We start from the raw sequence: 288,358 nt of genomic DNA, 5'->3' as shown, positions 1-288,358 counted from the left end.
TTCTAGATTCATGAGAGATATTCTTAGTGGCAAGAGAAGTTGTGAAGCAAAGGAGACCGTGCAACTCACGGAGAGTTGTAGCGCTCTAATTCAACACTCCTTTCCCCAAAAACTCAATGATCCCGGGAGTTTTTCTATCCCTTGTAGCATTCAAAAGCTCAAATTTGATAATGCTCTTTGTGATTTGGGGGCGAGTGTGAGCATCTTGCCATATAAGACTTATGAGAAGCTCAAGCTAGGTGATCTCTATCCTACCGCTATGTCCTTGCAACTAGCAGATCGATTGGTTATGTTGCCATTGGGTAGGATTGAGGACGTTCCCCTAGTTGTTGGCGAGCTTACTTTCCTTGTGGACTTCGTCGTCTTGGACATTGATGAGGATGCCCATACCCCCATTATCTTGGGGAGGCCATTTTTGGCCACCGCGGGTGCTCTTATCGATGTGCAAGGGGGACTAATCACCTTGAAAGCGGGAGACGCCAAGGCTAGTTTCAAGCTTGCAATTGATGAACATTGTTGCTCTAAGCTGAAAAGTTGTATGAAAGTTGACACTCTTGCTTGTGTTGAGCACAATCGTTCTTGTGCTATTTCTTCTAACAATCCTTGTGTTCTTAAGTGTGATTTTGAGATTGATAGGAAGGTGCAGAAGGATATGCACGAGAGCTCCTTTGTGCAAGGTGATCCCTATGATAACGTCATCACCATTCCCGACACATTCGGGATGGATCTTGATGATGTACGGTCACTCACTCCGGCATCTAATGGTAAGAGGTGTATGAGCAAGAAGTCTAAGCAAGGCAATCCTATGCCTGGGAAGACTTGGTTTTGTCCCCACTCAATAAGTGGTGGTTTGGGTAAGTAGTTTGTGCCCAAGGAGGCCAAGAAAAGTTTGTTGACTAGTGTTGACCCGAGGTTTGTTGTGTTTGACCCCCTTGACTTTTGGGGGGGCCCGTCAAGCTAATGACGTTAAACGAGCGCTACTGGGAGGCAACCCGTGTATTCATTTCCTCTCTTGTCCCCCCATGAGCTTTGGGCGGATTCGTCAAGCTAATGATGTTAAACGAGCGCTACCCGGGAGGCAACCCGGTTGTCTAACTCCTAGTTTTAGTTTTTATTTGATTTTATGCTTTATTTTCCATTAATTAGCTTAATTTTCGATTTAAAGGGGAAGCTTGTGAGATATTTGCAACATCATGTTTTGTGCGACCGAACAGGATTCCTCGTTCGATCGCACAAAACTGGTTTTTGAGGCAGAATGGCCAGTTTTTGGAAAATGATCGCACAGTTTTAAAAATTCGATCGCACAAGTCTGTGCGACCAAACGACTTTTTCTGTTCGATCGCACAGATAGGCGGGGCTGCCTCTGAACTCCTTAATTCGAAAAAATCGCGACTCCCCTCCCATTTTTCTTCATTTGCTCGACACTCCTCTCACACTCTCCTCTCCATTGTTCTCTTCTCTCACTTACTACTACTACTCCTCATCAATCTCCCTTACTTCCCTTCACAAATTTCACTTTCCATTCATCAAATACACTCAATCTCAATCATCCCAACCCCCAAAATCCCCAAAATTTCAGATTTTTGCAAAATCCCCAATTTCTAGGGTTTTTGTGAAATTGGTCATAATTGTGTGTGTGGTGAATTGGAACTCTTGAGGCTACTTGGGATCGATCCTAGACCACTTCCTTTGCTTGTGGTGATGATTTATTTCCCTTAATTCTTGTATTTTATTCCATTTTCACCATGTTCATATTGTTTTTGATTTTTCTGAAATTTTTGATTTTTGGGTGTTTGTTGATGCTTGTTTGTATTGTGATTAATCTTTAATTGTCTAGATGAGCTATGCATGTTTGATTCCTTGTTCCATTTAAGCTCTAGACTTTTTGAGATGATTTTGTGAGATTTTGGGCTACTTTGATTATACTTGTTTGTGGAAGTGTTGGTTGATTGATTGTGGTTGTTAGTGTAGAGTAATGTGGTTAGATCATATTTGTTGAGAAGTTGGTGTAATGTTTGGAGCTTGTTGAAGAATTGATGGAGATAGTTTACCCTTAGCTCTCGTAGTTGTTTGTTTGTCCTAGACGGTGAACTAACTTAGTTTACTCTTCTTTGTGTGTCTTGGTTTGTTTCTCTTTGTTTTTTAGATTTTTGCTTAGCTTCAACTCATCTCAATGGCACCAAAGCGCTCAAAGAAGAACCCAACCGCGGCCGCGACCGCGACCACCTCTTCATCAAAGAGGAAGACACCAACCCCGCCGAACATGGAAACCTACGGAATTGAGTTCGCCGACCAACGATCTTGGGATTTCTTTGAGCTCCTTTCCAAGAGGACAATTAAGCCCACCAAGTTCTTCCATTGGGAGAGCGTTCGTAGCTTGGGGGTCGAGGCCGAGGTTGACAAGTTGATCAGAGGCCTAGGGTGGGAAGAGTTCGCAAAGATGAGTGCCCCCAACCTACAAAAGGTTGACATTGGAGTTCCTCTCCTCGGCTCGGAAGAACCTTGTAGAAGTCGAGGATGGTGATAATGTGGTGGAATTGAGCTTCCAAGTCTTCGGTCGCCAATACAAGTTGAATCACAATCAAATCAATGCCCTCTTCTCCATCGACTCGGATCATGGTTTCGTCACGAACCCAAGGTCCGAATGTGCTAACAACTATGATGAAAATAGTTGGTGGAGGGAGCTCACAGGAGACGACGGGGATTTCTTCTCCGCTTCGGCCAAATCTTTTTCATTCCATCATCCGGCCATCCGCATCATGAGCCGGCTCCTCATCTATGCCCTTTTCTCTAAGGGTGCTACCGGTGCCTTGTCGGGCACGGAACTTGGTGGTTTATGGTTGGCCACACAAGAGGAGCAAGGGGTACTTGATTTCGGGCAATTTCTCATTTCCCGGATCATCGAGGTTCGGGATAGCCACTTGAATAAATCCGACATCCTCCTCGGCGGCATGCTCACTCTTCTTGTTCGGCTTCTACCGAACAACCCTCATGCCAAGGAGATGGCGGCTTTACCTACCGTGGCCGGTGGTGAGTTCTTAAACATCCGGGCGATGTACCATGCTACTTGGCTCCACTACACCACCAATGAGGCACAATGGATTTGGCTTGTGAGGAAGAACGATTGTGAAGGAAATAATGCCCTTGGTCCAAGTATGCATTCAATGATAAGTCTAATAAATGCGGTTCAGTATTAATTAACAAGTTAATAATTCAGTGAGATCAAGTGAGCTGAATGCCTAGCTAGAGGCCGCTTCAGTTCAAGTGGAATTAATGATATTAATCCACAGCTTACTCTTGACTGAACCCGTAGGGTCACACAAATAGTACGTAAACGGATCAAGTATTTAATGGCATTAAATACTCCAACTATGGATATTCGGAATCGACGGATCTTGGTTTCAGTGGGAGCTGAGATCGTCACAGGCAAGAAATGAATACTCCGAAAACGATGATATTGCCGGAAACGGAAATATGGATCGTATCCGAAATATAAATATTATCCAAGTCGTAGATGTTGCCGGAAACGGAAACATGGTACGTATCGGGAAATATTATCGGAAATGGAAATATTGCCGGAATCGGAAATATTGCCGGAAACGGAAATATTGTCAGAATCGGAAATATTATCGGAATCGGAAAATAATTCCGGAAACGGAAATATTAAATATTTGTTCGAAACGGAAATTAATTCCGGAATCGAAAATATTAAATATTGTTCGTATCGGAAATAAATTCCGGAATCGGGAATTTAATCGGAAGCGTATCGTACGAATAAGCATCGGACGAGGCCTGCCGGACGAGGGCCCAACACGAAGCCAGGCCATCGCCCAGCAAGCCAAGCCCGCCACACGAACAGCCAAGGCCACGCCAGGCCCAGCGCAAGGCCAGGCCCAGCAGGCCGTGGCAGCGCGCACAGCGCGCGCAGCTGCGAGCAGTGGGCTGCGAGCATTGCTGCAGCTCGCGTGGGCTTGTAGCTCGCGTGGGCCGTGCGGCCGTGTGGGCTGTGCGCGGGCATGGCTTGCACGCCTGCGGGTCATGCTCGCGTCAGTGTTTGTGTTCGCATACGAAACCTAAAACGTGCAGAATTCGTTTAATGATTAAATTCCTAATTCTATTTGATAAATTAATTAAATAAGAGTTTTATTATAATTCTAATTTAATTAATTCGTATCCTAATAGGATTCCAATTCTCTTTCCATACCCCTATAAATATGTGGCCTGGGTTCACAATTTATAACGAGTTATTCAAGTATTCAAAGTGAGTTTTTGAGAGAAAAATTCAGTCACACATCTTGCTCAAAAGTGCCGAAAATTTATAGTACCTTAGGGGCGATTCTAGTTGGTCAATCTTAAGGCGGATCCGAACGTGCTGTGGACTATCTACGGAGGGACGACACTTGGAGTCCTAAAGACTTGTTCTTGTTCGGTTCGGGCGCAGCTAGGGAAGGCACGCAACAAAGAGTATGCATCTAAACTATGCTAAATGATTATGTGTAAATAATATGTATTCCTGGCTTAATGGTTGTTTCCGCATGATTTATGAATTGTCATATGTATCATAACCTAACAGTGGTATCACGAGCCTCTTATTATTTTCATAATCTAAATTGCATGAACATGGTTAAATATTACAAATTTGCAAGAATTAAAAGGGGTGATTAATTTTCGTAATTGTTAATTAATTGCAAATTGCGTTTATTTAATTATACGTACGCAGTTTTTCGGCAGTTTCTTCGTTACTCATCCAAATCGAGTGATTTTTGTGTCAATTCCGCATGTAAAAGGCATTCTAAAATTTTGACAAAATTAGTATTTTTCTGCCGAACCCAGAATTCTCAAATTCGAAGCCTAACTATGACTTTTCGAAGGTTTTAGTTTTTCGAATGCAAAATTTCGTAAATTTAAGATGTTAAATTAAATATTTGCGATTCTTGTTGATAAATCTTGAATTTTTGATTGACCTACTGTATATGTTTAACAAGTTTGAATGCCTAGCCTTGTTAATTATGCAATCTAATTTGTAATTATGATTAATTAGTTGAAAATTAGAATAATTTAGAATTAATTTGATTTTCATAATTAATTATAATTTAATTAGAAACCTATGATTAAAAACCACCATAAAAATTGTAAATTTATGATAAATTTTAAATTTTTATGACCTACGCTTGAATCCATGATAATCGGAAATCAATTGAATAATAAATTTTTGATTTTTCGCCCTAAAATTATGAAATTAATATTAATTTATTAATTTGTCATTAATTATTAATTATAAATTTTAAATTTTTTATGCGATTCGTTCATATAACTTGCACGCACAAAGCAATGGACGCTTCGTGTTACCCTTAAGGGGTGTTGTATAGTGCGGGCATGCGACGACGAGCAAGGGAGCTCGTCGCCCTTGCGGCACGAATGCAATGAGCAAGGGCATGGTGCACGAGCACAAGGCAGCTGCCCTGCCTTGTGTCGTGGGCCACGAGCTATGGACGAATGGGCATGGGCGAAGGCAAGGCACGGAAGTCGCGTGTGGGCAGCAAGCGAGCTGCGCCACAACGCGCACTGCCTCGCGCAAGCTCGCGTGCCACGAGCGCTGCGCCCAGCGTCGATCGCGCGCAGCGAGCAATTGCTCGCGCACAGCGAGCGATGGCTCGCGCACAGCAAGCGATGGCTCGCGCACAGCGAGCGATGGCTCGCGTGCATCGAGCGCTGGAGCGCGCGCAGCAAGCGCTGGCGAGCGCGCACAGCGAGCGATGGCTCGCGTGCATCGAGCGCTGGCGCGCGCGCAGCGAGCACCAACTTGTGCGATGGCTTGCGATGGGTAGATGCAGCAGCTATGCGACGAGCGCATGGGCTGCGCGCACATGGCCAGCGATGGCTGTGTGCGTGTGGCCCATGGGCGTGCGATGCGTAGGGTGTTTGCGTTACGATTAGATCGTTTTGAATGTTTAATTTGAAATTTTCAGTTCACGTAATTTTAATTAATTTTAGAATTAATAATTTAAATTATTTTCTTGGATTTTAATTTTGAATATTGTAATTATAATAAATTTTATTTATTCTAATTATTTTACTAAAATTAAAATCACGAATTAATTTAAATACGACTGAAATCAAATTAAAATTTTTGGATTCAATTATAAATTTATATGAGCTTTAAATTTTAATTAAATTTGTATGTTTCCGGTTAGACTTGAAATACATTTTCATTTTTAAAATTAGCAAAGCATATGAATTTATTGGTTTAAGTGGGAGCGCTTTTTAGTCATAAACTCTTGATTAGGTCTACAAATCCTTAAGGTTAAAACAACTTGATTAGAATTAATAAGGACTGAATAATTGGTAGATTATTGGTGCCCTTGATTAATTGCTGCAAATGTTTACGTGATGCATAATGTGTTTTACTAACCAGCTATGTGGGCCATTCATGATAATGAATGGGTGAATGGTATATATTGTATATGTACTGTTTTGCAGGTTATGAAGTGACTAGTATGGCCCAAATAGGATAGAAAATATGGTCTGCGTACCATTAATTTGAATGTAATTGGTCTAAAGTACCAAAGTTGTTTTTCAATTCAAATATGGTCTGCGTACCATCAAATAGTTGTAATTAGTTTTAATTATAGCTTATCCTATTTGAAGAAAATGGTGCCTCCCACGGAGATTTTCAAGACGGACTTTGAAGTCAAAGCTTCAAGATGAAGTCGGGCCATACTAGATCACATTTATCTTATGCATGCTTTAAGTTATTTATTGCTTTAAATATGTCTTAATTATGCATGAGATTGTGGCTTGATTATGTTTCATGATTAAGGATTTTAGTTCACTTAAAATCTAACCAACATAGTAAGAGCCTTAAGTTCCAAACTTAAAAATTGAGTTAAAAGGAGCCATGCCAAAATATACACTTGCTTGGATATCCTTTACATCAATCTAGTAATAGTTTTCGCTCAGCGAGGTGTTACTTATTGGTCCTAAAGGGGCAAGGTACACAAATAATTGTGAGTACATGTTAGTTTTGGTGAAACTCAACGATATAAGTAAGGAGTCCTTTTATGTCGTGGCAAAATCGATAGGTTTACCTAATAAGTTCTTAGACGTACCTATCAACCAAGAATAGTTTCTAGACTATTAGCAAAAGGCTTTTGCTTACCTAAGATGTTTTAGGATTAAGTCGACAAACTGTGCTTAGTTCTTCAATGATTTTAGGATCTTGGAATCATTTTATTCACACCTGCCGGAACACATAACTTGAATAAAATGCTTAATAAACATTGAATTATGCATGTATGCTAGAATTTAAGTTTATTAAGAGAAACTGTGAATGGTTATTTATTTGTTTATTCTTTTCAATTGTAGTTTTTAATATGGCAAACAACAATTCATTCAACATTCGATCAATTCTCGAAAAGGAGAAGTTGAACGGGACAAACTTCCTTGACTGGAAAAGGAACTTGCAAATAGTTCTTATGCAGGAAGAAAAGGAGTATGTCCTAGATGAGGCGATGCCCGAAGCCGCAGGCGACGGGGTCACTCAGGCAGCCCTCAATCGTTGGATTGATGCCAACAAGGATGTGAAATGTCTAATGCTCGCCACCATGAGTGCGGATCTGTAGAAAACGTTCATCAACTCAGATGCTTTCACAATCATCAGTGAGTTGAAGAACATGTTCCAAGATCTGGCTCGAGTCGAAAGATTCGAGACTCATAGGCAAATTCTTGAGACCAAGCTTAAGAAAGGCGAGCCCGTAAGTCCACATGTTCTCAAAATGATTGGACTCATTGAGAATATGAGTCGGCTGGATCAGCAATTTTCTCCGGAAATGGCTATAGACACCATCCTCCATTCTCTTCATAGCGGGTATGATCAGTTCAAACTGAACTACAGTATGAATAGTCTGGACAAAACGCTCACTGAGCTTCACGGTATGCTGAAGACCGCTGAAAAGATGCTCAAAAGTGATAAGCAGGATGTGCTTATGGTGCGTGGGGGCAAGTTCAAGAAATCTGGAAAGAAGAGGAATGCTAAGAAAGGTGGCAACAAGGCCAGCCCAACTAAGCAAACTGGCGCCAAATCTGTAAAGAGGAAGGTCAGTCAACCCACTTCTGAATCCGAATGCTTCTACTGCAAGAAGAAGGGGCATTGGAAGAGAGATCGCTTAAAGCTAAAGGAAGATCAGAAGAACGGAACAGTCGTTCCATCTTCAGGTATTTTCGTTATAGACTGTATACTTGCTAATTCAACTTCTTGGGTATTAGATACAGGTTGTGGCTCACACTTATGTTCCAATCCACAGGGACTAAGAAGAAGTAGAAAGTTAAGCAAGGGTGAAGTCGACCTACGAGTGGGAAATGGAGCACGGATTGCTGCATTAGCTGTAGGAACTTACTTTTTGTCGTTGCCCTCCGGGCTAGTTTTGGAACTGGAAGAATGTTTCCATGTTCCAAGTCTTACTAAAAACATCATTTCAGTTTCTTGCTTAGATGCTAAGGGATTTTCCTTTTTAATAAAAGACAATAGTTGTTCGTTTTATTTTAAAGAGATGTTTTATGGATCTGCTAGATTAGTCAATGGACTTTATTTATTAGATCACGACAAACAAGTATATAACATAAATACCAAAAAGGCCAAAAAGGATGATTCAGATCTCACCTATCTGTGGCATTGTCGATTAGGCCATATAAACTTGAAACGCTTAGAAAGACTTCAAAAGGAAGGAATTCTAGAACCATTTGACTTAGAGGATTATGGTAAATGCGAATCATGTTTACTTGGCAAAATGACAAAGCAACCTTTCTCTAAAGTTGGAGAAAGAGCAAATGAACTATTGGGTTTAATCCATACAGATGTATGTGGACCAATGAGTACAAATGCTAGAGGTGGTTTCAGCTACTTTATCACTTTCACTGATGACTTCAGTAGGTATGGTTATGTCTACCTAATGAAGCATAAGTCTGAACCCTTTGACAAATTCAAGGAATTTCAGAGTGAAGTAGAGAATCAATTAGGCAAGAAGATAAAGGCACTGCGGTCTGATAGAGGCGGTGAATATCTGAGCTATGAATTTGATGACCATCTGAAAGAATGTGGAATTCTATCAGAATTGACTCCTCCAGGAACACCACAATGGAACGGTGTGTCGGAACAGAGGAACAGAACCTTGCTAGACATGGTCAGGTCAATGATGGGTCAGGCCGAACTTCCATTAGAATTTTGGGGACATGCACTAAATACAGCTGCACTCACTATAAATAGAGCTCCGTCTAAAGCTGTCGAAAAGACTCCATACGAATTATGGTTTGGAAAGCCTCCAAATGTGTCTTTTCTTAAGATTTGGGGATGTGAAGTATACGTCAAACGATTAATTTCAGACAAACTTCATCCAAAATTTGACAAATGTATCCTTGTGGGCTATCCAAAGGAAACAAAGGGGTATTACTTCTACAATACATCTGAGAACAAGGTGTTTGTTGCTCGAGATGGTGTCTTTTTGGAGAAAGATCACATTTCCAAAATGACAAGTGGGAGAAAAGTAGACCTCGAAGAAATTCGAGTCGAACAACAAACTCTAGAGAATGCTCAAGATGACATTCTAGATGAAACTCAGAGATCTTTAGAAGAATCTAGTGAGAATCATGGTCAATCTAGAAATGTTACCCCCCGTAGATCGCAAAGATATAGATCTCAACCGGAAAGGTACTTAGGTATTTTGACAAACGAGAGCTATGACGTTCTATTACTTGAAAGTGATGAACCTGCGACTTACAAACAAGCTATGACGAGCCCTAGCTCCAAGCAATGGCAAGAAGCCATGCAATCTGAATTAGACTCCATGTCTGAAAACCAAGTATGGGATTTGGTCGATTTGCCAGATGGCTTACAAGCCATTGGAAGCAAATGGGTTTTCAAACTGAAAAAGGACAAGGATGGGAAACTTGAAGTTTTCAAAGCTAGATTGGTTGCAAAAGGTTACAAGCAAGTCCACGGTGTGGATTACGATGAAACCTTTTCACCAGTTGCAATGCTAAAGTCTATTCGGATAATGTTAGCAATCGCTGCATATTACGATTACGAAATATGGCAGATGGATGTCAAAACTGCTTTCTTAAACGGCGTTTTAACAGAAACTGTGTTTATGACACAGCCTGAAGGTTTTGAGGATCCAAAGAATGCTAAAAAGGTATGCAAGCTAAAGAAGTCAATCTACGGATTGAAGCACGCATCCAGGAGCTGGAATATACGTTTTGATGAAGCAGTCAGTGACTTTGGTTTCATCAAAAACGCGGACGAATCTTGTGTATACAAGAAGGTCAGTGGGAGCAAAATTGCTTTCCTAGTATTATATGTCGACGACATATTACTTATCGGAAATGACATTCCTATGTTGAACTCTGTCAAGATTTGCTTGGGAAATGTTTTTCGATGAAAGATCTAGGAGAAGCACAGTACATATTGGGCATCAAGATTTACAGAGATAGATCTAAAAAGATGATTGGACTTAGTCAAAGCACTTATATCAATAAGGTGCTTGATAGGTTCAAGATGGCGGACTCCAAGCGAGGCTACCTACCCATGTCTCATGGAATGACTCAAAGCAAGACTCAGTGCCCCAAAACACTTGATGAGCGTAGACGAATGAATGGGATTCCATATGCATCATTGATTGGTTCAATAATGTATGCTATGATATGTACACGCCCGGATGTTGCGTACGCACTCAGTGCTAAGAGCAGATACCAGTCAGACCCAGGAGAGGCGCATTGGACTGCTGCCAAGAACATTCTGAAGTACCTGAAAAGGCACAAAGATGACTTCCTGGTCTATGGTGGAGATGATGAATTAATTGTTAAAGGCTATACGGACGCAAGTTTCCAAACCGACAAAGATGATTTCAGATCACAGTCTGGGTTTGTCTTCTGCCTCAACGGAGGAGCAGTAAGCTGGAAAAGTGCTAAGCAAAGCACCATTGCGGATTCTACAACTGAAGCGGAGTACATTGCTGCACATGAAGCAGCAAAGGAAGCTATATGGCTAAGAAAGTTCATAGGTGAACTCGGTGTAGTCCCCTCCATTAAAGGACCAATAGCCCTGTATTGTGATAATAACGGAGCTATTGCACAGGCAAAGGAGCCTAGACACCACCAGAGAGTCAAGCATGTACTTCGTAGATTTCACCTTCTACGAGAGTTCGTTGAAAGAAAAGACGTCGAGATAAGCAAAATTGGTACTGATGACAACATATCAGATCCATTAACTAAACCTCTGCCGCAGGCGAAGCACAACTCGCAAACTGCAGCTATGGGAATCAAGCATATTGGAGAATGGCTTTGATGTCTCTGTTTAATGTTTTAAAGTTTTAGAGTTTAAATCTTCGTAAAACATTATTGGTTAATCATTCACAATAAATGAAAAGAATTCATTTTTCCATTTAATTTGTGGTTTATTAAATGATGAGTTCCTTCAATTTGACAATATATTCAAGATAGACTGTCAGGACCAGTCCTGTGACTAAGAAATGTCTATCAAGTGAACTTGAATGTCAAAAGTTGAAAATGGTCCCTAGTCAGAGTTTTCTATAAAATTGGACGCATAGAAAACGTTAGACGATTAGAATGCAAGATGACTAGTAGTTCTGTTTCTTGAACTATGTGGACATGGCAATGTCATAATCATTTGCATAGATACTTACTTTGGGAAGACTAGTATCGGACAAGACCTATGAAACTTTACTGTAAGAGATGAAAATCTGTCATAAGTAAATTTCATTAAAATTATTAGACACTAAATCCTCAATACCTGAGTGATTTGAGATTACTTGTTTGAGAACTGGTTGCTTTGACGTTGACCAACCGTCACACCGTAAAAGGAGGCTATAAAGGCAACGCTCAGGTAATCACCTATCAAACGAAGTCTAATCTCAAGATCGCAAGATTGAGATTGTCCTCCCATAAATCGGGATGAGATGCTTAAAAGTTGTACAAGGCCACTCGGAGAGCTAGAAACTGTGAAATGCATGGCCGTGCTCGGATGAATCATAGGCTATGATTATCCGTTTATTTGATCAGTTGAACTCTGAAACCGAGGAACACCTCTGGACATAATAAGGATGACAACTCTTACCTTATGTTCAAGAGCAAGCATCAAGCGACAAAGGAATTAGGAAATGCACACTTGTCCCTAAGGACAAGTGGGAGACTGAAGGAAATAATGCCCTTGGTCCAAGTATGCATTCAATGATAAGTCTAATAAATGCGGTTCAGTATTAATTAACAAGTTAATAATTCAGTGAGATCAAGTGAGCTGAATGCCTAGCTAGAGGCCGCTTCAGTTCAAGTGGAATTCATGATATTAATCCACAGCTTACTCTTGACTGAACCCGTAGGGTCACACAAATAGTACGTAAACGGATCAAGTATTTAATGGCATTAAATACTCCAACTATGGATATTCGGAATCGACGGATCTTGGTTTCAGTGGGAGCTGAGATCGTCACAGGCAAGAAATGAATACTCCGAAAACGATGATATTGCCGGAAACGGAAATATGGATCGTATCGGAAATATAAATATTATCCAAGTCGTAGATGTTGCCGGAAACGGAAACATGGTACGTATCGGGAAATATTATCGGAAATGGAAATATTGCCGGAATCGGAAATATTGCCGGAAACGGAAATATTGTCAGAATCGGAAATATTATCGGAATCGGAAAATAATTCCGGAAACGGAAATATTAAATATTTGTTCGAAACGGAAATTAATTCCGGAATCGAAAATATTAAATATTGTTCGTATCGGAAATAAATTCCGGAATCGGGAATTTAATCGGAAGCGTATCGTACGAATAAGCATCGGACGAGGCCTGCCGGACGAGGGCCCAGCACGAAGCCAGGCCATCGCCCAGCAAGCCAAGCGCGCCACACGAACAGCCAAGGCCACGCCAGGCCCAGCGCAAGGCCAGGCCCAGCAGGCCGTGGCAGCGCGCACAGCGCGCGCAGCGCGCGCAGCTGCGAGCAGTGGGCTGCGAGCATTGCTGCAGCTCGCGTGTGCCTGTAGCTCGCGTGGGCCGTGCGGCCGTGTGGGCTGTGCGCGGGCATGGCCTGCACGCCTGCGGGTCATGCTCGCGTAAGTGTTTGTGTTCGCATACGAAACCTAAAACGTGCAGAATTCGTTTAATGATTAAATTCCTAATTCTATTTGATAGATTAATTAAATAAGATTATAATTCTAATTTAATTAATTCGTATCCTAATAGGATTCCAATTCTCTTTCCATACCCCTATAAATATGTGGCCTGGGTTCACAATTTATAACGAGTTATTCAAGTATTCAAAGTGAGTTTTTGAGAGAAAAATTCAGTCACACATCTTGCTCAAAAGTGCCGAAAATTTATAGTACCTTAGGGGCGATTCTAGTTGGTCAATCTTAAGGCGGATCCGAACGTGCTGTGGACTATCTACGGAGGGACGACACTTGGAGTCCTAAAGACTTGTTCTTGTTCGGTTCGGGCGCAGCTAGGGAAGGCACGCAACAAAGACTATGCATCTAAACTATGCTAAATGATTATGTGTAAATAATATGTATTCCTGGCTTAATGGTTGTTTCCGCATGATTTATGAATTGTCATATGTATCATAACCTAACAGATTGGTGCTTTCTTCTGCACCCGCCCATCACTTCGTGGTCCCCTAATGTCCGTTTCTTGCTTCCGCGGCATCAAAAGTTTGTCAAGGCCGCCGCCGCCACTACCGAGCCTACCGGTACCTCTACTCAAGCTCCTCCTCGGTCTCCTAGTCCTCCTCCCCCGAATGCGGGTAATAAACCTCTCTTCTCTCCTTTTGTCATGACGGGTTTGCAATCCACCCTTGCGACTATCTTGCAAGGGCAAGAGGACCAAGCACATGTCTTGGCTTCTCTTGCTCCTCAAGGGAGCCCCACGGGGGATTCATTTCCCGATTTTGACTCGACCTACTACGGTAGGCGGGTGTACGACTACCATGTTGACAAAGGGGACTTTGCCCCCTACATCAACTACCCTTACCACCCTCCCCAACAAGGGCCCATCCCTAGTTGGAATGAGGAGCGTACACCCACTTACCCGTATTGGACGGGCCCCTCCCAACCTGGTGTCACCCCCCTTCTTTCCTCCCTATGAATATACTATGATGGGAGGGAGTGACTACCGTGGTGACCCTATGTATCCCACACCCCCACCGGATGATCGGCCCGATAGTTGGCCGGAGGATTTCACCGGGTGGCCTAGGGGATATACGGGTGGTTGGGATGGTCCCCGAGGATAGCCACCCCATGGAAACTACCCCCTTTGGCCCGAATATGGTTTGCCGCCCTATACCGACGCTTCGGGGCCCGATGTGGACCCACCTACAATTTCACCCCGTTCACCGACGACGCGGCTCGTGCTCATCGTCTTGAGCGGGATGATTATTGGAGGATTTATGATGCAAAGGGTAAAGGGCATGCCCCGGGCCCTTCTTCTTAGGGTTCACTCCATTTCTCCCCCGTCTTGATGTGATGGTATGCTTGTGATTAGCTTGGGGGAGAAATTCGGAGTAGGGGTTTGTTATGGAGAGTTTTTGATGTTTGTTGGTGTGATCTTCTTGCGACTTCATGTGGTTGTATATATGATGATGAGTTTTTTCTTGTTTTGAGTTTGTTTTGGCCATTTGGCCTTGTCTACTAACATTTTTCTTGATTGTTTTTGAGTGATCTTTTGGTATGGTTTCGTTGATGTGGGTTCCCACTTTCCACCTATGCCTTGTTCGTCGATATTTTGGTGAGTTTGTTCTGTTTTTACCGGTTCTTTGCGGGACTTGCTCCCACGACATTTTCGGTAATATCCTTCTATCTCACATGCATTCTTTGGGACGGGCATCTTGCATATGGGGCATTTGGTTGGATGGGTAGCTGTGCCCCTCCTTGTTTAGTTTTAGGCCTTGGGGACATGGCCTAATTCTAGCTTGGGGGGAGTTTTGTTGTGTTGCCTATTTGTGATGCTCATGTCTTGGAAACCATACCATTATGTGCACTTGTATATGTTAGTTTCTATGTTTTTAGTTTGATTTTAGTTTGATTTTAGTTTCTTTTCTTTTCGTTTGTTTTGTTTGTTTCTTTTTGTTTTCCTTTTTGGTGTGTTTTCTTATTTGCTTCCTTTTTCTTCTTTTTCTTTCTTTTTATTTTCCTTTTCTCAAGGCAAGTTTTTCTAGGTTTTCTTAGGCAATATTCTTGATTTGGGCAAATAAAATTGGAACTTGTAGACTAGAATGCTTTTATTCCCAATTGGTAGATGTTTACACGGTTTTTAATGTCTTGGGTCGAATTTAGGATTTGGTGTTAAGGAAGTTGGTTAGAACTTTGGGTAGCATGCGTCTTGAACCCTTGGCTTGTGGTAAGATGGTGTCGATCTCTCTAGTGATTTTGAAACTGGAGAGAGTGGTATTTGCTCCCATGTGAGGTTCATGTTCAAATTAGCTCCTTGGCTCGGGAAGGATCCTTGGCATTGACTTTCTTACTTCCCGAATTTGACTATTTCCTTCCCGAGACCGCGACCGAACTACTTTAGGGGACGATAGAGGCATTTCTTTCGGTGACTATTTTTCTTTTTAGTTTAGGTCTTTATTTTCTATTTATCTCATATATTTTTGTTTGCATTTGCCCCCTTGCTAGCCATTTGAGCCTTGACCCTTCATTTCTTATGAGCACATTACAAGCCTAATAGACTTTGTTTTGTTTTCACCCTTAGAAGTGATAGTGAAGCTTTGTGTTATGATGCTTGAGGTTTTGAATGAATATGCAAAGTTGAGGAATGGTTGTTATTGGTATGAATGGCTAAGTTTGGGAAATGTGTTGTAAATAGTGAATAAATGATGCAAAAGCAAAAATAACGAGAAGCAAAAGTTTTGAAAAAGCCAAAAATAGAGAAAAACAAGGCAATGAGAAAAGTTTCAATTGAAACACAAAAAAAGAGAAAATCAAATCAAGAAAAGTGCAAAAAGAGTTGTAGTTTAGAAAAGTTGTTGAATAAGCTTGGGGGTACCCCAATTAAGTGGTACGAGTTTGTTTTTGGTTCATTATGCTTGAGTTGAGTCCTATCATTGCGCTTCACTTTAGGTATGAGCACTAAATTACCAAATTTGTTCCGCACCTTACCCCTAGCCTACGTTACACCCTAAAAAGTCCTCTTGACCTTTTAGCGTTAAGTCATAGTCGGTGGAGGGAGGATTTGGTCAAGTTTATGGAATGGGATTCTCATGCTAAGATGTCGGGTAGCCTATCTTATTTTCTCCGGCGCCTTCGCGGTGTCTCGAGACGCTACTCTCAAGGGTGGAAAAGATCTAGAGATTGGACGTGGTATGCTCGGTTGAAGGGGAATTGATTAGTGTTCACCCTTAGTTCGTTTTGCTTGGCACTTGAATCTTTCACTCGATTTAGGACATTAGTTAGCGTGTACTCATTTATTTGATTGGTAATATTAGTGTTCTCTTATACTCGTTCCATAATAAAAGCCCTATCTTGGATTTTGTAGTTTAATTTCTTTTCTTCTTCTTTTCTTTCTTTCCTTTCTTGGTTTGTGTTTTTCATTTTAGTCTTGCCTTGATTAAATTTTCTAGATTTTGTTTTTGGTAGGTTTTTAGAATTCGATTAGTCGCTCATTGTTTCCTAGTTGAGTTTAGTTTGCTAGAGACTAGCAAACGCTTAGCTTGGGGGAGTTTGATGAGCGACATTTATGTCGCTCTTAGCTTAGGATTTCATGTTAGTTTTTATGCTTTTTTATAGTTTTATAGCTTTTTGTATGAATTTTATGAGTTTCGTTCCATCTTGTGCTTTATAGGTGATTATGATGAAAAGTGATGGAAAACAAGTAGAATCAAGCCAAAACAGGGCTTGTGCGATCGAGTGATGATTTGTGCGCCCGAACAGAGGAGTGCAAATGGGCATAAAGGAATATCCTGTTCTGTGCGATCAAACGTGCTCTGTTGTTCGGTCGCACATAATGGATTTTTGGAGGCAGAATGTCTCAAATTTGGAAAGCGACCGCACGGTCTTTATGTTCGACAACACATGCATTGTGCGATCGAACGTGCTCTGTTGTTCGGTCGCACATAATTGATTTTTGGAGGCAGAATGTCTCAAATTTGGGATGCGACCGCACAAGGTTTTCTACTCGACCGTACAAGAGTTGTGCGCCCACACAAGCCCTTATGTTCGAGCGAATCATACTGCAGAGGAGATATGAGCCAAAGAAACCCCATTCGACCATACAGGGTTCCTTGTTCGGTCGCACATGACGAAGGAAGTGTTCTTCGCTGCCTTCGCTTGCACATGTCTCAGAGTTTGTTCGAATGGGTCTTTTACGTTCGGTTGCACAGAGGGTCTCTGTGACCGCATGGCTGCGCGGGCTGCTCTTATTCGAATTTCGGCTTCTATTTGGGGAAACTTATAAATAGATTTTTCTTTTATTTTGTTAAGTGTAGAATTTTAGTTGACATTTTCAGATTCTCAAAGTTAGTTTTTCAGCATTTTCTAGACAGAGAAACTCTCCTCCATTGAAGGATCAAGTTGTAATTCTCTAAACTCTTCTTCTAATTTTGTGCAATTCAATTCAATTTCTTAATTCTTGCTTTTGTTGTGATTGTTGATTGTTCTTTAATTCCTTCAATTCTTGAATTCTTCTTGATTTTACTTTAGTTACTTTGATCCTTAATTCTCTTGTTGATTGTTCAATTGATTGTTCTAGTCTTTGATTCTCTCTTTCTAATCTTTCAATTCCATGCTTGCTAGTCTAGAATTAATGGATTTCTTGATTTCTAGTATGATTAGTGAGTAGATTTAAGTTAGGGAAAGGGGAGAACCTAGGGGCCTAATTAGGGGAACTTGATGATTTGATTGATGAATGATTGATGTGATTAAATTGATTTAGTGCTAGGATTTTCCATGATCAATTGAGTAGTAGTTGCAAATGCTAGTTCATTGAATTAGATTGGAATGTATGATTTAGGTTTGGCAAGACATTGTGAGCCTAATTCATGCAAGTGAATGATAGTTCCTATTATATGCAAGCTTATCTAGCTTAGGACTAGGCGAAAGCTCTTCTATAGGCTAGGTTTCTTCGCGTGCTCCATCCGAGAGGTGGCGAGCACGTCATTTGGTTTCATTCCCCTATGTGCTATGTCATTGCATCATTCATGATTACTAGATGGTGGTTCATTTCCCCCGATTTCCCTAGACTATCCCCAACTCCCTAACGTTTCCCTTCCTTGATTCAATCTAGTTTAATTGTTAGTTTAGCTTGATAGTGGTAATTCAAATCAAACTTCTTGTTCGAACTAGCTTGACATTTCGAGAACCATCGTTTCTTTGGGACGATCCCTATACGTGCCACTATAGTTCATATAGTTGGTTAGTCTAGAGGTTCTATAAATTTTGTTTGATTGTGGAGTTGATCTTTCAACGACGAAAAAACGCCCTATCACTGACCTTCTTGTATACACAAGATTCGTCCTGATTCTTGATGAAGCCAAACTCATTGACTGCTTCATCAAATCGTTTATTCCAACTCCTTGATGCCTGCTTTAGTCCGTAAATGGACTTATTAAGCTTGCACACCTTTCCTTGGTTCTTTTGATCGACAAAACCCTCCGGCTGCATCATAAACACAGTCTCTTCTAGAACACCATTTAAGAAGGCAGTTTTGACATCCATTTGCCATATTTCATAGTCATGAAAAGCGGCAATCACAAGGATTATCCGAATAGACTTAAGCATCGCGACTGGAGAAAAGGTTTCATCGTAGTCAACGCTGTGAACTTGCCTGTAACCTTTTGCTACCAATCTAGCCTTGTATATGTATACAATTCCATCTTTGTCTTTCTTCAATTTGAAGACCCATTTGCATCCGATATGTGTAAACCCATTTGGCAAATCAACCAAATCCCAGACTTGATTTTTAGACATGGAGTCTATTTAAGATGTCAAGGCCTCTAACCATTTAGTGGAGCTTGGGCTCGTTATAGCTTGCTTGTAAGTCATTGGTTCATCACTATCTAATATGAGAACGTCTAAGTTTTCAGTCAAGAGGACACCTGTCCATCTGTCCGGCTGAAATATAGTTCTTTTTGACTTACGATGGGAAACAACGTTTTGAGGAACTACTCCCACTGGCACTTCTAAAGACCTTGGAGGTTCATCAACCTGAACTTATTCTAAAGAGTTCTTAGTTCGTTGTTCGTCTCGAATCTCTTCGAGGTATATTATTCTCCCACTTGTCAATTTGGAAATATGTTTTCTTTCCAAAAAGACACCGTCACGAGCAACGAATACCTTGTTGTCTGACTTGTTGTAGAAATAATACCCCTTTGTTTCTTTTGGATACCCAACGAAGAAACATTTGTCAGATTTTGGTTCGAGCTTGTCCGAAATTAATCGCTTGACATATGCTTCGCAACCCCAAATCTTTAGAAAAGACAACTTTGGAAGTTTCCCATTCCATAATTCGTATGGAGTCTTTTCAACAGCTTTTGACGGAGCACGATTCAGTGTGAGTGCTGCAGTTTGCAACGCATGTCCCCAAACTTGTAAAGGAAGTTCGGCTTGACCCATCATTGACCTGACCATATCGAGTAAGGTCCCATTTCTCCGTCCAGACACTCCATTCCATTGAGGTGTCGTTGGAGCAGTCAATTCAGAAAGAATACCGCATTCTTTTAGATGGTCATTGTAGGGGGTTTTTTTTTTTGTCGTATTGCTCTTTCCCTACAAGGGGCGGTTTTTAGAAACCTTGTATTTTTGGATCTTGAAGGAGTCGCCACCAAACATTATTTAGGGTCTCGTTTGGTAAGACCACAAATGACTCTATTAGGATAAGGCATTGAATCTTCGAAATGGATGGGTGAGATCCGAGCACGGGAACGAGGTGCTTATTCCGCGAGCTTTAGAAATTATTCAAGTACGTGGCACAACATTTTCGAAAATACCCTAGTTTAGACTATGTGGGTTTGAATTTAGGACAAATAGAATTTCTACTTTGTATGGTGGTCACTTTGCTTTAAAGTTAATTTAAAGGAACCTAAGATCGGTTTGTCCAAGAAATTATCTTTGTTAAACGTGATGTAACCTTGCATTTTGTTGTATTTAGCATGTGCGGTGATGAAAGCAATAAAGCAAATAAAGCAACATCACAATAGTAAATAAATGCGGAATTAGTAAATACAAGACCCCCTAGAACTGGACTAGGGAGTAGGTCCACATTGCCTAGAAGGACTAGGCAAGTAAAGATGCGGAATTGAAAGTGCGGAATTGAAATGCCGAATTGAAATTGCAATATTGAAAGGTGCGGAATTGAAATTGCGGAATTGGAAGGTGCATAATTGAAAGGTACGTAATTGAAAGGTGCATAATTGAAATTTCAATATTGAAATTTGAACTTGGGCACATGAGATCCGAACGCCAAACGGCTACTTAAAAATAAGCGCGCTCGACACGAATTCAAAGCCAAAAATCTCAACTTGGGAGAACTTGTTCATCCCAAAGTATCCTAGATTTTGCATATAGAACTTGAACTTGAAAGTTTGAATCTTGAAATATTGAACTTGAAATACTTGAACTTGAACTTGAAATATTGAACTTGAACTTGAAGTATGATGTTAAGAGACTTGAATCTCAAAGATCGGGCCTTTTAATATTGAAAAAGTTAGATCTTTGATGTGATCTTACTTTGAAAGGATTCTAGTTTAGGGAAGTAGTCATGAGCAACCCTAAACATTGTTGGATCTTGAAATTTGAAAACTTGAACTTGTATATTGGAAAATGGAGTCTTGAATCTCAAAAGACTAAACCTTTAAAAGTTAGAAAGGCATCATCTTTGATTACTCCATATTTGAAAATAATTCTAGTTCAAAGAGGTGATTACCAACAACTTTGAACATCCTTGAATCTTGAAAGTTTGCATTTTTGTATTTTGAAAAGTTTGGATTTTGAAAAGATGTATGATTGTTGCAAGTGACAATTTTAAGAGTAAAAATGCCAACTTACTAATCATTTTGAAACATAAAATCAAAACAACATTGAATAGATTAAGGTTGGGATTCGGAATTACCTAGTTAGGTTTAGGCAAGCTTTCCGATTAGAACTCTCAATTGCTTAAAGCTTGAAGATTGTATGGTGTTTTTGGAGGATTTTGTATTGATTTTTGTATTGAATTTTGAGGTGCAATTTTTGTATTACGACGTTATGTGTCGATTTGCCTCCCTGAACTGCTCAGAATTAGGGGTATTTATAGGGGGGTTTGCTGCTAAACGCCAGCCATAGCCAGCGCAGCATGCAGCTGGCAGCGCTGGGCGCTGGTGACGTGGTGCAGATGTTGCCAAAACAAGGACGTGGGCTCCGTCCTTGTTTGTCTTGTATTGGTGTACCTTCGTACTATTTGTACGAAGTTTGGCACGTAGTCTTTGCTTGGGGATTAAGACTTGATTTTGCGTCTAAAAACAAGTCATTTCGGTTTTTAAATTTCGGTTTTACGGGACGAGGCCCGGCTTGCTCGGTTTTGTTGGTCGGCGCCCGAATTTTACTTTCCTTATATGATTTTTAGTGGAAAAGGCCTAGTAAAACCAATGGAATGGTCCACTGGGTGAGATTGTACTTGGATTTTGAAATTGGTTTTGGAATTTGTATTTTGTACCGAGTTCCGGAATGGGAACGGCCTCGGGGATTGAATTTTGGACATGCTTTTAGCAATTGGAATTTCCGCACGGAGTTGCTCCAACTACCTAACAAGGATAATGGTATCGTCATCATCCCAATGGGGAGACACAAATTAGGTGTCTACAGTCATCAAACTCGTGGCTAAGATATTCACCTCCTCGATCCGATCTTAGAGCTTTAATTTTCTTGCCATGTTGATTCTCTACTTCATTTTGAAATTCTCGGACTTTCTTAAACGATTCAGACTTGTGTTTCATTAAGTAAATATAGCCATATCTACTGAAATCGTCTTTAAACGTTATGAAATAGCTGAACTCACCTCTAGCTTTCGTACTCATAGGCCCATATACGTCCGTATGTATTAGCCCTAGTCGTTCGCTTTCTCTTTCTCCCACCTTTGAGAAAGGTTGCTTTGTCATTTTGCCAAGTAAACAAGATTTGCATTGATCAATCTTCTCTAACTCGAATCATTCTAGAATTCCCTTTCGTTGAAGTAATTCCCTTTCTAGAATTCCCTTTCGTTGAAGTAATTCCATGCGCTTTTTGTTTATATGGCCTAATCGACAATGCCATAGAAATGTGAGATATGAATCACCAGTTTTATCCTTTTTAGTATTTATGTTATAAATGTGTTTGCTCATATCTAGCACATATAGACCATTTTCTTGTTGTGCTGAACCATAAAACATTCCATTCAAAGCAAAAGAGCAACTATTGTCTTTAAATTGAAAACGAAAAACCTTTAGAATCCAAACTTGAAACGGTAATAATGTTTCTGGTGATACTAGGAACATAGTAACAGTTTTCTAGTTCCAAAACAAAACCACTAGGCAAAGAAATAAAACAAGATCCTACGGCTAATGCAGCAATCCGTGCTCCATTTTCCACGCGTAGATCCATCTTGCCTTTATCAAGCCTTCCACTTCTCCTTAGTCCATGCGAATTGGAACAGAAGTGTGAGCCACAACCAGTATCTAATACCCAAGAAGTAGAATTACCAAGATTACAATGTATAACATATATACATGAAGGAGAAGCAACATTTCCGTCCTTCTTCTCTTCCTTTAGTTTGGGGCAATCTCGCTTGTAATGACCAATTTCACTACAATTGAAGCATTGCGATGTAGATGGAGAACGATCCTTCTTCATTTTCTTCTTGGAGGGCGCCACTTGCCCTCCTGAAGTAGATGGAGATGCACCCTTGCTTTGGATCTTCCCCGGAACCCTTTTCTTGATTTTCTTACTCTTTACTATTAGAGATGCTTGCTTATCACTTACAAAGTCCAATTCATACTGATGAAGCTAGTAAATTCGCTCACTAAGAGTGTTTTTCCTTTTCTTGGAGAAATAGAGTAGTTTGAATTTCTTATAACCAGGGTGAAGAGAATTCAAAAGTATTCCCGCAGCAGCAGAATCTGGGAATGGATTACCAAGTAACTCAAGGCGGTTGAGAAGACCAACCATTTTCTTTGTATGAGTTCTAATTGGCTTCCCCTCTGTCATTGCAAGATCAATGACCCTTTCCCTTGCCTTTTGTCTTTCGACGTAAAAGCAACAACCCAGTGGAGCATTAAGCTTTAGATCCTCAAATGAATTTACCAATTCAAAAACATTTTGGTCGACATTTTGACCACCATGTTGGAATCTACCACGACATATACCCCTAAGATTCCTTAGGAGTGCCCATGGATCGTATGCAATGAACCTTGCACTCCAAACCTTGGGGATAGAGCCAAAAATAAGATCCATCACTAGCGACATGTGGTTCGCCCACGCACAGTGCTTTTCTGGAGTCATATCCTTTGAGTAATAGATGGGGATGGGATGGTCAACTACATATTCAATGTTATTCCACCTGAGGACTTGCCAAAGCTTCCTCTCCCAATCAAGAAAGTTTGATAGGTTCAATTTTACATGCAGAATTTCGGTTACTTTGAGTGTTGTTTTGATTGCGGCCATTTTGATTACTACATTTGAAAAAGAATTCGCAATAAATAACCATTCATAACTTAATAACTTTAAAATAAATTCTAACATGCAATATTAAAGCTATTAAAAATTTCATTCATGCAAAAGCAAAACATGGTCCAAAAATGAATTAAACGATTCCAAGACCCTAAAAGTCCTAAATCCTTAAGCAGCTTTGGCATGTCTTAAGTAGTTTAAGATTCTAGGTATGCAAAACCTATTGCTAGCTAGTAATCTACAAATTACTCTTGGTTAATAAATTAATACCATAATTTATCCCATTGCCACAACATTATTGTTTGAGTTGAAACCACAATCAATGTGCTCCTTTGGGACGCCTTACCATCTAAGTCAACTAATATGGCACCTCGCTTTGGCGTAAACCTACTACGTTAGGTCCTTAGATTTTTCTAAGTGCTTGATTTGGAAAGCAATTTTTAAACTCAATATTACTTTGGACCTAGTTGTTTCTATGTTGGTTCGATTATTTAGTGAACTTAATCTAATCGAGTCATACGAAACAACCTATTCATGCAAAGTATACATACATACATTCAAGCATAATATATATATATATATATATATATATATATATATATATATATATATATATATATATATAATATCAAAATGCATAAATAAATGGTGAACTAGTATGGCCCAAAACATCTTGTCTTGAAGCATCCAATCTTCATCACCACATTGTTAGCTTGGCATCGTCTTGAATCTTCGTTCAATTGCTAACTTAAAGTTCTAAACTTAGAAATACTTGAAAATTTCCATGGTACGCAGACCATATTTAAAACTTTACATTCAAAGATAAAACGGTTCGCAGACCGTATGTAACTATCCTAAATGGTCATACTAGTCACTTGGAGTACCTGCATTACATAAAATATACATTCTATGCATTCACCCATTCGTATGCTAAAACGAATGACCCATATAATTATGCAAGTATTTACGTGAATTAATTAAAATTCACGTTCACAAAAACGCGTCCCAAAAGATTAATCAATTTCCAAATTATTAATCCTTAGACTTTATTCTAATTAAAATTGAATTTAATTAAAATAATGCGACCTACCAAAATTATTAAAATTAATTATTTTATTTTAATTTCATTTAGTGGCTCCCATTCAAACCAATAATTATTCCGGATAAATAATTATTAAATATTAAATTAAAACTCGCGGCTCGGCCCAATTAAATAAAATATTAAATTAAATATTACGTTAGCCCAAATTAATGGAAACATGTCAATCCCAATGTAATAAATAATTTTTTTTAAAAAATGTCCAAGTGCATGCTTGGGTTAGGCTTACGCCCAGCCCATTGCAGTGCTTTTGTGGCCTACGAGGCACACGAGCAATGCTCGCATACCCCGCAGCCAAGCACGCGTGCCCACAGCCCATGCTGCCCCTGCGCGCTTCGTTCGAAGCTCGTCGCGGCGCAACGCTGCACGTCGCGGCGCATCGCTGCACGTCTCAAGGCTTCGTGCCTTGCTTTTCTCGCAGCCTATGCCCATCGCCCTCGCCCAGCGCGCGCGGCACGAAGCGCCCATGCTGCTGCCCGCGTCGCTGCGGCTTGGCACTGATGCGGCAGCCCGTGTGGCTCGACGAGCCACACGTCCATCCCTCCATTGTGTTCGTTCCTTTGGTTCGTACTACGGACCAACTCAATAACAAAAATATTTTAATTTCACGAACGTTTGCATTTATGTAATTTTTCATAAAAAGTTACGATTTTTATTTTCGAAAAACAACGATTTTTACGATTTAATAAAATTAACGACAATCCAATTTCGTAAAATATTAAATCAAGGCTAACATTATTCAAATTTTAAGAAAGAACGAATCAACCAAAAATTTGAACTTTTTAAATAATAAAATCGAAAACTTTAAATCGTTCTTTAAACATTTAAATTTCAGATTTTAATAATTAGGTTTAAGTGCGATTAAAATTAACGAAACCATTCAAAATTTTAATCCAATAATTTTTAAAATTAGCCACTGACCCATGAAATTATATTCCCTTTCCTAATTAAACGAATTATTAGATCTAAATTATTTAAAAAATAATTAAGGATCTAAATTTTACGAATATAGGGAAAGCAAAATTAGGGTTTATACTTATCGGAAAAATCTGAAATTTTTACCATAGATTAAAAATATACCCAGAAACATCGTGTAAAAATTTCAAGTAATTGCGATTTGTTTTGGTCGACCTTTTAATTGAATTACTTTCCGACACTTTTAATTTTTATTCGAAAATTAACAAAAACGCCTATAAAACATAACTTCGAGGCCCGTTTTTGTAATTCTGTTCTCATGACTTGATATTAGAAAATCGTTTTCAATCAGATTAGGGTCAGAAAAGTCGAAAAACCGAATATTTTTGAAATCTGACCTTATTACGCAATTCATCCATTAATTCATAATAAATCCGAAAAATCAACAAAATTCTAAAAAAAATTCGACAACAGCAAAAACAATTAAATCATGCTAAGGCTCGTGATACCACTGTAGGGGAATACAGTTAAACATAATAACATGTGCGGAAACAATCCCCAAAGCCAGGAAACATGTATAAAGCACAAATTAAGCAAACTTACATTCGAAGAGTGTTTTCCCTAGTAATCTGTCAACGAACACGAACTTAGAACTCCACTTGTCGTTCCTCTACTTGGTTCACCGACACGATCAGATCCGTCTTGATAATTAACCGTAGCTTAGATGATCAATCAAGAGTTTTTGCTTTTGGGAAGAACAATTTTCTCAGAGAGAGAAAACTGAAGAACGTAATTCTAAATTAGGTTTAGGGTTTGGAAAAAATGTGTGTTCTGATTTATGTGGAAAATACAATAGCCCTATTGTATTAATGATGTAACCGGCCAAGACTAATAAGCCTTGATCGGCCACACACACAAGCACACGGACCACAGCCCACCGCCCAGCAACACACGCTGCAGGCTGAAGCCCACAGCGCGCGCATCGAGCAGCTGGGCCATGGGCCTGCTTGCTCGTCGCTGCTTGTTGCTTGCGCTGCTGTTGCGTGCTCGCCTTTGCTCGCGAGCTTGCTGGCTCGTTGGGCCTTGCACGCTTGCGTGCTTGGCTCGACGGGCCGACAACTCCGATGCCCTTCGTATTCGCGATTAATATATTTCCGATATTATTTATCGTTTCGCCCAGCTTACGAATATTCGCGATACGATATACGATTCCGATGCAAGGTCTTATCGTATAATACGTTTTCCAAAACTAATTCCCGAAAAGCTATTAAATGAATTTCCGATTCATTTAATCCGGTGATCTGTTATGTGCCATTGGTGTGACCTTGTAGGTTCAGTCAAGAGTAAGTTGTGAGCTTAATATTCATTAGAACTCACTGATCGGAAGGTTTGCTCCAGCTAGTTGTTCCGATCACTTGATCTCCTTGAATTAATTGTTCGCAATTAATCTGAACCTTGGTATTAGACTTAATGCACCTTGGGTGAAGGACATATTTCCTTCAAGCCTATGATTCATCTGAGCACGGCCATGCATTTTTCAGTTTTTAGCTCTCTGAGTGGCCTTGTACAACTTTCAACATCTCATCCCGATTTAGGGGAGGACAATCCCAATCTTGTGATCCTGAGGTTAGACTTCGTTTGATAGGTGATTACCTGAGCGTTTCCGTTATAGTCTCCTTTTACGGTGCGACGCTTGACAACGTCAAAGTAACCTGTTCTCAAACAAGTATTCTCAAATCACTTAGGTATTGAGGATTAGTGTCTAATAATGTAATGAAATTTACTTATGACAGATTTTCATCTCTTACAGTAAAGTTTCATAGGTCTGTCGGATACTAATCTTCTCAAGTAAGTATCTATGCAAAATGATTGCGACATTGCCATGTCCACATAGTTCAAGAAACAGAACTACTAGTCATCTTGCATTCTAGTCGTCTAGCGTTTTCTATGCGACCACCTTTATAGAAAACTTCCGACCAGGGACCCTTTTCAACTTTTGACATTCAAGTTCACTTGATAGACATTTCTTAGTCACAAGACTGGTCCTGACAGTCTATCTTGAATATATTGTCAAATTGAAAGGACTCGTCATTTAATACTAAACAAAGATTAAATGGAATATGAAAATACATTTCATATATGATAAATGTTCAACCTCAATGTTTTACAACCATGGGCCTCTAACCCATCTTTAAAACAATTAATGGAATTCAAAGCTATGCTTGACTTCCAGTGCCACAATGTGAGTGTTGTTTCTCACTTGTTGCATAGGTTTAGTTATCATGCTTTGCCAATCTTAATGTCCTTTTCATCCAATGTTCTTGGAGATATGATGATAAGATATTTTGAATATGTTTATTTTGTGATCTAATCTTTCTTGCTACAATAGTGGATCTACGCATTTTGCAATGAAGAACCATCAAGTCAGCAGATATGTGATCTACCCAAGTTCAGCGAATAACTCTTTAATATAAAAAACTCTGTTTCATTGCTTCTTACGCAATAATTATTTTTACTTCAACTGTATAGGTTGCTAGTTATGATTTGTTTGGATTTTCCTATCCAAACAGTTCACGGATATGTGGAAGACTTTCCAGCTGTATCTTTTAACATAGAAATTAATATTTAATTTCCCACGCAACAACTCATGGTCTCCAATCCATGTTTCCATTTCAAAACACGATGCTCTATAGCTCGTCCTTGCCAATGGTTAACTCCAAAGGGATCTTGCTTGATCCTTTGCCAGTGTTTATACGTGTAGCATCAATATTTAGCATATCTTTATTTTCTTGAATCAAGAACTATTTCTACGTACCTTTTCAAGTACCATAAGTTTTTCTTGATCTCAATCTAGTTAATCTTTACTTAGATCAATAGAGAATATTGGTATATGTTCGTCATGCCTAAAGTCATACGATACAATTTTGGCGATCCTCATATTATATTATACATGATAAATTCTTTTGCAGAATAATTCCCAATTGAATTCTATTCATGTAACTTTAGCTCATCTAGTTTCAGTAGATACTAAATCCAGCTAAATTCTATGACATATAATATAGGTTAAGAATCTCATTTAGACTCTTTGATGTTTAACTTAGTAAATGCTTATACATAGTTCAAACATTCTTTACTTAGATTTATTCATATGGGTCGAGTACCTCCAATTGAGTCTTTCGTGTTTGATTTAGTAAATTCCATTACTTAATTAATCTAAAACAATAATATAAGATCTTTCTAAATAGACCTTAAAATCCAGTATGTACTAAGTTTCGCCTAGGCCCATCATTGATGAATAATTTCAAATCTAAGTCATTAGCATTTGAATGTTATTTCTCAATGGAGAGATATGTGTGTGATACACATAGGACCAACTAAGTTTTACGTACTCCAACTAAACTTCTTATATATCTATAAGAATCATTTACATTTTATGAAACTATAGTACTTATTAGCTTCATTAAAATACAGTTTCAATTCCCAATTGCTTGCTTAAATATGTACTTAGATTTCATAAGCTAACTTTCCTTTTCAAGTATTTATTTGGATCCACAAATCCTAGGACATGCCATGTACTTAGTTTCTTCCAACATTTTATTGAGGAAGATATTTTGTCATCCAATTGCCATATTTACCAATATACAATCATTGCTTGATTTATAGACTTGAGCATTACGATTATGCATGAGGTTTCAACACAATCCACACCATGATTTTTCTTGATACCTTTAGAAACTAATCTAGCTTCGTGTGAGAACACAATTCCATGTTTGATGGTTTTTATCCTTAAAACCAATTTGCAACCAATAGGTGTAAACCATTCTTGCAAATCAACAAAATTTCAATTTTGTTATCAAAACATTGATTATGTTTTATGGCCTTTAACCATCTATTGAGTCTATATATGGCCTCTAACCATTTTAGGGAATCTAGGTTTTGTCATAGCTTTCTTACAAGTCACAAACTCATTAATCTACATGATAATAGTTTGACTGCAAGTTGTAGCTAGGTTTCTTCACTATCTAATAGAAGAATCTCATAGTTTCAGTGACCTGAACTCTATGTTTCTTCACTATCATAGAAAAATCTTATAGTTTCAGCGACTTGAACTCTATGTCTACTTGGGTATATAACATCAAACAATAGAATATCAACAGACACTTGAAAGTCCTTTGAATATTCTGTTCTCCTTGAAGCACTTGTAAAGTCTTCTAAGAGATGTCTATTATTTAAAGCCACTTCTAAAGTCCTTAAAGAAAAAGTGTTTGGACTTTTTGAAGCACTTCGAAAAGCCTCCGGAATGTCCGTTTATGTTTTTTGTTCGCCTCGATGACTTTCGAGGTCTATTTTCTCCCACTTGTCATTTTGAAAACGAATATCCAAAAGGACGCTATTTCGAGCAAACAAACATTATGTTCTCAAAAATTCGTGCTAGAAACAATACCATTGTGTCTCATTTGAATAAATCACAATGAAACATATATCTATACTTGGGCCTTAGTTTGTCGAATAATAAAAACCAAGCTCCCACTGAGTTTAGAAACTCATTAGATATATATATATTATTGAAAAGATATTCTGAAATTACTTTTCAATAGCTTTGACAAATTTGGTTTAGTTTGGTGATAGTTGAGCATTTTGTTTAGAATTTATAGGAAAAATCTTTATGATTCATCATTGATCGAATGAAGTACTAATTGACTTCGATCATTCCAATTTAGATAAATCATATCTTATGGAGCTAGATTGTGAAATTACAACACACAATCATTGATGATCATTCTTTGTATAAGTAATCATCAACATGATCTAACCTAGATCTTTATGATTTCTTGCCAAGTGGACATTTTTATACTTTTCTATGAATCATTGAACTAGCCAAACAGATTCAAACATATATCACTTTGAGTAAATAAATCCATATTCACTCAAAACCATGTGAAATAATAAAGTCATAAAATCTTTCTTTAGCTTTGAAGTCTATTGTCTAGGTGTTATTGAAGGAAATAATGCCCTTGGTCCAAGTATACATTTAATGGTAAGTCTAATAAATGCGGGTCAGTATTAATTATACAAGTTAATAATTCAATGAGATCAAGTGAACTGTATGCCTAGCTAGAGACCGCTTCAGTTCAAGTGGAATTAATAATATTAATCCACAGCTTACTCTTGACTGAACCCGTAGGGTCACACAAATAGTACGTGAACGGATCAAGTATTTAAAGGAATTAAATACTCCATTTATGCATATTCGGAATCGACGGATCTTGGTTTCAGTGGGAGCTGAAATCGTCAAAGGCAAGTAAATGAATACTCCGGAAACAATGATATTGCCGGAAACGGAAATATGGATCGAATCGGAAATATAAATATTATCCAAGCCGTAGATGTTGCCGGAAACGCAAACATGGTACGTATCTGAAAATATTATCGGAAATGGAAATATTGTCGGATTCGGAAATATTGCCGGAAACGGAAATATTGTCAGAATCGGAAATATTATCGGAATCAGAAAATAATTCCGGAATCGGAAATATTAAATATTTGTTCGAAACGGAAATTAATTTCGGAATCGGAAGTATTAAATATTGTTCGAATCGGAAATGAATTCCGGAATCGGAAAATTAATCGGAAGCGCATCGTACGAAATTAACATCGGACGAGCTTGCTAGACGCAAGGCCCAGCACGAAGCTAGGCCCGCGCCTAACAAGCCCAGCGCGCAAAGCAGTAAGGCACAGCCCGCCAGCAATCGCCAGGCCCAGCCAAGCAAAGCGCAAGGCCAGGCCCAACGAGGCCACATAATTCCATTATTCCTACCCTATAAATATGTGACGGCATTCACAATTTATGGACACATAATTCAAAGTATTCACATAGTTTGAAGGATTAAAACTAAGATTAATCTGCCTCAATTTATTCGAATAACATAGTACCTTAGGTGCAATTCTAGTTAATTAAATCTAAGGCGGATCCGAATGTGCTATGGACTATCTACGGAGGGACGACGCTTGGAGTCCTATACTTGTTCTTGTTCGGTTCGGGAGCAGCTAGGAAAGGCACGCTTCACATGTATGTATCCTAAATTATGCTAATTGTTATGTGGCAATTAATTTGGATTCCTGGCTTTATGGTTTTTCCGCATGAAATATATATGCTTTATATGTATCATAACCTAACAGCGGTATCAGAGCCTCTAATTAATTCCATAATAATTGGTTCACATGGTTAAATTTTATAAATTTGCAATGAATTAAAGGGGTGATTCATTTCGTTATTTGTAATTAATTGCAAATTCGTGCGATTATTTAATTATATGTTCGCAGAATTTTCGGCAGTTTAGTCAATAATGGTCGGAATCGTATAATTTTATAGTGAATTTCGCATGTAAATGGCGTTTTAAAATTTTGACTAAAATCAAAGATTTGATGCCGAACCCATAATTCCCAAATTCGAAGCCTAACTATGACTTTTCGGAGGTTTTAGTTTTTCGAATGCAAAATTTGTAATTTTTAAGATGTTAAATTAAATATTTGCGATTCTTGTTTGTAATTCTTGAATTTTTGATTGATCTACTGTATATGTTTAACAAATTTAAATGCCTAAGCTTCTTAATTATACAACCTAATTTGTAATTGTAATTAATTTGTTGAAATTCGAATAATTTAGAATTTGATTTGTTTTTCATAATTAATTGACAATTTAATTAGGTATCCATGATTAAAAACCACCATACAAATTGTTATATTTGATAAATTTTAAATTTTTATGACCTAGATTTGAATCCATAATATTCGAAAATTAATTGAATATTGAATTTTCGATTTTTCGCCCTAAATTTATGAAATTAATATGATTTATTAATTTGTCAATAAATTTAAATTAAAAAGTTTTGATTTTTATATAATCCGCTCATGAATCTTGCACGCACAAAGCAATGGACGCTACGTGTTACCCTTAAGGGGTGTTGTATAGTGCGGGCATGCGACGACGAGGAAGGCAGCTCGTCGCCCATGCGGTACGAATGCAGCGAGCAAGACGAGTGGCACGCGAGCACAAGGCAGTGGCCCTGCCTTGCGTCGAGTGCTGCTATGGGCATGGGCGGATGGGCGAAGAAGCAAGGCAAGCGAGCAAGGCAGGCGCGCGCGCGGGCAGCGCGGGATGCCTCGCAGCAGGGAGCGCTGCCTCGCCTAGCGAGCGATGGCTCGCGCACAGCGAGCGCTGCCTCGCCAAGCAGCTGCTGCGCTACAAAGCCAGCGAGCAAGCGTGGCTTGGTTTGCTGCGTTTGCGCGTGGCTGCTGCTCGTGCCTTGCTGTGCGACCACTCGTGAGGGGCGCTGCTGCCTCGTGACTCGACGGGGCATGGGCGCAAGTCCATGGCCTCGTCTTGATCCGATTGATGCGCTTTGAATTTAATTTTTTAATTTTCAGTTGGGAAACGTTTTTTAATTAATTTTAAAAAAATTCGTAATTTAATTTTTTTCTCGGAATTTAATTTTGAATAATGTATTTATTATAAATTTTATTTATACTAATTTTTTTACTAAAATTAAAACCTTGATTAAATTTAAATTAATTAAATTAATAAACTGAAAATAAATTAAAGGATTCAAATAATAATTTATATGGGCTTTAAATTTTAATTAAATTTTTATGTTTCCGGTTAGACTAGGAAATACAATTTTATGTTTAAAATAAGTAAAGCATGTAAATTTATTGGTTTAAGTGGAAGCGTTTTAGTCATAAACTCTTGATTAGGTCTACATTAGTTTAAGGTTAAAACAACTTGATTAGAATTAATAAGGATTGAATAATTGGTAGATTATTGGAAGCCTTGATTAATTGCTGAAAATATTTATGCATAATATGTTCTACTAACCAGCTATGTGGGTCATTCATTGATAAATGAATGGGTGAATGATATATTGTAAATATACTGTTTTCCAGGTTATGGAAAGTGACTAGTATGGCCCAAATAGGATAGTAAATATGGTATGCGTAGCATTAATTTGAATGTAAAATTGGTATAATGCACCAAAGTTTTTAATTTAAATATGGTTCGCGTACCATCAAATAGTTGTAATTAGTTTAAATTATAGCTCATCCTATTTGAAGAAAGTGGCGCCTCCCATGGTGAAATTCAAGACGGAGTTTCCAATCCATTTTTAAGACGAAGTTTGAAGTTGAAGCTTCAAGATGAAGTCGGGCCATACTAGATCACATTTATATCTTATGCATGCTTTAAGTTATTTATTGTTTTAAATATGTCTTAATTATGCATGAGATTGTGGCTTGATTATGTTGCATGATTAAGGATTTTAGTTCACTTAAAATCTAACCAACATAAGTAAGAGCCTTAAGTTCCAAACTTTTTAAAAAAATTGAGTTAAAAGGTGCCATGCCAAAATAACACTTACTTGGATAACCTTTACATCAATCTTAGTAATAGTTTTCCGCCTAAGTGAGGTGTTACTTATTGATCCTAAAGGGGTAAGGTACACAAATAATTGTGAGTACATGTTAGTTTTGGTGAAACTCAACGATATAAGTAAGGAGTCCTTTTATGTCGTGGCAAATGAGATAGGTTTACCTAATAAGTCCTTAGACGTACCTATCAACCAAGAGTAGTTTCTAGACTATTAGCAAAGGCTTTGCTTACCTAAAATATTTTAGAATTGAGTGTAAATACATAATGTGCTTAATTCTTCAATGATTTAAGGGTCTTGGAATCATTTTATTCACACCTGCCGGAACATATAACTTGAATAAAATTCTTAATAAATGATAAATTATGCATGTATGCTAGAATTTAAGTTTATTAAGAGAAATTGTGAATGTTTATTTATTTGTTTATTCTTTTTTAATTGTACTTTTTACTATGGCAAACAACAATTCATTCAACATCCGATCAATTCTCGAAAAGGAGAAGTTGAACGGGAAAAACTTCCTTGACTGGCAAAGGAACTTGCAAATAGTTCTTAAGCAGGAAGAAAAAGAGTATGTCCTGGATGAGGCGATGCCCGAAGCCGCAGGCGACGGGGTCACTCAGGCAGCTCTCAATCGTTGGATTGATGCCAACAAGGATGTAAAATGTCTAATGCTTGCAACCATGAGTGCAGATCTGCAGAAGACGTTCATCAACTTAGATGCTTTCGATCACGATCATCAGTGAGTTAAAGAACATGTTCCAAGATCTGGCTTGAGTCGAAAGATCGAGACTCATAGGCAAATTCTTGAGACCAATCTTAAGAAAGGCGAGCCCGTAAGTCCACATGTTCTCAAAATGATTGGACTCATTGAGAATATGAGTCGGCTGGATCAACAATTCTCTCAGGAAATGGCTGTAGACACCATCCTCCATTCTCTTCATAGCGGGTATGATCAGTTCAAGCTGAACTACAGTATGAATAGTCTGGACAAAACGCTCACTGAGCTTCACGGTATGCTGAAGACCGCTGAAAAGACGCTCAAAAGTGATAAGCAAGATGTGCTTATGGTGCGTGGGGGCAAGTTCAAGAAATCTGGCAAGAAGAGGAATGCTAAGAAAGGTGGCAAGAAGGCCAACCTGACTAAGACAACTGGCGGCACAAGTCTGAAAAAGGTGTGCCAACCCACTTCTGAATCTGAATGCTTCTATTGTAAGAAGAAGGGGCATTGGAAGAGAGATTCCTTGAAACTTAAGGAAGATAAGAAGAAAGGAACAGTCGTTCCATCTTCAGGTATTTTCGTTATAGACTATATACTTGCAAATTCAACTTCTTGGGAATTAGATACAAGTTGTGGATCACACTTATGTTCCAATTCGCAGAGACTAAGAAGAAGTCGACATACGAGTGGGAAATGGAGCACAGATTGCTGCATTAGCTGTAGGAACTTATTATTTGTCGTTGCCCTCTGGGCTAGTTTTGGAACTGAAAGATTGTTTCCATGTTCCAAGTCTTACTAAAAACATCATTTCTGTTTCTTTCTTAGATGCTAAGGGATTTTCCTTTTTAATAAAAGACAATAGTTGCTCGTTTTATTTTAAAGAGATGTTTTATGGATCTGCTAGATTAGTCAATGGACTTTATTTATTAGATCACGACAAACAATTTTATAACATAAATACCAAAATGGACAAAAAGAATGATTCAGATCTCACCTATCTGTGGCATTGTCGATTAGGCCATATAAACATAAAACGCATAGAAAGACTTCAAAAGGAAGGAATTCTGGAACCATTTGACTTAGAGGATTATGGTAAGTGCGAATCATGTTTACTTGGAAAAATGACAAAGCAACCTTTCTCTAAAGTTGGAGAAAGAGCAACTGGACTATTGGGTTTAATCCATACAGATGTGGTTTAAGCTACTTTATCACTTTCACTGATGACTTCAGTAGATATGGTTATGTCTACCTAATGAAGCATAAGTCCGAATCCTTTGACAAATTCAAGGAATTTCAGAGTGAAGTAGAGAATCAATTAGGCAAGAAGATTAAGCCACTGCGGTCTGATAGAGGCGGTGAATATCTGAGCTATGAATTTGATGACCATCTGAAAGAATGTGGAATTCTATCAGAATTGACTCCTCCTGGAACACCTCAATGGAACGGTGTGTCGGAACGGAGGAATAGAACCTTGCTAGACATGGTTAGATCAATGATGGGTCAGGCCGAACTTCCAATAGAATTTTGGGGATATGCACTAAATACAGCTGCACTCACTATAAATAGAGCTCCGTCTAAAGCTGTTGAAAAGACTCCATATGAGTTATGGTTTGGAAAGCCTCCAAAAATGTTTTTTCTTAAGATTTGGGGTTGTGAAGTATACGTCAAACGATTAATTTCAGACAACCTTCAATCAAAATCTGACAAATGTATCCTTGTGGGCTATCCAAAGGAAACAAAGGGGTATTACTTCTACAATACATCTGAGAACAAGGTGTTTGTTGCTCGAGATGGTGTCTTTTTGGAGAAAGATCACATTTCCAAAATGACAAGTGGGAGAAAAGTAGACCTCGAAGAAATTCGAGTCGAACAACAAACTCTAGAGAATGCTCAAGATGACATTCTAGATGAAACTCAGAGATCTTTAGAAGAATCTGGTGAGAATCATGGTCAATCTAGAAATGTTACCCCCCGTAGATCGCAAAGATATAGATCTCAACCGGAAAGGTACTTAGGTATTTTGACGAACGAGAGCTATGACGTTCTATTACTTGAAAGTGATGAACCTGCGACTTACAAACAAGCTATGACGAGCCCTAGCTCCAAGCAATGGCAATAAGCCATGCAATCTGAATTAGACTCCATGTCTGAAAACCAAGTTTGGGATTTGGTCGATTTGCCAGATGGCTACCAAGCCATAGGAAGCAAATGTATTTTCAAACTGAAAAAGGACAAGGATGGGAAACTAGAAGTTTTCAAAGCTTAATTGGTTGCAAAAGGTTACAGGCAAGTCCACGATGTTGATTATGATGAAACCTTTTCACCAGATGCAATGCTAAAGTCTATTCGAATAATGTTAGCAATCGCTGCATATTACGATTACGAAATATGGCATATGGATGTCAAAACCGCTTTCTTTAACGGCGTTTTAACAGAAACTGTGTTTATGACACATCCTGAGGGTTTTGAGGATCCAAAGAATGCTAAAAAGGTATGCAAGCTAAAGAAATCAATCTACGGATTGAAGCAAGCATCAAGGAGCTGGAATATACGTTTTGATGAAGCAGTCAGTGACTTTGGTTTCATCAAGAACGCAGACGAATCTTGTGTATACAAGAAGGTCAGTGGGGGAAAAATTTCTTTTCTAGTATTATATGTCGATGACATATTACTTATTTTAAATGACATTCCTATGTTGAACTCTGTCAAGATTTGGCTTGGGAAATGTTTTTCGATGAAGGATCTAGGAGAAGCACAGTACATATTGGGCATCAAGATTTACAGAGATAGATCTAAAAGGATGATTGAACTTAGTCAAAGCACTTATATCAAGATGGCAGACTCCAAGCGAGGCTACCTACCCATGTCTCATGGAATGACTCTAAGCAAGACTCAGTGCCCAAAAACACTTGATGAGCGTAGACGAATGAATGGGATTCCGTATGCATCATTGATTGGTTCAATGATGTATGCTATGATATGTACACGCCCGGATGTTGCGTACGCACTCAGTGCTACGAGCAGATACCAGTCAGACCCAGGAGAGGCACATTGGATTGCTGCTAAGAATATTCTGAAGTACCTAAAAAGGCACAAAGATGATTTCCTAGTCTATGGTGGAGATGATGAATTAATTGTTAAAGGTTATACGGATGTAAGTTTCCAAACCGATAAGGATGATTTCAGATCACAGTCTGGGTTTGTCTTCTGCCTCAACGGAGGTGCAGTAAGCTGGAAAAATGCTAAGCAAAGCACCATTGCGGATTCTACAACTGAAGCGGAGTACATTGCTGCACATGAAGCAACAAAGGAAGCTATTTGGCTAAGGAAGTTCATAGGTGAACTTGGTGTAGTCCCCTCCATTAAAGGACCAATAGCTCTATATTGTGATAATAACGGAGCTATTGCACAGGCAAAAAACCCTAGACACCACCAAAGAGTCAAGCATGTACTTCGTAGATTTCACCTTCTACAAAAGTTCGTTGAAAGAAAAGAAGTCGAGATAAGCAAGATTAGAACTGACAACAACATCTCAGATCCATTAACTAAACCTCTGCCGCAGGCGAAGCACAACTCGCACACTGCAGCTTTGGGAATCAAGCATATTGGAGAATGGCTTTGATGTCCCTATTTAATATTTTAAAGTTTTAGAGTCTAATACTTTGTAAAACGTTATTGGTTAACCATTCATATAAATGAATAGAATTCACTTTTCCATTTAATTTGTGGTTTATTAATTGATGAGTCCCTTCAATTTGACGACATATACAAGATAGACTGTCAAGACCAGTCCTATGACTAAGAAATATCTATCAAGTGAACTTGAATGTCAAAAGTTGAAAATGGTCCCTGGTTGGAGTTTTCTATAAAGATGGACGCATAGAAAACGCTAGACGACTAGAAAGCAAGATGACTAGTAGTTCTGTTTCTTGAACTATGTGGACATGGCAATGTCGCAATCATTTGCATAGATACTTACTTTGGGAAGACTAGTATCGGATAGACCTATGAAACTTTACTGTAAGAGATGAAAATCTGTCATAAGTAAATTTCATTAAAATTTTTAGACACTAATCCTCAATACCTGAGTAATTTGAGATTACTTGTTTGAGAACTGCTTACTTTAACGTTGTCAACCGTCGCACCGTAAAAGGAGGTCATAAAGGCAACGCTCGGGTAATCACCTATCAAACGAAGTCTAATCTCAAGATCGCAAGATTGGGTTATCCTCCCATAAATCGGGATGAGATGCTAAAAGTTGTACAAGGCCACTCGGAGAGCGAGAAACTGTAAAATGCATGAATCGTAGGCTAAGATTATCTGTTTATTTGATCAGTTGAACTCTGAAACTGAGAAACACCTCTGGACATAATAAGGATGACAACTCTTACCTTATGGACATAATAAGGATGCACACTTGTCCCTAAGGACAAGTGGGAGACTGAAGGAAAAAATTCCCCTTGTCCAAGTCTAATAAATGCGGTTCAGTATTAATTAATTTTACAAGTTAATAATTAAGTGAGATCAAGTGAACTGTATGCCTAGCTAAAGGCCGCTTCAGTTCAAGTTGAATTAATAATATTAATCCACAACTTACTCTTGACTGAACCCGTAGGTTCACACAAATAGTACATGAACGAATCAAGTATTTAAAGGAATTAAATACTCCATTTATGGATATTCGGAATCGACGGATCTCGGTTCCAGTGGGAGCTGAAATCGTCAAAGGAAAATTATGAATACTCCGGAAATGATGATATTGCCGGAAACGGAAATATGGATCGTATCGGAAAAATAAATATTATCCAAGTCGTAGATGTTGCCGGAAACAGAAACATGGTACGTATCGGAAAATATTATCGGAAATGGAAATATTGTCGGAATCGGAAATATTGCCGGAAACGGAAATATTGTCAGAATCGAAAATATTATCGGAATCGGAAAATAATTCCGGAATCGGAAATATTAAATATTTGTTCGAAACGGAAATTAATTTCGGAATCGAAAATATTAAATATTGTTCGAATCGGAAATGAATTCCGGAATCGGAAAATTAATCGGAAGCGCATCGTACGAAATAAACATCGGACGAGCTTGCTAGACGCAAGGCCCAGCACGAAGCTATGCCCGCGCCTAACAAGCCCAGCGCGCAAGGCAGTAAGGCACAGCCCGCCAGCAATCGCCAGGCCCAGCCAAGCAAAGCGCAAGGCCAGGCCCAACGAGGCCAGCAATGCGCACGTGCCCTTCATGGGTTGCAGCGCTGCCGGGCCATGCCTGCTCCGCGCGCGTGCGCGCGCCCATCGCCCCTCGTGGGCTGTGCGTGCGTGTGTGCGTTGAGTACGTGCATGCGTCAAATCCTTAAGCAATTAGGATTGGATTAAAAGATTAATTTCCTAAGGTTACTAGTTTTAAATAATGTCTAATTCTAATAGGATTAGATTACTTGAAACCTAGTAGACTTCTAATTCCATTATTCCTACCCTATAAATATGTGATGGCATTCACAATTTATGGACACATAATTCAAAGTATTCACATAGTTTTAAGGATTAAAACTAAGATTAATTTGCCTCAAATTATTCGAATAACATAATACCTTAGGTGCAATTCTAGTTAACTAAATCTAAGGCGGATCCGAACGTGCTATGGACTATCTACGGAGGGACGACGCTTGGAGTCCTATACTTGTTCTTGTTCGGTTCGGGAGCAGCTAGGAAAGGCACGCTTCACATGTATGTATCCTAAATTATGCTAATTGTTATGTGGTAATTAATTCGGATTCCTGGCTTTATGGTTTTTCCGCATGAAATATATATGCTTTATATGTATCATAACCTAACAGTTATAACAATAGTTCATATCTTTTGTTACTTCCAACAAGTAAGACTAGTTTGTCTTGAATGATCTAGAAATCAATTAACTTTCAAAAGTCCATCAAAATGGAGATTTAGAACATTAACTTGTTGACATGGTCTAAGCAACAATGCTAAAGGTTTGTGGAACTTAAATCAAGAGATTGATTTGAACCTAGTAAAGTTATTATTGTTAAAGAGTTGTTTGTTTTAATCAAGCATATTTACTCAAACTGTAAATGACCATTTCATCCAAAGAAACAAACAAACAAACAAACATTGTTTTTGTTTTTCTTGAATGTGAGTCTTTTTTTCTTTGAAAACAGAAATTTAGGTGTTATGTTTAGGTATGCTGACTATGGAACAAAATATCCATCAAGTTCCAGTCTTGAAAGGACTTAAAACAAACTAGATGACCCTACAACTAATGTAGCATTGCCATGCTTCATTTCCCACTTGTAGGCCATTAGTGTAGCCTAGCTTCTATTGTTTGAGTTATACCGAAGTAAGAACCTCGAGCGGTATATGATATCAAGGAATTTTGATTTCTAGGAAACTTCTCTTTAAACATAAACTTATAGGTAGAAACGGAATCGTAAGTTCCTTCACTTGTTCCTTGTTTTCCTATTTCTTGTACCATTTCTTATAGTCTTAAGAATTGACTTCTCTAGTGTTGACTTTTATACTTTGTTAGACATGTCCAATGTCACTCCAAGAAATTTCCTACCATTTTATATATGTTGAATATTTTGCTTCAACTAGACGATATTACCAGAAGCTTCTAAAGTTCTCTAAGCATCGATCTATTCGAATGTCTAGGGACTAGACTCATTCGAAAATTAAATGGACAAAGATATTAGGTTGTTAACCATTGGTAAAGTTGAGTGTTAAACTCAATGCTTTATGATCTCAAAACTACATTGTATTTTTTAATCCACAAGCACCAATCGGTTTGCCATTTGACTTTGATACTCGAAAACAACCATAAAAGTCGTTTTAAGAAACGTACATTTAAGTTGCTCATTTTCTCTCATTTCCGTGAATAGTTCTTGGATTCATTACCAATCGTGGAAATTTACTGTTACCTTTCTAAAAGGATTTACTGCAGTGCAAGATATTTAATTATAAACAATAATTAAGACATATAGTGAAGCATGTAAAGTCGAAACATTTATCATGAGTAATAACTTGAAAGTTAAAGAAATCATGCAATTTAAACAAGTCATTGGCATTTTATTCGAATTTATTGTTCCGGCATGTGTGAATAAAATGAATCAAAGATCCTGAAATCATTGAAGAATTAAGCACATTATGTATTTAGACTACTCTTGGTTGATAGGTACGTCTAAGAACTTATTACGTAAACCTATCTCATTTGCCACGACATAAAAGGACTCTTTACTTATATCGTTGAGTTTCACCAAAACTAACATGCACTCACAATTATTTGTGTACCTTACCCCTTTAGGATCAACAAGTAACACCTCGCTATAGCGGAAAACTATTATTTAGATTGATGTTAAGGTTATCCAAGTGTTATTTTGGCATGGCACCTTTTAAGTCAATTTTTAATGTTTGGAACTTAAGGCTCTTACTATGTTGGTTAGATTTTAAGTGAACTAAAATCCTTAATCATGCAACATAATCAAGCCATAATCTTATGCATAATTAAGACATATTTAAAGCAATAAATAACTTAAAGCATGCATAAGATTTAAATGTGATCTAGTGTGGCCCGACTTCATCTTGAAGCCTCAACTTCAAACTCCGTCTTTGAAAATGGATTGGAAACTCCGTCTTGAATTTCACCATGGGAGGCGCCATTTTCTTCAAATAGGATATGCTATAATTAAAACTAATTACAACTATTTGATGGTACGCAGACAATATTTAAAATAAAAACTTTGGTGCATTAGACCAATTTTACATTCAAATTAATGGTACGCATACCATTTTTTCTATCCTATTTGGGCCATACTAGTCACTTTCCATAACCTGCAAAACAGTACATTTACAATATACCATTCACCCATTCATTTATCAATGAATGGCCTACATAGCAAGTTAGTAGCAAAAATCATGCATCACATAAACATTTGCAGCAACTAATCAAAGGGTTCCAATAATCTACAAATTATTCAACCTTATTAGTTGTAATCGAGTTGTTTTAACCTTAAAGGAATGTAGTCCTAATCAGGAGTTTAATGACTAAAAGCTCCCACTAAAACCAAGAACTTTACATGCTTTACAAATTTTAAACATAAAATTGTATTTCTTAGTCCAACAGGAAACTTACAAATTTAATTAAAATTTGAAGCTCATATAAAATAATATTTAAATCCTTTATTTTATTTTTCATTTGATTAAAATTAATTAATTTAAATTTTATCAAGGTTTTAATTTTAGTAAAATAATTAGTATAAAATAATTTATTATAATTAAATTAATCAAAATTAAATTCCGAGATAAAATTAAATTACGAAATTAAATTTAATTAAAATCGTTTTCAACTGAAACATAAACAAAACGGCCCAAACGAACCAAGGCAAGACCATAGGCCTAAGCACATTCCTCGCCCAAGCATCAACGCCGCAGCTCCCATGGGCCGCGGGCACAAGGAAGCGCCCAAGGCCTGCATTGTTCCTGGCCGGGTGATGCACCATAGCAGCGCATTAGCCTCGTGTTGTGCATGTGGCCTGCTGCGCGCTGGGCAGGGGCTTGCACAACGGCACACGAGCTCCCTTGCTCGTTGTGCTGCTGCCTTGCCTCATCCCCCATTTTTCTCGACCACCCGCACAACACACACGGCACAGGGCCTAGCCTGTCGCGCATGCTCGTGCTTGCTCATTGCTTCGTACCGCACGCGACGAGCTCCCTTGCTCGTCGTCGCATGCCCGCACTATGCAACACCCCTTAAGGGTAACACTTCGCTTCCATTGCTTCGTGCGTGCAAGATTGGTGATCGGTTTTATAAAAATTAAAAAAAATTATATTTTAAATGTAACGACAAAATAATAAATCACACAGAGTATTAATTTCATTAAATTTAGGCGAAAAATCAAAAATTTATTACTCAAATTAATTTTCCGATTACATTTAGTTTTAAAGATTAAAATCTAGGTCATAAAATTTTAAAACTTTACAATTTTAACAAATTTTATGGTGGTTTTTAATCATAGGATCTTAATTAAATTGTCAATTAATTATGAAATTCAAACAAATTCTAAATTATTTGAAATTCAACAAATTAATTACAATTACAAATTAGGTTGTATAATTAACAAGATTAGGCCTTAAAATTGTTAACATATACAGTAGGTCAATCATAGATTCAAGATTTAACTACAAGATTCGCAAATATTCAATTTAACATCATAAAAATTGTAAATTTTGCATTCGAAAAACTAAAACCTCCGAAAAGTCATAGTTATTCTTCGAATTTGGGAATTTTGGGTTCGGCGTCAAATCTTTGAGTTTTGTAAAAAATTTAAAACGTCGTTTACATGCGAAATTCACTATAAAAACATAAGATGCCGACCATTATTGACAACACTGCCGAAAGATCCTTCGAACATATAATCAAATAATGGCACAAAGATTTGCAATTAATTACATACAAGAAATTATTCACCCCTTTAATTCATTGCAAATTTATAAAATTTAATTCATGTTAACTATAATTGATTATGGAATTAATTAGAGGCTCGTGATTCCACTGTAGGGTTATGAAAAATATAAACAATATAATTCATGCGGAAAAACCATAAAGCCAGGAATCTAAATTATTTGCCACATAGTCAATTAGCATAATTAGTATACATACAATGTGATGCGTTCCATCCCTAGCTGCTCCCGAACCGAACAAGAATAAGTTTAGGAATCCAAATATCGCCCCTCCTTAGATAGTCCACAACACGTTCGGAACCGCCTTAGATTCAACCAAGTAGAATATTCTCTAAAGTATTATGTGCACTCGGGAAACTCATAATAAAGTTAGGCAAATATTAAATTCTCTCTTGAACTTAATGTATTAGAATACTTATGAATTGCATTATAAATTGTGATCATGAACCACATATTTATTGGGTGGAAATAATAGAGTTAGAATTCTACTAGGATTCGAATAACTAAATCCTTTAGGATTCTAGTTAAATAATATCATTAGAATTTTATGTGTAATCAAATACCTAAGTATTTCAGATTTAACTAAAATATCCAATTTGAGTAGAATTAGGAAAACGCGATTACTTGACGAAGTAACCCTAACCGGCCAAGGTATTGCATGCGTGGCCCTTGAGCCCACGCTGCTATGCAGCTCGCAGCCACCCCCCCCCCCCCCCCCCGTGCAGGCCCACAAGTGTCGTTGTTGCTTGCTCAATGGCCCAAGGGTGCTGGCAGCATGCACGCGGCCCACTTGGGCGCTGCTGCTGCTCGGCCTGCCTTGCTCGGCCTGCTCTGCGTGCGCGGGCTTTCTGGGCACTGCGTCTGGCTTTGCGCTGGGCCTTGCGCCTTGCAATTTCGGGATTCGAACAAATATTTAATATTTCTGATTACGGAGTTTATTTCCGATTCCGAACAAATATTTAATATTTCCGTTTCCAGAATTTATTTCCGATCCCGGCAATATTTCTATTTCCGAGAATATTTTCGGATACGTACCATGTTTTCGTTTCCGGCAACATCTACGACTTGGATAATATTTATATTTCCATCATGATACATATTTCCGTTTCCGGCAATATCATCATTATTTTTCCTTTTGACGATTTCAACTCCCACTGGAACTGAGATCCATCGTTTCCGAATGGTCATAAATAGAGTATTTAATTCACTTAAGTACTTGATCCGTTCACGTACTATTTGTGTGACCCTATGGGTTCAGTTAAGAGTAAGCTATGGATTAATATTATTAATTCCACTCGAACTGAAGCGACCTCTAGCTAGGCATACAACTCACTTGATCTCACTGAATTATTAATTTGTTTAATTAATTAATACTGTACCGCATTTATTAGACTTAGAATTGAATGCATACTTGGACCAAGGGCATTATTTCCATCAGTTTCTTCCTAATGGTATGTAACATTTCCTGGACTATGATCACATTGTCCGTAATCTTTCTTCGCGGCACAAAACTACATTGTGTAGGCAAAATTAAAGATGGCAAGATTGGTTTTAGTCTATTCACAATGACCTTCGCTACCACCTTATAAATGATGTTACAAAGTCCGATAGGACGAAATTGCGTGACCCTTTGTGGCACTTCGATTTTGGGGATAAGGACCAAGAAAGCCTTATTGAAATCAGTCGGGAGTTCACGACCACTTACCACATCAAGTACTAATTTGGGAACATTAGGGCTCAATATCCCAATACCGTTGATAGAACAAGGGTTGGAAGCCATCCGGTCCTGGGGCTTTAAAGGCGTCCATGTCCTTGATGGCCTTCACTACCTCACGTTCAGCATATGGTCTTTGTAAGAGCTCTAAGTCTCGATCAGTCATCCTTGGAAAATACCCTGGTAAGAAGCAATTTATATTATAGTTTGGGAATTCATCAAAAAATAACCCTTGCCAATATCAAACTATTACTGCCTTTACTTCGACTGGATCATTGATCCAATTATTCTCTTCATTTTGGAGCATCAGGACTTTATTCCTTCATTGACGAATTATAGTAGCCAAGTGAAAAACTTTTGTATTCCTGTCTACATCCTTAAATGCTTCCATCCTCGATTTCTGGAACCACAAAATTTCCTCTTTATGCAAGATATCATAAAGTTCCCTTCTCAACTTCGCTTCAAGTTTGATCCATTTCTTGCTCCATCCATTAGAGAGTTCCCTCTACACTCCACCAATTCTTGCCCATAGCTCGGCCTTTTTTCTAAAAATATTATGAAACACTTCACAGTTCCATTTGACTAGCTTCGAGGCAAACTCCTCCTGTAGTGGAACAATGGGAGTATTTCTATTCCAATTTTTTGACACAAAGTTATCAAACTGATCGTGATTCAACCATGTTGCCTGGAATTGAAATGGTTTTAGAGAAGCTGGAATAGGGGCAAAACCACTAGAGCTCACTATTATTGGGCAGTGATCGGACATGTTCTTAGGTAAGTGACAAACAGCTCGTTCGTCAAACCTTAACCTCCATTCCTCATTACAGAGGAAACAATCAAGTGTTGCTGCCTTGTAAGTAGCTTATGTCTCTCCACGGGCCCATGTATGTTTCGGCCCGGAGTACATAAGGTCCATGAAACCACTCGACTCAATCCAGTGGGCAAATTTCTACACCATCGCTGCATTTCTGCTCCTCCCACACCCACTCTTTCCTCCATAGTTGTGGTATCATGGAAGTCTCCCTCTAGTAACCAAGGGCCTGTGATTTGTCTTAGCCTCGTTTAAAGCCTCCCATAATTCCTTCTTCAGAGTTGAGTCCGGACTTGCATATATGGCTGAAAATACCCATGTTCTTCACCAACCTTTGATATTTATACTGTGATGTGTTGAGAGTGAGAACCAAACACCTCTACTGAAATTACTTTCTTCCTCCAAAGTAACCATATCCTCCACTAAATCCTTGAGCGTCTACACAATATTGGCCTGAGAAACCAATCTTGTCGCACACCCTTTGAGCTGTTTCTCCACTTATATGTGGTTCCACCAACGCCAACATGGTTGGATTATTAATTCTAACCAGTTCTCTAATTATTATAAAAAAGGCTTGGCTTCCGGTGCCTTGCACGTTCCAAATCATTATTTTTATAGACATATTAAACTTGTTTAAACAAGGGTATCTATCTGCGATACAAATAGGCACATTAGGAAGAATACTCATAGATGCGTCCCGCAGGACGTTCATGGGGTGCACCAGCTCCATCGGGAGTTGTATCGAAACCACCAAGTCGGGGGGATTGTGTTGAGGAGGCAGATATGCATCTATCAGCATTTCGCCTTTGTGAACTAGTGGGTGTATTGAGGTCATTGTTGTGCATTCCGTGTTGTAATCTATGAACGTTGTGAATGATGGAGGGCACAGCACCTCCAGGGTGATCGAAGTTGGCCAGTTGTCTATGGTGAATCGCTCGCCAACTGATGTCAATATCGGGAGGTTCTCTCAACGGCTGGTTTGATCGAGAGTTAGGGTTGTTATCGATCAGATTTTCCTTCCCTTCTCTTGTCGATATATGAGGACTAGAATATGGAGTCACAATGATAAGTTTCCTTATTTCAATAGGATTCCCATTTGGTATGGCCTTTTCTTTATGTGGCAACAGAATATCTTAGTCACCAATCAAAGAGGAGTCTGCGCTGGCGTGAATCACTTCCTTCCAATTATTGAAAGATCTCCTTCCTCTAAAATCCGAGTTTGTATTAGTTTCCAAATCCACAGTGAGGATTTCCTCCGTAATATCTTCCATAACAATATTGTGGTTTACCCTAGTATTATCTTACAAGGCAATATCTTCCTCTCCCAACTTAATGAGCTCTCCCTGTGGGGATTAGGCCGTAGTGATGGGCCTTGTACAATTTCGATCCACTTCTTTCATTGTGTGATTTCAACTGTCCATCTCCATAGTATTATCCTGTAGATTTTCAGCCACCACTTGATGTTCCAGGATCGCAAACCTTGACCCTTGTGTTCTTATTTCCAGTGTAGCCTTATCCTTGCCCCCTACATGGGTTCTATGAGACTGTTGTACTCCATTGGGCCCCTTTGGAGTTTTACTCCTTGGTTCTAAAGTTCGATGCTCTGCCTGTTTGTTTTGAGTTGCCCTTGGCTTAGCTGGTGCCCTTCTGGGTGCTCGTTAAACTAACTTCCATGATCCATATTGGTTACACTCTTCTGGCCTCCTGCTCTTAATTTTTTGGTTCCAAGTCCCCTGTGTGTCTTTCATTTTCCTTTTGAGCCACTTCTCCTTCAGTTGTAGTCTCTTTAAACATGGGGCACTCGGTCTCTTTATGACTCAGGTGACCACATTTAAACAAATTTGCCAGAGTCCCTCATATTGGACCTTCCACGCGCGCCCATTCAGTCTAAATTTTGAGAGCAATGGCTTCGATAACTCTACCTCAATGCAAAACCTGATATACTGCCCACTATCCATTGATTCCGTGTTCTTGTCTATGCGCACCACTCTGCCTATTTTCTCCCCTATACGATGCAGGAAGGCTTTGTCAAAATACTCCACTAATAGGTTAGGGATCCTAACCCATGTTGTCAACGTTTTAATCGGTTCTTCATCTGGCACGAAGTTCGGGATCCACTTCCTTATCGTGAGGTAGCTATCCCTTATCATCCATGGCCCTTGTGTCATTACGAAATCATAATCCGCCATAGAAGTGAAAAGTACAACATAATGGGCACATCCTACATCTGTGAGTGCAATATCTCCCTTTAGACTCCACATGAGCGTAGTCTGCGTATTAGAACCGCATAACTCAGTTTCTTGTCAAACAATTTGATTATCAATGAATGTTTCCAAGGCATTCGATGTCTCCTTTTCTCCTCTTTGGACAGAAGAATAGTAGGGCAATTCGCCTCATCTTCCTCTCCATCCGAGGCTATGTCTATAGGGGAATACAGTTAAACATAATAACATGTGCGGAACAATCCCCAAAGCCAGGAAACATGTATAAAGCACAGATTAAGCAAACTTACATTCGAAGCGTATTTTCCACAATAATCTGTCAACGAACACGAACAAAGAACTCCACTTGTCGTTCCTCTACTTGGTTCACTGACACGATCAGATCCGTCTTGATAATCGTAGCTTAGACAATTGATCAAGATACTTTTCTTTTGGGAAGAACTCACTTTGGAGGCACAGAGAGAATTAGGGTTCTCTGTGTCTCTAAGGTTTTAGTAATATGAATTGTGTTAAGTTGGAAATTAGGTTGTAAGGTTATTTACAAATAACCTTACTAACCGACCAAGCTAAGAAGCAAGGCCGGCTAGCAAGCCGTGCAAGCCAAGCAACACGGACCGCACGCCCGCGCCCAGCGACACACTGCAGGCCTAAGCCCACAGCGCGCGCGCCGAGCAGCTGGGTCGTGGGCCTTGCTTGCTCGTCGCTGCTGTGCGCTATTGCGTGCTGTTGCGTGCTCGCGCCCAATGGGCTGGCCTTGCTCGCCCTTGCTCGCGAGCTTGCTGGCTCGTTGGGCCTTGCACGCTTACGTGCTTGGCTCGACGGGCCGGCAACTCCGATGCCCTTTGTATTCGCGATTTAATATATTTCCGATATATTATTTATCGTTTCGTATACGACGAATCACCGTCGTACGATACGATTTATTCGTGTCGCCCAGCTTACGAATATTCCTGATACGATATACGATTCCGACAAAGGTCGTATCGTATAATACGTTTCCAACTAATTCCCGAAAAGCTATTAAATGAATTTCCGATTCATTTAATCCGGTGATTTGTTACGTGTCATTGGTGTGACCTTGTAGGTTCAGTCAAGAGTAAGTTGTGAGTTCAATATCCATTAGAACTCACTGATCGGAAGCATTGCTCCAGCTAGCTGTTCCGATCACTTGATCTCACTGAATTAATTGTTCGCAATTAATCTGAACCTTTGTATTATATTTAATGCACCTTGGGTGAAGGACATATTTCCTTCAATCTCCCACTTGTCATTCAGACAAGTGTGCATCCACATTCCTTTGTCGCTTAGTGTTACTTACTGAACATAAGGTAAGATCCAAGCCATCCTTATTAGGTCCAGAAGTGTTTCTCGGATTACAGAGTTCAACTGTCAAACTTTTGCAGAAGGTTAAGCCTAACCATTCTAAGCACGGCCATGCATTTTACAGTATCTAACTCTCCGAGAGGCCTTGTTACACAACAACACCATATCCTATCAAAGATAGGAGGACAATCCATTCTTGCAATCTATGAACACTCACTTTGATTCATAGTACGCCCAAAAACTGCTTTTATAGCCTCTTTTTACGGTGCGACGTTTAGCTAGTATCAAAGCGAACTAATTCTCAAACGAGCAGACATAATCGCTCATGTTCTGAGGAACGGTTTCTAATCACCATTAATGAGAACTACCTATGAAATGACTTTAATCTCTTAGAGCGTTCTTATGGTCAATCCGATACAAGATCCAATAAGTATCTACGCAAAAGATTCTGACATCCAGTCACTCTAGTTCAAGAAACAGAACTAAGCAATCTACTTGAAATCTAATCTTCATTAGTCATTGGTCGTCCACCTTTCAATGACCTGGATTAGGGATCCTTTGTGACTTCAATATTCAAGTTCACTCATGGGTGTTTCTTTGTCAAAGAATCCATCTTGACATCCCATTTCAATAATTTGAATCACATGGACTTATCATTTAATTCTAAACCACAATTAAATGAATATGAAATAAATAAATTTCATAAATATGAAATGGTTAAACCAATTGTTTTAAACATAGATCTAACAGATGTTCTAAAACAATACTTAGAAAATCAAAGCCATTCTCCAACATGCTTGATTCCCATGGTTGCTACATGTGCGTTGTGTTTCACTTGTGGAAACGGTTTAGTCAATGGATCCGCGACGTTTTCGTAAGTTCCAACCTTGCAAATCTCGATTTCCTTTCTTTCAACGATCTATCGAAATATGTGAAATCGCCGCAGTACGTGCTTGGACTTCTGGTGGATCCTAGGCTCCTTTGCCTGGGAAATGGCTCCGCTATTGTTGCAATACAAAGCCACTGGTCCTTTAATGGAGGGGACAACACCAAGTTCTTCGATGAACTTCCGAATCTAAACAGCTTCCTTTGCTGCTTCTGAGGCAACAATGTACTCGGCTTTACTTGTAGAATCCGCAATAGTGCTTTGCTTAGCACTTTTCCAGCTTACTGCTCCGCCGTTCAGGCAGAACACAAACCCAGACTATGATCTGAAATCATCTCTGTCGGTTTGAAAGCTTGCGTCCGTATAGCCCTTAAAAATCAACTCAGCTGTACCACCATAAACCAGAAACTGATCCTTAGTCCTTTTCAGGTACTTTAGGATGTTCTTGGCAGCTGTCCAATGCGCCTCACCTGGTTCTGACTGGTACCTGCTCGTTGCACTGAGTGCGAACGAAACATCCGGCCTTGTACAAATCATAACATACATGATGGATCCAATAGCCGAAGCATATGGAATTCCACTCATCTTTCTACGCTCATCAGATGTTTTGGGACACTGATTCTTGCTTAGATATACGCCATGTGACATGGGTAGATGGCCTCTCTTGGCTTCTATCATATTGAACCTAGCTAGCACTTTGTCAATGTAAGTTCTTTGGCTTAGTCCAATCATCCTCTTAGATCTATCCCTATAGATCTTGATGCCCAATATGTACTGTGCCTCTCCTAAGTCCTTCATTGAGAAACACTTCCCAAGCCAAGTCTTTAAAGACTCCAACATAGGAATGTCGTTTCCAATAAGTAGTATGTCGTCAACATACAAGACTAGGAATGCAATTTTACTCCCACTGACCTTCTTGTATACACAAGATTCGTCCTGATTCTTGATGAAGCCAAACTTATTGACTACTTCATCAAATCGTTTATTCCAACTCCTTGATGCCTGCTTTAGTCCGTAGATGAACTTCTTAAGCTTGCATACCTTTCCTTGGTTCTTTTGATCAACAAAACCCTCTGGCTGTGTCATGAACACAGTCTCTTCAAGAACACCGTTCAAGAAGACAGTTTTGACATCCATTTGCCATATTTTCATAGTCATGAAAAGCGGCAATCGCAAGGATTATCCGAATAGACTTAAGCATCGCGACTGGAGAAAAGGTTCCATCGTAGTCAACGCCGTGAACTTGCCTGTAACCTTTTGCTACCAATATAGCCTTGTATATGTATACAATTCCATCTTTGTCTTTCTTCAACTTGAAGACCCATTTGCATCCGATAGGTGTGAACCCATCCGGCAAATCAACCAAATCCCAGACTTGTTTTTCAGACATGGAGTCTATTTCAGATTGCATGGCCTCTAACCATTTAATGGATCTTGGCCTCGTCATAGCTTGCTTGTAAGTCAAAGGTTCATCATTATCCAATATGAGAACGTCTAAGTTTTCAGTCAAGAGGACGCCTGCCCATCTGTCCGGCTGAAAAATAGTTCTATTTGACCTACGAGGGGCAACAACGTTTTGAGGAACTACTCCCACTGGCTCTTCTAAAGACCTTGGAGGTTCATCAACTTGAACTGCTTCTAAAGAGTTCTGAGTTCGTTGTTCGTCTCGAATCTCTTCGAGGTCTATTATTCTCTGAAGGAAATAGTGCCCTTGGTCCAAGTATGCATATAATATTAAGTCTATTAAATGCGGTTCAGTATTAATCAACAAGTTAATAATTCAGTGAGATCAAGTGAGCTGAATGTCTAGCTAGAGGCCGCTTCAGTTCAAGTGGAATTAATTATATTAGTCCACAGCTTACTCTTGACTGAACCCGTAGGGTCACACAAATAGTACGTAAACGGATCAAGTATTTAATGGGATTAAATACTCCATCTATGGATATTCGGAATCGACGGATCTTGGTTTCAGTGGGAGCTGAGATCGTCACAAGCAAGAAATGAATACTCCGGAAACGATGATATTGTCGGAAACGGAAATATGGATCGTATCAGAAATATAAATATTATCCAAGTCGTAGATGTTGCCGGAAACGGAAACATGGTACGTATCGGAAAATATTAATGGAAATGGAAATATTGCCGGAATCGGAAATATTGCCGGAAACGGAAATATTGTCTGAATCGGAAATATTATCGGAATCGGAAAATAATTCCGGAAACGGAAATATTAAATATTTGTTCGAAACGGAAATTAATTCCGGAATCGGAAATGTTAAATATTGTTCGTATCGGAAATGAAATCCGGAATCGGGAAATTAATCGGAAGCGCGTCGTACGAATTAGCATCGGACGAGCTTGCTAGACGAAGGCCCAGCACGTAGCCAGGCCCACGTCCAGCAAGAGAATCGCGCGCCACAACGCACCAGCCAAGGCTGCGCCAGGCCCACCGCAAGGCAGGCCCAGCGCGCACCAAGGCTGCGGCAGTTTGTGGGCTTCGTGGCAGTGGGCTGCGAGTGCTCGTGGGCTGCACGCGCGCGCGCATGGCGCCCCTCGTGGGCTGCTGTGCGTGCGTGTGTGTCTGTGTTCACATACGAAACCTAAAGCGTATAGGATTCGTTTAAATGATTAAATTCCTAATCCTAAAAGATAAATTAATTAAATAAGAGTTCTACTAGGATTCTAATTTAATTAATTCGTATCCTAGTAGGATTCCAATTCTCTTTCCATACCCCTATAAATATGTGGCCTGGGTTCACAATTTATAATGAGTTTTGAAGTAGTCAAAGTGATTTTTGAGAGCAAAAATTCAGTCACATTCTTGCCCATAATTGCCGAAAATTATAGTACCTTAAGGGCGATTCTAGTTGGTCAATCTTTAGGCGGATCCGGACGTGCTGTGGACTATCTACGGAGGGACGACACTTGGAGTCCTAAAGACTTGTTCTTGTTCGGTTCGGGCGCAGCTAGGTAGGGCACGCTACAAAGTGTATGCACCTAAATTATGTTATATGATTATGTGTAAATAATATGTTTCCTGGCTTTATGGTTTTTCCGCATGATTTATGTTTATTCATATGTATCATAACCTAACAGTGGTATCACGAGCCTCTTATTATTTTCATAATCTAAATTGCATGAACATGGTTAAATTTTACAAATTTGCAAAGAATTAAAGGGGTGATTAATTTTCGTAATTAATTGCAAATTGCGTTTATTTAATTATATGTACGCAGCTTTTCGGCAGTTTTTTCGTTACTCATCCAAATCGAGTGATTTTTGTGTGAATTCCGCATGTAAAAGGCATTCTAAAAATTTTTCGGAGCCTAACTATGACTTTTCGGAGGTTTTAGTTTTTCGAACGCAAAAGTTTGTAAATTTAAGATGTTAAATTAAGTATTTGCGATTGTTGTTGATAAATCTTGAGTATTTGATTGACCTACTGTATATGTTTAACAATTATTAATGCCTAGACTTGTTAATTATACAACCTAATTTGTAATTATGATTAATTTGTTGAAATTCGAATAATTTAGAATTGATTTGATTTTCATGATTAATTAATAATTTAATTAGGTACCAATGATTAAGATCCACCATAAAAATTGTTAATTTATGTTAAATTTTTAATTTTTATGACCTAGATTTGAATCCATGTTAATCGGAAATTAATTGATTAATAAATTTTCGATTTTTCGCCCAAAAATTATGAAATTAATATGTTTTATTAATTTGTCATTAATTTTGAATTAAAAATTTTAATTTTTTATGAAAACGCTCATGAATGTTGCACGCACAAAGCAATGGAAGCTACGTGTTACCCTTAAGGGGTGTTGTATAGTGCGGGCACGCGACGACGAGCAAGGGAGCTCGTCGCCCGTGCGGTACGAATGCAGCGAGCAACCTAGCGCATGGCGTGCGCATGAGGCAAGGGAGCCTGTGCGTGTCTGTTGTGTGCTATGGGCGATGGGCGAAGGGTGATGGCGTGGCACGAGGAGAGGCGCGCGCGCGAGGGCGAGAGCTGGGTCACCCAGCGATCGCTGCTCCGCGCACCAACACGCGTGGCCTCGAGGGCTAGCTTGCGCGCGAGCGAGCGGGCGCTCCTACCGTAGCTGCTGCGATGCATGCGGGCAAGCAGGCTGCGCGCAAGCGTGGCTTGGCTTGCTGCGTTTGCGCGTGGCTGCTGTTGCGGTGTGCCATGGGCCTGCGATTGGTCGTGCACTCGACGGGGCTTGGGCGCAAGCCCAAGTGCTCGTCACGTTACGATTGTCGCGTTTTAAATTTTAATTTGAGATTTTCAGTTCATGTAATTTTAATTAATTTTAAAATCAATAATTTAAATTGTTTTCTTTGATTTTAATTTTGAATATTATAATTATTATAAATTTTAATTTATTCTAATTATTTTACTAAAATTAAAAACCTTGATTTAATTTAAATCCAACTGAAAAATAAATTAAATAAGTGGATTCAATTATAAATTTATATGAGCTTTAAATTTTAATTAAATTTGTATGTTTCCGGTTAGACTAGAAATACAATTTTATGTTTAAAATTAGTAAAGCATATGAATTTATTGGTTTAAGTGGGAGCAATTTTAGTCATAAACTCTTGATTAGGTCTACAAATCCTTTAAGGTTAAACAACTTGATTAGAATTAATAAGGACGGAATAATTGGTAGATTATTGGTGCCCTTGATTAATTGCTGGAAATATTTATGTGATGCATAACGTGTTTTACTTACCAATTATGTGGGCCATTCATGATAATGAATGGGTGAATGGTATATATTGTATATGTACTGTTTTGCAGGTTATGAAGTGACTAGTATGGCCCAAATAGGATAGAAAATATGGTCTGCGTACCATCAAATAGTTGTAATTAGTTTAATTATAGCTTATCCTATTTGAAGAAAATGGCGCCTCCCACGGAGATTTTCAAGACGGACTTTGAAGTTGAAGCTTCAAGATGAAGTCGGGCCATACTAGATCACATTTATCTTATGCATGTTTTAAGTTATTTATTGCTTTTAAATATGTCTTAAATATGCATGAGATCAAAGCTTGATTATGTTGCATGATTAAGGATTTTAGTTCACCTAAAATCTAACCAACGTAGTAAGAGCCTTAAGTTCCAAACTTAAAAATTGAGTTAAAAGGTGCCATGCCAAAATAACACTTACTTGGATATCCTTTTTTCATCGATCTTAGTAATAGTTTTCCGCCATAGCGAGGTGTTACTTATCGATACTAAAGGGGTAAGGTACACAAATAATTGTGAGTACATGTTAGTTTTGGTGAAACTCGACGATATAAGCAAGGAGTCCTTTTATGTCGTGGCAAAATCGATAGGTTTACCTAAAAAGTTCTTAGACGTACCTATCAACCAAGAGTAGTTTCTAGACTATTAGCAAAAGGCTTTTGCTTACCTAAAAGATTTTAGAATTGAGTCTAAATACATAATGTGCTTAATTCTTCAATGGTTTTTAGGATCTTGGAATCATTTTATTCACACCTGCCGGAACACATAACTTGAATAAAATGCTTAATGAACATTGAATTATGCATGTATGCTAGAATTTAAGTTTATTAAGAGAAACTGTGAACGATTATTTATTTGTTTATTCTTTTTCAATTGTAGTTTTAATTATGGCAAACAACAATTCATTCAACATTCGATCAATTCTCGAAAAGGAGAATTTGAGCGGGAAAACTTCCTTGACTGGCAAAGGAACTTGCAAATAGTTCTTATGTAGGAGGAAAAGGACTATGTCCTGGAAGAGGCGGTGCCCGAAGCCGCAGGCGAAGGGGTCACTCAGGCAGCCCTCAATCGTTGGATTGATGCCAACAAGGATGTGAAATGTCTAATGCTTGCAACCATGAGTGCAGATCTACAGAAAACGTTCATCAACTCAGATGCTTACACGATCATCAGTGAGTTAAAGAACATGTTCCAAGATCTGGCTCGAGTCGAAAGATTCGAGACTCATAGGCAAATTCTTGAGACCAAGCTTAAGAAAGGCGACCCGTAAGTCCACATGTTCTCAAAATGATTGGACTCATTGAGAATATGAGTCGGCTGGATCAGCAATTCACTCAGGAAATGGCTGTAGACACCATCCTCCATTCTCTTCATAACGGGTATGATCAGTTCAAACTGAACTACAGTATGAATAGTCTGGACAAAACGCTCACTGAGCTTCACGGTATGCTGAAGACCGCTGAAAAGACGCTCAAAAGTGATAAGCAAGATGTGCTTATGGTGCGTGGGGGCAAGTTCAAGAAATCTGGAAAGAAGAGGAATGCTAAGAAAGGTGGAAACAAGGCCAGCCCAACTAAGCAAACTGGCGCCAAGTCTGGAAAGAGGAAGGTCAGTCAACCCACTTCTGAATCCGAATGCTTCTACTGCAAGAAGAAGGGGCATTGGAAGAGAGATTGCTTGAAGCTAAAGGAAGATTAGAAGAACGGAACAGTCGTTCCATCTTCAGGTATTTTCGTTATAGACTGTACACTTGTTAATTCAACTTCTTGGGTATTAGATACAGGTTGTGGCTCACACTTATGTTCCAATTCACAGGGACTAAGAAGAAGTAGAAAGTTAAGCAAGGGTGAAGTCGACCTACGAGTGGGAATTGGAGCAGGGATTGCTGCATTAGCTGTAGGAACTTATTATTTGTCGTTGCCCTCTGGGCTAGTTTTGGAACTGGAAGAATGTTTCCATGTTCCAAGTCTTACTAAAAACACCATTTCTGTTTCTTGCTTAGATTCTAAGGGATTTTCCTTTTTAATAAAAGACAATAGTTGTTCGTTTTAAAGAGATGTTTTATGGATCTGCTAGATTAGTCAATGGACTTTATTTATTAGATCACGACAAACAAGTTTATAACATAAATACTAAAAAGGCCAAAAAGGATGATTCATATCTCACATATCTGTGGCATTGTCGATTAGGCCATATTAACTTGAAACGCATGGAACGACTTCAAAAGGAAGGAATTCTAGAACCATTTGACTTAGAGGATTATGGTAAGTGCGAATCATGTTTACTTGGCAAAATGACAAAGCAACCTTTCTCTAAAGTTGGAGAAAGAGCAACTGAACTATTGGGTTTAATCCATACAGATGTGTGTGGAACAATGAGTATAAATGCTAGGGGTGGTTTCAGCTACTTTATCACTTTCACTGATGACTTCAGTAGATATGGTTATGTCTACCTAATGAAGCATAAGTCTGAATCCTTTGACAAATTCAAGGAATTTCAGAGTGAAGTAGAGAATCAATTAGGCAAGAAGATTAAGGCACTGCGGTCTGATAGAGGCGGAGAATAACTGAGCTATGAATTTGATGACCATCTGAAAGAATGTGGAATTCTATCAGAATTGACTCCTCCTGGAACACCACAATGGAACGGTGTGTCGGAACGGAGGAACAGAACCTTGCTAGACATGGTTAGATCAATGATGGGTCAGGCCGAACTTCCAATAGAATTTTGAGGACATGCACTAAATACAGCTGCACTCACTATAAATAGAGCTCCGTCTAAAGCTGTTGAAAAGACTCCATATGAGTTATGGTTTGGAAAGCCTCCAAAAGTGTCTTTTCTTAAGATTTGGGGATGTGAAGTATACGTCAAACGATTAATTTCAGACAAACTTCATCCAAAATCTGACAAATGTATCCTTGTAGGCTATCCAATGGAAACAAAGGGGTATTACTTCTACAATACATATGAGAACAAGGTGTTTGTTGCTCGAGATGGTATCTTTTTGGAAAAGGATCACATTTCCAAAATGACAAGTGGGAGAAAAGTAGACCTCGAAGAAATTCGACTCGAACAACAAACTCTAGAGAATGCTCAAGATGACATTCAGGATGAAACTCAGAGATCTTTAGAAGCATCTGGTGAGAATCATGGTCAATCTAGAAATGTAACCCCGCGTAGATCGCAGAGATATAGATCTCAACCGGAAAGGTACTTAGGTATTTTGACGAACGAGAGCTATGACGTTCTATTACTTGAAAGTGATGAACCTGCGACTTACAAACAAGCCATGACGAACCCTAGCTCCAAGCAATGGCATGAAGCCATGCAATCTGAATTAGACTCCATGTCTGAAAAGCAAGTATGGGATTTGGTCGATTTGTCAGATGGCTACCAAGCCATAGGGAGCAAATGGGTTTTCAAACTGAAAAAAGACAAGGATGGGAAACTTGAAGTTTTCAAAGATAGATTGGTTGCAAAAGGTTACAGGCAAGTCCACGGTGTGGATTACGATGAAACTTTTTCACCAGTTGCAATGCTAAAGTCTATTCGGATAATGTTAGCAATCGCTGCATATTACGATTACGAAATATGGCAGATGGATGTCAAAACCGCTTTCTTAAACGACGTTTTAACAGAAACTGTGTTTATGACACAGCCTGAGGGTTTTGAGGATCCAAAGAATGCTAAAAAGGTATGCAAGCTAAAGAAATCAATCTACGGATTGAAGCAGGCATCAAGGAGCTGGAATATACGTTTTGATGAAGCACTCAGTGACTTTAGTTTCATCAAGAACGCAGACGAATCTTGTGTATACAAGAAGGTCAGTGGGAGCAAAATTGCTTTTCTAGTATTATATGTCGACGACATATTACTTATTGGAAATGACATTCCTATGTTGAACTCTGTCAAGATTTGGCTTGGGAAATGTTTTTCGATGAAGGATCTAGGAGAAGCACAGTACATATTGGGCATCAAGATTTACAGAGATAGATCTAAAAGGATGATTGAACTTAGTCAAAGCACTTATATCAAGATGGCAGACTCCAAGCGAGGCTACCTACCCATGTCTCATGGAATGACTCTAAGCAAGACTCAGTGCCCAAAAACACTTGATGAGCGTAGACGAATGAATGGGATTCCGTATGCATCATTGATTGGTTCAATGATGTATGCTATGATATGTACACGCCCGGATGTTGCGTACGCACTCAGTGCTACGAGCAGATGCCAGTCAGACCCAGGAGAGGCACATTGGACTGCTGCCAAGAATATTTTGAAGTACCTGAAAAGGCACAAAGATGACTTCCTGGTCTATGGTGGAGATGATGAATTAATTGTTAAAGGCTATACGGACGCAAGTTTCCAAACCGACAAAGATGATTTCAGATCACAGTATGGGTTTGTCTTCTGCCTCAACGGAGGTGCAGTAAGCTGGAAAAGTGCTAAGCAAAGCACCATTGCGGATTCTACAACTGAAGCGGATTACATTGCTGCACATGAAACAGCAAAGGAAGCTATATGGCTAAGGAAGTTCATAGGTGAACTTGGTGTAGTCCCCTCCATTAAAGGACCAATAGCCCTATATTGTGATAATAACGGAGCTATTGCATAGGCAAAGGAGCCTAGACACCACCAAAGAGTCAAGCATGTACTTCGTAGATTTCACCTTCTACGAGAGTTCGTTGAAAGAAAACAAGTCGAGATAAGCAAGATTGGAACTGATGACAACATCTCAGATCCATTGACTAAACCTCTGCCGCAGGCGAAGCACAACTCGCACACTGCAGCTATGGGAATCAAGCATTTTGGAGAATGGCTTTGATGTCCTTGTTTAATGTTTTAAATTTTTAGAGTTTAATTCTTTGTAATACATTATTGGTTAATCATTCACAATAAATGAATAGAATTCATTTTTCCATTTAATTTGTGGTTTATTAAATGATGAGTCCCTTTAATTTGACGATTTATTCAAGATAGACTGTCAGGACCAGTCCTGTGACTAAGAAATGTCTATCAAGTGAACTTGAATGTCAAAGGTTGAAAATGGTCCCTGGTCGGAGTTTTCTATAAAATTGGACGCATAGAAAACGTTAGACAACTGGAATGCAAGATGACAAGTAGTTCTGTTTCTTGAACTATGTGGACATGGCAATGTTGTAATCATTTGCATAGATACTTACTTTGGGAAGACTAGTATCGGACAGACCTATGAAACTTTACTGTAAGAGATGAAAATCTGTCATAAGTAAATTTCATTAAAATTATTAGACACTAAATCCTCAATACCTGAGTGATTTGAGATTACTTGTTTGAGAACTGGTTGCTTTGACGTTGACCAACCGTCGCACCGCAAAAGGAGGCTATAAAGGCAACGCTCAGGTAATCACCTATCAAACGAAGTCTAATCTCAAGATCACAAGATTGGGATTGTCCTCCCATAAATCGGGATGAGATGCTTAAAAGTTGTACAAGGCCACTCGGAGAGCTAGAAACTGTAAAATCCATGGCCGTGCTCGGATGAATCATAGGCTATGATTATCTGTTTATTTGATCAGTTGAACTCTGAAACCGAGAAACACCTCTGGATATAATAAGGATGAAAACTCTTACCTTATGTTCAAGAGCAAGCATCGAGCGACGAAGGAATTAGGAAATGCACACTTGTCCCTAAGGACAAGTGGGAGACTGAAGGAAATAATGCCCTTGGTCCAAGTATGCATTTAATGTTAAGTCTAATAAATGCGGTTCAGTATTAATTAACAAGTTAATAATTCAGTGAGATCAAGTGAGCTGAATGCCTAGCTAGAGGCCGCTTCAGTTCAAGTGGAATTAATGATATTAATCCACAGCTTACTCTTGACTGAACCCGTAGGGTCACACAAATAGTACGTAAACGGATCAAGTATTTAATGGCATTAAATACTCCATCTATGGATATTCGGAATCGACGGATCTTGGTTTCAGTGGGAGCTGAGATCGTCACAGGCAAGAAATGAATACTCCGGAAACGATGATATTGCCGGAAACGGAAATATGGATCGTATCGGAAATATAAATATTATCCAAGTCGTAGATGTTGCCGGAAATGGAAACATGGTACGTATCGGAAAATATTATCGGAAATGGAAATATTACCGGAATCTGAAATATTGCCGGAAACGGAAATATTGTCAGAATCGGAAATTTTATCGGAATCGGAAAATAATTCCGGAAACGGAAATATTAAATATTTTTTCGAAACGGAAATTAATTCCGGAATCGGAAATATTAAATATTGTTCGTATCGGAAATGAATTCCGGAACCGGGAATTTAATCGGAAGCGCATCGTACGAATTAGCATCGGACGAGGCTTGCTAGACGAAGGCCCAGCACGAAGCCAGGCCCGCGCCCATCAAGCCAAGCGCCCAACACGAAGGCCACAGCCGCGCCAGGCCCAACGCAAGGCCAGGCCCAACAAGGCCGTGCGCGCGGAGCAGGTGCTCGTGGGCTACGAGCAGCGACTGCTCGTGTGAGCCGCAAGGCCTGCGCGGGTGGTGCGATGCTCGTAGTCGTGCAACACTCGTGTTCGTAACGAATCCTAACCCTATTGGAATTCGTGCATTGATTAAATCCTAATCCTAAAAGATAAAATTTATTATTTAGAGTTCTAATAGGACTCTAATTAATAAATCCATATCCTAGTAGGATTATAATTCCTTTCCATAAACTCTATAAATATAGGCCTAGGGTCACATATTTAACAGACAATTGAAGTATTCTAAAGGTAAGATTTTTAAGCAAAAATCAGCCAAACACTTGCACCCAAAATAGCCGAAAATCTAAGGAACCTTAAGGGAGATTCTAGTTGGTCAAGCTTAAGGCGGATTCGGTCGTGTTGTGGACTATCTACGGAGGGACGACACTTGGAGTCCTAAAGATTTGTTCTTGTTCGGTTCGGGCGCAGCTGGGGAGGGCACGCTACAAAGTGTATGCATCTGAATTATGCTAAATGATTATGTGTAAATAATATGTTTCCTGGCTTTATGGTTTTTCCGCATGATTTATTTTTATTCATATGTATCATAACCTAACATGCTGAACCATAAAACATTCCATTCAAAGCAAAAGAACAACTATTGTCTTTAAATTGAAAACTAAAACCTTTAGAATCCAAACTTGAAACGGAAATGATGTTTCTGGTAATACTAGGAACGTAGTAACAGTTTTCTAGTTCCAAAACAAACCCACTAGGAAATAAAATAAGATCCTACGGCTAATGCAGCAATCCGTGCTCCATTTCCCACGCGTAGATCTATCTCGCCTTTATCAAGCTTTCTACTTCTCCTTACTCCCTGTGAATTGGAACATAAGTGTGAGCCACAACCAGTATCTAATACCCAAGAAGGAGAATTAGCAAGATTACAATGTATAACATACATACCTGAAGTAGAAGCAACGTTCCCGTTCTTCTCATCTTCCTTCTTCTTCAAGCAATCCCTCTTCCAATGCCCCTTCTTCTTGCAGTAGAAGCATTCAGAGTCGGCAGGATAACGAGTCGCCCTTTTCTGTTTACCAGAACTGGCGCCGTTGGACTTGGATGAGGGCGAAGCCTTGCCCTTACCCTTCTTGCCCTTATTCTTGCCTGATTTCTTGAAGTTTTTGCCTTTACGCACCATAAGCATATCGTGCTTGTTCTCTTGCTTGAGCGTCTTTTCAGCGGTTTTCAGCATACCGTGAAGCTCAGTAAGAGATTTCTCCATGCTGTTCATGTTGTAATTCAACTTGAACTGATCATAGCCATTATGAAGCGAATGGAGAATGATGTCAATAGCCATTTCATTTGAGACGTCAGAATCTAGAGCTCTCATGTTCTCAAAGAGTCCAATCATTTTAAGAACATGTGGGCTCACTGGTTCTCCTTTCTTGAGCTTGGTCTCAAGGATCAACCTCTGCGTCTCGAATCTTTCGATTCTGGCTTGGTCCTGAAACATGTTCTTCAACTCCGAGATGATTTGGTAAGCATCCGAGTTAATGAATGTTTTCTGAAGTTCAGGACTCATGGATGCAAGCATTACACATTTGACATCCCTGTTGGCCTGAATCCAACGATTAAGTGCAGCTTGAGTTACCTCCGGCCCAGCCTCTTGCGGTAACTCTTCCTCGAGGACATATTCTTTTTCCTCATGCATCATAACTATTTGTAAGTTCCTTTGCCAGTCGAGGAAATTGTTGCCATTCAACTTCTCTTTGTCGAGAATTGAACGCAGATTGAAAGTGTTATTGTTCGCGGCCATTTGATTACTACAATCGAAAAGAATTTGCAATAAATAACCATTCATACAATTTAATAACTTTGAAATAAAAGAAAAACATGCAATCATTAAAGCTATTAAAACATTTCATTCATGCAAAAAGCGAAAACATGGTCCAAAATGAATGAAACGATTCCAAGACCCCAAAAGTCCTAAATCCTTAAGCAGCTTTAGCATGTCTTAAGTAGTTTAAGATCTTAGGTAAGCAAAACCTATTGCTAGTAATCTCCAAATTACTCTTGGTTAATAAATTAATGCCATAATTTATCCCATTGCCACAACTTAATGCCATTGTTGTTTGAGTTGTAACCACAATCAACGTGCTCCTTTAGGACGCCTTACCACCTAAGTCAACTAAAATAGCACCTCGCTTTAGCGTAAACCTACTATCTTAGATCCCTAGATTTTTGTAAGTGTTGATTTGGAAGGCAATTTTTAAACTCAATATTATTTGGACCTAGTTGTTTCAATGTTGGTTCGATTATTAAGTAAACTTAAAACTAATCGATTCATAGGAAACAACCTGTTCATGCAAAGCATACATACATTCATACATTCACGCATAATATATATATATATATATAGAAGTGCATAAATAAATGGTGATCTAGTATGGCCCAAAACTTTTGTCTTGAAGCATCCAATCTTCATCACCTCCTTGTTAGCTTGGCATCGTCTTGAATCTTCGTTCAAATGCTAACTTAAAGTTCTAAACTTAGAAATACTTGAAAATAATAAATTACATCAAAATTTCCATGGTACGCAGACCATATTTAAAACTTTACATTCAAAGATAGAACGGTACGCAGACCGTATTTACCTATCCTAAATTGGCCATACTAGTCACTTGGAGTACCTGCATTGCATAAAATATATATTCTATGCATTCACCCATTCGTATGCTAAAACGAATGGCCCATGTTAATATGCAAGTATTTACGTGAATTAATTAAAATTCACGTTCACATAAACACGTCCTAAAAGATTAATCAATTTCCAAATTATTAATCCTTAGACTTTATTCTAATTAAAATTGAATTTAATTAAAATAATGCGACCTACGAAATAATTAAAAAAATTATTTCATTTTAATTTCATTTAGTGGCTCCCACTCAAACCAATAATTATTCTGGATAATTAATTATGAAATATTAAATTAAAACTCGCGGCCCGGCCCAAGCAAATAAAATATTAAATTAAATATCCCGTTAGCCCAAATTAATGCAAATATACGAAGCCCAATGAATTAAACGATTTTTAATAAAAAAAAAAGTCCAATTGCTAAATCGGGCTAGGCTTGCGCCCAGCCCCGCCTTGCGTGAGGCCCAAGAGCACACGAGCAAAGCTCGCGCACCCCCAGCCCCATCGCGCGCGCGCGCGCACTGCGTCCCCGCAGCCATGCTTCCCCAGTGCTGCGTGTTGTGCATCGTGTGTGTGCTAGACGTCGCAAGGCTTGTGCCTCGCTTCGTCGCAGCCCCGCAAGCTCCCTCGCCTGCCCCTTCCTCGCCTAGCGCGCACGAGGCACGCAGCACAGCTACTGCTGCCCGTGTCGCGTGGCTCGGCCTGAGCGCAATGGCCTCGTATTGCTCGACGAGCCATACTTCCATCATGCTCATGTTCGTGTTTTTGGTTCGTAATACGGACCAACTTAATTAAAACTAAATTTAATTCACGAACTTGCATTAATTTTATTTTTCAAAAGGTTACGATTTTTATTTTCGAAAAACAACGATTTTTAACAATCCAATTTCGTAAAATTATTAAATCAAGGGCTAACAATATTCAAACTTTTATGAACGAACGAATCAACATTAAAGTTTGAACTTTTAATTAATAAAATCCGAAGCTTTAAATCGTACATAAACAATTAAATTTCAGATTTTTAATAATTTGGTTTAAGTGCGATTAAAATTAACGAAACCATTCAAAATTTAAATCCAATAATTTTTTAAATTAGACACTTACCCATGAAATTATACCCCCGTCCCCAATTAACAGAATTATTAAACCAAAATTAATTAAAATTCATTTAGGGTTGCAAATTTTACGAATTGGAGAAAGGCAAAATTAGGGTTTATACTTATCGGAAAAATCCGAAATTTTTACCATAGATCAAGCATTTACCCATCAACATTGTGTCACAATTTCAAGCAATTCCGAGTAGTTTAGGTTGACCTTTTAATTGAATTACTGTCCGACACTTTTAATTTTTAATGAAAAATTAACAAAAACGCCCAAAAAACGATACTTCGAGGCCTGTTTTTGCAATTCTATTCTCATGAGTTGATCTTAGAAAATCGTTTTCCATCAGATTAGGGTTTTAAAAGTCGAAAAAGCGATGATTTTTGATTTCGGACATGATTATTCGCAATTCATCCAATAATTCGTAAAAAATTCCGAAAAATCAACAAAAAATCCAAAATTTCGACAGATGCAAAAACAATAATAGTAATGTTAATTCATGCTTTGAATACATAAGGCTCTGATACCACTGTAGGGGAATACAGTTAAACATAATAACATGTGCGGAACAATCCCCAAAGCCAGGAAACATGTATAAAGCATAGATTAAGCAAACTTACATTCGAATCGTGTTTTCCACAATAATCTGTCAACGAACACGAACAAAGAACTCCACTTGTCGTTCCTCTACTTGGTTCACCGACACGATCAGATCCGTCTTGATAATCGTAGCTTAGACAATTGATCAAGATACTTTGCTTTTGGGAAGAACTCACTTTGGAGGCACAGAGAGAATTAGGGTTCTATGTGTCTCTAGGGTTTTAGTAATATGAATTGTGTTAAGTTGGAAATTAGGTTGTAAGGTTATTTACATAACCTTACTAACCGACCAAGCTAAGAAGCAAGGCCGGCTAGCAAGCCGTGCAAGCCAAGCAACACGGACCGCACGCCCGCGCCCAGCGACACACTGCAGGCCGAAGCCCACAGCGCGCGCGCCGAGCAGCTGGGTCGTGGGCCTTGCTCGCTCGTCGCTGCTGTGCGCTATTGCGTGTTGTTGCGTGCTCGTGCCCAATGGGCTGGCCTTGCTCGCCCTTGCTTGCGAGCTTGCTGGCTCGTTGGGCCTTGCACGCTTACGTGCTTGGCTCGACGGGCCGACAACTCCGATGCCCTTCATATTCGCGATTTGATATATTTCCGATATATTATTTATCGTTTCGTATACAACGAATCACTGTCGTACGATACGATTTATTCGTGTCGCCCAGCTTACGAATATTCGCGATACGATATACGATTCCGACAAAGGTCGTATCGTATAATACATTTCCAACTAATTCCCGAAAAGCTATTAAATGAATTTCCGATTCATTTAATCCGGTGATCTGTTACGTGTCATTGGTGTGCCTTGTAGGTTCAGTCAAGAGTAAGTTGTGAGTTCAATATCCATTAGAACTCACTGATTGGAAGCATTGCTCCAGCTAGCTGTTCCGATCACTTGATCTCACTAAATTAATTGTTCGCAATTAATCTGAACCTTGGTATTAGACTTAATGCACCTTGGGTGAAGGACATATTTCCTTCAATGTCATCATCCGAAAGAATCTCTTCCTCTTCTTGACTGCTACCTGGTTGTCTACCCCCAGTACCTGTTGGTCCCTGAATAGCGTTACTATAGGACATGACCTGATGTCTTCTCTCCCCATTAGGGTTTGCTTCTACAGCAACTGCATCCGTGTCCATGGACTCGCCAGATTCATCTTCCATGGCTCCCTCCTGATGCTCCATTGCCTTTCTTTTGACCTTCTTATTCGAACGTTGGATCAGATCTGCCTCCTCGCTGGACATATATAGCATTTTCACTCTCCGTTAGGGTTTTTAAAAAAAAGTTTTAACGACGACCTTTTTAAGTGGTCACGAATAGTGTCATTAGTTGCTTATAATTGTCGGATTGTTTGCGCAAAACACTCAAATTAGTGTTTTTGCACTTTTGCTGAGATTAAGGTCTGAAATCTTAAGCTTATTATCTTGCCACAACGTCTAGATATGATTTTATAATCTTTTGGGGAAAATTTCATGCTTTATAGTTTATACTATACCACTTCTCTGTACCTAAGCTTTAAATTTGATATTAACTGGTGCTTCCTGCCATGGTAACATAGCTCTCTCGACGACCTTTGATTTTGTTGTAGGGGCAGAAGCCTTCCCACATAATAGTTATTATAAAAGTCGCTATGATGGTAAAAACATGCTAGAGATAAGTATTGATTTTGGGTCCACACTAATATTATTGTAAACCAGTTTCACGCAAAAATAATCCCTTGGACTGATAATCATATTTTAGTTGGTAACTAGTATAGTACTCGTGCGATGCACGATTTATGATATGAATATTAAATTTGCATATCTAAATTTTTACTAAACTATAGCTATAAACAATTATCATCAAAATAAAGCTTAAATATAATCTTCTTATTAAAAGCAATGATGAATATATCTGTTATTGCCCCTTTACTGCCCCATTTCATGTCTTGTTTATTTAACAAATTAAAAATAAAATAAAATAAGGGTACATAGATAAATTTAAGTTCTTCCCCTTTCATAACTCATCTCAAATATAAATTTATTCTCACCCGCTCTCATACCCACTTAATACTCCCTAGCTAACATCTATACACGTCATTTAACACCTACCCCCATCATATACCTTATTGAGCTAGAGATAACTTCGAAGCGGGGTGGGATCGGTCCCTCAACACTTGCACATGAATAAAATTCTGATCTCACATGCTCGTCACCACGATAGGTATGATACTCATTCCCGTTCTAATCTCAGACTCGCGGGGGGAAATAAAATTAACCCCGCTTCATCAACCGTCCATGTATCCACACCCAACTCAAACCAAGCCATAGATGGCCGGACCATACATTATTTGTTGATAAAAAAGTTTTGAATTTTAAATTTTTAAGAGTGTTTGAAAATTTGGTTGTCTGATTACATTATGCTTTGGACACATATAACTTATAGATATTTTCCTAATTAAAATTAATTATGGATAAATTTGTAATTACCTCATTCAGTGTCTTGTTTATTAAAAAATAAAACAAATAAGGGTACATAAACAAAATTATTTTCCTCCCTATTCATCACATGTGTTAAACCTAACCCTAGACGGCTGGGCCGAACATTATTTTCTGGTAAGAGATTTTTTATTTTAAAACTCCATTATAGAGTATTAGACAATTTGATTGTCTAATTAGATTATACTTCAGACACATACAACTAATAAAAATTCTCCTAATTAAAACTAATTATGGATAAATTGTTATTTCCTCACTCGGTGTCTTATTTATTAAAAACCGAAAACAAATAAGGTTACATAGACAAATTTATTTTTATCCCCACTTATCACAGGAGCCAAAAATAGCTCTAGACGGCTGGACCCGGCATTTATTTTTGATAAGAGAGTTTAGAATTTTGAAACTCTATTCACAATTTGGTTGTCTGATTACATTATACTTTGGACACACGAACCTTATAGATATTCTCCTAATTTATATGATTGATAAATTTGTTATTGTCGCATTCGGTTTCTTATTTATTAAAAAAAAACAAATAAGTGTACAGAAACAAATTCATCACATGTGTCAGTCATAATGTAATTCTCATTCACCCTTCACTTTAATAGTCATACCTACTTAATCATTTTATATTTACATCATTATCTGATTACTAAACACCTACTCCACTACTTCCTTATTCGACTAGTCATGACTATGAGGCTGGTCGAGCCCCCACACTTGTACTTGTTACTCACGATAGGAAAGATACTCACCCCTCCCAATCTCCTCATTAACGGGTAAAACATAAAACTCATCCTCAATCTATCACCGACATGTGTATCCACACTCGTCTCAAACCCACCCCTGAACGACTAACCATTTTTTGTTTTGGTAAGAGAGTTTTGAATTTTAAAATTCTACTATAGAATATTCTACAATTTCAGTTTCTTATTAGAATAATTGAGTAAATAAACAAAATATTATAAAATGTACTCTCTCCGTCCAAATTTAATCATTGCAATAGTCTTTTCACGTTTTATACAATAAGTTATTTTAAGCTTTTATTTATATATATATATATATATATATATATATATATATATATATATATATATATATATATATATATATATATATATATATATATATATATATATATATATATATATATATAATTCAATAGAAAAATAGGTATGCTGGAGATGTAGCACATGTATAATTACATAATAGATTAAGGTAGATGATCATAATTTTGAATAAAGCATAATGTATAATACAAGTTAGGGGAAGATAATATCGATACGGATAAGTAATACTTGAATAAATTATTCTCTCTTATTTGGATAAAGAATTATACTGGTATGTTATTATTTTCATTGTTAAATTTTTGAATAGGAATTTTGAATAATACTACGTAGAAGTTCGTATTATACTTAGGTGTAAGTTTTTTTTTTTTAATCAATCTTCACATATGAAACTTATTGCGATGAGATTAAATACTTAGGCATAAGAAAAATTAAATATAATAACAAAAAGTAGGGATACATATCATTTTTGCAGTTAGTGTTTTGACAAAAAGTATGTATATATTGATAGATAGAATAGATATAGTGATATTTTTTTATAGAATCAAGTATAAGAGGGGCGTATTAGAGAGCGAAATAGCTCCACATCTATTTCCGTTAACTAATAATGCACGAGTCTAAATTCATAATGTGCTTAATTCTTCAATGATTTAAGGATCTTGGAATCATTTTATTCTCACCTGCCGGAACAATAAATTCGAATAAAATGCCAATGACTTGTTTAAATTGCATTATTGCTTTAATTTTCAAGTTATTACTCATGATAAATGTTTAGATTACAATGTAAAATAAAGACATATATATTACACATCAAATGATCAAAGGAAAATAAACTAATAATATAAAATGAAACTATAAAACTAGCTCTTAAAATTGTTTTTGATTTAAAAGATTAAGGAACTATTAAATAAAATGATAAGTAGAAATTATAAATTCTAGAAACAAAAGATACAAACTTAAGACACATATTTTAAATAAAAATCGACAATACATACATTTTTTCATTAGTAAACTTAAGTTAAATATTTTAATACATGCTAAGAGATATATATTTTAAATAAAAAGATGTTTTAGACAACGTTGTTAAAGTTTTTTTATTTTTATTTTAAATAGATAATTGTCATATTGTAAATATTGTGTTATTGAAGTAGATTCTAAGTATAATTTTTTTTAGTCAATGATCTTGATGTATATGTAGTATATTTCAACAATTGGCCATTATCGATCAACTGTTAGCAATGTTTTAATATTAGAACTCGGAAATAATGCGGCTCCCGGCCGGCGGGCGTCGGGCGATTTGTCGCAGAAATGGCTCTTCTCTCTTCGCCCGTCGGGCGCTGTTCTGCCCGGCGGGCGGAGGGAGATGTTTTGCAGTTTCTCCTCGCGCCCGGTCGGGCGGCTCCCGCCCGGCGGGCGTCTTGCGACTTTGCTCCTCGCCAATTTTCCTAGCTTTTCGTGCTTAGGAGCTAAACCTGTACATCATTAAACGCCCAAAGACCGTAAAAGTACTCTCTCCTCACCACTCATAGGTAAAGAAAAAGCTACAAAACACACAAAATAAAGCTAAACTATCGAAAGCAATAAGATACGGGTTGCCTCCCGCTAAGCGCTGGTTTATTTCTAGGTCCCGCTCGACCTTGTTACCTTGAGTATGCAGTCTATGAGGCGGAGGGATTGAGGTGATGGACCTCAACCACTCCTACAGTAGCCCCATCATGGTACAACTTCAGACGTTGCCCGTTTACCTTGAATCGTTCACCCTTATCATTCTCTACTTCGACAGACCCAAACTTGCTTACCATAGTCACGGTGAACGGCCCAGACCACCTAGACTTAAGTTTTCCAGGAAATAACTTAAGCCTAGAGTTAAAGAGTAGAACCTTGTCGCCCACCGCGAACTCTCTATGTAAAATGTGATTGTCGTGCCACTTCTTGGTCTTTTCCTTATAAACCCGGGCACTATCATAAGCTTGTAGTTGGAATTCATCGAGCTCACCCAATTGAAGTAACCGCTTCTCACCGGCTAGCTTTGCATCCATGTTGAGCTGTTTGATTGCCCAATAAGCCTTGTACTCCATTTCTACTGGTAAGTGACACGCCTTGCCATACACCAACCGATACGGGGAGGTACCAATAGGTGTCTTAAAGGCGGTTGTGTATGCCCATACAGTATCATCTAGCTTATCGCTCCAATCCTTCCAAGACTTCGCCACCACTTTCTCAAGGGTAGATTTGATCTCTCGGTTGGAGACCTCAACTTGACCACTCGTTTGAGGGTGGTAGGCTAGCCCAGTGCGGTGATAAACCCCATACTTGCGCAGGAGCGCATCCAGATGCCTCTCATGGAAGTGTGACCCTCCATCACTGATCAAAGCGCGCGGAACCCCAAATCTAGGAAAAATGATCTTCTTGAACAGGGAGATGACTGTCTTAGCATCGTTAGTAGGTGAGGCAACGGCTTCCACCCACTTTGACACATAATCTACAGCAACAAGGATATACAAGTTACCCTTGGACGAGAATGGTCCCATGTAATCAATTCCCCACACATCAAAAATCTCAACGTCAAGGATTCCGTTCTGTGGCATCTCATACCTCCTCGAAATAGTGCCGGCCCTCTGGCACGCATCACAAGCCATAATAAAAGCCTGTGCATCCTTGAACATAGTAGGCCAGTAAAAACCACATTGTGACAACTTAGCGTTTGTTTTAGACGGTCCATGGTGACCACCATAAGGTGAAGAATGACACCTACTGATAACACCTTGAACTTCCCATTCTGGAATACAACGCTTGTACAACCCTTCAGCAGTCTCACGAAACAAATAAGGGTCGTCCCAAAAGTAAAACCGGACATCATGTAGGAGTTTCTTCTTCTGTTGGTATGAAAGATCGGCCGGAAGAATTCTCCCTACAATGTAGTTAGCAAAATCTGCGAACCATGGTGACTGACTGGCAAGTGCAAGTAAATGATCATCCGGAAATGAATCATCAATCGGTGTAGATCCCTTACCATCGTCATACCTCAATCTAGACAAGTGATCTGCAACCACATTCTCAGCCCCTTTCTTGTCGCGGATCTCTAGATCGAACTCCTGTAGCAGTAGTATCCATCGAATAAGCCTAGGCTTGGCTTCCTTCTTAGAGAGCAGATACTTAAGGGCCGCATGGTCAGTATAGACTATCACCTTGGATCCAATCAGATAGGTGCGGAATTTATCCAAGGCATAGACTATAGTTAGAAGCTCCTTCTCAGTAGTAGCATAATTAACTTGAGCTTCATCTAAGGTCTTACCTGCGTAATAGATGGCATGTAAAACCTTCTCCTTTCTCTGACCCAGAACTGCCCCAACTACATAATCACTTGCATCACACATTATCTCAAACGGAAGATCCCATTCGGGAGAACGAATGATGGGAGCCAAAATCAGTGCCTGTTTAATCCTGTCAAAGGCTTCAAGACAAGCATCAGTAAACACAAACGGGGCATCCTTGAGGAGGAGCTGGGTAAGTGGTTTAACAATTTTAGAAAAATCCTTGATAAAGCGGCGATAAAACCCCGCATGACCAAGAAAACTTCTAACACCCTTCACATTAACTGGAGGGGGTAATTGTTCAATCACTTAGACCTTAGCTCGATCCACCTGAATGCCCTTATCTGATATCAAATGTCCCAAAACCACCCCTTCAGTAACCATGAAATGACACTTTTCCCAGTTCAAGACTAAATTGCACTCTTCACATCTCTTCAAAACTTTAATCAGATTTAGCAAGCAAGAATCAAAAGAAGTACCATAGACGCTAAAATCATCCATAAACACTTCCATGATAGACTCAATAAAATCAGAAAAGATACTCATCATGCAACGTTGGAAAGTAGCAGGTGCATTACACAGACCAAAAGGCATCCTACGATATGCAAAGCTACCATAGGGACAGGTGAAGGTGGTCTTTTCCTGGTCGTCTGGATGTATGGGAATTTGAAAGAAACCAGAATAACCATCCAGATAACAGAAAAACTTGTGACAGGCTAGCCTTTCTAACATTTGATCAATGAAGGGAAGGGGAAAATGGTCCTTTTTAGTAGTAACATTAAGACGCCTATAATCAATGCACATGCGCCAACCTGTGACTACCCTAGTTGGTATCAACTCTTTTTTTTCATTTCTCACCACATTTGTCCCCCCTTTCTTAAGCACTACCTGAACGAGACTCACCCACTTAGAATCAGACACATCATACACTATACCCGCATCAAGCAATTTCATAACTTTAGCTTTTACAACATCTTGCATGACAGGGTTCAAACGACGCTGGGGTTGGATGCATGGTTTATGATTCTCATCTAGATGTATCCTATGCATACAAAAGTCAGGGCTAATACCCTTTAAATCATCAATATTGTACCCAATGGCCTTTTTGTGCCTTTTCAACACAATAAGAAGTTGGGATAACTGGTCTGCATCAAGTGCAGTACTGACGATCACAGGGCAAAGTTGTTCATTATCTAAAAACGCATACTTAAGGTTAGCAGGAAGAGGCTTAAGTTCGGGTTTCTTTACCTCTTTAACAGAACAAACCGGCCGAACTAACCTCTTCAATTTGGTGCTCTCCGGCTTAGATTCTCCACCATTAAGAGCCAACTCCAGAGCATCCACTTCAGCACTCCAAGAACTGCTATCACCTGCAGAAGACTCACAACAAAGCACTGCCTCCAAAGGGTCTCTTTCGAGAACTTGGGAGACGTTATCACGAGTAATAAAGTCAACTACATCTATGCGATAGCATTGTTCCTCCTCTAGCATGGGACTTTTTAAGGCATTGTTTAGAATAAAAGTCACCTTATCATCCCCAACATACAATGTCAATTTCCCACTTTTAACATCAATTACCGCCCCCGCCGTGTGAAGGAAGGGTCTACCTAAGATTATGGGAATTTGAGAATCCTCTTGCATGTCTAATACTACAAAGTCTACAGGTATATAGAATTTACCTACTCTAACATGGACGTCCTCCAAAACACCTAAGGGGTATTTGACAGAACGGTCGGCCATTTGTAGAGTGATATTGGTAACCTTAAGCTCACCCATATTCAGTTTAGTACAGACAGACAAACGCATGACAGACACACTAGCACCTAGATCACATAAAGCTTTATCAATAAATACGGTGCCAATGTTACATGGGATGGAAAAACTCCCGGGGTCCTTAAGTTTAGGTGGAGACTTGTTTTGCAAATAAGCACTACATTCCTCAGTAAAAGCTACAGTCTCTACCTCACAAAAAGCACGTTTCCTGGTCAAAATATCTTTCATGAATTTAGCATAAGCAGGAACCTGTAAAATTAATTCAGTAAAAGGAACCGTTACCTGCAAATTTTTGACCACTTCCAAGAATCTGCCAAAATGCTTGTCTAGCTTATTCTTGAGTTGTCGATTTGGGAAGGGGAGTGCAATAGGTGGTACTTGAATATCCGCCCCCTTCTTAGCCTCAGTTGTAGCCTCATTCTCATTGACTACCTTTTCAGCTTCCTTTTCACCCATAACTATCTTCGGGATTTCCTCACTGACCAGATCACTAGCAGACACCCCGGAATTAACCTCAACCGGCATAGAAGGACCATCATAATCCCTACCACTCCTCAATGTAATTGCATTAGCAGTCTCCCTATTTTCGGGCTGTGAAGGAAGTTGGCCTGGTGGCCTCCCTGCAATAGTAGTAGCCATCTGTGCCAACTATGTATCAATGATCTTGTTGTGAGCAGTAAGAGCATCGATTTTTGCATCATTTTCACTTAGAGATTTTTGCATTTGTAGCATCATGTTTCTCATCTCTACTAGCATAGGGTCAGGCTGTGTGGTTTGAGGTGGTGGTGGTGGAGGTGATGTGTGTTGTCTAGGGAACCCAGGTGGTCCACTAGACTATTGGTTGTAGTTGTTCCGTGGTTGGTAGGGTTGGTATGGTTGTTGTGGTGGATGTTGGACTTGGTGAGGGTTCTGGATATTGTTGCTCCTGTAGGATAGTAGAGGGTTATTTTTGTAGCCCTCATTGTAAGAGTTGGAGAATGGGTTATTTTGTTTGTAGGATTGAAATGCGTGACATTGTTCAATAGAGCTCCTACATTCCTGTGCATAATGACCAGACATTCCACAACTTTCACAAATAGTAGCAGGTTGGGCACTCATAGCAGCTACACTAACAGGTTGGGCAGATTGAGCATTGGCCGCTTGCATATTATCAAACTTATAATGTAAAGTAGTTAATTGGGCAGTTAATTGTTCAATAGAATTTAAATCATGCTTACCACCCCTGTTAGATAGACCTCTAGGATTACCATACTGGGCATTGTGAATGGCTATCTCCTCAATCACCTCCATAGCTCTAGGCACCTCAAGTTGCATGAACCTCCCACTTGCAGCTGAATCCAACAAACATCTAGACTCATTGCCCAGACCATTATAAAACTGCTGAATCAAGAACCAATCTTCCAAACCATGGTGCGGGCACTCTCTTTGCAAATCCTTGAATCTCTCCCAGACCTCGAACAAACTCTCATCCGCTTGTTGTGAGATACCTAATATCTGACCCCTCAGACGAGCCGTTTTCTCAAGTGGAAAATATTTAATATAAAAAGCAAGAGCCAAGGATTCCCAATTATTGATTTTCAAAGCCGCCCGATTCAACCCATTAATCCACAGTTTAGCTTTCCACTCAAAGAGAACGGGAAAAGTATCTCCATAGTCTGCTCCGGAGTCAATCCCTTTTGCTTGATGGTGGAACAATATTGGATAAAGGACTGAATGTGAAGATCCGGATCTTTATCTGGTTCCCCACCGTACTGGCGTCTCTCGATCATGTTAATCAATGCAGGCTCAATCTTGAAGGTCTCAGCTGCAATAGAAGGCATGATCGCCTTTGGTAGCACGGACAGACTTGGCTTAGAATAGTCTGTAAGCCGTGGGGTAGGTGGCGGTATCAGATTTTCGTCACCCATCTCTATCTCTGAAACTGAATCTGTATCTGAAGGAAAAAGATCGCCAATATTATGATCAGAATCAGAGTAATTCCCACACTGTGCAATGAAAGTTCTTCGTCTACGAAAGGTTCTTTCGGGCTCAGGATCGAATGGAGTAAGATTACTAGTACCTACGGTCCTGGGCATAGACAAAGACTACAAAACAATGTGAGATCCGGTCTCAAGGAACGTGAGTTCCTTGAGTAGTAACAAACAATAGTCTAGGATAAGCAATCAACAACAGAAAATAAAACCATTTCCCCGGCAACGGCGCCAAATTTTGACAAGCTAAAGTCGTATTACCTAATCAAAAATAAACCTAAGTGCACTAGCTAGGTAGCAAGGGAAGTCAGGATCGAATCCACAGGGAAACAGTGTTCTTTCTACTATTAATCAACTAAACTAGACTATTGGGAAACAAGAATTGGTTGGTTTGTATGATAAGACTACGAACGATAATTAAACAATTAAGAATTCAGGAATTAAAGGATCTAGGGCATAGGTTCACCAACAAATAACAATCCAGGACGATAAACAATCACAATAATCAACAAGAAATTAATTAGACTAGCATGCTCTCTCGAATCGATACTAATCATAGACTTAGAATTAACGGGCTCTCGCTACGTATTAATCCTAATTCCACCTATTGACACAAGCCTAAACATCAAATTGCATCTCTCGAATCTTAACTTGATATTGCCAAACTACCACAATTAAACCTGCGCAAATCTAATTGTATAGTAATAATAACCAATCAATAGGAATTAATTACAATGCCAACAATCACAATTATTCAATGTCCCTTCATGTTATTCATGGATTCCCAAACCCTAGAAATTAGACTACTCAAGCATATTAACAATAAACAAAGCAATTGGCATGATTGAAAACATAATTAAAGCTTAAACAAAGAATTGAAATAAAGAATAATACCTAATTGAAGAACAATGGCAAATGAAAGCTTGAATTTTTAATTGAAAATAAACTAAGTGTTTAGAACAAATTAGAGAGAAATAACCAAGTGTTTAATACTAGAGTATGAGTTAATAATGTCTTTCACTAAATTGACAAAGGCTATATTTATAGTTTAGCCTAAAAACATAAGGAAAAACCGGAAAAGAATAAAGAAAGACGCGCGCACAGCGCCTTGGGTTGTCGTCGCCCGATCGGGCAGCTCTCCGCCCGACGGGCGAGAAGCTCGAAATCCGCCCGACGGGCGCAGGGCTGCCCGACGGGCATAGGGCGACTTTCTGAAACGTTCTCCGCGCGCCCGGTCGGGCGGACCTCGCCCGTCGGGCGAAGGGCGACTTTTGCTTGTGAAGCTCCTGATGGGCGCCCGGTGGGCACCGGGGGAGATTCTCGCCCGTCGGGCGCCTTCTGCGCCTGTCCCTCTGTTTGCTCGCCCGATGGGCGAGAGGCAATCAACCGGGCGGAGGGCTAAGTGATCCGCCCTTCGTCCACAACACCGAGTCTAACTTCCGGGGCTCAATCATGAATCATCTAAGGCTCCCGTAAGTCGACAAAAGTCGTCCCGAACTCCCTCGGGATCATGTAGTGGCCTAAATCATCAAGAAACGGGACTAAAAAGACCAATTTCTCACCAAGTATTCTTGAAACTCAAGGCACACTCAAATACACAGATTAGTACTAAAAACGGCTCCTAAGAGCTTATTTGACGCATAAAAGTACTAAGGGACGGGGGTGAAAACACTATATAAAACGCACATATCACCATGCAGGGTCAATCCGAGTCATCATCAGCTGTAATATCAATCATGGGCTCCTTGTTCCTGTTCTGCCTCCTAAGGCACTCCAAATCTCGATCCAGCTCTGTCCCACGAGTACCAGGATCCTGCTCCGAGATACGAAGAGTACCCGGAGAACGATAGGGTCCCTGCCGAGGGGAAGGGTACTGATAAGGTTGCTGCATCGCCATGAACTGGCGTTGCGCCCCAAACATCCGGGCCTGACGCATCCTCTCCATCTCCTGCCAGTAAGTCCAAGGATCAGCACTCAAGGCTCCTCCGAAATAGTAACCGGGAGGAGGAACAAAAGGCCTCGAACTGCTTGCACCGCCAAAGGAATGCCTGGTAGGACCAGCATGTACAAAAGGGGCAACTCCCCAGTCAGCATCAGAGTGCCTCTGATGAGTACCAGCACCGGACCCCTGTCCCAGGTCCAAGCTCGGTCCTTCCTGCTTCGATGAAGTCTCCACCCGGGCTCCCTATCAACGGAACCACTGCGGCCTCGACGGCGCTCCCATACAAAATACAAATTCGAGAATCAGACATCCAAGTTCAAAGCTTCTAAAATACATAAACCTCATAATCGATGAAAGCACCTGTCTGTCCCGGCCAGAAAGCTTCTAGGTCGGCTTGGCGCAATGCCTCTTAAAAGAGTCGATTATGAGCATCCAGCGACGCACTCTCACCCGAGGCGCCTGCATACAAAATTCAAGATCAATTTCTAGATACAAGATTACAATCAATTTCAAGAAAATGCAACAGTACTTACAGCGGCATAATGCTCTGGTGCAGCATCATACGACCTCCGATGCGGAGGAGAAGCTACAGGGACGGTCACCTCCACGTGCTCCCCATCCGAGTTCTCATATCGGACAACCCTGTCAGCATAGGGAATGTCCTCAGGGTCGACCTCATCCTCCTGCAAACATTCATACAATGATACAAAGTACGAAAGCTCACCGGCAGTACTTTGAACGAAGTCCCTCCAAGAGCGGCAAACGGCATCGCCCCTAGCATTCACATAGAGCCAAGCAAGCTCTTCATCCGGCGCCAGCATGGACTCCGGTGGGTCCTTGCGGACAAGCCTATCCCCCGAATTGTGCTGAAGGCACACTCGCTCCCCCAGATACCACATGTGGCCATACACCCCCGGGAGAAAAATCCGTCGTCCAGACAAGAAATGGGCACGAGCAGCCGAGGCAGGTACAGGCGCGTCGGCAAAAGGACGCCAAACCATCTACAAAGAAGACAACTCAGACAACTACACAAATACAAAGACAAAAGAGCAAAGCAGTACAAAAATATTACCTCATCAGCAGGTAGAACTCTCCAAGCTCTGCGGGAGGCCGCCAGAGACACCCTCCTGCGCACCGCTCCTATCCAAGAGGCGGCATACGGGTAAGCACCATCCCCAGTACGAGCCGGCGCCAAGGTCAGAAAGTGCTCGTACATCCAAATCTTTTAAAAAACAAGCAAAACATCAGTCAAGTTCAAAATACAAACATACAAGTACAAGGCACAAAGTACAAGGAGTCTTAAATACCTCCAGCACACTCCACAAAGCAGCAATGCTCGGCTCACTCTCTGGCGGAGTCCGAGAGGCCCACTTCATCTCGTACAAGAGGTGGCTATACGCCAGACCACCCCAGCTGTAGCTCGAAAAAAACCCTCAAGTCCTGCAAAGCTGATAGGAAGCTAATGAGCACCCGACTATTCCTACTCAGGGCCACCACCCTAATCATCAAAGCTAAGAGGAAGAGCCTAACCCTCTCCTCTGCGGACACACCCACGCTACGGATAGCGTCCATGATCACCTTCACAGGAGCATGGGTGTCATCATCTGACAAGTCAACAACAGGGCCGAGCAAGTCCCTAGCGACGGCCGAGCGCCACAACTCCGAATCAAAGGGCACGTTCCTCTCAGAAAAAGGAAGACCCGTAATCATGGCAAATTCAAAAGGGGTAATGGTAATCTCCCCCCATGCCATATGAAAAGTGTTGGTGGTATCCCACCACCGCTCCAGCAAAGCCTGTAGCCGGGGTTTGATCCCCGTTCTCCTCGGAGTATATTCAATGGCACGCCAGAAATCAAGCAGGCCCGTCTACAACCAGATCTCCATAGCCTCCTCGTCAACACGGATGACTTTGAAAGCCTTCTGAAGCTCTGCCAAGGACAAGAATGTGCGAAACGGCTCCCATCGGCCTACAGATGAATGAATCAGCTCAAAACCTATACAAGTACAAGATACGAATTCAAAGCATAGTACAAGACTCACCAAGCCAGCGCGAGGCCGCTGAGACAAGTGAAACTCCGGTCGAAACACCAGATCGGAAGGACTCCAGCCAATACCGACAAAAGTGGGTGCTCTCCGGGGAACCATACCCCAATCCGGCGCGTTTACCGCGACCGCTTCATAGTCCGAAGCGTCCTCCTCAGCAGCTCGAACCACCAAAGATTCGGCGAGCTTCCTCCGAGTATGACGAGGCATAGTTAATCAAGCAGAGTACAAAGTGTTAAAATTCTAAACTGGGGGCTATCCTATACTAGCCCGTACAAAAATCAAAGTTCAGAGGCTATCCTATACTAGTCTGTACAAAGTCGACAGTTCTGAAATCCCCAATGGCAGTACAAATTCAGCCAGGGACCTCTAGTTCAAAATACAAGTCCTACACCAACGCCTAGGTATCCACGCCGAAGCAGGTATACAAGTTCTACACCAACGCCTAAACTATCCACGCCGAAGAAGGTATACAAGTTCTACACCAATGCCTAGGCTATCCACGCCAAAGTAGGTATACAGGTTCAATACCAACGCCTAGGCTACCCATGCCAAAGCCAACATTCAAAATTCTACAAAAAATATCTGGGCATCCTAGCCTATTCTCTCCTGAGACCCCGCAAGGTCACCAGTGCGACCACTATCTACAAATGCCAGGTACAAGATTCAAGAAAATTTTCAAAAGTTCAAATCTACAAGTTCCAACAATTCCAGCTCAAGTGGCTATCAAACAATTCTCTACAAAATTCAAGAACCTTAAGCATAAAAGCATCATTCCAAAGTACGAGAAAGTTCAAAACTACATGCAATCCTAGAGATTATTTCATAAGCAAAAACATGAAATACTTACATGGACAAGGCAAGAACAAGACCAAGGGGAGAGGCTAATCGACCTTTGAGAGAGAAGAGCAAAGAATTCAAGTGAGTGTGCCACAAAATTGGCACGGTAAGGGGAGCTTTTATAGCTCAGCCCCGCGCCTGACGCCGAGCTCCGCGCTAGGCGCTGCCTGCTGCATGCGCAGGAATCAGCAGCGCGCGGTCTCCCGTGCTGATTGCACATCCTTTGCTGCTACGGTTTTCCGCACCAAGCATCAAACATCGAATCAGGGCATCTTCCGAAGATGCGGGTATACACTCGTATCTCCAAGCACGAGCAGATGAGCATTTCAAGAATACAAAGTCCAAAAATACAACGACTCAGGAGTTCGACTCCCAACGGACCCAAGCTCCAGGAAAGTCACCAGAAATTTCAAAATCTTAAGGGCCAATAAAAAGCTCTTATCCCCAGTGAAGCACATCCCCAACGGATCAACTCCGGGTGTTCAAAATTCAAAAAATTCGAGATTCAAAAACTTCAAGATTCAAAATTTTCTATGCCAAGCTTAGTTTTGTGCAGGTGCCGGCGTATAAAGAATGGTTTAGATTGCAGAACGTCTTGACCATTCTCCGTCCCAAGTCGAGTACTTTGACTAGCGCTTTCCTAACCTAACACTCAGTCAAAGTGGGGGCTTTTGTAGACACCTAAATCGTGTCTCCCCTCTAGGATGATGACAATACCATTATCCTTATTAGGCGGTTGAAGCAACTCCGTGCGGAAATCCCAATTGCAAGAAACATTTCCAAAATACAAGAGCCAAATCCAATCCCCGAGGCCGTTCCCATTCCGGAACTCGGTACAAAATACAATTTTCAAAAACCAATTTCAAAATCCAAGTACAATCTCATCTAGTAGACTATTCCATTGTTTTTACCTAGCCTTTTCCACTCAAAATCATATAAGGCAAGTCAAATTCGGGCGCCGACCCACAAAACCGAGCAAGCCGGGCCTCGACCCATAAAATCGAAACTCAAAAACCCGAAACGGCTTTTTTTTAGACGCAAAATCAAGTCTTAATCCCCAAGAAAACACTACGTGCCAAACTTCATACTATTCGTACAAAGGTACACCAATACAAGACAAAGCAAGGACGGAGCCTGCGTCCTTGTTTTGGTGGCATTCACGCCACGTGACCAGCGCCCAGCGCTGCCAGCTGCGTGCTGCACTGGCAATGGCTGGCGTTTAGCAGCCATTCCCCCTATAAATACCCCCTAATTCCAAGCATTAAGGGACGCAGATTCAAGATACAACGTCGTAATACCAAAATTACGCCTCAAATCCAAATCCAAAAATCCTTCAAAAACACATACAATTTTCAAGTTCTAAGCAACTAGGAGCTCTAAAAGGAATTCTTGCCTAAACCTAAATAGTTAATTCCGAATCCCACCATATTCAATCATGGTTCTTTGATTTTCCTATTTCAAAAATGATTAGCAAGTTGGGATTTTTACTTCTAAAAATGTCACTTGCAACAACCATACATCTTTTCAAAATCCAAACTTTTCAAAATACAAAAATACAAACTTTCAAGATTCAAGGATGTTCAAAGTTGCTTGTAACCATCTCTTTGAAATAGAATCATTTTCAGGTGTGGAGTAATCAAAGATGATACCTTTCTAACTTTTAAAGGTTTAGTCTCTTGAGATTCAAGACTCCATTTTTCAATATACAAGTTCAAGTTTTCAAATTTCCAGATCTAACAATGTTTAGGGTTGCTCATGACTACTTCCCTAAACTAGGATCCTTTCAAAGTTCAAGTTCAATATTTCAAGTTCAAACATTTCAAGTTCAAACATTTCAAGTTTCAAACATTTCAAGTTCAAATTCAATTCTATATGCAAAATCTAGGATACTTTGGGTGAACAATCCATCCTAAGTTGAGATTTTCTAGCTTTGACTCCGTGTCGGACGCACTTATTATTAAGTAGCTGTTTGGCGTTCGGACCTCATGTGCTTACATTATATTTCAATATTTCCATTTCAATTATGCACCTTTCAATTACGCACCTTTCAATTATGCACCTTCCAATTCCGCAATTTCAATTCTGCACCTTTCAATATTGCAATTTCAATTCCGCATTTCAATTCCGCGATTTCAATTCCGCAACTTTACTTGCCTAGACATGTCCTTCTAGGCAATGTGGACCTACTCCCTAGTCCATTTTTAGGGGGTCTTGTATTTACTAATTCCGCAATTATTTACTATTGTGATGTTGCTTTATTTGCTTTATTGCTTTCATCACCACACATGCTAAATTAAACAAAATACAAGGCTACATCACGCTTAACAAAGATAATTTATTGGACAAACCGATCTTAGGTTCCCTTAAATTAACTTTAAAGCAAAGTGACCGCCATACAAAGTAGAAATTCAATTTGTCCTAAAATCAAAACCCACATAGTCTAAACTAGGGTATTTTCGAAAATGTTGTATCATGCACTTGAATTATTTCTAAAGCTCGCGGAATAAGCATCTCGTTCCCTTGCCCGGATCTCACCCATCCGTTTTGAAGATTCAAGTCTTATCCTAATAGAGTCATTTACGGTCTTTCCAAACAAGACCCTAAACAATGTTTGGTGGCGACTCCTACAAAGTACAAGAATACGAAGGGTTCTAAAACAACCGCCCCCCGTAGGGAAATCCAAAAACACCCCCTACACTAATTATTAAAATCTGAAATTTAAATGTTTAAAGAACGATTTAAAGTTTTGGATTTTATTATTTAAAAATTTCAAATTTTTTGTTGATTCGTTCGTTCTTAAAATTTGAATAATGTTAGCCTTGATTTAATATTTTACTAAATTGGATTGTCGTTAATTTTATTAAATCGTAAAAACCGTTGTTTTTCGAAAATAAAAATCGTAACTTTTTATGAAAAAAAACATAAATGCAAACCTTCGTGAAATTAAAATATATTTTTTTATTGAGTTGGTCCGTAGTACGAACTAAAGGCACGAACACAATGGTGGGGTGGACGTGTGGCTGGTCGAGTCACGCGGGCTGCCGCATCAGTGCCAAGCCGCAGCGACGCACGAAGCAGCATGGGCTCTGCATGCCGCGCGAGCACTGGGCGAGGGCGATGGGAGTGCGCTGCGAGCAAAGCAAGGCACGAAGCCTTGCGACATGCAGCGATGCGCAGCGACGAGCTTCGAACGAAGCGCGCATGGGCAACATGGGCTGTGGGCACGCGTTCTTGGCTGCGGGGTATGCGAGCATTGCTCGTGTGCCTCGTAGGCCACACAAGCGCTGCGCCCAGCCCAAGCATGCACTTAAGACATTTGCTTTTTGAATTTGTTTATTTTGTTGGGCTTGACATGTTTGCATTAATTTGGGCTAACGGGATATTTCATTTAATATTTTATTTACTTGGGCCGGACCGCGAATTTTAATTTAATATTTAATAATTAATTATCCGAAATAATTATTGGTTTGAGTGAGAGCCACTAAATTAAATTAAAATGAAATAATTAATTTTAATTATTTTCGTAGGTCGCATTATTTTAAATAAATTCAATTTTAATTAGAATGAAGTCTAAGGATTAATAATTTGGAAATTAATTAATCTTTTAGGACGCGTTTATGTGAACGTGAATTTTAATTAATTCACGTAAATACTTGCATAATTATATGGGCCATTCGTTTTAGCATACGAATGGGTGAATGCATAGAATGTATATTTTATGTAATGCAGGTACTCCCAGTGACTAGTATGGCCATTTAGGATTGTTAAATACGGTCTGCGAACCGTTCTATCTTTGAATGTAAAGTTTTAAATATGGTATGCGTACCAGATCCGTCTTGATTATCGTAGCTTAGACAATCTTGATTATCGTAGCTTAGACAATCGATCAAGAGATTTGCTTTTTGGGATGAACACACTTTGGAGGCACAGAGAGAATTAGGGTTCTCTGTTTTCTCCTAGGGTCGTGTCACTGAATTGTGTTGTTGGAAAAGGGGATAGAATGGTATTAACATAACCTTACTAACCGAGCAAGCCATAAGGCAAGGCCGGCCAACATCATCCGCGCAAGCCCACACGCGCACAGCCATACAGGCGCTGGGCCTTGGGCCGCGCTTTGTGCGCTGCTGCATCTGCTGTCCCTCGCGTGCGCGCGCGCCTAGCCAAGGCATGGGCCTTGCGCGCTGGCTCGCTGCTACGCACAGTAGGCCTTGCGCGCTTGCGCGCCTTGGCTCGTTGGGCTGGCAGCGTTGCCCCATTTCGTATCCGCGATTAGTATATTTCCGATATATTATTTATCGTTTCGTATACGAAGGAATCACGTCGTACGATACGATTTATTCGTTTCGCCTAGCTTACGAATATTCGCGATACGAAATACGATTCCGATGCAAGGTCGTATCGTATAATACGTTTTCCAACTAATTCCCGAAAAGCTATTAAATGAATTTCCGATTCATTTAATCCGGTGATCTGTTACGTGTCATTGGTGTGACCATGTAGGTTCAGTCAAGAGTAAGCTGTGAGTTTAATATTCATTAGAACTCACTGATCGGAAGCATTGCTTCAGCTAGCTGTTCCGATCACTTGATCTCACTGAATTCATTGTTCGCAATTAATCGTAACCTTGGTATTAGACTTAATGCACCTTGGGTGAAGGACATATTTCCTTCAATCTCCCACTTGCCATTCAGACAAGTGTGCATCCAAATTCCTTTGTCACTTAGTGTTACTTACTGAACATAAGGTAAGATCCAAGCCATCCTTATTAGGTCCAGAAGTGTTTCTCTGATTACAGAGTTCAACTGTTTTACTTTTATATAAGGTTAAGCCTTAACCATTCTGAGCACGGCCATGCATTTGACAGTATCTAACTCTCCGATAGGCCTTGTTACACAACAACACCATATCCTATCAAAGATAGGAGGACAATCTATTCTTACAATCTATGAATACTCACTTTGATTCATAGTACGCCCAATAACTGCTTTATAGCCTCCTTTTACGGTGCGACGTTTATATAACTAGTATCAAAGCGAACTAATTCTGAAACGAGCAGACATAATCGCTCATGTTCTGAGGAATGGTTTCTAATCACCATTAATGAGAACTACCTATGACATGACTTTAATCTCTTAAAGTGTTCTCATGGTCAATCCGATACAAGATCCAATAAGTATCTATGCAAAAGATTCTGACATCCAGTCACTTTAGTTCAAGAAACAGAACTAAGTAATCTACTTGCATTCTAATCTTCATTAGTCATTGGTCGTCCACCTTTCAATGACCTGGATTAGGGATCCTTTGTGACTTCAATATTAAAGTTCACTTATGGGTGTTTCTTTGTCGAAGAGTCCATCTTGACATCCCATTTGAATGATTTAAATCACATGGACTTATCATTTAATTCTAAACCACAATTAAATGAATATGAAATAATGAATTTCATAAATATGAAATGGTTAAACCAATTGTTTTAAACATAGATATAACAGATGTTCTAAAACAATACTTAGAAAATCAAAGCCATTCTCCAACATGCTTGATTCCCATGGTTGCTACATGTGCGTTGTGTTTCACTTATGGCAACGGTTTAGTCAATGGATCCGCGACGTTGTCGTCAGTTCCAACCTTGAAAATCTCAATTTCCTTTTTTTCAACGATCTCTCGAAGTATATGAAATCGCCGCAGTACGTGCTTGGACTTCTGGTGGCTCCTAGGCTCCTTTGCCTGGGCAATGGCTCCGCTATTGTCACAATACAAAGCCACTGGTCCTTTAATGGAGGGGACAACACCAAGTTCTTCGATGAACTTCCGAATCCAAACAGCTTCCTTTGCTGCTTCTGAGGCAGCAATGTACTCGGCTTCAGTTATAGAATCCGCAATAGTGCTTTGCTTAGCACTTTTCCAGCTTACTGCTCCACCGTTGAGGCAGAACACAAACCCAGACTGTGATCTGAAATCATCTCTATCGGTTTGAAAGCTTGCGTCCGTATATCCCTTAACAATCAACTCATCTGTACCACCATAAACCAGAAACTGATCCTTAGTCCTTTTCAGGTACTTTAGGATGTTCTTGGCCGCAGTCCAATGCGCCTCACCTGGTTCTTACTGGTACCTGCTCGTTGCACTGAGTGCGAACGAAACATCCAGCCTTGTACAAATCATAGCATACATGATGGATCCAATAGCCGAAGCGTATGGAATTCCACTCATCTTTCTACGCTCATAAAATGTCTTGGGACACTGATTCTTTCTTAGATATGTGCCATGTGACATGGGTAGATGGCCTCTCTTGGCTTCCATCATATTGAACCTAGCTAGCACTTTGTCAATGTAAGTGCTTTGGCTTAGTCCTATCATCCTCTTAGATCTATCCCTATAGATCTTGATGCCCAATATGTACTGTGCCTCTCCTAAGTCCTTCATTGAGAAACACTTTCCAAGCCAAGTCTTTACAAACTCCAACATAGGAATGTGGTTTCCAATAAGCAGTATGTCATCAACATACTAGACTAGGAATGTAATTTTTCTCCCACTGACCTTCTTGTATACACAAGATTCGTCCTGATTCTTGATGAAGCCAAACTTATTGACTGCTTCATCAAATCGTTTATTCCAACTCCTTGATGCCTGCTTTAGTCCGTAGATGGACTTCTTAAGCTTGCATACCTTTCCTTGGTTCTTTTGATCGACAAAACTCTCCGGCTGCGTCATAAACACAGTCTCTTCAAGAACACCATTCAAGAAGGTAGTTTTGACATCCATTTGCCATATTTCATAGTCATGAAAAGCGGCAATCACAAGGATTATCCGAATAGACTTAAGCATCACGACTGGAGAAAAGGTTTCATCGTACTCAACGCCGTGAAGTTGCCTGTAACCTTTTGCTACCAATCTATCTTTGTATATGTATACAATTCCATCTTTGTTTTTCTTCAACTTGAAGACCCATTTGCATCCGATAGGTGTGAACCCATCCGGCAAATCAACCAAATCCCAGACTTGATTTTAAGACATGGATTCTATTTTAGATTGCATGGCCTCTAACCATTTAATGGAGCTTGGGCTCGTCATAGGTTTCTTGTATGTCATAGGTTCATCACTATCCAATATGAGAACGTCTAAGTTTTCAGTCAAGAGGACGACTGTCCATCTGTCCGGCTGAATAATAGTTCTACTTGACTTACGATGGGCAACAACGTTTTGAGGAACTACTCCCACTGGCTCTTCTAAAGACCTTGGAGGTTCATCACCCTGAACTGCTTCTAAAGAGTTCTGAGTTCGTTGTTCGTCTCGAATCTCTTCGAGGTCTATTATTCTCCCACTTGTCAATTTGGACATATGATTTCTTTCCAAAAAGACACCGTCACGAGGAAAGAAAACCTTGTTGTCTGACTTGTTGTAGAAATAATACCTTGTAGTTTCTTTTGGATACCCAACAAAGAAACATTTTTCAGATTTAGGTTGTAGCTTGTCTGAAATTAATCGCTTGACATATGCTTCGCAACCCCAAATCTTCAGAAAAGACAACTTTGGAAGTTTCCCAGTCCATAATTCGTATGGATTCTTTTCAACAGCTTCGACGGAGCACAATTCAGTGTGAGTGCTGCAGTTTGCAACGCAAGTCCCCAGAACTGTGAAGGAAGTTCGGCCTGACCCATCATTGGCCTGACCATATCGAGTAAAGTCCTGTTTCTCCGTTCCGACACTCCATTCCATTGAGGTGTCCCTGGAGCAGTCAATTCAGAAAGAATACCACATTCTTTTATATGGTCATCAAACTCGTGGCTAAGATATTCACCTCCTACTGAAATATAGCTGGTCATCAATTCAGACTTGTGTTTCATTAAGTAAATATAGCCATATCTACTGAAATCTTCCGTAAACGTTATGAAATAGCTGAACTCACCTCTAGCTTTCGTACTCATAGGCCCACATACGTCCGTATGTATTAGCCCTAGTAGTTCGCTTGCTCTTTCTCCCACCTTTGAGAAAGGTTGCTTTGTCATTTTGCCAAGTAAACAAGATTCGCATTGATCAATCTTCTCTAAGTCGAATGATTCTAGGATTCCTTTTCGTTGAAGTAATTTCATGCGCTTTGTGTTTATATGGCCTAATCGACAATGCCACAGAAATGTGAGATCCGAATCACCAGTTTTAGCCTTTTTGGTACTAATGTTATAAATGCGTTTGCTCGTATCTAGCACATAAAGACCGTTTTCTTGTTGTGCTGAACCATAAAATATTCCATTCAAAGAAAAAGAACAACTATTGTCTTTAAATTGAAAACAAAAACCTTTAGAATCCAATATTGAAACGGAAATGATGTTTCTGGTGATACTAGGAACATAGTAACAGTTTTCTAGTTCCAGAACAAAACCACTGGGCAAAGAAATAAAATAAGATCCTACGGCTAATGCAGCAATCCGTGCTCCATTTCCCACGCGTAGCTCCATCTCGCCTTTATCAAGATTTCTACTTCTCCTTAGTCCATGCGAATTGGAACATAAGTGTGAGCCACAACCAGTATCTAATACCCAAGAAGTAGAATTAGCAAGATTACAATGTATAACATACATACTTGAAGGAGAAGCAACGTTTCCGTCCTTCCTCTCTTCCTTTAGTTTGGGGCAATCTCGCTTGTAATGACCAATTTATATTTCATTACAATTGAAGCATTGCGATGTAGATGGAGAAGCATTTTTCTTTATCTTGCTCTTGGAAGGCGCCAGTTGCCCTCCGGGAGTCGATGAAGATGCGGCCTTGCTTTTCTTCCCCTTGCCTACTTTCTTGAATTTGGTGCACCTCGCATTCAAAGGGTCTTGATTGAACTTAAGGATTTTCTCGAATTTCACGAGTAATTCCACAAGTTCACAGAATGTGCTCTCTTTCTGATTAAAGAGATAGTGCATCTTAAACCCCTCATAATCCTTATGAAGAGAATTGAGCACTAGTGCAATAGCTATCGCCTCTTTGACGGAACCACCAAGTCTCTGGATTGTGAAAAATAATCCAGACATCATATCCACATGAGACCGAATTGGTGTGTTTTTTTCCATCTTGATAGAGTAAATGCGCTTTTGTGCCTCTAGAAGTTCGATTTCTTGGCACGACCTGTGTGGGGTATTGAGCTTGAGATTGCTCATTGAATTAGGCAATTCATCAACCCTTTTTCCACCAGTTTGGCACATGGGTTGAAAACCCGCACAACATCTATCCTCGAGACTACTTAGGAGAGCATGAGGCTCAAAAGTAATGAAACTCCCTCTCCAAATTTCGGGAATAGACTTAAGGATGAACTCCGTGACAAGGTACTTGTGAAGTGCCCAACTTCTGTACTTTCCAGGAGTCATGCCTTGCGCATCATAGCTAGGAAAAGGTTGTTCAATGACATAGTTTATGCCATTAACTTTCAAAACTTCCACGAGTTTCCCCTTCCATTCAAAAAAATTAGTCACGTCTAACTCGACATCCAGAATTTCAGCTGATATGATTGTTGTTATATTTGCGACCATTTTGATTACTACAATCGAAAAGAATTTGCAATAAATAACCATTCATAAACTTCAATAACTTTAAAATAAAAGGTAACATGCAATCATTAAAGCTATTAAACATTTCATTCATGCAAAAAAGCAAAACATGGTCCAAAAGAATGAAACGATTCCAATACCCCAAAAGTCCTAAATCCTTAAGCAGCTTTGGCATGTCTTAAGTAGTTTAAGATTCTAGGTAAGCAAAACCTATTGCTAGTAATCTCCAAATTACTCTTGGTTAATAAATTAATACCATAATTTATCCCATTGCCACAACATAATGCCATTGTTGTTTGAGTTGAAACCATAATCAACGTGCTCCTTTGGGATGCCTTACCACCTAAGTCAACTAAAATAGCACCTCGCTTTGGCGTAAACCTACTACCTTAGATCCTTAGATTTTTATAAGTTCTTGATTTGGAAGGCAATTTTTAAACTCAATATTACTTTGGACCTAGTTGTTTCTATGTTGGTTCGATTATATAGTAAACTTAATCTAATCTAGTCATACAAAACAACCTATTCATGCAAAGCATACATACATACATACATTCAAGCATAATATATATAAATAAATAAATGGTGATCTAGTATGGCCCAAAACATCTTGTCTTGAAGCATCCAATCTTCATCACCTCCTTGTTAGCTTGGCATCGTCTTGAATCTTCGTTCAAATGCTAACTTGAAGTTCTAAACTTAGAAATACTTGAAAATAATAAATTTACATCAAAATTTCCATGGTACGCAGACCATATTTCAAAATTTACATTCAAAGATAGAACTGTTCGCAGACCGTATTTAACTATCCTAAATGGCCATACTAGTCACTTGGAATACCTGCATTATGTAAAATATATATATTCTATGCATTCACCCATTCGTGTGCTAAAACGAATGGCCCATATAATTATGCAAGTATTTACGTGAATTAATTAAAATTCACGTTCACATAAACGCGTCCTAAAAGATTAATCAATTTCCAAATTATTAATCCTTAGACTTTATTCTAATTAAAATTGAATTTAATTAAATAATGCGACCTACGAAAATAATTAAAAATAATTATTTCATTTTAATTTCATTTAGTGGCTCCCACTCAAACCAATAATTATTCCAGATAATTAATTATAAAATATTAAATTAAAACTCGCGGCCCGGCCCAAGCAAATAAAATATTAAATTAAATATCCCGTTAGCCCAAGTTAATGCAAACATGCGAAGCCCAACGAATTAAACAATTTAACCGAAAAAGTCCAAGTGCATGGTTGAGCTAGGCTTGCGCCCAGCCCATTGCGCTTGTGTGTGGCCTACGAGGCGCACGAGCAAGCTCGCACACCCCGCAGACCGGCGTGCGCGCGTGCGCACACCTCGTCGCTGCCCTGCGCGCTCGTCGTGCTCATCGCAGCGCTGGACGTCGCAGGCTACGTTCCTTGCTTCGTCGCAGCACCCGCAAGCCAAGGCGTGCCTTGCTTGTCCCTTTCCTTGCCCAGCGCGCGCGCGGCACGCAGCTCGCTTGCTGCTGCCCGCGTCGCTGCGGCTCAGCTCTCGCACAGCAGCCCGCATAGCTCGTCGAGCCACACGTCAACCATACTCGTATGTTCGTGCCTTTGGTTCGTGCCTACGGACCAACTTAATTAAAAAAAAAAATTAATTTCACGAACTTTGCATTAATATTATTTTTCATAAAAAAGTTACGATTTTTATTTTCGAAAAACAATGTTTTTAACGATTTAATAAACTTTAACGACAATTCAATTTCGTAAAATATTAAATCAAGCCTAACATTATTCAAATTTTAAAGAAAGAACGAATCAACTTGAAAATTTTGAACTTTTAAATAATAAAATCTATATCTTTAAATCGTTCATTAACATTTAAATTTCAGATTTTAATAATTAGGTTTAAGTGCGATTAAAATTAACGAAACCATTCAAAATTTTAAGCCAATAATTTTTAAAATTATCCACTGACCCATGAAATGATATTCCCTTTCCCAATTAACCGAATTATTAGACCTAAATTATTTAAAAAAACAATTAGGGTTCTAAATTCTACGAATTGGGGAAAATCAAAATTAGGGTTTATACTTATCGGAAAAATCCGAAGTTTTACCATAGATTAAGAATATACCCAACAACATCGTGTCAAAATTACAAGCAATTCCGAGTAGTTTAGGTCGACCTTTTATTTGAATTACTTTCTGACACTTTTAATTTTTATTAAAAAATTAACAAAAAGGCCCAAAAAACGACACTTCGAGGCCTGCTTTTGCGATTCCGTTCCCATGAATTGATCTTAGAAAATCCTTTTCAATTAGATTAGGGCTTTAAAAGTCGAAAAATTGAATCTTTTTGAATTCAGACCTTATTACGCAATTCATCCAATAAATCATAATAAATCTGAAAAATTCACAAAAAATTCCAAAAATTTCGACAGATGCAAAAACAAATAATACATGTTAAAAATGCTTTGAATACATAAGGCTTTGATACCACTGTAAGGGAATACAGTTAAACATAATAACATGTGCGGAAACAATCCCCAAAGCCAGGAAGCATGTATAAAGAACAAATTAAGCATACTTACGTTTGAAGCGTGTTTTCCATTAATTTGTCAACGAACACGAACTTAGAACTCCACTTGTCGTTCCTCTACTTGGTTCACCGACACGATCAGATCCGTCTTGATTATCGTAGCTTAGATAATCGATCAAGATAGTTTTCTTTTGGGAAGAACTCACTTTGGAGGCCCAGAGAGAATTAGGGTTCTCTGAGTCTCTACGGTTTGAGCGTGTTGAATTGTGTTGTTGGAAAAACGGGTTAGAAGGTTATTAACATAACCTTACTAACCGGCCAAGCCACAAGGGGCAAGAACGGCCATCAAGCCCGCGCAAACGTACATGAGCACATAGCTTGCTCGGCCATGGGCCAGCGATGCCGTGTTGTGGCCTTGCTTCTGTGCCGAGCGCCCATGGGCCTTGAGTGTCTCGTGCATTCGGCTCGTGGGCTGCTCTTCGTTGTCGCGACTTAATATCGTTCCGGATATTATTCATCGTTTCCTATACGACGAATCACCGTCATACGATACGATTTATTCGTTTCTCCTAGCTTACGAATATTCGCGATACGATATACGATTCCGATGCAAGGTCGTATCGTATAATAAGTTTTCCAAAACTAATTAATTCCCGAAAAGCTATTAAATGAATTTCCGATTCATTTAATCCGGTGATATGTTACGTGTTATTGGTGTGACCTTGTAGGTTCAGTCAAGAGTAAGCTGTGAGCTTAATATTCATTAGAACTCACTGATCGGAAGCATTGCTCCAGCTAGCTGTTCCGATCACTTGATCTTACTGAATTAATTGTTCGCAATTAATCTGAACCTTGGTATTAGACTTAATGAACCTTGGGTGAAGGACATATTTCCTTCACTAAGCACTTGTAACCTCTATGGTTGGATGTATATCCTAAGAATAGACATGGGGTGAAACGTAGGGGCAAATTATAAGGGATTATAGCCAAAAGATTAGGGAAACAAAGACACACAAAAATCCTATTATGATCGTATGATGAGATTTTTCGAAACAAAACCTCCGCATGAGTAATGTTATTGAGCGCCTTAGTAGTTAATATATTAATTAAATATGTTATCGTGTCAAGAGAGTCTACCTAATAAGATGGTGGAAGGGAAGCATTAAAAAGGAGGGTTGGGGACATGTTTTTAATAGTTTTACTCATGCGTTCAGCTTCACCATTTTGAGGCGATGTGCGAGGACATGAAAAACGAAAAAACATACCATTCTTGACACAAAATAATTTAAATTATCAAATTCTCTCCCATGGTCACATTGGAAAGACCTTACAAGGCATTCAACTTGAGTAAAGACATATTGACTAAAGTTCAAGAAATATTAAAAAGCCAGAGACTTGTATTGTAGGAGTATGGTCCACAAAAAGTGAGTAAAATCGTCTAACAATACTAGGTAATATTTGTGACCTTTAGTGCTACGGATAGGTGAGGTCCATAAATCAACATGAGTTATATCAAAGGCAGATGATGTAGTACTAACTGAAGTATAAAACGGAAAACGAGAATGTTTTCCTAATTAACAAGAGTTACAAAAATTGGAATTGTGTTCCTTGTTACAAGCAACAAAATCTTTAGACCTAAGAAAGCTTAAAATTTGATGTCCTGGATGCCCAAGACGACTATGTCATATTATTAGAGAGGAGGTGGTGAGTGCGGCTGCAAGACAAGTGGATTGCGTGGATGTGGTGACTGGATATAGGTCCCCCGAACTAATGCATCTCGTGATTATATTCCCCGTGTGAAGATCATTCACAAAAAAACATAAGGGTCAAATTCAATGGAAACCTTATTATCAGTAGTGAATTTACGGACTGAAATTAGGTTCTTAATTATATGGGGTGCTAATAAGACATCGCGATAAGCCAAGGGTGATTAGGGATGAGAAAAGGTAGTATCTGTAGGGGAATACAGTTAAACATAATAACATGTGCGGAAACAATCCCCAAAGCCAGGAAACATGTATAAAGCACAAATTAAGCAAACTTACATTCGAAGCGTTTTTTCCCTAGTAATCTTTCAACGAACATGAATTTAGAACTCCACTTGTCGTTCCTCTACTTGGTTCACCGACAAGATCAGACCCGTCTTGATAACCGTAGCTTAGACAATCAATCAAGAGTTTTTGCTTTTGGGAAGAACAACTTTCTCAGAGAGAGAAAACTGAAGAACGTAATTCTAAATTAGGTTTAGGGTTTGAAAAACTTGTGTGTTTTGAATTGTGTGGAAAATACAATAGCCCTATTGTATTAATCATGTAACTGACCAAGACTAATAAGCCTTGACCGACCATACACACAAGCACACAGACCACAGCCCCCCGCCCAGCAACACACGCTGCAGGCCAAAGCCCACAGCGCGCGCGTCGATCGAGCAGCTGGGCCATGGGCCTGCTCGCCCGTCGCTGCTTGTTGCTTGCGCTGTTGTTGCGTGCTTACGCCCACACGCGGGGTGGATGCCTGCCTTTGCTCGCGAGCTTGCTGGCTCGTTGGGCCTTTCACGCTTGCGTGCTTATCTCGACGGGCCGAAAACTCCGATGCCCTTCGTATTCGTGATTAATATCTTTCCGATATTATTTATCGTTTCGTATACGACGAATCACCATCGTACGTGAAGGAAATATGTCCTTCACGCAAGGTGCATTAAGTCTAATACCAAGGTTCAGATTAATTGCGAACAATTAATTCAGTGAGATCAAGTGATCGGAACAGCTAGCTGGAGCAAAGCTTCCGATCAGTGAGTTCTAATGAATATTAAACTCACAGCTTACTCTTGACTGAACCTACAAGGTCACACCAATGACACGTAACAGATCACCGGATTAAATGAATCGGAAATTCATTTAATAGCTTTTCGGGAATTTGTTGGAAAACGTATTATACGATACGACCTTGAATCGGAATCGTATATCGTATCGCGAATATTCGTACGCTAGGCAAAACGAATAAATCGTATCGTACGACGGTGATTCGTCGTATACGAAACGATAAATAATATCCAAAACGATATTAAGTCGCGACTACGAAGAGCGGCCCACGAGGCCCATGGGTGCGCTGGGCAAGCAAGCAAGGCCACGGCAACACGGCAGCGCTGGCCCATGGACGAGCGAGCTGCGCAAGTTTGCGCGTGGGCCGAAGCAAGTGACACAGCATCAGCAAGCGCGGCCCACGGCCCAGCGCGCTGTGCTCGTGATCGTCTTGCGCGGGGTTGCTGGCCAGCCTTGCCTTGTGGCTTGGTCGGTTAGTAAGGTTATGTTAATAACCTTCTAACCCTTTTTCCAACACACACAATTCAGTCATCCTCAAACCCTAGAGTCACAGAGAACCCTAATTCTCTTTGTGCCTCCCAAGTGAGTTCTTTCCAAAAGCAAAGTATCTTGATCGATTATCTAAGTTACGATAATCAAGACGGATCTGATCGTGTCGGTGTAGACACATAATTTGTGTCTCCCCTTTGGGATTATGACGATACCATTATCCTTGTTAGGTGATTGGAGTAACTCCAGGCGGAAATCCCAATTGCTAAGAATATTTCCAAATTCAAGATCCAAAATCCAACCTCGAGACCGTTCCCCTTTTGGTTCTCGGTACAAAATACAACTTTCCAAAATCAATTTCAAAATCCAAGTACAATCTCATCTAGTAGACCATCCCATTGGTTTTACTAGGCCTTTTCCACTCAAAATCATATCAGGCAAGTCAAATTCGTGCGCCGACCCACAAAACCGAGCATGCCGGGGCCCGTCCTGTAAAACCGGAATTCAAAAAACCCGAGAAAGGCTGTTTTTAGACGCTAAACGATGCCTTAACCTCCAAGAAAATACAAAACTCCAAACCTAATACTATTCGTACAACAGGTACAACACTACAAGAAAAAACAAGGACGATTCCCCGTCCTTGCTTTGGCGGCAATCAAGCCACGTCACCAGCGCCCAGCGCTGACGTGTGCTGGTGCCTTGCACCAATTCCTTCTATGAATACCCCTCATTTCCATCATAATGGGGAGGAGAACAACAATACAACGTCGTAATTTTGACATTACGCCTCAAAATACAACTCAAAAACTCCTCAAAAACACATACAAAATTCCTAAATTCAAAAAAGCAATTGGGAACTCTTGCCTAAATCTAACTAGGTAAGTCCTAATCCCATTCTAATCAACTAGGTTGCTTTGGTTTCTAAATTATTAGCAAGTTGGTGTTTTTAATCATTCAAAAACACCACTTGCAACAATCACACATGTTTTCCAAAAATACAAACTTTTCCAAAATACAAAATACAATTTTCAAAGATTCAAGGATGTTAAAGTTGTTTACAATCACCTCTTGGGCTAGAATCACCATCAAACATGGGGTAATCAAAGATAACACCTTTTAACATTTAAAGGTTTAGTCTTTTGGGATTCAAAACTCCATTTTCAATATACAAGTTCAAGTTTTCAATTTTCAAGATCTTACCATGTTTAGGGTTATTCATAGTTATTTCCCTAAACTAAGATCATTTCAAGTTCAAGTTTCAATCATTCCAAGTTCAAAACTTCAATATTCAAGCTTTCAAGTTCAAGTTTAACATACACAATCTATGACATTTGGGTTGAGCAACCTCTCCCAAGTTGAGATTTTTGGCTTTGAATTCGTGTCGGGCGCACTTATTTTTAAGGATCCGCTTGGCGTTCGAATCTCATGTGCCCAAGTACAAATTTCAATTATGCACCTTTCAATATTGCAATTTCAATATCGCACCTTTCAATACCGCAATTTCAATATCGCACTTTCAATATCACACTTTCAATACCGCAATTTCAATACCTCAATTTCAATATCGCACTTTTAATTCCGCATCTTTACTTGCCTAGTCCATTTCTAGGCAATGTGGACCTACTCCCTAGTACTTTTCTAGGGGGTCTTGTATTTACTAATTCTGCACTTTATTTAGTATTGTGATGTTGCTTTATTTGCTTTATCGCTTTCATCACCAACATGCTAAATACAACAAAATACAAAGGTGACATCAGGCTTAACAAAGATATTTTTGGACAAACTGGCCTTAGGTTCCTTAAATCAATCTTTAAAGCAAAGTGACCACCAGACAATTAGAGATTCAATTTTCTCTTAATGCAAACCCACATAGTCTAATCTAGGGTTTATTTTCGAAAACAATGTTGTACCAACGTACTTGACAGATTAATGGAGTTCTAAGTTCGTGTTCGTTGACAGATTAATGGAAAACACGCTTCAAACGTAAGTATGCTTAATTTGTTCTTTATACATGCTTCCTGGCTTTGGGGATTGTTTCCGCACATGTTATTATGTATAACTGTATTCCCTTACAGTGGTATCAAAGCCTTATATATTCAAAGCATTGTTTAGCATGTATTATTTGTTTTTGCATCTGTCGAAATTTTTGGAATTTTTTGTGAATTTTTCGGATTTATTATGATTTATTGGATGAATTGCGTAATAAGGTCTGAATTCAAAAAGATTCAATTTTTCGACTTTTAAAGCCCTAATCTAATTGATAAGGATTTTCTAAGATCAATTCATGGGAACGGAATTGCAAAAACAGGCCTCGAAGTGTCGTTTTTTGGGCCTTTTTGTTAATTTTTTAATAAAAATTAAAAGTGTCGGAAAGTAATTCAAATAAAAGGTCGACCTAAACTACTCGGAATTTCTTGTAATTTTGACACGATGTTGTTGGGTATATTCTTGATCTATAGTAAAACTTCGGATTTTTCCGATAAGTATAAACCCTAATTTTGATTTTCCCCAATTCGTAGAATTTAGAACCCTAATTGTTTTTTTAAATAATTTAGGTCTAATAAATCGGTTAATTGGGAAAGGGAATATCATTTCATGGGTCAGTGGATAATTTTAAAAATTATTGGATTAAAATTTTGAATGGTTTCGTTAATTTTAATCGCACTTAAACCTAATTATTAAAATCTGAAATTTAAATGTTAATGAACGATTTAAAGATATAGATTTTATTATTTAAAAGTTCAAAATTTTCAAGTTGATTCGTTCTTTCTTTAAAATTTGAATAATGTTAGCCTTAATTTAATATTTTACGAAATTGGATGGTCGTTAAAGTTTATTAAATCGTTAAAAACATTGTTTTCGAAAATAAAAATCGTAACTTTTTTACGAAAAATAATATTAATGCAAAGTTCCTGAAATTAATTTTTTTTAATTAAGTTGGTCCGTAGGCACGAACCAAACGCACGAACATACGAGTATGGTGGACGTGTGGCTCGACGAGCTATGCGGGCTGTTGTGCGAGAGCCGAGCCGCAGCGACGCGGGCAGCAGCAAGCGAGCTGCGTGCCGCGCGCGCGCTGGGCAAGGAAAGGGACAAGCAAGGCACGCCTTGGCTTGCGGGTGCTGCGACAAAGCAAGGCACGTAGCCTGCGACGTCCAGCGCTGCGATGAGCACGACGAGCGCGCAGGGCAGCGACGAGGTGTGCGCACGCGCGCGCGCCGGGCTGCGGGGTGTGCGAGCTTGCTCGTGCGCCTCGTAGGCCACACACAAGCGCAATGGGCTGGGCGCAAGCCTAGCCCAACCATGCACTTGGACTTTTTCGTTGAAATGGTTTAATTCGTTGGGCTTCGCATGTTTGCATTAATTTTGGCTAACGGGATATTTAATTTAATATTTTATTTGCTTGGGCCGGGCCGCGAGTTTTAATTTAATATTTTATAATTAATTATCCGGAATAATTATTGGTTTGAGTGGGAGCCACTAAATGAAATTAAAATGAAATAATTATTTTTAATTATTTTCGTAGGTCGCATTATTTAATTAAATTCAATTTTAATTAGAATAAAGTCTAAGGATTAATAATTTGGAAATTGATTAATCTTTTAGGACGCGTTTATGTGAACGTGAATTTTAATTAATTCACGTAAATACTTGCATAATTATATGGGCCATTCGTTTTAGCACACGAATGGGTGAATGCATAGAATATATATTTTATGTAATGCAGGTACTCCAAGTGACTAGTATGGCCATTTAGGATAGTTAAATACGGTCTGCGAACAGTTCTATCTTTGAATGTAAATTTTTAAATATGGTCTGCGTACCATGGAAATTTTGATGTAATTTTATTATTTTCAAGTATTTCTAAGTTTAGAACTTCAAGTTAGCATTTGAACGAAGATTCAAGACGATGCCAAGCTAACAAGGAGGTGATGAAGATTGGATGCTTCAAGACAAGATGTTTTGGGCCATACTAGATCACCATTTTTTTTATATATATATATTATGCTTGTATGTATGTATGTATGTATGCTGTGCATGAATAGGTTGTTTCGTATGACTCGATTAGATTAAGTTTACTATATAATCGAACCAACATAGAAACAACTAGGTCCAAAGTAATATTGAGTTTAAAAATTGCCTTCAAAATCAAGAACTTATAAAAATCTAAGGATCTAAGGTAGTAGGTTTACGCCAAAGCGAGGTGCTATTTTAGTTGACTTAGGTGGTAAGGCATCCCAAAGGAGCACGTTGATTGTGGTTTCAACTCAAACAACAATGGCATTATGTTGTGGCAATGGGATAAATTATGGTATTAATTTATTAACCAAGAGTAATTTGGAGATTACTAGCAATAGGTTTTGCTTACCTAGAATCTTAAACTACTTAAGACATGCCAAAGCTGCTTAAGGATTTAGGACTTTTGGGGTATTGGAATCGTTTCATTCTTTTGGACCATGGTTTGCTTTTTTGCATGAATGAAATGTTTAATAGCTTTAATGATTGCATGTTACGAGAAAACGGTCTTTATGTGCTAGATACGAGCAAACACATCATGTCGAGTTAGACTTGACTAATTTTTTTGAATGGAAGGGGAAACTCGTCGAAGTTTTGAAAGTTAATGGCATACACTATGTCATTGAACAACCTTTTCCTAGCTATGATGCGCAAGGCATGACTCCTGGAAAGTACAGAAGTTGGGCACTTCACAAGTACCTTGTCACGGAGTTCATCCTTAAGTCTATTCCCGAAATTTGGAGAGGGAGGTTCATTACTTTTGAGCCTCATGCTCTCCTAAGTAGTCTCGAGGATAGATGTTGTGCGGGTTTTCAACCCATGTGCCAAACTGGTGGGAAAAGGGTTGATGAATTGCCTAATTCAATGAGCAATCTCAAGCTCAATACCCCACACAGGCCGTGCCAAGAAATCGAACTTCTAGAGGCACAAAAACGCATTTACTCTGTCAAGATGGACAAAAACACACCAATTCGGTCTCATGTGGATATGATGTCTGGATTATTTTTCACAATCCAGAGACTTGGTGGTTCCGTCAAATAGTCGATAGCTATTGCACTAGTGCTGAATTCTCTTCATAAGGATTATGAGGGGTTTAAGATGCACTATCTCTTTAATCAGAAAGAGAGCACATTCTGTGAACTTGTGGAATTACTCGTGAAATTCGAGAAAATCCTTAAGTTCAATCAAGACCCTTTGAATGCGAGGTGCACCAAATTCAAGAAAGTAGGCAAGGGGAAGAAAAGCAAGGCTGCATCTTCATCCACTCCCGGAGGGCAACTAGCGCCTTCCAAGAGCAAAATAAAGAAAAATGCTTCTCCATCTACATCGCAATGCTTCAATTGTAATGAAATTGGTCATTACAAGCGAGATTGCCCCAAACTAAAGGAAGAGAGGAAGGACGGAAACGTTGCTTCTCCTTCAAGTATGTATGTTATACATTGTAATCTTGCTAATTCTACTTCTTGGGTATTAGATACTGGTTGTGGCTCACACTTATGTTCCAATTCGCAGGGACTAAGGAGAAGTAGAAATCTTGATAAAGGCGAGATGGATCTACGCGTGGGAAATGGAGCACGGATTGCTGCATTAGCCGTAGAATCTTATTTTATTTCTTTGCCCAGTGGTTTTGTTCTGGAACTAGAAAACTGTTACTATGTTCCTAGTATCACCAGAAACATCATTTCCGTTTCAATTTTGGATTCTAAAGGTTTTAGTTTTCAATTTAAAGACAATAGTTGTTCTTTTTCTTTGAATGGAATATTTTATGGTTCAGCACAACAAGAAAACGGTCTTTATGTGCTAGATAGGAGCAAACACATTTATAACATAAATACCAAAAAGGTTAAAACTGGTGATTCGGATCTCACATTTCTGTGGCATTGTCGATTAGGCCATATAAACACAAAGCGCATGAAATTACTTCAACGGAAAGGAATTCTAGAATCATTTGACTTAGAGAAGATTGATCAATGCGAATCTAGTTTACTTGGCAAAATGACAAAGCAACCTTTCTCGAAGGTGGGAGAAAGAGCAAGCGAACTACTAGGGCTAATACATACGGACGTATGTGGGCCTATGAGTACGAAAGCTAGAGGTGAGTTCAGCTATTTCATAACGTTTACGGAAGATTTCAGTAGATATGGCTATATTTACTTAATGAAACACAAGTCTGAATCGTTTGAGAAAGTACGAGAATTTCAAAATGAAGTAGAGATTCAACATGGCAAGAAAATAAAAGCTCTAAGATCGAATCGAGGAGGTGAATATCTTAGCCACGAGTTTGATGACCATCTAAAAGAATGCGGTATTCTTTCTGAATTGACTGCTCCAGGGACACCTCAATGGAATGGAGTGTCGGAACGGAGAAACATGACCTTACTCGATATGGTCAGGTCAATGATGGGTCAGGCCAAACTTCCTTTACAGTTCTGGGGACATGCGTTGCAAACTGCTGCACTCACACTGAATCGTGCTCCGTCAAAAGCTGTTGAAAAGACTCCATATGAATTATGGACTGGGAAACTTCCAAAGTTGTCTTTTGTGAAGATTTGGGGTTGCGAAGCATATGTCAAGCGATTAATTTCGGACAAGCTATTACCAAAATCTGACAAATGTTTCTTCGTTTGGTATGCAAAAGGAACAAAGGGGTATTATTTCTACAACAAGTCAGACAACAAGGTTTTCGTTGCTCGTGACGATGTCTTTTTGGAAAGAAATCATATTTCCAAATTGACAAGTGGGAGAATAATAGACCGCGAAGAGATTCGAGACGAACAACGAACTCAAAAATCTTTAGAAGCAATTCATGTTGATGAACCTCCAAGGTCTTTAGAAGAGGCAGTGGGAGTAGTTCCTCAAAACGTTGTTGCCCCTCGTAAGTCTAAAAGAACTATATTTCAGCCGGACAGATGGACAGGCGTCCTCTTGACTGAAAACTTAGACGTTCTCATATTGGATAGTGATGAACCTATGACATACAAGAAACCTATGACGATGAAACCTTTTCTTCAGTCGCGACACTTAAGTCTATTCGGATAATCCTTGCGATTGCCGCGTTTCATGACTATAAAATATGGCAAATGGATGTCAAAACTGCCTTCTTGAATGGTGTTCTTGAAGACACTGTGTTTATGATGCAGCCGGAGGGTTTTCTCAATCAAAAGACCAAGGAAAGGTATGCAAGCTTAAGAAGTCCATCTACATACTAAAGCAGGCATCAAGGAGTTGGAATAAACGATTTTATGAAGTAGTTAATAAGTTTGGCTTCATCAAAAATCAGGACGAATCTTCTGTATACAAGAAGGTCAGTGGGAGTAAAATTGCATACCTAGTCTTATATGTTGATGACATACTTCTTATTGGAAACGACATTCCCATGTTGGAGTCTCTAAAGACTTGGCTTGGAAAGTGTTGTAGGGGAATACAGTTAAACATAATAACATGTGCAGAAACAATCCCCAAAGCCAGGAAACATGTATAAAGCACAGATTAAGCAGACTTACGTTTGAAGCGTGTTTTCCACAAATTATCAACGAACACGAACTTAGAACTCCACTTGTCGTTCATCTACTTGGTTCACCGGCACGATCAGATCCGTCTTGATTATCGTAGCTTAGACAATCGATCAAGAGTTTGTGCTTTTGGGAAGAACAGTTCTAATGGAGGCACAGAGAGTTTAGGGTTTCTCTTGCCTTAGGTTAGAATCTGATTTTGCATTAGGTTAGGGAAAACATATGTGTGGAATAATATTATAACCCTTAGGTTATAATACTAACCGGCCAAGGCACAAAGGCCAAGCGTCAGCCAGCTCCGTCCGTGCAAGCCTACACGTGCACAGCCATACAGGTGCTGGGCCTTGGGCCGCGTTGTGTACGCTGCTACTGCTGTTCCTCGCGTGCGCGCGCACCCAGCCAAGGCATGGGCCTTGCGTGCTGGCTCGCTGCTAAGCCCAGTGAGCCTTGCGAGCTTGCGCGCCTTGGCTCATTGGGCTGGCAGCGTTGCCTCCTCGTATCCCTAATTAATATAAATCCGATATATTATTTATCGTTTCGTATATGACGAATCACCGTCGTATGATACGATTTATTCGTTTTGCCTAGCTTACGAATATTCGCGATACGATATATGATTCTGATGCAAGGTCGTATCGTATAATACGTTTTCCAACTAATTCACGAAAAGCTATTAAATGAATTTCCGATTCATTTAATCCGGTGATCTGTTACGTGTCATAGGTGTGACTTTGTAGGTTCAGTCAAGAGTAAGCTGTGAGTTTAATATTCATTAGAACTCACTGATTGGAAGCATTGCTCCAGCTAGCTGTTCCAATCACTTGATCTCACTGAATTAATTGTTCGCAATTAATCTGAACCTTGGTATTAGAATTAATGCACCTTGGGTGAAGGACATATTTCCTTCAGTCTCCCACTTGTCATTCAGACAAGTGTGCATTCACATTCCTTTGTCACTTGGTGTTACTTACTGAACATAAGGTAAGATCATAGCCATCCTTATTAGGTCCAGAAGTGTTTCTCGGATTACAGAGCTCAACTGTTAAACTTTTGCAGAAGGTTAAGCCTTAACCATTCAGAGCACGGCCATGCATTTACAGTATCTAACTCTCCGAGAGGCCTTGTTACACAACAACACCATATCCTATCAAAGATAGGAGGACAATCCATTCTTGCAATCTATGAACACTCACTTTGATTCATAATACGCCCAATAACTTCTTTTATAGCCTCCTTTTACGGTGCGACGTTTAGATAGTATCAAAGCGAACTAATTCTCAAACGAGCAGACATAATCGCTCATGTTCTGAGGAACGAATCACCATTAATGAGAACAACCTATGACATGACTTTAATCTCTTAAAGTGTTCTAATGGTCAATCCGATACAAGATCCAATAAGTATCTATGCAAAAGATTCTGACATCCAGTCACTCTAGTTCATGAAACAGAACTAAGTAATCTACTTGCAATCTAATCTTCATTAGTCATTGGTCGTCCACCTTTCAATGACCTGGATTAGGGATCCTTTGTGACTTCAATATTCAAGTTCACTTATGCGTGTTTCTTTGTCGAAGAATCCATCTTGACATCCCATTTGAATGATTTGAATCACATGGACTTATCATTTAATACTAAACCAAGATTAAATGAATATGAAATATAATTTCATAAATGATAAATGTTTAAACCAAATGCTAACTAATTTGTGGGCCTCATACCCAAAATCAAGCATTTAATGTTTTACAGATATAGGCCTTTCACCCAATACTTCAAAATTTCGTGGAACTCAAACTTGATTCCATATCTGCATATAAATGTTGTGTGTCATTCAATGCAGAGGTTTAGTTTATCATACTTTGCTATCCTTACCATCTTTTCTATCGAAAGCCTTTCGATGTAAGATGAAAAGATCTTTGAATATGTTTCTAGAATGATCTAGTCTTTCGTTGCTGTTCAGAATGATAATCATATCTAAAATAGAAAATCATCCAGGTAGCAGACTTGTGATCAACCTGAGTTCGTTGAAGAACTCCCACTAAAAATAATTCCCTTTTATTGCTTCTTAGGCAATAATGAATTCATTTCAATTATGTAGAATTTCAAATGATGCTTCCCTTTTGGAATACTCCAAACAGTTCACATAGATGTGGGAGATACATCTTTCAACTGAGAACTTGGAAACTAATCATTGATTCAGTTTCCCATGCATCACATATGGTTTAGAACCTATGTAACCACCTTTTAATCACGACGCCTAATTGCCCGTGTTTGTTTGTGGTTTGCCTAACAACAAGATTCAACTTTTGCTTAGGAAAATGCATGTAGCATCAAAACTTTAGTTATCTTCACTTCCTCTTATCAAGTGCTCATCCTACATCTCCAAATGTATTGGATGTTCTTGACACTGTTCCAATGATCTTTGATCCAGATCAATAGAGATTGGTATAAACTCGTCACGATCCAATGTTCACGAGATATCTTGGCGAACTATATATCACATTATACATGATTGATTGTAATGCAAAAACCATTCGCATTTTAAAATCCATCCATGTAACTTTTAGCTTTATTCTGTTTCAAGAAACAATGAATCTTGCTAAAATCTTGGCATTGCCATGTGATATTAGCTGAAGGCACCTCATCAAGGTTCTTCATGCTTAACTTTAGTGATAACAGCCTAGCTTTATACTTAGTTAAAGCATTCATAACTTACTCATATGGGTTGAGAGTCTCTTTTGAGTCTCTCCATTGTGTTTGATTTAGTAATTACTTTTACAGAATCCAAACAACGCTTTAGATCCTATCCAATAGATCTTTAACCCAATATGTTCTAAGCTTCCCCATGGTTCTAATATTGACAAGTACTTTCAAATCTAACCATTTAGAATTTGAATGTCATTTTCAATACAAAGATATGTATCTCATATATAGAACCAATAAACTGGACTTAACTCCCACTAAACTCCTCATCTATAAGATGATCCATATTTTTATAAAGATATGATTGCTGAATAGCCTTTTAGACAAATATGGTCCAATTCCCACATGCATGCTTCAATCTACGAATAGATTTCTTAAGCTTGCTCTTTTATCTAGCATCCAAAACTTTTACATTGTGTGATGTACACAATTACTTTCTACAAGTCTAATTGAGGAAGGTGTTTCGTTTTTCAATTTCCATATTGCCATATGCAATGATTTCTAGATTTATCCAAAATAGTTCAAGCATTCCGACTTGGTGAAAAAGATTTCAACATTATCAACGCCGTGAAGTTGTTTACAATCTTTAACCACCAATCTAGCTTCTCTTTTGTATGAGTATACAATATCATCTCTGTATGTTTTGAAAACATGTTTGCAACCAATGGGAGTAAACCCTTTATGCAAATCAACGTTGTATGTTTTGAAAACATGTTTGAAACCAATGGGAGTGAACCCTTTATGCAAATCAACGTTCTACGTTTAGAAAACATGTTTGCAATTAATGGGAGTGAACCCTTTATGCGAATCAACCAAATCATTGATTTGATTCTCTAAGATGGAGGTACTTTGGATGAAATGGCCTCAAACCATTTTGTATGGCCTCGAACCATACTTATGTTTTTGATGGCCTCAAACCATACTTGGGAATTTTAATTCGTCGTAGCTAACCTGTAAGTCGTATGTTCTTGAAGCACTTTCAAAGTCTTCATATTTTTCATTCCTCAAGATATCTATGTATCTATCTTGGTTGAATTCTATTCCTTATACGATTTACCTAGGTATTGAACATCAAACGTTAGTGTCTATAAATTAAAGACATTACTCAAGTCCTTAAAGTATTAGGATTCTCTTGAAGCACTTCTAAAGTCTTTCTGAAGCTCTTCCAAAGGCTTCTATGTACGGAGCTTTTCCAAAGACTCCTAAGTATCCTATATTTGTTTGTTTCTTGACTCGAAGTCCATTCGAGGTCATTTTTCTCCCACTTGCCTTTTTGGAATATGATGGTTTCCTAAAAGACATTATCTTAAGAAACAACCATATGTTCTCATATTTGTGGTAGAATCAATACCTTTTGTTTCTATGAGTCGCTCATAAAGAAACATATATCTATTCTTGAGTTTGTTTGATGTAAACACTAACTCCCACTGGGTTTGACAACCCTAGATATATATGTACTGAAAAGATGTACTAAACCGAAGTTCAATCCTTATGACATCTTATCCTTAGCTTTGACAACTTCGTTTAGTGTGAAAGTCACTTGAGAATATCATTTAGAAACTATATAGGAAAATAGTCGTGATTATCGTTAATCGAAATAGATTCCGATTTCTCCATTTGGACATACCATATTCTTATGGAGCTTCGATTGTTATAATGCCATATAAACAATCTAGATAATCTTTCTTGGCTCATGGAAACATCACCTTGACCCAGCCTAGATGTTCCCAAATTCTAGCCAAGTTGATTTTATACCCTTTTGTGAATTGCATTGAAGCATTTCAAATATTTCACTTTGAGTAAATGTAGCCATATTTCCTCAAATTCTTGTAAAATAGGTAAGTCATTAAATCCATCTTTGGCCCATGAACTTTATTATCTAGAAACTTATAACAATAGTCCATTTCGATGTCATGTTCAACAAGCAAGACCCACGTGTCTTAAATTAACCAACTTTCAGAAATTCATCCCATGGAATCTTAGAATGTTGACTTGTTGATATGGTCGTATGACATGGCCAAAGATATGTGGAACACAAATCAAAATGTTGAAGGAAATATGTCCTTCACCCAAGGTGCATTAAGTCTAAAACCAAGGTTCAGATTAATTGCGAACAATTAATTCAGTGAGATCAAGTGATCGGAACAGCTAGCTGGAGCAATGCTTCCGATCAGTGAGTTCTAATGGATATTGAACTCACAACTTACTCTTGACTGAATCTACAAGGTCACACCAATGACACGTAACAGATCACCGGATTAAATGAATCGGAAATTCATTTAATAGCTTTTCGGGATCTAAGTTGGAAACGTATTATACGATACGACCTTTGTCGGAATCGTATATCGTATCGCGAATATTCGTAAGCTGGGCGACACGAATAAATCGTATCGTACGACGGTGATTCGTCGTATACGAAACGATAAATAAATATATCGGAAATATATTTAATCGCGAATACAAGGAGCGGCCCACGAGTCGAGTGCACGAAGCACTCAAGGCCCATGGGCGCGCGCATAGGCGAGCAAGCAAAGCACGACAGCAGCGAGGCCCATGAGGCACGAGGGCTGTGCGCGTGCATGCGGGCCGAGACCACGACACAGCAGCAAGCGGCCCACAGCCCTTCGCTGTGTGTGTCCGTGTGACTTGGCGTGCAAGGCTTGCTAGCCGGCCTTGCCTCTTGGCTTGGTCGGTTAGTAAGGTTATGTAAATAACATTACAACCTAATTTCCAACATAATACAATTCATATTACTCAAACCCTAGAGACACAGAGAACCCTAATTCTCTCTGTGCCTCCAAAGTGAGTTCTTCCCAAAAGCAAAGTATCTTGATCGATTGTCTAAGCTACGATAATCAAGACGGATCTGGACGTGTCGGTGAACCAATTAGAGGAACGACAAGTGGAGTTCTTTGTTCGTTTTCGTTGACATATTATTGTGGAAAACACGCTTCGAATGTAAGTTTGCTTAATCTGTGTTTTATACATGTTTCCTGGCTTTCGGGAATGTTCCGCACATGTTATTATGTTTAACTGTATTCCCCAACAGTGGTATCATGAGCCTTATGTATTCAAAGCATGAATTAGCATGATTTTATTGTTTTGCATCTGTCGAAAATTTGGATTTTTTGTTGATTTTTCGGAATTTTTACGAATTATTGGATGAATTGCGTAATAATCAGGTCCGAAATAAAAAATGTTCGTTTTTTCGAGTTTTAAAACCCTAATTTGATTGAAAACGGATTTCTAAGATCAATCGTTTTTTGGGCGTTTTTGTTAATTTTTCATTAAAAATTAAAAGTGTCGGACAATAATTCAATTAAAAGGTCAACCTAAACTACTCGGAATTGCATGAAATTTTGACAAAATGTTGCTAGGTACATGCTTGATCTATGGTAAAAATTTCAGATTTTTCCGATAAGTATAAACTCTAATTTTGCCTTTCCCCAATTCGTAAAATTTGAAATCCTAATTGAATTTTAATTAATTTTGGTTTAATAATTCGCTTAATTGGGAAAGGGGATATAATTTCATGGGTCAGTGGCTAATTTTAAAAATTATTGGATTAAAATTTTGAATGGTTTCGTTAATTTTAATCACACTTAAACCAAATTATTAAAATCTGAAATTTAATTGTTTATGAACGATTTAAAGCTTCGGATTTTATTAATTAAAAGTTCAAACTTTAAATGTTGATTCGTTCGTTCTTAAAAGTTTGAATTTTTTTAGCCCTTGATTTAATAATTTTACGAAATTGGATTGTCGTTAAAGTTTATTGAATCATTAAAAATCGTTGTTTTTCGAAAATAAAAATCGGAACTTTTTGAAAAATAAAATTAATGCAAGTTCGTGAAATTTAATTTAATTTTAATTAAGTTGGTCCGTATCACGAACCAAAGGCACGAACACATGTGTGTGGTGGGCGTGTTGCTCGACGAGCCATGCGAGCTACCGTGCGCACTCGAGTCGCAGCAACGCGGGCAGCAGCATGCACGCTGCGTGCCGCGCGCGCTGGGCAAGAGGTCAAGGGCGTGTGTTGCGCGCATTGCAGGGCGCAAGCCCTTGCGATGGTGCAGCGATGCGCTACGACGAGTCGAGCAAGGCACGTAGGGCAGTAGCGATGCTGCGGGTACGCGTGCACTGGCATGTGATGGGTGCGGGCTATGCTCGCATGCCTTGTAGGCCATGCGACGGCTGTGATGGCTGCGGGATATGCTCGTGTGCCTCGTAGGCCACGCAATGCTAATGGGCTGGGCGCAAGCCTAGCCCAAGTAAGCACATGACAATTTTTTTTTGTTGGGCTTGACTTATTTGCATTAATTTGGGCTAACGGGATATTTAATTTAATATTTTATTTGCTTGGGCCGGGCCGCGAGTTTTAATTTAATATTTCATAATTAATTATACGGAATAATTATTGGTTTGAGTGGGAGCCACTAAATGAAATTAAAATGAAATAATTATTTTTAATTATTTTCGTAGGTCGCATTATTTTAATTAAATTCAATTTTACGATGCGACGTTTAGCTAATATCAAAGCGAACTAAATCTCAAACGAGCATACATAATCGCTCATGTTCGGAGGAACGGTTTCTAATCACCATTAATGAGAACTACTTATGACATGACCCTAATCTCTTAAAATGTTCTCATGGTCAATCCGATACAAGATCCAATAAGTATCTATGCAAAAGATTCTGATATCTGTAGACACCTACTTTTGTCCGCATTCCCGAATGGGAAGGTTCGATGATGAAAACATAAATCTCCACTTGGCAACGCATCTCCTATAAAATAACGGATCTCAATCACCCTTTCATTTCAGTCAAAACTGCTATTTATAGAAACCTGCTAAGAATAGTAACCGCCGTAAAAGGTAGTTGTTAAAAGTGGCAAAGTCATAAAAGATAGAAACCTGTCAGAATTAGGTGTTACACTCCAACATAAATCCTAAAAGAGATAGAATTTGCATTCCTGGTATAATTCGAAAATAAGAGTTACGTATTAATTAAATTCCTAACGAACCTAGAGTTCGTAACGGGCCCAGACGCATTCCGTCATAAGTTAATACGCACTAAAAGACTTGGATAAATCTCAAAAGCTCCGTGTTCTAAGAGTCCAAATCTGACAAAGAACTCGGCCCAGATCCCATTTTCAACGCCTGGATCTGGGCGCCGAAATCTTCGGCGCCCAGCCCTGGGCGCTGAAAATGCCTGGGGCTGTTTTATCTCCGGATTCTTTTTGGATTCGTATCTTAAAATCTATCTTTCCACACACCCTTTTCCTATAAATACAGCCTCAAAACCGACGTGAAAGAAAACACAATTCCATAATCTGAGTATGGACTCTAGCCTTAAGCCTAAGCCTCACGCTGCGAAATTGATCCAGCGTTATGTCGCAATCGACCCAAAAGTCGAACAGAACGCATCCTGCCCCTTGTAGCTTGATGAATTAAGCCTAAATACTGGAACATTGCTTAGAAACCTGAGATTCGTTAAATAAAAGGAGAAATAGCAAAGCCAAGTGGTTAGTTTTCTGAGAACCACAACGCACCTCTCAAGGGTGTGTTGTAATGTGTCCCTCATATGATTTAATCACTTTCATCACCCTTTTATAAAATTGTCGAACTATTAATTTGATTGATTTATCACGCCTAATAAGATAATATCTTGGACAATTGAATTATCATGCTAGGTACCTTAAATCAATCTAAATAAGATAATCACGATCGATTTAGTGTTATGTGTTGCATAATGCTAAAATCAATTCAGAATAGTTTAATAGTTTAACGCATGTCCCTTCAATTATTTATGCTGAGCTAGTAAGGATAACCTGCCTCTGGAGTATTATCGATGAGCACTCTTCTCGGTAGCTACAGTCCCCCAAACTCTCAATCTATGCCATGCGGGTGTACGTTAAGCGATCCCGACATCAGGTATCACAAAGGAACCTATGGTCGTCGTGGTCGAACATAATTGCACTCCCTTTATGTCACGATAATCGGGTTTTGTCAGTTTTTCTCATTGTCGTTAAAAACTGAATGGCGACTCCTATATTACTAGTCGATTGGGTGTAAACTCACAGGAAATCTAATTACACTTGATCTGACGACGTCACGCCCACGAGGGATGAGGTCATGCATTAGCCTCGTGCTTTTTCGACCCCCTCACAGTGGCGACTCCACTGGGGATGTTAATGAAATACTCGTGCTCGTAGGTAATCAAAATAGCCGAAGGGTGAAACGATCCTACCCCGCGTTTATTTCCCTATCAAGTTGGGACGACCTGAAAATCAGCATATTAATGTGAACGGACAGAACCGCATAACGAATCTTGGCTCCCTTGGCATGTTTAATCTCGGGAGTTGGGAATAAGGATACCCATCGCCACCCGGGGGGTGCATACGCTTCGAATGTTGTCCACTCGACACTTTCGCTAGTAGTACACCTGTCCCAAACCCAATCGCTCTCCCATTAGGTCCCTCTCATTGGTGCATGCCATTGGTGCATGCCCCCTTGGCTTACATCGTGATTGGCCTCTTGGGACGAAATTCGCTCGTGAATGCACTACCTCGACCGGGGCATGTGTTGGATCGACGATAGAAGAGGTACCAAGCCGGCGCAAATATTACCCATAGAAGCCTATCATAAACTACGTGACATATTATTTATCTTCATGTTGTAATGTTAGTTACGTGTAGCGAATTATGTGATTATGTGTGACAAATAATACTAGAAAACCAACGACCCTAAAAATTGCCCAAACATTCATAAACACCAATTGGCCAAAGAGTTATACCAAGATACGTGTTCCGTAGCCCCGGGCGATCGCCACAAAAATAAGCGACGCCCAAGACAGCCTGTAACGGAGCCCACAACGCCGCACAACGCGTAAAGGACGTTATTAGGAGAGCACGCAAAATTAAGTCGTATATACGAAAAAAGGATACGCGAATACCAGTCAGGGACGCAGTTTCAGCGCCCCTAGCTGGGCGGCAATCATTTTCAATGCCCATAGTTGGGCGCTGAAGTTGCTGCCTGGCCTTTTGGTCAGGCACAGCAACCTCAGTACCCGCGCATAAAGTATACGTAGCAATAAAAAAAATCGTAACAAATTTGCTACGAGGACGTATGAAAAAAGGCACTCGATTCTAAGAACAACTTATAAAATAAACAACTCCTTGTGTCGTCATTAGGCCCCCTATGACGACAATGTTCGGCACCAAAACCGAGCACGCTGATTAAATGACCTTGAATGTCACATGGGCAAAGTATTCAAAAAATGATGTTCAAATAAAGTTTTCAAAGAAAAATAATGTTCGAATAAAAAAATAAATAAATCCGAGTCTAGACTAGGCTATGCCAAAGTACAATCTAAATCCTAAGTCTTAGTTGTCTTATACATAGAATCGGTCCTAATGCTTGGTGTCGTTCTGCAACTTAAAAGGTTAAACCATATTGAGTCTCCCTTCCTAACATTTAAAAGAAATCAATAAGCACCCATATGTAATTGTCATCCCTTGCTAAGAATCTACGGCCTCAATACTCTCTCTCACCAATAAAAAGAATATATTATGTAATTCAAGTATTTGCAAAATGGAAGCAGTCACATTCTGAAAATCATTCCTCCATAGTCGCACAACCCCCAAAGTGAGCCTAAGGTGTCAATACCATTGGCAAAGAAAAAAAAATATTAATGGCCTCAAGGCTTATGATCACATTGGGTCACGACTATCATAGTCCTCTCGAGCCACTCGCTCCTTCAAGTACTCCTAAGTACGGATTAAAAGATTTTCCATGAATGCAACATGACGAACCATGAAAATACCCAAGTCGATCGGCATTCCATAAGGCTACCATTGGGGTAAAGCAATACACACTAAGAGGGAAGCCGCACTAATGATTCTAGTCTTGCAAAAATGAAAATTCGATCTCCCCAACTAACTACCTCGCCAACATTAAGCAAAATGGCGCGTAACAAATGAACACCCAAGGGATAAAATCTAAAGTGTCAACCAACGAAAGTTATGGTCCAATTAGCCTAAGTCAGAAAGTCGCTTGGTCAAGTATTATAGGCTTACGCCGCGTCATTATTTTGAGTCTAGGCCACCTCCTTGTTTTCATACACAGGTTATAATTAGAAAAATTAATGAAAGTTCGAGTCTAAATCACAACTTCCAATTAAATCCCGGAAACTGGAATCTGAAAAGAAGCAAAAAATTATTTTCGATGTAATTCTTTCGTTAAATTTCAATAAAGTAAAAACAACATTTTGGATCTACGCTATTTGCACATTTTAAGAAAAGACTAAATACGCTTGCAAAGTAAGACAATTTAAAGGTCCACCCTAGGCCTACTAAAATTAAAGGTCCACTATAGGCCTACCAAACGAGGCTCACTCAGTCTCGCCTCGTGACTCAAAGACCACAACCATCTGAAGGAAATAATGCCCTTGGTCCAAGTATGCATTCAATGTTAAGTCTAATAAATGCGGTTCAGTATTAATTAACAAGTTAATAATTCAGTGAGATCAAGTGAGCTGAATGCCTAGCTAGAGGCCGCTTCAGTTCAAGTGGAATTAATGATATTAATCCACAGCTTACTCTTGACTGAACCCGTAGGGTCACACAAATAGTACGTAAACGGATCAAGTATTTAATGGCATTAAATACTCCATCTATGGATATTCGGAATCGACGGATCTTGGTTTCAGTGGGAGCTGAGATCGTCACAGGCAAGAAATGAATACTCCGGAAACGATGATATTGCCAGAAACGGAAATATGGATCGTATCGGAAATATAAATATTATCCAAGTCGTAGATGTTGCCGGAAACGGAAACATGGTACGTATCGGAAAATATTATCGGAAATAGAAATATTGCCGGAATTGGAAATATTGCCGGAAACGGAAATATTGTCTGAATCGGAAATATTATCGGAATCGGAAAATAATTCCGGAAACGGAAATATTAAATATTTGTTCGAAACGGAAATTAATTCCGGAATCAGAAATATTAAATATTGTTCGTATCGGAAATAAATTCCGGAATCGAGAATTTAATCGGAAGCGTATCGTACGAATTAGCATCGGACGAGGCCTGCCAGACGAAGGCCCAGCACGAAGCCGGGCCATCGCCCAGCAAGCCAAGCGCAACAACCACACGCCAAGCATGCGACCAGGCCCAGCGCAAAAGCCAGGCCCAGCCGAAGCTGGGGCGCGCGCGCGGGGCTGCGACGAGTGGGCTGGCGCTGTGCGTGGGCCGCAAGGCCTGCGTGCGGTGCTAGCGTATTACTCGAAGTGTGTTACTCGAATCCTAAAGCGTATAGAATTCGTTTAATGATTAAATTCCTAATCCTAATTGATAAATTAATTAAATAAGAGTTCCACTAGGATTCTAATTTAATTAATTCGTATCCTAGTAGGATTCCAATTCTCTTTCCATACCCCTATAAATATGTGGCCTGGGTTCACAATTTATAACGAGTTTTCAAGTATTCAAAGTGAGTTTTTGAGAGAAAAATTCAGTCACACATCTTGCCTAAAAGTGCCGAAAATAATAGTACCTTAAGGGCGATTCTAGTTGGTCAATCTTAAGGCGGATCCGGACGTGCTGTGGACTATCTACGGAGGGACGACACTTGGAGTCCTAAAGACTTGTTCTTGTTCGGTTCGGGCGCAGCTAGGGAAGGCACGCAACAAAGAGTATGCATCTAAACTATGCAATATGATTATGTGTAAATAATATGTATTCCTGGCTAAATGGTTTTTCCGCATGATTTATGAATTTTCATATGTATCATAACCTAACACCATCTACCTTTTAGCCCAAATAAAAAGAGGGAGAAATCCCAAGCAAAAAAAAGAGAAAGAGAAAAGGGAGAGCGAAAAGAGCGAGCCATGAAATACTTAGCCCGTACCTCCCAAAGTGCAAAATTTACCCAAGTAAACGAAGGAAAAGAATTGAGTCAACCCATCCAAATCATACCACAAAAACTACATAAAGCTCTACGATCTTCTACCCTTTCCAATCCTCATGCTTGACTAATACCTATACAAATTATCCTATCTCATTCAACCCATCTTTCAAGCCGTCTTGAGTCACGAATAAAAAAAAGAGACAAATGAAAAGTACATTCTACGCTTAACGTAAAAAAATAATAATAAAAAAAAAACTTTGCAAAGAGCTTTTAAAGTTCGTCTATAAAAAAGAAGCATTGCGCACAAAAAAGATTCGCAAATATTTGGCACAAAACGAAAAGGAGCAGCGCAAAAAGGTAGCCCAAAACACGTTTTCAACGCCCAGGCCTGGGCGCCAAATATAATAACGCCCAGCCCTGGGCGCCGTTCTTGCTTATCACTTTTCGACTCCCAATTCCTAAAAGTGTTCGTAAATTTTCCTATATACATGCGGAAGAATAACGAACACTTGGGGGTAGAAGATCATATAAAATACGCAAAATACGCGCGCTCCAAAATTTTCGTACACTTATTTCACCCTATTTCAAACATTACGATTCCACTCGAACGTACTTGTTTAAAATCGGCATTCTAAGAAACCATTTTCTGGCTAAGAACTACGCAAGACCTGATTCCAAATTAAATCTATTTAAGGCGGATACGTAGGCAATCCTTGATTCGGTCCAACCAATTTGCAAAAATGTTAAAGCCTATAGAATAACAAGAATAAAAAAAATAGAGTCCCTTATTGAAATTTAATTACTTGCAATCCAAATCGAAAGAAAAATTTAAGTCAAAGGAAGAATCCAAGTCATCAAGATGCCAAAATGAGCGCACACATCGAAAAATAATGGAATCAATGAATTCCTTGACGTCAATGATTGTTTTCATGGTTTGGGCCATGGGAAAAACGGGTGGGGGTCATTTGGTACATCAAACTTTAAAACTTCAATTCGTGCCAACTTCTATTTTATTAGACCTGACATTGCTTATATCTGGTATTTAAAGTAGACAAAGTGCATTATTTCTAGTTTTTGTCTTCTCTTTTTAGGAAGGTACTAGCACCTGCTTCCTCTTCTAATATGTTTGATGTTCAATCACAGTAATATCTAATAGTACTGTTAAAGTAGCTCAATTCCGATGTTAGGGCAGCCTGGCTCCTTGAGGTGCCTAGTGAGGCCTGAGTCCTCTCATTTTTGCTTGTGGTATTGTCTCAATTGCACTGATAGGATTATAAAACTGGGTATTGGGTATTGGGTATTGTTGCTCTATAAGTGTAATCAAATGATGCCTACTCTTGTTTTTATTATGAGAAATCATTTTCTGAAGACAAATAAAGATGGTTGGAAAAGGAGCAAGAAAACATGTAATCATAGTATTTGAAACAACTTGTGTAACATAACGGGGTATGTTGGTTGAAAAAGATAAATTAATATCTAGAAGTCTGCCTTTGTTTTTTCTGAAACATAAATGACTGTGTTTATATTACATTTTTAGTTTCTTGCTCTCAAGTGCTCTAGTTCCTGCCCACTTAACTTCTTTTTTCTGATAGATAATTGTTTAACCTTCCCCAACTTGTCAGGTGCAAAAATCACTTTCTAAATCTCATCAGTTGCTTACCAAAGTTTTGTAGATGGCAAAAATAATTAACGGCGTGGTGAGGTAGCACATGGAAGTATAAGGGTGAACTTTTGGAACTTTGAAGGAAATAACCTGCTAAAGGCTATTGTATACGAAGTAGTTAATTTTTAGCGGTGATTATTTTATTTAGTTGCTTGAATGAAATTCTTTTAGTTTAAAAATGTACTTGTACATATTTTAAGGATTGAATGTGGATGTAATACTGGGGATTTTTTTTATAACAAAGGATTTACTATCTATACTTGAATGGTTGTCTTTTAATTCTATATAATTATATATGTATCCATAAAGAAGCAGGGGTACCATATATATATATATATATATATATATATATATATATGTGTGTGTGTGTGTGTGTGTGTGTGTGTGTGTGTGTGTGTGTGAGATTTTGCAACGACAATTGTCGATGCTATACATGTATGTGTAATGTATTGCAACGACAATAGTCGTTGTTATACATGTATGTGTGTCGTATTGCAACGACTTTTGGTGTTGCCATAAACATCTTTTAATACAATGAATGAAGAAGTTATGGCAACGACAAATTTAAGGCAACGGAAGACGTCGTTGCGTAAACCCAATATTTAGCAACAACAAAAGTCGTTGTAAAAGCCTTTGGCTACGGGCTTACGGGCAACGACCCTACAACGACATTTGTTGTTGCAAAAGATAGCTTTGGGAACGACAAGGAATTTATTGCAACGACTTTTGTCGTTGTAAAAAACGGGTTTTCTTGTAGTCAGCACATATCGAAAAATAATAAGGGCACGTACCCTTGCCAGAAGGATCACTCACACTCCTAGGCCCTTAGCCAATACTCAAAAGATCGCTTTGCCTCAATTGAATGGGGGCTAGCGCGAGCGTCCATGACCTCTAAAGTACTCGACTTGACCCTCCCTAAAGCAAAGTAACTCACTTAAAGACCTTCTTTCACCACTAGACAGAGTCATAATCGCCAACAAGTAGTAAAGGCAGTAACCTTGCAATAAAGAGGGTTGTTCTACGACATCGCCCCATCGTTCCTTCGAACTCAGGGGCACCCGTTCATGGTAATTCAAATGCTTGCGAATCCCCTTTGAAAAAATTCAGACATTGTCAATAGGACTTGGCACTTAACCAAGGCTCACCCTACTCAGACATATGACACGGGCATCTAAAATCGAAATCTGAAAGCATCATTAATGAGAAGACATAATAACAACTGGGGGCTAAAAATTGAAATGAAAGAGCTACGGAAAGAACTAAGTATACCTTGACCTTTTGTGCAGACATACACCAAGTAAATCTGAGTCAATTTGAAAACGGTTTATATTCCCGCAATTCTGGAAAAGATGGCCCTAAAGGCCTAAAGCATGTGCCACACGGGCACAAGTAATATCTTGACGCCTGCACCCTGGCTTCCAGCAAATCCTTAGACAGCATTCCAAAAAATCTTATGTAATCCTGTAATCCTGTAATCCTGTAATCCTTAGACAATATTTTGATTCACTCATGTAATCCTGTACGAACCCTTCTATAAGTCAACTTACTTAGTACACCTCGGGTTGTACACAGTAGGACTCGGATTTCAAATAATTTTCAAAGACTTCTTCGAACATAATAAAGTGTCGTTGGTTTAAGCTAAGTATGCGTTTACCTCGATGTTGCAAGTGAGTCAAAAAGATTTCTAAATATGATTATGGGTAAAGAAAGGCACCTAGCTTTTGGTCAAGGCACACTTTAACATGTGACTACCTTGACCATGGCAATGTCGCACAATACGACATTTACAAGAGAAGTAGCAAATCACTACTCGAACATACCTCGCACTAAACGAGTCTGGTTCAAACTATTCATGATCCATGTCACCATGAATGCATAAAAACGTATGCCAAGCATTTTAGCACCAAGCCAATCCCGTAGCTAAAATTGGGGGCTTAAGAAAAACACTTTAAAAATGCTCGAAATGACGATTTTATCGCAAATTCTCGACGCTAATGCTATACACACGTCATAGGGGCACAATCCTAAGGCTTGATCGTGTAAAACGAACCTTAGAATGGCTACAACCCCTCCCAAATTCTAAGCGCTACTTAGAATATATAAAGTCACCCCACTAACAAGGGTAACTGAAAATCGCGAGTCACCAAACTCCGATCAAACTACTGCACATAACGCTCGCCCTACAAGCGCCCGTTACACAGTCTACGTCGTTGCAAAGCAAAAGCGAAAGAAAAATCAGGGATAAAAAAAAAGAAATAAAAAGAAACATCTATGAATCCTCGCATCGAACGAAGTAATAAGCCGTGCACACCCACGCAGAAGGTGCTACACTTGTTCGAGCACCTGAACGAGGCGTGATGAAGTACTCCAATGCAAAAAATAATAATGATATCCCAACACCTGGAGGAATGTTCTAAGACACGCTGTTAGGCCACACAAGCCTACGTCGCACCATAAGTTCAACCATCCCACGGTACAAGTCAAAAAAAAAAAGAGTAAGGCATATTGCACTAATGCGGGCACGACCAAGAGTATGAGGCAAAAACTACTTATCACCCAAATTCAAAATGCAAGCCACACGACTTCTACATTAAGGATTAAAGGTAGCAAAATATTACCTACCACGGAAGGGATAGCTCGCACCTACACGAGCGAGACCCCAAGGCATCTTTCTCGAAAGAACCTACGAAAATCGTACGCCAAAAGGAAGCATCCCAACATGCATACTTGGGGGCTCCAAGCTACGAAACGACCGTAGCAAAATAAAAAATATATACGCGATCAAAGTCTTACGCCCAAGGTATGTTCCTCGGGCCATATATACTCGCCCAGCTATTGCAATAATTGTACGCCTTAAGAGCGACAGTTCCGTTAAATAGTCGACCCAAAGAGACAAACACCGTAGTCCACCAATCGGCTACGGCTTCTCGATAAATCATCAAGATTACTCATCTCATTGTGATCTCTAATAAAATTCTACGTTCCAAAAAAATAAAGAAAAACAAAAGAGAAGAGAATACGTAGAATTTCCAAGTGAAATAAACGAACAAACAAGAGGCCAACTGTGTCATCAAAAGACCAGCCCAAACAATATTTTCGACGCCGCACTTGGGCGTGAATTATTTCTAACGCCCAGGCCTGGGCGCAGAAAATGAGCCCAGGCCCAAAAGAAGCCCTAACTTCTATAGGGTCCTGCCGTATCCATTCGACTTGAAAATTGCCGATTTTTATTATTGAAAGTCGCACCTCACGGCTTTGTTAAGAGTACCACACCACTACAAAGATCGCTCGCACTTACGAGCACGATCCCAAACACGATCAAGGACATTACAAAATGCGTATCCCCAAGGAACCTCTTTGATAAGAAATGACCGTCAAGCACGAGTGCTTGGCGGCTCGAAAGAAAATATATATTTCAAAAGAGACTATGCAAAGTTAAAACAATATTCTCAGACTACGCTGTACGAAGTCCCGTGTTTGGATAATCTCAAAAGATAAAACCGGATTACGACCTCAAGACAAAGGTCGTCGTTGATACTTATACATAGTCCCCTAATCAAGGACCTAGGTAGTGGCAAAATTGAGCCGTAAAGACTAGCTCAAAACCATGAAAGATGATGACCACAAGACAATGGTCCGTCTAAGCACGTTGTCAACCCACATTCAGGTTGCAACTAAATCCGAGCATCCCTCGAAAGAATTCACCCTTACAAGAATGAATAAAAAGAAATTCTCATAAGAAATCACAAGAAAATAAAATGAAATAGGGACTTGCCCACCTCAATCGGGCAAGATCGCGGCACGCGAGTCCCAAATCGGAAAGACGAATTCAGGTTCGCTCACCTCCAGCGGGCGGGGCGTCCACCCTTAGCGGACAGGGCTCTCCCACCTTCAGCGGGCGGGGTCTGCGTCACTAACCACGCAGGTCCTCAGTTTTCGAAAATGAAAAGAAAATAAAATCTTCAAAAACAAAAACAGGCTCGCCATCTTCAGCCGGCGGGGTCTACGTCATAAACCCCGTAGGTCCTTATTTTCAAAACATCAAAACAGATTCGTCCACTTCTATCGGACGGGGCATCCACCCTCAGCGGACAGGCTCGCCATCTTCAGCACGCGGGGTCTACGTCACAAACTGCATAGGTCCTTATTTTCAAAACATCAAAACAGATTCGTCCACTTCTATCGAACGGCGCGTCCACCCTCAGCGGACAGGCTCGCCCACCTTCAGCGGGCGGGGTCTGCGCCACTAACCGCGCAGGTCCTTAGTCGCTACAGCGATAACTTTTCCCGGTTTATCCTTTTCCAAAAATCAAAGGATGGTTTCCCTTTTCCAAATATCAAAGGATGGTTTCCCTTTTCCAAAAATCAAAGGATTGGTTTTCCGTTTTTCCAAAAAAGAGCGATGTGCTGGATTTTCCTTCGTTTTACGTCCTATAAAAACAAGGGGGTTTTCTGGTTTAGCTAACCCTGAAAATGAGAAACTTTAAAAAAAATTACCTCGTGATTGGGCTTGGCCAGGCCTAGTTACACTTTATAGATTTGATTTCGAAAACATCTTTAGATACTTCCAATGACAAAGTGAGGGAGTTTCTATACTATCAGTTAACAAATTCCAATGACACGTGAGGAATGTGTTAACACTTCAAGTAATGACCCTTAAGTCAAATGTTATCACTCGGGGGCTCGTGAGACCCTCGCAAAACAGGTCACCCACACCATGGCTTGTATGACGCACTCCGTCTAGTACTTTGACCATCGTATCATCTCGAGACTCAGTCAAAGGGGGGGCTAACTGTAGACACCTACTTTTGTCCCCATTCCCGAAAGGGAAGGTTCGATGATGAGAACATAAATCTCCACTTGGCAACACATCTCTTATAAAATAACGGATCTCAATCACCCTTTCATTTCAGTCAAAACTGCTATTTATAGAAAACTGCTAAGAATAGTAACCACCGTAAAAGGTAGTTGTTAAAAGTGGCAAAGTCATAAAAGATAGAAACCTGTCAGAATTAGGTGTTGCACTCCAACATAAATCCTAAAAGAGATAGAATTTGCATTCCTGGTATAATTCGAAAATAAGAGTTACGTATTAATTAAATTCCTAACGAACCTAGAGTTCGTAACGGGCCCAGACGCATTCCGTCATAAGTTAATACGCACTAAAAGACTCGGATAAATCTCAAAAGCTCCGTGTTCTAAGAGTCCAAATCTGACAAAGAACTCGGCCCAGATCCCATTTTCAACGCCTGGATCTAGGCGCCGAAATCTTCGGCGCCCAGCCCTGCGCTGAAAATGCCTGGGGCCGTTTTATCTCCGGATTCTTTTTGGATTCGTATTTTAAAATCTATCTTTCCACACACCCTTTTCCTATAAATACAGCCTCAAAACCAACGTGAAAGAACACACAATTCCATAATCTGAGTATTGACTCTAGCCTTAAGCCTAAGCCTCACGCTGCGAAATTGATCCAGCGTTCTGTCGCAATCGACCTAAAAGTCGAACAGATGGCATCGTGCCCCTTGTAGCTTGATGAATTAAGCCTAAATACTGGAACATTGCTTAGAAACCGGAGATTCGTTAAATAAAAGGAGAAATAGCAAAGCCAAGTGGTTAGTTTTCTGAGAACCACAACGCACCTCTCAAGGGTGCGTTGTAATGTGTCCCTCATATGATTTAATCGCTTTCATCACCCTTTTATAAAATTTTCAAACTATTAATTTGATTGATCTATCACGCCTAATAAGATAATATCTTGGACAATTGAATTATCTTGCTAGGTACCTTAAATCAATCTAAATAAGATAATCACGATCGATTTAGTGTTATGTGTTGCATATTGCTAAAATCAATTCAGAATAGTTTAATAGTTTAACGCATGTCCCTTCAATTATTTATGCTAAGCTAGTAAGGATAACCTGCCTCTGGAGTATTATCGATGAGCACTCCTCTCGGTAGCTACAGTCCCCCGAACTCTCAATCTCTGCCTTGCGGGTGTACGTTGAGCGATCCCCACACCTGGGATCACAAGGGAACCTATGGCCGTCGTGGTGGAACAAAATTTCACTCCCTTTATGTCACGATAACCGGGTTTTGTCAGTTTTTCTCATTGTCGTTAAAAACTGAATGGCGACTCCTATATTACTAGTCGATTGGGTGTAAACTCACAGGAAATCCAATTACACTTGATCTGACGACGTCACGCCCACGAGGGACGAGGTCATGCATTAGCCTCGTGCTTTTTCGACCCCCTCACAACATCCAGTCACTCTAGTTCAAGAAACAGAACTAAGTAATCTACTTGCAATCTAATCTTCATTAGTCATTGGCTGTCCACCTTTCAATGACCTGGATTAGGGATCCTTTGTGACTTCAATATTCAAGTTCACTTATGGGTGTTTCTTTGTCGAAGAATCCATCTTGACATCCCATTTGAATGATTTGAATCACATGGACTTATCATTTAATACTAAACCAAGATTAAATGAACTATGAAATATAATTTCATAAATGATAAATGTTTAAACCAAATGCTTACCAATATGTGGGCCTCTAACCCAAAATCAAGCATTTAATATTTTACAGATATAGGCCTTTCACCCAATACTTAAAACATTCATGGAACTCAAACTTGATTCCATATCTACATATGAATGTTGTGTATCATTCAATGCATAGGTTTAGTTTATCATACTTTGCTATCCTTAGCATCTTTTCTATCGAAAGCCCTTCGATGTAAGATGAAAAGATCTTTGTATATGTTTCTAGAATGATGTAGTCTTTCGTTGTTGTTCGGAATGATAATCATATCTGAAATAGAAAATCATCCAGGTAGCAGACTTGTGATGAACCTGAGTTCATTGAAGAACTCCCACTAAAAACAATTCCCTTTTATTGCTTCTTAATTAGGCAATAATGAATTCATTTCAATTATGTAGAATTTCAAATGATGCTTCCCTTTTGGAATACTCCAACCAATTCAAATAGATGTGGGAGATACATCTTTCAACTGAGAACTTGGAAACTAATCATTGATTCAGTTTCCCATGCATCACATATGGTTAAGAACCTATGTAACCACCTTTTAATCACGATGCCTAATTGCCCGTGTATGTTTGTGGTTTGCCTAACAACAAGATTCAACTTTTGCTTTGGAAAATGCATGTAGCATCAAAACTTTAGTTATCTTCACTTCCTCTTATCAAGTGCTCATCCTACATCTCTAAATGTGTTGGATGTTCTTGATACTGTTCCAATGATCATTGATCCAGATCAATAGAGATTGGTATAAACTCGTCACGATCCAATGTTCACGAGTTATCTTGGCGATCTATATATCACATCATACATGATTGATTATAATGCAAAAACGATTCGCATTTTAAAATCTTTTGAGTCTCTCCATTGTGTTTGATTTAGTAATTACTTTTACAGAATCCAAACAACGCTTTAGATCCTATCCAATAGATCTTTAACCCAATATGTTCTAAGTTTCTCCATGGTTCTAACATTGACAAATACTTTCAAATCTAACCATTTAGAATTTCAATGTTATTTTCAATACAGAGATATGTATCTCATATATATAACCAATAAACTTGACTTGGCTCCTACTAAACTCCTCATCTATAAGATGATCCATATTTTCATAAAGCTATGATTGCTCAATAGCCTTTTAGACAAATATGGTCCAATTCCCACTTGCATGCTTCAATCTACGAATAGATTTCTTAAGCTTGCTCTTTTATCTAGCATCCAAAACTTTTACATTGTGTGATGTACACAATTCCTTTCTACAAGTCTAATTGAGGAAGGTGTTTCATTTTCCAATTGCCATATTTCCATATGCAATGATTGCTAGATTTATCCAAAATAGTTCAAGCATTCCGACTTGGTGAAAACGATTTCAACATTATCAACGCCGTGAAGTTGTTTACAATCTTTAACCACTAATCTAGCTTTTCGTTTGTATGTGTATACAATATCATCTTTGTATGTTTTGAAAACATGTTTGCAACCAATGGGAGTAGACCCTTTATGCAAATTAACGTTGTATGTTTAGAAAACATGTTTCCAACTAATGGGAGTGAACCCTTTATCCAAATCAACCAAATCATAGGTTTGATTCTTTAAGATGAAGATATTTCGGATAAAATGGCCTCAAACCATTTTGTATGGCCTCGAACCATACTTATGTTTCTGATGGCCTCAAACCATACTTGGGAATTTTTAATTCGTCGTAGCTAACCTGTAAGTCGTATGTTTTTGAAGCACTTTCCAAAGTTTTCATAGTTTTCATTCCTCAAGATATCTATGTATCTATCTTGGTTGAATTCTATTCCTTATACGATTTACCTAGGTATTGAACATCAAACGTTAGTGTCTTTAAAGACATTACTCAAGTCCTTTGAGTATTAGGATTCTGTTGAAGCACTTCTAAAGTCTTCATGAAGCTCTTCCAAAGGCTTCTAAGTATCAAGCTTTTCCAAAGACTCCTAAGTATCCTACATTTGTTTGTTGCTTGACTCGAAGTCCATTCGAGGTCATTTTTCTCCCACTTGCCTTTTTGGAAATATGATGGTTTCCTAAAAGACATTATCTAGAGCAACAACCATATGTTCTCATATTTGTGGTAGAATCAATACCTTTTGTTTCTATGAGTCGCTCATAAAGAAACATATATCTATACTTGAGTTTGTTTGATGTAAACACTAACTCCCACTGGGTTTGACAACCCTAGATATATATGTATTGAAAAGATGTACTGAACCGAAGTTCAATCCTTATGACATCTTATCCTTAGCTTTGACAACTTTGTTTAGTGTGAAAGTCACTTGAGAGTATCATTTAGAAACTATATAGGAAAATAGTGTGATTATCATTAATTGAAATAGATTCCGATTTCTCCATTTGGACATACCATATTCTTATGGAGCTTCAATTGTCATATTGCCATATAAACAATCTAGATAATCTTTCTTAGCTTATGCAAACATCACCTTGACCCAGCCTAGATGTTCCAAAATTCTTGCCAAGTTGATTTCATACCCTTTTGTGAATTACATTAAAGCATTTCACACATTTCACTTTGAGTAAATATAGCCATATTTTCTCAAATTCTTGTGAAATAGGTAAGTCATAAAATCCATCTTTGGCCCATGAACTTAATTGTCTAGAAACTTCTAACAATAGTCCATTTCTATGTCATGTTCAACAAGCAAGACCCACGTGTCTTAAATTAACCAACTTTCAGAAATCCATGCCATGGAATCTTAGAATGTTGACTTGTTGATATGGTCGTATGACATGGCCAATGATATGTGGAACACAAATCAAAATGTTTGATTTGAACCTTCTGAAGTTTGAGTGTGAAGAGATTTGTTTGTTTATTAATCAATCATATGACTCAACCCTTAAATGACCATTTTATTAAAATAAACACTAAACGAATGTTTTTGTTTACTTTGAATGTGAGTCTTTCTGTTGTCCAAACAGAAATTGATTATGATGATTAATGGACCATAATACCATTAAGTTCCAGCCTTTAGAAGGACTTTAAAAACAATCATGATGACCCTACAATTAATGTAGCAAAAATTTTCTTCATTTTCCACTTGTAGGTCAAGTAACCAGACTTAGCTCCCGGAATTTGAGTTCTTAACAAGAGTTAGAACCTCAAGCGGTAATCTAATACAACAAGAGTTTATTTTCTAAGTCGTTTCTCTTTAACACAAACTTTTAGGTAGAAATTGAATCTTGAATTCATTTCTTTTGTTCCCTTTTCCTATCCTTTCTTGCACGTTTTCTTATAGTCCTAAAGATTTTACTCTTTGCTTGATCTTCTTACTTTGTTATGCGTACAAAGTCCCTTTCTTTTATTCATTTTGAATGACCGCATCCAATGAGTCTAGTTCATTATCGAATCAAAAGAAAATTGGTTGTTAACCATTGGTTATACATGAGTCTTTAACTCAATACTTCATTATTTCAAAACTACCCAGTATTCTGAATATATGAGGTCCAATTGGTCTACCATTCAAATTTTAGTTTGAAAACAACCATGAAGATCACTATAAGAAAATAGCATTCAAGATACGCTCTCACTCTCCTTTTCTTTGAGAATCGCTCTCAAAATAGTTACCAATCGATTGAGGAAATATCGCAGTTCTATTGTCCGAACGCAATAAGGTTGAAGATTGACTATTCTATAAAATTAACTAGCAAAGAAAACATTTATCATACTTTAATAACTTGAAATAAAAGCATTCACGCAATCATCAAAGCTATTAAAAACTTCATTCATGCAAAAAGCAAAAAACATGGTCCAAAAACAATGAAACGATTCCAAGACCCCAAAAGTCCTAAATCCTTAAGCAGCTTTAGCATGTCTTAAGTAGTTTAAGATTATAGGTAAGCAAAACCTATTGCTAGTAATCTCCAAATTACTCTTGGTTAATAAATTAATGCCATAATTTATCCCATTGCCACAACATAATGCCATTGTTGTTTGAGTTGAAACCACAATCAACGTGCTCCTTTAGGACGCCTTACCACCTAAGTCAACTAAAATAGCACCTCGCTTTAGCGTAAACCTACTACCTTAGATTCTTAGATTTTTTTAAGTGCTTGATTTGGAACGCAATTTTTAAACTCAATATTACTTTGGACCTAGTTGTTTCTATGTTGGTTCGATTATTTAGTGAACTTAATCTAATCGAGTCATATGAAACAACCTATTCATGCAAAGCATACATACATTCATACATTCACGCATAATATATATATATATATATATATCTTGTCTTGAAGCATCCAATCTTCATCACCTCCTTGTTATCTTGACATCGTCTTGAATCTTCGTTCAATTGCTAACTTAAAGTTCTAAACTTAGAAATACTTGAAAATAATAAAATTACATCAAAAATTTCCATGGTACGCAGACCATATTTATAACTTTACATTCAAAGATAGAACGGTACGCAGACCGTATTTAACTATCCTAAATGGCCATACTAGTCACTTGGAGTGCCTGCATTACATAAAATATACATTCTATGCATTCACCCATTCGTGTGCTAAAACGAATGGCCCATATATATGCAAGTATTTACGTGAATCAATTAAAATTCACGTTCACATAAACCCGTCCTAAAAGATTAATCAATTTCCAAATTATTAATCCTTAGACGTTATTCTAATTAAAATTGATTTTAATTAAAATAATGCGACCTACGAAAATAATTAAAAATAATTAAAAATAATTATTTCATTTTAATATCATTTAGTGGCTCCCACTCAAACCAATAATTATTCCGGATAATTAATTATGAAATAAACTCGCGGCCCGGCCCAAGCAAATAAAATATTAAATTAAATATCCCATTAGCCCAAATTAATGCAAATATGCGAAGCCCAACGAAATAAACAATTTTAAACGAAAAAGTTCAATTACGTAGTTGGGCTAGGGTTGCTCCCAGCCCCATAGCCCTTGTGTGTGGCCTTTGAGACGCACGAGCAAGCTCGCACACTCCGCAGCCTTCGCGCGCGCGCCTGCCTGCAGCTGTCGTTGTCCCTGCGCTGCGTCGTCGTGCATCGCTGTGCTGGACGTCGCATGGCCTTGTGCCTTGCTTCGTCGCAGCCCTCCGCAAGCATTCTCTTGCCCTTTCCTCGCCCAGCGCGCACAAGGCACGCAGCTCGCTTGCTGCTGCCCGTGTCGCTGCGGCTCGACCATCGTATAGGAGCCCGCATGGCTCGTCGAGCCATACTTCCACCACACATCGTGTTCGTGCATTTGGTTCATACTACGGACCAATTTGATTAAAATTTAATTTAATTTCACGAACTTGCATTAATATTATTTTTCAAAAAGTTACGATTTTTATTTTCGAAAAACAACGATTTTTAACGATTTAATAAACTTCAACGACAATCCAATTTTGTAAAATATTAAATCAAAGGCTAACATTATTCAAATTTATATGAACGAACGAATCAACATTAAAATTTGAACTTTTAATTAATAAAATCCGAAACTTTAAATCGTTCATTAACATTTAAATTTCAGATTTTTAATAATTAGGTTTAAGTACGATTAAAATTAACGAAACCATTCAAAATTTTAATCCAATAATTTTTGAAATTATCCACTGACCCATGAAATTATATCCCCTTTCCCAATTAACCGAATTATTAAACCAAAATTAATTAAAATTCAATTAGGGTTTCAAATTTTACGAATTGGGGAAAGGCAAAATTAGGGTTTATACCATAGATCAAGAATATACCCAGTAACATTGTGTCAAAATTTCAAGCAATTCCGAGTAGTTTAGGTCGACCTTTTAATTGAATTGTTGTCCAACACTTTTAATTTTTAATGAAAAACTAACAAAAACGCCCCAAAAACGACACTTCGAGGCCTGTTTTTGCAATTCCGTTCGCATGAGTTGATCTTAGAAAATCCTTTCAATCAGATTAGGGTTTTAAAACTCGAAAATAAGAATATTTTTGATTTCGGACCTGATTATTACGCAATTCATCCAATAATTCGTAAAAACTCCGAAAATTCATCAAAAAATTCAAAATTTTTGCCAGATGCAAAAACAATTAAATCATGCTAAAACATGCTTTGAATATATAAGGCTCATGATACCACTGTTGGGGAATACAGTCAAACATAATAACATGTGAGGAAACAATCCCCAAAGCCAAGAAACATGTATAAAGCACATATTAAGCATACTTACGTTTGAAGCGTGTTTTCCACAAATTATCAACGAACACGAACTTAGAACTCCACTTTTTGTTCCTCTACTTGGTTCACCGACACGACCAGATCGGTCTTGATTATCGTAGCTTAGACAATCGATCAAGAGTTTGTGCTTTTGGGAAGAACAATTCTAATGGAGGCACAGAGAGTTTAGGGTTTCTCTTGCCTTAGGCTAGAATCTGATATTTGCATTAGGTTAGGGAAAACATGTGTGTGGAATAATATTATAACCCTTAGGCCAAGCGCCAAGGCACAAAGGCACAAAGGCCAAGCGCCAACAAGCTCCGTCCGCGCAAGCCCACACGCGCACAGCCACACAGGCGCTGGGCCTTGGGCCCCGCTGTGTGCGCTGCTGCTGCTGTTCCTCGTGTGTGCGCGCGCGCCCAGCCAAGGCATGGGCCTTGCGCACTGGCTCGCTGCTACGCCCAGCGGGCCTTGCGCGCTTGCGCGCCTTGGCTCGTAGGGCTGGCAGCGTTGCCCCTTTCGTATCCGCGATTAAATATATTTCCGATATATTATTTATCGTTTCGTATACGACGAATCACCGTCGTACGATACGATTTTTTCGTTTCGCCTAGCTTACGAATATTCGCGATACGATATACGATTTCGATGCATGGTCGTAAGGTATAATACGTTTTCCAACTAATTCCCGAAAAGCTATTAAATGAATTTCTGATTCATTTAATCCAGTGATATGTTACGTGTCATTGGTGTGACCGTGTAGGTTCAGTCAAGAGTAAGGTGTGAGTTTAATATTCATTAAAACTCACTGATCGGAAGCATTGCTCCAGCTAGCTGTTCCGATCACTTGATCTCACTGAATTAATTGTTCGCAATTAATCTGAACCTTGGTATTAGACTAATTAATGCACCTTGGGTGATGGACATATTTCCTTCAAAGGAGCCTAGGAGCCACCAGAAGTCCAAGCACGTACTGCGGCGATTTCATATACTTCGAGAGATCGTTGAAAGAAAGGAAATCGAGATTTGCACGGTTGGAACTGACGACAACGTCGCGGATCCATTGACTAAGCCGTTGCCACAAGTGAAACACAACGCACATGTAGCAACCATGGGAATCAAGCATGTTGGAGATTGGCTTTGATTTTCTAAGTATTGTTTTAGAACATCTGTTAGATCTGTGTTTAAAACAATTGGGTTACCATTTCATATTTATGAAATTTATTATTTAATATTCATTTAATTTTGGTTTAGTATTAAATGATAAGTCCATGTGATTCAAATCATTCAAATAGGATTTCAAGATAGATTCTTCTACAAAGAAACACCCATAAGTGAACTTGAATATTGAAGTCACAAAGGATCCCTAATCCAGGTTATTGAAAGGTGGACGACCAATGATTAATGAAGATTAGATTGCAAGTAGATTACTTAGTTTTGTTTCTTGAACTAGAGTGACTGGATGTCAGAATCTTTTGCATAGATACTTATTGGATCTTGTATCGGATTAACCATGAAAACACTTTAAGAGATTAAAGTCATGTCATAGGTAGTTCTCATTAATGGTGATTAGAAACCGTTCCTCAAAACATGAGCGATTATGTCTGCTCGTTTGAGAATTAGTTCGCTTTGATACTAGCTATATAAACCTCGCACCGTAAAAGGAGGCTATAAAAGCAGTTATTGGGCGTACTATGAATCAAAGTGAGTATTCATATATTGCAAGAATAGATTGTCCTCCTATCTTTGATAGGATATGGTGTTGTTGTGTAACAAGGCCTCTCGGAGAGTTAGATACTGTCAATTGCATGGCCGTGCTCAGAATGGTTAAGGCTTAACCTTCTATAGAAGATAAACAGTTGAACTCTGTAATCGGGGAAACACTTCTGGACCTAATAAGGATGGCTTGGATCTTACCTTATGTTCAGTAAGAAACACTAAGTGACAAAGGAATGTGAATGCACACTTGTTTGAATGACAAGTGGGAGACTGGAGGAAATATGTCCTTCACCCAAGGTGCATTAAGTCTAATACCAAGGTTCAGATTAATTGCGAACAACTAATTTAGTAAGATCAAGTGATCGGAATAGCTAGCTGGAGCAATGCTTCCGATCAGTGAGTTCTAATGAATATTAATCTCACAGCTTACTCTTGACTGAACCTACAAGGTCACGTCAATAACACGTAACAGATCACCGGATTAAATGAATCGGAAATTCATTTAATAGCTTTCGGAAATTAGTTTTGGAAAACGTATTATACGATACGACCTTGCATCGGAATCTTATATCGTATCGCGAATATTTGTAAGCTAGGCGAAACGAATAAATCGTATCGTACGAAGGTGATTCGTCGTATACAAAACGATAAATAATATCCGGAACGATAGTAAGTCGCGACTACGAAGAGCAGCCCACGAGCCGAATGCACGAGGCACTCAAGGCCCATGGGCGCTCGGCACACAAGCAAAGCCACAACACGGCAGCGCTGGCCCATGGCCAAGCGAGCTGCGCGTGTGTGCGTGCGGGCCAAAGCAACGACACCGCAACAGCTGCGCGCACGGCCCACGGCCCAGCACGTTGTGTGCTCGTGTACGTTTGCGCGGGCTTGCTGGCCGGTCTTGCCCCTTCTTGCTTGGCCGGTTAGTACGGTTATGTTAATAACCTTCTAACCCGTTTTTCCAACAACACAATTCAACATACTCAAACCGTAGAGACTAAGAGAACCCTCCAAAGTGAGTTCTTCCCAAAAGCAAATTATCTTGATCGATTGTCTAAGCTACGATAATCAAGACGGGTCTGATCGTGTCGGTGAACCAAGTAGAGGAACGACAAGTGGAGTTCTAAGTTCGTGTTCGTTGAAAGGTTAGTGGAAAACACGCTTCAAACGTAAGTATGCTTAATCTGTGATTTATGCATGCTTCCTGGCTTTGGGGATTGTTTCTGCAGATGTTATTATGTTTAACTGTATTCCCCTACACTTAGACCTATCCTCCATAAAAGTTATTATTCTTGGCATGTGATGTTTGATGAAAATACATTTCCATTTCGAAATATAAATTCTTTTAACGCATCAGCCTATTCCTTTCTGGACATTGCAGCACCTAGCCATAAAATCATCCTTTATGGCAACACAGTGGCAAAATTCCATTGCCAAGCCCAGACCAGAATACACATGGAGCTACCCAAGCATGTCAGCCCAACACACATTCCTCCCCACCCACATGGAATAATCTACCCGCGGACCCCACCCAACTTGGAGCATCCCCACCCACGTCTGTCCATATTCCACCTGCGACCCATATCATGCCTCTCCAAACCGCGTCTGCAACCCATCAGACCTGTGAAAATCTAGCTTTCTAGGCCGAGCCCAATTCCCTTCTCTTTGGACCAGGCTGTCCACAATAGGTATAGGAGAGATTGTTTAACGTAATGAGCAAAATCCAAATGCTTGTTGTTGGAGTTTGTTCGTCCAAAGTAATGCTTCAAAAGAAGGAAAAAATCAATTGTCCCACATTGATAGATAAAAATCCCACAAGCTATCTTCTTCAAATATACCACTACCCTTTAATGATTTGTTAGTAGACTAGAGAGGTGGGACTAGTAACCACACACGCGCGCGCGCTTGGCCGAGCTTGGGTGGGGTTCCTTTTTCCTAACCGTTATTATTTTGGGTCGTGTAATCTTTGCAAGATTGACGTAACGGTTAATTGATTTCTTTGACGATTTGATTTTCGTCAAAGATATTATTCTGATTTTTGCTTCAGTTACGGAATCAATCAAAGACTAATTGATTGTGTTTCCGTTTTTGCCTTGACCGTTTTGGCTATAAAACACCACCTGCCCTTCCAAAAAATACACACAGAAAAATAATCTCTTCCTCTTCTAAGAAATGCAAACACAAACCTACCATTGTTCTAGGCATTGGTCAAGGGTGTTCTCAATCTAGTTCATCGTCGTACACCGAAGGATTGGAGTCGTGTATCCCTAGGGGTCGGTTGCTACCCGTCCGCGTGTACTTTAGCGGGGCAAATTCGACTTTAGGGCAGTGATTAGTGTCACGCCACGACATTGTTACAGATAAGCTTGTTCTAATTGTTATTCTTATTAGTCATAGTTCCTACAATATAAGTCGAATTTTTTCACTTTCGTGAATTATGGTTGATAACATGCTTTCCCATGCTTTGACTCCTGATATGTTGAAAATGCAACATTTTGATGGGAAAAACTATAGGATGTGGTCTGATAATGGAATTTTTCTTGGGTCAGATTGGGGTAGATTATACGCTTCATGTTGATGTAGCCCCTGTTAATTCGATTATAGATTTTGATCAGGATAACAAGACCTGTCGTGGTATGTTGTTGCATTATATGAATACTTCCCTTTACATGATTCAAAGTAAGTGTGAGGGGGTCGAAAAAGCACGAGGCTAATGCGTGACCTCGTCCCTCGTGGGTGTGACGCTTCTTTTTGTCAAATCAAGTGTAATTGGATTTCCTGTGAGTTTACTCCCAATTGACTAGTAATATAGGAGTCGCCATTCAGTTTTTAACGACAATGAGAAAAACTTACAAAACCCGGTTATCGTGACATAAAGGGAGTGCAATTATGCTTGACCACGGCGGCTGTAGGTTCCCTTGTGATCCCTGGTGGTGGGGATTGCTCAACGTACACCCGCAGGGTAGAGATTGAGGGTTCGGGGGACTGTAACTACCGAGAGGAGTACTCGCTCTTCGATAACTCCAGAGGCAGGATATCCTTACTAGCTCAGCATAAATAATTGAAGGGACATGCGTTAACTATTAAACTAATCTGAGTTGATTTTAACAATATGCAACATATAGTACTAGATCGAGCGCGATTATCTGATTTAGATTGTTTTAAGGGACCTAGCATGATAATCCAATTTCCCAAAAATATCATATTTATTAAGCGTGATCGAACAATCAGATTTAGTTAGTTTAACAGTTCATAAAAGGGCGAGGAAAGCAATTAAACCATGGAAAAGGGACACATTACGACGCACCCTTGAGAGGTGCGTCACGGTTCTCAGAAAACTAACCACTTTGACTTTGCTATTTCTCCTTTTATTTAACGAATCTCAAATTATGGGACAGGATACGTTCTGTTCGATTTATGGATCGATTGCGACAGAACGCGTGATCAGTTTTGCAGCGTGAGGCTTAGGCTTAGGGGTTTAGAGTCAATACTCAGAATAATAATTGTGTTTTGTGTCCTTTTCACGTCGAACTTAAGGCCCTATTTATAGAAAAGAGTTCGTGGAAAGATAGAATTGTAGAACTCTAATCCACGAGGAATTAGGAAAAAACACGTACCAGGTATTTTCAGCGCCCAGGCCTGGGCGCCGATGATTTCGGCGCCCAGAACCAGGCATTGAAAATAGGATCTGGGCTGTTTTCTTAGTCAGATTCGGATTCCTAGAATCCGGAGTATTTGAGATTTAATTGAGTCTTTTAATGCGTATTAACCTTGCGACGGGATGCGTCTGGGCCCGTTACGAACTCTAGGCTCTTTAGGATTTTAATTAATACGTGACTCTTATTTTCGAATCATATTAGGAATAGGATTCTCTCGCAATTTCTATCTCACTTAGGATTTATGTTGGAGTGCAACACCTAATTCTGACAGGTTTCTATCTTTTATGACTTGCCACTTTTAACAACTACCCATTACGGCAGTTACTATTTTTAGCAGGTTTCCATAAATAGCAGGTTTCGGGTGAAATGAAAAGGGGTAATGAGATTCGTTATTTTATAGGAGATGCGTTGTGAAGTGGAGATTTACGCTTTCATCATCGAACCTTCCCTTTCGGGAATGGGGACAAAAGTAGGTGTCTACAGTTAGCCCCCACTTTGACTGAGTCTTGGAGTAAGACGATGGTCAAAGTATTAGACGGAGTGCGTCGCACAAGCCATGGTGACCTGTTTTAGCGAGGGTCTCACGAGCCCCCGAGTGATAACATTTGACTTAAGGGTCATCACTTGAAGTGTCGACATATCCCTCACGTGTCATTGGGATTTGTCAACGGATAGTATAGAAACTTCCTCACTTTGTCATTGGAAGGATCTAAAGGTGCGCAGAAACTCCCTCACTTTGTCATTGGGAGTAGCTACAGATGTTTTCGAAATCAAAGCTATAAAGTGTAATTGGGCCTGGCCAAGCCCAATCACAAGGTAAAAATGTTTTAAAAGATTCTCATTTTCAGGGTTAGCTAAACGAGAAAACCCCCTTGTTTTTATGGGACGTAAAACGAAGGAAAATCCAGCACATCGTTCTTTTTTGGAAAATACGGAAAACCAATCTTTGGAAAAAGGAAAAGCTACTCACATCGTTCTTTTTTGGAAAAACGGAAAACCAGAAAAAGTTATCGCTGCAGCGACTAAGGACCTGCGCAGTTAGTGACGCAGACCCCGCCGGCTAAAGATGGCGAGCCTGTCCGCTAAGGGTGGACACCCCGTCCGATATAAGTGGACGAATCTATTTTTGAAATTTGAAAATAAGGACCTACGCGGCTTGTGACGTAGACCCCGCCGGCTAAAGATGGCGAACCTGTCCGCTAAGGGTGGACACCCCGTCCGATAGAAGTGGACGAATCTATTTTGAAATTTGTTTTGTGTTTATTTTTTGAAAAATGAGGACCTACGTGGTTTGCGCCGTAGACCCCGCCAGCTGAAGATGGCGAGCCTGTTTCATTTTGAATTTTGAAAATTTTCATTTTTGGAAAACTGAGGACCTGCGCGGCTAATGACGCAGACCCCGCCCGCTGAAGGTGGGCGAGCCCTGTCCGCTAAGGGTGGACATCCCTGAATTCGTTTTTCCCTTGATTTGGAACTTGCGTGGTTCGCGGCGCGATCTTGCCTGATTGAGGTGGGCAAGTTTCCTATTTTTCATCGTGATTTCTTTTGTTCATTCTTGCAAGAGCGAATTCTTTCGAGGGATGCTCGAATTTAGTTGTGACCTGAACGTGGGTTGATAACGGGTTTAGAAGGACCTTTGTCTTGCGACCATCTGCTTTCGTGGTTTTGAGCTAGTCTTTACGGCTCGATTTTTGCCACTACTTGGTCTTTGATCAGAGGACCATGTACAAATGTCAATGACGACCCTTTTCTGAGGTTGGACCTGTTCTTTTGAGATCATCCAAACATGGGACGGCGCATAGCGCAGTCCGAGAATGTGATTTTGATTGCGCGCTTTTTTTGTTGGAGCATACTTTTCGCGAGCCCCCAAGCACCCGGGCTTTGGTGGTCACTTTTCGCATACTTCATAACGTCTTTTAATCATGTTTGGGGTCGAGCTCGTATGTGCGAGCGACCTTTCATAGTGGTGTGCTATTTTGGCGAAGTCATGGGGTGCGACTTCAGTCTTCGGGCGACAAGGTTTAATATCATCCGGTTTAGCTTGACCCGATTTAATCTTTTGACAGACAAACATTTTTATTTGAGAAACCAACGAATTAACAACATTTTTTGGTGTTTCGAAGAATGACCTTGATATTTCACATTTGTTTTGAAAAGTGTACATATATGTTCGTGGAGACAAGTCTAAGTTTCGACCAAGTTTTACCATTCATTTTTGCTATTTGGGAGCTCAAAGGTGCTTTTGGGCTTGATCTTAATTGCTCATAGGGCCTCGTGTCTAGCAACACGGTTTTATGTCTTTTCCTGTTCCGCGTTTTGTGAAATCTGGGCCTTGGGCTGCATTTTCGGCGCCCAAGGCTGGGGGTTAATTATTTCGGCGCCCAGCTTCGGGCGCTGAAAGTCCTCTCCTGGCGAATTTTGACTTTCGGATTTCTTAACGCGTTTCCGAATGGGATCAGGATGTCACTTGATGCGTTAAGCTATATATAGAGGCTAGATACGTCCCTATTTTCCATCACTCTCAATTTCCTTCTTTCTTTGCTGTGTTTTAATTACTCCTTGCTTTCGTCATGTCGATTCCCACTTTCTCACTCCAACGGGCTATCAGGCGTTGGCTACGGGCCCTTAATCCTACAGAAAAGGCTTTGTTGAAAGAATACCACTTAGAGGCATTTTTAGGCTTACAACAAATTAACATTGACTATAATTTTCTGCACGCAGCCCTAAGCTTTTGGGATTCCGATCATCATGTTTTTGTCTTTTGGGGCAACGAAATATGTCCTTGGCCAGATGAATTTGCTGCGATCTTTGGCTATCCTACTAATGCTACCCCTGCCACTCCTGGCACTATTGAAGAGAGTAAAACAACCATAGGGGCTTTCGTAGGACTAGATGCTAACATGCTTGCTGAAGTTGTTGTAGGTGATGAGGTTAATTTGGCAAAACTTGTAAAACACCACTTTAGTCCTAGTAAGAATATGACCGAACAGAAATTGAATATTCGAGCCCTTGTATTTTGCTTGTTGAATCATTATTTGCTGTCGAATAACAATGGTGAGTTCGGTGACATAAGGTTGATCCCCTTGATTAGCCAGATGGAAAGTTGCTATTCTATTATGCCATTGGTTGTTGCCGAGACTTTGCTGAGTGCGGAAGAGCTAAAGAAGGACGCCAAATCTGAACATTTTAAGGGAAGCCCCCTATTACTGCAGGTAATCGATTTTTTTTGCGCACGTATACGTTTTTTTTTCATATATATTTTTTATTCGTCCTGCCTTGGGGCTGAGTTTCAGCGCCCAGGGCTGGGCGCCGGAATTTCAGGCGCCTGGTCCTGGGCGTTGAAACTGCGCCCCAGGAACCATTTTTATTATTATTTTTTGATCGTACCCGTTTTTTGCAGATTTGGCTCGTGGAACGGCTTAGGCTCTTGGAAGCTCCTGCCGATCCTAAACATTATCGCCCTATAGCCTTGGGTAACCGAAAATATTTGCACCAAGGCCAGGACGAGGTCGAATGGGCCTCGTTTTTTACTTATGGCATCTGTTCTATAAGTGGGTGGTACCATGGTGGGGTTTGACTACTATGACGGGGGGTTCTGATGTATCGATTTATGTTTCTTTGTTGGGGCTATCTCGGCCCATTTATATTTTCCCTTACCGAGTCATGCGTCAATACGGTTTAAGGCAGACTATCCCCTTTTCTGATACCGTACCACCTAAAGTATGCATTCAATAATAAGACTAATAAATGCGGTTCAGTATTAATTAACAAGTTAATAATTCAGTGAGATCAAGTGAGCTGAATGCCTAGCTAGAGGCCGCTTCAGTTCAAGTGGAATTAATGATATTAATCCTCAGCTTACTCTTGACTGAACTTGTAGGGTCACACAAATAGTACGTAAACGGATCAAGTATTTAATGGCTTTAAATACTCTATCTATGGATATTCGGAATCGACGGATCTTGGTTTCAGTGGGAGCTGAGATCGTCACAAGCAAGAAATGAATACTACGGAAACGATGATATTGCCGGAAACGGAAATATGGATCGTATCGGAAATATAAATATTATCCAAGTCGTAGATGTTGCCGGAAACGGAAACATGGTACATATCGGAAAATATTATCGGAAATGGAAATATTGCCAGAATCGGAAATATTGCCGGAAACAGAAATATTGTCAGAATCGGAAATATTATCGGAATCGGAAAATATTACCGGAAACGGAAATATTAAATATTTGTTCGAAACGGAAATTAATTCCGGAATCGGAAATATTAAATATTGTTCGTATCGGAAATGAATTCCGGAACCGAGATTAATCGGAAGCCTATCGTACGAATAAGCATCGGACGAGGCCTGCCGGACGAAGGCCCAGCACGAAGCCAGGCCATCGCCCAGCAAGCAAGGACGCGCGCACGCCCAGCCCAAGGCTGCGCCAGGCCCACCGCAAGGCAGGCCCAACGCGCCAAGGCAAGGCCGCCCAGTGTGGGCTGCGTGGGCCGAGCGCACGCGTGCGGGCGCCCTCGTGGCTCCGTGCGTGTGTGTTTGTGTCCATGCACAATTCCTAAATCTATTAGGAATTGGTGTATGATTAAACTCCTATTCCTATTAGGATTATTTAATTAATTAGAGTCCTTGTAGGATTCTAAGTTTAATTAAATCGTATCCTACTAGGATTCCAATTCCCTTTCCAAACCTCTGTAAATAAGGGCCTAGGGTCATAATTTATACGCACGATTGAAGTATTCAAAAGGGTAAGTTTTGAAAGAAAATTCAGCCACACTCTTGCACAATAATAACCGGAAATTCCTAAGCACCTTAAGGGCGATTCTAGTTGGTCAATCTTGAGGCGGATCCGGACGTACTGTGGACTATCTACGGAGGGACGACACTTGGAGTCCTAAAGACTTGTTCTTGTTCAGTTCGGGCGCAGCTAGGGAAGGCACGCTACAAAGTGTATGCATCTATACTATGCTAAATGATTATGTGTAAATAATATGCTTTCCTGGCTTTATGGTTTTTCCGCATGATTTATGTATTGTCATATGTATCATAACCTAACAGTGGTATCACGAGCCTCTTATTATTTTCATAATCTAAATTGCATAAACATGGTTAAATATTACAAATTTTCAAGAATTAAAAGGGGTGATTAATTTTCGTAATTGTTAATTAATTGCAAATTGCGTTTATTTAATTATATGTACGCAGTTTTTCGGCAGTTTCTTCGTTACTCATCCAAATCGAGTGATTTTTGTGTCAATTCCGCATGTAAAAGGCATTCTAAAATTTTGACAAAAGTAGTAATTTTCGGCCTAACCCAGAATTCTAAAATTCGAAGCCTAACTATGACTTTTCGGAGGTTTTAGTTTTTCGAACGCAAAATTTCGTAATTTAAGATGTTAAATTAAATATTTGCGATTCTTGTTGTTAAATCTTGAATTTTTGATTGACCTACAGTATATGTTTGACAAGTTTGAATGCCTAGCCTTGTTAATTATGCAATCTAATTTGTAATTATGATTAATTTGTTGAAAATTGGAATAATTTAGAATTAATTTGATTTTCATAATTAGTTATAATTTAATTAGATACCTATGATTAAAAACCACCATAAAAATTGTAAATTTATGTTAAATTTTAAATTTTTATGACCTAGACTTGAATCCATGTTAATCGGAAATCAATACATTAATAAATTTTCGATTTTTCGCCCTAAAATTATGAAATTAATATGATTTATTAATTTGTCATTAATTTTGAAAATAAAATTTTTAATTTTTATGCGATTCGCTCATATAACTTGCACGCACAAAGCAATGGACGCTACGTGTTACCCTTAAGGGGTGTTGTATAGTGCGGGCATGCGACGACGAGCAAGGGAGCTCGTCGCCCATGCGGTACGAATGCAATGAGCAAGGCCATGGTGCACGAGCACAAGGCAACAACCCTGCCTTGTGTCGTGTGCTGTGTGCGACGAGCGAGTGGGCAAGGGCGAGAGCAAGGCAGCGACAGTCGCGTGTGGGCAGCAGGCGAGCTGCGCCACGACGCAACTGCCGCGCGCAATGTGCGAAGCCTCGCGCGCACCGAGCGCAAGCTCGCGTGCGACGAGCGCTGCGCCCAGCGATGGTGAGCAGCGAGCGCGTGCGACGAGCGCTGCGCCCAGCGATGGTGAGCAGCGAGCGTGTTGCGACGAGCGCTGGCGTGCGCCTTGCGATGGTGAGCAGCAGCAGATGCGACGCAGCACATAGGCTGCGCGCACATGGCCAACGATGGATGCATGCGTGTGGCCTATGGCTGTGCGTTGCGTGGTGATGGTGCGTGCTTTGAGTTACGATTAGATCGTTTTAAAATTTTAATTTGAAATTTTCAATTTACGTAATTTTAATTAATTTTAAAATTAACAATTTATATTATTTTCTTGGATTTTAATTTTGAATATTATAATTATAATAAATTTCATTTATTCTAATTATTTTACTAAAATTAAAATCATTAATTAATTTAAATACGACTGAAAATAAATTAAATATGTGGATTCAATTATAAATTTATATAAGCTTTAAATTTTAATTAAATTTGTATGTTTCCGGTTAGACTAGAAATACATTTTTTATGTTTAAAATTAGTAAAGCATATGAATTTATTGGTTTAAGTGGGAGCCCTTTTAGTCATAAACTCTTGATTAGGTCTACAAATCCTTAAGGTTAAAACAACTTGATTAGAATTAATAAGGACTGAATAATTTGTAGATTATTGGTGCCCTTGATTAATTGCTGCAAATGTTTATGTGATGCATAACGCGTTTTACTAACCAGCTATGTGGGCCATTCATGATAATGAATGGGTGAATGGTATATATTGTATATGTACTGTTTTGCAGGTTATGAAGTGACTAGTATGGCCCAAATAGGATAGAAAATATGGTCTGCGTACCATTAATTTGAATGTAATTGGTCTAAAGTACCAAAATCGTTTTTCAATTCAAATATGGTCTGCGTACCATCAAATAGTTGTAATTAGTTTAATTATAGCTTATCCTATTTGAAGAAAATGGTGCCTCCCACGGAGATTTTCGAGACGGACTTTGAAGTTGAAGCTTCAAGATGAAGTCGGGCCATACTAGATCACATTTATCTTATGCATGCTTTAAGTTATTTATTGCTTTAAGTATGTCTTAATTATGCATGAGATTGTGGCTTGATTATGTTGCATGATTAATGATTTTAGTTCACTTAAAATCTAACCAACATAGTAAGAGCCTTAAGTTCCAAACTTAAAAATTGAGTTAAAAGGTGCCATGCCAAAATATACACTTGCTTGGATATCCTTTACATCAATCTAGTAATAGTTTTCGCTCAGCGAGGTGTTACTTATTGGTCCTAAAGGGGCAAGGTACACAAATAATTGTGAGTACATGTTAGTTTTGGTGAAACTCAACGATATAAGTAAGGAGTCCTTTTATGTCGTGGCAAAATCGATAGATTTACCAAATAAGTTCTTAGACGTGCCTATCAACCAAGAATAGTTTCTAGACTATTAGCAAAAGGTTTTTGCTTACCTAAGATGTTTTAGGATTCAGTCGACAAACTGTGCTTAATTCTTCAATGAGTTTAGAACGCTCAGCTTTACCAATGGTTAACAACCTAATATCTTTGTCCATTTAATTCTCGAATGAGTCTAGTCCCTAGACATTCGAATAGATCGATGCTTAGAGAACTTTAGAAGCTTCTGGTAAGATCATCTAGTTGAAACTTAATATTCAACATAAATGTTAAGAACTTTGGAATGACATTAGACATGTCTAACAAAGTATAAAAGTCAACACTAAAGAATTCAATTCTTAAGACTATAAGAAAGGGTACAAGAAATAGGAAAACAAAGGAACAAATGAAAGGAATTTACTATTCTGTTTCTACCTATAAGTTTATGTTTAAAGAGCAGTGAACTAGCAATCAAACTTCCTTGGTATCATATACCGCTTGAGGTTCTTACTTCAGTAATAACTCAAACAATGGAAGCTAGGCTACACTAATGGCCTACAAGTGGGAAATGAAGCATGGCAATGCTACATTAGTTGTAGGGTCATCTAGTTTGTTTTAAGTCCTTTCAAAGGCTGGAACTTAATGGCTATTTTGTTCCATAATCAACATACCTAAATTTCTGTTTTCGAACACAGAAAGACTCACATTTAAGAAAAACAAAAACAATGTTTGTTTGTTTATTTGAATGAAATGGTCAATTACAGGTTGAGTCAATATGCTTGATTAAAACAAACAACTCTTTAAAGAACTTTACTAGGATCAAATCAACCCCTTGATTTGAGTTCCACTAATCTTTGGCATTGTTGCTTAGACCATATCAACAAGTTAACATTCAAAAGCTCTATTTTGATGGATTTTTGAAAGTTCATTGATTTCTAGATCAATTTAAGACGACTAGTCTTACTTGTTGAAAGTAACAAAAGATATGAACTATTGTTAGAACGCCTAGACAATAGAGTTCAAAGCTAAAGAAAGATTTTATGACTTTTTTATTTCACATGGATTTGAGTGAATATAGGTTTATTTACTCAAATGTGATATAAGTTGAATCTGTTTGGCTAGTTCAAAGATTCAGAAGTATAAAATCCACTTGGCAAGAAATCATAAAGATCTAGGTTAAATCATGTTGATGATTACTTGAGACCAAATATGATCATCAATGATTGTGTGTTGTAATTTCACAATCTAGGTCCATAAGATATGGCATATCTTAGTTGGAATAATCGAAGTCAATTAGTACTTGATTCGATTAATGATGAATCATAAAGACTTTTCCTATAATTTCTAAAACAAAATGCTCAACTACCACCAAACTAAACCAAATTCGTCAAAGCTATTGAAAAGTAATTTCAGAATAACTTTTCATAAAATATATCTAGAGAGTTGCAAAACTCAGTGGGAGCTTAGTGTTTGTCATTCGACAAACTAAGGCCCAAGTATAGATATATGTTTCATTGTGATTTATTCAAATGAGACACAAGGGTATTGTTTCTACCACGAATTTTTGAGAACATAATGTTTGTTTGCTCGAAATAATGTCCTTTTGGAGATTCGTTTCCAAAATGACAAGTGGGAGAAAATAGACCTCGAAAGTTTTCGAGGCGAACAACAAACATAAACGGACATTCCGGAGGCTTTTCGAAGTGCTTCAGAAAATCCGAACTTATTCTTTAAGGACTTTAGAAGTGGCTTTAAAGAATAGACATCTCTTAGAAGACTTTACAAGTGCTTCAAGGAGAACAGAATATTCAAAGGACTTTCAAGTGGCTATTGATATTCTATTGTTTGATGTTCTATACCCAAGTAGGCATAGAGCTCAAATCACTGAAAACCATGAGATTCTTCTATTAGATAGTGAAGAAACATGGAGTTCAGGTCACTGAAACTATGCAATTCTTCTATTAGATAGTGAAGAAACCTATAACTTGCAGTCAAACTATTATCATGTGGATTAATGAGTTTGTGACCTGTAAGAAAGCTATGACAAAACCCAGATTCCCTAAAATGGTTAGAGGCCATATATAGACTCAAATGTTTTAAATGGTTAGAGGCCATAAAACATACTCAATGTTTTGATGACAAAATTGAAATTTTGTTGATTTGCAAGAATAGTTTCACACCTATTGGTTGCAAGTTTGTTTTAAGGATAAAAACCATCAAACATGAAATCGTGTTCACACACAAAGCTAGATTAGTTGCTAAAGGTTACAAGCAAATTCACGGCGTGGATTGTGTTGAAACCTCATGCATAATCATAATGCTCAAGTCTATAAATCAAGCAATGACTGCATATTGGTACATATGGCAATTGGATGACAAAACAATTCCTCAATAAAATGTTGGAATAAACTATGTACATGGTATGTCATAGGATTTGTGGATCCAAATAAATGCTTGAAAAAGAAAGCTAGCTTATGAAATCTAAGTACAGATTTAAGCAAGCAATTGGGAATTAGAAATGTATTTTAGTGAAGCTAATAAGTATTTTAGTTTCATAAAATGTACATGATTCTTATACATAAAAACTTAATTGGTCCTGTGTGTATCACACACATATCTCTCTATTGTGAAATAACATTCAAATGCTAATGACTTAGATTTGAAATTATTCATCAATGATGGACCAAGGCGAAACTTAGTACATACTGGGTATTAAGATCTATTTACAAAGATCTTATATTAATGTTTTGGATTAAGTAATGGCATTTACTAAATCAAACACGAAAGACTCCATTGGAGATATTCGACCCATGTGAATAAATCTAAGTAAAGAATGTTTGAACTATGTATAAGCATTTACTAAGTTAACCATCAAAGGATCTAAGTAAAATTCTTAACCTATATTATATGTCAAAGAATTTAGCTGGATTTAGTATCTACTGAAACTAGATGAGCTAAAGTTACATGAATATAATTCAATTGGGAATTATTCTGCAAAAGAATTTATCATGTATGATATAATATGAGGATCGCCAAAAACGTATCGTATGAATTTAGGCATGACAAACATATACCAATCTCTATTGATCTAAGTGAAGATCAACTAGAATGAGATCAAGAATACTTATGGTACTTGAAAAGGTACATAGGAATAGTTCTTGATTCAAGGAAATAAAGATATGCTAAATATTGATGCTACACGCATAAACACTGGCAAAGGATCAAGCAAGACCCTTTGGAGTTAACCATTGATAAGGACGAGTTATAGAGCATCGTGTTTTGAAATGGCAACATGGATTGGAGACCATGAGTTGTTGCGTGGGATATTAAAATATTAATGTTCTAAGATACAGCTGGAAAGTATTCCACATATCTATGAACTGCTTGGATAAGTAATTCCAAACAAAGCATCACTAGCAACCTATAAAGTTGAAGTAAAAGTACTTATTGCCTAAGAAGCAATAAAACAGGGTTGTTTATGTTAAAGAGTTCTTCACTGAACTTGGGTAGATCACATGTCTGCTGGCTTGATGGTTCTTCATTGAAAAATGCGTAGAACCACTCTTGAAGCAAGAATAGACTAGATCACAAAATAAACATACTCAAAAGATCTTATCATCTATCTCGAAGAACGTTCGATGAATAGGATATTAAGATTGGCAAAGCATGATAACTAAACCTATGCAACAAGTGAGAAACAACACTCACATTGTGGCACTGGAAATCAAGCATAGCTTTGAATTCCATGAACTGTTTTAAAGATGGGTTTGAGGCCCATGGTTGTAAAACATTGGGGTTGAACATTTATCATATATGAAATGTATTTTCATATTCCATTTAATCTTGGTTTAGTATTAAATGATGAGTCCCTTCAATTTGACAAAATATTCAAGATAGACTGTTAGGACCAGTCCTGTGACTAAGAAATGTCTATCAAGTGAACTTGAATGTCAAAAGTTGAAAATGGTCCCTGGTCGGAGTTTTCTATTAAATTGGACGCATAGAAAACGTTAGACGACTAGAATGCAAAATGACTAGTAGTTCTGTTTCTTGAACTATGTGGACATGGCAATGTCATAATCATTTGCATAGATACTTACTTTGAGAAGACCAGTATCAGAAAGACCTATGAAACTTTATTGTAAGAGATGAAAATCTATCATAAGCAAATTTCATTAAAATTATTAGACACTAAATCCTCAATACCTGAGTGATTTGAGATTACTTGTTTGACAACTGGTTGCTTTGACGTTGACCAACCGTCGCACCGTAAAAGGAGGCTATAAAGGCAACGCTCAGGTAATCACCTATCAAACGAAGTCTAATCTCAAGATCGCAAGATTGGGATTGTCCTCCCATAAATCAGGATGAGATGCTTAAAAGTTGTACAAGGCCACTCGGAGAGCTAGAAACTGTGAAATGCATGGCCGTGCTCGGATGAATCATAGGCTATGATTATCTGTTTATTTGATCAGTTGAACTCTGAAACCGAGAAACACCTCTGTACATAATAAGGATGACAGCTCTTACCTTATGTTCGAGAGCAAGCATCGAGCGACAAAGGAATTAGGAAATGCACACTTGTCCCTAAGGACAAGTGGGAGACTGAAGGAAATAATGCCCTTGGTCCAAGTATGCATTCAATGTTAAGTCTAATAAATGCGGTTCAGTATTAATTAACAAGTTAATAATTCAGTGAGATCAACTAAGCAGAATGCCTAGCTAGAGGCCGCTTCAGTTCAAGTGGAATTAATGATATTAATCCACAGCTTACTCTTGACTGAACCCGTAGGGTCACACAAATAGTACGTAAACGGATCAAGTATTTAATGGCATTAAATACTCTATCTATGGATATTCGGAATCGACGGATCTTGGTTTCAGTGGGAGCTGAGATCGTCACAAGCAAGAAATGAATACTCCGGAAACGATGATATTGCCGGAAACGGAAATATGGATCGTATCGGAAATATAAATATTATCCAAGTCGTAGATGTTGCCGGAAACGGAAACATGGTACGTATCGGAAAATATTATCGGAAATGGAAATATTGCCGGAATCAGAAATATTGCCGGAAACGGAAATATTGTCAGAATCGGAAATATTATCGGAATCGGAAAATATTACCGGAAACGGAAATATTAAATTTTTGTTCGAAACGGAAATTAATTCCGGAATCGGAAATATTAAATATTGTTCGTATCGGAAATGAATTCCGGAAACGGAAGTTTAATCGGAAGCGTATCGTACGAATAAGCATCGGACGAGGCCTGCCGGATGAAGGCCCAGCACGAAGCCAGGCCATCGCCCAGCAAGCAAGGACGCGCGCACGCCCAGCCCAAGGCTGCGCCAGGGCCACCGCAAGGCAGGCCCAACGCGCCAAGGCAAGGCCGCCCAGCGTGGGCTGCGTGGGCCGAGCGCACGCGTGCGGGCGCCCTCGTGGCTCCGTGCGTGTGTGTTTGTGTCCATGCACAATTCCTAAATCTATTAGGAATTGGTGTATGATTAAACTCCTATTCCTATTAGGATTATTTAATTAATTAGAGTCCTTGTAGGATTCTAAGTTTAATTAAATCGTATCTTACTAGGATTCCAATTCCCTTTCCAAACCTCTATAAATAAGGGCCTAGGGTCATAATTTATACGCACGATTGAAGTATTCAAAAGGGTAAGTTTTGAAAGAAAATTCATCCACACTCTTGCACAATAAAAACCGAAAATTCCTAAGCACCTTAAGGGGGATTCTAGTTGGTCAATCTTGAGGCGGATCCGGACGTACTGTGGACTATTTACGGAGGGACGACACTTGGAGTCCTAAAGACTTATTCTTGTTCGGTTCGGGCGCAGCTAGGGAAGGCACGCTACAAAGTGTATGCATCTATACTATGCTATTATGTGTAAATAATATGCTTTCCTGGCTTTATGGTTTTTCCGCATGATTTATGTATTGTCATATATCCTTAGTCCCAACTCCCGAGATGAAACACCAAGGGAGCCAAGATTCGTTATGCGGTTCTGTCCGTTCACATTAATATGCTGATTTTCAGGTCGTCCCAACTTGATGGGAAAATAAACGCGGGGTAGGATCGTTTCACCCTTCAGCTATTTTGATTACCTACAAGCACGAGTATTTCCTTCACTTTCCCCAGCGGAGTCGCCACTGTGAGGGGGTCGAAAAAGCACGAGGCTAATGCGTGACCTCGTCCCTCGTGGGTGTGATGCTTCTTTTTGTCAAATCAAGTGTAATTGGATTTCCTGTGAGTTTACACTCAATTGACTAGTAATATAGGAGTCGCCATTCAGTTTTTAACGACAATGAGAAAAACAGACAAAACCCGGTTATCGTGACATAAAGGGAGTGCAATTATGCTTGACCACGGCGGCCGTAGGTTCCCTTGTGATCCCTCGTGGTGGGGATCGCTCAACGTACACCCGCAGGGTAGAGATTGAGGGTTCGGGGGACTGTAACTACCGAGAGGAGTACTCTCTCTTTGATAACTCCAGAGGCAGGATATCCTTACTAGCTCAGCATAAATAATTAAAGGGACATGCGTTAACTATTAAACTAATCTCAGTTGATTTTAACAATATGCAACATATAGTACTAGATCGAGCGCGATTATCTGATTTAGATTGTTTTAAGGGACCTAGCATGATAATCCAATTTCCCAAAAATATCATATTTATTAAGCGTGATCGAACAATCAGATTTAGTTAGTTTAACAGTTCATAAAAGGGCGAGGAAAGCAATTAAACCATGGAAAAGGGACACATTACGACGCACCCTTGAGAGGTGCGTCACGGTTCTCAGAAAACTAACCACTTTGACTTTGCTATTTCTCCTTTTATTTAAAGAATCTCAAATTATGGGACAGGATACGTTCTGTTCGATTTATGGATCGATTGCGACAGAACGCGTGATCAGTTTTGCAGCGTGAGGTTTAGGCTTAGGGGTTTAGAGTCAATACTCAGAATAATAATTGTGTGTTGTGTCCTTTTCACGTCGAACTTAAGGCCCTATTTATAGAAAAGAGTTCGTGGAAAGATAGAATTGTAGAACTCTAATCCACGAGGAATTAGGAAAAAACACGTACCAGGTATTTTCAGCGCCCAGGCCTGGGCGCCGATGATTTCGGCGCCCAGAACCAGGCATTGAAAATAGGATCTGGGCTGTTTTCTTAGTCAGATTCGGATTCCTAGAATCCGGAGTATTTGAGATTTAATTGAGTCTTTTAATGCGTATTAACCTTGCGACGGGATGCGTCTGGGCCCGTTACGAACTCTAGGCTCGTTAGGATTTTAATTAATACGTGACTCTTATTTTCGAATCATATTAGGAATAGGATTCTCTCGCAATTTCTATCTCACTTAGGATTTATGTTGGAGTGCAACACCTAATTCTGACAGGTTTCTATCTTTTATGACTTGCCACTTTTAACAACTACCCATTACGGCAGTTACTATTTTTAGCAAGTTTCCATAAATAGCAAGTTTCTATAAATAACAGGTTTCTATAAATAGCAGGTTTCGGGTGAAATGAAAAGGGGTAATGAGATTCGTTATTTTATAGGAGATGCGTTGTCAAGTGGAGATTTACGCTTTCATCATCGAACCTTCCCTTTCGGGAATGGGGACAAAAGTAGGTGTCTACAGTAAGTCATGGAATGCAAAGGATATTTGGGATGCTTTGAAATCTATGTATGGTACTGATGATTTTCTGACTAAGAACTATTCTTGTTCTCATTGGTTCAATTTGTTTATGACTGATGATAAGCCGGTTTTAGATCAAGTGCATGAGTATGAAAATCTATGTGCTGATATTATTGCTGAAGGAATGAAGATTTGTGATCAGTTTCAAGCTAATTGTCTTCTTGCAAACCTACCTCCTTCCTGGCAGAATTATGTTCACTCCATGAAACATAAACAGAAGGATTTCACCCTCCAAGAGTTGGTGTCTGGTATCAAGATAGAAGAGCAGAATCGCATCCAAACCAAATGGAAATCTCAGGATCATTCCTCTTCTACTGCTAACCTTGTTGAATCTAAAATTGCAGGTTATAATAAAGGTTTGAAAGGCAAAGGTTCTAATCAATTTCATGGGACCAGACAAGCCAACAATAACTTCAAGGGAAATATGCAATTCAAGGGAAACTGCTTCACTTGTGGTAAGTTCGGGCATATTGCAAAAGATTGCAGAAAAGGGCATGGACCGAACAACAAAGCAAAGGAGAACAAAGCTCAAGCCAATCTTGTTGAAGATGAGGTCATTGTTGCTGTGGTGTCGGAAGTGAACTTGGTAAGCAACGTGACAGAATGGGTGCTTGATACCGGTGCAACTCGTCATATTTGCTCTAGAAAGGAAACGTTCAAGGAGTACGAAAAAGTTTCTGAAGGAGAATGTGTCTTCATGGGCAACTCAAGCACTGTGAGTGTTCATTTGGTAAAGGAAAGGTTTTTCTGAAATTAACTTCCGGAAAACCATTGCTTTGCGAAATGTCTTACATGTACCTGATATTCGCAGAAACCTCATTTCTGGTGCATTATTGAACAAAGCTGGCATCAAATTAACTTTTGAATCTGATAAACTTGTACTCATCAGAAATGGGGATTTCGTGGGAATGGGATTTTGTAATGGGGGTTTGTTTGTGCTTTATGTTGTTTCTGATAATAAAACTCCTACTGCTTCTGTTCAAATTGCTGAGTCTGTTTCTTTATGGCATTCTAGACTAGGTCATGTGAATGTTGCATCTGTTAAACGACTTAAACAACTTATTTTAATTCCTGACTTTAGCAATACTTCCTTTGATAAATGTGAAGTATGTGTGGAGGCTAAACACCCTAAGAAAGAGTTTAACAAAAGTGTGTATCGTACTTCTTCTTTACTTGAGTTAATTCATAGTGACTTAGGTGACTTCATGAATTAAATGAGTAGAGGAGGAAAGCGTTACTATATTACTTTTGTTGATGTTTTTTCCCGATTTACTAAGGTTTATTTGTTGAGTACTAAAGATGATTCTGAGGAAAAGTTTCTTATCTATAAGGTTGAAGTTGAAAATCAATTAGACCTTAAGATTAAAAGGGTGAGATTGAATAGAGGTGGAGAGTATGATAGCAATCCCCTTAAGAAATTTTGTGAAACTAATGGTATTATTCATGAAATTACATCCCCTTATACCCCCGAACAAAATGAAATAGCTGAGCGTAAAAATAGAACCCTTAAGGATATGATGAATGCTATGCTTATTAGTTCGGGTATGCCTACTAACATGTGCGGTGAATCCATTCTTTCTGCTTGCTATGTGCTTAATCGTGTTCCCCATAAAAAGCTAGACAAAACCCCTTTTGAGCTATGGAGAGGTTTCAAGCCAAACTTGAGTTACCTTAAAGTGTGGGGGTGTTTAGGAAAAATAGGACTTCCTGATTTCCAAAGGAGTAACATTGGGCCTAAGATTGGTCATGGGATTTTTATTGGTTATGCTTCTAACAGTGCTGCATATATATAGGCTCATTCTTAAGGATGCATCTGGTTTTGGTCCAATTCGTGAGTCAAGGGATGTTGAATTTTTTGAGCATATTTTTCCTATGAAGTCGAATGTGCAAGAAAGTTTACCTATTACATGTCCTTTCTCTTCTGTTGTGCATCATGACATTGCATCATTTAATGTCCTGATTTCATAACTGCATTTCTTATTGAGAATGAGTTTCTGAATGAGCATGAGATAGATGCATTTATCTTAGAAGAAAATCCTAGGACCTATGGGAAGGCTGTGAGGTCTTTTGACTCAAGTTTTTGGTTAGAGGCCATAAATAGTGAGATAGAGTCTATCATAAGTAACAATACTTGGGTTTTGACTGAACTTCCTAGGGATTGTAAAGCTTTAGGAAGTAAGTGGATTTTTACAAAGAAATAGGATACTAATGGAAATTTGATCAAGTTTAAAGCTAGATTAGTAGTTGGTGGTCATCATCGAAAGAAAGGTCTAGATTTCTTTGACACTTATTCTCCTGTGACAAAAGTTTCTACCATTAGAGATTTAATTGCACTTGCATCTATTCATGATCTTATTGTGCATCAAATGGATGTGAAAACCGCTTTTTTGAATGGTGATTTAAAAGAGGAGATTTACATGAAGCAAACAGAGGGATGTATTGCTCCCGGACAGGAAAACAAGGTATGTAAGCTCATTAGATCACTATACGGTCTAAAACAAGCACCTAAGCAATGGTATGAGAAGTTTCATCAAACGATTATATCTGATGGTTTTTGTGTAAATGATTCTGATGCTTGCGTGTATTCTAAACTTGTTAAGCTTGGTTGTGTTTCATATGTCTATATGTGGATGATATGTTAATTTTTGGAACCAATATAGATGTTGTTATTGCAACCAAGGCCTTCTTAAATTCTTGTTATGAAATGAAGGATTTAGGAGAGGCGGATGTTATTCTTGGTATAAAAATTATTAGAACTTCATATGGGTTTTCTTTAAACCAATATCATTATGTTGAGAAAATTTTAAAGAAATTTAATCAATTTGATTGTACACCTGCGAAAACCCCATATGATTCTAATATTACTTTGAAGAAAAATAAAGGTGATAGTATTTCTCAAGAACAATATGCCAAGATTATTAGTGTGATGTTTTTAATGAATTATACTAGACCAGATATTGCATATGCTGTTAGTAGATTGAGCAGGTATACGCATAGTCCTAATCGTGATTATTGGAATGCTTTAATAAGACTATTGAGGTACTTAAAAGGCACTATCAATTGGGGTTTGCACTATCATAGGACACCTTGTGTTTTAGAAGGATATTGCGATGCTAATTGGGTGTCAGATAATGATGAGATTCATTCTACTAGTGGCTATGTTTTCACTCTTGCTAGTGGTGCTATTTCATGGAAATCATCTTAACAAACTTATATTGATAAATCTACAATGGAATCTGAGTTTATTGCTTTAGAATTGGCAGGTCAAGAAGCCCAGTGGCTAAGGAGCCTGCTAGCTGATATTCCATTGTGGGGGAAGCCAGCTCCATTAGTGTCCAAGCATTGTGACTCACAAGCTGCAAATGGGGTATCAAACAATCAACCTATAATGGAAAAAGGAGGCACATTCGCGTGAGGCATGGAATTGTTAGAGATATGATCAGAAATAATGTGATATCACTTGACTATGTAAAGTCAGACAGGAATATTGCAGATCCTCTCACCAAAAGCCTTTGTAAGAAAATGGTGCACGAGTCAGCACAAGGAATGGGTTTAAAGCCTATTGAGGATTGAATTGTGATGGATACCCATCTTCGAGAAATCTAAGTTCAATGGGTCAAACTAAGTCACAAAAGAACTCGCATTTTGTATACTACTGCCATTCCTATTAATAAAGTGATGTAGTATTTTATTTTACTGTCAAATGTGTAAGGATGAGCCAAAGCTCTTAATAAGTTTATAGCCTATTGAGGTGGTTTATGATAGTATAAACCTGATGAACTTACCTATGTGAATGCGGGGGCTACGCCTAACCCCTTATGAGGTTCCTTGGCTTAGGACCTCTAGAGAGTTCATGAAAGACCAGGAATTTGTAGGGCACTAACTATTAAAGTTCGTGAGTACACTACTCGTTTTGAGAAAAGTTTGGTGCGCTGTTGTGTTACTACAATCCCCATGCAAGGTTCAAGGATAAATCCACCTTATATGGTTGTATGTCATACTAGTATGCACTAGGTATCAATACAAGTCAACAAGACATTGATACTTGTAAAAATAAGTATCCCTTGCCCAGAACATCTTTCATTATCAAGCCGTTCTTCTTTTGAATCATGTGGGGGAATGTTGGAGTTTGTTCCTCCAAAGTAATGCTTCAAAAGAAAGAAAAACTCAATTGTCCCACATTGATAAAAAAAAAATCCACATGCTACCTTCTTTAAATATACCACTACCCTTTAATGATTTGTTAGAAGACTAGAGAGGTGGGACTAGTAACCACACACGAGCGCGCGCGCTGGGCCGCGCATGGCCGGGCTCGGGCGAGTGGCCCCACGCGGGTGTGGGTGGGGCTCCTTTTTCCTAACCGTTATTATTTTTGGTCGTGTAATCTTTGCAAGATTGACGTAACGGTTAATTGATTTCTTTGACGATTTGATTTTCGTCAAAGATATTATTCCGATTTTTGCTTCAGTTAGGGAATCAATCAAAGACTAATTGATTGTGTTTCTGTTTTTGCCTTGACCGTTTTGGCTATAAAACACCACCTTCCCTTCCAGAAAATGCACACAGAAAAATAATCTCTTCCTCTTCTACGAAATGAAAACACAAAACCACCATTGTTTTGGGCATTGCTTAAGGGTGTTCTCAATCTAGTTCTTCGTTGTTAATCGAAGGATTGGAGTCTTGTATCCCTGGGGTTCGGTTGCTACGAGTCCGCGTGTACCACTACAAGAATTTGTATCTTTAACGACAACCTAATTACGACGGGTCAAAAATCCCGTCGTAAAATCCTTTTACGACGGGGCTAACAACCTAATGTAGGGGATTTTTTTTTTTTTGTAAAAAACTTGTTTCCCGTTCTACAAGAGGGGCAGTTCTTTAGAAAATCGTAGAATTTTTGTACCTCGAAAGAGTCGCCACCAAACATTGTTTAAAGTCTCGTTTGGAACGACCGCAAGGGACTCTATTTTGGATAAGGCCTTGAATCCTTGAAACGGATGGGTGAGATCCGGGCATGGGAACAAAAATGCTTATTCCGCGAGCTTTAGAAATATTCAAGTACGTTGGCACAACATTTTTTCGAAAATATACCCTAGATTAGACTATGTGGGTTTGAATTTAGAGAAAATTGAATCTCTAATTGTATGGTGGTCACTTTGCTTTAAAGATTGATTTAAGGAACCTAAGGCCGGTTTGTCCAAAAATATCTTTGTTAAGCGTGATGTAACCTTTGCATTTTGTTGTATTTAGCATGTTGGTGATGAAAGCAATAAAGCAAATAAAGCCACATCACAATACTAAATAAAGTGCGGAATTCGTAAATACAAGACCCCCTAGAAAAGGACTAGGGAGTAGGTCCACATTGCCTAGAAATGGACTAGGCAAGTAAAGATGCGGAATTGAAAGTGCGGAATTGAAAGTGCGGTATTGAAATTGCGGTATTGAAATTGCGGTGTTGAAAATGCGGTATTGAAAGTGCGATATTGAAATTGCAGTATTGAAAGGTGCGATATTGAAATTGCAATATTAAAAGGTGCATAATTGAAATTTGTACTTGGGCACATGAGATTCGAACGCCAAGCGGCTCCTTAAAAATAAGTGCGCCCAACACGAATTCAAAGCCAAAAATCTCAACTTGGGAGAGGTTGCTCAACCCAAATATCCTAGATTTTGCATGTTAAACTTGAACTTGAAAGCTTGAATATTGAAGTTTTGAACTTGAAATAATCCTAATTTAGGGAAATAACCATGAACAACCCTAAACATGGTGGGATCTTGAAAATTGAAAACTTGAACTTGTATATTGAAAATGGAGTTTTGAATCTCAAAAGACTAAACCTTTAAATGTTAAAAGGTGTCATCTTTGATTACCCCATGTTTGAAGGTGATTCTAGTCCAAGAGGTGATTGTAAACAACTTGGACATCCTTGAATCTTGAAAATTTGTATTTTGTATTTTGAAAAAGTTTGTATTTTTGGAAAACATGTATGATTGTTGCAAGTGATGTTTTTTAATGATTAAAAACACCAACTTGCTAATCATTTAGAAATCAAAGCAACATAGTTGATTAGAATGGGATTCGGATTTACCTAGTTAGGCTTAGGCAAGAGCTCCCAATTGCTTTTGAATTTAGAAATTTTGTATGTGTTTTTGAGGAGTTTTTGAGTTGTATTTTGAGGCGTAATGTCGAAATTACGACGTTGTATTGTTGTTCTCCTCCTCATTATGCTGAAAATGAGGGGTATTTAAAGAAAGAATGGGTGCAAGGTGCCAGGGCGCTGGACCAGCGCTGGGCGCTGGTGACGTGGCTTGAATGCCGCCAAAGCAAGGACGGGGAATCCGTCCTTGTTTCGTCTTGTAGTGTTGTACCTGTTGTACGAATAGTACTAGGTATGGATTTTTGTATTTGCTTGGAGGTTAAGGCATCATTTAGCGTCTAAAAACAAGCCTTTCTCGGGTTTTGAATTCCGGTTTTACGGGACGGGGCCCGGCATGCTCGGTTTTGTGGGTCGGCGCCCGAATTTGACTTGCCTTATATGATTTTGATTGGAAAAGGCCTAGTAAAACCAATGGGATGGTCTACAAGATGAGATTGTACTTGGATTTTGAATTTGAATTTGGAAAATTGTATTTTGTACCGAGAACCGAAAGGGGAACGGTCTCGGGGGTTGGATTTTGGATCTTGAATTTTGGAAGTATTCTTAGCAATTGGGAATTCCGCCTGCAGTTATTCCAATCACCTATCAAGGATAATGGTATCGTCATCTTCCCAAAGGGGAGACACAAATTAGGTGTCTACAGAAGCCCCCACTTTGACTGAGCGTTCGGTTAGGAAAGCGGAAGTCAAAGTATTTCGAAAGGGACGGAGAATGATCAAGATGTTCTGCAATCGAGACCACTCTTTGTACGCCGGTACCTGCATAAAACAGGTGTTAGAAAAAAGGATAGAGTCTACCTCGATGCGGTTGGTGATGACTCCGGTTTGTACTTGTATTTTTCCGCCTGGAGCTTGGCATCGAAAATTTTGAGTCTTGAATTTTTGAATACCCAGAGTTAATCCGTTGGGGATGTGCTTTGCTTGGGATAAGAGCTTTTTGCTGGCCCTTAAAATTTGGAATTTTGACTGACTTTCCCGGAGCTTGGGTCCCTTGGGAGTTGAACGCCTGAGTCGTTGTATTTTTTGGACTTTGTATTCTTGAAATATGCATCTGTTTGTACTTGGAGATATAGGTGTATACCCGTATTTTCGATGGATGGCTTGATGCGATGTTTGATGCTTGTTGCGGAAGACCGTAGCAGGAAAGGACGTGCAATCTTCACGAAAGACCGCGCGCTGAAGATTCGCGCATGCAGGGAGGCAGCGCTGGGCGCTAGGGCTGCGTGTGGCACGGGGCTGCACTATATAAGTGCCCCTTGCCGTGCCATTTTGAGGAACAACATCTTGCTTCCTTGCTCTCTTTCTCTCTCAAAGGTCGAATTGTCTTCCCCTTGGTCTTCTTCTTGCCTTATCCATGTAAGTATTTCATGTTTTTGCTTATGAAATAACTCTAGGATTGCATGTAGTTTTGATTTTCTCGTACATTGAAATGATGCTTGTATGCTTAAGCTTTTTGAATCTTGTAGAAGACTGTTTGATAGCCACTTGAATTTGAACTGTTGAAACTTGTAGTTTTGAATTTTTGACAGTTTTCTTGAATGTATATTTTTTGTATCGGCTTCGGCATGGATAGCCTAGGCGCTGTTGTGGAATTTGTAAACCTTCTTTGGCATGGGTAGCCTAGGCGTTGGTGTTGAACTTGTATACCTGCTTTGGCATGGGTAGCCTAGGCGCTGGTGTTGAACTTGTACCTTGAACTAGAGGTCCACTGGGGATTCGTCTTGAATTTTTTGACTTTGTTTAGGCTAGTATAGGATAGCCCCCAGTTTAGAATTTTGATACCTTGTACTCCACTTGATTTAGTATGCCTCGTCACACTCGGAGGAAGCTCGCCGAATCGTCGGTAGTTCGAGCTGCTGAGGAGGATGCTTCGGATGATGAAGCGGCTGCAATAAACACGCCCAACGGGGGTATGGTTCCCCGGGATGCGCCTACTTTTAGTGGTACTGGTTGGAGCCCTTCCGACCTGGTGTTTCGGCAGGAGTGGCACTTGTCTCAGCGGCCTCTCGCTGGCATGGTGAGTCTTGTATTGTGCTTTGAATTTGTATCTTGTATTTGTATAGGTTTGGGGTTAACTCGTTCACCTGTAGGACGATGGAAAGTCGTTTCGTACTTTCTGGTCCTTGGTGGAGGTTCAGAGGGCTTTTAAAGCTCTTCGTACTGATGAGGAGGCCATGGAGATTTGGTCGCAGACGGGCCTGGCCGACTTCTGGCGTACCATGGGAGGCTCTTCGAGGAGAACGGGGATCAAACCCCGACTGTGGGCTTTGTTGGAGCGGTGGTGGGATACCACCAACACTTTAGTTTTCTGAGAACCGTGACGCACCTCTCAAGGGTGCGTCGTAAAGTGTCCCTTTTCCATGATTTAATTGCTTTCCTCGCCCTTTTATGAACTGTTAAACTAACTAAATCTGATTGTTCTATCACGCCTAATAAATATGATATTTTTGGGAAATTGGATTATCATGCTAGGTCCCTTAATACAATCTAAATCAGATAATCGCGTTCGATCTAGTACTATATGTTGCATATTGTTAAAATCAACTCAGATTAGTTTAATAGTTAACGCATGTCCCTTCAATTATTTATGCTGAGCTACTAAGGATATCCTGCCTCTGGAGTTATCGAAGAGCGAGTACTCCTCTCGGTAGTTACAGTCCCCCGAACCCTCAATCTCTAACTTGCGGGTGTATGTTGAGAGATCCCCACACCAGGGATCACAAGGGAACCTACGGCCGTCATGGTCAAACATAATTGAATTCCCTTTATGTCACGATAACCGGGTTTTGTCAGTTTTTCTCATTGTCGTTAAAAACTGAATGGTGACTCCTATATTACTAGTCAATTGGGTGTAAACTCACAGGAAATCCAATTACACTTGATTTGACAAAAAATAAACGTCACACCCACGAGGGACAAGGTCACGAATTAGCCTCGTGCTTTTTTGACCCCCTCACACCCAGCACGAAGCCAGGCCCACGTCCAGCAAGCCAAGCGCGCTAACACAACGCAGCCAAGGCCACGCCAGGCCCAGCGCAAGGTCAGGCCCAGCAAGGCCAAGGCGCGCGCGCAGGTGGGCTGCGAGCTACGCTCATGGTCTGCGAGCTGCGCTGCTCGCGTGGGCCGCAAGGCTTGCGCGGGCTGTGCGGCATGCTCGTGCTCGTGTGAGTTTGTGTTCGATACGAATCCTAAAGCTAATGGAATTCGTTCATTGATTAATTCCTAATCCTAATAGATAGAATTAGTTTAAAAGAGTTTTAATAAAATTCTAACTAAACTAATTAGTATCCTAATAGGATTCCAAAACCCTTTCCAAAGCCCTATAAATATGTGCCTAGGTTCACAATTTATGGACGAGTTTTCAAGTATACTGAGTGACATTTTGAGAGAAAAATTCAGTCATAATATTGCCTTATTAGCCGAAAATTCTAAGTACCTTAAGGGAGATTCTAGTTGGTCAATCTTAAGGCGGATCCGAACGTGCTGTGGACTTTCTACGGAGGGACGACACTTGTTTTCCTAAAGACTTGTTCTTGTTCGGTTCGGGCGCAGCAAGGGAGGGCACGCTACAAAGTGTATGCATCCTAGACTAATTATATGATTATGTGCAATTAATTTGATTCCTGGCATATAGGTTTTTCCGCATGATTTATGTTGTTCATATATATCATAACCTAACAATCTGTTTGTTACTAACACAGAGGATTTACGGGAATGTAAGGAGGTAAATGAACAACCTGTCATGGCAAATAAGGTGGATGTGCGTGATAAGCCTAAGCAGGAGGATCATGGTAACAAGTTCTGTAATCATTGCAATAGAGTGGGACATGACGAGGCAGGGTGTTACCAACTCATTGGGTTCCCGGACTGGTGGGTTGTTGATCGACGAGGTGGCAGGGGTCCCGGTAGGGGAGGTACTGGAGGTCGTGGTGGTAATGTAGGGCGAGGCAGGGGTCGTAATTCGCAGCAACAACATCTGCCTGGACCACCTGTCCGTGCACATAAAGTGTCTGCACAAGGTGTGCAAACCGCGGCAGCATGTTCCAGTAGTGCAAGCTCAATTGCAGAAGGTCTTGCAGGAGTCTCATCAACACAAGTTCAGCAAATAATCGACCTTCTGAGTGCTAATTCGAAAACATAGTTGCAGGGTAAGGACAATGAAATGGCTTGGATTGTAGATACAGGAGCTGCGATACATATAACGTGAAATTTCATCCATGACTAATGTTAGGTCCATACAAAACTGTCCCGTGGGACTGCCAGACGGCAAGATGGCCAACTCAAATCAGTCAGGATTGGTAATGTTGGATGGAGGCTTAATACTCCATAATGAGTGATGAATTAAAATGCTCACCCCAATTTACTAACAAAATACGTGTTATACATGACCAGTTGACGAGGAAGATGATTGGCCTGGGTGAACGAGAAGATAGACTTTATTTTTTCCGTGGTGTTCTGTTGGTCAAGGTGGGTGCAGTTGACAATGATCTATTCCTCCATCCATCCAACGTTACTCCTAATATGTTTTGCTGAAGGACATACATCATGAAAAACATATAGGAGTAGTTTCTAAATTAGTGAGAGTTAAGCTAGTTGTTTGTTTGGTTTAATACATTTGGATTTGTGGGGGCCTTACAAGACACCTTCATCTTGTGGTGCTCATAATTTTTTAACTATTGTTGATTATTTCTCTAGAGGAGTGTGGATTTATTTAATTCGGAGTAAAACAGAAGTTGAGACTACTTTTCTTAATTTTGTTGCTATGATTAAACGTCAATTCAATCAAGAAATTAAAGTTGTAAGAAGTGATAACGGAACGGAATTCAATAGTCTGCAAGGTTATTTCTTCAAACACAGTATTTGGTTTGAGTAGTCGTGTGTGGGAAATCCGCAACAAAATGGTAGGGTAGAAAGAAAACATCAACATTTGTTAAATGTGGCACGGGCGTTACGTTTTCAAGGGAAGTTACCTAAAAAATTTTGGGGGGAGTGTGTTTCATCGGCATGCTAATTGATTAATAGAACGCCTACTCCGTTACTTGAAAATAGATCGTCATATGAGGTGTTGTATGGGAAATTGCCCTCGTATGAGTTTATTTGTGTGTTTGGATGCTTGTGCTATGCTCATAATCAACGGAGTAAGGGGGACAAATTTGATTCTCGTAATCGACAGTGTGTTTTCATGGGCTATCCATTCGGAAAAAAAGGATGGACAATGTTTGATTTGGAGACTAGAGAGTTTTTTGTGTCGCGGGATGTTACTTTCCATGAAAAAGTGTTTCCGTACTATGCGGGTGAGGGAGTAACTGATGTGGTGCATATGAGTGTTGGGCAAGCAGTGTGTTATGGTAGTAATGATGATGAGAATGTGAGTGGCAGTAGCATGAGCAAGTTGTCAGTAGAGAAAAGCAGAGTCTGCGTGCATGAGGGGCTGACTGCAACAGACCCACACATGGAGGCGCTGAGGGGAGGCGCTGCAGCGCAGCAGGGAGGTGAGGAGGCACTCCTTGAGGCGCAGACAGAGGTGCAGCATGAGGCGCAACTTGAGGCAATGCAGCCTGCATAGCACAACAATGCACAGAGGCATCAGTAGCCTCTGCATTCGCAGCAGCAACAATAGGGTTTGCCTGCTTCTACGAGTTCAGTGGCAGAAAATTCAGAAGATAGAAATGAGATTCTAGGGAGGGGGATGCCAACTAAAACTCCGTAAACGAAGTTGAAAGATTATGTAATGCATACTATACGGAAAAATAAAAGTCCATCACCAAGTTCGACCTCGACATCATCTACTTAGGTACTCCTTATCCTATAACACATTTTGTTAATTGTGAGCGTTCTCCTGAGAAACACATGAATTATATTGCAGCGATAACAGATGGAAAAGCCCCCAAATCTTTCAAAGAAGCGATGAAACATGAAGCATGGAAAGAGGCAATGGCCGCAGAAATAGAGGCTCTTGAAGGACAAGGCACATGGATATTGGAGACCTTACCTCCTGGTAAGAAGAACCTCAGGAGCAAGTGGGTGTTCACGGAGAAACGGGATAAAGATGGAAATTTGATCCGGAATAAGGCACGGTTGGTCTGTCTTGGAAATCATCAAGTAGAAGGCATGGATTATAATGAAACGTTTTCTCCGGTTGCTAAAATGTCCACGGTACGTACTTTTTTAGTCGTGGCATCCGTAAAGAAGTGGGAAGTGCATCGGGATGTGCATAATGCTTTCCTACATGGTGATTTAGAGGAAGAAATCTACATGAAAATTCTTCCAGGCTTCCAAAACAATGATCCTGGCAAGGTCTGCCGGATGAAGAAGTCATTGTACGGGTTGAAACAGGCTCCTAGATGTTGGTTTGAGAAATTATCTGCTGCTCCGACAAAGTACAGTTTTAAACAATCATATACAGACTATTCTTTATTCACTCTACCAAAAGGGGAATTGCAGTTGAGTGTGCTAGTATATGTGGATGATATGATAATTGCAGGAAATAACGTCTTCGCGCTACAAAATTTTAAAGCATATTTGAGTCAATGCTTTAAGATGAAGGATATGGGGCATCTGAAATATTTCCTTGGGCTGGAAGTTGCACGTAGACAGAGTGGTTTTTACATTTGTTAACAAAAATATGTCGTGGACATTATTTCGGAGACGGGTCTCTTAGAAGCAAAACCGGCGGATTTTTCGATGGAGCAAAATCATAAGTTAGCACTAGCAGAAGGGAAGGAGCTTGCAGTTGGGGAGAAATATAAACGTCAGGTCGATAGACTAATATATCTGGCAGTAACTAGGCCAGATTTGGATTATTCAGTTCATATTTTGTCTCAGTTTATGCAATCACCAAGAGAGGAGCATTGGAAGGCAGCCTTGAGAATAGAACGATACTTGAAAAGGTGTCAGGGTTAGGGGATTCTTTTACGTTCCGATAGTGCGTTGCAACTAGGAGGATGGTGTGACTCGGATTGGGCAAGTAGCCCGTTGACTCGTCGTTCGTTGACTGGATGGTTTGTATTACTCGGTTTGTCACCGGTGTTCTAGAAGACCAAAAAGAAATATACAGTTTCTCTTTCTTCTGCAGAAGCAGAGTACCGTTCGATGGCAACTTTGACATGTGAGTTAAAGTGGTTGAAACAACTTTTTCGAGATTTAGGAGTACAACACAAGCAGGGTATGTATATGTTTTGTGATAGTCAGTCTGCTCTTCACATTACGCAAAATCCAGTGTTCCATGAGCGAACAAGGCACGTTGAGGCAGACTTTCATTTTATACGAGATGCAATCAAGCAGGGAGTTATTTGTCCTTCATATGTGTCGGCGAAGGTACAATTGGCAGATATTTTCACCAAAGCATTGGAAAAGGCACAATTTGAGTTTTTTCTTAGCAAGATGGGCATTCGAGATCTTCATTCTCCACCTTGAGGGGGGATGTTAAGATAGAATTAGGAATTAATTCAATCGTATATTATTAGAGTTGTTGAGATATTATGTTTCCTAATATGAGTTTGTATAGGCTTAGGAAACTGAGATGTAATATATATATATATATATATATATATATACGGAGAAACTCAATGAGAAGATACGAATTTAAGCACTAATTTGTCAGTATGCTTTCTTAATGATCTCTTTCATATACATAGAACCAAGCTACTATCCTTTTAGGTATGGTTTAAAGGATTGGAATACTAAGGCTTTTCATTTTATCATTTTACCAAGATTTTCGCAGTGCCCCTTCCAACCTTATTCCCTCATTCACAAGTCATATATAACGATGAATTACTCTAATCATACTAATGGCCTAAAATACGGAATTAACTTTAATGGTTTTTGTCATTAAGTTAAAAGCAGATCACGAAAATTGGACAAAAACATTTGTTTACTAGAACCTGATCGAGGTAAACATTAACACAATTCGTATGACCGTACGTATAATGTAAATGTCAAAGGACCAACTCAACCAAAAGTTTAAGTCGATGCTTGTAGTGTGGATGCAGTATAGGCTTCCTCATATCTAGTGTGAAATATTCCACTTTGAATAGAGGGGTGGATGAGATTTGAACCCGTGACCTTCACGTCACGCTGGCTCTAATACCATGTCAAAGGACCAACTCAACCAAAAGTTTAAGCTAATGGTTGAAGCCACAAGATTAGTTTTATACTATATTAGTCAAGAAACTATAATCTTAAACATTTATACTTTTACTGCATAAGTATTTAAGGAGTTAGATATTGTAAAAAACTACCTTACAAAATATAAAAGATAATATCATGTAATCTTTTTATAATATCTTCTAGCATAATTGTGTAAATAAATATTCTTAATCTAGGATAATATTCTCATAACTCTATCATGGTATCATGAGCCTTGATCTTTTTCGCTTCCGCAATCCCACCTCCCTCTATTACATATTTTGCTTTTTCATGGATACAACATAAATCACTTTTTTCGACATCGACAAATAATGGTGACCATACTGATTTCCCCCATGCTTCCTCTTTCTTTTTTTTTCTCCTATGGTGAAAATGAAAACCCTCAACTCTGTTAACACCCTCCCTGCCCTTCAACCGGGAAAGTTTCAAATCCAATTCACCTGTTTTGGCACCCCGTAGTATGACTACAAAAAATGTTGCCAAACATAACAATTTTTTTTCCCACTCATATGGAGAAACAAACATCCTTCGGCAATTAATCTTGCCCATCCAGAACTTCTGCAGGATTTTTCTGTGGACAGGCAACACTGACCCATCTAGGAAATCTTTGGTTGCTTGGCAAACTTTATGCCTTCCTAGGTGTGCTCGGGGTCTGAACCTGAAAGACATAATACTGTGGAATAAGGCAGCTGTTGCTAAATTGCTTTGGGCTATTTCCCATAAGAAAGATAAACTGTGGAGCAGATGGGTTCATAGTTACTATATCAAGGGTAGAAACATTGCTACTGCTCACTGGCCTACTTCTATGTCTTGGTCACTGAGGAAGATTTTGAATTCTCATCAGGTAGTTAATGATGCTGGTGGTTGGAACTCTGTATGCAAAAATGGGAGATTCTCTATTAAGAGTATGTACCAAGAGCTCTTGGGGTCCCATGAGAAATTTAACTGGAGAAGGGTAATTTGTAATAATAAGGCCACCCCCAAAAGCTTGTTTATTACTTGGCTTACTTTATGGGGTAGGTTTGATAGATTATGATACATATAAACGAATATAAATCATGCGGAAAAACCATAAATGCCAGGATTCCAAATTAATTGCCACATAACAATTAGCATAATTAGGATGCATACTCTTTGTAGCGTGCCCTCCCTTGCTGCGCTCGAACCGAACAAGAACAAGTCTTTAGGACTCCAAGTGTCGTCCCTCCGTAGAAAGTCCACAGCACGTCCGGATCCGCCTTGAGATTGACTAACTAGAATCGCCCTTAAGGTACTACAAATTTTCGGCAATATGGGGCAAAGGTTTGGCTGAATTTTTGCTCAAATTCTTACGTTTGAATACTTGAAACTCGTTGTAAATTATGAGCCCTTAACTCATATTTATAGGCCATGGAATAAACAATCGAATCCTACTAGGATACGAATGAAATAAATTAGAATCCTAGCAGAACTCTAAATTAATTAATCTATCTTTTTAGGATTAGGAAATTCAATCATCAAACGAATCCTATACGCTTTAGGTTTCGTAAGTGAACACAAACACACACGCACGCAGAGCAGCCCACGAGGGGCGCCATGCCGGCGCGCGCAACCCGAGCACTCGCAGCCCAATGCCACAAAGCCCACACGTTGCCGCAACCTTAGGCGCGCGCTGGGCCTGCCTTGCGGTGGGCCTGGCGCAGCCTTGGGCTGCCGTGTTGTGGCGCGTGTTTCCCTTGCTGGACGTGGGCCAGGCTTCGTGTTGGGCCTTCGTCTAGCAAGCTCGTCCAATGCTAATTCGTACGACGCGCTTCCGATTAATTTCCCGATTCCGGAACTCATTTCCGATACGAACAATATTTAACATTTCCGATTCCGGATTAATTTCCGTCTCGAACAAATATTTAATATTTCCGTTTCCGGAATTATTTTCCGATTCCGATAATATTTTCGATTCTGACAATATTTCCGTTTCCGGCAATATTTCCGATTCCGGCAATATTTCCATTTCCGATAATATTTTTCGATACGTACCATGTTTCCGTTTCCGGCAACATCTACGACTTGGATAATATTCATATTTCCGATACGATCCATATTTCCGTTTCCGGCAATATCATCGTTTCCGGAGTATTCATTTACTTGCCTTTGACGATCTCACCTCCCACTGAAACCAAGATCCGTCGATTCCGAATATGCATTAGATAGAGTATTTAATGCCATTAAATACTTGATCCGTTTACGTACTATTTGTGTGTCCCTACGGGTTCAGTCAAGAGTAAGCTGTGGATTAATATCATTAATCCACTTGAACTGAAGTGGCCTCTAGCTAGGCATTCAGTTCACTTGATCTCACTGAATTATTAACTTGTATAATTAATACTGAACCGCATTTATTAGACTTATCATTAAATGCATACTTGGACCAAGGGCATTATTTCCTTCAAGGTTGCCTACTCTAGACAGATTGATCACTTGGAAAGTTGTGAGCACCAATGTTTGTCCTTTGTGTACTAGCTTCCCTGAGTCTTTTCAGCACCTATTCTTTGAATGCTCTTACTCAGCTGCTATTTGGAAAACGGTGTTAGGAACTCTAGACTCTACCAGGACCCCTAGCAACTTTGATCTTGACATAAGATGGATGATAACAGTAGCAAAGAGAACCAGTGCCAGATATAAATTGCGGATGATGTTCTTTGCTGAGTGTATTTATGAAATATGGCTGCAACACAATGCTAAAGTTTTCACTCAAGCCTGCATGAGCCCTACTGATGCCTTGAAGGATATCAAATTCAAAGTAGCTTGTAAAGCTACTGATGATTAGAAGCAATTACTTCTGTTTTAGGCTAGTCTAACTTTGGTTGTTTCTTTGTTGGTGTTGTTCTGTTGGTTGGCCTGTTTGGTCTGTATTATATGTTGCTATCTTCCTAGCTTTCCCCTCTTTGGTAATAAAGAAATTTATTTGCCAAAAAAAATTAAAAAAATTATCTTGCCCACCAATGCTCTCCAAAACCCTTACAGAGAAAATCAAACAACCCCTCAAAACTAGGCATTGTTGTCAACGTCTGAGTCTGACCAATTATGTCTCCAAACTTTGGCTCCTCCCTACTGTCAAGGTACTGAACACCATGCATGGTCGACTGCGTGTTACCAACGCATTCCCTATCCCTGCTACCGTGCATGCTCCTGCCATGCTACCTTGCCCCACCAAATTAATCAGCACCCTCCCTTTCACCATTGCACTCCCACATTCTCTCTTCCCTTGTCCGTTATTCTATATTAAAAAAAATATCATTTTCTACTAGTGGGATAAGTGGCACATCGGTGCAAATAAACCCCGACATGATCGCTCATCACCTCCATCTTGGTTATACTCATCGTCTTCGTTGTTGCTCAAACCCCTACTAGAGCTGTCAACTTCTTCAATGGCACAACCTGCATGTCGCTACTCACCTATGTCCACTACTTTTTCAACTACAAATGTACCTCTATCACATGTACGTTTATTTTCAAGATTGGACTTTCCCTTCGGTCGTCCATCTTGCGGGAGCGTATTAAGGATAGTATATCAAGGAGATATCATCTCCTTGATTGTAGACTTAAAATATAATAATTGGTCGATTTCAATCAATCGGAATAATTTAATTTAGTATAGATTTTATTCTAATGTATTTACTACCATATATAGTTGATTGTAATCTTCTTATTTAGGTTCATTATTATCTTTGTAATATTCTGATGGTTGTATAAATACTCCTTCATACATCAATAAAATTAAGCTTTCTCATAACTCTATCAATTGAGATAATATCATAATATAAAGGATAATATATCCTTTATATTGTTACTGATTATGTAAATGTACTTAACATATTAGTGGTAAATTTGATTTTATAATATCTTCTAATTATGTACAATATCTTTGTCATTTTAGCAATTGATATTATTGTTGACATTGAAATATTCTGAGGGTAGTATATTACTCCTTCGTAGACATCAATACAATTAATCTTTCTCATAACTCTATCATGGTATCACAGCCTTGATCTGTCTACATTTTCTTCCTCCCTTCTCTCTTTCCACTTATTTCTTTTCTTCCACGGCACCATAACCCTTGTCAACTCTCATAGACAAATGGTGAAGGGATAATATTGAGCCTCTTCCTTTTTTTTTTCTTTCTTTATCCTCTAATAATGGTGGGGTAGTGTAATTCTCACACCCAAACAAGCCAACACTTCTAGAAAGCTTCAAATCAAGACTTCCGCTAATCTCTTCGACACCCTGTAGTTTACCTACCAAGTGTTGTCAAAATTCTATAATCTCGTATCTCCAAACCTGTATGGAGAGGCACCAAAAGTCTCAAACTACCATCACCACTGTGACATCCTTGTTTTTTCCTTCAATGGTGATGACAAAACCCTTTCTTTTCTTTTTTTTTCTTTTCAATATGTTGCAGGCACACGCTAGCAAAATTTACTCATCTCTAACGCTTTATAATATGAGTTTTCCAAACAAAAATATGTGTTATTAATTTTGTTTTAATGTTTTTGGCTATCAGTGGTTCACGGTTCAACAATCGTGAAAACCAACCACTAAGCCAATTTTGCCTTTCTATTTCTATTTTTTGAACAAACACACACACACACACAAAACTCCAATTTTTTTCTTCACGCAACTTTTCTTCAACAAAAAAAAAAAAAAAAAGAACCTTAATATTCCATATTTTCTCTATGCATACCCTCTAATATACTTTTTTTTTCTAAAAAAATGCTCTTTTCTTAGCTTCTTCCATTTGATGCAATCAAAACTACATTTACTTTTGACATGTGCAACTAGCACAAAACAATGTCAAATTTCACTTTTTTCTCACTACAATAGCATTCAAAATTTCATCTACGGTAATCATCATCAACACCATTGTGTGCTCCTCGACTCCTCCAAGCAAGTCAAGTAACCACCATTTTAAGCAACAGATCATCACTTACCATTTCTCAAGATTGAACTTTCCCTTCGGACGTCCATCTTGCGGGGCGTATTGAGATAATATCATAATATAAAGGATAATATATCCTTTATATTGTTACTGATGATGTAAATATACTTAACATATTAGTGGTAAATTTGATTTTATAATATCTTCTAATTATGTACAATATCTTTGTTATTTTAGCAATTGATATTATTGTTGACATTGTAATATTTTGAGGGTAGTATAAATACTCCTCCGTAGACATCAATACAATTAAGCTTTCTCATAACTCTATCAATAAACTCAATGTTACGTTTATTTGTACATAATATTCTCTCACGTGATATTATTTTAGTTCCTTAAAATAGTACTAGGTTATACTTTACCTAGGTTGTACTATATAATTGAAGGAAATAATGCCCTTGGTCCAAGTATGCATTCTATGTTAAGTCTAATAAATGCGGTTCAGTATTAATTAACAAGTTAATAATTCAGTGAGATCAAGTGAGCTGAATGCCTAGCTAGAGGCCGCTTCAGTTCAAGTGGAATTAATGATATTAATCCACAGCTTACTCTTGACTGAACCCGTAGGGTCACACAAATAGTACGTAAACGGATCAAGTATTTAATGGCATTAAATACTCCATCTATGAATATTCGGAACCGACGGATCTTGGTTTCAGTGGGAGCTAAGATCGTCACAGGCAAGAAATGAATACTCCGGAAACGATGATATTGCCGGAAACGGAAATATGGATCGTATCGGAAATATAAATATTATCCAAGTCGTAGATGTTGCCGGAAACGGAAACATGGTACGTATCGGAAAATATTATCGGAAATGGAAATATTGCCAGAATCGGAAATATTGCCGGAAACGGAAATATTGTCAGAATCGGAAATATTACCGGAATCGGAAAATAATTCCGGAAACGGAAATATTAAATATTTGTTCGAAACGGAAATTAATTCCGGAATCGGAAATATTAAATATTGTTCGTATCGGAAATGAATTCCGGAATCGGAAAATTTAATCGGAAGCGCATCGTACGAATAAGCATCGGACGAGGCCTGCCGGACGAGGCCCAGCACGAAGCCAGGCCATCGCCCAGCAAGCCAAGCGCGCCGCACAAACAGCCACGCCAGGCCCAGCGCAAGGCCAGGCCCAGCAGGCTGCGCAGCGCGCTCGCTGCGCAGCGCGCACAGCACGCGCAGCGCGCAGCGCGCGCGGGCGCTGCGTGGGCTGCTGCTCGCGCGCACGCATGGGGGCCCATCGTGGCTGCCGTGCGTGTGTGTGCAAGTGTTTGTGTTCGTGCACGTTTCCTAAAACATGCAGAGTTTGGTTAATGATTAAATTCCTAATTCTATTTGATAAATTAATTAAAATTAGAGTTCTTGTAGGATTCTAGGTTTAATTAATTTGTATCTGAATAGGATTTCGATTCCCTTTCCATACCCCTATAAATATGAGGCTAGGGCTCACAATTTAAAAGAAGTTTCAAAGTATTCAAAAGTGAGTTTTTTGAGAGAAAATTAAAACACACATCTTGCTCATAAAGTGCCGAAATTTTCTAGTACCTTAAGGGCGATTCTAGTTGGTCAATCTTAAGGCGGATCCGGACGTGCTGTGGACTATCTACGGAGGGACGACACTTGGAGTCCTAAAGACTTGTTCTTGTTCGGTTCGGGCGCAGCTAGGGAGGGCACGCAACAAAGAGTATGCATCTAAATTATGCTATATGATTATGTGTAAATAATATGTTGTCCTGGGTTAATGGTTGTTTCCGCATGATCTATGTAATGTCATATGTATCATAACCTAACAGTGGTATCACGAGCCCCTTATTATTTTCATAATCTAAATTGCATGAACATGGTTAAATATTACAAATTTGCAAGAATTAAAAGGGGTGATTAATTTTCGTAATTGTTAATTAATTGTAAATTGCGTTTATTTAATTATACGTACGCAGTTTTTCGGCAGTTTCTTCGTTACTCATCCGAATTGAGTGAATTTTGTGTCAATTCCGCATGTAAAAGGCATTCTAAAATTTTGACAAAAAATGTATTTTTCTGCCGAACCTAGAATTCTCAAATTCGAAGCCTAACTTTGACTTTTCGAAGGTTTTAGTTTTTCGAATGCAAAATTTCGTAAATTTAAGATGTTAAATTAAATATTTGCGATCTTGTTGATAAATCTTGAATTTTTGATTGACCTACTGCATATGTTTAACAAGTTTGAATGCCTAGTCTTGTTAATTATGCAATCTAATTTGTAATTATGATTAATTTGTTGAAAATTAGAATAATTTAGAATTAATTTGATTTTCATAATTAATTGTAATTTAATTAGAAACCTATGATTAAAAACCACCATAAAAATTGTAAATTTATGATAAATTTTAAATTTTTATGACCTAGACTTGAATCCATAACAATCGGAAATCAATTGGATAATAAATTTTCGATTTTTTCGCCCTAAAATTATGAAATTAATATTATTTATTAATTTGTCATTAATTTTAAATATAAATTTTGAATTTTATGCGATTCGTTCATAAAACTTGCACGCACGAAGCAATGGACGCTTCGTGTTACCCTTAAGGGGTGTTGTATAATGCGGGCATGCGACGACGAGCAAGGGAGCTCGTCGCCCGTGCGGCACGAATGCAATGAGCAAGGGCGTAGTGCACGAGCACAAGGCAGCAGCCCTGCCTTGTGTCGTGTGCCACGAGCAATGGACGAATGGGCATGGGCGAAGGGCGAGCCAAGGCAGTCGCGTGTGGGCAGCAAGCGAGCTGCGCCACAACGCGCGCTGCCTCGCACAAGAGCGCGCAGCCTCGCGCGCAGCGAGCGCAAGCTCGCGTGCCACGAGCGCTGCGCCCAGCATTGCTCGCGCGCACAACGAGCGAGGACTCGCGCGCACAGCCAGCATTGCTCGCGCGCACAGCGAGCGATGTCGCCCGCCCAGCGAGCGATGTCGCGCGCCCAGCGAGCGATGTCGCGCGCCCAGCGAGCGATAGCTCGCGTGCGATGAGCGCTGGCGCGCGCAGCGAGCACCAATGCGTGTGGAGGCTTGCGATGGGGATGCAGCAGCTATGCGACGAGCGCATGGGCTGCGCGCACATGGCCAGCAATGGCTGTGTGCGTGCGGCCCATGGGCGTGCAACGCGTAGGGTGTTTGCGTTACGATTAAAGATCGTTTTGAATGTTTAATTTGAAAATTTCAGTTCACGTAATTTTAATTAATTTTAAAATTAATAATTTAAATTATTTTCTTGGATTTTAATTTTGAATATTATAATTATAATAAATGTTATTTATTCTAATTATTTTACTAAAATTAAAATCATGAATTAATTTAAATACGACTGAAATTAAATTAAACTTTTGGATTCAATTATAAATTGATATGAGCTTTAAATTTTAATTAAATTTGTATGTTTCCGGTTGGACTAGAAATACATTTTTATGTTTAAAATTAGTAAAGCATATAAATTTATTGGTTTAAGTGGGAGCGCTTTTAGTCATAAACTCTTGATTAGGTCTACAAATCCTTAAGGTTAAAACAACTTGATTAGAATTAATAAGGACTGAATAATTGGTAGATTATTGGTGCCCTTGATTAATTGCTGCAAATGTTTACGTGATGCATAATGTGTTTTACTAACCAGCTATGTGGGCTATTCATGATAATGAATGGGTGAATGGTATATATTGTATATGTACTGTTTTGCAGGTTATGAAGTGACTAGTATGGCCCAAATAGGATAGAAAATATGGTCTGCGTACCATTAATTTGAATGTAATTGGTCTAAAGTACCAAAGTTATTTTTCAATTCAAATATGGTCTGCGAACCATCAAATAGTTGTAATTAGTTATAGCTTATCCTATTTGAAGAAAATGGTGCCTCCCACGGAGATTTTCAAGACGGACTTTGAAGTCAAAGCTTCAAGATGAAGTCGGGCCATACTAGATCACATTTATCTTATGCATGTTTTAAGTTATTTATTGTTTTAAATATGTCTTAAAATGCAGGAGATCAAAAGCTTGATTATGTTGCATGATTAAGGATTTTAGTTCACTTAAAATCTAACCAACATAGTAAGAGCCTTAAGTTCCAAACTTAAAAATTGAGTTAAAAGGTGCCATGCCAAAATATACACTTGCTTGGATATCCTTTACATCAATCTAGTAATAGTTTTCGCCCAGCGAGGTGTTACTTATTGGTCCTAAAGGGGCAAGGTACACAAATAATTGTGAGTACATGTTAGTTTTGGTGAAACTCAACGATATAAGTAAGGAGTCCTTTTATGTCGTGGCAAATTCGATAGGTTTACCTAATAAGTTCTTAGACGTGCCTATCAACCAAGAATAGTTTCTAGACTATTAGCAAAAGGCTTTTGCTTACCTAAGATGTTCTAGGATTAAGTCGACAAACTGTGCTTAGTTCTTCAATGATTTTAGGATCTTGGAATCATTTTATTCACACCTGCCGGAACACATAATTTGAATAAAATGCTTAATAAACATTGAATTATGCATGTATGCTAGAATTTAAGTTTATTAAGAGAAACTGTGAATGGTTATTTATTTGTTTATTCTTTTCAATTGTAGTATTAATATGGCAAACAACAATCAAAACATCATCATGGGTTCTGAGCTTATGGTCAAGCTGAACCTGACAAATTTTCTTGAATGGGAAGCTAAGCTAGTTGAAATAGTCAAACTCAATGGACTTGAGTATGTACTGTCACATCCCATGCCAAGCTACTATGCCAGAGACATGACCCCTGAGAGATTTTACGCCTGGGATGCGGATCTCAAAAAGGTTATGAGTCTCATGCTGAACAATATCCCTGATGATTGGGCTAAAAGGTTTGTAGCCTATGAACCTTTTACGCTCATCAAGAATCTGAGGGATATCTGTCGTGGAAGTACGGAGGACAGGGACCTGAACGTCCATGAGTTGATTGAATCAATGTCTGGTCTAAAGGTTAGTTCTCCCAACAGGTGTTATAGGATGGAGGTCCAAGAAACACATGTTCAGCTCCTTCGCACTAAACAGAGGGTAGGCGTCCCACTGAGGTTCCATGTGGATCTTATGTGTTCATATTTTGATCGCCTAAGTCTACTAGGAACACCAATAAGCGAAAGGATGGCAGTCTCTGTCTTGCTCAATTCACTACACAGTGGGTTTGGTCGCTTCAAGCAACTATACCTAAGTGAACCAAGAGAAGAAACAGTTGCAGAATTTATTCACCTTGTCAGAAAGGCTGAAATAGTACTGGACTGTGAAGCCAAAGATTTACTCAAGGCTAGAAAGAGACCATTCAAGAAAGGTGGAAAGTCCAAGGGCAAGGCTAAATCAAAGCAGGACAAGTCCACATCAGGCTGTCTTTATTGTGATGGAATAGGCCATTACAAAAGAGAATGTCCAAAGCTAAAGGAAGATCAGAAGAACGGAACAGTCGTTCCATCTTCAGGTATTTTCGTTATAGACTGTATACTTGCTAATTCAACTTCTTGGGTATTAGATACAGGTTGTGGCTCACACTTATGTTCCAATCCACAGGGACTAAGAAGAAGTAGAAAGTTAAGCAAGGGTGAAGTCGACCTACGAGTGGGAAATGGAGCACGGATTGCTGCATTAGCTGTAGGAACTTACTATTTGTCGTTGCCCTCCGGGCTAGTTTTGGAACTGGAAGAATGTTTCCATGTTCCAAGTCTTACTAAAAACATCATTTCAGTTTCTTGCTTAGATGCTAAGGGATTTTCCTTTTTAATAAAAGACAATAGTTGTTCGTTTTATTTTAAAGAGATGTTTTATGGATCTGCTAGATTAGTCAATGGACTTTATTTATTAGATCACGACAAACAAGTATATAACATAAATACCAAAAAGGCCAAAAAGGATGATTCAGATCTCACCTATCTGTGGCATTGTCGATTAGGCCATATAAACTTGAAACGCTTAGAAAGACTTCAAAGGGAAGGAATTCTAGAACCATTTGACTTAGAGGATTATGGTAAATGCGAATCATGTTTACTTGGCAAAATGACAAAGCAACCTTTCTCTAAAGTTGGAGAAAGAGAAAATGAACTATTGGGTTTAATCCATACAGATGTATGTGGACCAATGAGTACAAATGCTAGAGGTGGTTTCAGCTACTTTATCACTTTCACTGATGACTTCAGTAGGTATGGTTATGTCTACCTAATGAAGCATAAGTCTGAATCCTTTGACAAATTCAAGGAATTTCAGAGTGAAGTAGAGAATCAATTAGGCAAGAAGATTAAGGCACTGCGGTCTGATAGAGGCGGTGAATATCTGAGCTATGAATTTGATGACCATCTGAAAGAATGTGGAATTCTATCAGAATTGACTCCTCCTAGAACACCACAATGGAACGGTGTGTCGGAACGGAGGAACAGAACCTTGCTAGACATGGTCAGGTCAATGATGGGTCAGGCCGAACTTCCATTAGAATTTTGGGGACATGCACTAAATACAGCTGCACTCACTATAAATAGAGCTCCGTCTAAAGCTGTCGAAAAGACTCCATACGAATTATGGTTTGGAAAGCCTCCAAATGTGTCTTTTCTTAAGATTTGGGGATGTGAAGTATACGTCAAACGATTAATTTCAGACAAACTTCATCCAAAATCTGACAAATGTATCCTTGTGGGCTATCCAAAGGAAACAAAGGGGTATTACTTCTACAATACATCTGAGAACAAAGTGTTTGTTGCTCGAGATGGTGTCTTTTTGGAGAAGGATCACATTTCCAAAATGACAAGTGGGAGAAAAGTAGACCTCGAAGAAATTCGAGTCGAACAACAAACTCTAGAGAATGCTCAAGATGACATTCAGGATGAAACTCAGAGATCTTTAGAAGAATCTGGTGAGAATCATGGTCAATCTAGTAATGTTACCCCGCGTAGATCGCAAAGATATAGATCTCAACCGGAAAGGTACTTAGGTATTTTGACGAACGAGAGCTATGACGTTCTATTACTTGAAAGTGATGAACCTGCGACTTACAAACAAGCTATGACGAGCCCTAGCTCCAAGCAATGGCAAGAATCCATGCAATCTGAATTAGACTCCATGTCTGAAAACCAAGTATGGGATTTGGTCGATTTGCCAGATGGCTACCAAGCCATTGGAAGCAAATGGGTTTTCAAACTGAAAAAGGACAAGGATGGGAAACTTGAAGTTTTCAAAGCTAGATTGGTCGCAAAAGGTTACAGGCAAGTCCACGGTGTGGATTACGATGAAACCTTTTCACCAGTTGCAATGCTAAAGTCTATTCGAATAATGTTAGCAATCGCTGCATATTACGATTACGAAATATGGCAGATGGATGTCAAAACTGCTTTCTTAAACGGCGTTTTAACAGAAACTGTGTTTATGACACAGCCTGAAGGTTTTGAGGATCCAAAGAATGCTAAAAAGGTATGCAAGCTAAAGAAGTCAATCTACGGATTGAAGCAGGCATCCAGGAGCTGGAATATACGTTTTGATGAAGCAGTCAGTGACTTTGGTTTCATCAAGAACGCAGAAGAATCTTGTGTATACAAGAAGGTCAGTGGGAGCAAAATTGCTTTCCTAGTATTATATGTCGACGACATATTGCTTATCGGAAATGACATTCCTATGTTGAACTCTGTCAAGATTTGGCTTGGGAAATGTTTTTCGATGAAGGATCTAGGAGAAGCACAGTACATATTGGGCATCAAGATTTACAGAGATAGATCTAAAAAGATGATTGGACTTAGTCAAAGCACTTATATCAATAAGGTGCTTGATAGGTTCAAGATGGCGGACTCCAAGTGAGGCTACCTACCCATGTCTCATGGAATGACTCTAAGCAAGACTCAGTGCCCAAAAACACTTGATGAGCGTAGACGAATGAATGGGATTCCATATGCATCATTGATTGGTTCAATAATGTATGCTATGATATGTACACGCCCGGATGTTGCGTACGCACTCAGTGCTACGAGCAGATACCAGTCAGACCCAGGAGAGGCGCATTGGACTGCTGCCAAGAATATTCTGAAGTACCTGAAAAGGCACAAAGATGACTTCCTGGTCTATGGTGGAGATGATGAATTAATTGTTAAAGGCTATACGGACGCAAGTTTCCAAACCGACAAAGATGATTTTAGATCACAGTCTGGGTTTGTCTTCTGCCTCAACGGAGGAGCAGTAAGCTGGAAAAGTGCTAAGTAAAGCACCATTGCGGATTCTACAACTGAAGCGGAGTACATTGCTGCACATGAAGCAGCAAAGGAAGCTATATGGCTAAGGAAGTTCATAGGAGAACTTGGTGTAGTCCCCTCCATTAAAGGACCAATAGCCCTGTATTGTGATAATAACGGAGCTATTGCACAGGCAAAAGAGCCTAGACACCACCAGAGAGTCAAGCATGTACTTCGTAGATTTCACCTTCTACGAGAGTTCGTTGAAAGAAAAGAAGTCGAGATAAGCAAAATTGGAACTGATGACAACATATCAGATCCATTAACTAAACCTCTGCCGCAGGCGAAGCACAACTCGCACACTGCAGCTATGGGAATCAAGCATATTGGAGAATGGCTTTGATGTCTCTGTTTAATGTTTTAAAGTTTTAGAGTTTAAATCTTTGTAAAACATTATTGGATAATCATTCACAATAAATGAAAAGAATTCATTTTTCCATTTAATTTGTGGTTTATTAAATGATGAGTCCCTTCAATTTGACGATATATTCAAGATAGACTGTCAGGACCAGTCCTGTGACTAAGAAATGTCTATCAAGTGAACTTGAATATCAAAGGTTGAAAATGGTCCCTAATCGGAGTTTTCTATAAAATTGGACGCATAGAAAACGTTAGACGATTAGAATGCAAGATGACTAGTAGTTCTGTTTCTTGAACTATGTGGACATGGCAATGTCATAATCATTTGCATAGATACTTACTTTGGGAAGACTAGTATCGGACAAGACCTATGAAACTTTACTGTAAGAGATGAAAGTCTGTCATAAGTAAATTTAATTAAATTATTAGACACTAAATCCTCAATACCTGAGTGATTTGAGATTACTTGTTTGAGAACTGGTTGCTTTGACGTTGACCAACCGTCGCACCGTAAAAGGAGGCTATAAAGGCAACGCTCAGGTAATCACCTATCAAACGAAGTCTAATCTCAAGATCGCAAGATTGGGATTGTCCTCCCATAAATCGGGATGAGATGCTTAAAAGTTGTACAAGGCCACTCGGAGAGCTAGAAACTGTGAAATGCATGGCCGTGCTCGGATGAATCATAGGCTGTGATTATCTGTTTATTTGATCAGTTGAACTCTGAAACCGAGGAACACCTCTGGACATAATAAGGATGACAACTCTTACCTTATGTTCAAGAGCAAGCATCGAGCGACAAAGGAATTAGGAAATGCACACTTGTCCCTAAGGACAAGTGGGAGACTGAAGGAAATAATGCCCTTGGTCCAAGTATGCATTCTATGTTAAGTCTAATAAATGCGGTTCAGTATTAATTAACAAGTTAATAATTCAATGAGATCAAGTGAGCTGAATGCCTAGCTAGAGGCCGCTTCAGTTCAAGTGGAATTAATGATATTAATCCACAGCTTACTCTTGACTGAACCCGTAGGGTCACACAAATAGTACGTAAACGGATCAAGTATTTAATGGCATTAAATACTCCATCTATGAATATTCGGAACCGACGGATCTTGGTTTCAGTGGGAGCTAAGATCGTCACAGGCAAGAAATGAATACTCCGGAAACGATGATATTGCCGGAAACGGAAATATGGATCGTATCGGAAATATAAATATTATCCAAGTCGTAGATGTTGCCGGAAACGGAAACATGGTACGTATCGGAAAATATTATCGGAAATGGAAATATTGCCAGAATCGGAAATATTGCCGGAAACGGAAATATTGTCAGAATCGGAAATATTACCGGAATCGGAAAATAATTCCGGAAACGGAAATATTAAATATTTGTTCGAAACGCAAATTAATTCCGGAATCGGAAATATTAAATATTGTTCGTATCGGAAATGAATTCCGGAATCGGAAAATTTAATCAGAAGCGCATCGTACGAATAAGCATCGGACGAGGCCTGCCGGACGAGGCCCAGCACGAAGCCAGGCCATCGCCCAGCAAGCCAAGCGCGCCGCACAAACAGCCACGCCAGGCCCAGCGCAAGGCCAGGCCCAGCAGGCTGCGCAGCGCGCTCGCTGCGCAGCGCGCACAGCACGCGCAGCGCGCAGCGCGCGCGGGCGCTGCGTGGGCTGCTGCTCGCGCGCACGCATGGGGGCCCATCGTGGCTGCCGTGCGTGTGTGTGCAAGTGTTTGTGTTCGTGCACGTTTCCTAAAACATGCAGAGTTCGGTTAATGATTAAATTCCTAATTCTATTTGATAAATTAATTAAAATTAGAGTTCTTGTAGGATTCTAGGTTTAATTAATTTGTATCTGAATAGGATTTCGATTCTCTTTCCATACCCCTATAAATATGAGGCTAGGGCTCACAATTTAAAAGAAGTTTCAAAGTATTCAAAAGTGAGTTTTTTGAGAGAAAATTAAAACACACATCTTGCTCATAAAGTGCCGAAATTTTCTAGTACCTTAAGGGCGATTCTAGTTGGTCAATCTTAAGGCGGATCCGGACGTGCTGTGGACTATCTACGGAGGGACGACACTTGGAGTCCTAAAGACTTGTTCTTGTTCGGTTCGGGCGCAGCTAGGGAGGGCACGCAACAAAGAGTATGCATCTAAATTATGCTATATGATTATGTGTAAATAATATGTTGTCCTGGGTTAATGGTTGTTTCCGCATGATCTATGTAATGTCATATGTATCATAACCTAACAATAATAGCCACTCATCTTACTCAATAATACAAGCTTAATTCAATCTTTCATGGTATTAGAGCAGGCTAATTTTTTTCATGTAGACCGCCTCTCTTCTTCCCATCTTAGTCAACGATGTGCAACTATCATCTCCTCTCCTCATCGTTAACCTCGCCTACATTATCAAACTCACCAACACAAACTATCTCCCATAGAAACTACAATTGGAGGCTATACTTGTTCGACATGGTTTGTTCAAATTTATTGACGGCGCTCATCCCCTACCGTCCGCCACGCTGTCTGATGCTAAATCTTCCCCCAACCCGTCTTACTCCACTTGGATAGACAAGATAATCTTTTGTTTGGGATTTTGCATGGAACACTTGAATCAAGTATTTCACCGCTCGTTTCTCGAGCCACAATTATACCAAGGAAGCATGGGATATCCTTGCTCACACTTTTTCCCATCACACTCGTGATCATGCTAAGCTGGTCAAGGCCAACCTCAAGGCCATATCGATCAAAAGGTACGCAGAGTATCATAAAGTATATAATTCCATTCGTATTTGTGTAGACAAACTAGATTTCCTTGGTGATCCATACAAACTAGATGACTTGATTGAGCGTGTTCTTGAGGGAATTGCCAAATTATCAATTTGTGGTAGGTGCTGCTAATGCTCCCGATACTCTCTTTACATTTGAACGGTTACATGAGAATTTATTACTCAAGAGGTAAGTTTAAGTATAAACCCTACAGTCACACTCACACCCCTTCCTGCTTCCGCTCACGCCACTGCTACACGCACCTATTCTAACCCCACCTATAATTCTTCTTGCAATGACCCCCACCGTCGCACAACTTATAACTAAGCCTAACTCATACTCCAAGGATACTAGTTCTAATGATAAAACTAAAGGACAAGGCTATAAGGGAAAATGACAATGGTGCAATACTCAAGGGCACTCACTTTGTTGCTGCCCCTCGTTCCAGCAGCAATTCCCTAATGCCAAGCCGTCTCTGCCTCCAATTGTTAACACCCCACCTCAGGCACATGTAGCCACAACCAGCCCTATGGCTCCTTGTGCTTCTTGGCTACTTGATGCAGGAGCTTCCCATCATGTTACTCATGACCTATCTACTCTTGTTAACCATCCCTATGATGCAACCGAAGAAATTGTCATAGGTAATGGTTCTGGTGTACGTATTACTCATACGGGTTATCTCACCTTATTTACTACTCCTTCTAAATCCATTCAATTTACTAATGTTTTGTGTGCTCCTAATATCAACCGAAATATTATTTCCATCCATCAATTATGTCTTGATAATGACATTTTTTTTGAATTCTCATCCAATTCTTTTATTTTGAAGGATCATCTCACAGGGGAATAAATTCTAATGGGCCCAACTAGATAGCCTTGGGGTGTATGAATGGTCAAACAATTCCTCAAATATTATAGTTTTTTCTATTATCAAAGCACTGGCAATAAATTGACATCATCGACTTGGCCATCCATCTTTATCTATTTTCAAGCACTTTGTTTCTGATTTTAATCTTGCAGTAACGACCTTATTGGCTTTTAATTGTTATGCGTGTAATTGCAATAAAAGTCATAAACTTCATTTTGGTAATCTACTTTAATCTTCAATTCTCCTCTTGATATTCATTTCACACATTTATGAACCTCCTTGGTTTATTTCATTGATGGTTCTAAATATTATGTTATTTTTGTTGATCATATATCAAGTAAATATGGTTTTATCCTCTCAAAAATAAATCGGACACTAAAGCCGTTTTTATTCGGTTCAAGGCCCTTATTGAAAAATTCTTTGACAAACCGATTAAGGTCTTATATTCTGACAATGGAGGGGAGTATGAAGCCCTAGAAGCCTTTGTCAACATTGAAGGCTTATATCATCTTACCTCACCTCCTCACACTCCCGAACATAATGGTTTCGCCGATCGTCGTCACCGACACATTGTTGAAACTGGTTTATCCCTTCTTACTCATGCCCAACTACCACTAGAGTATTGGTCTTATGCGTTCTCTACATCTTCCTATTTAATAAATAGACTTCTCACTCCTACTATATCACACAATTCTCCATATCACTGTTTATTAAACTCCCTACCTAATTACTTAAAACTTTGTAGCTTCGGGTGTTTATGTTATCCTTGGTTAAAACCGTATACATCTCACAAATTAGACACCAAATTTAGACCGTGTATTTTTATAGGTTATTCCAAGACGCAAAGTGCATATCATTCCTTGGATCCCGTCATTAAATGTGTGTTCACTTCGAGACATGTACGATTTACGGAAACTGAATTTTCTTATACCACTATTGTTTCTAAGCCCAAAACCACTCCTATCTAGCCCAGACTCATGATGTCCTATTTCCTTACCCATTTTACATAATTCAGTCCACTTGCCATTCTAGGACAAACCAGATTCATTTGGGCCCAACCCAAACTCATCATCTACTTCTACACACACTCCATCCCCAGCGACTAACTCTCCACTTTCTCCCACAACAGCTTATGACTCAATTCCCCTCAATGACCTAGCAGACCCACCTACCTCTCCAAGCCCAAATAAATTTGACCCAATACATTTATTTACCCAACCCACCCAAGCCATAACTCCTTCCTCCCATAAACAATCTATTGCACCATCTTCAGTACAAAACCTTGATGCCATTCCTACCACATTACCTCAAACACCCCCACCAGGTATTTTAACACGATCTACAAAAAATATCTATAAGCCCAACAAAAAGTATGTACACTCCACCTCCACAGGAGAAAACCGAAGGTTCCCAAAATCATTCAACAGGCTCTCAAGATCCCTTTATGGAGAAAGGAAATGGAAGAGGAACTTGCCTCTCTTCAACTGCTTGGTATATGGGTCTTAACCTCACCAAAAGGAGTCCAGAATTTGGTAAAATGACAATGGATCTTCCGAATTAAATACACCAAGAAAGGGGTTATAGAATGCTACAAGGATCGTTTGGTAGAAAAGGGTTCGAACAACGTCATGACATTGATTACACTGAAACTTTTACCCCCATTGTCAAACCGGCAACAATTCGAACTCTACCTTCGACAACTTGGTATTAAAAAAGAATTTTTAAAGGGCATCCTTCATGAAGAAGTATACATGTCCCAACCACCCGGTTTGTTGTCGAAAAGTTCCCTTCCTATGTTTGCAAGTTAAAGAAGGCTATTTATGGCCTCCACCAAGCACCCCGGGCTTGGTATACCGAACTCACCAACTTCCTAGTTGAAAATGGTTTTCGGCGATGTGTCTCTGACACCTCACTCTTTATTTTACATCATCCTACAACACCTATATATCTCATTGTTTACGTTGATGATATTATTGTCACGAGGCCTAACACTACTAAACTTGAATGCTTTATCGAGTCCTTTGCAACCAGGTTCTCTTTAAAGGATCTAGGCGATCTCTCGTATTTTCTTGGTGTATGCCTACAACACACGGCCTATTTCTCAACCAACAAAAATACATAATTGTTCTCCTTGATAGAATGGGCATGCTAGACACCAACTCAGCACCAACACCCATGATCACTACTAAATATCTTACATTGGGCTTGGATATTGCACTCGAACAACCCAAGGATTATAGAGCTGTTGTGGGAAGCTTACAATATCTCACCCCTACTCGACCCGATGTGGCATACGCAGTCAATGAAGTGTCTCAATTCATGCATCGTCCAATCTCACAACATTGGTCTGCCCTTAAAAGACTACTCAAGTATCTTAGTGGTACACTAGACAAAGGAGTGAGCTTATACAGGGACTTTTTCTCCACACTTCATGCCTTTTCAGATGCTGACTTGGCGGGTGATCTGAAGGAAATAATGCCCTTGGTCCAAGTATGCATTTAATGTTAAGTCTAATAAATGCGGTTCAGTATTAATTATGCAAGTTAATAATTCAGTGAGATCAAGTGAACTGTATGCCTAGCTAGAGGTGGCTTCAGTTCAAGTGGATTAATGATATTAATCCACATCTTACTCTTTACTGAACCCGTAGGGTCACACAAATAGTACCTAAACGGATCAAGTATTTAATGGCATTAAATACTCCATCTATGGATATTCGGAATCGACGGATCTTGGTTCCAGTGTGAGCTGAGATCGTCAAAGGCAAATAAATGAATACTCCGGAAACGATGATATTGCCGGAAACGGAAATATGGATCGTATCGGAAATATAAATATTATCCAAGTCGTAGATGTTGCCAGAAACGGAAACATGGTACGTATCAGAAAATATTATCGGAAATGGAAATATTGTCGGAATCTGAAATATTGCCGGAAACAGAAATATTGTCGGAATCGGAAATATTATCGGAATCGAAAAATAATTCCGGAAACGGAAATATTAAATATTTGTTCGAAACGGAAATTAAATCCGGAATCGAAAATGTTAAATATTTTTCGTATCGGAAATGAATTCCGGAATCGGGAAATTTATTGGAAGCGCGTCGTACGAATTAGCATCGGACGAGCTTGCTAGACGAAGGCCCAGCGCGAAGCCAGGCCCACGTCCAGCAAGCATGGCGCGCCACACAAACAGCCCAAGGCTACGCCAGGCCCACCACAAGGCAGGCCCAGCGCGCGCCTAGGCTGCGGCAACTTCGTGGGCTTCGCAGCTCGAGTGGGCTGCGTAGCTCCGAGGGCTTTGCGCGGGCATGGCCTGCGCGCATGCGGGTCATGCTCGTGTGAGTGTTTGTGATTCCGTACGAAACTTAAATCGTGTAGGATTCGTTTAATGATTAAATTCTTATTCCTAATGGATAAATTAATTAATAGAGTTTTAATTAGATTCTAGTTAATTAATTCGTTTCCTAGTAGGATTCCAAGACCTTTTCCATACCCCTATAAATAAGTGATTAATGCTCACAATTTATAACGAGTTTCAAGTATTTAAAAGAGAGAATTTTAAGCAAAAAATTCAGTCACTTATTTGCCTCATATTAGCCGAAAATTATAGTACCTTAAGGGCGATTCTAGTTAGTCAAATTTAAGGCGGATCCGGACGTGCTGTGGACTTTCTACGGAGGGACGACACTTGGAGTCCTAAAGACTTGTTCTTATTCGGTTCGGGCGCAGCAAGGGAGGGCACGCTACAAAGAGTATGCATCCTAATTATGCTAATTGTTATGTGGCAATTAATTTGAATCCTGGCATTTATGGTTTTTCCGCATGATTTATATTTAATTATATGTATCATAACCTAACAGTGGTATCAGAGCCTCTAATTAATTCCATGATAATTAGTTAACATGGTTAAATTTTATAAATTTGCAAGGAATTAAAAGGGGTGATTAATTTTCGTAATTGTAATTAATTGCAAATTTGCATTTATTTAATTATATGTACGCAGTTTTTCGGCAGTTTCTTCGTTACTCAACGAAATCGAGTGATTTTTGTGTGAATTTTGCATGTAAAGGGCATTCTAAAATTTTGACAAAAACATTCTTTTTCGGCCGAACCCAGAATTCCCAAATTCGAAGCCTAATTATGACTTTTCGGAGGTTTTAGTTTTTCGAATGCAAAGTTTGTAATTTTAAGATGTTAAATTTAAATATTTACGATTCTTGTTGTTAAATCTTGAATTTTTTGATTGACCTACTGTATATGTTTAACAAATTTAAGAGCCTAATCTTGTTAATTATACAAACTAATTTATAATTGTAATTAATTTGTTGAAATTCGAATAATTTAGAATTGATTTGATTTTCATAATTAATTGACGATTTAATTAGGTATCCATGATTAAAAACCACCATAAAAATTGTTAATTTATGATAAATTTTAAATTTTTATGACCTAGATTTGAATCCATGATAATCGGAAATTAATTGAATAATAAGTTTTTGATTTTTCGCCCTAAAATTATGAAATTAATATGATTTATTAATTTGTCATTTTTTTTGAATTAAAAGTTTTAATTTTTATGAAATTCGCTCATGAATATGGCACGCACAAAGCAAAGGACGCTACGTGTTACCCTTAAGGGGTGTTGTATAGTGCGGGCACGCGACGACGAGCAAGGGAGCTCATCGCCCGTGCGGTACGAATGCAGCGAGCAACAAGCGATGGCGCGCGCGCGAAGCAAAGGTGTTGGACGTGTGGGCTGCGCGTGGGCGATGGGCGATGGGCAATGGCGTGTGCCAGGCGAGCAGTCGCGTGTGGGCAGCGAGCGTGCTGCGCCACAGCGCGCGCTGCCTCGCCCAGCGAAGCGACCAGACGCGTAGAGTGAAGCAGGCTGCGCACAGCATGGCCTGGGCTGGCTGCGATGCGTGTGGCCTGCTCGTGTGATGCCGTGCGATCATCCGATGGGACGCTGCTGCCTCATGACTCGATGGGGCTTGGGCGCTAGCCCAAGTGCCTCGTCTTGGTACGATTAACGCGTTTTAAATTTAATTTTGTATTTTCAGTTGGGAAACGATTTTAATTAACTTTAAAATTCGTAATTTAAATTGATTTCTCGGAATTTAATTTTGAATAATTTAATTATTATAAATTTTGATTTATACTAATTATTTTACTAAAATTAAAACCTTTAATTAATTTAAATTTAATTATTTAATTCAACTTAAAATAAATTAAAGGAATCATTTAATAATTTATATGAGCTTTAAATTTTAATTAAATTTGTATGTTTCCAGTTAGACTAGGAAATACATTTTTATGTTTAACATTAGTAAAGCATGTAAAGTTATTGGTTTAAGTGGGAGCTTTTAGTCATAAACTCTTGATTAGGTCTACATTCCTTTAAGGTTAAAACAACTTGATTAGAATTAATAAGGATTGAATAATTGGTAGATTATTGGAAGCCTTGATTAATTGATGCAAATATTTATGTGCTGCATAATATGTTCTACTAACCAACTATGTGGGCCATTCATGATAATGAATGGGTGAATGGTATATATTGTATATGTACTGTTTTGCAGGTTATGAAGTGACTAGTATGGCCCAAATAGGATAGTAAATATGGTCTGCGTACAATTAATTTGAATGTAATATTGGTCCAATGCACCAGAGTTTATTTTTCAATATAAATATGGTCTGCGTACCATCAAATAGTTGTAATTAGTTTATATTATAGCTGATCCTATTTGAAGAAAATGGTGCCTCCTATGGTGATTTTCAAGACGGAGTTTGAAGTTGAAGCTTAAACATGAAGTCGGGCCATACTAGATCACATTAATATCTTATGCATGTTTTAAGTTATTTATTGCTTTAAATATGTCTTAAATATGCATGAGATTATCTTGATTATGTTACATGATTAAGGATTTTAGTTCACTTAAAATCTAACCAACATAGTAAGAGCCTTAAGTTCCAAACTTTAAAATTGAGTTAAAAGGTGCCATGCCAAAATAACACTTACTTGGATAAACCTTTACATCAATCTTAGTAATAGTTTTCCTCCATAGCGAGGTGTTACTTATTGATTCTAAAGGGGTAAGGTACACAAATAATTGTGAGTACATGTTAGTTTTGGTGAAACTCAACGATATAAGTAAGGAATCCTTTTATGTCGTGGCAAATGAGATAGGTTTACCTAATAAGTTCTTAGACGTACCTATCAACCAAGACTAGTTTCTAGACTATTAGCAAAGGCTTTGCTTACCTAAAATATTTTAGAATTGAGTCTAAATACATAATGTGCTTAATTCTTCAATGATTTAAGGGTCTTGGAATCATTTTATTCACACCTGCCGGAACACATAACTTGAATAAAATGCTTAATAAATGATAAATTATGCATGTTTGCTAGAATTTAAAGTTTATTAAGAGAAACTGTGAATGGTTATTTATTTGTTTATCCTTTTTCAATTGTAGTTTTAACTATGGAAAACAACAATTCATTCCACATCCGATCAATTCTCGAAAAGGAGAAGTTGAACGGGAAAAACTTCCTTGACTGGCAAAGGAACTTGCAAATAGTTCTTATGCAGGAAGAAAAGGAGTATGTCCTGGATGAGGCGATGCCCGAAGCCGCAGGCGAAGGGGTCACACAGGCAGCCCTCAATCGTTGGAATGATGCCAACAAGGATGTAAAGTGGCTAATGCTTGCAACCATGAGTGCAGATCTACAGAAAACGTTCATCAACTCAGATGCTTTCACGATCATCAGTGAGTTAAAGAACATGTTCCAAGATCTGGCTCGAGTCGAAAGATTCGAGACTCATAGGAAAATTCTTGAGACTAAGCTTAAGAAAGGCGAGCCCGTCAGTCCACATATTCTCAAAATGATTGGACTCATTGAGAATATGAGTCGGCTGGATCAACAATTCTCTCAGGAAATGGCTGTAGACACCATCCTCCATTCTCTTCATAGCGGGTATGATCAGTTCAAGCTGAACTACAGTATGAATAGTCTGGACAAAATGCTCACTGAGCTTTACGGTATGCTGAAAACCGCTGAAAAGACGCTCAAAAATGATAAGCAAGATGTGCTGATGGTGCGTGGGGGCGAGTTCAAGAAACCTGGCAAGAAGAGGAATGCTAAGAAAGGTGGCAACAAGACCAGCCAGACTAAGCAACCTGGCGGCACCAAATCTGAAAAGAAGAAGGTGAGCTAACCCACTTCTGAATCTGAATGCTTCTACTGCAAGAAGAAGCGGCATTGGAAGAGAGATTGCTTGAAGCTTAAGGAAGATCAGAAGAACGGAATAGTCGTTCCATCTTCAGGTATTTTCGTTATAGACTGTATACTTGCTAATTCAACTTCTTGGGTATTAGATACAGGTTGTGGCTCACACTTATGTTCCAATTCACAGGGACTAAGAAGAAGTAGAAGGTTAAGCAAGGGTGAAGTCGACCTACGAGTGGGAAATGGAGCACGGATTGCTGCATTAGCCGTAGGAACTTATTATTTGTCGTTTCCCTCTGGGCTAGTTTTGGAACTGGAAGATTGTTTCCATGTTCCAAGTCTTACTAAAAACATCATTTCTGTTTCTTGCTTAGATGCTAAGGGATTTTCCTTTTTAATAAAAGACAATAGTTGCTCGTTTTATTTTAAAGAGATGTTTTATGGATATGCTAGATTAGTCAATGGACTTTATTTATTAGATCACGACAAACAAGTTTATAACATAAATACCAAAAAGGCCAAAAGAATGATTCAGATCTCACCTATCTGTGGCATTGTCGATTAGGCCATATTAACTTGAAACGTATAGAAAGACTTCAAAAGGAAGGAATTCTAGAACCATTTGACTTAGAGGATTATGGTAAATGCGAATCATGTTTACTTGGTAAAATGACAAAGAAACCTTTCTCTAAAGTTGGAGAAAGAGAAAATGAACTATTGGGTTTAATTCATACAGATGTATGTGGACCAATGAGTACAAATGCTAGAGGTGGTTTCAGCTACTTTATCACTTTCACTGATGACTTCAGTAGATATGGTTATGTCTACCTAATGAAGCATAAGTCTGAATCCTTTGACAAATTCAAGGAGTTTCAGAGTGAAGTAGAGAATCAATTAGGCAAGAAGATTAAGGCACTGCGTTCTGATAGAGGCGGTGAATATCTGAGCTATGAATTTGATGACCATCTGAAAGAATGTGGAATTCTATCAGAATTGACTCCTCCTGGAACACCTCAATGGAGCGGTGTGTCGAAACGGAGGAATAGAACCTTGCTAGACATGGTTAGATCAATGATGGGTCAGGCCGAACTTCCAATAGAATTTTGGGGACATGCACTAAATACAGATGCACTCACTATAAATAGAGCTCCGTCTAAAGCTGTTGAAAAGACTCCATATGAGTTATGGTTTGGAAAGCCTCCAAAAGTGTCTTTTCTTAAGATTTGGGGATGTGAAGTATACGTCAAACGATTAATTTCAGACAAACTTCATCCAAAATCTGACAAATGTATCCTTGCGGGCTATCCAAAAGAAACAAAGGGGTATTACTTCTACAATACATCTGAGAACATGGTATTTGTTGCTCGAGATGGCATCTTTTTGGAAAGAGATCACATTTCCAAAATGACAAGTGGGAGAAAAGTAGACCTCGAAGAAATTCGAGTCGAACAACAAACTCTAGAGAATGCTCAAGATGACATTCAGGATGAAACTCAGATATCTTTAGAAGTATCTGGTGAGAATCAAGGACCATCTAGAAATGTAACCCCACGTAGATCGCAGAGATATAGATCTCAACCGGAAAGGTACTTAGGTATTTTGACGAACGAGAGCTATGAAGTTATATTACTTGAAAGTGATGAACCTGCGACTTACAAACAAGCTATGACGAGCCATAGCTCCAACCAATGGCAGGAAGCCATGCAATCTGAATTAGACTCCATGTTTGAAAACCAAGTTTGGGATTTCGTCGATTTGCCAGATGGCTACCAAGCCATAGGAAGCAAATGGGTTTTAAAACTGAAAAAGGACAAGGATGGGAAACTTGAAGTTTTCAATGCTAGATTGGTTACAAAAGGTTACAGGCAAGTCCACGGTGTGGATTACGATGAAACCTTTTCACCAGTTGCAATGCTAAAGTCTATTCGGATAATGTTAGCAATCGCTGCATATTACCATTACGAAATATGGCAAATGGATGTTAAAATCGCTTTATTAAACGACGTTTTAACAGAAACTGTGTTTATGACGCAGCCTGAGGGTTTTGAGGATCCAAAGAATGCTAAAAAGGTATGCAAGCTTAAGAAATCAATCTACGGGTTGAAGCAAGCATCAAGGAGCTGGAATATACGTTTTGATGAAGAAGTCAGTGACTTTGGTTTCATCAAAACGCAGACGAATCTTGTGTATACAAGAAGGTCAGTTGGAGAAAAATTGCTTTTCTAGTATTATATGCCGATGACATATTACTTATCGGAAATGACATACCTATGTTGAACTCTGTCAAGATTTGGCTTGGGAAATGTTTTTCGATGAAGGATCTAGGAGAAGCACAGTACATATTCGGCATCAAGATTTACAGAGATAGATCTAAGAAGATGATTGGACTCAGTCAAAGCACTTATATAAATAAGGTGCTTGAAAGGTTCAATATGTCAGACTCCAAGCGAGGCTACCTACCCATGTCTCATGGAATGACTCTAAGCAAGACTCAGTGCCTAAAAACACTAGATGGGCGTAGACGAATGAATGGGATTCCATATGCATCATTGATTGGTTCAATAATGTATGCTATGATATGTACACGACTGAATGTTGCGTATGCACTCAGTGCTACGAGCAGATACCAGTCAGACCCAGGAGAGGCACATTGGACTGCTGCCAAGAACATTCTGTAGTACCTGAAAAGGCACAAAGATGACTTCCTTGTCTATGGTGGAGATGATGAATTAATTGTTAAAGGCTATACAGACGCAAGTTTCCAAACCGACAAGGATGATTTCAGATCACAGTCTATGTTTGTCTTCTGCCTCAACCGAGGTGCAGTAAGCTGGAAAAGTGCTAAGCAAAGCACCATTGCGGATTCTACAACTGAAGCGGAGTACCTTGCTGCACATGAACCAGCAAAGGAAGCTCTTTGGCTAAGGAAGTTCATAGGTGAACTTGGTGTAGTCCCCTCCATTAAAGGACCAATAGCTCTATATTGTGATAATAGCGGAGCTATTGCACAGGCAAATGAGCCTAGACACCACCAGAGAGTTAAGCATGTACTTCGTAGATTTCACCTTCTACGAGAGTTCGTTGAAAGAAAAGAAGTCGAGATAACCAAGATTGGAACTGATGACAACATCTCAGATCCATTGACTAAACCTCTGCCGCAGGCAAAGCACAACTCGCACACTGCAGCTATGGGAATCAAGCATGTGGGAGAATTGCTTTGATGTCCATACTTGATGCTTTAAAGTTTTAGAGTTTAATACTTTGTTAAACATTATTGGTTAATCATTCACATTAATTAATAGAATTCATTTTTCCATTTAATTTGTGGTTTATTAAATGATGATTCCCTTCAATTTGACGATATATTCAAGATAGACTGCAGGACCAGTCCTGTGACTAAGAAATGTCTATCAAGTGAACTTGAATGTCAAAAGTTGAAAATGGTCCATGGTTAAAGTTTTCTATAAAGATGGACGCATAGAAAACATTAGACGACTAGAATGCAAGATGACTAGTAGTTCTGTTTCTTGAACTATGTGGACATGGCAATGTCGCAATCATTTGCATAGATACTTACTTTGGGAAGACTAGTATCGGACAGACCTATGAAACTTTACTGTAAGAGATGAAAATCTGTCATAAGTATATTTCATTAAAATTATTAGACACTAATCCTTAATACCTGAGTGATTTGAGATTACTTGTTTGAGAACTACTTACTTTGACGTTGTCAACCGTCGCACCGTAAAAGGAGGCTATAAAGGCAACGCTCGGGTAATCACCTATCAAATGAAGTCTAATCTCAAGATCGCAAGATTGGGATGGTCCTCCCATAAATCGGGATGTGTAGACTCCTAATTTGTGTCTCCCCTTTGGGATGATGACGATACCATTATCCTTGTTAGGTGATTGGAATAACTCTAGGCAGAAATCCCAATTGCTAAGAATGCTTCCAAAATTCAAGATCCAAAATCCAACCCCCGAGACCGTTCCCCTTTCGGTTCTCGGTACAAAATACAATTTTCTAAATTCAATTTCAACATCCAAGTACAATCTCATCTAGTAGACCATCCCATTGGTTTTACTAGGCCTTTTCCACTCAAAATCATATAAGGCAAGTCAAATTCGGGCACCGACCCAAAAAACCAAGCATGCCGGGCCCCGTCCCGTAAAACCGAAATTCAAAACCCGAGAAAGGCTTGTTTTTAGACGCTAAACGATGCCTTAACCTCCAAGAAAATACAAAACGCCAAACTTAGTACTATTCGTACAACAGGTATAACAATACAAGACGAAACAAGGACGGATTCCCCGTCCTTGCTTTGGCGGCATTCAAGCCACGTCACCAGCGCCCAACGCTGGTCTAGCGCCCTGCACTGACGTGTGCTGGTGCCTTGCACCCATTCCTTCTATAAATACCCCTCATTTTCAGCATGGTGGGAGGAGAACAACAATACAACGTCGTAATTTCGACATTACGCCTCAAAATACAACTCAAAAACTCCTCAAAAACACATACAAAATTCCTAAATTCAAAAGCAATTGGGAGCTCTTGCCTAAATCTAACTAGGTAAATCCGAATCCCATTCTAATCAACTATGTTTCTTTGATTTCTAAATGATTAGCAAGTTGGTGTTTTTAATCATTAAAAAACACCACTTGCAACAATCATACATGTTTTCCAAAAATACAAACTTTTTCAAAATGCAAAATACAAATTTTCAAGATTCAAGGATGTCCAAGTTGTTTACAATCACCTCTTGGACTAGAATCACCTTCAAACATGGGGTAATCAAAGATGACACCTTTTAACATTTAAAGGTTTAGTCTTTTGAGATTCAAAACTCCATTTTCAATATACAAGTTCAAGTTTTCAATTTTCAAGATACCACCATGTTTAGGGTTGTTCATGGTTACTTCCCTAAACTAGGATCATTTCAAGTTCAAATTTCAATCATTTCAAGTTCAAACTTCAATTATTTCAAGTTCAAAACTTCAATATTCAAGCTTTCAAGTTCAAGTTTAACATGCAAAATCTAGGACATTTGGGTTGAGCAACCTCTCCCAAGTTGAGATTTTTGGCTTTGAATTCGTGTCGGGCGCACTTATTTTTAAGGAGCCGCTTGGCGTTCGAATCTCATGTGCCCAAGTACAAATTTCAATTATGCACCTTTCAATATTTCAATTTTAATATCGCACCTTTCAATACCGCAATTTCAATATCGCACTTTCAATACCGCACTTTCAATACCGCAATTTCAATATCGCAGTTTCAATACCGCAATTTCAGTACTGCACTTTCAATTCCACATCTTTACTTGCCTAGTCCCTTTCTAGGGCATGTGGACCTACTCCCTAGTCCATTTCTAGGGGGTCTTGTATTTACTAATTCCGCACTTTATTTAGTATTGTGATGTTGCTTTATTGTTTTCATCACCAACATGCTAAATACAACAAAATGCAAAGGTTACATCACGCTTAACAAAGATATTTTTGGACAAACCGGCCTTAGGTTCCTTAAATAAATCTTTAAAGCAAAGTGACCACCATACAATTAGAGATTCAAACCCACATAGTCTAATCTAGGGTTTATTTTTTAAAACAATGTTGTGCCAACGTACTTGAATATTTCTAAAGCTCGCGAAATAAGCATTTTTGTTCCCGTGCCCGGATCTCACCCATCAGTTTCAAGGATTCAAGGCCTTATCCAAAATAGAGTCACTTGCGGTATTTCCAAACGAGACTTTAAACAATGTTTGGTGGCGACTCCTTCGAGGTACAAAAATGCTACGGTTTTCTAAAGAACCGCCCCTCTTGTAGAACGGGAAACAAGTTTTGACACAAAAAACCCCCTACAATTCTGGCGACTCCACTGGGGAATCTACTAATTTCAATTCGAAAATGCGGGCAGATTTCGAGCAATAAGCCACTGATCTGCTTAAGTAATGGATGCCAGCACTGGCGCCAGGCGCAGCCCCTGCGCCCAACGCCACAGCCTGCATCCAGGACAGTGGCTCACAGTGGCTCGTCGCCCACTTTTGCTCAACTTTTCGTGTTGGGAGTTAGTCTATTTTTGAATCTTGAAGGACCCTCCCAAACCTCGTGAACAAGTGCCGAAAAACGAGCTTCACAAATACAAATTCAAGTACGATTTCAATTTCAATTTCTAGGCATTTCATGCATTTTTCGAAAACCAATTGTGCAAAATGAATTTCTACCTTTGGCCAAACGGATGTGTTCCACATTCGGGCTAGCCCCAGGGGCAACGAAATGGTGAATCTCCATACGGTTCCCGACCAAAGTGTGTGACCATTTCCGCGCCTACCGAAACTTGGCATTTACTTGACATTCCCGATGTCAAGTATGGAGGCCGTCTGCCGACACACACTTCCCTTAGGCGGATGTCACTGCAAGAAAATCATACAAATTTAGACGCACTTGCTTCGACGGTATCGGAGTGGGTCGCAAAAAATTTGGGAGTGCAAATGGTTATTTTACGTATTTCGACGGTTTTAATAGTTGAAACATATAAGGACGAAAAAAATCGTCACTATAATGCAAAATAAACACGTGTCACTAGTGGAAAAAGGGTCATTTGCATCGCACTTTTAAGCACATTTGCGTCGCACATTGTGCGTGGCAAAAGATCTCGATGCAAATGACTAAAAGTCATTTGCATCGCACAAAAGTGCGATGCAAATGACCCTTATTTGCGTCGCACATTAAGCAAATGTGCGTGGCAAATGACTTTTCAGGCACCATGTTGAAAGGTCATTTGCCACGCACATTAGCTTAAAGTGCGTGGCAAATGACTTTCAGGCGCCAAAAAAAAAAAGTCATTTGCCACGCACAATAGCTTAATGTGCGACGCAAATGACTTTGAATTTTGTAAAAAAAATAGGTTCCATTTTACTATATATATATATAGTAAAATAGACAACTCATATTATTAAATAGAACCACATCAAATCAATAAGACTAAATACGTAAAGGCAGTACCTTCATAAATTTTACAATACAAAAGCTTGAAATATCTACAACAATGTATTCCATCTAACGGTTTCTCTTGACACCCAACAAAAAAAAAAAAAAAAAAATAGTTGTTGCCCAGAATCTTCTAGTGTTTCTCTTGCTTCTAGTGTAGTATCGAGCAACGTCCCAACAATCATGGCCAAGTCGTAGCAAGTGATGAGAAGGCTCTTTAGCTACAAACGCAACCAAGTCTTCTGTGCGTTTCTTTACTTCTAATTCTTCCAGTTGTTGAGCTTGCAGTTTGTACTGATCCATGATTTGCTGGACCCTTTCCAGTTCGGCAATGTTTTCTCTACCTCTTCTGCTTCTGTCCCACCAGTGTTCATCTGTTTGAATGTAAGCTCGATTTGTGTCTTCAATTTATCAGCTCGCATCTGAAACACATGAGATATCACAACTTAGCATCATCATGTTATTGATATTAGCAAACAATACGTGAGCTCTATTTAACAAATGATATCGCATAAGCAAACAAAAAGAGGGAGGTGGAAATCAAGTAGGCTGTTTACAACTTACATCTTGGTATACTATAGAGATAGAAGGATTAAATCCACCAAGAAAACAAACGACATATGAAAATAGTTGTTAAAGCTTGAAGTACGATAAATATATTAAAAAAAAACAACGCTTTTAAATCTTGGCTCATTCCTATTAAAAAATAAAATAAACTACAGTCCCACACTCACACAAACATTAAAAAAAATGTGCTTTGAATTAGCAAAAGAAATCAAACAAATACTTCTTTGATTAACTGTCTTATACCCTAAAATTGATGTGAACACATTTAGAGAGTGTTTGATTCCCACTTTCCTTTGTTTGGTTTGTAAGGGATGGAAAGTTGTTTCCAAATGGAGGAATACAACTCTATCAAGGTGGAAAACATTTTCCTTTTGAAAGGGAGGGGAAACACATTTTCCTCCCTCCTCCTTACATCTCCTCCTCCTCCGATCAACCCCATTCTATTTCCATTTTCCTTTTCTCTATAACTTTTCTTGTAATGAAACGAACGAAGGAAAAGTAGTTTGGAATTGTGTTTTCCGTCAAACCAAACGGAGCCTTACTCTCGAAAATACAGAAAAAGACACAAAGAATTTGTATGCACTTATCATTGTCAAACATACCCCCCAAAAACGAAAACAAATCCAGCACCAGAAGCTCTCCCATCTACCTATCACTATCCAAAGCTTTCAATTAAAAAGGCCTGTATATATACTTGGAACAAAGAGAATTTACAGAATATTTGTTAGGAAAAAGCTAATAATCAAGTTGTAAGAGGACAATAACCACAAATAAGAATCTAAATCTTAATTGGACGACGGAATCTGATTCCTCTTCAAAAACATCCAAAGGGAAAGTCTCCCAACCTGTTGAACTCAAAAGTGCTGATCTAAAGTCAGCCACGAAACTCATTTCTTCACCTCAAACTACTTAGAAAAAGGTTGCTAAGCATTAAACAAGAATATAAATCCTAAATTCCTAATTAGATACTGATTCCTCTTCAAAAGATCCAAAGGTCACAATAAAAATCCTAATTAGATACAAATCTAGCAATTCAACATCAATAAAAAAAAGGTCACATTACATCAAATTCAATTCAACACTTAATTTATCATCAAATTCAAATCAGTCACTTAATTTATCATCAAATTCAAAGCGAAACTCATAAAAAATTGAAAAAAAAATACTTGAATTCACAAACTAACCAACATAACTAAACCCTAAATTCAAATGAAAAAAACCAGAGAAAATTAATTGAACATGGAAATCAAGATACTCAAATTAACAATCCAAACAATCGGGCAAAAAGATACTCAAATTCACACATTAACCAAAATAATTAAACCCTAGATTCATAAGATTTTTTTTAAAATGTGCAAAACTAATTGAATTTGGAAATCAAGCAATATGACCCAGCGTGTTTCTTACCCTTCAAAAACCAAGCAATATGACCCGCCGGAAAATGCAAACCAATCGTATTGACATTTTCGCGGCGCCGACACCTAGGGTTTGCCTCTTCGCGGTAGTTTAGCATGTTTCTTAGAGGCAGTTCGGCGTATTCGGCGTTTCTTAGCCTTCTTCGCGGCAGTTCGGCATGTTTCTTAGCCTTCTTCGCGGCGCCGACACCTAGGGTTTGCCTCTTCTTGACATCGCAGATCTTGAATTTTCAGAGAAACCCAATTGACTATATTTGTGACAGCTTTGGTGAGAGGAGATGTCGAAAAATAAGGTTGATATTGTGTTGTTGGAGGAGAGATGAAGAGGTGTTGGAGTACCAACAATGGAGATTCTAAAAGAATAGATGAGAGAGAAAGATAGAAGAGGCGGAAAGTTTGCGGTGTTGGTGTGGTGTGCTGGGTCAAAGCGAGAAAGTACATTCCTAGGTGGACACGCATTGCATCGCAGATTTACAAATCTGCGTGGCAAATGACTCTAGATGCTCTTTTGCCTCGCAGCTTTGTTAATCTGCGATGCAAATGACTCTGGGGGGCATCCTAGAGTCATTTGCCTCGCAGTTTAACAAAGCTGCGACGCAAATGAGTAAATTTTATGCTAAAATTTGTTATTTGCATCACATGTTCAGAATGGCGTGGCAAATGCGGGGATGCAAATAAGCCTTTTTCCACTAGTGTGTTGTAGAATTAGAAATCCATTTCACCGCTAATCTAAACTTCTCTACCTAAAATAATTCTAAAAATCCCGCTTTACTACTCCCAGTCTCCCACTCACATCCCACGAATTCCTCAACGATTGTCATTCAATGGTGTGGAAAGAGGAGAGAGAAAGGAGAAACAATGGCGTGGTTACCAGATCTCCTTCCACCCGACCTTCATCCGCCCTCCTAGCTTCACCGCTTATCCTAACTCGGTCGCCTCTCTTTCATGAACCCTAGGTACCATTTCGTCCTAACAGTTTTGAATTCATTGATATCCTTAATTTTTCAATTTCTTTTATGCAAATAGTAACATGTGAGAATGTTGCAATTAATCAGAAGCCCTTTACGTATTGTTGGAGGATTCGCTGCTCACTCCTCACCTTTTCTTTGTTGATTTAGTTGGGAAGTTACCCAACTTTGTGGGTTTTGGATTCACCGTTTCTATAGTTCTTCGGATGAATTCTGTCAAGATTCTCGCAGGTTTGTTTCACTTGTGTAGCCTAAATTTGTATGCTTTTAACTTTCTTTGGAGATTCAACAAATTTATACGAGCTATGACAATGCAATTCGATCAACATATCATTTTTATGTTTTTAGCTTAGTGTTGATTGTTAGTTTTCGTTGTTGTATTTTAATTGATTTTGGTTTTATTTGATGTATTTTATACCATATGATGATCTAGAAATGCTTTAATCCGGGAACTTATTGATCATCACTTGGAGAAATTCCGAGTTAATCTCAGTGATTGGAAAAAAATTCCAATCAAATGGCATTTTCGTAAATATTTTTCTAGAAAACTGTAGGTTGTATAATGTTAGGTGTTGACTGTATATTTCTAGTTATTGACTGCATATTACTCGGTGTTGATTGTATACCACTTATCGTTGACGGTATATTTTATGACTACTGATGAATTACTAAAATGATTGACTATATATTTATAGTTGTGGATTGTTTATTAGTAAAGGGTTATTGTATATTACGAGTTGTTGACTGTATATTATATAGTTGTTGATGTATTATGAAAATACAATAATGACCGTACATGTGGCCCATATTTGATGACATTTCATTGTAATTTAACCCAAATTTAATGGCATTTTCGTAATAAAAGCATCAATTATTTACGAAAATGCCATTTGATTGGAAAAATTTCCCAATCAACGAGATTAACTCGGAACGGCTCCATTATTTGAGCCTTTCTAAAAAGATTATTCCTTCTGGCATCTTGATGTTATCCCTGTTTTGTCTTTCTTTGTTCTCAGTACACTCTGGTCGATTCTTTCTACCACCAAGGTTAGGGGTGGTGATTCATGAAGGCGAATGTTATTTCGTTTTGAGGCACAAGGTTTGATTTTCAATGATTATAAATTTTTGTTTTGATGTTTCCCTTTTCGAGGATACTAATTCATACTTTTCTTGTCTTGATTTTTCGTTCTTCAAAGCTAACACGGACTTTGCTTAGATCCACCTGTTGAAAATTCACATAATAGCTTTTAGTTCTATTTAAAATCTTTAACTTACCAGAAATTCCGCCTTCAGTTTGAGTTGGCATCTTATTGAAAAAGGCTTATGTACCTTTTTCTTGAGTAGAAAAAATGTCTAATGTTTATTACCTTGTAACTACATTGGTTATTACTCCTTCTGGTCAATACTCTTCAAATGTTCTGCCAAATCTCCTTTAGAGTTTTTCACCTTAGGAGAGTACCTTTTGTTTATTGTGGCATCCAGGTAAGCTTTTTCATGAGTTTTTTTTGTGTGTGGATAAATTCTTCTTCTTACCCAGCGGTTGAACCATGTTAATTTCTCCAGTTCTGACTAACCCTGAGATGAGGCACAATAATATCTTCTCTCGGTTGGGAAGTGACATTCTCTTGACCTTTAGGTTCATATTGGTCTTATAATTCAATTAGTGAGTTCCAATATTATTAAGAAGTTGAGAGACTTCGAAACATCAGAGAGTAGTTTTTTCTCCTTCCTAAATCTATTATTTTGATAAGTTATACTTTCTCAGCTTAGAAATATAGCTTTTTGTAAGCTTTAAGTTCCAGCTTATCAGGCTCCCTATAATTCAAATAAATAGAGTTCATAATTCTATACTCTTAGAAGTGATTTTAAATATCGGTGATCTTAATAACTTCATTGTGGAGGTTGGGGGGCTTTGTCATGGTGATTCATATGCACAAGGCAATCTCTCAAGTGTCAAGTTCAAACTGAAGCATTAAATTTGTTTGTTAATGCTGCTGGTTGTTATTTTCTCTCTAAGAGAATGATATCCAGTGTCCAGTGAGGTAGCTTTGGTATAACTATGTCGATACTTGACATGGATCCTAGGACAGAATAAAGTGAGACTCCTACTTTTAGTAGGAGATTGCAGGGAATCGGATTAGCAGATAGGAGTGAAGGAGACAGGTGGGTGTGACGGAGTTAGAGGCATGTTTTTTTTGAATTGGGGCACTAGAGGTTTACTTTGAAGCTTGTTGAATTGGAAGTAGGTAGACTTGTTGACCAAACTTGTGCCCTGGTCTTGCTGCAAAATGTTGCTAGTTGCAAAACTAAAGTTACTATCCGTTCTTCCTACCTCTTATCTTGATCTTGCAAGCCGCAGCTTCACTTTGTCTATTTTGTGAGCAACACAAATACCAACATGGACATTCGAGGTTAAATAGCATTTATAACTGATGTACTTCTTGGCATTTTACGCCTGTGGTACAATCAATAATGATTGTGATTTTAGGGTGCCATATTGCTTCCACGTAGGTGTCTAAGTCTTAGTTTTACAATGGACAACCACTACAAGAAAATCATACAAATTTAGACGGAATTGCTTATGGATACTTGCTTCATTCGCATTTGTTGTTTAATCTTATGTGAATGAGAACATTAAAATTGTACTCACTTAAGCAACTTTAAACACACTAAATAAGAGCTTTATTTGCCTGCCACGGCAGCCAAATAATAATGTGCCAATGGTCCATCTAAGTACAAAAAATATTGACTAAATCACCTAAATCTAAGCTTAGTTCTTGTGATCAACAATGAGCATCAATGTATCTTTGTCTCTTTGTTTTGAGCCTATTGCCCATTTTTAGGACATTAATTCATACTTTTCTTGTTAGTTTATTACACATTGCATTTATGTGGACAATGTCTTGAATTTCTAGTCGTTAAAGCTAAGATATACTTTAATTAGATCACCTATTGAAAGTTTATTTAGTAGCTTAAAGCTTTATTTTAATAGCTAGAAAGCTTAGTATCTTAACTTACTAGAATTCTAGCCTATATTTTGTGAGTGGTATCTTGTTCAAATGAAAAGACTTCATTATAAATGTCAAGGTTTATTACATAGGTTGTTGCTCCTTGAGTTCAATAGTTTTCTTCTAAATCTCCAAAGAATCATATGGATATTATAAAACCCTCACAATATGCCAAGAACTAATAATTCCCTTGTTTAACATACAATGTGCATAACTTATCATTTGTTTCAGCTACATATGTGATTAATTGATACTGATGCACTTATTTAAGATCTACTTATCCCTGTGAGTAGGTCATTTGTAGTTATATAGATGTATAGTTGTCGTAAGGGCGTTTCTGTTAGTTTAAAATTTACTTTTCGTGTTTGGCATGCGGTCTAGTCTCTGCTTGCCATTTTGTTTATTATAGCGTATCTTATTTATCTGTTTTGTATAAGTTCCTCAAGGTCTGCCAAGGCTTTTGGTTTATAGTATTGTATGTACAATAGCTATACAAACGTGTGAATCTTGCTTCATATTGCAACCTTGGTGACTTTCGGCTTATTGTAATTTGGTGGGTAAGATCCTAGTAATTGTTGGTTATTTGCTGCCGGTTTGCCAATACTTTGTCTCTATATGCAATGTAGCTGAATTGTTGACTTTATTATTTTGGTATGGAGCTTAATCCATTGTTCTTTATCCGTCTATTCAAAGCAAATTGTGCTTAATTCAATGGTTTTTCAAAAGCCTCTTTTCTATTTGCTTAACTTATTTCTATTATTTTGCAGTGTTGTGAGATGTAATTGTTTACTTAAAGGATGGGAAATGCCCTGGCTTGCTTTGCTGAGTGTTAGTGTCTATCACAGATGACCTCTTTAGGTGAACATGCTCAGTTGTAAGCCTTTATCTCATCTTGTTTCTTTTACAAGATATGGAAAGTGTATAGGGTTTTGGATGCACCGTTCTTTGGATTGTTCGAGTAATTTTCTCAAAATGGATGCCGACCAATTCTGACAGGTTTTCACTTTTTTCCTTAAATTTAATTTGGTGCTGAACAAAGTATTTTAATGTCTATTATAGCTTCAGGTCAGAGTTAATTGTTAGCCTCCGTTGTTATTGTAATTGTTTTATTTTCACGTTCTCATTTAACTAATTTGATGTGCAAGTCTAATTCTTCGATGAACAATCAGAGGTTTGGTTGGAAAATATTGTAATTGTTCAATGAGAAATCAGAGGCTTGTTTGAGTGTTGATAATACTCTTTCTTTGAGGAAGTGTTTATTTCTAGTTTAGCAGAATTATGTCACATGATTTAGTTTAATATACTTTTTGCAGAATCAACAGCGTTCTGCAGGTGCATAACACTTTATCTTGTCAATTTGTTTTTGGTATTTTATAGGCGATTTTTTTGATGAAATGACTTGTGCTATGTCATGATTAACTATATGCTTGTTTTTATGGGAGAGGAGAGGTCACGATGCAACCATGTAATTGTCCTAATTTGTTAAATTCTTTTTTATTCCTTAGATTTGATGGCGATTGGAAGAAAATTAAAGCACTTATTAGCTCTAAAACTGTTATTCAGGTACCGATTTGAGATCTTATATTTTTAGATATTCTGATGATGAGTTTGGAACTTCTCAGAAATTATTGCCATGTGCTGTTTGACATCCATTATTAACATACTGGACTTAAGTTTATATTCACAATAAGGTGTTTTAACTTCAATACATCTGCGTGTACACGGATTGTGGGATAGTATAGTTTTAGTTTAATAATCGACCTGCATGGTGATGGTTATAGGCTATTTTATTTTCTAGAATCTAAGATATATAACTGAGATTAAAGGAGCATCCGGCATCTTGCATTCCTTGTATTTATTCTGTTGTTTCAGAAATATGAGGTAGGATTAGCGGCTAAGTGAATGGATTTGATGAACTCCTGTAGTTCTGTGTACATTAGCCAATGTGAAAGTCGTATATGCTATTACCAACTTGTAGACATAGACTCATAGTCAGTTTTGATTTAGATCTGGCAAAGATGTGATTACTACTTAGGGATGAATTATAATGAGAGTTGACGGTATCCCACTGCTAATGATCATACATCATTCTTTATCTTATTGGCATTTTCTTACTAGTAAGTTATTTTGTACTCTACTGCAAACTCTTTTCCCTCATTCTTCTGTGTCACTGTGTATGTGTTGGAGGCACGGTGATGCTGGTATGTGTAGCATATAATGTATTCTTATCTGTTGGTGAGAATGAAATAAGCATCTGCCGCTTTAAAATTACTTGGAGTTAATTGTAGCTAGCAAAATGGTATCGAGTATGATGCCGAAATTGGTGCAAGTGAAGTAATGCATGATGCTAAGGAGCCATTAGTTGGAGGCCACGAGAACGAGTCTTCTTCTGTGGGCAATAATGACAATAAAGGGTCAATATTGGTTGTTTTCCTTAGTACTACGAGTCTATGATTGTTGTCATGGGCACCTATGGGTTTGGTTCTTGTGTAAATAGTAGCAAATATACTGCTTATAATTTCATCATTTCAATTTAATTGAATCTGTTTTTAAAATATATACAGGTTGGATATACAACACCTACTCAAACATCTATTGTTAAGGACCTTAACTTATCAGAAGCAGAGGTGAGTGATACTTGCAAACTTTAGGCGCAGACATATTGTTCATTTGCATATTCTTGAATAAGACGGTTTCATAATAAGTTATTACTCATATTAGACAAGGGACTTGTTAGATTTTAAGTATGATATTTTCATGACACGCATATAACACACACTTAGTTATATCAAACCCACCATCAACAAGATGTATTGTGTTGCTTAAAGAGAATTCATAATTCAGTTGTACATCCTGGTGTGCCTAGAGAACCACAAAAGGCAAGGCTATAAATGATGTAGATGAGATTTGATCCCAGGTCTTGAGTACCACCCCTCACGACTTTACCGAATAAGATAATTGATATCCATTATGTTCAAATATATTTATAGTCCTACGAAATCAATGAACATATCTGTGAATTAGATCATAAGGATTCCTTACGAGTTACGATGGATAGTATGAGATAATGAAAATCGATCTGGTGCTCTTAAGAATATGAAATTTATATCTACCAAGTTTTTAACTGTCAATAACATCTTCCTAAAATGTTAAGATAGGTGCATAGTTCGCAAATACCGATTGGTGATGAAAGATAGAACTCATAAGACACCTATTGCCCTGACTTTTGTTGTTAAGGGATTCTTTTGCTCTTGTGTAATTGTGTTTTTCTATTTGTGCATGTTTGTTTCTTCGAACTTGATTCAAAAGGGGAAAATCCAGTCCTCTTTTGTTGTGTATACTGTTGAGAGGAAAAAACTACATGCATCTTGATGTTTTTATTATGGAATTTCTAACAAGTATATACTTCTTTTTGCAGTGGATAGATCCAAGACTTCCGGTACTTTTGAGACACAATAGGGAATGGGTAGTCGCTGAACAATTTGGTTCATATTACTTCGTAGCAATTTATAGTTAATATAGTTAAATATAATTATTGATCACCTGGTTTATAATTCTTTTATTCACAATGTAATACTAAGAAATATATCATATACTCTATAATTACAATTATATATAGTAGACACGTGCAAAGTACGTGCCCTCTACTAGTAAACTTTAAACACCCTTCTGGTCTCTATCGACTTCTTTCTTGACAATAGAGGCCTGGCAGTTAGGGAGATAATGAGCTTGCAATGAAAACTAGACGCTCCAAATAATGTGTCAACTCAAACAATTAAATCTAATTACAGCTAATAATTTGTGAAACTTTGTAACACTGCTGAAAAGGAAACTATATCCCCAAATGTTTAATTCTTTGCAGATTATTGATGATTCAAATGGTAATGGTAAAATGTAGATCAAGATCAACAAGTTATCTTGCAGCTAAGCTAGCGTAGTAATAGGTTTACTTGGTATTTAGTTCGTACGTAGTCGGGAAGTGGTTTTTATTTAGTTTTGGACTATCTTGTAGAAAATATGATGTTAGGAAGTTGTTTTTGTTTTAGCATATTGCTTTTATTTCAGTTTCACTAGACTCTTCAAATTAATTTAATGTATATATATATGGATGATTGTTATCACTTTTTTAAAATTAATCAAAGCACGATGTTATACGTTATTTTATGATAATGTAGTAAATTGATACTTTTATTTGATTACTATCATCTATCGTCAATATATATTTTATAGATAATTCATGATTTTAGATTAATTGATATATATATGATGGCAATTGTGATGGAAGAAAATATGATGCAAATTGTGACGCTTCAAAGGGTCTAAATTATTTTGGAGGGAATGAGGATAACTCGCACGAAAGTAAACGTATAGGGACTCTAATAAGAGTCTATATATTTCGGGTGCCTAAAGTGTCCCTATATGGTTTATAGTGGCGGAGAAATGTGTCTATAAGCGTGCAAATAGTGACGCTTTTTGCAGTCTAAATATTGCGACTATCTATAGAGTCACTATATCCGAAATAGTGGCGGCGAAATACATCGATATTTTTGCAAATTGTGACGCTTTAAAGCTTCGGTAAATAGCGGCAATGAAAATAGCGATTCTCTCCCGAAGCGTCGCTATGTGAAATTGCGACACAATTTTCCGTCGCATTTCGACCCAAAAAGCGTCACAATGTGCCGATGTCAAGTATGGAGGCCGTCTGCCGACACACACGTCCCTTAGGCGGATGTGCAAGATTGTCACCGGATCCGTCTCTTAGCCGAATACCTTTTGACACCCAAAGCCGACCACTTGCATCATACAAAACTTAGACCAACCTTAGGTTGAGAACTTTGCATGTCGCATTCATATTCATGACTAGTGTGACAACGTGCTACTTGCGCATTGTGTGGGCGTCTTTGCACGCGTGAATGGCTAACCTCGAGTTCTAGCTTGCCAAAATCAATTAGCCTCCAACTAGGAAGCCAAACCCCTAGGAGCATCATTCAAACCTCATGCATCTAAATCGCCGATTTAGGGTCTTTAGGAGTGTCATTCCATTTGATTCAAAACCCTTAAACACGCCTCACGCACAAATGCCAAATCCAAAATTCAATCCAACGGCGTCATAATGCCGGAATTTTCAAGTCCAAATTCCAAGTTCCAAATTCAAAATTCAATCCAACGACGTCATAATGCCGGATTTTCAAGTCCAAATTCCAAATTCAAAATTCAATCCAACGGCGTCATAATGCCGGATTTTCAAGTCCAAACCTCAAATTTCCAAGTCAAAGTTCAAATCCAACGGCGTCATAATGCCGGATTTTTCAAGTCCAAGTTCAAATCCAACGGCGTCATAATGCCGGATTTTCTAGTCCAAATATCGAGTTTCAAATTCAATCAAAATTTTCAAAACCAAACCTCAATTTTCAAAATTCAAATCCAACGGCGTCATTAAGCCGGATTTTCTAGTCCAAATTTCGAGTTTCAAATTCAATCCAAATTTTCAAATCCAAACCTCAATTTTCAAAATTCAAATCCAACGGCGTCATAAAGCCGGATTTTCTAGTCCAAATTTCGAGTTTCAAATTCAATCCAAATTTTCAAATCCAAACCTCAATTTCAAAATTCAAATCCAACGGCGTCATAATGCCGGATTTTCTAATCCAAATTTCGAGTTTCAAATTCAATCAAAATTTTCAAAACCAAACCTCAATTTTCAAAATTCAAATCCAACGGCGTCATAAAGCTGAATTTTCTAGTCCAAATTTCGAGTTTCAAATTCAATCCAAATTTTCAAATCCAAACCTCAATTTTCAAAATTCAAATCCAACGGCGTCATAAAGCCGGATTTTCTAGTCCAAATTTCGAGTTTCAAATTCAATCCAAATTTTCAAATCCAAACCTCAATTTCAAAATTCAAATCCAACGGCGTCATAATGCCGGATTTTCTAATCCAAATTTCGAGTTTCAAATTCAATTCAAATTTTCAAATCCAAACCTCAATTTTCAAAATTCAAATCCAACGGCGTCATAATGCCGGATTTTCTAGTCCAAATTTTGAGTTTCAAGTTCAAATCCGATTTCTAGAACCTCAATTTTCAAATCCAAATCCAACGGCGCCATAATGCCGGACTTTCTAAATTCAAATTTCGAGTTTCGAGCTTCAAGTCAAGACTCAATCCAACGGCACATAATGCCGGATCTTCTAGTCAAAATTTCCATTTCCAAACTCAAACCTCAAATCCAACGGCGCCATAATGCCGGATTTTCTAGTTCAAATTTCGAGTTTCAAGTTGCAAGTTCAAAACCCAAATCCAACGTCGTCACGCCGGATTTCCTATTTCAAACAACTTTCCGGCATAATACCAACTTTCCGAGCCCATACCGGCATAATACCAACTTTCCAACTCGACCTTCCAAATTTCAAGCTTTAAGGATCAAATTCCAAATTCATGTCGTCGTAATGCCGACTTTTCTATTCTATATTTCAAACCTCAAAGTCCTATACTTCAATATTCCAAGTCCACGGCGGCATAATGCCGGACTTTGAAGATCCTAAATTCAATGTTTCAAATCCACGGTGACATAATGCCGGATTTTCCAAATACAAAGCCTCATGTTCTACATACAAAGTGCGTCCTTTCCATTTCAAAGTTAAAGCTTCAAGCCAAATTCAAATTCCAAATTCATCTTCAAGCTACAAAGAAATCTTGCTTTCCATTGCTCCCCAATACAAAATTCAAAACATTTCCATCGGGTTGAAACTCCCCATAAATAATACAAGTTCGAGATTCCATTCAACGGGTTGAAAATCCCCTGAAATAATACAAGTTCAAATTCTATCCACGGGTTGAAACTCCCCTAAAATAATACAAGTCCAATCTTCCAACGGGTTGAAACTCCCCTAAAATAATACAAATTCCAATTCTCAAGCGGGTCGAAATTCCCTTCAAATATTCCAGATCCAATGGGTTGAAATCCCCCTAAAATATTGACGGGTTGAAATTCCCTTGAAACAATACAAAGTCAATTCCCTTTTCAATCGGGTTGAAACTCCCTTCAAATACTCCAAGTCCAATGGGTTGAAATCCCCCTAAAAATATTGACGGGTTGAAATTCCCTTGAAATAATACAAAATTCAATTTTCTAGTACAATCCAATTTCCAAATTCTCGAGCGGGTTGAAATCCCCTTCAAATAAGTCCAATTTCCAATATGTCGAAATATTCTTTTCGACATTCCAAGTTCAAGTACAAAGAGTCAATCTTCACAAAAGAATGAACGCTCCTCTCAAACATTTCCAACGGGTTGCAAATCCTGAATACAAGTACAAAATCCAAAATCCCGAATCTTCGGAGTGGCACTTAGGGTCAAGTCTAGGTATCATTCATTGCATGCATATAATATCATGTGTCGGGAAGTTCAAGTTCTAAAGTTCAAAATCATGTCCGAACTAGGTGCTCAGACCCCTCCTCTCGAAATCCTATTCAAGATGACTTCACTAGCAGCAACTGTAGCAGAGCTCTATGAACGTATTGAGGAAGCGGAGGCTCGCATAAGGGCTCTCGAAGACACTCAAGAAACTATTTTCCATGTTGTGGGCCCATTCGAGGTAGAGGAAATATTTCACAACCAAAGGCCTGTGCCACACCTTGTGCAGCCAAGTGAAAACTCGGAATCTGGGCTACCTCAAGGAGACATTTGTGGGATCTGGGCCAGCGATGATGAAGACACATTTCAGGACCCTCCTATCGAAAACATCTTTGATGATGATTGCCGAGAAATTGTGAGCACCGACTGGTACTTGGACCCCAAGGTGGAAAACAGTGTTCAAGTCATGACGAGGTCTGGTCGAATTCAAGAGCCAGCCAACAGAACGGCACCGGCAACTAATGTTCCTCTGCTCAACGAGGAGAACCCTCTAAGCAAGCAATTGAAGGACACTAAGGCAGAGGTTAATATTTGGCAACTCATGGCTTCCTCCGTGGAACACCGCACTGCCCTTATCAATGCTTTGGTCAAATTGAATGTCACCCTAGAAGTCACTCCTGACAAATTGATCGGGTTGCTTACAAATCTGGAAGAAGGAATCAGCTTTACTAATGAAGACCTCCCACCTCAGGGGCAGACCATCACAAGGCTCTCTATCTGACTGTCGAATACAAAGACAAGATCATCCCCATGACTCTAGTGGACAATGGATAAGCCATCAATGTGTGTCCTCTCCGCACTGCTGAAAATCTGGGTTTCACCCCTAGTGACTTTTCTAGTTCCTCCCAAGGTGTTCGTGCCTATGACAACTCTCGCCGGGAAGCAATGGGAACTTTCACTCTACTACTCCGCACAAGGCCAATCGAGCGGAAAGTGAGATTTCAAGTGCTCAACATCAAAGCAAGTTTCAATCTCCTATTGGGAAGACCTTGGATCCATGACCTCAAAGCAGTGTCATCCTCACTCCACGAGAAAGTTTGAATGGAGGTCCAAGGAAACGTCATTACCCTGCATATATGCGTCCCATCCAAGGACCAAAATAGCCGACAAGGCTCTGATATTAATCGAGCATGATGACAACGACGAAGACCTTTGGGGATTCAGTGCTGAAGTTGGAGCCATCGAATCCAGAATGAATCTCATAGCAAAGCGCATGCTGATCAAGCGTGGGCGCTTCTTGGGCACTACTCTGCCACCGCCCACCGAATCTCCTTTCAAGGCCCAAGGACAGACCAACTCTTGCGGACTGGGATACAAGCCGACTAAGATCGATGACAAGCAGCAAAAGGCTAAGCTAAAGGCCCGTCGAGCTAGCAATGATCAATTCAAAATACCTCCTCATCAACTCACACTCAATGGGCAATTTGTGAAAGAAGGAGAGGATGACTTATACTTCGACTTCCCAGAACCTTTCTATGACTCTTCAAAGGGGATCCTTTACCCTGGATTCGAGATCTTTCAAGACTGTCACTTTCTAGAGGATGCTCCTCCAATACAAGACAAGGCTTCCCCTGAATTCCTTGACTCATCAGCTTTTGGTCTGCTATTTGGCCAGGAAATAACCCCAATCATTTTCGAAGAAGCTATGGTTTAAATGATCACTCAAATCGAAGATTTCGACCCATCTAAGCTAATTACTCCAAGCGAGAAGATGGTCAATGGCTAGAGAAAGTTTCTCAAGATAACTGCTCCAAATGGCAAAATGTTCAAGATTACTGTGGGCGAAGGATCTATGATGAGCGAGTTCGAGTCTGAGGATGAGTCTGGATCTGAGTCTAGCAATGAGTCTAAGTGTCTAAACTAGAGTCTTGCATCAATCAGGAGCCTCTAAAGGCCGAGCTTCAAGTCAAAACAGTCGATGTAATGAATGCTGATTTCAATAACACTTCATTTTCTACTTACTCTTCGAGTCCTAATTCAAAACACAATCCTAATCCAAACAACTTTGCTTTCTGACTTTGAATTTCTAAAAGCTATCGAAAATCATGAAAACAGGACGCCCATAATTGAGGAAACAGAAAAAAATCAACCTTTCTAACAACGGTGACTCAAAACTAGTTCAGATTGGTTTAACTCTTTCTCAAGCAGAGCGGGACGATCTTATCAAGCTACTTTCAGAGTATGTAGACGTCTTCGCATGGTCCTATCATGATATACCAGGGGTTGATCCAAGCATCGGTCAGCATACAATTCCCCTTATTCTAGGTTCAAAACCCATCAAGCAGAAACTCCGTCGCATAAAACCGGATGTTTCCCTCAAAATTCAAGAAGAGGTCTCCAAGCAGTTAGAGGCCAGGTTTATTCGAGAAGAAAAATATCCAGAATGGATTGCAAATGTCGTTCCAGTTCCAAAGAAAGATGGCAAAGTACGAATGTGTGTGGACTACAGGGATCTTAACAGGGCCAGCCCTAAAGATGGTTTTCCATTGCCTCACATCGACATCTTGGTCGACAACACCGCAAATCACGCCTTACTCTCTTTTATGGACGGGTATGCAGGCTACAATCAGATTCCCATGGCAGAGGAAGACATGGAGAAGACATAGAGGCTGACCCTTCAAAAATCGATCAAAGCAATCCTCGAGATGCAACCACCAGCGAATGAAAAGGAAATTTGGGGTTTTCTCGACAGACTACATTATATCAGCAGGTTCATTTCAAGACTCACAATGATCTGTGAACCAGCATTTCGAAAGCTCCGAAAAAGCGAGCCCAAGGTGTGGGATGACGACTGTCAGCAGGCATTCGAAACAATCAAGAGCTACCTTTCCAACCCACCAGTACTAAAGCCAGCCATGCCAGGGATTCCCCTCAGGCTCTATCTCACAACAACCGATTCAGCAGTGGGGGCTATGCTTGCTCGGGAAATTGAAGGCAAGGAGAACGCCGTATACTACATAAGCAAAAAGCTGATCGAGTACGAGACCAAATACACTCAGCTCGAGAAACTCAGCATCGCTTTGGGTTGGGCCACAAAGAAACTACGGCACTACATGCTCTCCCATACAATGCATGTGATCAGCAAAGCGGATCCTCTCAAGTACCTATTCGAAAAACTAGCACTCAACGGGCGGTTGTCCAGATGGTAGGTCATGCTAGAGGAATTCAACCTCAAATACATTCCATAGAAGTCTATCAAGGGTTCAGCAGTCTTAGATTTCCTAGCCAACTGTCCTGTCGAGGCAGAAGAGGAAGATTACGAATTACCCAACGAGCAAATCTTAATGACCAGTGATAACAGTTGGTCAATGCATTTTGACGGTGCTTCCAACCAGAACGGGTGTGGTGTTGGAGTAATCCTAGTAGCTCCAGACGGCACACACATTCCGATATCAGCAAAACTACAATTCAACGTCACAAACAATGCATCAGAATATGAAGCATGCATCATGGGCCTGGAAGCCGCCTTAGCACTGGGCGTCCAGAAACTTCGAGTGTACGGGGATTCCTCCCTAATCATCAATCAAATTTCCCGCAAATGGAAAGTAAGAAGCGAGAGCTTAGCTCTATACCAGTCCTATCTGGAACAGTTGTCTAAACAAATAGAAGAGCTTCGCTATACATACCTCCCGAGAGAGGAGAATCAATTCGCCCATGCACTGGCAAAACTGGCTCCAATGATCAACATTCCAAGCAGCATGGTTGAAATGCCACTTACAATTGAAACACGTCAAGAAGCAGCATATTTCCATGCTATTGACAACGTCGAGCAAGACGAAGATGAGCCTTGGTTTACAGACATTCAAAGGTATCTACAAAATTCAGAGTATCCCCCGCACTTTTCAAGCAAAAATCAAAGGGCTCTACGACTACAATCAGCCAACTTCGTCATGGAAGGCAGCATTGTATACAAAAGGTCCCTTGGCGGTCCTAACCTCCAATTTGTTGACAAGCACGAAGCTAAAAGAGTCATGGACGACATACATTCTGGAGTCTGTGGCACCCACATGAATGGGAAAATGCTAGCCCTTAAGATCATCAGGGCACGATACTATTGGACTACCCTCGAACGGGACTGCTACTTCTTTGTCAAGAAATGTCCTACATGTCAGAAGTGTGCGAATCTGAAGCACATTCCTCCATCACTACTATACTCTCAATCATCACCATGGCCGTTCTCAGCCTGGGGTATCGACGTCATCGGCAAAGTCACTCCAACAGGCACCGGGGGTTATGAGTTCATACTGGTCGCCATCGACTATTTCACCAAATGGGTCGAGGCAGAACATTCAAAATATTGGGTTCCAAGCAAGTGGCCCAGTTCATACAAGAAAGCATCATATGCAGATACGGCGTTCCACACGATTTCATCAGTGACCAGGGAACCCATTTTTAAGGAGAGTGTGAATATCTACTCACCGAGTACAAGATTCAACATCATTGCTCTTCACCTTATCGCCCGCAAACCAATGGGGCAGTCGAAGCAGCCAACAAGAATGTCAAGACCATCACCATGAAAATGACTACCAATTACAAGGACTGGCCCCAGAAGTTGCATTTCGCATTATGGGGATATCGAACTTCAATTCGCACTTCAACTGGTGCAACTCCGTTCTCATTGGTCTATGGAATGGAAGCAGTACAACCTATCGAGCAAGAGATACCTTTTCTAAGGATAGTCCTCGAAAGAAAAATCCCAGAAGATGCATGGGTACAAGCCAGATATGACGAACTAGTCATGCTCGATGAGCGACGGCTTCAAGCCGCTCACCATGTACAAGTCTATCAGCGCCGAGTGGCCAGACATTTCAACAAAAGGGTCAGAACCCGAAACATCAAGGAAGGCGAGCTTGTCCTGAAAGCCCTTCGCAAAGGCACCATGGACCCAAGGGGAAAATTCAAACCCAACTAGGCAGGCCCATACATTGTCAAGAAAATCCTCTACGGGGGAGCAGTCGAACTAACAGACATCGACGGAATAGAATTCAGATCTCTGACCAACCTCGATCAACTCAAGAAGTTCTATGTCTAAGTTCCATGTTCAAATTCAAGAATCCAAATTCAAGTCCTGTAAGGTAGTCAGAACTACGTCCGGCCTGATTCCCTAACGGGACACGTAGGCAACCTCATTTCGAGGCCCGGCCACTTTAATACAAAAAAAAAAATTCAAAATTTCCTCAATTAAGGGCATCCTAAAAATCAAATCAAAATTCAAAATTCAAGATTGTTGTTGTTTTTATTCCACTTGTTCCAATTAAAAGCAAATCATGTTCAAGCGGAATTGAACACAATAACTCTTTATTTGGTCCTAAGGCCCTCAAAGCTAATTCAAATACAAAGTCAGGATCAAGTGAAGCAAAGTTCAAAAGCCCTTTCACTTCCTAAACACATCTTCTAAACACGTCTTCCAAACACATTACAAACACATTCCAAACACAATTCATTCCAAACACATTTAGCCTACAAAAATCTAGGGTCGGGTGACTATGCTCTCGAGTCTTGGCACCTTGAGTACTATCCCCTGACTCGCGGGAGAAGGAACTTGCAAGCCTTCCAAGACGGGAGGACGACGAACCTCCTTTGGATTCCGAACGGTCAAGCACCGGATGGGCCACACTCCCGTCACCTTCCTCATAGTCAGTTGATGCAGGACGTCTAGCTCTAGAACCTCGGACTCTAGCTGGTCCGGAGAAAGAAATGTCCCTCTGGCTTAGGCCTCTCATCCATACAATATACCCCGCAGACAGAGTAACTGACTCAGGTGGGAACTGGATGCTCAAGAATGGTTTGGCAACCCAATACCGCCTCCAAACTTCAAGTCGATTCGCATTCAGCACAGGAGGTTTCAGGTTCTCTTCAGTACAGTCCGGGATCTCCTGTTACAAGCCATATTGTCTCATCACTCGAGCAGGCGAGTAGAAGACCGGCATTGTGAGGCTTGGCACCCTCAAAGCAGTAGAACCAGGGGCATGTCTCATAGCATCAATCCCCCACCAAGGAACTACCCACCTTATACAAGATTCAATCCCAGAGAGTGCGCACCGCCACTCATCCAATGAAAGTCGGCCATGCAACGTGGGTCGCACAGTAAATCCCTTTCTATTATAGCTCGCCATGTTCTCCGGTGGTGCCACCAACATGAGCTTCTCCATAAGCCAAACCTTGGGGAGTATACAAGAAGAACATTTCAAAATTCAACATTCAAAATTCAAATACAATACAAATTCAACACACAAGAGAGCTCCAGATCCTTACTTGGAGTAGCACCGGACTTCCCGATGGCAAGGAAGAGGGGTCCGACTTCAGCATATCAAGGCCCGTCAATGTTTCGCCAATCACAAGCGGCGTTGGGTCCCGACCATTAGCAAACTGCTCTACAATTTCTATTAGGGAGGCATCACCATTGCCAAACCCCTGTTTCGAAAAGAGAAAGCGAGCGAATATACAAAAACTCAAGGCCCTCAGGCGGAATACTTTGGGAACATCAAGCCCAGCAAAGTAGGTGACAAAGAGGGACAAATCCACCCCTCTGCCATATACAACAGCACTCAAAAGTGGGGGCTTCAAGCCCAAATACCTTTCAAAACTCAAGAAAAAGTGTTCTTCAACACTGGGCATGCATGGCTCCAGCATGATGGGCCACCCCAATATAGCACTAAATTCCTCAGGGAGGGGACATACCTCATTATTTCCAAAACAGAAGACATGATGATTCGGATCCCAAGCCTCCAGAGTAGCAAGAATGAAGTGCAAATACAATTTTACAAACCGGAAAGAGACGAGCACCCCTAGATGCATGCCATCAAGCTCCCTTTTCTCCAATTTGCCTAGCGAACCAAGCCACGAGTTCAAGGCACTCCCAAAGGACACAGCCATATTTTCTTTTCTTTTCGAGAGGAAGCAGTATGCAATGATAGCATGGAAGGATTGATGCAAGAAATCATCTAACAAGCTCCCTATTTATACAAGAGTCGGCTTGCACGACAGCCCACGAGCGCCAAGCGTAGGGGCCTGCATCTAAGGACGAAGCCACCGTCCTCTCTTATGACTCCGAGTACACACTCTTTATTAATTCGGACAGCAGAGTACAACCTCCATATATTATTCAAGATTCCAAAGCCGTAAATCGCGCAACTTCAAGCAGTCCGGATCAACGCTTCGGGCAGATTTCGGGTCATTTCAAAATTCAAGCATCCTAGTCCTAGATCGGCGTCCTAAGTCGTGTCTGCATACGCATAACAAAAGTTAAATATACTTTGACTTGTGCTTTTCCAAACCAAAAAACCTCAGTCAAAGTGGGGGCTTATAATGGGTATATACACACGAAAAAATGGGGCAAATTTTTTTTTTCTTTTTTTTTTCAAATTTTTATTTGCCAAATTTCTCATGCATGCATCTAGCCATAAATTTCAAGGCACACACAACGCATACATTTCCAAACATTCAAGCATACAAAAAACCGATCTTCAAATTTTGCAAACCAATTCAAGTTAAAAGCCATATAACCATACAAAAATTCAAGTTTCAATCCATACAAATACAATACAACCCCACCTATACAAAATCAGCCCAGGCAAGCATGAACTCGCTACCATGTAGGGTCAATCCGAGTCGTCGCCAGCAGTGATATCAACCACAGGTGCCTTGCCCCTGTTCCCCCTCCTGAGGCGCTCCAACTCCTGATCCAGCTCCGTTCCAGGGGTACTAGGATCCTGCTCCGAGATACGAAGTGTGCCAGTGGTAGGATGAACTCCCTGCTGAGGAGAGGAATACTGATACGGCGGCGGCATCGGCATATACTGGTACGACTCAAACATCTGAGCCTGGCACATCCTCTCCATCTCTGCATAGTAAGCCCAGGAATCTGCACCCCAGGGCTGAGGACCACTTCCTCCGAAATAGTAACCAGGAGGAGAAGAAACAAAGGGCCGTGAACCTCCTGCACCTCCAAACGAATGCCTGGTGGGATCAACACGTACAAAAGGGGAAGCTCCCCGCTCAGCATCAGAATGCCTCTGATGAGCACCAGCACCGGACCCCTGTCCCAGATCCAAGCTCGGCCCCTCCTGCCTCAAGGACGTCTCCGCCTGGGGTTCTCTGTCAACAGATCGTGTACGGTCTCGACGGCGCTCCTATACAAAATACAATTTCAAGAATCAACATCTAAGTTCAAATTTCCAGAATACAATTTACAAGATCAAGTAAGGCACCTCTCTATCTCGGCCAGAAAGCTACCGGGTTAGCTTGGCACAATGCCTCTTTTAAGAATCAAGCAAGAGCATCCAGCGACGCACTCTCGCCCGAGGCGCCTGCATACAAAATCCAAGATTAATTCCCCAATAAAAGATTAATTCCCCTGCAACAATACTTAGCGGAATAATGCTCAAGTACATCATCATATGATTTCCGATGCGGAGGAGAAGCAAAAGGGATGGTCTCCACCACCTCTTCCCCGCCCGAGTTCTCAAAGCGGAGGATCCTATCAGCATGGGGAATATCCTCAGGAACAACCTTCTCCTCCTATGTACAATCATACAATCATCCAATCAATACAAGAATACAAGAATGCAAGGTTCAAAGCTCACCGGCGGTACGAAGCGTACTGGTGGAGCCAGCCTCCTCAGGAAGTCGTCATAGATCCCCTTCATGTGTACAAAATCCCTCCAAGAGCGGCAAAGAGCATCGCCCCTAGCCTCCACATAGAGCCGGGCCAACTCTTCATCCAACGCCAGCATGGACCCTGGTGGGTCCTTGGGGATAAGTCTCTCCCCCGAATTGTGCTGAGGGGACACTCTCTCCCCTAGGTACCACATATGGCGGTACACACCTGGAAGCAAAACCCGCCGCCCAGATAGGAAATGGGCACGCGCAGCCGAGGCAGGTATAAGCGCGTTGGCAAAAGGACGCCATACCACCTGCAAAACAGACAACTCAGGCAATAATACAAATACAAATATAAGAGGGCACAACAGTACAAGAATATTACCTCGTCAGCTGGTAGGACTCTCCAAGCTTTGCGAGAGGCCGCCAGAGGCACACTGCTGCGCACCGCTCCTATCCAAGAGGCAGCATACGGGTAAGCCGCATCTCTAGTACGATCCGGCGCCAAAGTCGGAAAGTGCTCATATATCCAAATCTTTCAAGAAGCAAGCAAAACATCAATCAAATTCAAATACAAGCATACAAGTACAAAGTACAAGGTACAAGGAGTCTTAAATACCTCCAGCACACTCCACAGAGCAGCCATGCTCAGGTCACTCCTCACCGCAGTCCGGGAAGCCCGCTTCATCTCATACAAAAGGTGGCTATATGCAAAGCCACCCCAGTTATAGCTCGAAGCAGCTCTCAAGTCCCCGAGAACGGACAGGAACCGGATGTGCACCCGACTGTTCCTACTCGGGACCATCACCCTGCTCACCAAGGCTAGGAGGAAGAGCCTAACCCTCTGCTCCGCGGATACACCCACACCGCAGATAGCCTCCACGGTCACCGTCACAGAAGCATGGGCATCGTCATCTGATAAGTCAACAACAGGGCCAAGCAAGTCCCTGGCAGCGGCAGAGCGCCACGTCACCTCCGGATCAAAGATCACGTTCCTCTCAGAAAAAGGAAGACCCGTGATCATAGCAAACTCAAAGGGGGTAATGGTGATCTCCCCCCATGCCATGTGGAAAGTGTTGGTGGTATCCCACCACCGCTCCAACAAAGCCCAAAGCCGGGGCTTGATCCCCGTTCTCCTCGAAGAGCCTCCCATGGTACGCCAGGCCCGTCTGCGACCAAATCGCCATGGCCTCCTCTGGAGGAAATAACGCCCTTGGTCCAAGTATGCATTCTATGTTAAGTCTAATAAATGAGGTTCAGTATTAATTAACAAGTTAATAATTCAGTGAGATCAAGTGAGCTGAATGCCTAGCTAGAGGCCGCTTCAGTTCAAGTGGAATTAATGATATTAATCCACAGCTTACTCTTGGCTGAACCCGTAGGGTCACACAAATAGTACGTAAACGGATCAAGTATTTAATGGCATTAAATACTCCATCTATGAATATTCGGAACCGACGGATCTGTGTTTCAGTGGGAGCTAAGATCGTCACAGGCAAGAAATGAATACTCCGGAAACGATGATATTGCCGGAAACGGAAATATGGATCGTATCGGAAATATAAATATTATCCAAGTCGTAGATGTTGCCGGAAACGGAAACATGGTACGTATCGGAAAATATTATCGGAAATGGAAATATTGCCAGAATCGGAAATATTGCCGGAAACGGAAATATTGTCAGAATCGGAAATATTACCGGAATCGGAAAATAATTCCGGAAACGGAAATATTAAATATTTGTTCGAAACGGAAATTAATTCCGGAATCGGAAATATTAAATATTGTTCGTATCGGAAATGAATTCCGGAATCGGAAAATTTAATCGGAAGCGCATCGTACGAATAAGCATCGGACGAGGCCTGCCGGACGAGGCCCAGCACGAAGCCAGGCCATCGCCCAGCAAGCCAAGCGCGCCGCACAAACAGCCACGCCAGGCCCAGCGCAAGGCCAGGCCCAGCAGGCTGCGCAGCGCGCACAGCGCGCACAGCACGCGCAGCGCGCAGCGCGCGCGGGCGCTGCGTGGGCTGCTGCTCGCGCGCACGCATGGGGCCCATCGTGGCAGCCGTGCGTGTGTGTGCAAGTGTTTGTGTTCGTGCACGTTTCCTAAAACATGCAGAGTTCGGTTAATGATTAAATTCCTAAATCTATTTGATAAATTAATTAAATTAGAGTTCTTGTAGGATTCTAGGTTTAATTAATTTGTATCTGAATAGGATTTCGATTCCCTTTCCATACCCCTATAAATATGAGGCTAGGGCTCACAATTTATAAGAAGTTTCAAAGTATTCAAAAGTGAGTTTTTTGAGAGAAAATTAAAACACACATCTTGCTCATATAAGTGCCGAAAATTTCTAGTACCTTAAGGGCGATTCTAGTTGGTCAATCTTAAGGCGGATCCGGACGTGCTGTCGACTATCTACGGAGGGACGACACTTGGAGTCCTAAAGACTTGTTCTTGTTCGGTTCGGGCGCAGCTAGGGAGGGCACGCAACAAAGAGTATGCATCTAAATTATGCTATATGATTATGTGTAAATAATATGTTGTCCTGGGTTAATGGTTGTTTCCGCATGATCTATGTAATGTCATATGTATCATAACCTAACAGTGGTATCAGAGCCCCTTATTATTTTCATAATCTAAATTGCATGAACATGGTTAAATATTACAAATTTGCAAGAATTAAAAGGGGTGATTAATTTTCGTAATTGTTAATTAATTGCAAATTGCGTTTATTTAATTATACGTACGCAGTTTTTCGGCAGTTTCTTCGTTACTCATCCGAATTGAGTGATTTTTGTGTCAATTCCGCATGTAAAAGGCATTCTAAAATTTTGACAAAAATAGTTTTTTTATTCCGAACCCAGAATTCTCAAATTCGAAGCCTAACTATGACTTTTCGAAGGTTTTAGTTTTTCGAATGCAAAATTTCGTAAATTTAAGATGCTAAATTAAATATTTGCGATTCTTGTTGATAAATCTTGAATTTTTGATTGACCTACTGCATATGTTTAACAAGTTTGAATGCCTAGTCTTGTTAATTATGCAATCTAATTTGTAATTATGATTAATTTGTTGAAAATTAGAATAATTTAGAATTAATTTGATTTTCATAATTAATTGTAATTTAATTAGAAACCTATGATTAAAAACCACCATAAAAATTGTAAATTTATGATAAATTTTAAATTTTTATGACCTAGACTTGAATCCATAACAATCGGAAATCAATTGAATAATAAATTTTCGATTTTTTCGCCCTAAAATTATGAAATTAATATTATTTATTAATTTGTCATTAATTTTAAATATAAATTTTAAATTTTTATGCGATTCGTTCATAAAACTTGCACGCACGAAGCAATGGACGCTTCGTGTTACCCTTAAGGGGTGTTGTATAATGCGGGCATGCGACGACGAGCAAGGGAGCTCGTCGCCCGTGCAGCACGAATGCAATGAGCAAGGGCGTAGTGCACGAGCACAAGGCAGCAGCCCTGCCTTGTGTCGTGTGCCACGAGCAATGGACGAATGGGCATGGGCGAAGAGCGAGCCAAGGCAGTCGCGTGTGGGCAGCAAGCGAGCTGCGCCACAACGCGCGCTGCCTCGCACAAGAGCGCGCAGCCTCGCGCGCAGCGAGCGCAAGCTCGCGTGCCACGAGCGCTGCGCCCAGCATTGCTCGCGCGCACAGCCTGCATTGCTCGCGCGCACAGCGAGCGATGTCGCGCGCCCAGCGAGCGATGTCGCGCGCCCAGCGAGCGATGTCGCGCGCCCAGCGTGCGATGAACGCTGGCGCGCGCAGCGAGCACCAATGCGTGCGGAGGCTTGCGATGGGGATGCAGCAGCTATGCGACGAGCGCATGGGCTGCGCGCACATGGCCAGCAATGGCTGTGTGCGTGCGGCCCATGGGCATGCAACGCGTAGGGTGTTTGCGTTACGATTAAAGATCGTTTTGAATGTTTAATTTGAAAATTTCAGTTCACGTAATTTTAATTAATTTTAAAATTAATAATTTAAATTATTTTCTTGGATTATTAATTTTGAATATTGTAATTATAATAAATTTTATTTATTCTAATTATTTTACTAAAATTAAAATCATGAATTAATTTAAATACGACTGAAATTAAATTAAACTTTTTGGATTCAATTATAAATTTATATGAGCTTTAAATTTTAATTAAATTTGTATGTTTCCGGTTAGACTAGAAATACATTTTTATGTTTAAAATTAGTAAAGCATATAAATTTATTGGTTTAAGTGGGAGCGCTTTTTAGTCATAAACTCTTGATTAGGTCTACAAATCCTTAAGGTTAAAACAACTCGATTAGAATTAATAAGGACTGAATAATTGGTAGATTATTAGTGCCCTTGATTAATTGCTGCAAATGTTTACGTGATGCATAATGTGTTTTACTAACCAGCTATGTGGGCCATTCATGATAATGAATGGGTGAATGGTATATATTGTATATGTACTGTTTTGCAGGTTATGAAGTGACTAGTATGGCCCAAATAGGATAGAAAATATGGTCTGCGTACCATTAATTTGAATGTAATTGGTCTAAAGTACCAAAGTTATTTTTCAATTCAAATATGGTCTGCGAACCATCAAATAGTTGTAATTAGTTATAGCTTATCCTATTTGAAGAAAATGGTGCCTCCCACGGAGATTTTCAAGACGGACTTTGAAGTCAAAGCTTCAAGATGAAGTCGGGCCATACTAGATCACAAATATCTTATGCATGTTTTAAGTTATTTATTGCTTTTAAATATGTCTTAAAATGCATGAGATCAAAAGCTTGATTATGTTGCATGATTAAGGATTTTAGTTCACTTAAAATCTAACCAACATAGTAAGAGCCTTAAGTTCCAAACTTAAAAATTGAGTTAAAAGGTGTCATGCCAAAATATACACTTGCTTGGATATCCTTTACATCAATCTAGTAATAGTTTTCGCTCAGCGAGGTGTTACTTATTGGTCCTAAAGGGGCAAGGTACACAAATAATTGTGAGTACATGTTAGTTTTGGTGAAACTCAACGATATAAGTAAGGAGTCCTTTTATGTCGTGGCCGGCAAATTCGATAGGTTTACCTAATAAGTTCTTAGACGTACCTATCAACCAAGAATAGTTTCTAGACTATTAGCAAAAGGCTTTTGCTTACCTAAGATGTTCTAGGATTAAGTCGACAAACTGTGCTTAGTTCTTCAATGATTTTAGGATCTTGGAATCATTTTATTCACACCTGCCGGAACACATAATTTGAATAAAATGCTTAATAAACATTGAATTATGCATGTATGCTAGAATTTAAGTTTATTAAGAGAAACTGTGAATGGTTATTTATTTGTTTATTCTTTTCAATTGTAGTTTTAATATGGCAAACAACAATCAAAACATCATCATGGGTTCTGAGCTTATGGTCAAGCTGAACCTGACAAATTTTCTTGAATGGGAAGCTAAGCTAGTTGAAATAGTCAAACTCAATGGACTTGAGTATGTACTGTCACATCCCATGCCAAGCTACTATGCCAGAGACATGACCCCTGAGAGATTTTACGCCTGGGATGCGGATCTCAAAAAGGTTATGAGTCTCATGCTGAACAATATCCCTGATGATTGGGCTAAAAGGTTTGTAGCCTATGAACCTTTTACGCTCATCAAGAATCTGGGGGATATCTGTCGTGGAAGTACGGAGGACAGGGACCTGAACGTCCATGAGTTGATTGAATCAATGTCTGGTCTAAAGGTTAGTTCTCCCAACAGGTGTTATAGGATGGAGGTCCAAGAAACACATGTTCAGCTCCTTCGCACTAAACAGAGGGTAGGCGTCCCACTGAGGTTCCATGTGGATCTTATGTGTTCATATTTTGATCGCCTAAGTCTACTAGGAACACCAATAAGCGAAAGGATGGCAGTCTCTGTCTTGCTCAATTCACTACACAGTGGGTTTGGTCGCTTCAAGCAACTATACCTAAGTGAACCAAGAGAAGAAACAGTTGCAGAATTTATTCACCTTGTCGGAAAGGCTGAAATAGTACTGGACTGTGAAGCCAAAGATTTACTCAAGGCTAGAAAGAGACCATTCAAGAAAGGTGGAAAGTCCAAGGGCAATGCTAAATCAAAGCAGGACAAGTCCACATCAAGCTGTCTTTATTGTGATGGAATAGGCCATTACAAAAGAGAATGTCCAAAGCTAAAGGAAGATCAGAAGAACGGAACAATCGTTCCATCTTCAGGTATTTTCGTTATAGACTGTATACTTGCTAATTCAACTTCTTGGGTATTAGATACAAGTTGTGGCTCACACTTATGTTCCAATCCACAGGGACTAAGAAGAAGTAGAAAGTTAAGCAAGGGTGAAGTCGACCTACGAGTGGGAAATGGAGCACGGATTGCTGCATTAGCCGTAGGAACTTACTATTTGTCGTTTCCCTCCGGGCTAGTTTTGGAACTGGAAGAATGTTTCCATGTTCCAAGTCTTACTAAAAACATCATTTCAGTTTCTTGCTTAGATGCTAAGGGATTTTCCTTTTTAATAAAAGACAATAGTTGTTCGTTTTATTTTAAAGAGATGTTTTATGGATCTGCTAGATTAGTCAATGGACTTTATTTATTAGATCACGACAAACAAGTATATAACATAAATACCAAAAAGGCCAAAAAGGATGATTCAGATCTCACCTATCTGTGGCATTGTCGATTAGGCCATATAAACTTGAAACGCTTAGAAAGACTTCAAAGGGAAGGAATTCTAGAACCATTTGACTTAGAGGATTATGGTAAATGCGAATCATGTTTACTTGGCAAAATGACAAAGCAACCTTTCTCTAAAGTTGGAGAAAGAGCAAATGAACTATTGGGTTTAATCCATACAGATGTATGTGGACCAATGAGTACAAATGCTAGAGGTGGTTTCAGCTACTTTATCACTTTCACTGATGACTTCAGTAGGTATGGTTATGTCTACCTAATGAAGCATAAGTCTGAATCCTTTGACAAATTCAAGGAATTTCAGAGTGAAGTAGAGAATCAATTAGGCAAGAAGATTAAGGCACTGCGGTCTGATAGAGGCGGTGAATATCTGAGCTATGAATTTGATGACCATCTGAAAGAATGTGGAATTCTATCAGAATTGACTCCTCCTGGAACACCACAATGGAACAGTGTGTCGGAACGGAGGAACAGAACCTTGCTAGACATGGTCAGGTCAATGATGGGTCAGGCCGAACTTCCATTAGAATTTTGGGGACATGCACTAAATACAGCTGCACTCACTATAAATAGAGCTCCGTCTAAAGCTGTCGAAAAGACTCCATACGAATTATGGTTTGGAAAGCCTCCAAATGTGTCTTTTCTTAAGATTTGGGGATGTGAAGTATACGTCAAACGATTAATTTCAGACAAACTTCATCCAAAATCTGACAAATGTATCCTTGTGGGCTATCCAAAGGAAACAAAGGGGTATTACTTCTACAATACATCTGAGAACAAAGTGTTTGTTGCTCGAGATGGTGTCTTTTTGGAGAAGGATCACATTTCCAAAATGACAAGTGGGAGAAAAGTAGACCTCGAAGAAATTCGAGTCGAACAACAAACTCTAGAGAATGCTCAAGATGACATTCAGGATGAAACTCAGAGATCTTTAGAAGAATCTGGTGAGAATCATAGTCAATCTAGAAATGTTACCCCGCGTAGATCGCAAAGATATAGATCTCAACCGGAAAGGTACTTAGGTATTTTGACGAACGAGAGCTATGATGTTCTATTACTTGAAAGTGATGAACCTGCGACTTACAAGCAAGCTATGACGAGCCCTAGCTCCAAGCAGTGGCAAGAAGCCATGCAATCTGAATTAGACTCCATGTCTGAAAACCAAGTATGGGATTTGGTCGATTTGCCAGATGGCTACCAAGCCATTGGAAGCAAATGGGTTTTCAAACTGAAAAAGGACAAGGATGGGAAACTTGAAGTTTTCAAAGCTAGATTGGTCGCAAAAGGTTACAGGCAAGTCCACGGTGTGGATTACGATGAAACCTTTTCACCAGTTGCAATGCTAAAGTCTATTCGGATAATGTTAGCAATCGCTGCATATTACGATTACGAAATATGGCAGATGGATGTCAAAACTGCTTTCTTAAACGGCGTTTTAACAGAAACTGTGTTTATGACACAGCCTGAAGGTTTTGAGGATCCAAAGAATGCTAAAAAGGTATGCAAGCTAAAGAAGTCAATCTACGGATTGAAGCAGGCATCCAGGAGCTGGAATATACGTTTTGATGAAGCAGTCAGTGACTTTGGTTTCATCAAGAACGCAGACGAATCTTGTGTATACAAGAAGGTCAGTGGGAGCAAAATTGCTTTCCTAGTATTATATGTCGACGATATATTGCTTATCGGAAATGACATTCCTATGTTGAACTCTGTCAAGATTTGGCTTGGGAAATGTTTTTCGATGAAGGATCTAGGAGAAGCACAGTACATATTGGGCATCAAGATTTACAGAGATAGATCTAAAAAGATGATTGGACTTAGTCAAAGCACTTATATCAATAAGGTGCTTGATAGGTTCAAGATGGCGGACTCCAAGCGAGGCTACCTACCCATGTCTCATGGAATGACTCTAAGCAAGACTCAGTGCCCAAAAACACTTGATGAGCGTAGACGAATGAATGGGATTCCATATGCATCATTGATTGGTTCAATAATGTATGCTATGATATGTACACGCCCGGATGTTGCGTACGCACTCAGTGCTACGAGCAGATACCAGTCAGACCCAGGAGAGGCGCATTGGACTGCTGCCAAGAATATTCTGAAGTACCTGAAAAGGCACAAAGATGACTTCCTGGTCTATGGTGGAGATGATGAATTAATTGTTAAAGGCTATACGGACGCAAGTTTCCAAACCGACAAAGATGATTTTAGATCACAGTCTGGGTTTGTCTTCTGCCTCAACGGAGGAGCAGTAAGCTGGAAAAGTGCTAAGCAAAGCACCATTGCGGATTCTACAACTGAAGCGGAGTACATTGCTGCACATGAAGCAGCAAAGGAAGCTATATGGCTAAGGAAGTTCATAGGAGAACTTGGTGTAGTCCCCTCCATTAAAGGACCAATAGCCCTGTATTGTGATAATAACGGAGCTATTGCACAGGCAAAAGAGCCTAGACACCACCAGAGAGTCAAGCATGTACTTCGTAGATTTCACCTTCTACGAGAGTCCGTTGAAAGAAAAGAAGTCGAGATAAGCAAAATTGGAACTGATGACAACATATCAGATCCATTAACTAAACCTCTGCCGCAGGCGAAGCACAACTCGCACACTGCAGCTATGGGAATCAAGCATATTGGAGAATGGCTTTGATGTCTCTCTTTAATGTTTTAAAGTTTTAGAGTTTAAATCTTTGTAAAACATTATTGGTTAATCATTCACAATAAATGAAATGAATTCATTTTTCCATTTAATTTGTGGTTTATTAAATGATGAGTCCCTTCAATTTGACGATATATTCAAGATAGACTGTCAGGACCAGTCCTGTGACTAAGAAATGTCTATCAAGTGAACTTGAATGTCAAAAGTTGAAAATGGTCCCTAATCGGAGTTTTCTATAAAATTGGACGCATAGAAAACGTTAGACGATTAGAATGCAAGATGACTAGTAGTTCTGTTTCTTGAACTATGTGGACATGGCAATGTCATAATCATTTGCATAGATACTTACTTTGGGAAGACTAGTATCGGACAAGACCTATGAAACTTTACTGTAAGAGATGAAAGTCTGTCATAAGTAAATTTCATTAAATTATTAGACACTAAATCCTCAATACCTGAGTGATTTGAGATTACTTGTTTGAGAACTGGTTGCTTTGACGTTGACCAACCGTCGCACCGTAAAAGGAGGCTATAAAGGCAACGCTCAGGTAATCACCTATCAAACGAAGTCTAATCTCAAGATCGCAAGATTGGGATTGTCCTCCCATAAATCGGGATGAGATGCTTAAAAGTTGTACAAGGCCACTCGGAGAGCTAGAAACTGTGAAATGCATGGCCGTGCTCGGATGAATCATAGGCTATGATTATCTGTTTATTTGATCAGTTGAACTCTGAAACCGAGAAACACCTCTTGACGTAATAAGGATGACAACTCTTACCTTATGTTCAAGAGCTAGCATCGAGCGACAAAGGAATTAGGAAATGCACACTTGTCCCTAAGGACAAGTGGGAGACTGAAGGAAATAATGCCCTTGGTCCAAGTATGCATTCTATGTTAAGTCTAAAAAATGCGGTTCAGTATTAATTAACAAGTTAATAATTCAGTGAGATCAAGTGAGCTGAATGCCTAGCTAGAGGCCGCTTCAGTTCAAGTGGAATTAATGATATTAATCCACAGCTTACTCTTGACTGAACCCGTAGGGTCACACAAATAGTACGTAAACGGATCAAGTATTTAATGGCATTAAATACTCCATCTATGAATATTCTGAACCGACGGATCTTGGTTTCAGTAGGAGCTAAGATCGTCACAGGCAAGAAATGAATACTCCGGAAACGATGATATTGCCGGAAACGGAAATATGGATCGTATCGGAAATATAAATATTATCCAAGTCGTAGATGTTGCCGGAAACGGAAACATGGTACGTATCGGAAAATATTATCGGAAATGGAAATATTGCCAGAATCGGAAATATTGCCGGAAACGGAAATATTGTCAGAATCGGAAATATTACCGGAATCGGAAAATAATTCCGGAAACGGAAATATTAAATATTTGTTCGAAACGGAAATTAATTCCGGAATCGGAAATATTAAATATTGTTCGTATCGGAAATGAATTCCGGAATCGGAAAATTTAATCGGAAGCGCATCGTACGAATAAGCATCGGACGAGGCCTGCCGGACGAGGCCCAGCACGAAGCCAGGCCATCGCCCAGCAAGCCAAGCGCGCCGCACAAACAGCCACGCCAGGCCCAGCGCAAGGCCAGGCCCAGCAGGCTGCGCAGCGCGCACAGCGCGCACAGCACGCGCAACGCGCAGCGCGCGCGGGCGCTGCGTGGGCTGCTGCTCGCGCGCACGCATGGGGCCCATCGTGGCAGCCGTGCGTGTGTGTGCAAGTGTTTGTGTTCGTGCACGTTTCCTAAAATATGAAGAGTTCGGTTAATGATTAAATTCCTAAATCTATTTGATAAATTAATTAAATTAGAGTTCTTGTAGGATTCTAGGTTTAATTAATTTGTATCTGAATAGGATTTCGATTCCCTTTCCATACCCCTATAAATATGAGGCTAGGGCTCACAATTTATAAGAAGTTTCAAAGTATTCAAAAGTGAGTTTTTTGAGAGAAAATTAAAACACACATCTTGCTCATAAAAGTGCCGAAAATTTCTAGTACCTTAAGGGCGATTCTAGTTGGTCAATCTTAAGGCGGATCCGGACGTGCTGTGGACTATCTACGGAGGGACGACACTTGGAGTCCTAAAGACTTGTTCTTGTTCGGTTTGGGCGCAGCTAGGGAGGGCACGCAACAAAGAGTATGCATCTAAATTATGCTATATGATTATGTGTAAATAATATGTTGTCCTGGGTTAATGGTTGTTTCCGCATGATCTATGTAATGTCATATGTATCATAACCTAACATGCTCATCAGCACGAAGAGCTTTAAAAGCCCTCTGAACATCCACCAAGGACCAGAAAGTACGAAACGGCTTTCCATCGGCCTACATGTGAACGAGTTAACTCCAAACCTATACAAATACAAGATACAAATTCAAAGCACAATACAAGACTCACCATGCCAGCGTGAGGCCGCTGAGACAAGTGCCACTCCGGCCGAAACACCAGGTCGGAAGGGCTCCAACCATACCACAAGGCGCATCCCGGGAAACCATACCCCCGTTGGGCGCATTTATTGCAGCCGCTTCATCATCAGAAGGGTCCTCCTCAGCAGCTTGAACTACCGACGATTCGGCGAGCTTCCTCCGAGTGTGACGAGGCATACTAAATCAAGTGGAGTACAAGGTATCAAAATTCTAAACTGGGGTCTATCCTATACTAGCCTAAACAAAGTCAAAAAATTCAAGACGAATCCCCAGTGGACCTCTAATTCAAGGTACAAATTCAACACCAACGCCTAGGCTACCCATGCCAAAGCAGGTATACAAGTTCAACACCAACGCCTAGGCTACCCATGCCAAATCAGGTATACAAGTTCAACACCAACACCTAGGCTACCCATGCCGAAGCAGGTATACAAATTCCACAACAACTCCTAGGCTATCCACGCCGAAGCCGATACAAAAAAAGATACATTCAAGAAAACTTTCAAAAATTCAAAACTACAAGTTCCAACAGTTCAAGTTCAAGTGGCTATCAAACATTCTTCTACAAGATTTAAGAAGCTTAAGCATACAAGAATCATTTCAATGTACGAGAAAATCAAAATTACATGCAATCCTAGAGTTATTTCATAAGCAAAAACATGAAATACTTACATGGATAAGGCAAGAACAAGATCAAGGGAAGAGCCTAATCGACCTTTGAGAGATAAGAGCAGAGAATTCAAGAGAGTGTGCCTCAAAATGGCACGGCAAGGGGAGCTTTTATAGCTCAGCCCCGCGCCAAGTGCCGCCCCAGCGCACGGCGCTGCCTGCTGCATGCGCGAAACTGCAGCGCGCGCGGTCTCCCGTGCTGATTGCACGTCCTTTGCTGCTACGGTCTTCCACACCAAGCATCAAACATCGCATCAAGCCATCCATCAAAAATACGGGTATACACATGTATCTCCAAGTACAAACAGATGCATATTTCAAGAATACAAAGTCCAAACAATACAACGACTCAGACATTCAAATCCCAACGGACCAAAGCTCCGGGAAAGTCAGTCGAAATTCCAAATTTTAAGGGCCAGCAAAAATCTCTTATCCCCAGCAAAGCACATCCCCAACGGATTAACTCCAGGTATTCAAAAATTCAAGATTCAAAATTTTCGATGCCAAGCTCCGTCCTGAACCGAAGGCGGAAAAATACAAGTACAAACCGGAGTCATCGCCAACCTCATCGAGGTAGACTCTATCCTTTTTTCTAACGCCTGTTTTTTGCAGGTACCGGCGTACAAAGAGTGGTCTTGATTGCAGAACATCTTGATAATTCTCCGTCCCTTTCGAAATACTTTGACTTGCGCTTTCCTAACCGAACGCTCAGTCAAAGTGGGGGCTTCTGTAGACACCTAATTTGTGTCTCCCCTTTGGGATGATGAAGATACCATTATCCTTGTTAGGTGATTGAAATAACTCCAGGCGGATATCCCAATTGCTAAGAATGCTTCCAAAATTCAAGATCCAAAATCCAACCCCCGAGACCATTCCCCTTTCGGTTCTCGGTACAAAATACAATTTTCCAAATTCAATTTCAAAATCCAAGTACAATCTCATCTAGTAGACCATCCCGTTGGTTTTTCTAGGCCTTTTCCAATCAAAATCATATAAGGAAAGTCAAATTCGGGCGCCGACCCACAAAACCGAGCATGCCGGGCCCCGTCCCGTAAAACCGGAATTCAAAACCCGAGAAAGGCTTGTTTTTAGACGCTAAACGATGCCTTAACCTCCAAGAAAATACAAAACGCCAAACCTAGTACTATTCGTACAACAGGTACAACACTACAAGAAGAAACAAGGACGGATTCCCCGTCCTTGCTTTCGCGGCATTCAAGCCACGTCACCAGCGCCCTGCGCTGACGTGTGCCGGTGCCTTGCACCCATTCCTTCTATAAATACCCCTCATTTTCAGCATGATGGGGAGGAGAACAACAATACAACGTCGTAATTTCGACATTATGCCTCAGAATACAACTCAAAAACTCCTCAAAAACACATACAAAATTCCTAAATTCAAAAGCAATTGGGAGCTCTTGCCTAAATCTAACTAGGTAAATCCGAATCCCATTCTAATCAACTATGTTGCTTTGATTTCTAAATGATTAGCAAGTTGGTGTTTTTAATCATTAAAAAACACCACTTGCAACAATCATACACGTTTTCCAAAAATACAAACTTTTTCAAAATGCAAAATACAAATTTTCAAGACTCGAGGATGTCCAAGTTGTTTACAATCACCTCTTGGACTAGAATCATCTTCAAAATGGGGTAATCAAAGATGACACCTTTTAACATTTAAAGCTTTAGTCTTTTGAGATTCAAAACTCCATTTTCAATATACAAGTTCAAGTTTTCAATTTTCAAGATCCCACCATGTTTAGGGTTGTTCATGGTTACTTCCCTAAACTAGGATCATTTCAAGTTCAAATTTCAATCATTTCAAGTTCAAACTTCAATTATTTCAAGTTCAAAACTTCAATATTCAAGCTTTCAATTTAAGTTTAACATGCAAAATCTAGGACATTTGGGTTGAGCAACCTCTCCCAAGTTGAGATTTTTGGCTTTGAATTCGTGTCGGGCGCACTTATTTTTAAGGAGCCGCTTGGCGTTCGAATCTCATGGGCCCAAGTACAAGTTTCAATTATGCACCTTTCAATATTGCAATTTCAATATCGCACCTTTCAATACCGCAATTTCAATATCGCACTTTCAATACCGCACCTTCAATACCGCAATTACAATATCGCAATTTCAATACCGCAATTTCAATACCGCACTTTCAATTCCGCATCTTTACTTGCCTAGTCCCTTTCTAGGCAATGTGGACCTACTCCCTAGTTCTTTTCTAGGGGGTCTTGTATTTACTAATTCCGTACTTTATTTAGTTTTGTGATGTTGCTTTATTTGCTTTATTGCTTTCATCACCAACATGCTAAATACAACAAAATGCAAAGGTTACATCACGCTTAACAAAGATATTTTTGGACAAACCGGCCTTAGGTTCCTTAAATCAATCTTTAAAGCAAAGTGACCACCATATAATTAGAGATTTAATTTCCTCTAAATTCAAACCCACATAGTCTAATCTAGGGTTTTTTTTCTTGTGCCAACGTACTTGAATATTTCTAAAGTTCGCGGAATAAGCATTTTTGTTCCCGTGCCCGGATATCACCCATCCGTTTCAAGGATTCAAGGCCTTATCCAAAATAGAGTCACTTGCGGTCTTTCCAAACGAGACTTTAAACAATGTTTGGTGGCGACTCCTTCGAGGTACAAAAATTGTACGGTTTTCTAAAGAACCGCCCCTCTTGTAGAACGGGAAACAAGTTTTGACACAAAAAAACCCCCTACAAGATGAGATGCTAAAAGTTGTACAAGGGCACTCGGAGAGCTAGAAACTGTAAAATGCATGGCCGTGCTCAGATCAATCATAGGCTATGATTATCTGTTTATTTGATCAGTTGAACTCTGAAACCGAGAAACACCTCTGGACATAATAAGGATGACAACTCTTACCTTATGTTCAAGAGCAAGCATCGAGTGACAAAGGAATTAGGAATGCACACTTGTCCCTAAGGACAAGTGGGAGACTGAAGAAAATAATGCCCTTGGTCCAAGTATGCATTTAATGTTAAGTCTAATAAATGCGGTTCAGTATTAATTATGCAAGTTAATTAATTCAGTGAGATCAAGTGAACTGTATGCCTAGCTATAGGCCGCTTCAGTTCAAGTGGACTAATGATATTAATCCACAGCTTACTCTTGACTGAACCCGTAGGGTCACACAAATAGTAGGTAAACGGATCAAGTATTTAATGGCATTAAATACTCCATCTATGGATATTCGGAATCGACGGATCTTGGTTCCAGTGGGAGCTGAGATCGTCAAAGGTAAATGAATGAATACTCCGGAAACGATGATATTGCCGGAAACGGAAATATGGATCGTATCGGAAATATAAATATTATCCAAGTCGTAGATGTTGCTGGAAACGGAAACATGGTACGTATCAGAAAATATTATCGGAAATGGAAATATAGCCGGAATCTGAAATATTGCCGGAAACGGAAATATTGTCGGAATCGGAAATATTATCGGAATCGCAAAATAATTCCGGAAACAGAAATATTAAATATTCGTTCGAAACAGAAATTAAATCCGGAATCGGAAATGTTAAATATTGTTCGTATCGGAAATGAATTCCGGAATCGGGAAATTAATCGGAAGCGCGTCGTACGAATTAGCATCGGACGAGCTTGCTAGACGAATGCCCAGCGCCAAGCCAGGCCCACGTCCAGCAAGCATGGCTCGCCACACAAACAGCCCAAGGCTACGCCAGGCCTAGCGCGCGCCTAGGCTGCGGTAGCTTCGTGGGCTCCGTAGCTTGCGTGGGCTGCGTAGCTCCATGCGCTTTGCGGGGGGATGGCCTGCGCACATGCGTGTCATGCTCGTGTTAGTGTTTGTGCTTCCGTACAAAATCTAAATCGTGTAGGATTCGTTTAATGATTAAATTCCTATTGGATATATTAATTAATAGAGTTTTAATTAGATTCTAGTTAATTAATTCGTTTCCTAGTAGGATTCCAATACCTTTTCCATACCCCTATAAATAAGTGATTAATGCTTACAATCTATAACGAGTTTCAAGTATTCAAAAGAGAGAATTTTAAGCAAAAAACTCAGTCACTTATTTGCCTCATATTAGCCGAAAATTATTGTACCTTAAGGGCGATTCTAGTTAGTCAAACTTAAGGCGGATCCGGACGTTCTGTTGTGAGGGGGTCGGAAAAGCACGAGGCTAATGCGTGACCTCGTCCCTCGTGGGTGTGACGCTTCTTTTTGTCAAATCAAGTGTAATCGGATTTCCTGTGAGTTTACACCCAATTGACTAGTAATATAGGAGTCGCCATTCAGTTTTTAACGACAATGAGAAAAACTGACAAAACCCGGTTATCGTGACATAAAGGGAGTGCAATTATGTTTGACCACGACGGCGGTAGGTTCCCTTGTGATCCCTGGTGGTGGGGATCGCTCAACGTACACCCGCAGGGTAGAGATTGAGGGTTCGGGGGACTGTAACTACCGAGAGGAGTACTCGCTCTTCGATAACTCCAGAGGCAGGATATCCATACTAGCTCAGCATAAATAATTGAAGGGACATGCGTTAACTATTAAACTAATCTGAGTCGATTTTAACAATATGCAACATATAGTACTAGATCGAACGCGATTATCTGATTTAGATTGTTTTAAGGGACCTTGCATGATAATCCAATTTCCCAAAAATATCATACTTATTAGGCGTGATCGAACAATCAGATTTAGTTAGTTTAACAATTCATAAAAGGGCGAGGAAAGCAATCAAACCATGGAAAAGGGACACATTACGACGCACCCTTGAGAGGTGCGTCACGGTTCTCAGAAAACTAACCACTTTGACTTTGCTATTTCTACTTTTATTTAACGAATCTCAATTTATGGGATGGGATACGTTCTGTTCGATTTATGGATCGATTGCGACAGAACGCGTGATCAGTTTTGCAACATGAGGCCTAGGCTTAGGGGTTCAGAGTCAATACTCAGAATAATCATTGTGTGTTGTCTTTTTCACGTCGAACTTAAGGCCCTATTTATAGAAAAGAGTTCGTGGAAAGATAGAATTGTAGAACTCTAATCCTCGAGGAATTAGGAAAAAACACGTCCCAGGTATTTTCAGGGCCCAAGGCTGGGTGTCAAAGATTTAGGCGCCCAGCTCTGGGCGTTGAAAATAGGATCCATGCAATTTCAGCGCCCAGGCTGGGCGTTGAAGTTGATGTTTGGGCCGTTTCTTTGTCAGATTCGGACTCTTAGAATCCGGAGTGTATGAGGCTTAATCGAGTCTTTTAGTGCGTATCAATTTTATGACGGGATGCGTCTGGGCCCGTTACGAACTCTAGGCTCGTTAGGATTTTAATTAATACGTGACTCTTATTTTCGAATCATATAGGAATAGGATTCTCTCATAATTTCTATCTCACTTAGGATTTATGTTGGAGTGCAACACCTAATTCTGACAGGTTTCTATCTTCTATGACTTGCCACTTTTAACAACTACCCATTACGGCAGTTACTATTTTTAGCATGTTTCCATAAATAGCAGGTTTCTATAAATAGCAGGTTTCGGGTGAAATGAAAAGGGGAATTGAGATTCGTCATTTTATAGGAGATGCGTTGTCAAGTGGAGATTTACGCTTTCATCATCGAACCTTCCCTTTCGGGAATGGGGACAAAAGTAGGTGTCTACAGTTAGCCCCCACTTTGACTTAGTCTTGGAGTAAGACGATGGTCAAAGTATTAGACGGAGTGCGTCGCACAAGCCATGGTGACCTGTTTTTGCGAGGGTCTCACGAGCCCCCGAGTGATAACATTTGACTTAAGGGTCATCACTTGAAGTGTCGACATATCCCTCACGTGTCATTGGGATTTGTCAACTCATAGTATAAAAACTTCCTCACTTTGTCATTGGAAGGATCTAAAGGTGCGTAGAAACTCCCTCACTTTGTCATTGGGAGTAGCTACTGATGTTTTCGAAATCAAAGCTATAAAGTGTAATTGGGCCTGGCCAAGCCCAATCACGAGGTAATTTTTTTTTTTTTTTTAAAGATTCTCATTTTCAGGGTTAGCTAAACGAGAAAACCCCCTTGTTTTTATGGGACGTAAAACGAAGGAAAATCCAGCACATCGTTCTTTTTGGAAAAAACGGAAAACCAATACTTTAATTTTTGGAAAAAAGGAAAAACTACTCACATCGCTCTTTTTTGGAAAAACAGAAAACCAATAACTACTCACATCGCTCATTTTTGGAAAAACGCAAAACCAAAAGCTACTCACATCGTTTTTGGGAAAAACGGAAAACCAAAGGCTACTCACATCGTTTTTTGGGAAAAATGGAAAACCAAAGGCTACTCACATCGTTTTTGGGAAAAACGGAAAACCAAAGGCTACTCACATCGTTTTTGGGAAAAACGGAAAACCAAAGGCTACTCACATCGTTTTTGGAAAAAACGGAAAACCAAAGGCTACTCACATCGTTTTTGGGAAAAACGGAAAACCAAAGGCTACTCACATCGTTTTTGGGGAAAACGGAAAACCAAAGGCTACTCACATCGTTTTTGGGAAAAACGGAAAACCAAAGGCTACTCACATCGTTTTTGGGAAAAACGGAAAACCAAAGGCTACTCACATCGTTTTTAGGAAAGACGGAAAACCAAAGAAAAGTTATCGCTGCAGCGACTAAGGACCTGCGCGGTTAGTGACGCAGACCCCGCCGGCTGAAGATGGCGAGCCTGTCCGCTAAGGGTGGACATCCCTGAATTCGTTTTTTTTTTCGACTTGGAACTCGCGTGGTTGGTGACGCGGTCTTGCCCGCTGAAGATGGGCAAGTTCCTATTGCTTTTGTTCATCGTGATTTCTTTTGAAAATTTCTTTTCTTATTCATTCTCGCAGGAGCGAATTCTTTCGAGGGATGCTCGGATTTAGTTGTAACCTGAATGTGGGTTGACAACGTGCTTAGACGGACCATTGTTTTGTGGTCATCTTCTTTCGTGGTTTTGAGCTAGTCTTTTCGGCTCAATTTTGCCACTACCTGGGTCCTTGATTAGAAGACTATGTACGAGTGTCAACGGCGACCTTTCCTTGAGGTCGAAACCCGTTCTTTTGATCTTACCCAAACATGGGACTGCGTATAGCGTAGTCCGGAAATATGATTTTGACTCCGCACACTCTTTGTTGGAGTATATATTTTTTCCGCGAGCCCCCAAGCACTTGGGCTTGTCGGTTACTTTTCGCCAAGAGGGGGACGTTTATAACGTCTTTTAATCTTATTTGGGGTCGCGCTCGTACGTGCGAGCGGTCTTTATAGTGGTGTGCTATTTTGGCAAAGTCGTGGAGTGCGACTTCAGTTTTCGGGCGACAAGGTTTATTTTCAAATAACATCCGGTTTAGCTTGGCCCGGATTAATCTTTTGACAGACAAACATTTTTCTTTTTGAGAAACCAACGACTTAACAATATTCTTTTGGTTTTTCGAAGAATGACCTTGATATTTATTTTGTTCATATTTGGTTTGAAAAGTGTACACATATTCCTTGAGACAAGTCTAAGTTTCGACCAAGTTCTAACATTCATTTTTGCTATTTGGGAGCTAAAGGTGCTTTTGGGCTTAATCTTAATTGCAGTGGGGCCTCGTGTCTGGCAACACGGTTTTGTTGGGGAATACAGTTAAACATAATAACATGTGCGGAACAATCCCCAAAGCCAGGAAACATGTATGTAGCACAGATTAAGCAAACTTACATTCGAAGCGTGTTTTCCACAATAATCCGTCAACGAACACGAACAAAGAACTCCACTTCTCGTTCCTCTACTTGGTTCACCGACACGATCAGATCCGTCTTGATTATCGTAGCTTAGACAATCGATCAAGAGATTTGCTTTTTGGGACGAACACACTATGGAGGCACAGAGAGAATTAGGGTTCTCTGTTTTCTCCTAGGGTTGTGTGTAATCTGAATTGTGATTGCCTTAGTTGGAAATTAGGTCATAAGGTTATTTTCATAACCTTAATGAACCGACCAAGCCCGTAGGCAAGGCCGGCCAGCAAACCCGCGCAGCATCACACGGACACGCGCAGCGAGCTGGGCCGTGGGCCGCGCTGCTGCTGCTGTGTCGTGCTCTTGGCCCGCGCGCGCACACAGCTGCTCGGCCATGGGCCAGCGCTGTTGTGTCGCCTTGCTTGCGTGCCTAGCGCGCGCGCCCATGGGCCTTGAGTGCTTCGTGCACTCGGCTCGTGGGCCGCTCCTCGTATCCGCGTTTAATATATTTCCGATATATTATTTATCGTTTCGTATACGACGAATCACCGTCGTACGATACGATTTATTCGTTTTGACTAGCTTACGAATATTCGCGATACGATATACGATTCCGATGCAAGGTCGTATCGTATAATACGTTTCCAACTTAAATCCCGAAATGCTATTAAATGAATTTCCGATTCATTTAATCCGGTGATCTGTTACGTGTCATTGGTGTGAACTTGTAGGTTCAGTCAAGAGTAAGTTGTGAGTTCAATATCCATTAGAACTCACTGATCGGAAGCATTGCTCCAGCTAGCTGTTCCGATCACTTGATCTCACTGAATTAATTGTTCGCAATTAATCTGAACCTTGGTATTAGACTTAATGCACCTTGGGTGAAGGACATATTTCCTTCAATCTCCCACTTGTCATTAAGAAAAGTGTGCATCCACATTCCTTTGTCGCTTAGTGTTACTTACTGAACATAAGGTAAGATCCAAGTCATCCTTATTAGGTCCAGAAGTCTTTCTCGGATTACAGAGTTCAACTGTTAAACTTTTGCAGAAGGTTAAGCCTAACCATTCTGAGCACGGCCATGCATTTTACAGTATCTAACTCTCCGAGAGGCCTTATTACACAACAACACCATATCCTATCAAAGATAGGAGGACAATCCATTCTTGCAATCTATGAACACTCACTTTGATTCATAGTACGCCCAATAACTGCTTTTATAGACTCCTTTTACGGTGCGACGTTTAGCTAGTATCAAAGCGAACTAATTCTCAAACGGGCAGACATAATCACTCATGTTCTGAGGAACGGTTTCTAATCACCATTAATGAGAACTACCTATGACATGACTTTAATCTCTTAAAGCGTTCTCATGGTCAATCCGATACAAGATCCAATAAGTATCTATGCAAAAGATTATGACATCCAGTCACTCTAGTTCAAGAAACGGAACTAAGTAATCTACTTGCAATCTAATCTTCATTAGTCATTGGTCGTCCACCTTTCAATGACCTGGATTAAGGATACTTTGTGACTTCAATATTCAAGTTCACTTATGGGTGTTTCTTTGCCAAAAAATCCATCTTGACATCCCATTTGAATGATTTGAATCACATGGACTTATCATTTAATTCTAAACCACAATTAAATGAATATGAAATAAATAAATTTCATAAATATGAAATGGTTAAACCAATTGTTTTAAACATAGATCTAACAGATGTTCTAAAACAATACTTAGAAAATCAAAGCCATTCTCCAACATGCTTGATTCCCATGGTTGCTACATGTGCGTTGTGTTTCACTTGTGGCAACGGTTTAGTCAATGGATCCGCGACGTTGTCGTCAGTTCCAACCTTGCAAATCGCGATTTCCTTTCTTTCAACGATCTCTCGAAGTATATGAAATCTTCGTAGTACGTGCTTGGACTTCTGGTGGCTCCTAGGCTCCTTTGCCTGGGCAATGGCTCCGCTATTGTCACAATACAAAGCCACTAGTCCTTTAATGGAGGGGACAACGCCAAGTTCTTCGATGAACTTCCGAATCCAAACACCTCCCTTTGCTGCTTCTGAGGCAGCAATGTACTCGGCTTCAGTTGTAGAATCCGCAATAGTGCTTTGCTTAGCACTTTTCCAGCTTACTGCTCCGCCGTTGAGGCAGAACACAAACCCAGACTGTGATCTGAAATCATCTCTGTCGGTTTGAAAGCTTGCGTCCGTATAGCCCTTAACAATCAACTCATCTGTACCACCATAAACCAGAAACTGATCCTTGGTCCTTTTCAGGTACTTTAGGATGTTCTTGGCAGCAGTCCAATGCGCCTCACCTGGTACCTGCTCGTTGCACTGAGTGCGAACGAAACATCCGGCCTTGTACAAATCATAGCATACATGATGGATCCAATAGCCGAAGCGTATGGAATTCCACTCATCTTTCTACGCTCATCAGATGTTTTGGGACACTGATTCTTGCTTAGATATACGCCATGTGACATGGGTAGATGGCCTCTCTTGGCTTCCATCATATTGAACCTAGCTAGCACTTTGTCAATGTAAGTGCTTTGGCTTAGTCCAATCATCCTTTTGGATCTATCCCTATAGATCTTGATGCCCAATATGTACTGTGCCTCTCCTAAGTCCTTCATTGAGAAACACTTCCCGAGCCAAGTCTTTACAGACTCCAACATAGGAATGTCGTTTCCAATAAGAAGTATGTCGTCAACATACAAGACTAGGAATGAAATTTTACTCCCACTGACCTTCTTTTATACACAAGATTCGTCCTGATTCTTGATGAAGCCAAACTTATTGACTGCTTCATCAAATCGTTTATTCCAACTCCTTGATGCCTGCTTTAGTCCGTAGATGGACTTCTTAAGCTTGCATACCTTTCCTTGGTTCTTTTGATCGACAAAACCCTCCGGCTGTGTCATGAACATAGTCTCTTCAAGAACACCGTTCAAGAAGGCAGTTTTGACATCCATTTGCCATATTTCATAGTCATGAAAAGCGGCAATCGCAAGGATTATCCGAATAGACTTAAGCATCGCGACTGGAGAAAAGGTTTCATCGTAGTCAACACCGTGAACTTGCCTGTAACCTTTCGCTACCAATCTAGCCTTGTATATGTATACAATTCCATCTTTGTCTTTCTTCAACTTGAAGACCCATTTGCATCCGATAGGTGTGAACCCATCCGGCAAATCAACCAAATCCCAGACTTGATTTTCAGACATGGAGTCTATTTCAGATTGCATGGCCTTTAACCATTTAATGGAGCTTGGGCTCGTCATAGCTTGCTTGTAAGTCAAAGGTTCATCACTATCCAATATGAGAACGTCTAAGTTTTCAGTCAAGAGGACGCCTGTCCATCTGTCAGGCTGAAAAATAGTTCTATTTGACCTATGAGGGGCAACAACCTTTTGAGGAACTACTCCCACTGGTTCTTCTAAAGACCTTGGAGGTTCATCAACTTGAAGTGCTTCTAAAGAGTTCTGAGTTTGTTGTTCGTCTCGAATCTCTTCGAGGTCTATTATTCTCCCACTTGTCAATTTGGAAATATGATTTCTTTCCAAAAAGACACTGTCACGAGCAACGAATACCTTGTTGTCTGACTTGTTGTAGAAGTAATACCCCATAGTTTCTTTTGGATACCCAACGAAGAAACATTTGTCAGATTTAGGTTGTAGCTTGTCCGAAATTAATCACTTGACATATGCTTCGCAACCCCAAATCTTCAGAAAAGACAACTTTGGAAGTTTCCCAGTCCATAATTCGTATGGAGTCTTTTCAACAGCTTTTGACGGAGCACGATTCAGTGTGAGTGCTGCAGTTTGCAACGCATGTCCCCAGAACTGTAAAGGAAGTTCGGCCTGACCCATCATTGACCTGACCATATCGAGTAAGGTCTTGTTTCTCCGTTCCGACACTCCATTCCATTGAGGTGTCCCCGGAGCAGTCAATTCAGAAATAATACCGCATTCTTTTAGATGGTCATCAAACTCGTGGCTAAGATATTCACCTCCTCGATCCGATCTTAGAGCTTTGATTTTCTTGCCATGTTGATTCTCTACTGTTAGGTTATGATACATATGACATTACATAGATCATGCGGAAACAACCATTAACCCAGGACAACATATTATTTACACATAATCATATAGCATAATTTAGATGCATACTCTTTGTTGCGTGCCCTCCCTAGCTGCGCCCGAACCGAACAAGAACAAGTCTTTAGGACTCCAAGTGTCGTTCCTCCGTAGATAGTCCACAGCACGTCCGGATCCGCCTTAAGATTGACCAACTAGAATCGCCCTTAAGGTACTAGAAAATTTCGGCACTTTTATGAGCAAGATGTGTGTTTTAATTTTCTCTCAAAAAACTCACTTTTGAATACTTTGAAACTTGTTATAAATTGTGAGCCCTAGCCTCATATTTATAGGGGTATGGAAAGGGAATCGAAATCCTATTCAGATACAAATTAATTAAACCTAGAATCCTACAAGAACTCTAATTTAATTAATTTATCAAATAGAATTAGGAATTTAATCATTAACCGAACTCTGCATGTTTCAGGAAACGTGCACGAACACAAACACTTGCACACACACGCACAACAGCCACGATGGGCCCCCATGCGTGCGCGCGAGCAGCAGCCCACGCAGCGCCCGCGCGCGCTGCGCAGCCTGCTGGGCCTGGCCTTGCGCTGGGCCTGGCAGGCCTCGTCCGATGCTTATTCGTACGATGCGCTTCCGATTAAATTTTCCGATTCCGGAATTCATTTCCGATACGAACAATATTTAATATTTCCGATTCCGGAATTAATTTCCGTTTCGAACAAATATTTAATATTTCCGTTTCCGGAATTATTTTCCGATTCCGGTAATATTTCCGATTCTGACAATATTTCCGTTTCCGGCAATATTTCCGATTCTGGCAATATTTCCATTTCCGATAATATTTTCCGATACGTACCATGTTTCCGTTTCTGGCAACATCTACGACTTGGATAATATTTATATTTCCGATACGATCCATATTTCCGTTTCCGGCAATATCATCGTTTCCGGAGTATTCATTTCTTGCCTGTGACGATCTTAGCTCCCACTGAAACCAAGATCCGTCGGTTCCGAATATTCATAGATGGAGTATTTAATGCCATTAAATACTTGATCCGTTTACGTACTATTTGTGTGACCCTACGGGTTCAGTCAAGAGTAAGCTGTGGATTAATATCATTAATTCCACTTGAACTGAAGCGGCCTCTAGCTAGGCATTCAGCTCACTTGATCTCACTGAATTATTAACTTGTTAATTAATACTGAACCGCATTTATTAGACTTAACATAGAATGCATACTTGGACCAAGGGCATTATTTCCTTCAGTCTCCCACTTGTCCTTAGGGACAAGTGTGCATTTCCTAATTCCTTTGTCTCTCGATGCTTGCTCTTGAACATAAGGTAAGAGTTGTCATCCTTATTACATCCAGAGGTGTTCCTCGGTTTCAGAGTTCAACTGATCAAATAAACAGATAATCATAGCCTATGATTCATCCGAGCACGGCCATGCATTTCACAGTTTCTAGCTCTCCGAGTGGCCTTGTACAACTTTTAAGCATCTCATCCCGATTTATGGGAGGACAATCCCAATCTTGCGATCTTGAGATTAGACTTCGTTTGATAGGTGATTACCTGAGCGTTGCCTTTATAGCCTCCTTTTACGGTGCGACGGTTGGTCAACGTCAAAGCAACCAGTTCTCAAACAAGTAATCTCAAATCACTCAGGTATTGAGGATTTAGTGTCTAATAATTTAATGAAATTTACTTATGACAGACTTTCATCTCTTACAGTAAAGTTTCATAGGTCTTGTCCGATACTAGTCTTCCCAAAGTAAGTATCTATGCAAATGATTATGACATTGCCATGTCCACACAGTTCAAGAAACAGAACTACTAGTCATCTTGCATTCTAATCGTCTAACGTTTTCTATGCGTCCAATTTTATAGAAAACTCCGATTAGGGACCATTTTCAACCTTTGACATTCAAGTTCACTTGATAGACATTTCTTAGTCACAGGACTGGTCCTGACAGTCTATCTTGAATATATCGTCAAATTGAAGGGACTCATCATTTAATAAACCACAAATTAAATGGAAAAATGAATTCATTTCATTTATTGTTAATGATTAACCAATAATGTTTTACAAAGATTTAAACTCTAAAACTTTAAAACATTAAACAGAGACATCAAAGCCATTCTCCAATATGCTTGATTCCCATAGCTGCAGTGTGCGAGTTGTGCTTCGCCTGCGGCAGAGGTTTAGTTAATGGATCTGATATGTTGTCATCAGTTCCAATTTTGCTTATCTCGACTTCTTTTCTTTCAACGAACTCTCGTAGAAGGTGAAATCTACGAAGTACATGCTTGACTCTCTGGTGGTGTCTAGGCTCTTTTGCCTGTGCAATAGCTCCGATATTATCACAATACAGGGCTATTGGTCCTTTAATGGAGGGGACTACACCAAGTTCTCCTATGAACTTCCTTAGCCATATAGCTTCCTTTGCTGCTTCATGTGCAGCAATGTACTCCGCTTCAGTTGTAGAATCCGCAATGGTGCTTTGCTTAGCACTTTTCCAGCTTAGTGCTCCTCCGTTGAGGCAGAAGACAAACCCAGACTGTGATCTAAAATCATCTTTGTCGGTTTAGAAACTTGCGTCCGTATAGCCTTTAACAATTAATTCATCATCTCCACCATAGACCAGGAAGTCATCTTTGTGCCTTTTCAGGTACTTCAGAATGTTCTTGGCAGCAGTCCAATGCGCCTCTCCTGGGTCTGACTGGTATCTGCTCGTAGCACTGAGTGCGTACGCAACATCCGGGCGTGTACATATCATAGCATACATTATTGAACCAATCAATGATGCATATGGAATCCCATTCATTCGTCTACGCTCATCAAGTGTTTTTGGGCACTGAGTCTTGTTTAGAGTCATTCCATGAGACATGGGTAGGTAGCCTCGCTTGGAGTCCGCCATCTTGAACCTATCAAGCACCTTATTGATATAAGTGCTTTGACTAAGTCCAATCATCTTTTTAGATCTATCTCTGTAAATCTTGATGCCCAATATGTACTGTGTTTCTCCTAGATCCTTCATCGAAAAACATTTCCCAAGCCAAATCTTGACAGAGTTCAACATAGGAATGTCATTTCCGATAAGCAATATGTCGTCGACATATAATACTAGGAAAGCAATTTTGCTCCCACTGACCTTCTTGTATACACAAGATTCGTCTGCGTTCTTGATGAAACCAAAGTCACTGACTGCTTCATCAAAACGTATATTCCAGCTCCTGGATGCCTGCTTCAATCCGTAGATTGACTTCTTTAGCTTGCATACCTTTTTAGCATTCTTTGGATCCTCAAAACCTTCAGGCTGTGTCATAAACACAGTTTCTGTTAAAACGCCGTTTAAGAAAGCAGTTTTGACATCCATCTGCCATATTTCGTAATCGTAATATGCAGCGATTGCTAACATTATTCGAATAGACTTTAGCATTGCAACTGGTGAAAAGGTTTCATCGTAATCCACACCGTGGACTTGCCTGTAACCTTTTGCGACCAATCTAGCTTTGAAAACTTCAAGTTTCCCATCCTTGTCCTTTTTCAGTTTGAAAACCCATTTGCTTCCAATGGCTTGGTAGCCATCTGGCAAATCGACCAAATCCCATACTTGGTTTTCAGACATGGAGTCTAATTCAGATTGCATGGCTTCTTGCCATTGCTTGGAGCTACAGCTAATGCAGCAATCCGTGCTCCATTTCCCACTCGTAGGTCGACTTCACCCTTGCTTAACTTTCTACTTCTTCTTAGTCCCTGTGGATTGGAACATAAGTGTGAGCCACAACCTGTATCTAATACCCAAGAAGTTGAATTAGCAAGTATACAGTCTATAACGAAAATACCTGAAGATGGAACGACTGTTCCGTTCTTCTGATCTTCCTTTAGCTTCAAGCAATCTCTCTTCCAATGCCCCTTCTTCTTGCAGTAGAAGCATTCGGATTCAGAAGTGGGTTGACTGACCTTCCTCTTTGCAGATTTGGCGCCAGTTTGCTTAGTTGGGCTGGCCTTGTTGCCACCTTTCTTAGCATTCCTCTTCTTTCCAGATTTCTTGAACTTGCCCCCACGCACCATAAGCACATCCTGCTTATCACTTTTGAGCGTCTTTTCAGCGGTCTTCAGCATACCGTGAAGCTCAGTGAGCATTTTGTCCAGACTATTCATACTGTAGTTCAGTTTGAACTGATCATACCCGCTATGAAGAGAATGTAGGATGGTGTCTATAGCCATTTCCTGAGAAAATTGCTGATCCAGCCGACTCATATTCTCAATGAGTCCAATCATTTTGAGAGCATGTGGACTTACGGGCTCGCCTTTCTTAAGCTTGGTCTCAAGAATTTGCCTATGAGTCTCGAATCTTTCGACTCGAGCCAGATCTTGGAACATGTTCTTCAACTCACTGATGATTGTGAAAGCATCTGAGTTGATGAACGTTTTCTACAGATCCGCACTCATGGTGGCGAGCATTAGACATTTCACATCCTTGTTGGCATCAATCCAACGATTGAGGGCTGCCTGAGTGACCCCGTCGCCTGCAGCTTCGGGCATCGCCTCATCCAGGACATACTCCTTTTCTTCCTGCATAAGAACTATTTGCAAGTTCCTTTGCCAGTCAAGGAAGTTTTTCCCGTTCAACTTCTCCTTTTCGAGAATTGATCGAATGTTGAATGAATTGTTGTTTGCCATATTAAAAACTACAATTGAAAAGAATAAACAAATAAATAACCATTCACAGTTTCTCTTAATAAACTTAAATTCTAGCATACATGCATAATTCAATGTTTATTAAGCATTTTATTCAAGTTATGTGTTCCGGCAGGTGTGAATAAAATGATTCCAAGATCCTAAAATCATTGAAGAACTAAGCACAGTTTGTCGACTTAATCCTAGAACATCTTAGGTAAGCAAAAGCCTTTTGCTAATAGTCTAGAAACTATTCTTGGTTGATAGGTACGTCTAAGAACTTATTAGGTAAACCTATCGATTTTGCCACGACATAAAAGGACTCCTTACTTATATCGTTGAGTTTCACCAAAACTAACATGTACTCACAATTATTTGTGTACCTTGCCCCTTTAGGACCAATAAGTAACACCTCGCTGAGCGAAAACTATTACTAGATTGATGTAAAGGATATCCAAGCAAGTGTATATTTTGGCATGGCACCTTTTAACTCAATTTTTAAGTTTGGAACTTAAGGCTCTTACTATGTTGGTTAGATTTTAAGTGAACTAAAATCCTTAATCATGCAACATAATCAAGCTTTTGATCTCATGCATTTTAAGACATATTTAAAACAATAAATAACTTAAAACATGCATAAGATAAATGTGATCTAGTATGGCCCGACTTCATCTTGAAGCTTTGACTTCAAAGTCCGTCTTGAAAATCTCCGTGGGAGGCACCATTTTCTTCAAATAGGATAAGTTATAACTAATTACAACTATTTGATGGTTCGCAGACCATATTTGAATTGAAAAACAACTTTGGTACTTTAGACCAATTATATTCAAATTAATGGTACGCAGACCATATTTTCTATCCTATTTGGGCCATACTAGTCACTTCATAACCTGCAAAACAGTACATATACAATATATACCATTCACCCATTCATTATCATGAATGGCCCACATAGCTGGTTAGTAAAACACATTATGCATCACGTAAACATTTGCAGCAATTAATCAAGGGCACCAATAATCTACCAATTATTCAGTCCTTATTAATTCTAATCAAGTTGTTTTAACCTTAAGGATTTGTAGACCTAATCAAGAGTTTATGACTAAAAAGCGCTCCCACTTAAACCAATAAATTTATATGCTTTACTAATTTTAAACATAAAAATGTATTTCTAGTCCAACCGGAAACATACAAATTTAATTAAAATTTAAAGCTCATATCAATTTATAATTGAATCCAAAAGTTTAATTTAATTTCAGTCGTATTTAAATTAATTCATGATTTTAATTTTAGTAAAATAATTAGAATAAATAACATTTATTATAATTATAATATTCAAAATTAAAATCCAAGAAAATAATTTAAATTATTAATTTTAAAATTAATTAAAATTACGTGAACTGAAATTTTCAAATTAAACATTCAAAACGATCTTTAATCGTAACGCAAACACCCTACGCGTTGCACGCCCATGGGCCGCACGCACACAGCCATTGCTGGCCACGTGCGCGCAGCCCATGCGCTCGTCGCATAGCTGCTGCATCCCCATCGCAAGCCTCCGCACGCATTGGTGCTCGCTGCGCGCGCCAGCGCTCATCGCACGCGAGCTATCGCTCGCAGTGCGCGCGCGACATTGCTCGCTGGGCGCGCGACATCGCTCGCTGGGCGCGCGAGCCATCGCTCGCTGGGCGCGCGACATCGCTCGCTGGGCGGGCGACATCGCTCGCTGTGCGCGCGAGCAATGCTGGGCGCAGCGCTCGTGGCACGCGAGCTTGCGCTCGCTGCGCGCTCTTGTGCGAGGCAGCGCGCGTTGTGGCGCAGCTCGCTTGCTGCCCACACGCGACTTCCTTGGCTCGCCCTTCGCCCATGTCCATTCATCCATTGCTCGTGGCACACGACACAAGGCAGGGCTGCTGCCTTGTGCTCGTGCACTACGCCCTTGCTCATTGCATTCGTGCCGCACGGGCGACGAGCTCCCTTGCTCGTCGTCGCATGCCCGCATTATACAACACCCCTTAAGGGTAACACGAAGCGTCCATTGCTTCGTGCGTGCAAGTATTATGAACGAATCGCATAAAATTTAAAATTTATATTTAAAATTAATGACAAATTAATAAATAATATTAATTTCATAATTTTAGGGCGAAAAATCGAAAATTTATTATCCAATTGATTTCCGATTGTTATGGATTCAAGTCTAGGTCATAAAAATTTAAAATTTATCATAAATTTACAATTTTTATGGTGGTTTTTAATCATAGGTTTCTAATTAAATTACAATTAATTATGAAAATCAAATTAATTCTAAATTATTCTAATTTTCAACAAATTAATCATAATTACAAATTAGATTGCATAATTAACAAGACTAGGCATTCAAACTTGTTAAACATATGCAGTAGGTCAATCAAAAATTCAAGATTTATCAACAAGAATCGCAAATATTTAATTTAACATCTTAAATTTACGAAATTTTGCATTCGAAAAACTAAAACCTTCGAAAAGTCATAGTTAGGCTTCTAACTCGACATCCAGAATTTCAGATGATATGATTGTTGTTATGTTTGCGACCATTTTGATTACTACAATCGAAAAGAATTTGCAATAAATAACCATTCATACAATTCAATAACTTTGAAATAAAAGCAAACATGCAATCATTAAGCTATTAAAACATTTCATTCATGCAAAAAGCAAAAAGATGGTCCGAAATGAATGAAACGATTCCAAGACCCCAAAAGTCCTAAATCCTTAAGCAGCTTTAGCATGTCTTAAGTATTTTAAGATTTTAGGTAAGCAAAACCTATTGCTAGTAATCTCCAAATTACTCTTGGTTAATAAATTAATGCCATAATTTATCCCATTGCCACAACTTAATGCCATTGTTGTTTGAGTTATAACCACAATCAACGTGCTCCTTTAGGACGCCTTACCATCTAAGTCAACTAAAATAGCACCTCGCTTTAGCGTAAACCTACTATCTTAGATCCCTAGATTTTAGTAAGTGTTGATTTGGAAGGCAATTTTAAAACTCAATATTACTTGGACCTAGTTGTTTCTATGTTGATTCGATTATTTAGTGAACTTAAAACTAATCGATTCATAGGAAACAACCTGTTCATGCAAAGCATACATACATTCATACATTGATGCATAATATATATATTAAATTGCATAAATAATTGGTGATCTAGTATGGCCCAAAACTTCTTGTCTTGAAGCATCCAATCTTCATCACCTCCTTGTTAGCTTGGCATCGTCTTGAATCTTCGTTCAAATGCTAACTTAAAGTTCTAAACTTAGAAATACTTGAAAATAATAAATTACATCAAAATTTCCATGGTACGCAGACCATATTTAAAACTTTACATTCAAAGATAGAACGGTGCGCATACCGTATTTAACTATCCTAAATTTGGCCATACTAGTCACTTGGAGTACCTGCATTGCATAAAATATATATTCTACGCATTCACCCATTTGTATGCTAAAACGAATGGCCCATGTTAATATGCAAGTATTTACGTGAATTAATTAAAATTCACGTTCACATAAACGCGTCCTAAAAGATTAATCAATTTCCAAATTATTAATCCTTAGACTTTATTCTAATTAAAATTGAATTTAATTAAAATAATGCGACCTACGAAATAATTAAAATAATTATTTCATTTTAATTTCATTTAGTGGCTCCCACTCAAACCAATAATTATTCCGGATAATTAATTATGAAATATTAAATTAAAACTCGCGGCCCGGCCCAAGCAAATAAAATACTAAATGAAAAATTCTGTTAGCCCAAATTAATGCAAATACACGAAGCACAACTAATTAAATGATTTAAAAAAAAAAAAAAATTAATCAAACGGCCTAGGATTGCGCCCAGCCCGTCGTGCGAGAGGCCCAAGAGCACACGAGCATTGCCCGCGCGCGCCCAGCCCATCGCACCGCATAGCATGCCATCGCTCGCCCATCGCTCGCGCGCTATGCCTCGCCCACACGCGTCGCGAGCCATGCCTTGCGCATGCGCATCGCGTACCCGCAGCCTAGCTGCCCTGCGTTGCGTGTGTGTTGTGCATCGTGGGCGCTCGACGTCGCAAGCATCGCGCTTTGCTTCGTCGCAGCCCCGCATGCATCGCCCGCCCTTGCCTTGCCTTGCGCGCACGAGGCACGCAGCTCGTGCTGCTGCCCGTGTCGCATGGCACGGCTCGCATAACGGCCTCGTATGGCTCGACGAGCCATACTTCAATCATGCCCGTGTTCGTGTTTTTGGTTCGTAAAACGGACCAACCTAATTAAAATTAAATTTTAATTCACGAACTTGCATTAATTTTATTTTTCAAAAAAGTTACGATTTAATTTTTGAAAAACAACGATTTTTAACGATTTAATAAACTTTAACGACAATCCAATTTCGTAAAATTAATAAATCAAGGGCTAACAATATTCAAACTTTTAAGAATGATCGAATCAACTTTAAAATTTGAACCTTTAATTAATAAAATCCGAAATTTTACATCGTTCATAAACAATTAAATTTCAGATTATTAATAAATTGGTTTAAGTGTGATTAAAATTAACGAAACCATTCAAAATTTTAATCCAATAATTTTTAAAATTAGCCACTGACCCATGAAATTATATCCCCTTTCCCAATTAACCGAATTATTAATCCATAATTAATTAAAAATCAATTAGGGTTGTAAATTTTACGAATTGGGGAAAGGCAAAATTAGGGTTTATACTTATCGGAAAAATCTAAAATTTCAAGCAATTCCGAGTAGTATAGGTCGATCTTTTAATTGAATTATTGTCCGACACATTTAATTTTTAATGAAAAATTAACAAAAACGCCCAAAAACTGATGTTTCGAGGCCTTCTATTCCCATGAGTTGATCTTAGAAAATCGTTTTCCATCAGATTAGGGTTTTAAAAATCGAAAAAGCGAATATTTTTGCTTTCAGAACTGCCAATTTCGCAATTAATCCCATAATTCGAAAAAATTCCGAAAAATCAACAAAAATTCCAAAATTTTCAACAATGCAAAAACAATAATAATCATGCTAATTCATGCTTTGAATACATAAGGCTCATGATACCACTGTTGGGAAATACAGTTAAACATAATAACATGTGCGGAACAATCCCCTAAGCCAGGAAACATGTATAAAGCACAGATTAAGCAAACTTACATTCGAAGCGTGTTTTCCACAATAATCCGTCAACGAACACGAACAAAGAACTCCACTTGTCGTTCCTCTACTTGGTTCACCGACACGATCAGATCCGTCTTGATTATCGTAGCTTAGACAATCGATCAAGAGATTTGCTTTTTGGGATGAACACACTATGGAGGCACAGAGAGAATTAGGGTTCTCTGTTTTCTCCTAGGGTTGTGTGTAATCTGAATTGTGATTGCCTTAGTTGGAAATTAGGTCATAAGGTTATTTTCATAACCTTAATGAACCGACCAAGCCCGTAGGCAAGGCCAGCCAGCAAACCCGCGCAGCATCACACGGACACGCGCAGCGAGCTGGGCCGTGGGCCGCGCTGCTGCTGCTATGTCGTTCTCTTGGCCCGCGCGCGCACACAGCTGCTCGGCCATGGGCCAGCGCTGTTGTGTCGCCTTGCTTGCTTGCCTAGCGCGCGCCCATGGGCCTTGAGTGCTTCGTGCACTCGGCTCGTGGGCCGCTCCTCGTATCCGCGTTTAATATATTTCTGATATATTATTTATCGTTTCGTATACGACGAATCACCTTCGTACGATACGATTTATTCGTCTCGCCTAGCTTACGAATATTCGCGATACGATATACGATTCCGATGCAAGGTCGTATCGTATAATACGTTTCCAACTAAATCCCGAAAAGCTATGAAATGAATTTCCGATTCATTTAATCCGGCGATCTGTTACGTGTCATTGGTGTGACCTTGTAGGTTCAGTCAAGAGTAAGTTGTGAGTTCAATATCCATTAGAACTCACTGATCGGAAGCATTGCTCCAGCTAGATGTTCCGATCACTTGATCTCACTGAATTAATTGTTCGCAATTAATCTGAACCATGGTATTAGACTTAATGCACCTTGGGTGAAGGACATATTTCCTTCAGGTTTTAAGTCCTTTCCTGTTCCGCGTTTTGTGAAATCTGGGCCTTGGGCTACATTTCCGGCGCCCAAGGCTGGGCGTTAATTATTTAGGGGCCCAGCTATGGGCGCTGAAAGTCCTTTCCTGGCGAATTTTTACTTTAGGATTTCTTAACGCGTTTCTGAATGGGATCAGGATGTCACTTGATGCGTTCAGCTATATATAGGGGCTAGATACGTCCCTATTTTCCATCACTCTCAATTTCCTTCTTTCTTTGTTGCGTTTTAGTTAACCCTTGCTTTCGTCATGTCGATTCCTACTTTCTCACTCCAACGGGCTGTTAGGCGTTGGCTACGGGCCCTTACTCCTACAGAAAAGGCCTTGTTGAAAGAATACCACTTAGAGGCACTTTTAGGCTTACAACAAATTAACATTGACTATTATTTTCTGCACGCAGCCCTAAGCTTTTGGGATTCCGATCATCATGTTTTTGTCTTTCGGGGCAACGAAATATGTCATTTGCTAGATGAATTTGCTGCGATCCTTGGTTATCCTAGTAATGCTACCCCTGCCACTCCTGGCACTATTGAAGAGAGTAAAACAACCATAGGTGCTTTCCTAGGACTAGATGCTAACATGCTTGCTGAGATTGTTATAGGTGATGAGGTTAATTTGGCAAAACTTGTAAAACACAACTTTAGGCCTAGTAAGAATATGACCGAACAAAAATTTAATGTTCGAGCCCTTGTATTTTGCTTGTTGAATCATTTTTTGCTGTCGAATAACAATGGTGAGTTCGGTGACATAAGGTTGATCCCCTTGATTAGCCAGATGGAAAGTTGCTATTCTATTATGCCGTTGGTTGTTGCCGAGACTTTGCTGAGTGCGGATGAGCTGAAGAAGGATGCCAAATCTGAATATTTTAAGGGAAGCCCCTTATTACTGCAGGTAATCGATTTTTTTTCGCACGTATACGTTTTTGGCATATATATTTTTTATTCGTCCTGCCTTGGGGCTGAGTTTCAGCGCCCAGGGCTGGGCGCTAGAATTATCGGCGCCTGGTCCTGGGCGTTGAAACTGCGCCCCAGGAACCGTTTTCTTTTTATTATTTTTTTTTATCGTACCCATTTTTTGCAGATTTGGCTCGTGGAACGGCTTAGGCTCTTGGAAGCTCCTGCCGATCATAAACATTATCGCCCTATAGCCTTGGGTAACCGAAAATATTTGCACCGAGGCCAGGACGAGGCCGAATGGGCCTCCTTTTTTACTCATGGCATCTGTTCTATTAAGTGGGTGGTACCATGGTGGGGTTTGACTACTATGACGGGGGGTTCTGATGTATCGGTTTATGTTTCTTTGTTGGGGCTATCTCGGCCCACTTATATTTTCCCTTACCGAGTCATGCGTCAATACGGTTTAAGGCAGACTATCCCCCTTTCTGATACGGTACCACCTAAAGTAGCGGCCTTTTCACAAGCACGGGTTCTAGCGTGGGCTAAGTATTATGATGCTCTCCCGCGTTGGGCCGTAGCTACAAATGGCTTTGTGGGTCTTTCTGTAAACTACAAGTTGTGGATGAGCTCCGATGATAAAGCTGTGAGGACCGAGGCTCGAAATGGGGAGTCGGCTAAACTTTTGATACCTCGTATTCGTGTTAAGTATGAGGGTCCTGATTCTGCCAAACCTCATACCCATGGTATTAAGACTGTGAAAGCTCGTCCTGATCGAAAGCGAGGGAAGTTCCTCCCCGTTCCAGTTCCAGGCCTAAAAAGATGCCTAACATGAAGGGGCCTGATGTTGTTAAAAGAAATGCAAGCTCTCGCGGAGATCGTCGCCGGAACAATGTATGGGTTAGGAAGGCTCAGCCGCCTGTAGAAACACTGACTAATCCAGTTGATATTAATAACCTTTCCCCTACCATTGTCTGTGCCCTTGAGGCTGAGCGGGCTATAACTGAGAATGTTTCTGAAGCCTTGGCATCTTTGGAGGTTAGTATCCAGGAGCCGGTTCTTATGGAGATTGATATGGGGGCAGCGCAGAAGACTGTGGGGGTGGATCCTGCGAACATTGCCCTCTATAAGACTTTATTTGATGATCCGGAAGAACTAGAGTAGTGTAGTTCTTGCTAGGGTGTAGGTGCCCTTTATTTATTTCAGTTGTGTTTGTTTTTATTCTTAGCACTTTGTTTTCCTTCTTATTATTTTTTCAATAAAGGCGTATTTTTATTTTTCATTTTCATTTATTTTTGTCTCTCCTTTTTTTATGTTTTTATATGTCTAACACTTTTTGCACAAAGAATATGCGTTTTTTTTTATTGGACCGAATCCTTGGTAAGGATTGCCTTCGTATCTTGTCAGAATCAGGTCGCGCGTAGTTCTAGCTTAGAATAAGTTCTAGTATGCCGGATTTTGGTAGATATGCCCTGAGGTGGAAGCATATTACTTAATCGGTCAAATGAGTGAAGTATTATCATTATTTTTATCTGCCGTTTTTTGCCATAAGTCGCGTAAAAATGAAATTCGACTAATTTGTATGGCTATATTTTTGGTAAGCCTATTTGGATACGTACTGTACCCCCAAGTGTTCGTTATTTTTCCGTTGTGTGCGGATAAAATGACAAGCACTTCTGAAAAGAAAATTTTTGGCAGGCAGAGAGTTTCAACGCCCAGGCTGGGGCGTCAGAAATTTCGGCGCCCAGCCCTGGGCGCTGAAAATGATTTCTGGCGGTCGTTTTTGACGCTTTGCTTCACATGTTCTTGCATTTATTTCTTTTTTGTGCCTTGATTTTTTGCTCGTATTTAAAGTCAATTTTGAGCTATTTTGGAGGCTTTTTTTACTGTTAGCATGAAATGCATTTTTGTCCGGATTAATGTTTTCTATTCGTGACTCAAAACAGTTTTGAGAATGGGGTTAGTGTGTGGAAGATATGAAGATTCTTGTATAGGCTTTTGGATGGGCTGAGGTGCGTGTTGATGCGGGGGGCGGTGTCTATTTTTTATGAGTTTTTTCTTGAGCAACCTTCGTATTGTTTGAATTTGATTTCCTTTTGATTTCTTTGGGTTGCGTGGGTTAGACCCTCATGTTTTGGTAATATGATAATGTGGTTCTCTTTTGGGGTTTGATGAATTTCGATGTCACGATTCAAGACCGAGTGGGCCTTGTTTTATTGGGCCTAGAGTGGGCCGCCTCTTTGCAAGTACGTTTGGTGCTCTTTTAGTGTTAGAAATAAAGTTTTTTAGGAGGAATATTACGCCTTTATTAATTTGGAAAGTAAGGAAAACACATTGAAATAAACTTGATCTATATTCTAAGGGGTCTTAGGACCATCTAAAGTCTTTATTATTTTTCTACCAATCTAAAGAACTACTAGGCGCTTTTTATCAAGGTGCTCTATGTGGCTCAAGCCTTGGGTTTAGTCTCGTAAAACTTTGGTCCTTCACCGGTACTCATCTTGAATTCTATTGACCCACTGATATGTCTTCACCCATCCGTTCTCGATCTCTTCTAGTGTTGATGCAGGAGCGATTAACCAGGTTGAAGAGAAACCTTCATCTTGTAAAGCCAGGGTAGTCATCACAGTCTCGTCCTCCATGGGCCTCGATTCGTTAAACAATGTCCATAGAGCCTAGTCGTCCAATATTTCAGCTGTTTTAGTCTTGGTGAGGTGGGGTGCCTCATTCAAGGTGTGGCAGTCATGGGAAACTTCAAATCTTGGCCAAGTTTCAATAAAGAGGTCCTGGCCCGATTCTTGAGACAGGTAGATATCTTCAGCATCATCATCCCACACACTGCATACTTCTCTCTCGATTCGATCTATAGGGACCACAGCGAGTGGTGCACCTTGAGGTGTAATGTACACCGTAGGGTCGAAGTTCTCATTTTCTGGTAGGTCGAGAGAGATGTGACAAGAGTCGAGTGGGCTCTTGTTGTTGTTGGGTTTGCCAACGTTGGGGAGAGGTTTTATTTCCTCTATCATATCCTGGATCGTGTTTTTTAGGTTCCAGCAGTTTTCGGTGTCATGCCCATTTCCTTGATGGAACTTGCAATAAGTACCTTCGACCCAATATTTGCTCTTGACAGGAGGGTCACGGGTGGGGCCTATAGGTCTCAACTTTCCTTGATTGGTTAGTCTTTCGAAGGCTTGTACCAAAGTCGACCCGAGTGGGGCAAACTTTCGATTTCGGGTCCACCTTCCCGGGTTCCTTCGGGTTACAGCATGGACCTTTTGGGCTTGGGGCATGGGGCCCCTGCGGTAGGTGCTACTCTTGTATGCAGGTTTGCTTTGTACTGTTTTTGTGGGGTCATCCTCGATCTTTATTCCCATATTATAAACCCTCTTGAAGGTATCAAGGCTCAAGTATCTAAGATGTTGTTTGTAAGTTGGGTCCAGATTGTCAATGAATTTTTGGGCTAATTCGGTTTCAGGAGGCCAAATGACCAGTAATGCAAAATGTTTGGCTTGCGCAGCCGCTAAGGATTCGTTTTCCATTTTTAGTTGGTTCACGAGCAGGGTCATTTGGGTTATTTGGTTCTGTAGCTCTTCTATAGACATGTTTGAGGGTGCGAATCGAGTTTGGGGGAGCGGAGATCCTTGAAATGGGGAATGACGGACGGAGCTTGGAGTTACTAAACCTGATGTTGGCGATGTATCTTCGAGACGCACTAACCGTTGATTCCCTGATCGGCACCAAGTGGCAGGACCATTCCTAGGCATAAGATAAGCTAAAGTTTAGGTTCCCAAAGTTTCAAGCATTACTTAGTCTAGACTTCGACTCTCTCTATTGGTTTTTTTTTCTCTTTCTTTTATTGGTACACTTTTTGGTTTTTTTTTTGGTCATTCTTTGAATTTTCGAAACACTTTCCCGTGTGACATTCATAGTTATCAGCGTGTTCGGTTTTGGTGCCGAACATTGTCGTCGTAGGAGGCCTATCAACGACACAAAGAGTTATTTATTATTTGTTATTTTTTTGAGTCGCCTCTAGAATCGAGTGCTTTTTCTTACGCCTTCGTAGCAATTCTTTTTTTACGAACGTTTTTTGGTGCTACGTGTTTTTTCTTTTGCGTGGGCACCGGGGCTGCTGCGCCTGACCAGAAGGCCAAGCAGCAACTTCAGCGCCCAGCGTCGGGCGTGAGAAATTCTGGCGCCCAGCCAGGGGCGTTGAAAATGCGTCCCTGGCTGATTCTCGTTTTCTGTTTGCGTCTACTTTTGTTTATGCGACTTCGATTTGCGTGATTGCCTAATAACGTCCTTTACGCGTTGTGCAGCATTTGTGGGATTCGTTACAGGCCATCCCGAGCGTCGCTTATTTTTGTGGCGATCATTCGGGTTTGCGGAACACGTATTTCGGTATAACTCTTTGGCAAATTAGTCTATGAATGTTTGGGCAATTTTTAAGGTCGTTGGTTTTCTAGGATAGTTTGTCACACACAATCACATATTTCGCTACACATAACTAACATTCATCATGAGGCGATAATAACATGTCATGTAGTTTATGATAGGCTTCTATGGGTAGTTATTTGCGCCTGGTTTGGTACCGCTTCTATCGTAGATCCAACACATGCCCCGGTCGAGGTAGTGTCTTCAATAGACGAATTTCGCCCAAGAGGCCAACCCGCAAGTGCAAGCCAAGGGGGCATGCAGGCGAGAGGGACCTAATGGGCGAGCGATTGGGTTCGGGACGGGTGTACTACTAGCGAAAGTGCCGAGTGGACAACATTCGAAGCGTATGCACCCCCCGATTGGCGATGGGTATCCTTAGTCCAAACTCCCTGAGGGAGCCAAGATTCATTATGCGGTTCTGCCCGTTCACATTAATATGCTGATTTTCAGGTCGTCCCAACTTGATGGGGAAATAAACGCGAGGTAGGATCGTTTCACCCTTTGGCTATTTTGATTACCTACAAGCACGAGTATTTCCTTCACCATCCCCAGCGGAGTCGCCACTGTAAGGGGGTCGAAAAAGCACGAGGCTAATGCGTGACCTCGTCCCTCGTGGGTGTGACGCTTCTTTTTGTCAAATAAAGTGTAATCGGATTTCCTGTGAGTTTACACCCAATTGACTAGTAATATAGGAGTCCCATTCAGTTTTTAACGACAATGAGAAAAACTGACAAAACCAGGTTATCGTGACATAAAGGGAGTGCAATTATGTTTGACCACGATGGCCGTAGGTTCCCTTGTGATCCCTGGTGGTGGGGATCGCTCAACGTACACCCGCAGGGTAGAGATTGAGGGTTCGGGGGACTGTAACTACCGAGAGGAGTACTCGCTCTTCGATAACTCCAGAGGCAGGATATCCTTACTAGTTCAGCATAAATAATTGAAGGGACATGCGTTAACTATTAAACTAATATGAGTCGATTTTAACAATATGCAACATATAGTACTAGATCGAACGCGAGTATCTGATTTAGATTGTTTTAAGGGACCTAGCATGATAATCCAATTTCCCAAAAATATCATACTTATTAGGCGTGATCGAACAATCAGATTTAGTTAGTTTAACAGTTCATAAAAGGGCGAGGAAAGCAATTAAACCATGGAAAAGGGACACATTACGACGCACCCTTGAGAGGTGCGTCACGGTTCTCAGAAAACTAACCACTTTGACTTTGCTATTTCTCGTTTTATTTAACGAATCTCAATTTATGGGACGGGATACGTTCTGTTCGATTTATGGATCGATTGCGACAGAACGCGTGATCAGTTTTGCAGCGTGCGGCTTAGGCTTAGGGGTTCAGAGTCAATACTCAGAATAATCATTGTGTGTTGTCTTTTTCACGTCGAACTTAAGGCCCTATTTATAGAAAAGAGTTCGTGGAAAGATAGAATTGTAGAACTCTAATCCTCGAGGAATTAGGAAAAAACACGTCCCAGGTATTTTCAGCGCCCAAGGCTGGGCGTCAAAGATTTAGGCGCCCAGCTCTGGGCGTTGAAAATAGGATCCATGCAATTTCAGCGCCCAGGGCTGGGCGTTGAAATTGATGTTTGGGCCGTTTCTTTGTCAGATTCGCACTCTTAGAATCCGGAGTGTATGAGGCTTAATCGAGTCTTTTAGTGCGTATCAATTTTATGACGGGATGCGTCTGGGCCCGTTACGAACTCTAGGCTCGTTAGGATTTTAATTAATACGTGACTCTTATTTTCGAATCATATTAGGAATAGGATTCTCTCATAATTTCTATCTCATTTAGGATTTATGTTGGAGTGCAACACCTAATTCTGACAGGTTTCTATCTTTTATGACTTGCCACTTTTAACAACTACCCATTACGGCAGTTACTATTTTTAGCAGGTTTCCATAAATAGCAGGTTTCTATAAATAGCAGGTTTCGGGTGAAATGAAAAGGGGAATTGAGATTCGTCCTTTTATAGGAGATGCGTTGTCAAGTGGAGATTTACGCTTTCATCATCGAACCTTCCCTTTCGGGAATGGGGACAAAAGTAGGTGTCTACAGCTGTGGACTTTCTACGGAGGGACGACACTTGGAGTCCTAAAGACTTGTTCTTGTTCGGTTCGGGCGCAGCAAGGGAGGGCACGCTACAAAGAGTATGCATCCTAATTATGCTAATTGTTATGTGGCAATAATTTGAATCCTGGCTTTATGGTTTTTCCGCATGATTTATATTTAATTATATATATCATAACCTAACATTATCGTGATGATTATACGTCTATCATGGGTCACGTGGTTTTACTTGACTGCAACCCTATCATTTGGTGCTCCAAGAAACAAAAGTCCATAGACAAATCATCCACGAAAGCAGAATATAGAGCTGTCTCTTCCACCACTACCGGACTCATATGGGTTCGAAATTCGCTCTCTGAAATGGGAGTAACTTTGGCTAAAACTCATGTTATCTTTTGCGACAACCTAAGTGCTACTCACCTCAGTGCAAACCCATTATTTCACTCCAAGATGAAGCATATTGCAACTGCCTTTTATTTAATTAGAGAACAACTTCAGAATGGTACACTTCGAGTAGTATATGTTCCCAAAGGAGATCAACTGGTAGATTTTCTCACCAAACCGTTAACCTGACTATGGCTGGATACTCTACTTAGCAAGATCGGACTCTCGGACGCTCCATCGGTCTTGAGGGGGAAAATAGAAAATAATATCAAGTATCTTCTGATAATATCTTCCATCATAATTTGTGTAAATAAATATTCTTAATCTAGGATAATATCATAACCTGTAATCTCAATGATACGTTTAATTGTACATAATATTCTCTCACAGGATATTATCTTAGTTCCTTAAAATAGTACTTCGTATTAGGTTATACTTTACCTAGGCTGTACTATATAATAGCCGCTCATCTTACTCAATAATACAAGATTAATTCAATCTTTCACAAAATAGGGTTTTTGCGAGAAACTACCTTATAAAAAATGATCGAACATTTACTCAAATTGTACCAAATACTAGCTTCATAGCTACCCCAAAAAAAATTATAAGATAGTTTACTTTTGATCGAGTAGTTCTAAAGATCTGAAATTCACTGAAAAATTATAAGATAATTGTGGACTATCTACGGAGGGACGACACTTGGAGTCCTAAAGACTTGTTCTTGTTCGGTTCGGGCGCAGCTAGGGAGGGCACGCTACAAAGTGTATGCATCTGAATTATGCTAAATGATTATGTGTAAATAATATGTTTCCTGGCTTTATGGTTTTTCCGCATGATTTATGTTTATTCATATGTATTATAACCTAACAGTGGTATCTCGAGCCTCTTATTATTTTCATAATCTAAATTGCATGAACATGGTTAAATTTTACAAATTTGCAAGGAATTAAAGGGGTGATTAGTTTTCGTAATTAATTGAAAATTGCGTTTATTTAATTATATGTACGCAGTGTTTCCGCAGAATATTCACTACTCAACCAAATTGAGTGATTTTTGTGTCAATTTCGCATGTAAAAGGCATTTTAAAATTTTGACAAAAGTAATTTTTTTCGGCCGAACCCAGAATTTCCAAATTCGAAGCCTAACTATGACTTTTCGGAGGTTTAAGTTTTTCGAACGCAAAAGTTTGTAAATTTAAGATGTTAAATTAAGTATTTGCGATTCTTGTTGATAAATCTTGAGTTTTTGATTGACCTACAGTATATGTTTAACAATTATGAATCCCTAGACTTGTTAATTATACAACCTAATTTGTAATTATGATTAATTTGTTGAAATTCGAATAATTTAGAATTGATTTGTTTTTCATAATTAATTAATAATTTAATTAGGTATCCATAATTAATTAATATGATTTATTAATTTGTCGTTAATTTTAAAATTTAAAATTTTAAATTTTTATGAAAACGCTCATAAATGTTGCACGCACAAAGCAAAGGAAGCTACGTGTTACCCTTAAAGGGGTGTTGTATAGTGCGGGCACGCGACGACGAGCAAGGGAGCTCGTCGCCCATGCGGTACGAATGCAGCAAGCAACCTAGCGCATGGCGCGCGCACGAAGCAAGGGAGCCTGTGCGTGTGTGTTGTGTGCTATGGGCGATGGGCGAAGGGCGATGGCGTGGCACATGGAGAGGCGCGCGCGCGAGGGCGAGAGCTGGGTCGCCCAGCGATCGCTGCTCAGCGCACCAACATGCGATGCCTCGAGGGCTTGCTTGCGTGCGAGCGAGCGAGCGCTCCTTCCGTAGCTGCTGCGATGCATGCGGGCAAGCAGGCTGCGCGCAAGAGTGGCTTGGCTTGCTGCGTTTGCGCGTGGCTGCTGCTGCGATGTGCTATGGGCCAGCGATTGGTCGTGCGCATGATGAGGCTTGGGCGCAAGCCCAAGTGCCTCGTCGTGTTACGATTAACGCGTTTTGAATTTTAATTTCAGATTTTCAGTTCGGAAATAATTTTAATTAATTTTAAAATTAATAATTTAAATTGTTTTCTCGGATTTTAATTTTGAATATTATAATTATTATAAATTTTATTTGTACTAATTATTTTACTAAAATTAAACCTTGAATTGATTTAAATTCATTTAATTCAACTGAAAAATAAATAAAATAAAATGGATTCAATTATAAATTTATATGAGCTTTAAATTTTAATTAAATTTGTATGTTTCCGGTTAGACTAGAAATACATTTTTATGTTTAAAATTAGTAAAGCATATGAATTTATTGGTTTAAGTGGGAGAAATTTTAGTCATAAACTCTTGATTAGGTCTACAAATCCTTTAAGGTTAAACAACTTGATTAGAATTAATAAGGACTGAATAATTGGTAGATTATTGGTGCCCTTGATTAATTGCTGCAAATATTTATGTGATGCATACAATGTGTTTTTACTAACCAGCTAAGTGGGCCATTCATGATAATGAATGGGTGAATGGTATATGTTGTATATGTACTGTTTTGCAGGTTATGAAGTGACTAGTATGTCCCAAATAGGATAGAAAATATGGTCTGCGTACCATTAATTTGAATGTAATTGGTCTAATGCACCAAATTTGTTTTTGAATTCAAATATGGTATGCATACCATCAAATAGTTGTAATTAGTTTAATTATAGCTGATCCTGTTTGAAGAAAATTGAGCCTCCCACGGTGAAATTCAAGGCGAAGTTTCCAACCATTTTCAAGACGGACTTTGAAGTTGAAGCTTCAAGATGAAGTCGGGCCATACTAGATCACATTTATCTTATGCATGCTTTAAGTTATTTATTGCCTTTAAATATGTCTTAATTATGCATGAGATTGAAGCTTGATTATGTTGCATGATTAAGGATTTTAGTTCACTTAAAATCTAACCAACATAGTAAGAGCCTTAAGTTCCAAACTTAAAAAATTGAGTTAAAAGGTGCCATGCCAAAATAACACTTACTTGGATAACATTTACATCAATCTAGTAATAGATTACGCTCAGCGAGGTGTTACTTATTGATCCTAAAGGAGTAAGGTACACAAATAATTGTGAGTACATGTTAGTTTTGGTGAAACTCAACGATATAAGTAAGGAGTCCGTTTATGTCGTGGCAAAATCGATAGGTTTACCTAATAAGCTCTTAGACGTACCTATCAACCAAGAGTAGTTTCTAGACTATTAGCAAAAGGCTTTTGCTTACCTAAAAGATTTTAGAATCGAGTCTAAATACATAATGTGCTTAATTCTTCAATGGGTTTTAGGATCTTGGAATCATTTTATTCACACCTGCCGGAACAATAAATTTGAATAAAATGCTAATGACTTGTTTAAATTGCTTGATTGCTTTAATTTCAAGTTATTACTCATGATAAATGTTTAGACTTTGCATGCTTCAATGTATGTTTTAATTATTGTTTATAATTAAATATCTTGCACTGCAGTAAATCCTTTTAGAAAGGTAACAGTAAATTTCCTCGATTGGTAGTGGATCCAAGAACGATTCACGGAAATGAGAGAAAGTGAGCAATTTAAAATGTACGTTTCTTATATAGACTTTTATGGTTGTTTTCGAATATCAATGTCGAATGGCAAACCAATTGTGCTTGTGAATTCAAAATACAATGTAGTTTTGAGATCATTAAGCATTGAGTTTAAACGCTCAGCTTTACCAATGGTTAACAACCTAATATCTTTATCCATTTAATTCTCGAATGAGTCTAGTCCCTAGACATTCGAATAGATCGATGCTTAGAGAACTTTAGAAGTCTCTGGTAAGATCATCTAGTTGAAACAAATATTCAACATAAATAAAATGGTAAGAACTTTGTTGGATTGACATTGGACATGTCTAAACAAAGTATAAAAGTCAACACTAGAGAATTCAATTCTTAAGACTATAAGAATGGGTACAAGAAATAGGAAAACAAGGAACAAACGAAAGGAATTTACGATTCCGTTTCTACCTATAAGTTTATGTTTAAAAGAGAAGTGACCTAGCAATCAAACTTCCTTGGTATCATATACCGCTTGAGGTTCTTACTTCGGTAATAACTCAAACAATGGAAGCTAGGATACACTAATGACCTACAAGTGGGAAATGAAGCATGGAAATGCCACATTAGTTGTAGGGTCATCTAGTTTGTTTTAAGTCCTTTCAAAGGCTGGAACTTAATGGCTATTTCGTTCCATAATCAGCATACCTAAATTTCTGTTTTCAAACACAGAAAGACTCACATTCAAGAAAAACAAAAACAATGTTTGTTTGTTTATTTGAATGAAATGGTCAATTTACGGGTTGAGTCAATATGCTTAATTAAAAACAAACAACTCTTTAAATAAAAACTTTACTAGGTTCAAATCAACCCCTTGATTTGAGTTCCACTAATCTTTGGCATTGTTGCTTAGACCATATCAACAAGTTAACATTCATAAGCTCTATTTTGATGGACTTTTGAAAGTTGATTGATTTCTAGATCAATTCAAGACAAGCTAGTCTTACTTGTTGAAAGTAACAAAAGATATAAACTATTGTTAGAACGCCTAGACGATAGAGTTCAAAGCTAAAGAAAGGTTTTATGACTTTATTATTTCACACAGATCTGAGTGAATATAGGTTTATTTACTCAATGTGATATAAGTTTGAATCCATTTGGCTAGTTCAATGATTCAGAAGTATAAATCCCACTTGGCAAGAAATCATAAAGATCTAGGTTAGACATGTTGATGATTACTTAAGTCAAGAATGATCATCAATGATTGTGTGTAGTAAAATTCACAATCTAGCTCCATAAGATATGGCATATCTAAGTTGGAATGATCGAAGTCGATTAGTACTTGATTCGATCAATGATGGATCATAAAGACTTTTTCCTATAATTTCTAAAACAAAAATGCTCAACTACCACCAAACTAAACCAAAATTCGTCAAAGCTATTGAAAAGTAATTTCATAATATCTTTTCATAATATATATCTAAAGATTTCCTAAACTCAGTGGGAGCTTAGTGTTTGTTATTCAACAAACTAAGGCCCAAGTATAGATATACGTTTCATTGTGATTTATTCAAATGAGACACAAGGGTATTGTTCCTACCACGAATTTTTGAGAACATAATATTTGTTTGCTCGAAATAATGTCCTTTTGGAGATTCGTTTCCAAAATGCCAAGTGGGAGAAAATGGACCTCGAAAGTCTTTGAGGCGAACAACAAACATAAATGGACATTCTGGAGGCTTTTCGAAGTTCTTTTGAAAATCCGAACACTTATTCCTTAAGGACTTTAGAAGTGGCTTTAAAGAATAGACATCTCTTAGAAGACTTTACAAGTGCTTCAAGGAGAACAGAATATTCAAAGGACTTTCAAGTGGCTGTTGATATTCTATTGTTTGATGTTCTATACCCAAGTAGGCATAGATTTCAAGTCACCGAAACTATGAGATTCTTCTATTAGATAGTGAAGAAACATGGAGTTCAGGTCAATGAAACTATGAGATTCTTCTATTAGATAGTGAAGAAACCTACAACTTGCAGTCAAACTATTATGTAGATTAATGAGTTTGTGACTTGTAAGAAAACCATGATGAAACCCAGATTCCCTAAAATGGTTAGAGGCCATATATAGACTCAAATGTTTTAAATGGTTAGAGGCCATAAAACATACTCAATGTTTTGATGACAAAATTGAAATTTTGTTGATTTGCAAGAATAGTTTCACACCTATTGGTTGCAAGTTTGTTTTAAGGATAAAAACCATCAAACATGGAATTGTGTTCACAACACAAAGCTAGATTAATTTCTAAAGGTTACAAGAAAATTCATGGCATGGATTGTGTTGAAACCTCATGCATAATCGTAATGCTTAAGTCTATAATTCAAGCAATGATTGCATATTGGTAAATATGGAAATTGGATGACAAAACATCTTCCTCAGTCAAATGTTGGAAGAAACTATGTACATGTCATGTCATAGGATTTGTGGATCCAAATAAATGCTTGAAAAGGAAAGTTAGCTTATGAAATCTAAGTACAAATTTAAGCAAGCAATTAGGAATTGGAACTGTATTTTAGTGAAGCTAATAAGTATTTTAGTTTCATAAAATGTATATGATTCTTATAGATATATAAGAAATTTAGTGAGAGTACATAAAACTTAATTGGTCCTATGTGTATCACACACATATCTCTCTATTGTGAAATAACATTCAAATGCTAATAAGTTAGGTTTGAAATTATTCATCAATGATGGACCAAGGCGAAACTTAGTACATACTGGGTATTAAGATCTGGTTATAAAGATCTTATGATATTGTTTTAGATTAAGTAATAACACGAAAGACTCCATTGGAGATATTCGACCCATATGAATAAATCTAAGTAAAGGATGTTTGAACTATGTATAAGAATTTACTAAGTTAAACATCAAAGAGTCTAAATGAGATTCTTAAACCTATATTATATGTCAAAGAATTTAGCTGGATTCAGTATCTGCTGAAATTGAATGAGCTAAAGTTACATGAATAGAATTCATTTGAGAATAATTCTGCAAAAGAATTTATCATGTATGATATAATATGAGGATCGCCAAAAATGTATCGTATGGCTTTAGGCATGACGAACATATATCAATATCTATTGATCTAAGTGGAGATCAACTAGAAGGAGATCAAGGAAAACTTATGGTACTTGAAAAGGTACATAGGAATAGTTCTTGATTCAAGGAAATAAAGATATGCTAAATATTGATGCTACACGCATAAACACTGGCAAAGGATCAAGTAAGATCCCTTTGTAGTTAACCATTGGCAAGAGCGAGCTATATGCATCGTGGTTTGAAATGGCAAAATGGATTAGAGACCATGAGTTTTTGCGTGGGAAATATTAATTCCTATGTTCTAAGATAAAGTTGGAAAGTCTTCCACATATCTGTGAACTGCTTGGATAAGTATATCCAAACAAAGCATCACTAGCTACCTGAACAATTGAAGTAAAAGTACTTATTGCCTAAGAAGCAATAAAACAGGGTTGTTTATGTTAAAGAGTCCTTCATTGAACTTGGGTAGATCACATGTCTGCTGACTTGATGGTTCTTCATTGAAAAATGCGTAGAACAACTCTTGTAGCTGGACAGACTAGATCACAAAACAAACATACTCAAAAGATCTTATCATCATATCTCGAAGAACATTCGAGAAAAGGATATCAAGATTGGCAAAGCATGATAACTAAACCTATGCAACAAGTGAGAAGCAACACTCACATTGTAGCACTGGAAATCAAGCATAGCTTTGAAATTCCATGAACTGTTTTAAAGATGGGTTCGAGGCCCATGGTTGTAAAACATTGGGGTTGAACATTTATCATATATGAAATGTATTTTCATATTTCATTTAATCTTGGTTTAGTATTAAATGATGAGTCCCTTTAATTTGACGATATATTCAAGATAGACTGTCAGGACCGGTCCTGTGACTAAGAAATGTCTATCAAGTGAACTTGAATGTCAAAAGTTGAAAAAGGTCCCTGGTCGGAGTTTTCTATAAAGATGGACGCATAGAAAACGTTAGACGACTAGAATGCAAGATGACTAGTAGTTCTGTTTCTTGAACTATGTGGACATGGCAATGTCGTAATCATTTGCATAGATACTTACTTTGGGAAGACTAGTATTGGACAGACCTTTGAAACTTTACTGTAAGAGATGAAAATCTGTCATAGGTAAATATCATTAAAATTATTAGACACTAAATCCTCAATACCTGAGTGATTTGAGATTACTTGTTTGAGAACTTCTTACTTTGACGTTGACCAACCGTCGCACCGTAAAAGGAGGCTATAAAGGCAACTCTCATGTAATCACCTATCAAACGAATTCTAATCTCAAGATCGCAAGATTGGGATTGTCCTCCCATAAATCGGGATGAGATGCTTAAAAGTTGTACAAGGCCACTCAGAGAGCTAGAAACTGTAAAATGCATGGCCGTGCTCGGATGAATCATAGGCTATGATTATCTGTTTATTTGATCAGTTGAACTCTGAAACCGAGAAAAACCTCTGGACGTAATAAGGATGATAACTCTTACCTTATGTTCAAGAGAAAGCATCAAGCGACAAAGGAATTAGGAAATGCACACTTGTCCCTAAGGACAAGTGGGAGACTGAAGGAAATAATGCCCTTAGTCCAAGTATGCATTTAATGTTAAGTCTAATAAATGCGGTTCAGTATTAATTAACAAGTTAATAATTCAGTGAGATCAAGTGAGCTGAATGCCTAACTAGAGGCAGCTTCAGTTCAAGTGGAATTAATTATATTAATCTACAACTCACTCTTGACTGAACCCGTAGGGTCACACAAATAGTACGTAAACGGATCAAGTATTTAATGGAATTAAATACTCCATCTATGGATATTCGGAATCGACGGATCTTGGTTTCAGTGGGAGCTGAGATCTTCAAAGGCAAGAAATGAATACTCCGGAAACGATGATATTGCCGGAAACGGAAATATGGATCGTATTGGAAATATAAATATTATCCAAGTCGTAGATGTTGCCGGAAACGGAAACATGGTACGTATCGGAAAATATGATTGGAAATGGAAATATTGCCGGAATCGGAAATATTGCCGGAAATGGAAATATTGCCGGAAATGGAAATATTGTCAGAATCGGAAATATTATCGAAATCGAAAAATAATTCCGGAAACGGAAATATTAAATATTTGTTCGAAACGGAAATTAATTCCGGAATCGAAAATATTAAATATTGTTCGTATCGGAAATGAATTCCGGAATCGGGAATTTAATCGGAAGCGCGTCGTACGAATTAGCATCGGACGAGACTTGCTAGACGAAGGCCCAACACAAAGCCAGGCCTACGCCTAGCAAGCCGAGCTCCCAAACACACGCTGCCAAGCCACGCCAGGCCCAACGCAAGGCCAGGCCCAGCAATGGCCTTGGCGCGCGCGCGCAGGCTGATGCTCGTGGGCTGCGAGCAGCACCAGCTCGTGTGGGCCGCAAGGCCTGCGTGGGTTTGTGCGACGCTCGTGCTCGTGCAATGTTTGTGTTTCAATACAAATCCTAAATCTAATGGAATTTGTTCTATGATTAAATCCTAAATCCTAATAAAGATAGAATTTGTTTAATAGAGTTTTAATAAGATTCTAATTAAATAAATTAGTATCCTAATAGGATTCCAAGTCCTTTTCCATAACTCTATAAATAGGTGCCTAGGGTCACATATTTATACCGTGAATTGTATTATTCAAAGGTAAGATTTTCAAGCAAAAATCAGCCACAAATACTTGCCCTATTAGCCGAAATTTATAGTACCTTAAGGGCGATTCTAGTTGGTCAATCTTAAGGTGGATCCGGACGTGCTGTGGACTATCTACGGAGGAACGACACTTGGAGTCCTAAAGACTTGTTCTTGTTCGGTTCGGGCGCAGCTTGGGAGGGCACGCTACAAAGTGTATGCATCTGAATTATGCTAAATGATTATGTGTAAATAATATGTTTCCTGGCTTTATGGTTTTTCCGCATGATTTATGTTTATTCATATGTATTATAACCTAACAAATGCAGCTTTATGCAAAGTATTGATTTTAATGAATTATTATTCCTGAAAGAAATGATTTTATGAAATAACGAGATTTAATGATTTTATTAAACTACCCTGAATGAATGAGATTTTCCTGATTAATGTTCCACTAAAAGAAATGTAAACATGATACATGAAAGTGTAAGAACTGGTCAAGTTCCCCTGATATGGAGCCTAGGCTCCCCCTGATAAGAAGAACTGGCTTCCCCTGATATGGAACCAAGGTTCCCCCTGATAAGAAGCACGGGCATCCCCTGTTATGGATCACTGGCTCCCCCTGTTAAGAAGCACTAGCTTCCCCTGTTCGTAGGAGACGTCCTACCATGTTTTCCTGTAAAGTCCTGACGAGCAGAATAAGATTGTTAAAAGAAAAAAGATTAATGAAATGATGTTCCTGAAATAATGTTCCTGAAATGATATTCCTAAGATGATATTACTGAAATGATGTTTCCAAAACGACGCTTCTGAAATGATGATTTATTAAACATTTTACTATATTCTATTCCCCCTATTTGTTAAACAAAATGAATTGAAATGATGTTACGATGCTAGGGTAACTCGTTACTGAGTCTTCGGCTCACCGTTTTGTTTTCCGTTTTAGGTACTGCTGGGGACCATGGAAACAAGTAGTGGCGAGGATTTCGCTATAGCAATGTTCACCTAAGTTAATGTTAAGTTGTAACAAGATTAAGTAAAGATTCTTGATTAAGTTACGTAGTTTTATTAAGGAATTAAAAAGTATTATTATGTTAATCTGGATAATTAATGGTAATTAATATAATAGTTGCCTTGTAATTCCCAAGAGGGAGTTACGGCAGTAATGTCCCGACTGAATTAGGATGTTTCCGCTTCTAAGTATGCTTTATTAAGTGAATTAGAGGTCGGGGCGTTACAACCAGAACCTGTTACACTTTTATTTATCATGTTTCGTATCTTATTCGTAACTCATAAAACATCATTCTTATAAATCATTCATAAACATATTTGAGTATCATCATGCATAAAACACATTTATAAATTTATTTCATATCCCACAATCCAATAAAAAAGCATATCATTATAAACATATTTCACAATCTCATAAAACACATTTCATAAAGAGATTGTGGGTGCTAGCAATAGATGTTACCTCAACCGTAGTTTATATTTCCCGTTTGATGGACCGTTCTTCATGAGCTCCGAGTTTGATTTCTCTGAAAGTATTAAATTATTGAATTAGTTAATAAAACGATAAGTACTTTTAAACCAATATTTTATAAACAATGAATTTATAGATAGTGAATTTTGAAATAATGAATTTAATAAAAATATAGTTTTTATAATAATTAAAAATATTATTAAACGAGATTTCAATCGAAATATATTTGTTCCCTTTATTTTCCAAACCAAGCCCAAAATTGTTGGCCCAATTTCCCAAAATTGGTTACCATTTAATTTAAGCCCTAAATCAATTGTAATTTACTCTTCTGTTAATAATAAAGATTTTAATTGATATTTAAATATATATATACTTTGGCTGAAAATTTAATTTAAATATTATTATCGTTAATCATGAGATTAAATAATATTTCATGTAAATCGATTTACGATATATATATATATATATATATATATATATATATATATATGCTCCTCGCAGAACTGTAGCACGACAAGGGAGGGGAACGAAGGAGCAGGGGAAGCTGTGAAGGGGAGGAAAGAGAGGAGGGAGGAGGGAAGAGGGGTGGCTTGATGCCGTGGGGTTGCGCCGGTGAAGGCGACGATGGTGGTGGGTGGCTCGCGGCGGCAGAACCACGAGGAAGGGGAGGGGGTTGCGCGAACAGGGGGAAGCAGGGGAAGGGGTGTTTCCGATCGATTCTGGGCGACGATAGCAGCCGTTCGCTGAGTATTTGGGGTGGAGATGGGTTGGCGAGATGATGAAGGTGGCTGGAGGTGGTGGTGTGTCGTTGGTGGTGCAGCAAGGGGAAAAGGAAGAGAGGGGCTGGAGGAGGTGGGTGACCGAGAAGCAGGGGAAGTATGGTGGTGGACGGTGGTCTTGGTGGTGTTAAGCAACAATGGTGGTGATGATAGGGCGGTAGGCAGTGGCGTGTAATGGTGGTGGTGGTGGTTACAGTGGCGGCAGCCACGGATGGTGGTGGTGGTTCAAACAAAGAAGGAAACAAAAGGGGAGGGAATTGAAAATTTAAATTGGTTGTTTTTTTTTTTATTGAAATTGAAATTGAAGTTCAATTCTAAAATTGAATTTGTAAACTGTTAGAGTGAAGGAGAAGCAATGTATATGGACTGAATTTGGGGATGGGGAGGAATGAAGAATTTTCTTCATTCTTGTACGTGAAGAGAAATGGAAATTGTGTTTCTTTGGGGTATTTTGGTCATTTCAAAAAGTTAGGCAAAATTTTTGAAATATTTTGATATAACTAGAAATTGACAAAAATTGAAATCCTTAATTAAAAACAAGTTTTGGAATAATTCTTTAGAAAAATATCGTTAATGAAAAATAACTTTAGTTTTCGAATAAAATAAGAACGTTCCGAATTTATTAAAAATCCGAAATAAATTACGAAATAATTAAGATTTAAAGAGTAGCTTAAGCTCGTAAATTAAATTGTTTAAAAATCTGAAAGATAAATCGTGTAATCGATATTAAAAATTCAAGTGAAATAAAATTTTGTTAATTAAAATAAAGTTCAAAATTAGGATTTAAAACGATTTTAAGCTAAATAAAAATAATTAAGCATAATTAATCGAGTTTTAAAAATTCGGGTATTACACTCTTACCCCCTTAGAAAAAGTTTCGTCCTCGAAACTTGAAAATTAGATTTATATAATGATTGTTGAAAACATTTGAATAAAGATATGATATATTTTTTTAAACGAAGATCTCACAATTTCAGTTCTGACAATGTCTAGCCTTCATTCCGCCATCATCTTTTAGGACTCCGCTTCAACTCGAGACCTAGAATCGAAGAGTCAAGAATACAAAAGGGGCAAAATTATATATTGATCCTTAATCGTCATTAAGGTCAATTACATTTCGCCATCGTCTTTCGTATCTTCACTTTACTTCATAAAATAGGATCGAGGAGGAAAACATAAAAGGGGCAAACTTGTTAGCATAGACTAGGCTCCCATTTTACTTTGTGAGATCCTGTTTGAAAATAATTTTCCACCAAGAATGGTAATATTTAATGCAAAATTATAATTCTGAAGATATATGTAATGAAAATAAATACTTATCTAGCAATTGCAATACTCAAATAATTTGTAAAAGTCATTTATTACAACAATCTCGTACTCTGAGTTCAGGAGAACTTCCATTGAAGATGGCTTCCATGTATAACGATTAGTTATTACCAATACAACCATGTCAACATAAACATAACCCGTAAAGCATATCATAAAGACATAATTATTTAATTGAAAATTTCACATTCAACATAAGCATGACATTCATATCATAATCATTTGATCTAACACACGAGCATGGTTGATTCATAACACGTTTACATAAAACATCGTGATTCGTACATTATATCATTCTTAGGCGACTATTTGGAGATATTGCGTTTTCGTTTTCTCTTGAGCTTCTTTGCTGCAGGAATCTTGTCGTTGACTTCTTTATTCGATTCATTTTGATTGCGACCTCCGATGTTTTCTTCTAAGTTGAGTAACTTCGTTAACTACGTTCGTTGCAGGGGTTCGAGTCCAATTACGTGACTCGAAATATATCGTTAGGCATACGACTTCGTTACTTATCCATAATATTTTAATTCAGTAAATCTCGTATTTTGCGGATAACGCTAAGCCTTCAAGCGTGCCTTTATCAGAAACAATCTAGCTCCTAGAAAACTTAGTTCAGACTACCTGGTTCTATAGACATGTCATTTTGTCGATTTTCTTTTCTCAATTCCATTGCATTCCTCAATCATTCATAATTCTTTTCGATTTTCATAACATCCATTTATATCATCAACCTTATAGACAAACTAATTCTCGATAACTTATTTTGATAAGATCCTCAAAGCTTTATATGCAACTCAATTTCATGTTTTCACCGTAAATCATGTTTGCTTTCGCATAATATTCTTGCATAACTTTTAAAATTTTTAGCTTAGCTTCCTTAACATATCTGAAAATACACTTAGGTACATACAACCACAAAACCAATCATTACAAGGGGTGCGGGAAGGTAACTCAAAAATCAATCTTAATCATAACTTAAACCCTTTAAACCTTGAATAACCTTGATTTAATTGGTGATTCGCCATTTATAAAATACAAATTCATGCTCTTTCGGTACTCTATCATTCAACCTTATTCATTCTTGATAACTTCTTTTGGTAAAATCCTCAAGATCTTATTCATGTGTCAACTCAAATGGGTCATTTATCATAACTCATGTTGGGTTCATAACATTTCTGTATAACTTCTTAGCTTCCTTAATAGAGGCATATCAATCATCTTTTAGATAATAGAATTTTGTACTTATAAACACCAAAATATTCATCATGAATAACACGGGAAGGTAACCCTATAATTAATTTCATTCATAGCTTAAACACTTTAAACCTAGAATAACCTCAACTTAATTAGTGATCTACTACTCATGAAATACAACCTTATGCTTGTTTGGTACTCTAACATTTATACCACACATAAAGATTTCATAACCATTAAAATTCCTCAAAACAATTTATATCCAATCGTGCTTAACTTAACTTCTTCCAAGAAAACAATAATGCTTAAACTTTGCCTAGCTTGTCTATGGTAGAAAACCCATGACATGTAACGATAAACATGAAATCGAGGGGAGTTCGGCTCCAAAGTGAGAGAGAGCTAAGTTAAAATAATATCAACGTTGGCGTCTGTAGGGGAATACAGTTAAAGATAATAACATGTGAGGAACAATCCCCAAAGCTAGGAAACATGTATAAAGCACAGATTAAGCAAACTTACATTCGAAGCGTGTTTTCCATAATAATCCGTCAACGAACACGAACAAAGAACTCCACTTGTCGTTCCTCTACTTGGTTCACCGACACGATCAGATCCGTCTTGATTATCGTAGCTTAGACAATCGATCAAGAGATTTGCTTTTTGGGATGAACACACTATGGAGGCACAGAGAGAATTAGGGTTCTCTGTTTTCTCCTAGGGTTGTGTGTAATCTGAATTGTGATTGCAGTAAGTTGGAAATTAGGTCATAAGGTTATTTACATAACCTTACTAACCGACCAAGCCATAAGGCAAGGCCGGCTAGCAAGCCCGCGCAGCATCACACGGACACGCACAACGAGCTGGGCCGTGGGCCGCGCTGCTGCTGCTGTGTCGTGGTCTTGGCCCGCGCGCGCACACAGCTGCTCGGCCATGGGCCAGCGCTGTTGTGTCGCCTTGCTTGCTTGCCTAGCGCGCGCGCCCATGGGCCTTGAGTGCTTCGTGCACTCGGCTCGTGGGCCGCTCCTCGTATCCGCGTTTAATATATTTCCGATATATTATTTATCGTTTCGTATACGACGAATCACCGTCGTACGATACGATTTATTCGTTTCGCCTAGCTTACGAATATTCGCGATACGATATACGATTCCGATGCAAGGTCGTATCGTATAATACGTTTCCAACTTAAATCCCGGAAAGCTATTAAATGAATTTCCGATTCATTTAATCCGGTGATCTGTTACGTGTCATTGGTGTGACCTTGTAGGTTCAGTCAAGAGTAAGTTGTGAGTTCAATATCCATTAGAACTCACTGATCGGAAGCATTGCTCCAGCTAGCTGTTCCGATCACTTGATCTGACTGAATTAATTGTTCGCAATTAATCTGAACCTTGGTATTAGACTTAATGCACCTTGGGTGAAGGACATATTTCCTTCAGCGTCATCTTCGTCTTTCATCATATAAGCTCTTACATATGTTGGTGGTTGTGATGGGTTGATTAACCCTAGCAGTTGTTGTCATCGGTGATCGGTTTGAGGTTGCTCCTCAAATACTAATGGGAGATGGTTTAGGACAATCTTTGACGAATAGATATTAATTATTCGTTTCAGCACAACATTCGCTTTCTATTCGTCGGGGCATTGCAAAGTCTTATATAGTTGATCCATCTGATTGATCCAGTCTTTAATTCCATCGAATTGGGCTTGCCGTCATAGATTGGTGGATTCGAGGGTGAAATTTTCTCGAATAGTGACGCATTTTCGTTCACATTAGTGTCTTTCGTTTGTCGAGAATCTTTGACTAATTCAGTTGACATCGTACTTGCCTTTCCTAATCGTTCCACCATCTCCTTGTGGTCATCTATAGATCGGTTGTCATAGGAATCATCATGGAAAACATCATTGTGGACGACGTCATCGTGAATGTTGCGCTTGTTTTGAGCTTCGTTCGTGGCATTGTTAGTACCCTCGATAGTCGATATTTTGCATAACATATTCAATTAAGAAAACATAAACAACAGGAAAATAATCCCTTTTCAGCCCGTCCTACACTCACACTCATTTCATTTTAACTTAACATGATTTTAACATATTGTTTTTAACTTTATTCCTTAAAATTCTTGCTTAAAGCCTAATGAATTCTATTACGTTAAAAACCCGTAAGGTTTAGTACTTATGGTCGCAGAACCTCCGCTCTAATACCAAGCTGTAACGCCCCGACCTCTAGACACCATTAATTAGGTTAATTATCTTTAATTAGCAGGGGAAACCCTAGCTTAGTCGGAGTGTCACATGCCGTATTTCCCTTGCGGGAAATACAAAGCGATATATTACTTCCTAAATCACTAAATACACTTTAATACTAAATACTCTTAACATTGATTAAACATTAATATTATAATCTAACTCAATACTTAAAATTAAACTAGAGTTTTATAAATACATCTGTTATTACAAGTGAGATACTTATTCTTACTATATGTCAACCATCGACTTGACTGTGACATCCTCACACTAAAGCATCCCGTAGTCTTCATTGTACCTAAAACATAAAATGCAACATCGTGAGCCGAGATCCAGTAATATACTACCCTAACAACGTAAATTCATTTCAATTCATTTTATTTAATTTACAAACAGGAAGAATAGAATATAGTAAAAAATTATAATAAACTTATTGTAATAAAACATCATTCATATCTTAAAAATTTAATAGTTCCCATTATCTTTCATAAAAATTTCATTTTACTTGGTAACTGACAAGTTAGCCTTGCGGGACTTCTCCCACCTTGCGATAGTCCTCAAGGAGCACCCTCCCTTGTTGGACATACGCTCGTACCTTAAATAGTTTCTCTTTTAGCTTGCGGTAACCCTCAAGGAGTACTCTTCTTTGTTGGGTGTCCCGCGATACGACGGTACGTGCACGACTTAGAAATAGTAACCCCACTAACTGCCAGAACCTGTTACACTTTTATTTATCATGTGTATCTTATTCGTTACTCATAAAACATCATTCTTATAAAATCATTCATAAACATATTTGAGTATCATCATGCATTAAACACATTTATAAATACATTTCATATCCCACAAATCCAATAAAAAAGCATATCATTATAAACATATTTCACAATCTCATAGAACACATTTCATAAAGGGATTGTGGGTGCTAGCAATAGATGTTACCTCAACCGTAGTTTATACTTCCCGTTTGATTGACCGTTCTTCTTGAGCTCCGAGTTCGATTTCTTTCAAAGTATTAAATTATTGAATTAATTATTAAAACGATAAATACTTTTAAACCAATATTTTATACTTTCTCCGTCTTTTAATACTCGCAACATTTGTTAGTTTCACGCATGCCAATGCACAACTTTGATCATTTATATCTTAAATTCTCTTTATGCAAAAATTATAAAAAGTTGATATTTTGAAAATACACATTGAGACGAATCTAACAAGATCCCACATGACTATGTTGTATCTTATGCAAAAAGCACTAAGAATAGTCAAAGTAGATTATATGAATAGTGGCTAAATTCCAAACGTTGCGAGTATTAAAAGACGGAGGAAGTATGAATTTATAGATAGTGAATTTGAAATAATGAAGTTAATAAAAATATAGTTTTTATAAATTATTGAAAATATTATTAAACGAGATTTCAATGGAAATATATATATATCCCAAATGGCATTTTCGTAATATATATATATATATATCCAAATATATATAGAGAAAGGCTCCCGTAAGAACACTTCCTTACGGTAAGAAAACTTTTTCATAATGGCATTTTCGTAATTATTATTAAAAAATATCCCAAATTTATTATTCTTTCACAGATTTTTTTCATTACGTATGACTCTTTCTCTCTCTTCAATTCCCCTCTCTCTCTCTCCTTTTCGGATTGCTCACTCTCCACCACCAACGTCCGGCGTATCTCGCCGGTTTCTGGTCGCCACTCTCCGCCGTTCTCTGATCTCCGTTCTCTGATCTCCGCTCTCTAATGGCCTCTCGCGAATCAGGAAATCAGGTCGTCGGTGATTTCAGGTGGCCTCTCGCTACCGCCGCTGCTACAGTGCCGCGTTCTATAGTGCCTTGTTCCTCGCCTTCCTCCACCACGTCACCGGCTTCCTGCACCGCTGCTCATCTCTCGCCTCTCGCCGCAGCTTGCTAGTCGTCACTCGCCGCCGCTCGCCGCTCGCCACTCTGCTCGCTGCTACAGTGCCGCCGGTAAAAACATTTTCCTCCTCCAATTCATCAATCAACACTTCTCAATTCGCAATCAATTTCTATCAGAGATTTTCAATCGATTTTTAAATCGACATTCTCAATTGATTGTTCGGAGGTTTCGAAATGTGAATTTTCAATCGGCATTCTCATTTCAAAACTCGAACAAAATCGAAATGCGGAGGCGACGGAGTTGGAAGCGAGGGAGGTAGCAAAATCGAACAAAAAATCCGGCAAAATCGAATTGATTGTGGCGGTGGTGGCTGAACTGGTATGTGGTGGTGGTGGTGGCTGGACTGGTTTGTGGTGTTGGTAGTGGTAGTGGCTCAATTGATTGTTTGAAATGTACTCGGATTTTAAAAAATGCGAAAATTAGAGCGTACTTTAATATTTAGAACATGCTTAAATATATTTTAGAACATGCTTAAATATATTTTAGAACATGCTTGAATAACATTTGAACAATGTTGAAAAAAGTTAGAATATGCTTGAATAAGTTAGAACATGTTTGGATAAAGTTAGAACATGCTTGAATAAATTTAACATGCTTGAATAAATTTTGAAACACAGTTGAATAAAGTTAGAACATGTTTGGATAAATTTAGAAAGCTTGAATAAATTTAGAACATGTTACAATAAATTTAGAACATGCTTGAATGGATTTAGAACACGTTTAATAATTTTAGAACATGCTTGAATTAATTTTGAAACACGGTTGAATAAAGTTAGAACATGCTGAAAGCTTGAATAAATTTATGCTTGAATAAATTTATAACATGATTAATAATTTTAGAACATGCTTGAATTAATTTAGAACATGAGCTTGAAATTTTAGAACATGTACATATGTATATGTGTTGACTAAGTTTTCATATTCTAAATTTAGAACATTGTTGAATAAATTTAGAACATGCTTGAAAATTTAGAACACGGTTGAACAAAGTTAGAACATCGTTAAATAAATTTAGAACATGAGCTTGAAAATTTAGAACATGGTTGAATAATTTTAGAACATGCTTGAATTAATTTAGAACATCGTTGAATAAATTTAGAACATGGTTTAATAAATTTAGAACATGAGCTTGAAAATCTAGTACATGGTTGAATAAATTTAGAACATGGTTGAACAAATTTAGAACATAGTTGAATAAATTTAGAACATGAGCTTGAAAATTTAGAACATGGTTGAATAAATTTAGAACATGGTTGAACAAATTTATAACATGGTTGAACAAATTTAGAACATGGTTGAACAAATTTAGAACATGAAGAGTGAAAAAGTGTTATTACCGTAAGAAGTGTTCTTACATAAGGAAGTGTTCTTACCGGATCCTTCCCCTATATATATATACTAGTTTAGGGCCCGTGCAACGCACGGCTACTACTAAAATAATTTATTATTTTAATAGTAATTAAAAGACTTGTGATATTAGGAAAACATGAAATTAAAAATGATATATGAAAAAGTATAAATTTAAAGTTGTGTAAAAAAATAATCAAATGAACTAAATTTGCATATTTCTATACAAAGTTAAAAATTATAGTCGTTTACTTGTATGTAGAATGATCTAACAACGTTAACCAAACTTGAATGACTCAAGACTAATTTTCGAAAAGACCGGAGCATAACCGAGTTAGTGAAATACAACATATTTTGAATTGAGTGAAATCTTGATAAATAAACTTATATGTTTGTCTACTTACCATGTATTATTATTTTAATTAGCATTCTTACTTACCAGTTACCATGTATTATATTATTAATAGTAGACTAACATTAGAAGTTAATTTATCAATATTTTTTATATTTCTTATCAGATTAAAAAGTCATAATAATACATAAATAAAATTATATCATAAAGGAAAAAATAATATTGATTTAGCCTTCCTCCAATAATATATTATGCAGTACACATCTATGGTAATTAAAATATATTTTTATCTTAGTTTCCTAAAAAAACGTAATGTAATTTATTTATTTTAAAGTAAAAAAATAAAAAATATTTTGGCGGGAAAAAATCACACCAGGAAATGACACGTGTCATTCCTGGTGTCTCTTTTAGTATATATATATATATATATATATATATATATATATATATATATATATATATATATATATATATATATATATATATATATATATATATATATTTTTTTTTTTTTTCTTTCCTTTTTTTTTCTTGTCACCAACACTTTTAATGCCCTTGTCATTAGCATCCTTCAAATAATTTCTTCTTCATTTTTTTCATCCTTCCTGATTTTTATGATCAACTTTTATTTTCTCCATTTTCCTATATAAGTTTCTTTCTTCTAGTTTAATTTTCCCATCTTTGTTATCTACTTTAACAAAATTTAGATTCAGCACTTACCTCTTTCTCTCTTGCTATGTTCCATAATTTCTTCAAATCTTGTACCTCTTCATGTCTTGGGTCTCCGGTCTTCAACTTTTTCGTAATCGATCACTTTCCAGCTCTGGTACCATGATAGAAATTTGAGGACGCATGCGGAAGTTTTGATGGACCTGGATAATATATGAAAATTGCATTTTTATCATTGATTACATTAATAAGTATTGTACAACAATATTTGCGAGAGCACATATCTCTCACTTATTTCTTTGGTATAACTTTTTTTCTACCCCTCATATTTTGTGTGAGCTTTCTTGATTGGCTCACCTCTCAACTCATGCACATACAACATATTTATACTGCATTTTAGAGCTTTCCTAAGATTATTCAAGATTATAATTTACAATCATGAGTTTCTAGATTGTTCCTACATTAATACATTTCACTATTAGATTTTTACAATCATATTATCTAGATTTTTTTAGATTAATATTTCAACAATAGAGAATTATGGTGGTGGAGATTTGGATTCCTGGAATGGCGCCTAATATTACTTCACTCGACAGAAACTTATCATATTGAAGAATTTGTTGATATAGTTCAGTACAAGAACGAATTTTTAGTGATAGATGATTAGGATCTCATTGGAGAAACTTGTAATAATCCTTTTGAACTAATTATTTTACATGGAACATTATTCAAGCTGATTACTTCATTTACCCGTTTAAGCCCCTACTTTCTTTTTGATGCAAGCTGGGGACTAAATAACATATAAAGAAAGGGTTTAGGGAGGCTTATCCTCCTTAATTACATCTGATAGGAAATCTGGTGGTATATCCCACAAAATTACTTGATTACACAAAGAATTATCAGTTCTACAGTATTTAGCTAGCCTATCTGCTAGTCTGTTCCCATCTCGCTGCTCATACTCCAATTTCAGAGATTCATTCCTCCTCATGAGGTGTCTGCAATATTGTACAATCAAATAATTAGCATCCTTGATTACCATGTCGCCGAGAATAACACCAATGGCCTGTTTTGAGTCCGAACAAATGATGGCATTGGATAAACCTCTTTCTTCAATCTGCTGCAAACACAAATAAATAGCTCTGATTTCACCTGTGAGAATAGAAGTGATGCGACCCTTAAAACCGTAACCCCAAATCCAATCTCCATTTGGGTTCCTACAAACCCCTGCCATACCTGCATGTTCACCAGCTTTCGCAAAGGAAGCGTCGCAATTAATTTTCATCCAAAGGGAGGGGGGAGGCTGCCATATTGGTTGAATTGAATGATGATTTGGTGCGACAGAGACTTGTATTTAGTTACTGTACAGGGTCATACCCCACCATGCAGATCATCTCCATCCGAGCAGGACAGGTTACCCGCAGGCGGCTCATTGTAGCATGAGTAACCATGGATAAAGGTAACTTAGAGATAATCACGGTCGAGCGAACCGCGTAGACCAAGTGCCACACAGGCATAGCAACCTTAGAGTTTGAGGTGCACTGCAGGACCACAAGAAGGTGTCGTTAGGCAACGCGACAAGAAACAAGTACATCGCCATCATACACGTGGCGACATCTGAATAGGCCACAGTACTGAATAGTACGCCTATAAATACCTTCATTCCCATTCATTTGGGGACACGTTTTGATAACAAGTACGACTCTTAACTTTCTCTCTCTAAAATATTCATTACATCACTTGCTGACTTAGGCATCCGAGGGGGTTTCCTCGGTTAAACCCCCGAGTGTAGCTTAACGTTTGCTCTGCTAGCAGGATCAAGATTTCTCAGAGAGTTCTCCCAGTTCCACATCGGAACAACTGGCGCTAGAAGGAGGGGAACTTTCTGAGCTCTTCCTCTGATAAAAAAAATGATGACCACCCCGATGTTCGGAGATCCAGTAATTCAGCCAGTTGAAAACCCAGTTCAAAATCAAATGGAAAACAACCCACCACACAGTTCAACACCCCTCAGGATGTTGGGCAACGTAGGATATCTCCAAGCAGGCTAAGACAAACTCCCAGTCAAGTCATACAAACACCCATGTCAGCTTCAATAGAGAGGCTCACCTCTCAGTTCTCCCCCGATCAGATGCGCACTGCAATAGCGGTCTTGCACTAGTAGAAAAATCGTCATGTGCTTCCCTCCAAGTGCGGCTCATTTAGTAAATTGACAGCACTTGAGAGCACAAAAAATTAAGAAAAAATACATTTTCACAAGTGCGGGCTCATTTAAGAAAATTGGCAGCACTTGAGTTCAAGTACGGGCTATTTTACCAACGAGCAGCACAAAATATTTTAAAAATTGTTTCCCAAAAAGATTTCATTTCCCGCAACTCCTCCTTCATCTTCTCTGGTCACTGCTTCCTTGAAACATTTTGCTGCTTCTCTCTCCTTCCCCTCTCTGGTTTCTCATCATTTTTGCGCTTCCCCTCTCTGATTTCTCTGCTCCTCCCCCTCTCTGGTTCTCAATCTGGGCGCGAAATTCAACACCCGCAGCACACACCGCATGACTAGCCTCGTCGCCGTTGTTGTTCCCTCACCGCCGAATTCGTCCAATTCCTTCCGCCGCCGCGACACACAGGCGTCACTCCTCCTTCTCTTAGAGGTTTGTAATTGAAATTTAATTATTATTTTAGGTTGTTAATGTAATGGCAAATGCCTAATTTGTCAAGATTTTTCGATTGCGTGCTCGTTTTGCTTCCACCTTCTTCTAGATCGAACTAATTCAGGTTTGTTCTTCGATTTTTTTATTTTCGATCCTAGTGTTTTTTTGTGTAATTATTGTTAATTTCTCTTAGATTTTGATTTTTTCAGGGTTTTGTTATGATTTTTTTTAACTATTTTTTTATTCTTTGAATTCCGATTGTGTTCACTGGTGATATATGCCGGGTTCAGATTGTTTGATTTTGGAATTTGTCGATGGTTTTGGATTTAAATTGGATTTTGTTAACTGTACATGAACTTTATCTTATCATATTTAAATTTTATGAGTTATGAAATTTATCATAGTGATTGTCTTTTTTTTTTATTAAGTTTTGATGTGTTGAATTTTGGTGATTTAATTGATGTAGGAAATCTTCTATGTGTATTAGAAAGCCAAAATCTTATCAATTGAGAATTTTATAAGGAGGCAAATGTAATTGATTTTTCTGATTTGTTCTTTTGTCATGATATTGGTACTTGACAAATACTAAATTGGTATTTGTTTTACTTTAATCTAGGATGTATGTTAGTAATGTTTTTCTGTATAAGTCTAAAGCTTCAAGAGTTACATTTCCTGTCTTGGGCTTGAGTGGATGATTGCCTTTGATGCTTTGGTTTTAGATGATTCTATCATTTCTATGTCATTGTTGTTTGTGAGTTTTAGTGTCTTGAGCTCCAACGTTGGTTTTACCTTCCATTTGTTTCGAAGCTCCTCTTTTTAAAAAAAATTTATTTACCCAACTGTATCATCTAGGACACATTTCGAGGAAAAGTTTATGAATGTCCTCTTGCATTTTTTCAGCCTTTCTTCAGTTGATTGAGGCTCAGCAGCTGGCGGCATTGTCAGTGAGATATGAGCAGGAGATGATGATGAGGATCTGGGAACAACAACAGCAGCAGCAGCAATAACAACATCATTTTGAGGTTTCATGATGGAGGCAATGGTGAATATATACGAGGGAATGAGGGAGCGATGGTTGTTGCTGGGTTTAACCAGGTGGGGTGTGCATCAGCTGCTACAACAATGTTTTTGGGTCTTAGAGTGACCACATTTGATCCTAACGCATACAATCAGATGAGGTCTGCATCTGCTGCTACATTGTATTTCGCTCTTTGACTAACAAAGTTGAGAGGTAATTTTAATTAGTTATTGACTTTTCTGCATGTGATGGATTTTTTGTTCTACATTTAGCAATTATACTTTGAAATGGATGTGAAATTAACACTCAGTATGTCAGTAATAGAAAGAATATTCAGTAGTAGTTGAGAAATATATGTAGTAATCAAGGAAGTGTCACTGGTTTCGAACAACAATAGCTTTGGGGAACTAAATCAGACATATACAGAAATTAAAAATTTCTTGTAAAGCCATATATTACTGCATTTCATTGCTTTATTTCAGTATCATTGTTTGGCAATAAGGCCTGATCTAATGTGAACAGGTTGTGGTGGTTCAGGATGTCTTTATAGTAAGCAGCTTCATAAACAAAGGGT

General features: G+C 39.2%; 1 long non-coding RNA gene and 1 other non-coding gene across 2 annotated transcripts in view; both read left to right on the top strand.

Annotated features, from left to right (window-relative positions):
• The first annotated feature begins 76,931 nt into the window (after window positions 1-76,931).
• On the top strand, window positions 76,932-77,038 carry LOC130466483 (small nucleolar RNA R71). The gene has a single exon (XR_008926708.1). It is a non-coding gene; the product is annotated as a small nucleolar RNA R71 (small nucleolar RNA).
• A 209,426-nt stretch (window positions 77,039-286,464) lies between these two features.
• The window catches only part of LOC110800680 (uncharacterized), a 3,333-nt gene continuing 1,439 nt past the window's right edge, over window positions 286,465-288,358 (top strand). The window contains exons 1-3 of the long non-coding RNA XR_002536715.2: window positions 286,465-286,766; window positions 287,667-287,997; window positions 288,307-288,358. The exon at window positions 288,307-288,358 is cut by the window's right edge and continues 1,439 nt beyond it. This is a non-coding gene — a long non-coding RNA (uncharacterized lncRNA). The remainder of the gene's footprint in view (window positions 286,767-287,666; window positions 287,998-288,306) is intronic.

This window comes from Spinacia oleracea, chromosome 1 (genome assembly GCF_020520425.1).
Source record: "Spinacia oleracea cultivar Varoflay chromosome 1, BTI_SOV_V1, whole genome shotgun sequence".
NCBI lineage: Eukaryota > Viridiplantae > Streptophyta > Magnoliopsida > Caryophyllales > Amaranthaceae > Spinacia > Spinacia oleracea.
This window is presented reverse-complemented; position numbering and strand designations above follow the sequence as displayed.